The 288,358-nt window shown below is 41.6% G+C and overlaps 1 protein-coding gene across 4 annotated transcripts; it reads right to left on the reverse strand.

Annotated features, from left to right (window-relative positions):
* Positions 1-16,558: 16,558 nt before the first annotated feature.
* NOL4 (nucleolar protein 4) lies at positions 16,559-228,605 on the reverse strand. 4 transcript variants are annotated; one of them, XM_075705359.1, is made up of 12 exons: positions 228,339-228,605; positions 190,969-191,118; positions 179,233-179,344; positions 178,613-178,725; positions 174,471-174,603; positions 107,066-107,349; positions 71,332-71,511; positions 70,394-70,585; positions 58,288-58,401; positions 27,188-27,368; positions 23,042-23,122; positions 16,559-16,752 (listed from the first exon to the last, which is right to left on the reverse strand). In XM_075705359.1, exons 1-12 carry the CDS (start codon positions 228,603-228,605, stop codon positions 16,559-16,561), a joined length of 2,001 nt encoding a protein of 666 aa, XP_075561474.1. The 4 variants fall into 4 exon arrangements, with proteins under 4 accessions (XP_075561474.1, XP_075561475.1, XP_075561476.1 ...); XM_075705360.1 differs by lacking the exon at positions 23,042-23,122; XM_075705361.1 differs by lacking the exons at positions 23,042-23,122; positions 70,394-70,585.
* Positions 228,606-288,358: the final 59,753 nt, after the last annotated feature.

Genomic DNA, 288,358 nt, shown 5'->3' on the forward strand with positions numbered 1-288,358 from the left:
TAGGACGAGAGGAAATGGGCTCAAGCTGCGCCAGGGGAGGTTTAGACTGGAAATTAGGAAAAATTTCTTCATGGAAAGGGTGGTCAAGCATTGGAACAGGCTGCCCAGAGAGGTGGTGGAGTCACCATCCCTGGAAGTGTTCAAAAAACGGGTAGATGTGGCGTTTCGGGATATGGTTTAGTCTAGTCTACCCTTGATTGGTTTAGGTGGGCTTGGTAGTGTAGGTTAATGGTTGGACTGGATGATCTTAAAGGTCTTTTCCAACCTAGACGATTCTATGATTCTATGATATAGCACAGATAAAGCGAAGAGGCAGTGGTTGGTGTTTTGCCTTCAGCAGCCAGCAGTGCAATATGTTAGGCCATCAAATTGTCTATGTGCTACAGATCATTTCTCCCTTTGAAAAAAAAAGTGCCCACCATTAAGGCACTAGCAAAGAAAAACGAGCCAGAAGTTTAAGGCAAAGGGGCAGTGCTTCAAATGTACATTTTATGCTGCTAAAGAGATCCACAGTACTGTGACCAAAATCCCATTAAATGGAACACTTTCTATTTAAATCTTCCCATGACATGTTTCTGTATTACTGTACCAGGGAGGCACATAACTGTCAGGCTTAAAGACTGCTCTTCTTTCCTTCCTTGAACGGCTCTGCGGACTCAGGCTGTCACTTCCAGTTCAGGATCTCGGGCTAAGTGCCAAACTTCTGGGCTGAACAACGCCTTACCTCTGACTGCTGCTGAACCCCTCAATTTATGTACCTTACCCAGCAAGACATTGGCAACGTAGTGCTCGGGTCAGAAAGCTCAAGACGTCACAAAGGAAACCGCGATGCCGTTGCCCTTTCTCCGAGCCCCCGTGGGCCATCAGCTTTGCTGTGTCCCCCATGGGATGAACGCCAGCATAGCGTTATTGGCGGGTGCACGGCCTGTCCGTCCCCGCCGGCAGAAAGGCCTCTGCAGTGTTAACCTGGCCAACACTGAGCGGTCAGCAATAACTCAAATGGGAAGTTTTTGGTTGCTGCTTTTACAGTCACCCTTTGGGCATTTGAGACATGCTGTGGCTTCTGACCTGCACGGACAAGAGTTTCTCGCCACGCAGGGCAGCAAACTGCACTGAGTTAAAGTCTGCGTTCACCCACTATTAGCATCTGACATTAATCTGAAATACCACACTTAGCTTTCTTTCAAGGGCTGATCACAGCATGTTGGATACACTTAACGCTGGCTTACATTAAACACTTGTTGTTAAATGCTTTTAATAATCCCAAGTGCAGTGTATTCAGAGTGGAGTGCAGGAGCTGGTTCAGAGGAGCAGAGAAACACTTGCTTAACTGAATCTTAACAGATTGTCACCCCGAGCTCCCCAGTTATTGATGTTACAAACAGTACTGTAAGAGAAAGAAGGAATGTAAATGATAAACTAAAGTCTAGGAGTCTTACTTTGTCCACCGAGAGGCTAAAATATTCTTCCTTTTTTTACATTCTGTATAGGAAGGACAGATTTTTTGCTCCCAGTTCAAGTGTTTTCATGCAATCATCATTTCTACAACATGGGCAGCTATAGCACTGTTTTCATATTTGCTTAGTTTGTAAAGTATGTAGAAAACTCATTAGATTTGGGACTCCTCCTAGAAAAAACTAGTGGTAGCCAGTAGGTCAACCAGAGCTGTTGTTTTAGTTAGGAATATTTTTCATTTTTCATGTTGGCTTTGGTTTTTCATGTCTTGTACTTGGATTGAACATTAATTTTTGTCATGGCTTGATCAGTTGTCTTAGCCTTGGTTTTCTTGCTTCATCCCAGCGCATTAGCAATACTGCAAAAGGGAATAACTTTCACGTAACTATTCAGTGTCTATCTAAAGTGATTTTACTCCCTTATTGCAGTTTACAGTGGACATCACAGTTACTGGCAACAGTGGTAACATCTTTGAAGGTCTCAGAAAGGACACAAAGACCTGAATCATCGGGTAAGTACCAGCTCCAAGGGGGCTGATTTTCCATATCAGTCCTTAGTCTCATCAGGCAATGAAGAAGTCTGAATTAATGTTCTTCTTTTCTGTGGGTGAACAGGACTGCAGCATCCTTCCTAGTGCTGGCTACATGAGAATTAAGCTTGGCTAAAAGCCCCCCAAACCCACAATCCCAAATAAGCTAAGAGAAATAATATATTTAAAGAGAAGAGCAGGTTAATATATGGTATCTGGCAGGTAACTGAGCCCATACTTTGTCGCAAATATTTTTTAATAATTTTCCTGGCCAATACTACTATTTATGAAAGCTCTCTTTTGTTTAAGCAAGGGTTTGCTGCCTCACAGCCTGTCTGCTTGGTCCTGCAGTGCAGCCATTATGCTGAATTTATGACACAACAGTAATTACTGTGCCAAACCCAACCAGCTGCTGTTTAAAAAAGAAACCCCCCAAAATCCAAGAAACAAAACCACTGGATTGTGCCTAACAATGCAGAATTAGATGGTAGAGGACAAGGAAGCTTTATTCAAGCGCTAATGTTCACTGAACTAGCAGGGACACTGGAAATGAATGGCAGAGTAAGCAGCACGTTGAATAAATGTCTCCTCCAAGTTTGCTCCATTGTAAGAGCCCTTCTCAGTGTACCGTGTTGCCACAGTATAAGGCACACAGAGAGCCAAATGCTCACTTAGAGTGAACAAAAGCCTGTCTCCCGCTGTTGCTTAATGCTGTAACTTTTATTAGCAGCAAGTGACAGCAGTTTACCCTCCCTTCCTTTTTCTAGATGATTACATTCTTAAGCCGATTGACTGTGTTGACTAAAGGCAGCTGTTGATCCACACTCTTTCCTCTTACACACACAATGGCACACAAAGAAAAGAAACGCCAGATTTTGTGTATTCAGGATAAGCTTCAGATTTTGATTGCCTGAACAGAGGTGAAAAATTGGTTGCTGTATCAGGAGCCTGGGATCCCTAAGGGCACAGTTTCCACGTGCCTAGCAAAAGCAGGTGGGGCTCCTCTGAGTTTGGGTGCCCCAACCTGAGCCTCCCTCCTAAGGTCCCCTTCCCTTCCTTCTTGCCCCAAACATGGGGGGAAGTATGGGGAAGAGGAGCACAGTAATAGTATGTATTTGGTTGGATTTGGGCCACTAAGTCACTAACCTTATAAAGGGAAAACCCTACCAAGAAGCGGGAGGATTAGTGAATCAAATATAAATGCAGCCTGCAGTCTTTCCACACAGTTAAATGTAGATGTGTATATGGAATTTGTTTTCTTTTTCTTGTGTGTAGTGGTTGTTAATACCTAAAGCTGTTCCCACCACCAAGTCCGGGCAGGCGCTTTGCTCCACGCTCAGAGGACCCTCAGGACATCTGGAATGGTAGCTGCCGGGTTTTTTTAAGGCTTAGGGATGCAATGTCAGTGCATGGGGATCTGGATGGTGTTGAACGTTCAGTTCACTGAACTTGCAAGCCACCCTTTGAGCTTGTAGATAGCACTACTATAGGGGATGGCATTGGGAAAGGATTCCTCATAACTGCAAAATAGCTGAAAAGCTGGTTGTTGGAGAGGTACTCCCTTTTAAGTAACTTGTCCGTGTGAATTGGCACAAAATTTTACCCAGGAGAAAAGATGACAGCAGAAGTGGCATTGCAGCTATAATTACCCAATTAAGCTTTTTTCAAGGAAAAACATGTCTTAGATATCACCTTATCTGGTGTAAATTAATGGAAAAAAAACCAGTCTCTTTCTGCAAAGATTTAGGAGACAAATTTCCTGGCTCAGCCTCTGTTGGCTGCAATGCACAGTAAATACATCAGTTAAAGGTCTCAGGAGAGGCTGATCTAACAAGAAGTCTCCTGCCACTGTCTTATCTCAGGTGAGAGGCAATTTGCTGTTGAAAGGAACATCCAAGAGCAAATCCTCATTTGTAAAAAGAAAATACAAGTGGAGAAAGTGATTTTTTTTTTTTCTCATGCACAAACCAGTGAGGCAATGTGGCTGCAGTAAAAGGGAATCTAACCACAAAATTCAGATCTGCGCTTTCCTCCCTGGCAAAACTGTGGGGTATCTGTTGAGAGGCCTCTCTAGCTAATACAAAAACACACACTGAAAATTGTTCCACATGAAATCCAACTGAATGCAGCCAAAATATAATCATAGCTTTTAAAGGGACGGTCATGTGGGAAAAAATATTTTGACATCTCAAACTTGAGTATTCAAAAATAGTTAAAGCAAAAGGTAGTTTTCCTACCCAGAAACTGTGCCATCTGTTTTACTGCTTTTGGAAGCTGCAATAGGAATAAGTTCCTTTTGTTGTGCTCCTTCTTTCTAGAAGGAAAGACCAAACAACAAATGAGAAATGCTGGCATCCTTACTGTCTTTTGCTCCTTTCTCTCTACATATACCTAAGCTCCCATTCATATTTCTGTGACATAAGATAATTTATGCAGCTGAAGTATTGGCCAGACATACCACTTGTAAACTGCTGGAAAAGCTGCTTGATTCTGCCTTGTGCAGTGTGAAAATGGATTTCTACACAGTGGAAGAATGTTACAGGGATGACAATTTGATAACTGACATTGTTACGGTAATTTAATAAGAGGAGAAAACCTAGACTAGATCTCAAAAGCTTGAGTAGACATACATAATAGCTCACTGGTAAACCATATCCTAAGGAATAAAAGTGCTGCCAGTGTGCTGTCAAACAGGGAAATTCTATTCAATAATGAAACAAGACACATTAGGGAAGAAGGTGGCTTTCAAGGTGGTAACAGAAGTATGAGTGTGGGTCTGAGTTGGAATAAAATGGTTGAAAGGGTCAGAGTCCAATGGAGTCAGCACTGAGGAATGGAAAGATTGCTTTGTTTTTCTGAACATGCCAAAAAGTTGCTTGGTTTAGAAGTATTTTGGAAAATTCTGCACCCATTGGATTGGTATGGTAAAATATGGTATTTTAATTTCAAACTGCCAGTGCCTGATTGTAGTTTATACAATCTGTTTTCTGTATTTGTTCATATGGGGTTTTTTTGGCCCAACAAAGGACAGATGATATAAGGTGAGAAGATCTGTAAGTCAAAAAAAACCCCTGACGATGCCAACCATACAAAAGGGTTTAAAGCTCAGTTCTACTGCTTCTCTTCAGTCCGGCCCTAGTACCTTCGCAATAGCCCATCAACTGTTACATTGCCTCAATTAAAAGAAATTCACACTTACCTACAGCAGACTGTGTAGAATGCGTCTGTTAAAGCTGCTTCTCAGTGATGAGCTCTTGCTTTCCAAAAGCCGAGGCTAAATCAGCAGCTATTCTTTTCAGGCAGGGATGGTGTCTTTCACATGATCGCTCTGCTCTCTTAACCAGGACAAAGCAGAAACGAATTATAGCTTCAACTGAAGCTAAACCCCAAAACTAAGCGGCTTGTCTGGACGCCAGGGCACAGGAGCTGAGTTTGCCATACTTACCTGGGCCACACCGATCTGGGGTGCACCTGCCCGTTGCAGACACTATTGTGTTTAAACAGACCACCTCCCTTTCCTCCTCACCCCTTTGCAAGCCGCAGCGATTGTGCTGCCCGTGTGAATGTACATACATCAGTAATCACTTTAATGTGAAACAAAAATCCCAATGTAGACAGAAACATCTATTTCATCATTCAGAAAGAGCTGCCTCTATTTATTTTGCTTATCTCTACCAGTAGGTGTCATGATACAGCAACCTGTGAAAATTCTTGGGGTAGTAGGAGATAAAGTGGTTAAATAAATACTAATAATTATGGAATTTTATTTAAATTATTGGATGTCAGTGGTTAAAAGGGTAGTTAGTTTTGCTAGATACTACCACCCAGACATTAGACTCCTTGTTTTGCGTCCACTGCAAATAAAAACCTCTGTCACTACCCAATTGACTTTTTTTTTCATGCCTGTGTAATATACCTGTTTCTCTTGTTCCAGGAACAGTACCTGCCCTTCAGTGGGACACACTAATAATGGGGTGGGTAAGTGACTGAGGAGTGACATCCTCTGAAGTAATTCATGATAACCTCTCCTTTGAAGAAAGAGATTCGAAATGAACGCCACACACATTTGCTACATCTAAGAGCAGTCTGCTCAGCTGGTTTTGTCACACATCAAAGCACACTCACAGCCATGTCCATTTTTGTGATTATCCTGGTTTCATCCTTCTGGGAAAAAAAACCCCAAATCTGTCTAGTGTGGGAAATTAATTAAAAGTAATGGTAATATGTCAGGTGGCTGGGCTGCCGAGGATCATCCCCATTCAGTAATGTTGTGCCCCAATGAAGTTGCACTTGTAAGAACCTCATAGCAAAGTATGACTATAACTGCACGTCACACTTTTTCCCTGCTCTTCCCTCCTGCTAGAAGGATGATGAAACATAAAAATAAGCATGAAAGAATGTCCTATTAATATCCACATTCCAGAGTGGGGTAAATGACCAGAGAGCAGGGTGCATGTTTTAGCATCGGCACACCTGTATTCACAGAGTTGAGCTGCTGCAAATTACAGGATGATGTGAGCTTGCTTTCATCTTCACCGCACCAAGCCTGCAGAGCAGCAGGCACTCTCAGCTCTCAGGGGCGTCCGTGCAAGCTGAGGGTACAATGCCAGGTAGGGTGTTTAGTTTTCAAGCCTTTCCCTGTACAGACATGTTGAGATTTAAGAAGAATAAAGTAGTTAAGTTTGATCCGATTGCTGGCCTGATGACTTCTCCTGAATATGTCTCCTGCTCCCATTGAAAGCACCTGTTAAAATGTTTTGAGTTTGGGGTTTTTTTCTTTTATGTATCTTAGCCCTTAAAGATTGTAGTTGCAATAAAACCCCCCATGATGTTACATGAAAGGGCCTGTTACTGTTCAGTGAAGGAAGAAAAACTGGAGCATAACATCTTATTAGAAATGTATAAACCCTGCTTTGTCTACCTTTGCTCGAAGCTCCAGGGATCATATAAATCCATTCTAGGTTTGGTTTAATGATTTTTGCAATCCATATTTTGAAGCTACTACTGCGTTTTTAAGGTATTTCTGTTTACAACTGAATGTCTAGATTCTTAAAGACTTAATATGGGAAAATAGATGGACTCTTATTAAATGGATTCCTCAGGACAGATGGACATGAAAATATTTAAGAATATGCATTTCCTTTTAGTGAAAAACCCCAACCCTACAAATTCAGTAAAGTAGCCAAACAAGAGTGAGAACAAATACAGCATGAGGTTAAGAAGGCATCATGGAAGTGTACAGGGTTAACCACGAGGAGCCCATGAGTGACGTCTAGTCAGGCAAGACTTGACTGAGCTCTTTTAGCTCAAACTCACCAACTACCCACAGAGAAACCCTTCTGCGCCTCTGACTTGGAGGGGCTGATCACCCAAGTCTTACCTGAGCATTGGATGTAACGCAACACTGCAATAAGCACTGCCATCTGCAGAACAGAATCAAAACTCCTTAATTGTTAATAAAACTTCTTTAGGTTGACAAGTGTGGGTTTTACACAGCACACCTCCACCATCTCATATTGTCATTCTTGAAGGAAATGAGACAAGGTCACTACATTATTTTAGTATCTCAAAATACTACTCAAAATGTTACTTGGCGGGGAAGTCCAGTCTCTGTTGAATTCCTACCATAAATGCAGTTACTTTAAATACACTGTGGGACAAGAGAAGGCAGTGACACAGGAGCCAGTATTGGAAATACCTCATATCCTGTTCCTAATTACCCAAGTGTTTCTCAAACACAGAGAAAAGCACCTACCCTCTTCTGGGGACCTTTCTGGGGACTCATTTTCAAAACTGCTGCTGCTCAGCAGCTTGCAAAAAAGTAGGTCTGGCTGGTTGGTGCAAGACTGGCAGAGTTTTTCACTAATCTCTACTTTGGCCTCAGTTTCAAAGCAATATTCTCACATAAACCTCAAGTGAAATATTCACAGGGAGAAGCTACCACAGTGTACCTGCTTGTTACAAAAAATGACCACTTCAGTGTGGTTTACCATTTATTAGTGTACACACGGAGTCTGTTACTTGGGAACTGAATTTTACATGTGAACATTAGCACATTAGCTAGCAGATTTCAGTGGATGAACATAGGGTCTCTGGCAGCTAAACCAAATTCTGACCCTTTTTTGAATTGGAGGAGAATCAGTCAGTGATGAAAGAGCTTTTTACCTTCATCTTAGAGCTGTCAGCTTTCTAGACAGCAACATATAGTTGGAGTATTTGGTATGGGCCTCCCAGCTTGGCTGTGATCACTGGAAGAATTATTATAATGAGAGCCGTGTAATCAACTCCACACTTCATCCAGGTGAATGATGTGACTGGTTTAACTGAGTATCTTTCTTACTGTTTTAGTTGCAGTTATGACTGAAATTCCACCTTGTCATAAGGGCATCCTGTTCATGAGGTTTGCAAAAGCCTGAACTGGGTAAAGCTATGGCTTAGGTGAATGCTTCTTATTTTTATAGAGATTTTCTAAGCTCTCAGCCTGAAAGCTGCTCTCTTTTTAACAAGAGCCATCTCTTTTCCCATTCAGGAGAGGTCCCAATACCTGTTATTCACAGCCTGGGACAGGATCTGAAACGTTTGAACTGTAGGTAAGTCTTTCTAAGGGTTCACTAATAAAAATGCAGCAAGCAAAATTTTGACAAGCAGAGTAAACTGTGCCCACTGTTCAGTTGGGTCTTGACTCAAGTAATTTGAGACAAACAGATCTGGATCTGCAGAGTCCTTTCAGGGCTTGGTGCTCACCAGGGCACCTAATGCCTACGGCTTTTTCATTGTATTATGTCATTCACATTGTATTACCATAACAATGACATCCTCTTATTGGTGGGGAGCAATAGAAGGCTAATAAAAAATCAGTATCCCTGTTAGTATTCTCATTCTCCTTTACAGAAGAAAAGAAGAAAGTCGCCTTTTATAGTGTCTAGGATGGGCAGATGGGCCTTTTTAAGCAAAGAAGATTCATTTTCACTTCTTTACATCACAAAAATGTACCATCTAGCATGATGTAGTGTGACAGCTAATAACCACATTTCTCTCTCAGTTTCTTGACAATGCAATTCTCTTTCAAGTTCTAAAATACCAGTATGAAGTACCAGTGACAGTGATATAGGAAACTGTGCTGCTGGAAGGTTTTATGACATACTACTGAAGCATCCCCAAACTGCCCACAATACCTGAGCTATAGCATTTCATGGAGATTTTCCACAAACTCTTCAGCCCAAATGTATTGGGAATGCAATGACCAGCCAAAAGGCCATTGGAAATGAGAGCTTTTCTATAGCATCCTACAGTAATCGTAACACATGCTCCTATGCATACTGTAGTAATGGATCAAGACATTGATGCCTCTGTGATGCCATCCAGAGGGGCCTTGACAGGCTGGGGAAGTGGACCAATGTGAAGTTCAACAAGGTCAAGTGCAAGGTCCTGCACCTGGGTCAGGGCAATCCCCACTATCAGTACAGACTGGGAGATGAATAGATTGAGAGCAGAGAAGGACTTGGGGGTACTGTTGGATGAAAAATTGGAAGAAAGGCTGAGAGAGTTGGGGTTGTTCACCCTGGAGAAGAGAAGGCTCCAGGGAGACCTTACTGCAGCCTTTCAACATATAAGACAGACAGAAAGAGACTTTTTACCAAGGCCTGTAGTGACAGGAAAAGGGGCAATAGTTTTAAACTGAAAGAAGGCAGATTTAGATTGGATATAAGGAAGACATTTTTTATGATGCAGTTGGTGAGACACTGGAACAGATTGCTCCAAGAAGTTGTGGATGCCCCATCTCTGGAAGCGTTCAAGGTCAGGTTGGACAGGGCTTTGAGCAACGTGGTCTACTGAAAAATGTCCCTGCCAGGGGGCAGGGGCATTCAACTAGATGATCTTTAAAGGTCCCTTCCAACCCAAACCATTCTACGATTCTACCAGGATCTAAATGGTTTGGTGTTTAAACCACTAAACTTTAGTCAATAACCATGTGGTAGTTTTTCAACTGAGCGTGATTTCAAGCCCTTCTTCAGCAGTGTTTGTAAGGCAGCAGAGTGACAAAGAACTTGGCAGGGAGAATAGACAGGGGTGTGCTGCCTTCTTTGACACCCTCGTCCAAAGAAAAGGGTGGACTTCCACTGTAGGGATTTCTCCACACAGCAGAAGAAATGTAGACTCCATATACTGTAAACAAACACTATTAATAATAATTTTGAAAAAAAAGGAGCCATCATATGATTTTGGACTTTAGCACTGATAGTATTAAAGTTTTCTGAATGTGGACCTCAGCTGTATGCTGGATATTAAAGATTTGTATTAAATCTGTAATTTTCTTTTCTGTTTTTCTTTACAGTTTAATGTTTGCATTGAAAAGAAAAAAATAAGATTGGACAAAGACATTTAAAAAACTACCCTGTGCCTCTAATTATTAGAGAACAAATCTGCAAGTTAAGCATGCCTTGTAGCTTGTAATTTTCAAATATCAGGGGCAGCAAATGAACACTGGTAAGGCTGCCTGCTGGCTAGGGCAGTAAGAGCTTTTCTCAGCTAGAAGCTATTCCTCCACACAGCAAATCCTTCCCTCCCTGCTACAGAATGTGAGAGGAAATAAATAGGTCAAGCTCGTGGTGCTAAAGCACTCTGAGTTTGCAACCACAAATAAAATTAATTTACAACAATTAAATAGAGACATGTTGTTCAAAAAATTAATAATACTAATCCTTTCTACTTTTCCAGTTTTTCCTAGTGCTTCTTCTGCTACGGGTGCTTTACCGTGTTGTGACTGAGTGTAAAAAAAGAAACCAGCACCAAGAACTGATTAGCAACCCTACAATAACAAAACAGCAGCCTTGCAGGAAAAAGGGAAACATTATCTGATTTAAGTTTCCAGGGGAGCATTAGGAAAAGCTTCAATTAAAATTATTTTCTAAAAGCCTTGAAAATTCAGCAACACTGTTTCTTTTTAATTAGCTACTGTGATCCACCCTCCTGCTAAGTCAACATTGCCTAGACTCTCAGGGAAAATGAGGACAATCCTATCTATGTGCAATTTGTAGACTGAATCCTTCTTCCAACTCTCCTTACACCATAATTTTATAGTTGGCTTACCACAGCAAAGGTGTACTTACAAAACAAATCATACATGTATCATCACAATAATTAGAACTCTTTTCTATTGTGTTTCCAGATGTTATTAGAAAACGGAACAAAAAACTTTGCACAAAATATCTTTCTCCACACTCAGAGAAATTAACTGAACTAGGTGGCACAACACAAAGTTTCTATTCATAAAGCAGCTATTAATTTTACAGCCTTTCCAGCTCCTTTGTGCTCCTTTTTTCAGTGGTGAAAAAGAGATTTAAGCAGGTTATTTGTGCTAGAGTAAAAAACTATTATTTCTACACTCTCTTCCCCAACATTTGATCCAGCCCTGTGGACAGCTTGGCAGAAGAAGAGAATCCAATTTTTGGACTTTATGTACTGCACTTGGCACATCTGGAACGCGCTTTACTGGGACAGGACATTGGAAAAGAGTCAGCAGACCTGGCTCGGGCATTCACAGATTGCATGGCCTCAAGCAACTCATTTGCCTTTTGTGCCCGACCTTTTTTTTATGATATACCATACCATATGATGTCATTCTCAGCAATAAAACATGGGGTGGGCTGGAGTGGGGTGTGTGTCCAAAGTAGCCATTGCTTGGGGACTGGCTGGGCATCAGTCTGCGGGTGGGAGGTGGTGAGTCATTGCCTTTGCACCACTTTTTCTTTTTTTATTCTTCACTTACTAAACTCGAGCCAGTTTTTTTTCCCCTCGCTTTAGCCCTTCCGATTCTCTCCCTGTGCTGCTGTGGGGAGTGATTGAGTGACAGGGTGGGGGCTTCCCTGCCAGCCAGGGACAATCCACCACAGCCTCAAACTGTTGTAGGCCATGGACGTGCATTTAGAAAGCATCACTGTATGCTTGCTCTGTTCTTCTGGTCTGCTATATCAGCTACACGTTTATCCATTTTATTTATTACCAGAGCCAGGGTACAGGCTATGTGAACAATTGGTCTTGCCCAGTACAGCCATTCTGTATTCTTACATACTTACTCCAGTAACCAGCTGTGCGGCATTGCTTGATTTCTGCCGTTATTTCACAATTCATTTTCACGTGCTGGTAACTGTTTTTCAGTAGCGGTTGGAGTCAGGGCTAGATCCTGACTCCAGGATCTACTGAGATCAGCTTTTCTTTATATAGAAAAACATATGTCTTCCTTATGAATGCCTCACAAGCTGCTCAAAGCAAAATTCAGAGGAGTTTTAACAAATTTACAGGAAGTTTTTAGCACAGTGCTAGGAACTTGAGACAAATGAAATTGCTCCTTGTTTCAATGGAGTTTTACCAACAAAACTTACCTCCACTTAAACTGTAGTCAGCAGGGATGCAGGTCATTACAGCAAGAATATCCAATCCCTTCAGTATAATTCTGTTTTTCACTTAGTTTTACAGCTGTGGTTATATACATGTTCACTTGCTTTTCCTCATTCAGAAAATTCATTCTCCATACGGGATGGGCAGCTTTTGAACTGTCCAATACTTGCTTACCTATGCACTGGTTTTCTGTAGCTTTTGATACTCATCGTGACCGATATGGTGGTGTTCTCCTTCGATGACAGGCAGCAAGGTGCCAATCTGCAAGAAAACATTGCACCCCAGATCTCTTTTCATGTATTCTGACTCCGGTTTTCCAGCTGACATCGAAAGCAGTAAACAACTGTGGTTAGTTGCTAAGCTGGTTGGATTGTCCACTCCCACAACCAAAGGCTGTACCTAAAGCTGCTACCCACAGTTGCTTGCCCTATCAATGAAAGCCACCCTGGAAATCAGGGAGAGGAGAAGAACAGATAAATGACTTGTCTTCCCAGTGCGCATGGAAGCCTAAAGAGACTTAACCCTCTGAGACAATGGCCAAGTTTGGTACTTAACTCTGGATGTGAATTTATGGACATTATAGGACATTCTCCCACCATCCCTCCCTTTCCAGCAACCCCCTGAAGACTGAAGGTCTTAAAGGACCACTCTCAAAGAAACTCCAGGATAGTTGGGAAGATGTGAGGCTGTCTCAAGGAAGACCAGCACCTGTCAGCCTGCACTGATGAGGTACTGTAGCGAGACATCATCCACTTGAAGCACTGGTATCATAACGATACTGGATATAAGGGTAATGCTTTTCTGAAGGCAGCCTTAAGCAGGTATACTCAGGGGACATGCCCATGCTGGAAGGGACTGGCCTTATCCTAACAGCAATATTTAGGCTGAGGTGATCAGACATTGATTACAGAAGATGTGGATAAGAGGACTTATTTCTGGATACTTGACTCAGTCTATGGCTGGAGCAAGATCTTCTTCACCTGCGCCTTTACTGCCTTAGGAGGTTCAAAGCAGGAAGAGAGTAGGTGGCTCTGAGACCTATAATGGATGCAAGAGAGCAAATTTAGTTGCTATGCTTGGATCTAGATTTGCACACACAAAAGTGGACAGAGATTTATGGTCTCTCCTTCACAGGATGGGTCTGAATTTCAGTATCCTCTTAGAAGAAGAGGAAGTTAAAACTACAGTTGAATCTATGGTTTCTCCAAATAAGAGATGAATAAACCCAATACTTAGAGGGGGAAACAGCTATAGAGTAAAAACCCCATCGGTCTGCTGGAATTTGGCAGAGAGAAACCATTTGAGGACTGAAAGCTAAGTATCTGTATGAGCCTTTAGAGAAGGACATCAATTGCTCCTATAATTGAAGAAGGCCCTAAATATTTCAGAGACAGCAGCCAGAAGAAGAGGATGTGTGTGCTGTAGAAGACATACTTGGAGAACTATGAAAGTAGGCTGGGGGTGGAGCAGGAAAAAGGGCAGACTACCCACAACTTTCCTACTTCTCCCTCAAGAAAAGGAGTCAGAGGGTAGAACACTGAAGTAAATCTCTTACCTCCTCATCCCCTAGCCCCTTGTCCTTACCTGGATTTAGCAAGGCATCTTGAAAAGCAGTAAGGCTTCCCAGCTGAGAAGCATTCCTGGCTGGCAAACAGCCTTAGACAAACTGCTGGTTGCTGCTTAGTTGGCAGTTTGAGGCACACTGCCCTGCAAAACAGGACTAAGGAAACTTTGAAAGTTAAGCATAGTTTTCACCCTTCTTCTCTGTGCAAAATGTATGCCAGAGCTTTTCTTTGGATGAGGACAAGGTAGTGACCTGGCACAAGGTACCTGCCTCATCCCCTCCTGGCACGCAAGAGAAAGAAGAAGCTGTAGACATTTGAAAGTGGAAGAGAAGAAAAAGGTACTTTGTTCCTAAACAGACTTTTGAATGTCTGGTGAGACAAAAGCTGAGGGAACCACACATCTATGGTACAGACAAGCTATAGGCTTTCACAGGCATGGTGAGAAGATGTTAGGAACAAATGCACCTCTCAAGTGATGGGTAGCAACTAGTAAGTATTTGCAACAATATTCTCATATCCAAGAATAAGTGCCTTTAAAAAGATATCCAATAGATTTTTAAGAATAAATGTAGAGTGGCAAAATAGTATTGCCTCCAGCCAACTTAAAATTATAACATGCTAGTGACTCATATTTCATGATTTACAGACCACCCGCTTCTACTCTTACTGATGAAATTATTCATTAAAACAAAGCTCCAGCTAGATCAGCCTACTGGTTTTACTCAATAATTTTGGGAAATGAGGTTTGGGTGTCTGCAGGAATTGGACTGGAAGCCCCTTTTTTCTGTTTAAAGAGAATAATATTTATAGCTTTAAATGCTATCTCAATTTAAATGTTATAATGTTTCACAATCATGTATTTAAACACAGAAATCTGTTTATTTACCCAAACAAAACAGAGGAAATGATTCCAGCCCTCAGGTTTTGAATTCTCATTTAAATACGTGAACATCAGTCCACAATTGAGATGTTTGTGTTATCTATGTACCTCCAAAATACTCATATTTCATAGGCTTTTTCACATTAATATTCACCAACAGTATCACAAAAGTTCTTTTTCTTTTACATAACTGTAAGCAACAGTAATTCTAGAAACACTAGAGAAAAAAAAGCATAGCAATGTCCACAGTTACAAGAAAAAGTGCACATTACTTGGTCACAATCACAGTCATTACTTGGAAAACTATATGTAACAAGTAGATATAAAATATCACTGATGCCTTAAACTCATTGTCAAAAACGGAATTACATAAAATTTTGTACATGAAATAAGGCAAATTTAGGAATGCACAAGAAACTTGTTATTCAACAGAAGCTAAACAACAGAACAGATAGTACAGTAAGCATAAACTAAAGTACTTTTTTCTATATACTTAAAAATAAGCCTGCCGTAGTGCACAAAGAAAACACCATTAATGTGTAATCAATATTATAAAATAAGAAATAGAGGGGTTGGGAAGAGTGGGGGAGGGGAGAGAAGAGTTTTATTATAGTTGCAGCTGCATCCATTTAGAGTTTTGTACAGGTTTTAGCTAGGCCTGGGAATTATACAAATCATACCAGAAGTGTCCATGACCTTCCTCCGTAAGAATTTTGTTTAAATTAAGGAAAACAAAATAAATACACACAAGAGTGCAAAATTTCAGATTGTCACTTGCAACCTCTTAACATTCATCATCTACATCCAATCACAACTAGAGGGACTTGTATAGGACAGCAGCAGTGATCATGGAGTTAGATGAGCTCACCGTAAGAAACCAATTTATCTTTTTTTTTTTCTCAATGATATGTCTTTTTTAAAAAACCTTCAACTCTTTATTAATTGCTAGTAAAGCTGCAATATATTACAGAATGGAGTTGAGAATGGTATGAAGGCAGGAAATGCATGCTTCCTTTGGAAGGTATTCCATAGATGACAATTTACAGTACACGGGGGAAGAAATATCCAGCATCAAGAGTTACTCGTTGTAGAAAGAATATGAAGTTGGGGAGAAGGGCACAGTCAGGGGTTCAAGAGAGGAAGGGGGGACTTACAATAGCTCCTCAAAACATTTTCAGGACCAGTGAAAAAGTTTACCAAAGTAAAAATGAAAAATCTTGAATGAAAACAAAAATCTTTTGTTTTGTTTTTTATAAAAATTACGTTTTTTTAAAATACAAGATCCTTTTAATTGCAATTGTGCCCTGTAGCAACAGGACATTTGGCAACGTTTTGCCATATACTGCAGCTTTAAGTCCAATGAGTCAGTATCACATTCCACTAATATTGCACTTGGATCTTGAACCACTGTTTTTTTAAACCATCACAGCATCTTCCGTTTCCTCCACTTGTTAGAACGAGTTAATTTCTAGCCACTTTTTCGATATTTATGCTGACACACTAAAACAAAAGCAATAGGCTGGACACAGTAAAGTACCTCGGAAATACCAGAGGTCGAAGTTCACTTGAAGCACCTTTACACATCACTTTATGGATCAAGAACAGAGTGGCATTATGGTAATTAACTCTCCTAAAAGCCTGTGCAGTAACTGAAGTGTGTGCTCTGGGAAATCAAAATGTCATTAGTGGAAACTCTGAGATAAGACCAGGCCAGTGTGAAGGTCACATGACTCAGTTCTGCTGCAAAATAAGGTTTTCCAGTTCATCTGCAGAACGCAATAAAAATGCGGCTGATTCTCGATACCCTGCCACAAGCTGCCTCACTGCATTTATTTCAGTTGGACTCAGCTGGGGTCTAGAGCTTGAACTACTGGAGGATCCAGAGCTGGTTGCTAACTGCCTCTTCATACTGAGATCTGTTGGACCTGCAGATAACAAAGGAAAAGAAAAGGAGCTTCACATCAGCTGCCAGAGACTTTTCACAGGTTTGTAGCTACAAAATGCAGAGTAGCAAAATCTGCTCTCAGCTGAGTGCCAGTGAGAAGTAGCAGAAACAAGCAATAACCGTTCAGTTACCAGTGGCCTTGAAAGGAATCACAGCAATTTATATTTATATATAACGGACACCCTTTAAGTTCTACTTACATAACACAAGGGGCAAGTCCACTGCCAGCAGAAAATTAGCTTCTGCAGGGGGTATCCCAACAGTGTAAGCCACTTGCAGCCAACACTGCCCTGGGATCTGATGCTGGTGAGCAGGCAGAGGGTTCATCTCCTGTGCCTCCTACAGCTCCAGCTGCCATAGTAGCCTCCCTGGCTATCTGCACACTTGCAGTTTTTATCACAGAATATCAAAGTTACGTTCTCTAGATATCTTTTTTCACGTTTTATGCTTCAATCACCATGTGGCCAGATTGTGAAACCCTTATAGACGTAGATAAATGGTCATTCACTTGACTAGCCCTGACGCCATGTGACACTTATATAAATAGCTGGTCATGAATGAGATTAGGCTGGTGACAATCTGGCTGCTACACTGAGGAGTACACTATCATTGGTGGGGGCTGCACACAGCTGGCAATATATTGGTAAGGATCTTGTAAGGCCTGAACACTGACAAGAGAATCTGCAGCAATCACCATGTTGCATTGGCAGCTTATACCAATACGCTTAGCACTTTTAATTAAAGAATATTCTCAAGACCATGTATGCTGCGTGCAGAAGATGGCACTCCTGAAGTCAGTCTGCAGGTTACCACTATCGGCAAAACCGTCTGCCATCATGAAGTTTGACTTTGTGTGGAATTTCCCTGGTCGTTTGACCATAGTTATTAATCAGCTAAGATGCATGGTGCTTTGATGAGATGTTTGCACTTTCCACTTAGCACAATAAATTTTTTCTTCCTGGAGTGTAAATTTGGACAGGTAGAATTTGAACTGAGGACTGAGTTTATTATCTGCAAATCTATAAAAATACTGCTCATTCACTTTGACGGTGTAGCAAATCTATACTTCTGGCAGGGAGAAGATCAGACTAGCCTGATCTTAATCTTAATACTCCCCTGGATATTGGGATCAAGTTATCCAAAGCAATGTACCTTGTTTTCCTATGAGAAAAATGTCACCGTTCAATTTCATGTGGACAATGTATGTCAATGCCAAGGCGTTCTCAGCATTGGCTCACTGGTTGGACCTTGCTTCCTAAAAAGACTGGAATAATTTTACAATTTAGCATATTCACCTGTAGAATACAGAACACACCAATTTGTGCTCTAGAGGTTCTAAATAATCCCAACAGAATCACAAGATTCAAAAGCAGACTTGCTAACTTAAGCACTAACGGAAAGAGATGTACTGACTTCCAGAAGCTGAAGATCTGGTCATAAACCTTACTTATTTTTCTTTCTTTTATGTTTATGCAGAGATACGGCTGAGACCACAAAGAACGTGGAGATTGCCATGTCCTCACACTCACTGAAGTTAATGAAAATCTCCCCTTGAGTGAATGAAAGCAGAGCTGGGACTATGAAAAGAAACTACTCAAACAGAAAGGGTCCTATTAGATCTTATTTCTTACTACACAACTAGCATGAACAGCACTTAGCCTTACAACTGTATTATCCAATTTTACACCGGCATAAATGAACTGACTTTTAAATGACTTCCAGTGTACAAAGGACAAATAAAAGGACAATTAGCTCAGTGAATTTGTTTCAGTGTGACAGCACACTGCAGGGAAACGATCACAGTGTGAAGAAGCTCAGAGGATACTTCTAAGTAAAATCTTAACCCAGCACAGAGAAGAAGGGTGTACAAATTATAAAGCCAGCTGGACTGAATGGTTGTAAGAAGCCATTAAAGACTTCTATATTTACTGAGGCGGTAGTGAAAAAGCTGCCACTGACATAGTGAGGGCATTGAGCTCCATATGAAGCTACTTTAACTTTTATGTTCTTTCCTTGGCTCTTATCCATGTCATAGCCAAAAACACACACACAATATATGGCAGAACAGAGCTTCTGCAGCAGAGCACATCTTTTCCTGAAATGAAACTGAAGGACTTTTCTCATTGGTAATCCAGATTTTTAAGTGATTGAATAGGATATTAAGTTTATTTCACTCGTAAGTAGAAAATACACAGAAATGTGCTTGCTTACATGTCTGAGGTTTTCCTTAAAAAAATTGATGACACAAAGTAAAAGCACCACTCTGAAAGGAAAACTAGGAGAAGACCAGATGTCCAGCATGCATAAATCACTGTAACTCCTCACAAGTCTATAGGGTCACAGTCATTTACACAACGTGAAGATCTGGCCCTGTATTCCTAGATGTCCAGATTAACTATCATGAAGAAAGTTTTTTAACTCTTCAGAATATGTATCTTTGAATCCCTGAAGGTACTGGAAATAAAGTTTTGTGCAAGTGCAAATCTGCAGTCTGCATACACAAGGAACCATTAGGACCCAGAACTCTTGGTCTGGGAGACTTCTGTTGTGTACTGAGTTCTTGTATACAAAGGAAATAAGAAATCTCAGATTTTAACTTACCCCAGCTACTCCAAACTACTTGATTTTTTTTTTTATTTCTATAACTAGGAAAACAGGATTTTACGTCACTCCCCAACTCCTGCCTTGTGCTTAACAAGTCCCAGTGCTGTCCTCCTTCCCCTCAAAGAAAAGCCCCCTGAGCAAAAAAAGCAAAGAAATCTGCACACGCAGGAAGTGTTTATGGCTATGGTTTCAGGACAGTGAGTACCCCTGTGCCTTTTCAAGGAAGGGAAGCTGCATGTGCTGGCAGAGAGCTGAACAGAAAGAGAACAAGCCATGCTTGATGTGGGGATAAGGTTTTTAGCTCTTCTTTTAATTATGTTATGTGACCCCTATGCCTCACCTCCAAAGCTTGCCTATGACAGCCCAAGCTTTATATCTGGGAGAATACCTCACTCAGAGAGTAGCCCCAGGATGTATTATACTGGTCTCAGCTTTTAACAGCTATGATAGACACTCACTGGCAGTATTACTGATTCTTAAAGGTAGTCCAGGCTGTTATATGCTAAAAATGGTATAACTTATCTGTAGCTTCATCAGTCATACCTGGTCGTTCAGAAAATAAGGAATAAATGCATCTTATTCTTACAGCGTAGATTTTTGCTGTGCAATTTTATGAAAATCAGCTATTGAAACACAGGAACCTAAATCTTACTCATAAATATCCACTACATTTCTTCAACCAGACAAATAAATCACAGGTATTCTGAAGGCTTAAAATAGCTGGTTAAGGTAGACACTTCATGTACCTCTATCTCTAGAAGCCATCACTACTGATGACTAAATCTGGAGAAAGCTGAACAGCTTCACCACCATTTCTTTTAATTACTGTCCTTACTTTAAATAGAACTATATCCTTAGTGTATTTAACATTATTTATTAAGCTGCCCGTCTTCACAGGAGCAAGGAAGTGTATCCTTATACAGAGGGAAATCTGAATCTTTTTGCAATGAATTTTGCAGTGTCAGGTTTCTCCAAGGTGATACTGCACATTTTAGCATACTGCTTCCTATCCTGGAAGGACTTCAAGACAATTAAAATTCTTGCTTGCAAACATTATCAGGTTCCACAATGTCTGTGTGTGCAAGCAAAGATTAAGTATATACCGCAGAGATGAAGACAGGTTACTTATTTTTATTTATTTATTTCTCTTAGTGCATACTATTATAACTCACAGTTGCTACCTCCCATGTTTTTATAACAGCACAACATTCTCTTAAGCAGTGGGTTAAACAAATTGCTGATACAGATCCTTTCTTTTATATTCTTTCAGAAGACTGAAGTATTGTTCCTCTGCCTCTTGCTAAGGCCACCCGATCAACACTTTAACACGGGAATATTTTCCATTTACCACCTCAGTCCACTTACATAGACCTAATTTCCCCTGTGAGGTGAAACTGTTCTTGTTGGAACCACATCAGGCTGAATATGAGAACTCTGAAAACCCACTCTTCATGTGCTAGACAATCATTTATCAAATTAGCTGCTAGGAATATCTGTCATTAAATACACTGTGGGACAAATGGCTTTTCTGTAAATTGCAAGACTTAAATGGAACTAGTTATTGCCTCATGCACTACTCATTAGCAACATGATTTATATCAAATTCCAAAATATGGGTCAGATGTAGATGTGCTGTTACTGATTGCTTAGACACTATCAACTGCCTCAGCAAAAATCCCTTAAGAATTGTATGCTGTCACTGGGTAGCTACCAATCTTATAATTAACAACTACTGAAAGAATAATAAATGTGTCAATGACTTTCAAAATGGTTATCACTATTGCAGATAATAATTTAGAATAACAAAAATAATTTTAAAAAGCTACATGTGCTTAAGCATCTATACTTCTACATTTTCATTAAGTTAGGCAACCTTTTTCATCAGTGAAGATGTAAAAAGGAGTGGCACTTATTTATAGAAAAATACATCTCCTCATGCTTTGAAATCTCTCTTGTGTATCTTTTCTATTGCACCTGTTCTCCTCTCCCATTTTTTGCTCCATGAGTGCTTTAGAAGTGAGTACGTGCTAGATTCTCTTACACGCCAATAAAACTAAATAGAAACAACTATCAAAGTATGCTACTTTTTCCAAATCAGATGTATTTATTATTGCAAGAATGTTTTATTGTGATATTATGCATCTGTCAATGTTTCTTTTCCTCCTGCCTTCAAACAGAGAGCAGATGTGCCTAAAACTATTGTTTCAAGTAGCAGGAGATGTCAGATCAAGAGAACAGGGACTAATAAATTGGACCTTTTAAGCTTCTTCCTCCCTTCTACACCTTTCCCTCTGGAAAACATACCTTCAGCTAGTTTAGATAGCAGAAAAAACTGCTGTGTTGCCTGAGGAAAGAGACATGAAAACACAGAAATGCCTACAGCCATGGAACATCATGCATTTTCAACAATCAGCAAACACATTGGTTTGTGATGAAATGATTATGTCAGGTCCTCCAGTAATGTTTCGTATCCACCACAGGAGATTCATTATGTGGCATACACCTGTCTTGCCTTAATGGCTGTCTCCTGAGCTTGGTGCAAAGGTAGAAAAGCAGGATACTGCCCAATATATCCGCAGACATTCCATCTCCATTCCTATGGGGGGAGCAGACTAATACTTGCATATGCCATGTATCTGATAATTTGTAGAGAAGGAGGAAGCGGGGAGAGGAATGTTGGGATGATCTTAATATAGAATTCAGCCAGCACTCCCCAGCGAGAAATTTCCGTCTTAGCCACAACATAGGTCAAACCATTTAACTTCTCCCGACCCCACATTTTGCCTTTTTTAAATGGGACTAAACACACTCTCCCAGGTTCCTAACTCTACCACTCTTGTTCTGTGTCTCTTCATGCCCCACGCTCCAGCTGTGTTAGAGACAAGCTGTTTTGTCTCTCCCCTCTCTCTCCATTTTGATGTCATCAGGGTAGCACTGAGAACACAGAAGACTGTGCAAGAGCAGAAGTATAAAGAAGAGCTGGAGAGAGCAACCACAGCAAAAGTCCCATTCAACCCCTACATCATGGCCAGCCATGCTGCGGGTAACCCAGTCAGCACTTTAAGAATTAGCTACATACTGGATGTTCTCAGCTGGACTTTATTTTCCCCTAGTTTATTGGCAAGAAGCCTCTCCTGATCATGCAAATGCCAAGATTTTACAGAAGGTTACAACTTCACCAAATTTGAGGGTGCAGAAATGAGGCACCCTCCCTACTGTCACATGCAAAAGCGGACAAGAGTGCTTGGCCTTCCTCTCCCGCCCCAGAGCAGCACAGCCATGCTGATCGCTGGGGCGCAGCAGCATCAGCTCCGGGAGCTTCCCCCAGCTACCCCATTGTCTTCAGCAGGGCTGCACTGCCTGAAGGACTAGGACACAGTAGGACCAGGAGGGCTGATTTGCACATGGGTAAGAGGCCTGGCTAAAGCAGGGAATGGCTGGGAGACCACAGCCCTTCTGGGCCTCTGGAAGGGAGCAGCAGGGAGAGGTGAGAGGTGTTGTGGGAGTCCGGCAGCTGCCAGCTGGATCATGGAGCCATTGGTCATGGTCTGCAGGCCCACCTGTGGGAGAGGAGGCTGAACGAGAAGCCTGCCAGGGCTCAGGATCTGCTTGTGGTGTAAACATAGAATCACAGAATCATGTTCAGATTCGGCAGGAGGACTCACCTGAGCTGGAAGGGGACTGGACGTTTGTGGTGCCTGGGATGCAGTGCTGAGTTGCGGCTGTGGTGGAGGTAGGCTGCAGGTCTGTGTAGAGAAACGGAGACACAACAGCTGCTTTGTCTTACTATGACATGAGGGCATGTCCTGAACAGCCAGTCTGCCATCAGGTCTGAAACACCCTCTCTTTTTACACACACAAAGGGAAATGACTGACGTTTCTGCCTAGAAAACCAGGCAACAATGCAGAAGAAACAGCCCCGAATCACCTCCAGAAAACTGAGGAATGGCAGCAGAAACACTCTCCACACCTCTTAGGGAAAATGGACAAATGGCTGTGGAGAGCAAGGCTCCAAAAAGTCCACCCTGGCTTCAGAGAGTGCTGACAGCTGACAGTCATCGGGAGGAGGACGGTGACCCACTGGACAGAAACACATGGGGAGACAGGCTGATCCCACTCTGTCGGGGAGGCTCAGGCAGCATGCAGGGACTTGAACAGCTTCTGGCAGCAGCAAGAGATTTTGCTCCCCACAAAGCAGCCTGTCTCCTGTCTTCACCCTCCTGCCCTCAAGCTGGGCATCCCTCCAAGCTCAGTCCAGGTGTGATGGAGCAGGGCCAGCTGAAGCCTTTGTGGCTGGCTAGGAGCTGACAAGCAAATTTCATTTACACCCACTGGGCTACCCCACCTTGGACACTCTCCGTTCAGTTCTGTAGCAGGAACTGCATTAGCCTTAAAAAAGAGTGCTGTGGAAATCCACCCTTCTCAAAGAGTAGCTCTCCCTTAACATCTACAACAATCAAGGACAACGTGCCCAAAGGCTTCTCCCCAGCCCATGTACAGGCTGATAGAGGCTCTGTCAACCCACGCATTGCTTGGTGATGGGCTGAAGCTTTCCAGCCAAGCTTGCTTGGCCTAAAGGTTTTAAAAGCAGTGGAAAAAGAGACCTTGGTTCTGTAAGCCCAAGCTTTTTCCTGCTCTGCTTTTTTCCTGCCCACAATAAAGGAGGGGTCACTGTACAAGCTGCTGCATTCTGCTTGCTCATATTGAGCAGTTGCATGAAGGCTTGCCCCATACAGTTGTGTAAGGAGCTAATTATGGTTCTGTAATTAGCCATGTGGAAGGACAGGCTGAGGAGGGAAGCACTGCAACAGCAGGCACAGAGAGGTCCCTGAGGCAGAGCCACCAAACAGTTGGGCGAGCAGATAGCTCAGTCTGTAAGATAGGATCAGAGTAGGGATGAACTTTATAGGGGAGGAAATAACCAAATTAAATGAGTCACAGCATACAAAATACATGCATCGGTTGGACTACCAGATAGGCGAGCTAATTGGACATAGTCATTATATTACTGTGGGGGAAGGTCCAGAAATAGGTATTCAAGCAGTGAGTTTTAGCTAGTTTTTGCAATTTCTTTTTTCTGTTTTAGCAGATACACAAAACCAGACTGTATTTGTTTATACACACTTCCTGACTGAGGTGTATATTTATTTTTACACTAGGAGAACATTTGTAAACGTGACAAGAACATTTGATGGGTTACTAAATTGAAAAGGAAATGCCATCTTAAATTACTTCCTAGGTCCTGAAAACAATTCGCAAGCAAATATCCTGTTCTCCAGAGAGGGAACTCATTAACCATCATAACAGCCTTGCATATGTTCAGAACAAGAGTCCTTGAAACAGAGTAACGACTGCAAACAACTGTCCTGTGAGGTCTGTCAGGAGGGCAATGGTTACCCCTCTCAACTGCAACTCCATCCTCTCCCCTTAGTCTACAAATGAAAAAACAAATATCCATGGACATATCAGAGAGGATTGACAGTTCTCAAAGAACTGGCCTCCATGTCCTCCCATTTCTCCTGTAGGGAAACCAGCTAATGGAGCCAGAGCACTTTACCCCTCGATAGCCAAGAGATAATTAGGTTGGCTACCGATTGCTTTTGTGTCAATGAAACTAAGAAATTGATGGAGTTGCCTTTCCACAACTTTCCTAATGATCTTCCTGAAATGGCAGGTGGGTCACAAAATCAGTAGCCTGCTAGATTGTTAGCATCAACAACTGGTTTCCAGGTGCTGGCACACAGACTTTTGGTTCGTGGAGCTTACGTGCTTTGGATCCTGTAGGATCCCTGTGGAGAAGATGGACACCTTTGCATAATGCTCCAACTAGGCACAACCATCTGGGAGAGGTGCAATGATTTACTAGTCTTCCAGCGTAAGAGGACATACAGACAAAATTTTCCAGTGCAAGCAGGGAAAGGCAAGGAAGAAGAAATCTTTGAGCATGTCAGTATGCAAACCGTTAAGCATCCACTGGTCCCTTCACCCCAGCAATGTCACACAGGGAAACACAGTGCACTGCACAGTTCCCTGGCTGTGTTAGCTGTGCAGCATCTGGCAGATCCTGAATAACCACTGTTTGTCCTGAAAAACCCATCCTGAGGTTTAATTGTGAAAAAACACCAGAGTCCTCTACATTAAAGGTACAAAGAAAATGTTGCTTCTAATCAGAAAGCAACACTAATTTATGATGTTGAATTTGTACCTCATTTTTTTAAAATTGCATGCTGAAGTGACACAGAATACTTTTGCCTAAATCCCACAATTCACTGAAAAATGGGAGTTATGAAAATGTATCCTATTACAAGAGTTTTGAAGGGAAGAAGTACACAAAACAGTTGTGATTCCTCACAGTTTAAGATTATGTAAAACAGGACAATTTTGATGGCTTCTGCTGACAAATAACACATGGGGAGTTTAATCCTACTCTTAGTTGGGTGAAAGAGCAAATGCCAACTGTTTTCAGTGGGAACTGGCTCGGATCTTCTCTGGCCGCAATGTAAAAGACAATTTTAAGTTCTTGTGCATTTTCCCAAGAAACCAGATTTCCACGGCCTGTCTTACTCTTATGAAAATATTTGATCAGAGATCATATTCAGTACCTCAGATGTGTTTTTCATGCATATGGAAACAATTGTAATCATCATTCACTCTCTTTAAGTCAAAGACTTTTGACAACTAAAATATTATCTTTTTAAAGCCTTTTGAAAACGTAATGCAAATCATTCACAGACCTTTGAGGATTTTGGCGGTGGGGGATGAGGAAGCAGACATGACTGAAGGTTACCAGGACACTACATACCAATAACTTCTTTCAGGCTTCAGCCCTGATAGCATTTTGAAAATTGCTTAGCATGTTGAATATAGAGGCTGTAGCTGAACAATTACCATCTTGCCCAAGTCAGCCCATGTACCTGAAGCAGCACTCTCCTCAGTCAGAGAGGGATCAGCCAAGACAAAAACCCAGGGATTTCTGTCCTCTGAGACATTTTTTAAATACCATTCTCAGAGGCAAGAGACCCTCAGGCTTCCAGAGTAATCACTTTTCTCTGACAGACAGACAGTACCTTTGTTATCAGAATGGACAAACCTTTTCCTTTGCTCTGAATTTGTATGAAATCAATATGGGGGACTATTTCAAACAAATAATACCATTCGCTTACACCATTTGTTTGGTACAAAAGCTTGCTAATGTAAGAAGAAAGGAATGTTTTCTAAATGAATGACACCGCTGTTTTTTTCAGAGGGGCATACAGCCTCATGGTGACACATAATTACCCGCATCATTTTTAGTTTAGAGTATAGATGGATATGCTGATTTCTCATTTAACACTTGGTATGCCAGACCCTTATCTGCAGTAAATTGAAGTAGCTAGAGATACCATGTGACAAATCTAGGTCAATTCATTTGTGTTACAAAATATGCAGTTCAGTGTTTTCAAACTCCAGCCACAAAGATACTAATGGCCTCACTTTGTGATCAGTATAGGAGAGGACAACAATGACAGTATAGGTCCTCACAAAGTCATGCAAATTGACTGAAGATCTAACCGGGCATTTTTTTACTCAGCTTTGTTAGTCTTCAGGTTCGGTCTCGCCCTGTTGTGAATTAGTCCCTTGAAACTGAAAGGAGACTAGCATGCAGTGAGTAAGTATTTTGCTCAGCAGTAGTTGTTTGCAGGATTGTGTTCCTGCTCATTATTTGATAATAGCCTATGGATTTTGAACCCCTTGGACTAGCTTTCTGTAAGCAGGGGGAAACACACATATGAGCACATATACACACAGGCACATTTTGTAAGGGAACTCACCACTGCTAGAAGCATCGTTGAGATTTAGCAGCCCACCTCCGAGCCCTCTGTAACTATGGTAACTGTAGGTCCCATTGCCATTGATGTACAACACCTCCTGTGTGCTGGAAACAGCTGATGTTGAGTAAGTGACCTGGGCTGGCTCCTGTTTGTACTGCTTGTCAGCTGGAGCAGCCTCATCCTGCAAAAACAAGGAAAGGTTTTGAATTATCATTACATTTTACCTTGCATGAGAGGGTCTTTTCCATTGTTTAGATTCCACATCTATTGATTTTAGAAAAGTAAAATACATGTTAAACAAGCACAGATGTGCTTCTGATTGACCAAATATCAGCTGAAAAGACACAATGGAAATAAGCAAGAATGCAGGTTTCCTACAAATCTGAGAATATTCGTTTGTTTGTGCTCCACAAGCCAACTATACTGTTTATCAAAGGAGAAGACACATCCCCTCACCCTGAAGAGCTCACAGTCGTCTGTAAAACCCAACTCTGTTCACAAATAGCATGGGAAAGGATAGAAAAAAGCCACTACTTTCTGAGTACAGGAGTGACTCTTCTGAGCCAGAGAACCGTATCTTTCTTGATAAGACAAACTAATACAGAATGCACCGACTACTTCTTTTGATGTATCAGCCTCAGAAATGACAGAAGGAATAGAGGAACGGAATAAAACAATATTTCCTATGTTTGCAGAGGGCTGAGTGAGTGTCCATCCACACAAGGGCCAAATGGTAAGGATGCCTCTACAAACATGACTTGAAAGCCTTTGTAACCTGTGTGTGAGCAGCAGCTGTTTGTACACCATGAGTTCCCCTCAATGCTCCCTGTTTGCCTCTTAGATGCTTGCATAATATGGAACAAGATTTAGCACAACAGCCCTCCAACTTTCCCCTAAAGCAGATCATGTTTCAGGTGAAAGTGTATTTTTCCCCATCTGCACTTACCGTAGCTACTGCTTAGAGCACCTCACCTCCACTCATGATCAGAGAACACCCCTGTGGCAACTTTAGTAATGACACAAGTGAAAAAAAGAAAAGCATTAAGAGAAGATTTAATGCAATTTAGAAGTGGGAAACAAGGAAAACTATCAGTGTGTGACTGCTCAGCCCACCACAGGGACCTGAGTGCTAGAATTCCTGATTTAGTCTGCAAATGTACTTGAACTTTTTCTTTGTTTCTCTTAACTTGTAGACTTCTTAATGGGCCTGATTTTACACTTTTATCTGATGAAAATATATTTCAGTGATTTCAAATAAAATGGATCTATGGAAGATCAGTATTTAAAAAAATAGAGGTGAGAATGTTTTCAGACCTTTTCAGAGTACTTAACTGAAAAATGATGTTAGAATTATCTCCCCTTTGTGTAAGATTTTGTCCACTTTATGCCTTTCTGTTCTGCACAACCCTTTTATTGTTGCTAAATATACCAAACTTATTAAGAATGCTATAAAATATCTCAAACCTTTCTTACAGACTTTAGTTAAAAATAAGAATGTATATACCAGCACAGAGGGATCAGATAATTCAAACAGTGTCCAGTCAGTGTGTTGAAGCAAAAAGCATTCTGAAGCAGCTTTTCTGCCTGCATTAGGAACAATCGCCAGTTCCACCTCTGAAATAAGACATAACCAACTTTTCTGAGATGAAGATATCCCTGTCTTGTACATATTTATTGGTGAAAGAGACTTGGGCACAACTGAGATGACTCAGGAGAAGGTATATATATTATTAACAGAAATTTTAATATTTAATACAGAACACTGAACCATCAGATAATTAATTCCATAAACAATCAGAATGGGGCCTCTTGGGCACTAATATGAGCTGAGGCAAAGCTTTGCATTTTTGAGAGTTGGCCAAACTGGTCTCCTATGCGTTTTCTTAAGTAATAATAGGCGTAAACAAAGGGCCAAAATTGCAATGTATTTTTGCCAGGAATTCAATATCATTTACCTTTTATCTCCAAAGGTCATTGCTGTCTCTTATAAGAGCAAATGTATTACTTTCTCTGAGAAAATATTCACAAGCTATACAGTAAAGTTCTATCTTGGCAACAAAGCTTAACTCATCGTCCAAATCTTTAACACTCTCAAGGCTGAGATGTTCTGTACCCTGGTGTCTAAAACTAGATGATACTTCCTGCCATAGACTAACCCTGAGCCTCATTCTATTCTCACTAAGATCAGCAAGGGATCTTCTGCAAATTTATCAAGGACTGGACTGTGTTCAAGGGGTGCAGTGCAAAAGGGACTAACTCCTATAGCTGAGCAGAGTATCTCAGGGCCTGCTTATCCTGACTGTCTGGAACCCACAAATTTGCTGTCCTTTGCTGTCCTTGATTTTACATGTCCTCCAGAGCCCCTTTAGCCAGTGCACTGAAAAACTAACAGTGCGTTTCTTGCAGAGCTGATGCACTGAGCTTCTAGCAGAGCACAGCAAGCAGAGACTGCCCGGACGGCAGAGCAAGGGCACTTGGTGCACCTTGGTGTGTGCCAGCCCACGCGTTAGAGCACATGGCCAAGAAGTGGGAGACCCAGGTTCGGGCTCCTAGTTGCAATACACCGTGAAGAGGCGGAAAATTTGGGATGCAAGGTCTTTGCTAGCTGTGGTGAGGAGGGGACCTGAACTCCGAGCTGCTATCTCCTAGCAACCAGGCTCAAAGCAAAACTGCAGTGGGAGTTGTCGCTGAAGCTGTGCCACTGTGTGGAAGGAAATGCACAATTCATAGGGCCACAGAGATAGCAAACAAAAAGGGAGCATGACTCAGTTCCCTTTCAGAGAAGTGCTGCCCTGGGAGGCTTCCAGCCCTGCTCCCTTCCAGCTACACCCTAACACAAAACTCACAAGCTGCTCTGAGGTCAGGAATTCAAGGCTGGGGCTGTGCTGCCGAAGGGGAATCTTTGTATTACACTAATCACAGCCCTGTGCAACACCGTGGTGTGCCATGGGCTGGGGCTTGAGGTGGAGCCCAGGCACCCTGGTGGGGAAGGCACTCCTCGGAGGGGTGAAAGGGGTTGAGGAAGATGCTGAGCCCAGGACTCCTGGTTCTGCATATGAGCTCTAATCTCTCAGCCCCTATACAAAAGGTGGCTTCTTCTAAATATTACATATATTTTTAAAGAGCAGACCAATCACCTGTACCTAAATAATGAATAAGTTGCTGTACATTTCAGACCTGAAATATGGGCCTCATCTAAGTGCTTAGCTCAGTGCTTCAGGATGACTAAATGCAGAAGCAAGGCAGGATTTTTGGCGAGCATTTTCTGAGCAGGCTCAGGTGTCAGCCCTACTGGTAGGATTACGAACCATTAGCCTGGTCCCAGGGGGTTAGGCTTTACCCCTCATACATTCCCCTGGGATTTAAGCATTTTTCAGAAATGTTTTTTACTTCAAAAGGAAAAACTACGTCCCTTTTCCTTGTAGTCACACCAAGGATAAAGAAGCCAGGCTCTCTTTTTCTTGGGAGAGAGAACATGAATTTCGTATTTACTTTTGTATACCTGAGATTTATTCTGCACAGATTCATTCCCTTCTTTCTTTTAATCTTAATTGCCTTTGCTTTTAAACTAATGCAGAAATTAAACAAACATAGTGTTGTTCCAGAACTGAGATTTTTTTAATATTCTGTGTTAGTCACTCAGCACTTCTGGTTTCCCCCTACATTATGTTTACACTAGAAAGGCTTAATAATTTATTTAAAACATTATTTTAAAAATATTTTAATTTCATAATAATCACTAACAATTAACTAACTATTTATTAATATGTTTGACCTAACTACCTGCTCTGACTGATATTCTGAGCAGCTAATGAACAGTTTAAAAGGAAATACCATCCACAGCAACACAGATGCTAGTGCAGAATTTCATGACTGTGGTACAGAAAGTGAGGCTCACCAGCAGTGTCCCAGCCTCCTGTTCCCCATGCCAGTGGAAGCACAGCACACACATTTCTTTTCAAAAAGTCTGTCCTTCATGGAAGCAACTCTAACAATGCCATTGCTCCTTTTTGTTCTCCATCTCCTTCACCACCACCAAAATAATACAAAAAAGTGATAGCTTGTTAAAATAAAAAGCCCTGGCAAATCGGTGTTACATTGAGTTTTGATCCCATATATACATAAGTGTCAGAAATTCTGTGCATTCCCATTAAGAGAGAGCGGTGCTATCACCTTGGCTCCACTGTTAGCAATAGGCATTGCTAACATGTAAACGTAAATCCCAAAAGGGAGTGTGTATGCAAACAACTCACATGGACAATGCTATCTGACCATAAAGCTAACAAAACTTCTGCAACAAGAACATAAATCGTAATGTTCAAAAAATGGCAAAGATGGCAACATGCATTTAACTACTGCTTTCATGAAATGCAATGTCTACCAGACCGACAAATTAACATCTCTGAGAATGCCAGCTTTTAACTGCCCCTATATCAAGGTGATTTTTTTCCCACTCAATTAGAAAAGAGACAAAAAGGAAAATGTATTTTTGCCTCATGTTTCTTGATACTTTCTTTTTTGATATGTTAAACTGAAAAATGTGGATTGCTTGTTGTTCTTGTCAATAAACACTTCTGTTAGAATACCACTTTGAGGTTAGGAAAACTCAAATGCAGATTAGTCTTCAAACAGATAGGCAAGCCAGGGGCCCAATATTTGCATATGGTCTTCCATTTTTTCAGCAAAGGAAAAAAAATTCATTCACATGAAAAAACAAAACATGCTTTCATGTGCATTCGATATTTTTTTTAGCCTCAATAGCTTGTAGTATGGCTTTAGCAGGAAGGAGATAATGTTTCATATACTTTTCCCATTTGGAACCCACCAATTTATTTCTATGATTTTTGAATCAAAAGTAAAATAAATAGAAACACATGATAAAACCATGTAGCACTTTTCAAAGCATACCCAATTAATCCTTACAATACTCCTGTTAGATAGGACTTTTATCACTGCTTTTCAGATGGTGAGATTCTGGCAATAAAGGCAACCTTAAGCTAGCATTACCTAATATGTAAAGCACTTGAGTTCTGCAACCATAACAACATAACGGGCTTCTCTTTGTGTAACGTAATTTTTAAAATAATGGGAAGAAACTCAGGAGTTCCATCATGGGGCACCCTGCTGAATCTGCAGGGGGCTGTGGGGCTGGGAGCTCTCTGCCCATTTCAGCTCTTGTGCAGAGAAGCAGCTGTGCGGGTAAGCAGCCATCATCATCTGCAGGGAGCAAGGTGTTTAAAGGAGGGTGAGCCACACAATTCCTGGTTCCCATTGCAGGGCCCAGAAGGTGGCCCCTTCTTAAACACCTGGAGATCATTGCCGTTTCCCTGCCTGTGACCTGATCATGTATACCTTGTGCTCTGTCTCTTCAAACTTAATTCATACTGTCTCCTCAAAATCACTGACTCCTCATCCCATTCCTTGCTTCTCCAGTTTCATCTTCCACCCTCCATCTCAGTTCCAGCCTTCTTGCCTAGCAAATCCTAATCTCTCCTTTCCAAACAAGTCTCTTGATGCCTGATGCCTGAGCAGCTTCAGCAACTCAAGCCCTTTCATTTCCTAATTTGTATTTAATCAGTGTCACATCCACTGACGGTCCCATCTGAGATTTTCTCTCCCTTCTCAGACTCCTGTCAGTCTTCTAATCCCCAAAATCCTGTTCCACAGGGAGCAAAGCCAGGTTCCACAATTAGCCAAGGCAGCTCCTGTTTTCAACGCACATTATTTTTCGCTACTAATATCTGATCCTCTTTCACCACTAGTTCTTTAACTCAACCTGACCAGTTTCCTTCGCCAGCCTCAGCTACTCACTTCCTCATCCAACCCCATCTCATAATTTCTCTTCCCCTTCATTCCTTGTTATCTCTGCTCCTTCCACATTCACAACCCCAATGCTCTTCCCCTGCTTTCTGCATTGATATCAGATTCCTAGGCACACCCACTGAAATTCAAATAATTTGGGAATTTAGCAACTAAAATGTTTTGACTGTGTAAGCATGTGCATCCAGTGTTCCATCCTTGGCATAAATGAGACCACTATATTGTCAAGAGCAAACACAGAGCTGCCTCTTTTTTTTTTTTTTTTTTTTTTTTTTTTAAGGAATGGTAAATACATTTTAGGATCAAACTACCCTTAAAGGTCCTTAAAGGACAAAATTTTCCTCATTCTTGAAAATGGCTGAAGTTTTCTCTGAAAGAGTTCAACAGATGGAAAACATACAGAACAGTAAAAGTAATCCCTGGGGGCTGAAGGCCATGAAATTATCAACAAACTGCATATCTAGTATTATAATGGGAAGTGTCAGGTAATCTTAGTAAGTGATGATAATTCCAACTGCTTGGATGACACATATTGTTCTGACAGAACACTGGATCTTTTATTAGCTTTAATTACATTAAATTAATTCTCTAGTGTTTGACCCAGCTTTTAATTTTATGACCAATATCCTGGAAGACTAGACAGCTAAACATTATTTTGGCACATCACAGTAGGCTAAATTTTCCTTTAACACTGCAGTAAGGCTGTTGACTCAGTGTGCTTAGCAATGGTGGAAATGGTATTTCTGCAAATGATGGATGTGAGTTTTCACTTTAGTTTTGGTTTTCATTGCACATTCTTTCTCCCCTCTCCAGTTGCTAAGATTTGTGTTGGGATTACTACTCACTAAATAAAACCTGTTCAAGACCAGGGAGGCCTGAACAAAATGAAATAGATCTACATAATTCACTGAGTTTGAAATCCAAATGAAGCTTCACGGTAGTCCTTTGCATTGGCTGACCTTCATATTTAAAGTACTGAATATTTATAGTCCTTTAAAAGGACAACATCTTTTAATATTGTAGAAGGTGCTCTTACAGCTGTGATCTAAGCATGGAGGCAAGGTAAGGTTTGTAGAAAAAGGTAATACCTCTTCCTAGACCAGGAGAGGAACTTCTGTGCCCAAAAGCTGATCTAATAAAAGATACTACCTTCCCCAGAAAGTCTTATTTCTCTTACAACAAAATGAGCAAAAGCCAGATTTTCAGTTGAAGTCAGCAGAGTTTCAGTACTCACAATGAGAAAAGCCAAGCATTTGCTTGTATGAATTTGTGCACAGAAAAGTTAATTCCTATGACTTATTTGCCATGCTGCATCATGCTTTCACACCTCAAAACTACTTTGAATAAAGTTATAGAAAATTTCCAGTCCCTATATTGAGGGATTATTCATCCAAAATTAACGTCTACCTGAGATTTCAACTCATCACATCAGACCCATAGCTGAGACCTGAAAATTGAACTGCTAGAATCTTTATAGTCTGTTTAGGAAAATATTTAAAACATACCACAGCTATATTTTATCTGAGGGGCAAAGTTATCCTCTGATAACTTTCTAAGACAGATATCTATATTTTTTTTAATATATATATATCTATACTTGGGTATTTCTCCACCTCTCGGGCTAGTCATAGTATTCTTTAAAATGATGTATCCATTGACAGTCCCATAACCTGTTGTCCAAAATCATCAGGACAGATAGATTTAAAAAATAATTGCACCTCTGGACAGATTCCTTCCCCTTTAAGTTTAGTTGTCCTTCATAAACAGCATTCCAGGTCTTTGTTAGAGGATAAGGCACTAGAATTATGGATGAGGTCTACGCACAGCAGCAGAAAGACCCCTGAGGTTTTCCCCAGAAGAACTAAGAGTAAATTTGAGCAAACTGGCTAAAATAAAACACAGAGTCAAGTTCAAATAATATCACAGAACTCATACCAGATACTCTTTAGATTGGGAAGTGTTTTGGTAATTCAGTAGTGGACATAGCAGTGAAATCGAGAGCCATAATTGGTGTCCTCAGGCATGCACACTATTTCTCCTCTTGTAAGAACAGCTGGGGGACTGCACAGCTTTCTATTTCCCACCCTCTGTAATCAGATCTAGACCGTGCTTTTCTCTACCACTCTCTCTGCATTAGTTTCTTCACTTTTACTTACTTAAATCAAGTATGTAAAAAAAATGAGAAAGCCTGTTCTTGTGTGACATACTACTCAATTTGTAGCTCAGTTGGAGCTGGGTATTCCAGCTAAACTGAACATTCATGCTTTAGCTGTGAGTCTATCATCTCATCATTACATGGAGAGCACATCAGTCTCAGCATAGAATTTTCTGGCGTAGATGTAACATTATATGAAAAAGTGCTCCTAGCATGCAGATGCAACTGTATTGAACATGTTACTGCCAGAAGCCCAGGTATTAATGATGATTTTGCTATGAAGTCCATTATCAAAATGGTTTTCATATTTTAGATAAAAAATGATAAATGTAATTTTTTAGATGGTGAGGAAATATTGATATAGTCTAATTGAGCTAAATCAGGTGTAATACAGAGTCCAGTTAAGCATCTAAACTCCCTGTAATGCCAATGGTGATGTGGGAACTTGAAGAGTATCTATCAAAACATTAAGTTAGCTGCCAAAAGTTCAAGGACCTCCAAACTGTCCTCCTGACACAGGGTATAGCTCCAAGAAAAGAAAGCACTATGCTTCAGTTTCAGATTAGAAGGGCAGGAGGTTCCTTTTGCTTTCAGGTTATTAACACTGAAATGAACTGCCAGCTTCAGTGCTGTCACCAGGCATCAAAACTGACACGAGTCAGTGTTCAACAAGAAATGAAAGCATGAAACAAACACAGAAAAAGAAGATCAAAATAAAAAGGTGCTATTGTGTAGAAGAGAGTAAAATGAACCTCAGTCTTCTGCATTTCTGATAGAATGACACATTATTTACAGCCTGGAATGGGTATGTTAACCTTAAATAAAAGGTTAGTGTTTGCACATTGCAGTGTTTGAGTTGTTTTTTCACCACTGGCACTTCACCTGCAGAACAGAGAACTTTTTTGGAAGAGGTACTCAGATGGCTGTTGCAAAGAGTTGTCAGATCACTTTTGTTGGAGCAATAGCAAAGCAGAGAGATCATTTTTCATAGCCTGTCAGCTTTAGCCAGTCCATTATCCACTGTGATAGCAGAAGAGCAACATGAGCTTTTAGAGGTCACCAGTGCTGCTGGTTGAGCATGGATGAGCTGTTCCTACAGTTTAGATAACCATGATGCAAAGTCACTGGGGAATGAGAAACTGGGTTCTTCTAAAGGACCAAGTCCCTCTGTCCAAATGGAAATTTATCTTTTTCTGTGGTGCTTGAGATAAACTTACTGTTCTTTAGTGAAGTTCTAGAAAGCCGATTTTCGAATGTACTTTTCCTGGTGTGCTTTTTTCCACCAGGGACAAAAGAATGTTAAAAAGTGTAACTCAATATAGCAATCGTATTTGAGGTGGACTAATGACGGAAAATGTCCTGCAATTTAACTTTCTCTATAGCTCCTGCTGTTCTTGTCTTAGGTTGCAGTTATCACCCTTCATAAGCTATTTCATAAGTTATATTGGATGTGGTCATGCTCTTTATTTTTTCTAGAGAACTTTAATGTATGAAAAAATTTAGTTAGCTAATGGTTTCACCACTATTAACTGAAAGTTGTCTCAACATACAAGACAGGTGCATAGTGCAAGACTGTATAGTGCACTCCAGTGTATGTACAGCATGACTTCCTCAGTGCAATTTTAAATAATGTGTCCAGCGATGGCCAGCACCAGATTACAAACAGCTACAGGCATGTAAGAGGCAGAACTGGACCCGGTTTGAATACATGAACTGTGCCAATGCCTTTGAGTTTTGGCAAAACTCCTATGTGCTCACAGCGTATTTCACAAAATACATGTGACATTTCCTACGGAGAAAGTCGTCCAAAATCAGACAAAGGGACAAAGGTGCCATGCAAAGAGCAGAAGAATCTTCAGGGCCACCATTTTCTGCTTTGCAGAGGAACACCAGAGGAGAGGGGGCAGGTGGAATTTTTGTTCCTTCCCGTTGTACCAGCAGGGGGATTTGTTAGGGCCCAGGCCTCATACAGGATTTCTTCCTCAGGACAGGCAGAAAACAAAGGCAGATTTTAACTCTGACCTAAAGAAGAGCACAGCATGGCCCTTGCCTTGGGGCTCATGATAAGTTCCTGATTTAGGCCTTGTTTCAGTAGTCAACCTTGAGAATCCCCACCTCCCCTGTTTGCACCTCCCCATCCACTCTCAGCCAACATCTTCCTTCAAAGGAAAGCCAGCTTCCCTTAGGAGACTGCATCACTGAGTCCTTCAGCCTGCCACAGAGGATGTGACCAGAGAGAATATGAAAGGATCCTTTCCTTCCCTGTGCCACCTCCATAGATCTCTCAGCCTAAGAGAGCTCAAGGCACAGGACCAGGGGAGCAGGCTTAGCCAGCCTGCTCCTGAGAGAGCTCATTTGGTACGTGCCTGATCCTAAAAGTGAAGCACTGCATAACAAACTCCAGGGTCTAGGATACCCCTGCTGAAATTCGACTAGCTGAAAACCTGAAGACAATAAAGGTAAAATTCAGTGGAAATGAAGTACAGGTTGTTATGTTATGTTTATTCTTATGTTGATGCATATCCCCTCTAGTCCTTTCAAAGCCAATTTCTTTGCAGTGGCCAGCACCTTGCTGAAGAACATGGCTACTGATCATTTTTGCTGCTTCCTCATTGACAGGCAGTGCAAATGGAGGAGTCTGAATATCTGACCTTTCTTCCAAATAGAAACAACATAAACAGCAAGAAAACAATGTCGTCTTTTCCCATCCCAAGAGCAGTTTTGCCTGCAGGTAATGGTGCTGAATGATTCTATGATTCTATGATTCTATGAATCAATGTATTGCTGAAACCGATGCATGATGACAAAGGCGTAGCAGTACTTACTACTGAACCAGAAGGATGCAAAGTGAGAGAAATTCCTCCTTTGCAGTGTATCCCTCTCATTCAGAACAAGCCTTGCTATGCCTCAGGCAGCTCCACTTTTACAACCACAATCAGGCATTTTTCTCTGCATTTTTCATACTTACGTGTACTGTCCTCAAGAAATTATCTCAGTGAGGCTCTCCTGTAGGGAGAGATGTTTCTGTTCCCCCTTGCCAACATGCCATTTTTCAGTGACTGTGATGGGCTAGATCAGCCTTACTCCATTTAGTGCAGGAGGACTGTGCCACCAGAGCACCAACAGAGAAAATTTTTAAACTCATGAATCAAATGTTCAGGGAGCATGCAGGAGAAAGTGTGTGGGAGTACTGGAGCAATGCTTGTGCCAGCATTGCAGATTTATTACTACAATATCAACACAGTCAACATAATTAAACCTCCCACTACAGGTCTCTCCGTCTACTGCATTACAACTGATATCCCTCCCACCACTGACAGCATATTTTCTTGACACAAAACAGCTTTCCATACACCTGCTAGCTCTGGGGTATGGAGATGCAACTACCTAAAAAGACTTCATTGGAAAATTATGGGGTACAATTTGGGCTTCAGAGTGCTTTTTCCTATTTCTCTTCTGCCCCACAATTTTTTTAATATTACATATATTGGATTCTGTGGCAGGGGGAATGGACCAAAGCACTTTGTATTAGATTCTAAATGAAATTCTCCTTCATTTAGAAATAGAAGATGATAGCCTAGACATGAAGCATTTGAGGTCAATGTTGAATTAACTTCCTCAGTTTCAACTAATTAAAAATGTCTGTGTGTTCTGCTTTGAAAAGGAAAAAAATAAGCATGCTGGAGATTCCATCATAGTGCCATATTTAAAGCACAATCTCTCTTCCACAGGTAAATTCTAGTGGGAGTTATAGATAGCTGTCTTTTAAAAAAAAAAGTTTTCTTGTCTGTTAGAGAGTGAGCAATTACTTTTTTGCATGCACTTAATGACTGGTTCTTGTTTTCAACAGTAGGTTCAGATATTTTAAAGATATTTTACCCCATGTTTGATACATTTGATTGCTAATTATTTTATTTCAAATCTGCTTTAAAACTTGAACTGCATGTTTGTGAAAACCAAAATTCTTTCTATGAATTCAATGCAGGATGTCTGTTTTTGAACACTGCCTCAGGTACAACTTGACTTTTACAGTTTAAAAAAAAAAAGAAAAAAATCTTTAAAAAATGAAAGGTATGTTAAAAAAACCCTGACCTCCCCACTCTGTCTCAAACTATTTAGTAGAAAGAAAATGTTTTGCTACTGAAGAAGACCTGCTCTAAATTTTTGACGGAACTTGGTCCACATCCTTTAACTTCAGTACTGTGAGGGTTCTGTATTTTAAAAGATTCAGGAGATAAGAAGCGATGCTTTGGGTTATGGCCTTCTGATTGCACAATCATCAAACCAGAGTAGCATAAGCTATTGGAAGAAACAAAGAAATGAACTTTGACTGGCCTTTGGAGGAGGCACTTTCTGATTTGCTTCATTAATGGAGACAGTAAAACTGAAGCTTAATATGAAATACCATGAGTAATAAGCATGAAATTTGTGCACTGCAGTACAAATCTGTTCCCCAAATATTCTCATTTCAGGGGAGGATTCTTCTGGCACAATGCCTGGGCTGCTGGGCACAGCCTGCTTGGCTGCCTTGCCCTGTGCCTAGCCTCTTTAGCAGCTGGTGCTGCTCCCAGGCAATTCACTCAGCTCCTGCTCCCACAGCTTATTATATTTTTTATTTTTTTCTTAGAAAAATATGTTTCTAAATTTAGTTTAGGGACATCAAGCCAGTTGTTGAATCACAAATATGTTCCTGCTACCAAACATAAGCAGTCTGTGCATACATTTCTACGTATATTTTCTGTGTGGGGAATTGCACTGTTCTAACTGAGGAATACATCTGAATGCATTGTGCAACTGATGCCTTGAATTTAGGAGTAATTTATGATTGTTGTAAGTCTTCTAAATCTACTAATTCATCAATCAAAACCAAAATATGCCACTCTTGAAAAATAAGAGTTCGCACATGCACACTGGGTTTGCATTGATGTCATTAAACTGGCCCAAACTCCGCATGATAACAGGGATTTACTCACCAGAAACATTATTCCCTGCCTGTGCTGTAGGCAGGAGGGCATGTGCAATGAAGTCATTAGCTAAACACAGGAAAGGAAAGACAAAATCATGCTTTTAACATACTTGTCTCCATGCTAGAAACATCTGAGAGGCAAGAAAATGCTTCACATTTAATATCTTCTTGCCATATGAAAAGCAGGCGTAAGTAAAAAGCTTTCTATTCCTGGCTTTCAACATGGGAGCAGGAAGAACAAAAGCCCTGGCTCCAAAACCTCCATCTTTGGGCCTGAGGAAAGAACTTTTATATCTACCTTTCCACCAGCCTTTCCACTTCTGCCTCCTTGACAGGAGATGGATATTAAAGATACAGGGAAGAAGGCTGTTCTGGTCCCTGTTCCTTTTTATTCCACCTGTGGTAGGAAGGGGATAAAGTTGTTTAAAAGTTCCTGTCCAAGAAACAAGCCGACAATCCATTTCTGAGCCTTCAGCTTTGTCAACTTCCAGAACACAAAACTTACATTGGCATCAATTTGACTTCACATTCAAGATCTTATTGCAGCTCAGAGTGTTTAAAGCGTTCTCTGAAATCAGCAGCTTGAAATTCAACCGTATATGCTCAGCACGAAGAGCCTGGAAAAATAAGGCATTTTCTAATTTAATGATCTCTGTGTTGGGGTGAAAAATTAGCTGCTCACCTTAGGGCCTCACTGTAAATCCAAGGCATGAAATTATTTGCAATTGCATGCCTTGCACATTATTCCCTTCCAATACATGTAGCAAATTTAATGTAGGCTGGGCTGGAGCGTGGAGGGAGGGGGGTTGCCCTGTGATACTCAGCAGTCTCTTCCAGCTGCATCTGCTAATAACAGAACCCTATCCAGCACTGCTGAAATCAGGAATTTTGCCACTGACTTGAAAGGCAGCAGGATTTAAAATTACAATGCATACCACTTATTTTCTTCCCCTTGACAATATGGCCAGTGCATTCTGGGTAGGAAGCTAAGTTTCCCAATACTAGTACATAATTTGATCTCTTGACAATAATCCACATGCAGCTAAACGGTGCCTGCATAACATTTTGTGCCTCAGTGGTTAAAGCATATCATTTGGAACCACAAAAGCAAACCAAAGACCAACTCAGAAGAAAAATAATCATTAGGTGGGGAAATGATGGAAGTGAACAAGGCCTGAAATGCAAACTAGCATGTGGGTATCCAAGGACGTTACAGTCATCTAAGTGATCATTTTGAACACAGATAAAAAAAGGATAAAGTACTGAAGTACAGAAATCACTCTGATCCCTATTAAATACCAATTCACAAAGAGACGTCTGAATGCAAAAAGCTGTTATTAATAAAGCTTCTGTAGTGTAAGAGGCATTGAGCTCTTCGCAAGTTAAAGTGACTTTTGCCTCTTGTGGTTTTGGGGATTCCAATTTCTATTTGTTTGCTTTATGTTAAGTGAACTATCTGCTTCCCTTTGCTCTTTTCTATTATCTAAGACTCCACAAGCCTCCCATTCTGAAGCGAAAATCACTTTGAGCTGGAATTTTTCTGGTCTTATGTAAATATACAGCAGAGAGAGGACATGGCCCCATCTGACTGGCACTGCTGCCACTTGCGGTCAGCATGGATGAAGTGCCTTTTGTTTCCCATCCTCTAGAGCAAATTAGGCTCTGTGAAACCCAAGAGGAAGGGAACTCCTGATGCTTTCTCATCCACCTCTAACAAGGACATGCTCTTCCTGCATACTGAATAGCTGTGGCAAGGACTCCATCTCCCTGAAACAAAACCGCTTCTTCGTGCTCCCTCTGAATTTGCAGCTTTCTGCCACAGAAGCACTGCCGCAGCAGGGTGTTCTTCCAGTGTCCACTGGGAGATACTTTTGCATAACTCCCTTTTTGTAACCAATAGTGTCCAAATCTGCCCTTGATACAAAACCACATAATACAAGCAACAGAATAAAGAGAGCATTTAAGAACCCTACAATTTGTTTCTTCCTTCCTCCTGGGAGCTGCACTATGCATTGATCAGGAGAGAGGACAACAACATACACACGGGGACACAAATAGACATCCTTCTTCCTTCTTCCCTGCTGTATGAAGGGTAAGACAGGAAATAACTGCTCAGTGCGTCAAGATTTAGAAGCTGTGCATTAGTGGCACAGCTGAAACACAAATTCTCTGTCCTCAAATATGAAGGTTTAAAAGTGTCTTCCCCCTCACTGCTGAAAGCCAGACACAGTGATCCTGAAATAGAGGTCCATGCCCTCACTGCAATTCAGATTTTTAATTAGTTTCTTCCAAAACAGTTCTACAATTACCTGTAATTTGTCCACCAGTAATTTCCTTCATTCTTAACAGAGACACAAACTGCTCCTGGTCTGCAACAGCCAGACTTTTTTTTTTTAATATAACTGTGCTTGAAAAGTCTTTCTTTAGGTCAATCCCCTTGTTACATGCAGAGAAACAGCACCAGAAATTGTATGGAGGCAGATCATTAACATCTCCTCAAAAATCTCAATTTCTTTAAAAATGAACATTTAGGAATTAGATATAAATGGAAGGAAACACAGTGGTGGTGATTTCCAAGTGGCAGTACATGTGCCCTTTTATTAATATTCAGATGTATTGCATTAGCACAGAACCTGTATCCAGTCTGCAACCGGCACTTGTATCAAGCTGCTCTATTCAGGTTGCTGCTATGACAACTATCCAGAGGCAAATGTCAGGTCAGCTCCCAGCATATGTGTCTAGGCCATAATTGCTTTGTCAGAAACCTAATAGCCACCTACTCCTACTCCTCTAACAGCTAAAAGCAATATTGTTAAAATTACTAAATGTTGCAGTATTCTTAACACCCTATTCCTATGCTACTAAAGCACTGAAAACTTTAGCTTTGCCATCCTTTTATCCCCCAAACTAGAATGAGGGTGAAGAATGTGTTTAAAGTGCCTATTTGCAAATTTATGTTCATTTATGTTTCAGTGTAAACCTGGGATCATTAAACTTTCTCTTCCTTGTGGGTTAGATATTATCTTTCACTCCACCATGATGATTACTGATATTTAATTTGCCTGGTTACATATCACAACATGGGAAAAAGTTGTAGCTGTCATCTTGATGAGAGGTTTCTTAATAAATGTATTCAGTGTTTGTCACAAAGAACTGCTTCATAGCACCATACTCCATGATAGCCTGTGCACAGTACATAGGCTTGATCTTACCAACTTGAAAAGCTCAAACAATCAAAGATTATTTCTGTTGAGTTTAGCTTTTATAATTAAAGAAACTGGTAGCTTCCACAAGATGTAGAAATATAACCTGCACATTTATCCTAATCTTATTTATCCTTATTTATTCATGAAAAGCAGGTCCTGCTTGACCAACCTGATCTCCTTTTATGACCTGGTGACCCACCTGGTAGATGATGGAAAGGGTGTGGATGTCATCTACCTGGACTTTAGCAAAGCTTTTGACACCGTCTCGCATAATATTCTCCTTGGGAAGCTGGCAGCTCATGGCTTGGACGGGTGTACTCTTCGCTGGGTAAAAAACTGGCTGGGTGGCTGAGCCCAGAGAGTAGTGGTGAATGGAGTTAAGTCCAGTTGGCGGCCGGTCACGAGCGGTGCTCCCCAGGGCTCAGTTTTGGGGCCAGTCTTGTTTAATATCTTTATCAATGAACTGGATGAGGGGATTGAGTGCACCCCCAGTAGGTTTGCAGATGACACCAAGTTGGGTGGGAGTGTCAATCTGCTGGAGGGTAGGATGGCCCTGCAGAGGGACCTGGACAGGCTGGACCGGTGGGCCGAGGCCAACTGTATGAGGTTTAACAAGGCCAAGTGTCGGGTCCTGCACTTGGGTCACAACAACCCCATGCAACGCTACAGGCTTGGGGAAGAGTGGCTGGAAAGCTGCCCAGCAGAAAAGGACCTGGGGGTGTTGGTCGACAGCCGGCTGAACATGAGCCAGCAGTGTGCCCAGGTGGCCAAGGTGGCCAACACCATCCTGGCTTGTCTCAGGAATAGTGTGGCCAGCAGGAGCAGGGAGGTGATTGTTCCCCTGTACTCGGTGCTGGTGAGGCCGTACCTGGAATACTGTGTCCAGTTTTGGGCCCCTCAATACAAGAAAGACATTGAGGTGCTGGAGTGTGTTCAGAGAAGGGCAACAAGGCTGGTGAAGGGTCTGGAGCACAGGCCTTATGAGGAGCAGCTGAGGGAACAGGGATTGTTTAGCCTGAAGAAGAGGAGGCTGAGGGGAGACCTTATCGCTCTCTACAACTACCTGAAAGGAGGTTGTAGTGGTGTGGGTGTCAGTCTCTTCTCCCACGTAGTTAGCGATAGGATGAGAGGAAATGGGCTCAAGCTGCATCAGGGGAGGTTTAGGCTGGAAATTAGGAGAAATTTCTTCATGGAAAGGGTAGTCAAGCATTGGAACAGGCTGCCCAGAGAGGTGGTGGAGTCACCACCCCTGGAAGTGTTCAAAAAATGGGTAGATGTGGCACTTCAGGACATGGTTTAGTCTAGTCTACCCTTGATTGGTTTAGTGTGGACTTGGTAGTGTAGGTTAATGGTTGGACTGGATGATCTTAAAGGTCTTTTCCAACCTAAACGATTCTATGATTCTATGATTCTAATCTTACATCATATCTTTTAACCTTACAATTTAAAAAAAAAGACATTTAACATTTATATTGAGGGAACTTTTTGAGATGCCTAGTAGAGAGTGAAATAATTGAAGCAGAGGTAGAGGTGAAGTAAGTAATACTCTTGCAACTGCAAAGTTGTCTTGCAGCCATCTCCAAATATGATCTCATGTGAAGAATTAGTCTGCATATAACAGGATTGTTCAGTGAAAGGGAAACTGTCTCCGATGTACACATGGAGACGTACGCATATCCTAATAGCTTCATTGTATTAACTCCCAAGTGCCCTGTAGATAGTGATAAAGAATTAAATCAAACTAAAGAAATTAGGGATTTTACAAGAAAAAATATTCTGATGTCTGTGCAGTGAAGGTATGAGGACAAGACCATTGTCAGGCTGTACAGTTGTCTGACTGTTGCTATTTTCAGCTAGTCTCTGGAATGAAAAGAAATTGTACCCTTTAAACTCACATTTTAAAAAAATGAAAATGCAGAAAGCTTTTTCTTATCATGTATATTCTATAAAACATTGACTGACAAGCACTCTGTGAAGAGCCTACTAATATAAAAAGCACCAGCTCTGGCTGAGAAACGCCTTTGTTAGGATTGGGAGATATGTAAGATAACTTTCATTTTCCTCTGAGCTTAAGCTCTCTTTGGGCTCAACTTGTCACTTGCTATGTAACTACAAAAGAATCATACATTGCATGTCTGATTACTTGGGGCGTAAGGATGACACAATTGTACGCAGCTCACTCCTTTGGCTACCCAAAAAACTTTGCATGCTATAGTAGCCCTTCAATGATCCTGCTCACTGAAATGGAGGTCAAATTGCTAAAATAACATGGTCTGAGTCCAGGACAGAATCCAGTCCACTGGCTTCGCAGTCATATGTGACCACTACTCTCCTATGTACAATCTCCTATCTCCTATTATTATACAATAATGACTTCTCAAAGGTCCAGATTCTTAACTAGTACAAAACAACATGGTGCCAATGAAGTTACATCAATTTTCTAAATGATCTGGCTAACTATACACAACATTTGCATAAAAAAAAATCATATACTTCTACAGACATAGTCGTCTACGATTCAGTTCTTTTCCTGCTTTCCCATATTCATCCTCACTCCTTGCTCCCAGGTGCTCACATTTTGTCTTGATCGCAAAAACTTCTCATTTCAATTAGAAGAAAAATGCTCATTTGTAAATTTTGGAACATGACAGCATGCAAGAAGAATCAATTCTAAACAACAAAACAATGAGACAAAAGGCAGCTGTTGTACAAACCACTTGTGTCCAAATAAGGATGAAGGCATTTTTTTCCTAGTATCATTCTTATTTGCTTTTCCAAAGGAAGATTTCACCTTTTCATCTTCCTTAGTAAAAATAAAGGGGCAGGTCCCCTTGCGTACTAATGCATATAAACTACTATTTCCTCTTAGCTCTTCCCTTGAAGAATTTTCATTGGTCTTTTTGATTTCAAACAGGACAGTAACAAGACTAATCCACCTTCACTTTCGATAGAGTACCATAGCCCAACACTGCTCCAGGGTGTTTTATGATGAGGTTTTATAAAAACTACACCACGCACATACCTGTTCGGAAGAAGCAGAGACTGACAATAGTTAAGATCTTAAAACAAAACTTCCGTTTCTGTGACTGACAATAAGCAGAGACACAGAGCTGAGGCTTCTGCAGCGGCAGCCCACAAAACAGGTATCCCAACCTCTGTTCACTGCCCAGGACAGTAATGACTGGATAACTTTTTCCAGATGTTTTTACTTATTTAACCATTTCTTTTGCCCAGCCAAGACAGAATTTGGTTTGTAAAGTGAAGGACACAACAAAAGAAGTCATCCTGTTTACCACATGTAATGAATACATGTAAAAGGGGCTGTATTTTAGCTCTACTTAATTTGTTGCATGACTCCCTTGTTGACAGTAGTCCAGAACCTTCAATTCAGTGCAACTGCTTCACACTGAATATTGCTAGAGATGTAATAAAGATCTTGAAGGATTATCCCAGAAGATCATCCCAAGATACCACTCAGAAGCACAGGAAATCTTAAGGATTCAGATAATGCCTCTTCTATCTCTGACAAAAGCAAGTCACAGAAGTTCAATCCAATAGTTGTTTCCGCATTTTTTTATCAACTGTGATGAAAAAAGTCCTCAAAATTCAAGACTGGAGTTACCCTTTTTCAGTATCCAGACTCAGCAGACATGATTTGGAGAGCAACACAAAAGCTCTGCATTGCCTCTGTACCCACTGCCTGATCTGGACTGTGGAAAGATCAACCAAATCCAGCCCAGTGTCATGAGCATTTCACCATTTGGCAGTAGTATCAGTAAACCTATACAATTTCAATATATAAATCTATAAAATTTGTGCAAGGGAATAAATGATTTTTATTATCAGGCACAATAAAAAAGTGGAAGCGACAGAACTCTTCAGTCAGGTAATAGGTACCAAATATGTAACTTTTCGGCACTTGAGCTACTGGCCAACCAACAGAGTTTGATCTCAAGATAATGAAAATGCACTGAAGCTAAATAGAGCACTTGAGTAACATCTAACACAATCAGACAGCCAAAGCATTATAGCCTAAGCTACCATGACCTAGTAAACACATTTATATTCCTTACAGAGAAGTCTCAGAAACTGACAATGCTTGTATTGTTGCAGTTTCAAAAACTATGGGAAGTTAACTAGTTTCCTGACAGACAAGATCACATTGAGTTTCCCATTATGACATAAATTATGAAAAATTTTATTACCATGAAAAAAAATAATTTTGAAAATTAGTAATAGATGCCAGTGAGACCAGTTTTCATTAACTTACTTTTAAAATTGGATATTTGCAGGCAGAAATTTTCAGCCTTGAGTTAGGAAATACAAAGATCACATGAGTGAAATTTAAGGCATACAGGTAGAAGGATGTTGTCTTCTTGCTTCAGACTTAACTTTATCAGACTTAATATCACTAGATCAGGGCTATATTAAGCACTGCAGCTACCAGAAATACTTGTAGAAAGTCATTCATAAGACGCAGCATTTGTGAGTGCACTGACAGACACACAGAATTGGAGAGGTTTCTTCTGAAGAGATAACAAATCTGTACACAGGATTATAAGTAGATAAAGCCAACCCTTCATGTTTAATACCTGTGAAAGAAACAGCTAACAGCCATTTGCATGGTCAGTACTCTATCTGTTCAAAAGAAAAATTGAGCTCTTAGAAGTTTCCACAGTTCTGATTTCTAAGCTGGTTCTTTTTGCTGAGCAATAATTGAGATAATTAGGACGAGAGGAAACAGCCTCAAGATGCATCAGGGGAGGCTTAGATTGAGTATTAGGAAAAATTTCTTCATGGAAAGAGTGGTCAAGCATTGGAACAGACTGCCCAGAGGGGTGGTGGAGTCACCATCCCTGGAGGTGTTCAAATAGTGGGTAGATGTGGCACTTTGGGACATGGTTTAGTGGGCATGGTGGTGTTGGGATGATGGTTGGACTGATGATCTTAGAGATCCTTTGCAACCTTAATGATTCCTAGTTTTTACTTTCATTAAAAAATAATCCAGCCACCAAGCCAGGAAACATGAAATTACTGCTCTCCCCTTAATTGGTTTAGTGGTGGACTTGGTAGTGTTAGGTTAATGGTTGGACTGGATGATCTTAAGGGTCTTTTCTGACCTAAACGATTCTATGGTTCTATGATTCTATGAGATGGTTTTTCATCAAACCACTGTTAAAATGAACACTGTAGGCAAAAACATATTTAGTTTGGAAATTAATATTATTTTACTGAAGTACAGGCTTCCATTAGGGACATACATGCAGCATGCTCAGAACTTCCTGCTTAGGGCCCATGTTGTGCCAAGGAGAGCAGCAGAAATGGACAAGAGGAGGAAAGAGCATAAACAAGACAAGAAAATTAATTCAGGAAGCTGCTGAAGTTTTGTCTTAGCTTCAGGATTGGGCATAACACTCATTGTTTTCTTAATGCCTTCACATTTTAAGGGTAATATTCTGAGAAAGGTAGTGGTGGGGATGCAAATTACACCTCACCTTGAGGCAGATCACCCCTCTGGAGAATAAAAGGCAGACTTTCACTGTGCTGCATGCAGGAATAAAGCAGCTTTAATGCAACACTTCCATTCAGCTCTGAGGGGAAGTGCTGAATGAGTGCTCTTACCAGATCCTCTTAACAATCTACTTTCCAGGACTGTCTAATGCTTGTCCTTCATTAGAAGATCTCTTGATATAATTTATGAAGTGATAATTTTCAACATCCAAATCTTATTTCCCCTTTCCTCCTCCCAAATTTCCACTGAAGGGTTCTCAAAGACTGAGTCCACCCATTGGTATAATGCCCAATTTTGGAAATCTACGTTTAAAAAGGAGAAGTAAACCCATGTTAAAACATGAAAACAAGGCTTTTTTTTTTTTTTTTTTTTTGCTATGGAACAGTAGAAACAACCTTCTGAACTTCTTCAACCTTTCTCTGTTTAAGGAAAAAATCCAATGAAAATATTTCATATTTGTCCTGGTTTCGGCTGGGATAGAGTTAATTTTCTTCCTAGCAGCAGGCATAGTGCTGTGTTTTGGATTTAGTAGGAGAAGAATGTTGATAACACGCTGATGTTTTTAGTTGTTGCTGAGTACTGCTTATGCTAGTCAAGGACTTTTCAGCTTCCCATGCTCTGCCAGGCGCACAAGAAACTGGGAGGGGGCACAGCCAGAATAGTTGATCCAAACTGACCAAAGGGCTATTCCATACCATATGACGTCATGCTCAGTATATATACTGGGGGGGGTTAGCCGGGGAGCAGCGACCGCTGCTCGGGAACTGTCTGGGTATCGGTTGTCGGGTGGTGAGCAATTGCATTGTGCATCACTTGCTTTGTATATTATTATTACTGTTATTATTATTATATTGTTGTTATTATTATTTTACTTTATTTTATTTTAATTATTAAACTATTCTTATCTCAACCCAGGAGTGTTTCTCACTCTTACTCCTCCGATTCTCTCCCCCATCCCATCGGGGTAGGGGGAGTGAGCGAGCGGCTGCGTGGTACTGAGTTGCTGGCTGGGACTAAACCACGACAGTCCTTTTTGGCGCCCAACGTGGGGCACGAAGGGTTTGAGATAAGAACAGATTAACTAGAGTGTATTAAGGAGTCTGTTAACAGTTGCCGGTCATGATATTAGTTCATCTGATCTGTACCATGTTCTTTTCTTGGCTGTGCATGTTAAAGCTTGGTGTTGGTCTGTGCATTGCGCTATGCTCTGTAGTGATTAAGGATGTTTTGATTGGGAGGTTCCTTATCAAAATCCTGACCTTGAGCATGGTTTTGTATCTGGGTTTTATACACAAGTCATTACTGTACTTCGGGTACCACCTCATGGAGAGAGTTAGCAATTATACCTTTCCCTCGGAGACGTCTGTTGTGGAGGAACTACAGAATGGCACCTTCATTACCTTATTCTATAATGCTTCCTCCCTCATTACAGAAAGTTTTCAGTATTTTGAACATCCCTGGGCAGTTAAGATACTTCTATTGATACTTCTTGGGAATATTGTTTTGGTTTTGACAAAGGTTAGTAAGCAATTTAAGAATATCATCCAGAGATCTGCCCCAAGGCTGGAGAGTTATGAGTGGCAGGGTGTGTGGGATCGTATGCGCAAGTACCTAGGGCAGTGGGGACCTCCAGTGTTTTGGAACTTCACCCCTGAACAAGTGCAGAATCCTGAAGAACTAGTAAAGTATTTGGAAGAAGTATGTTCTCACCCTGGCAACTCCAAAGAGACACAACTCATTGCAACATGCTGGGGACTGGCCCATGCCTATCGAGCCCTGTTCAACACTATTCAGTACCCTCAAGGGAAAGAGAGGGTCTCTGGATCTGATGACAAAACCACAGGCACTGCGGCTACTCCAACACCCACCACAGGTACTGCAGCCACTCCAACCCCAGTGGCAGGCACTGCGGCTAAACCAGAGAACCAACCTGCGCCGGTATCAGTTGCCCCTATACAGAAGAAAAAATACACGAGGAAATCAGTTCGTTTAGTAAGGGATGAAGATGAACCAGGGCCATCACGAGAACCAGAGGAGGAAGAACCCATAAATGAGATGGTGACCACCCGATCCCTATCCCTGAGTGAGCTGCGAGATATGCGAAAAGATTTTGGTCGTCATCCAGGCGAGCACATCATCACCTGGCTGCTCCGATGCTGGGATAACGGGGCCAGTAGCCTGGATTTAGAGGGTAGGGAAGCCAAGCAGCTGGGATCCCTTTCCAGGGAAGGGGGCATTGACAAAGCAATTGGAAAAGGGGCAAAACCGCTCAGCCTCTGGAGGCGACTTCTGTCAAGCGTGAAGGAAAGGTATCCCTTCAAGGAGGATGTTTTATACCGCCCAAGCAAATGGACCACCGTAGAGAAGGGTATCCAGTACCTGAGGGAATTAGGCGTGCTGGAGGTGATTTACAGTGACCTGAATGATGAACAGTTAACCAAAGACCCAGATGAAGTCAGGTGCACACAATCCATGTGGCGGAAGGTGGTACGGAGCGCACCAGCATCGTATTCCAACTCGTTGGCAATACTAGCCTGGAAAGACAACGAGGCACCAACGGTGGATGAAGTGGCTAGACAACTCCGGGACTACGAAGAAAAGCTCTCTTCCTCCCTACGGGCCTGTGTCTCGGCTGTGGAAAAACTGTCTGAAAAAATATGCCAAGAGTTCCAACAACTCAGAGAGGATCTGTCCTACTCCCCACCTGCACGGACCAGTGTCTCAGCCATTAGGAGTCAACGTCCCTATGCTCAAGAGAGAGGATATAGAGGATACACACCACGGGGCACCCTGTGGTTTTACCTGCGTGATTATGGAGAGGACATGAGAAAGTGGGATGGAAAACCCACCTCAACCTTAGAGGCACGGGTGCGTGAGTTGCAAGGAAAAACTATTAGGAAAGGCGGTTCTCCCAGGAAGATTGCAGCTCCAGTTTCCAGTGAGCAGTTCCCGAGACAGAGTAAGAGGGCTAATTTTACTTCCGACCTTGATCAGGGGACTTTTGATTCACATTTACAGGAAGTGAACAGCGAATACTGTGACCAGTGTTAGAGGGGCCCTGCCTCCAGCCAGGTGGAGGAAAGGGACAACCGGGTTTACTGGACTGTGTGGATTCGATGGCCTGGAACGTCAGACCCACAGGAGTATAAGGCTCTAGTGGACACTGGTGCACAGTGCACGCTAATGCCATCAAACTATAGAGGGGCAGAACCCATTTGTATTTCTGGAGTGACAGGGGGATCCCAACAGCTAACTGTACTGGAAGCTGAAGTGAGCCTAACTGGGAATGAGTGGCAAAAGCACCCCATTGTGACTGGCCCAGATGCTCCGTGCATCCTTGGCATAGACTACCTCAGGAGAGGGTATTTCAAGGACCCAAAAGGGTACCGGTGGGCTTTTGGTATAGCTGCTTTGGAGACAGAGGAAATTAAACAGTTGTCCACCTTGCCCGGTCTCTCAGAGGACCCTTCGATTGTAGGGTTGCTGAAGGTTGAGGAACAACAGGTGCCAATTGCTACCACAACTGTGCACAGGCGGCAATATCGCACCAACCGAGACTCCCTGATTCCCATCCATAACCTGATTCGTCGACTGGAGAGCCAGGGAGTGATCAGCAAGACTCGCTCACCCTTTAACAGTCCCATATGGCCAGTGCGAAAGTCTAATGGGGAGTGGAGACTAACAGTGGACTATCGTGGCCTGAACGAAGTTACACCGCCGCTGAGTGCTGCCGTGCCAGACATGCTAGAACTTCAATATGAACTGGAGTCAAAGGCAGCTAAGTGGTATGCCACAATTGATATTGCTAATGCATTTTTCTCCATCCCTTTGGCAGCAGAGTGCAGACCCCAGTTTGCTTTTACCTGGAGGGGTGTTCAGTACACCTGGAACCGACTGCCCCAGGGGTGGAAGCACAGCCCCACCATTTGCCATGGACTGATCCAGACAGCACTGGAACAGGGTGAAGCTCCAGAACATCTGCAGTACATTGATGACATCATTGTGTGGGGCAACACAGCAGAAGACGTTTTTGAGAAGGGAAAGAAAATAGTCCAAATCCTTCTGAAGGCTGGTTTTGCCATAAAACAGAGTAAGGTCAAGGGGCCTGCACAGGAGATCCAGTTTTTAGGAATAAAATGGCAAGATGGACGTCGTCAGATCCCAATGGATGTGATCAACAAAATAACAGCTATGTCCCCACCAACTAGCAAAAAGGAAACACAAGCTTTCTTAGGCGTTGTGGGGTTTTGGAGAATGCATATTCCAAATTACAGCCAGATCGTAAGCCCTCTCTATCAAGTGACCCGGAAGAAGAACGAATTCAAATGGGGCCCTGAGCAACAACAAGCCTTTGAACAAATTAAACGTGAGATAGTTCATGCAGTAGCCCTTGGGCCAGTCCGGGCAGGGCAGGATATTAAAAATGTGCTCTACACTGCAGCCGGGGAGAATGGCCCTACCTGGAGCCTCTGGCAGAAAGCACCAGGGGAGACTCGAGGTCGACCCCTAGGGTTTTGGAGTCGGGGATACAGAGGATCCGAAGCCCGCTATACTCCAACTGAGAAAGAGATACTGGCAGCATATGAAGGGGTTCGAGCTGCTTCAGAAGTGGTTGGTACTGAAGCACAGCTCCTGCTGGCACCCCGACTGCCGGTGTTGGGCTGGATGTTCAAAGGCAGGGTCCCCTCTACACATCATGCAACTGATGCTACATGGAGTAAGTGGGTTGCATTGATCACACAACGGGCTCGAATAGGAAACCCCAGTCGCCCAGGAATCTTGGAAGTGATCATGGACTGGCCAGAAGGAAAAAACCTTAGAATATCACCAGAGGAGGAGGTGACACGTGCTGAAGAGGCCCCACTGTATAATAAATTGCCAGAAAATGAAAAGCAATATGCCCTGTTCACTGATGGGTCCTGTCGTCTTGTGGGAAAGCATCGGAGGTGGAAAGCTGCTGTATGGAGTCCTATACGACAAGTCGCAGAAACTGCTGAAGGAGAAGGGGAGTCGAGTCAGTTTGCAGAGGTGAAAGCCATTCAGCTGGCTTTAGATATTGCTGAAAGAGAAAAGTGGCCAATCCTTTATCTCTATACTGACTCATGGATGGTGGCAAATGCCCTGTGGGGGTGGCTGCAGCAATGGAAGCAGAGCAACTGGCAGCGCAGAGGCAAACCAATCTGGGCTGCCGCATTGTGGCAAGATATTGCTGCCCGGGTAGAGAACCTGGTTGTAAAAGTTCGTCATGTAGATGCTCATGTACCTAAGAGTCGGGCCACTGAAGAACATCAAAACAACCAGCAAGTAGATCAGGCTGCTAAGATTGAAGTGGCTCAGGTGGATTTGGACTGGCAACATAAGGGTGAATTATTTATAGCTCGGTGGGCCCATGACGCCTCAGGCCATCAAGGAAGGGATGCAACGTATAAATGGGCTCGTGATCGAGGGGTGGACTTAACTATGGACAGTATTGCACAGGTTATTCATGAGTGTGAAACATGCGCTGCAATCAAGCAAGCCAAGCAGTTCAAGCCCCTTGGGTATAGTGAACGATGGCTGAAATATAAATATGGGGAGGCCTGGCAGATTGATTACATCACGCTCCCACAGACCCGCCAAGGCAAGCGCTATGTGCTCACCATGGTGGAAGCAACCACTGGATGGCTGGAAACATATCCTGTGCCCCATGCCACCGCCCGGAACACCATCCTGGGCCTTGAAAAGCAAGTCCTGTGGCGACATGGCACCCCAGAAAGAATTGAGTCAGACAACGGGACTCATTTCCGAAACAACCTCATAGACACCTGGGCCAAAGAGCACGGCATTGAGTGGGTGTATCACATCCCTTACCATGCACCAGCCTCCGGGAAGATTGAGCGATACAATGGATTGTTAAAGACTACCCTGAGAGCAATGGGTGGTGGGACGTTTAAACATTGGGATACGCATTTAGCAAAAGCCACCTGGTTAGTCAACACCAGGGGATCTGCCAATCGAGCTGGCCCTGCCCAATCAAAACTTTTACGTACTGTAGAAGGAGATAAAGTTCCTGTAGTGCACATGAAAAATATGCTGGGGAAGACAGTCTGGGTTACTTCCCCCTCTGGCAAAGGCAAACCCATTCGTGGGATTGCTTTTGCTCAAGGACCTGGGTGCACTTGGTGGGTGATGCGAAAGGATGGGGAAGCCCAATGTGTACCTCAAGGGAATTTGATTTTGGGTGAAAATAGCTAATGAACTGAATTGTATAATATTAATTGCTTTATAATACTGTATGTTATCTCTTAACTATATGTTATCTCTTAACTGCATGTTAATATAATAATATAGTAGGTTAATATTAAGTATATAATACTGTATATTATGATTGCTATATGCCACATCAATGGTATTGCAGTAAGAATTGCCCAGCTTAATGAAAATGAACTTTGATGGAACCATTTTGGAATGAGAACTGACTTCAGCATGCAACAGTCCAACACTGCACACCACCTCTCCTGCTCTGAAAGACTGTGATGACAGATGGAACCCAAAGTCATGGACTAAATGAACTCAATGGACATTTTAGAGGGATGGGCCATAGACGAAGGGAATGATATCTGTGTGTATATCAAGATAGGGAAAGTGGTGGTGATTAATTGGAACACATTGGAAAGGGGAGGGCCTGTGCATGACTTAGATGGTATAGAATAAGGGGTGGATACTGTCCTGGTTTCGGCTGGGATAGAGTTAATTTTCTTCCTAGCAGCAGGCATAGTGCTGTGTTTTGGATTTAGTAGGAGAAGAATGTTGATAACACGCTGATGTTTTTAGTTGTTGCTGAGTACTGCTTATGCTAGTCAAGGACTTTTCAGCTTCCCATGCTCTGCCAGGCGCACAAGAAACTGGGAGGGGGCACAGCCAGAATAGTTGATCCAAACTGACCAAAGGGCTATTCCATACCATATGACGTCATGCTCAGTATATATACTGGGGGGGGTTAGCCGGGGAGCAGCGACCGCTGCTCGGGAACTGTCTGGGTATCGGTTGTCGGGTGGTGAGCAATTGCATTGTGCATCACTTGCTTTGTATATTATTATTACTGTTATTATTATTATATTGTTGTTATTATTATTTTACTTTATTTTATTTTAATTATTAAACTATTCTTATCTCAACCCAGGAGTGTTTCTCACTCTTACTCCTCCGATTCTCTCCCCCATCCCATCGGGGTAGGGGGAGTGAGCGAGCGGCTGCGTGGTACTGAGTTGCTGGCTGGGACTAAACCACGACAATATTGGATATAGGTAAGAAAAGTGAAGGAAATTTAAAAGCAAGTAAAAGGAAAAAAATAGGAAGATGAGAAGGATAGAGCCCTTTTACCTATAAGGAACAATCCCTGTATGTGAGGATTGACATCCACTTCCCATCTCAGCATAAGCGAGCACAGTAGTGTGTGTTAAATATCCCACTCAGAAATATGCTAGAATGCTTTGCTCTCAAACTACTTTATTAATGTCACATACTTGGAATAAATAATTAAATTTCAATGGAACTGGGGCTAGAACTAAGGTTTTCTACTTCTCTAATGACTTAACTATTCCACCCTGCAGGGTGAATTTCTCACTATAACTTTTATGAAGCTACCTGACACACACTCCCATATTTTTTTTCCAGCCAAAGCTACTCAGCAAATCTATCCTGAATTCACAAATAGTTTTGCAAGCACCAAAGCTACATCAACCCATCTAATTTACTGCTTGCCAAATCAAATGGCTGGTGCTATTTGCAACTGTATCCACAGTGTTCCCAGAAATCACTGCCAAAAAGATGAGGGAGCTGAAGGAAGCACAACCCAACACCTGTTCTTCATAGGCAACTTTGCTACTTTAACATCACAATTGTAATGAAGATGATCACTTTGGAGCCATTCTGCCTACAGGTTTTGAATTCTGTAAGGAAAAGTAAAGACATACCTTTCCCCTCAGCAGTAACTGCTACCAAATTTTTCTGTGACCACAAATAAAAGAAAGAAAAATCCTATTAAGAAGTGTTTTTACTTCTGTCTACAGTTGAAAAATTGTTTTTCTTTCAACAGCTCTCTGCCTCCCTGGAGATTATTATGGGATACTCATCTAAATCACTCGAAAACTCTGCCTCACCCTGGCTGGACCAAGGAACTGAGCCACTATTTTTGTGATTACTGAGGACAGGTTAGCCTCCAGCCAGTGCAATGAAAGCAACTGATGTTTGTACAAGTCTCTTCTAGTTCTCCTTGGGGTAAGCACGTCGACTTTGTAGCTTTTTTGGTTTTATGTTTTTAAGTGTTACTGAAAAATCAGAGAACAAATGAGAGAATATAAAACCTGCACAATCTGAGCACCACTTCTAAACTAAGCCACAGTTAACATTACAGTACTTTCACATCCCATGTGATTTGTAAATCTTAAGGCACATGCACTGCAATTATGACAATACTATCAAAAAATATAACAGCAAAAAGAAATAGCAATATCCACTTTCAGCTCCTAAGCTATCAACATTCTAAGGATAGTAGTAGGAATCTTTATTCAGTTAGGGCAGGACCTGAAAGAACTCAATGGACTATGTATAAAAGAAAAATGTTCTTCTAAAAAATGTTCTTTTCCACAAAAAAGAGTTCATCTACCATGACTGAGGCATATTTTGGAACAAGTGAGATATTTGACTTTATGAAAATCATGAAGAGCATAATCATCTTTGCAGTAAGAATGTTAGACATTCACTGTAGCCGTGAAGCAACTAATAATCAAAGCCTGGAACAAGCTACCAGTGTGATTTTAAAAAATTGAAAGAAAACATGCAATTCTCAGCAAATTAAAAATAATGAAATCCTAACACGCACTAGAATAGGTGAATAATTACATAAGAAAAAATAAAATAAATATTGATCCAAGCTTTAAAAACTCACTAATAAGGTAATTGACAGCATTTTTGTATATATCACAATAACTTTTCTGTTTCAGGCAAATAGGTATTTTCAGAAACACACTATTTCACCTTACGTAGGCAAATACATATTTTGAAAGAGAATATGTGCACAGATAAACACACTGACTCATAGATACATGCATCATTCCTGTTATTGATGTAAATTATATATACTGTATGTTCTGTTCCTTTAAACTCTAGCATGCAGATTATACAATCTGCCCTCAAAATCTACAATCGTTAAACAGCAAATATATAGCTTTATCCAGCTGTTCATTATAAATATACTAGGCACTCTCATACAGCTTATGTAAATATAGACAAAGACATGCTTGTGTTTTCATTTAAAGAACTACAGCTTTTGTAGTTTAATCATTCTTGCTAGCAAGAAACATATACGGGATTGCACCACCCTTCTGCATGGCATCTTATGTAAATGAGTCCAGTGCATTTATAAATATGGATGTGGTAGACCCCCAAACAACACAGTACCTGCTGTCTATCCAACCGCATCCTTTTTGCAGCATTTCTGCTTTCACTCTCACAGGCGGAAGCCAGGATACTCTCTGCAACTGCTGAAGTAAGGTGTGAGGGAATAGGTCGTGACTATGAGAGAAAAAAGAAACACAGAAATTATTTCTAGCATAATCCACGATATCCTTTTTCAAAGCGCACAATACTGTCACCTAGGCAGGAAAGTCCGCTCATTGAAATGTAGTTTATACCAACAAAACAGGGAAATGGAACTTGTAAAGATGAAAAATGGTACTAGTTAGATGTTAAAGCTGCAGCTGATCCATAGATCCATGAGAAGCCCTTTCCCCCCACAGCTCTATTGTCCAGTGTGTGTAGTCTGGCTCATTAAGCTGTACTTTGAACAGACAGTGGCATATTCTCTGCGTTCCAGCAGCACCCTGGCCGTCTGATTCTTGTTAAGAAAACGGAAAGGCTTTTTATCCTGTACAGCATGTGACAGAGATGAGTAGTGTTTTTTTATAGTCGTAAAAAAACAAAACAAAAAACCCCAAGTGATAGGGTTGAAACATCACTCAAAACACAACAGATTGTCAGAACATTTCAGAGCAGTCTCAATCTGTAGTATATGAATATTTGCATTCCTTGCTGCAACATGACTGATGTGATTAAAATGACTTTACAAAAATCTGTTTTTCTTTTGATAATGCCAGCCTTCCAACAATGTAGATATTTTGTGGTTCAACTAGATATGGTTCATTTTTTCCGATTCAAAACCTCTCATTACGAATTTCATAGCATTTACGCGGTTTAGGTTAAAGGTGCAATGAATCCCCAAAAACCAAGGGAATGCTAAAATCCATTGTTGGTTATGAACTCCAATATGGCCTTCCCTACCAGGTCATTAAGAAGAATATTTACACACTTTTTTTTCCTAATTACATGCAAAACAGTCTTTCTGAAAGATGAAGCTCACAACAAAACTAATGTTCTTCATTAATATACAAAGATATATCTGAACTACCAAGAAAATAAAGAAAATGGGGATAACAACACAGATACTGATATACATATAAGCCCATTCCAGAGACTGCAATTTATTGGACTGGTTCTGAACTTCCATAAATTCTCAAAGCTTCATTGAACTCAAAAGTACTATATAAATCTATACCTACTGAGGAACTGGCCATATGTGTGGGGTTTTTTGTTTTTGTTGTTGTTGTTGTTTTTTGGGGGTTGGGGTTTACTTTAGAGAGCTATACCTTCTTACTCCTAAAAGCATAAATACGAACCTGCTATGAAATGTCACTCAGTTTTGGAAGCAAGTTTTGAAATACTCCCATTCAGTTCTTAGACAACCTTAGAATGGATTCATTACATTGGCTCAGCTGATTTTATGGTTTTCACAACATTCCAGAAACTGAGGAGCCAACCATTACTAATATTACATTTTTACCTTTAAAAATTCAAGTCCATTTATTGACTTTGGATGTGCTCCAAATGCCAATTTTTTTATCTGACACCGTACTTTTTCTAATGCATAGGACCACAGCCTGTCTGGAACCAGAAGCTGAACTAGCTTTTAGAAATAGACAGGGATTTATGGGTCTCCCTCACTGGTACAATAGGCTTATTTCTCCCCACTCATCCAAGAGCAAGCTCTCTGGCATCAGTGTAACAGCTGTGTAAGACAGACATCAAAAGCTGCAATCCTGCAATAAAATATACTTGGATTGATTTGACAGACAAACTATTGAACTTCTTTCCAGTTTGCACAGCAATGCATTCCCATGCACTTTTGAAAATAAATCAGTCTAAGAGATGAGAGACACTGATGTTAAACCCTGGTGTCATTACAGAAGTTAACAGTACAGTACAAGCAGACACCTTCCTCAGAGCTCCAGAGGAAGGAGTAAGTCTTTGTGGAAGGTTTTCACTGACAAAGCATTATATTTATTATTCTGCCTTCCTAGAATGGTGATGTTACTCTGAATACATTATTGAATCACTTAGCCACTCTAGTTCCCTCCCTGTATTTGATGGCCAAGTGTCACTGTACCTGCCACTGTTTTATGTATGTTCAAGGTATATTGACTACGTTGGCTGAATGGAAGTCTCAGTGTGGTCCTCTAGCAGTGGCCACACAATGACGTTCTTGAAAAATGGTGAGTAAACACCTGGACAATTCCTCCAGCTCAGGTCTTTAATTAGAGCTATAACCATACCTATACATCAATGGATTTTTATAAGGTGACATGTGAGCCAAAAAATAAATGTTCTGAACAAAAGGTAAAATGAACCCAAGTTCCTCCAGCTTCTTTTTTTATGGGAGAGAATAGGTTTATTGAAGTATTTTACAAAATAAAAAATAGTTACCATAAAAATGAAGCAGTCATGCTTTTCTCTGAAACGGAGTGCAGTGGTTATGTGTTCATTGTTGAAATATTGAACTCAAAATTAGTACCTGCAAAAATGAGGAAATCTCCAGGTAATGGAGTATCTTCCTCTTGAAATACGTGTTAACCCATAATTTCTCTCACTCATCACTGCAGCTGGCTGTTGATATGTTCATGTCAAGAACTATCTAGAGTGAACCTTAGGGAGAATGTAATGAATGCATGGTTGAGTCACCTGGGGAGTAAAATACTATAACAAAGCACAGCAGAAAAATCATCTGATTAAGGTTCAGGTTCTATCAGCTTAACTCAGGCAGAGCACTAGTTTGGCATTGAGTGAGAAGACGAACACAGTCCTCTGTCACTAGCAGCAGAGCTGTTAAAAAGATTTTCTGTTCCATGAAATGCCATATCTGTGAAATGTCAAAAAGATCAATTTTGAAAACCCTTGCCTAAGAGGAAAAAAAATGCTTTGAAATAATAACCACTTTTTAAAAGATGTTTTTAAATAAACTGAATTAATAGTGCCATCTTCTAAGCTCAGAGGCTCCTTCTGGCTTAGCTTAACTTCTTCATCTTCTATACTTCTGATTATTCATGATCTCTGTCATGACTACCAACTATAAAACCATGGCTGTAAGAAGCTCAAGCATCCCAGTCCTTGTGGGGTTCTGAACATTTCTCAACTCCCTATCCGAGGGTGAGACACAAAGGCCTTTGGAAACACAGCGAAAGCAACATCATTCAGTTCTGCAGAAGGGAGCTTGCAGATCTCAGCCAAACCAATGTTTTCTAGGTTCCCAGGATCCCTTCTGCAGAGCTGAGAGCTGAGTGCTGTTCCTGCTACAGCAAGAAATGTGGGAGCCAAGGGGTCCTTATTTCCAAGGGCTCCCAGGCTCCCCCCACAATCCCTGGATCCACAACCTGCCTGCTGGACTAGCAGGAAACCAGGTTTCATTTTACTGGAGTATGTCAAAACAGAAAACCTTTCACAAACTAACATTTCTTAAAGGGGGGAAAAAAAAAGGCATTATCAAAAAAATTCCTGACCAGATTTAGCTGCCAGAATATACCTAGTGTTGTTTGATACATAACATTCACAGCCCCAGTCTGGTATTTCTTCCACTTGACAGTGATGTAAAGCAGGAAATAACTATAATGGAACTACCCATGTGTAAAACAACAGAAAAGAAGCAAGCCTCTAAACTTCAGTCTACTAAAACAAGTGATTCACATGGCAAAATTAGAAGGCAGGATAACATTTTTGTCATTGCAAAACAATGACAGAAAAGAGGCATGTGAAAATTTTATAGTAACTTTCAGGTGAAGAGATGAATAAAATTTTGAGGGAATCTGGTAAACAGCTTAATACAGACCACCTGAGAAGACTATACGCCTCTGTCCATCACACAGCAGCGGCATACATAATTCCTTCGTACTTGCTTGAAAACACCATACTGCTTGCAACTGCACTAAAACAGCAGCCACATTTTGAACACACGTTGTTCTTTGGTTTTGTACATCTCTTCAGCTGACACACAACTAACGTTCAGCCTCTAACATGATGTAGGCGACGAGCATTTTGACAAAAAGTGTAAGAAAAACCTGTTAGATTTCATGTACATGCAGATGCCTGTTTTTAACATCTTCTGAAGTGACTGACGTTCAGGAAGTGGTTGAAATCCCTCAGTAGCCCAAGGGAGATGACCAACCACCTCCAGTCCCCAGTCCTCTCATATTTATAAATGCATTTCAAGGCAATTTAAACCTGATTCTTGAGACCACCACAGAGCCTGTAGATGACGATGATGACAAAGAAACAAGCACACTTAACCACCATATTGGACAGGAACAATTACATGGTTTTAAGAGACATAATTTTTGAACAAATTGATACGAAGACTTTACACACTCATCCCCTTATCTCTTTCTGGAGAGTGTAGAAATTATTGACAGATATACTTTTGCAGACTTCTTAATGAAAAATCAATTTAGCTGATACTTCTTTGTAGTCAAATAACTGTTGGTCTGCTTTAAAGAAAGAACACCAAAGCTAATGAAGATCCTTCCATGGTTTCGGTGGTCTTTCGATCTGGCTCTCAACAATCAAAGCGTCTTACAACAAGCTCTTATGGAGTAGTCCTGCAAGGTTGCTGATTTTTTAGTAGTTGAAATCAGAAATCCTTGGCCCAGATTCTTTAGAAATTAGCTCTATTAGCATAATCTCTGATTCCTTAACATAAAAGAGACTAGCACTTTCAATATGCTGTAAAATACCCATTTGCAGTTCCCCAACTGTATACAGTATCATCAGGTCTTCTGTTTAAAGTGAGGTACCTTTGTGGTATCTTCATGGGAAACATAAAATATCCTTTTTGGCATATTCACACAGTTCCTATATTTCTATATGGAATCTAAAAACCGTCTATGTTCTAATTTCAAATGTCCATTTTTGATATAAATCTGCCAATTATTGATATAATAATGGATTATATTTCAGTCTAAACCACTAGGAGCAGTATATTCACCAAAAAGAAGTTTGCTGTCTGCGGTATGTGCTGTCCTCCTGTGGTTAGAGATCTGTTGTCTCTAAAGTTACTACCTTGGCATTTTTTGTGAGATCCAGTATTTACTTATAAATAAAAGCCAAAGTAGTCATACAGAAGCTTGGTCTAGATACTCTTACACATGTTACACCAGTCTCAGTTCTGAAAAAATACAGCTATCTATTATGTCAGATAATGGGCACACATGCACACCTGCTAAAATGCCAAACTTCAGAACCTGACATTTGTGCATACATACTACCTTCTAGTTTAGGCCAATTAACACTGAAACAGAGACCTTTCAGTAAGACAGCTGCAAGTACATAAACACACAAGTTACTTCCTTTTGATCATAGAGACCCTAATATAAATGTATGAACTCTAATATAAATGTATGAATGAGTCAATATTTTAACTATTACTCAACCCTGAAAAAACATAGTTCCAAATTTTCCAAAGCGATCGGGCACCCGAAGGTGAAGATGAATGCCTAAGATGCCTCACTGACAGTAACCAAGTTTTTCCAGAGGTACCACTAAGCACTTCTTTGCATGTTGGGCTCCTAACAACATGACACTCCCTAGTGCTCTCCTGCATGTCAGCTTTTTCCTCAGGTATCGTAAGACCAGTTCATTTCCAAAATGAAATATTGCAAATATGCCACAACTTTTTCATAATCTAACATAATGTGTTAAAATCCCCAACATATTTATAACAGTATGCAATACCTAAACAGCATTTTTTCATAGAAAACATCCAAAATACTTTACAAGACAGGGTACACATTACCTTCAAATAAGATTTTTTACTTAGTGTTAATGCAGTGAAATTTATGACACAGAACCGTCCTACACTGCACAGTTACAAAGGATTCAGAAACCTTTCCACAGAGTATTTTTAAATTTACAGACTGAAGTACAGTACTGCACTCTATTGGATGTACTTTTATAATTGTTAGTTAGTACAGAATAGTGAAATATGAACAACCAGACTGGCATTTTAATGCTTGTACCACTGCGTTTCAGACTGGGTTTTGATATACTTTCCTCAGTCTTGCGGTCCTGTGATAAATATCAATTGTAACACCTACTAAGGAATTCAAAGAAATAACTAGAAATATTTTCTTAAATAGAAAGAACAGGCTTTTTAAAATGTTCAGTGACGTTCACATTACTTTTTTAAGTTTTCAGCTTTAAAGTACATTTAACTGAAACATTGCATGTTACACCTTGATTATGACAACACCTAAATGTATCCATATGTATCTTAATATATCCATATTCCTGTCCAAATGTTAAGCAGGTGACACATTCCAACAACCACCATTCTGCTGCTGCTGCTGCGCCTACATACGGGTCTAAGTCCGAGCACAGTTTCAGTGAGGCTAGTGGAAATATTAAATTACTTATGTGAACAACAGAAAGAAGATCCATCTGACTTTATCCACCTAAAACACAAGTATTTTGTCTAAACTAGTTATCTAGGCTTCTTTTTTGTTTCATTCAGACAGGTATCTCCAGAAGTTGACTCATGAGACAGGGGATGAATCTCTCTGCATTGGTTCATCTAAGCACTTCACTGATTGCTGAGGAAGCCCAAGTCACCTAATTTCTCTAACAACCTTAGGTAAGATTACCTCTATCCCAAATTTATCTGGTATTTCAGACTGACAGAGAACCCCAGGAATCATCATGTTGAACTAATTCCGAGTTGGGTGGGGATTGGATTGGACACTCCAACAGCAAACAGTTTACTAGCAAAACTCCAGAGGACTAGGAAAAATTGAGTCTGATTTAACAATATTTCCTGTTTCCCCTAAACAAATACACTGAACAGGCTCCCTACCCTTAAGCTACTGGCAAAAACTGGCTAATCAAATAACATTGCAGCAGAGGTCTCAATCTAAGTCAGAATCACAGTATAAGAAAAACTGACATATTTACTACTTTTTTTCCAATTTCAAGCTTAGAAGTAATCAGGGCGGACATTCTTTTACCCCAGATTTCTTTTCCCCCATAAAAAATGGGGTTTTTTCAATATCAGAACTTATTGCCATTTTGGAGGCGATTGTTTTTGTTCTAAATTCAATTAAAAAGTGAAACAAATGACAAAATTGCATTCCTATCTTTTCCCCTCTCACAGAATGTAAAAGACTAATTACTATCAGGTTGCCAGGTATTTTTCATTTTTTAGTTTTTATTCTTTATCCAAATATCATGCCTTTTTCAAAGCTAACTTCTTCACATTTTCCAAGGTTACTGGAAAAAGTGTAACTTCTGCCACTCACTTTTCCAAAGTTGCCTATACTTGCAAAAGTTACTGAGAAGCAAAAGGTATCTGAGACAGTTTTAAAAGGCAGGTCTGAAAAGTCACATCATTATTCAATTAACTGTTCTGTGGGGGAAAAAATAAGAGCCTTAGGGAAACTGTTTCTAGATTTTTTTTTAAGGATATGTGAGGCCTAATGCAAAAAGTCAAAGTTTGTCAGAGAGTAGCTTTGCCCTTTTTCAACCAAGTCGCCCACCAGACTTACATAAGCTAACCACTGCCTAACAAGGGTGAGATGCTTAGAAAGGAAAATGACCAGTTGGGGTATAGTACAAAGCAACAACTCTGTTATTATTTGGAGATCTTCATGTAACTGTTCTTGTGATAACTTTCTTAATGCTGCCCAGCTTATTAATCATGATTAGGCGTGCATCCCTGGACCAACAGACCCTTATCTTCCTGAAAACGCTTATGACCTTTCCAGCCATAAAAGGCCTGGAGGACTGAAGAGCCATGTGACTGCGAGGGCAGCTTGACTATTCAGCACTAAATCCAGTAAATAATGAAAGTGTCCTGTCTTTAAAGTTAAAACTTAAAAACAGAGGCTAGATATCTAACGTGAGAAATCTTAATGAGGCCGATTTCAAAAAACACACCCTGTTCTGAAAATCAGTCCCCGCAAAAGTTGGTCAATCACAATATAGAAGCACTTCAAGACACATTTAAAACACCTCGATCAGCATGTGCATAGTTGCAAATCATTAAAACACCTCTTACAGCCAATTGGCACAACCAAATGACACAAGCAGTGAAAGATATAGATCTTAGTTATTTGTTATTGAGGCTGGCTGGCAATAGGACAGAAGGAGCTGGGATGAACAACACTGGGATCTGAGGAACTGTCTTCAGGCATAGTGTGATTCTTCTTCTCTGACACATCCAAACTTGTCTTCAGACAGTGAAAAGCATTTATGACTAGCCTTTTCTCTCCAATAGATAAGAATACTTTGCTCTTTGCTGCTATTGCTTTGTATTAGAGTAGTGTCTAGGAAGGAAGGTTTCCTTTTGCATAAACAAAAGGAAGAATCTCTTTGTTTAAGACAGTTATGACAGTTTAAGACCTTGCTCTTGCATTGGGATACACACAGAATAAATGGCATAACTGTGAAAAAGGTACTGTAAGATGCAGTTTCAAACTGAATGCAGTGAGACTGATGATAGGAGATCATGAAGATGGGAGGAAGCAGATAGTAGTAGGAAAATGTAATTATTAAGTCAATTCAACCTCATTTGATTATTTCTAGCATCTAAAATTTTTCTGGAGTGTAACTAAATAAATACATACCACATATCCTCTGCAGCTGCCTACCATCTTTTAATTGGCAGTTTTCTATAGATACAGAGGCTGGGAAAAGTCTAAAGGAGGGATTTTAAAAACATTAGTGAAACAGGTTATTTGACCATTTCAGGGAGAAAATTCCTTTTGTATAGCATATATAGGTCACAAAACTCTTTAACGTATATAAAGGAATTCTTGTTAATATCAGTCCTTGAGAAAGAGGCAGTAATATATTTTTTTTCTTTCACTTATGGGCTAATGAAGAGAAAAAGAAAGAATTTAAGAACACCAAGAACTTTAAGAAGTTCACAAAGTGCTACAGCATAGCGCAGGTGGAAGCACAACCTAGAGATCCCATCCAAAAGCCAGTGATTTCAGGACTTGACAAACTTCCCCCCCAGTGAAAGATTCTGAGCAAGGTCATAGAATTTGGCAGAAGAACATTCTCAACAGTCCATAAGCAAAAGACAATGGGATGAGAAAAACAATCTTATAATTCATGAGAAAAACAGTGCCTTGTTGAGGGACATGCTTGTGTCAGAATGAAAATGGCACAAATACAAGCTGAAGAGTCAAATGGGGAAAGCATTTCCAATGTAGAAAGTGAACTCCTCAAAGGAGTATTTGTAACAAGAAGCTATGCAAGCTGCCTTGGAGTCCACAGACAACTACCTGTCATAAGCAGAAGCAGAATAACTACAAGCAATCTTAAAAATATTAATACTAAGAAAAAAGTTCATTCACAATATGAACACTCATGAGACAGCCTTTCCCATTGCCTCAGAGCTAGAACTGGCCTGTTATACAGCAACAACTGTCATTTGGATTACAGATGGCAAATAACTGACAGAAACAGGCTTCAGGCATGTTTTTTCATCTTTACCATGCAGTCTTACACTAATTTAATTTAGTGTTTACATTTGCTTTTCACTTTACAATATGACGCTGTAGATAGCTGCACTATCACACACAGTCTGAACTCTCATATGCCATATATGAGATTATTCTCTTTTTCTCTCGCAACTAGATGTTCAAAACATAGCATTCTGAACCTGAACAAAATGAAAAACTTGAGTTTAATATGTCTATAGGAAAAGACACCTCCTGTGGAGATTATTATCTGGCATCCCATTTAATATAACAACAGTAGCACTATTGCTCCTGAGGAGATCATTATCCTGTTTTGTTATATTTGAAGGTAGCACCTTATTCAAATCAACACCAATGTGTCCCTTCATGATTGTTTTGAACAAATGTTATTATCCAGACAAAGTGATTCTTTTCCACTGTCAAAATGGTAAGTACATTTAACATAATCAGTCAAGTGCCTCTGTCCATGGTAGTAGCATTTTTAAGAACTGCTTATAATCAGGAGATGCTGATACAGTAATTTAGAAATCAGAAAATAATTAAAAACAACAAATGGATACATATTACCTTTCAGAATTATTCAAGGCATAAACATAAAGCACCACTTATTCTCTTAGGAAGTTAATGGGAAGTCCTCCAAGGACTTTGGATAGTCTTTGGCTCGTGTTCCTACCTGCGAACAGGGAATCAGGACAGATTTCTTTTCAGGCCCAAGAGGGCTGAAATTTTTGGCATTAGCTCCAGTGCCTTGTCACTTCCACTCATGGGCAGCAAAGTCAATATTTTAGAGGGTAATTTGTTTGTTTAAAAAGAAATAAAGCCCATCATAAACTGTTGTGGAACATTATAAAAATAGGGAATATTTCTGAACTATAAAGATTGCCTATTTGGATCATGTTCCTGGTAATCTCTACTCCGTTTCCCCTCCAAGGAATAAATTTGATCCTGCAACCTTTATTCATATGAAAGTTACATGTGCAAATGTGCACTTAAGTCAAGCCAACCTAACTCTTATGGGTCAGACTGTAAGCCCTTTATTCATATTGCAAAACAGTTGCACAAGTCTTTCAGATGACAAAAAATGCGCCAGTTTACATAACTGCTCATCAGTGTGAATAATGACAATACTGAGACCATAAATTGGAACAGGGAGGAGACTTGCTAGCATTGGGTAATTTGGTAAGTATTTTCAAATGAAAGTACAGCAAAATAAAAATATCTGGCATTGTGAAAGCTGAACTTGATGTTGCTGAGTTATTTTCAGCCAGAGCAAGTAGATGCAATTTGATGCTACTTAGTGTACTGTAGAAAATATTTACTTTCTATTTTTCGATCTTTTATTTTGGAAGGCTATACAATCTGACATGTAAACCACCAGTCAATCTTTGGCACTTTTAGCTGTACAGATGTCCTTTATTCTACCTGTCTCTCTTCATCTGCGTTTCCATTGTTCAGAAACAGTGTTATCCCAATGTTTCAAATAATAAAACCATGCAGTTGATTAGAATCACAAACACATACAAAAATTTAGTTTCTGTCTTTGTTTTTTCTGTTATCCAATAGTGGTCTTACCCTACAAATAAACCTGATATTTTGTTCTTAAAACTGTCAGCTAACATCTTAAACAACATATGGAAATCATAAGTATTCTGCAAAGACTGCAGGAAAGAGAAAGGCAGAGAGAAAGAGAGAAACAGTAAAATTCAATCATCTCCAGTAATTTTTTAATGTAATCAATGGATTTGCAGATGATTCATTAAAAAAAATAATGATATGTTTAATCACTAAATGATATCTATTTGTAATGATGAAGTGATTTTCTTGTCATCTAAAGGCCAGAGAGATAGCTAAGACACATAAAACATAAGGTGTGTAGCTACCTGGTTTCTTCCATCTTTCCTGGGTTTTGGAAATACAAGTTTTTTAGAGATAATGAAGCTGCCAGTTGGTGAGAAGACCTATTATTTACCCATTCTCGTGCTACTGACTAATAATAAAGTATTAAGGTCTGAAAACACTGACAGCTGTATACCATCATAATTTTCACAGGGTTTGGTTCAATTACAATTACTAACCATTGGGATGCTCAAACTCTAAGCTTGATGTCTGTGTTTTAAAACCATTTAATGTGTTTTGCACACCTATATATCAACTGAAAGATTTCAAAGGAGTAACTTTTACTGATAAGTAGTAGGCTAAAATGTACAAGAAAAAAACCCAAAGCCAAAACCATTGCCAGCGTGATGTTACTACACTGGGTGTTTTCTTGGGTATAGCATTTCTCTAGCAGGATCTAATTTTTACAGAGCTTACAGAAATCCAGTTAGAAGAGGCATTTTAAAGAAAAATCCATCTTACTGCAAGACTTTTCCAGGCAAAAATCTCTAACTGCAACCTAAAGTAGGAAATAAGTCACTATATAAGTCATCATTTGGTTTCCCTCCTTATGCCTTGCTTTGTTCTTCTTTTCCTATACATCCATAATAGTTCATCTTGTGAACTCTAGTGTCTCAAAGCATTTTTAAACCAGTGAACAAAGGGAATAAATTCAGGAAGAATGAAGGAGGGAAAAAGAAATCTCTGACCTGGTATTACCAAAAATAAACAAACAAAAAAAAGACACTAAGATGAAAACAAAATAGTGCCATGGATTTACATATGGGGTTTTGATGGAAACTAGGGCTGGGTTTTAAATCAAAACTCACCATCTCAAAACCACTTCTTTTCATCCGCCTGCAGGACTTGAGGTAAGTACGTATGCGTTTTCTGGCACGCTCTTGATACTCAGGGAATTGTCGCCTGCATGAGTCAATGATAGCCTGGATCTTTTCTTTGGGCTGCTTAGAGATTGGGACCATTCGGTCCAAGTTTTCATCTACAAACAGCCTGACAAACATCTGTTGGCAAGAGGGAGACAGAGGAGATGGGTTTGGAGGGCAGCTCTCTTCTCTTCCTAGCTTCCTGTCTTGATTACTGATAGGAAGACATTTTTTCTATCCACTGAAGAGCTTTGTAATGGGAAGCCAGAAATATTAATCAAACAGTTCTTTAAAGGGTTATTTGGGGGGGGCTGATTAAAAAAAAAAAGACAAGAAAAGAATAGTCTATAGGATACAGAACTTGTGAGATAAATCAGAACAGATTGTGAAAATAGGCACTACTTAAGTTTCATTATTAACAATAAGCTGTGATTGCTAATCATTTTATTGAACTGACTCTCACTTTTTCTTTGTTTGAACAATTGCTTGTGTTTTCATGCATAATTACATACATTGGGAAAGCAATAGAGAACAGCTGACCACCGGAATGGTCTTCTGATAAACTAGCTACAGCCCCTTTCCATTCAATGGGTGAACTTGCACATACACACATCCACATCCACACACACAGGCGCACACACACACATACAGAACAAAGCTTTGTTTTCCTCACTGGTAAAGATGGCACTCTGCCTTAAAATTCTAAATAAAACACAGTAAATCTGTCGTCTGTTGGCAAGAGTTTAATGTGCATTAAAATAATAATTGAAATAAATCCTGCAAATTAAATTAAATGTGCCTTTAATATTGTCAAACTTACCCATAAATAACAATGTAAAAGGAACAGTAGAAGTAAACAAGACAATGAGTGTAAAAGGACTTACGTTAAAAGCTTTCAGTCGCTCAGCTTCTACCCCATCTGATTCATTAACCTTCTCAGGATCTTCCTGCTCATCATGGTCATCCTCATCCTCATCTCCTCGATTCAGAGACAGATCTTCAGCACCTCTGCCTACACTCTCATTCTTGCCAGAGTCATAGCTTGAATAGCTATGGGCAGGGGACTGAAAATAGACAAAAAGAATATGTTTGTAAAAATTCACCATAGAAATAAGGTCTACTCATCAAAAATGCTTTAAAAATATTTAAAGAATTCCATGATTTCTTTTTATTCTTTGTTCAACATAAAGTGCTCATGATCCTTGTAAGAGTGAACAATTCACAATAACATTCATTTCAGTACTTTAAAAAAATGTGACCAGCTGCAAATTCAGTAAATCAATTAACAAATCATTGTTAAAACCTATGATAATAACAGTTAACATGAGTTCTTTGCCATACAGCCTTGTTTGAGTACTACGTACAGAAGTTTCTTACAAATACCAACATCTTTGTATTAACCAAGATGTAAATAAGGGGCAGTCAATTTGCACAAAACTCTAAAGGATTAAAATTTACACATTTTAAGGCAAAGAGGATTTAAGCAGGAAACATTGATATTCATCTAATCAATATGAAATATTATCAAGAGCTGCAATGAGTTATTCATAACATGGAGATGATTATGTTCTAGTTTAACTTGGAAAACCTCAGAATGAATTAGAGATGGGTAGGTTTGTTAACATTTTGAATGCTTTTCTGAGACTCATATAGTAAAACCATTTTCTCTTTGCATATCAGCATTCAGAACTTTCCCCTGAGCCAAAATTCAGCTTACTGGGTAAAACAGATGACCATCTCATTGAAGTGTTTCCACTTGTAGGACCAAAAAGTTTTCAGTTACCAAAAGTCAATACTGTGCATTTTTCCTTCCAATATCAAGACTTCAGTTACTTGTTTCCTCTGCATACACTTCAAAATGCAGACCACAAAAAGACATCAGCAATAAAAAGAAAGCCTTCTACAACTTAACACTTCAAATCAAAGCTTTCCCCCAGTCACACAAAAGTATCAAAGAGTATCTTCACCAGAGCCGTCAGATTCACATTTATGTAATTCAGTGCACAATTTTACTTCCATAATATTTCAATCCTGTAATATTTTAACATTTTCCTCTCTTGCTTTAAAGCATACTGTAGTCTATTAACTTCAGAGAGTCCTGAATCAGATGCTACATGATGAACTTCGCATACATGCTTTTTTTAGGTGCCTCCTGCTTAAATGTCACCGAAAGTCAGGAGCATACTACCTCAATGAAAAACACATTTCAAATAATTAAAATCACATGCCTTGATCTACATTCTGAGCTTCCTAAAATTGTCTTTATTTCAGGGTGTTTTCACCAATCACAGAATGTAGTTGGGCAGTGAGGTAGGAGGGAAAGACCAACAAAACCATTCATCTTTAAGGTATACTTCTTGCTTTATAGTCTTACTCCAACTTCTTTTTTTCTTTCCCTATTTTCATTTCCATTTTGCATTGGTCCTCTGTACACCATCAGTTTTGGAGTCACTCCCATACATTTCCTTGCCTTGCCTTACCAACACTCATACTCCAAGCCTTCCTTTTTCATCTATCCTCCCCAGACTATATTCTCACAGTAGAAGTCCCCTGGAGTTCCACCTTTTAATCCCTAATGCTCCTAACGTCAGATCTTGCAGCCTCTCTCATCCCCTTCCTTGAGTATCTCCACTCTCTACATCACTCTCCATTCCCTAGACCCTTATAGCAGACATAGGGAGAATGAGAAAACACCAAAAGAGGACAGAAGAGCCAGCCTCTGGATACAAACACCTTCACAGAATCATAGAATCGTTAGGTTGGAAAAGACCCTTAAGATCATCCAGTCCAACCATTAACTTAACACTACCAAGTCCACCACTAAACCAATTAAGGGGAGAGCAGTAATTTCATGGTTCCTGGCTTGGTGGCTGGATTATTTTTTAATGAAAGTAAAAACTACGAATCATTAAGGTTGCAAAGGATCTCTAAGATCATCAGTCCAACCATCATCCCAACACCACCATGCCCACTAAGCCATGTCCCAAAGTGCCACATCTACCCATTATTTGAACATCTCCAGGGATGGTGACTCCACCACCTCTCTGGGCAGCCTGTTCCAATGCTTGACTACCCTTTCCGTGAAGAAATTTTTGCTAATATCCAATCTAAACCTCCCCTGGCGCAGCTTGAGCCCATTTCCTCTCGTCCTATCACTTGTTACTTGGGAGAAGAGACTGACACCCACCTCACTACAACCTCCTTTCAGGTAGTTGTAGAGAGCGATAAGGTCTCCCCTCAGCCTCCTCTTCTCCAGGCTAAACAATCCCTGTTCCCTCAGCCACTCCTCCTAAGACTTGTGCTCCAGACCCTTCACCAGCTTTGTTGCCCTTCTCTGGACATGCTCCAGCAACTCAGTGTCCTTCTTGTACTGAGGGGCCCAAAACTGGACACAGTATTCAAGGTGCGGCCTCACCAGCACCGAGTACAGGGGAACAATCACCTCCCTGCTCCTGCTGGCCACACTAATCCTGAGACAAGCCAGGATGCTGTTGGCCTTCTTGGCCACCTGGGCACACTGCTGGCTCATGTTCAGCCGGCTGTCGACCAACACCCCCAGGTCCTTTTCCGCCAGGCAGCTTTCCAGCCACTCTTCCCCAAGCCTGTAGCGTTGCATGGGGTTGTTGTGACCCAAGTGCAGGACCCGACACTTGGCCTTGTTGAACCTCATACAACTGGCCTCAACCCACCAATCCAGCCTGTCCAGATCCCTCTGCAGGGCCATCCTACCCTCCAGCAGATTGACACTCCCAACCAGTTTGGTGTCATCTGCAAACCTACTGGGGGTGCGCTCAATTCCTTCATCCAGGTCATTGATAAAGATATTAAACAAGACTGGACCCAAAACTGAGCCTTGAGGAACACCACTCATGACTAGTTGCCAACTGGATTTAGCTCCATTCACCACAAGTCTCTGGGCTCAGCCACCCAGCCAGCTTTTTATCCAGTGAAGAGTACGCCCATCCAAGACATAAGCCACCAGCTTCCTTAGGAGAATGCTGTGGGAGATGGTGTCAAAGTCTTTACTGAAGTCCAGGTAGATGACATCCACAGCCTTTCCTTCATCCACCAGGCGGGTCACCAGGTCATAGAAGAAGATCAGGTTGGTCAAGCAGGACCTCCCTTTCATGAATCCATGCTGGCTGGGCCCTATCCCCTGGCTGACCTGCACACGCCTGTTGAGCGTACTCAAGATGAACTGCTCCATAATCTCAAGCTCAGCATCACCTCTTCTCTTCCTACAGCTTCTGACTGCACAGTTACAAGGCAAGAAATTAGCCAGGCTTCAGGATGGCAGATGTGAGACGGCATGGGAAGATAAGACTTGGGAGAGCAGCAAAAAAACCTGTTCGTTTTCTTGACACACTGATATTTTGTTCTGGGAAGATGATGAATATCTACATTGCTGCGCATTCAAATAACTCTGCCTTGCAGGAGGTGTTGAATCCATTGAATTATCAGGCTCCAGAAGAAGATGGTTCCATCCTGATAGGAGATGAGGGCTATAACTTATCCGAGTGTCTAGCATATATAAGCAACAGTATTTAACCTGGCCAAAGGCTACCAGAAGGCCAACAAATGCAGACCGGTAGCCTGTTACAAAGGAATAAGAAAAGTGATTTTCCTTGATCCTGAAGAGATTACCAGAAGAAAATTTTTTAAAAAGAAAGTTACAATTAATTAATTATTAAATTGTTACAATTATTGTAATTGTGTCCAAGTGCTATGCAGTAGAAGATCTGACCTAGACTGAAAGACTCATTCTTTTGTACTTCTTCATTTCACCTTGTACTACAGCTATACAGCATGCAGAGGACTTCTAGAGAATCAAAAAACCATTTCATGTGCTAGGCGCCATATAAAGCTGTAGAAGCTACTGCCCTGAGGAACCCTACTGTCTGAAACCCTTGTTCTGCAAACACTTGATTTCACATGAGTCATTTCATCAGACTAAATCCAATTAGACTACTCATGTGCATAAAGTTAAACAGATGCAAAACTGATTTCAGCATGTACATATGTTTGGGCTGGATGCCAAGATCATAAATTATGCACCAGGATTGAGATTTGCTTTTGTGAAGGAAAGAAATTCAGGTCAAAATGGATTATCTATGTCTCTCAAAAATGCAATAGTAATTTTTTTTTAAAGAAAACATTGCATAGAGAACCTTGTCCATTGTCTTCTCCAAAATATTTATTCCAAAGCCAACTTTAGCATCTTAAATGAACCATGGAGAATAACATGCTCTGAGAAAATTGCATGGCAGGAATCCGTATTTACTCATCGTGGATTTGAAGACTGTGTACAGTACCCGTAAAAAAAGGTGGGTTTTTTCCTAGCTGTTGCATTGGCAAACTGAGGGAAGAAGTTACAAAAGCTCAGTTAAGAATAAAATTTCTACCTTTTTGTATTTCTACACAGATGAATATTGAGTCAGAGAAGGAACAGACCGTTTCTCTCTGCAGTTGTGCAAAAGCTGCTAAGCATTTTCTTTTGGCACTCTGTTAAGCAGCTGCAGTGCTAAACTAACATGGAGTAGCACAGCAGAGGACAACTTTTCGTTATTATACGTTCCCCAATTTTAGGTCTTGTACTGTCCTTTCAAAGGCTGCTCCCACCTTTGCCAGACAGGAACCTGCTCATTCAGATTCCTGTACACCCCTTGACACATAAATTTTTATGGTTCTGCAGTGAACTAGACTGGAGAAGTGATCCTGGTCAAAATGTTCTGCGTTTGGGTTTTTGTCCCCTTCTGCCAGTCTGTTTAAGACCAGGATCAGTTCTTGGCTCCAGCTCACCACCTGAAAGCACAAACCTTTGTGCTGACAGGAGAGTGTGAGCATGGAAGGGATAGAGGGAGCATACACATCTCTGTCAACAGCAATGCAAGATTAAAGCAATCATAGAGTGGAAGCATTAGTAGACACAAGATGTTTCACAGGTGAAATCTTTGTGCTTAACAAATGTGGGTGGAAAAGAAAGTGACAGCAATGTAAAATAAGAAATTATTCAAGGAGAACAAATCAGGCCAAGGCTAAGGCCCAGAGTATTGCCTCTCCCAAACATTTAGATTACTATAAAGTTGTCTTAAAAATACTGAGATGTTGATAGGTATATTCTGGCCACTTTGTCCTTGCCCTTTTCTGAAGGTTCTGAGTTCATTATTTTAATCTCTTCCTTGCAATAGTAAGTATTAGACACTTCCGCATTATAAAAATGAAAGTAAAGGTTCTTGCCTAACAGCCTGCTTTCAGGACCTTGTGACATGAAGTATCAACATCCTTCCAATACATTACAAGTCAGCAACAAAAGTCACTTGAAGTAAGGTAAGTGTCAAATCGTACAATAAAAGACCTGGGAAGACATCAGAGTGTCATCTAGTTCATCTTGCTGCCACAGAACAAGGTCAGAACGTTGCTCCTGACCACTGTTTGTCTGGTTGTTATCTTAAGACTTGCAGTGACACAGATACCATGCATTCCCCAGACAATCTGCATCAGTGTTTCACTGTCTTCAGAATTATTAAAATATTCTTAACACCCAACTCTGACTTTCATAAACAGTGCTAAACCTATTTCTTTTTCACCTGTCTACCACATATCACAATGGAGGACAGGTGTACCCGGAGAAGAGAACATTCTCTTCCCTCTTTACAAGAATCTTGCAGACATTTGAAGACTGTTATCACGTCCCCTCCCCTCAATCTTCTCTCCCCAATAAATTCATTCATGCTATGAAACTCATGTTTTCCAGATTCATAATCATTCTTACTGGTCTGCTCTGGATGTTCTTTATTTGGTCTGAAACTTTCTCAAAGAGCAACTCCCAAAACTCCAAAGTGTACTCCATTTGAGTACTTTTTATGCTAAATATATTAGTTTGTTGCTTGGCTGATTTCTAATACACTTACAACAGAAAAAGCTTATCACTTTATTTGCAAGATAAAAGAATACCCCTTACATGCAAAAGACAGGAATGCAGAAGCCCCACAGTTGCCTACAGAATTCATGCTGTTATTTTGTGTGAAATAAAGCAGAAGTAATCCAGAACATTAATAAATATAAAGTCTACCATAGTGCCCCAATGCCTGGTAGGTTCAGACAAGGGTGTATGGTCATCAGACATCATCTGGAGGATGATGCCACATGAACTCATTGCAGAAGGCTTCTCCCAGCAACTGACAGCGAGACTGTTGGCAATCTCAGTGAGTGTACAAAGAAGGCTGTTGATTACTGGACCAAAAGTTATTCAGTGACAGAAGGTTAATTACTGAGGCTGGTTATTTGTAATGACCAAAAGTTGGAAAAATCATGGCTTTGTGATTTTTTAAAAATGCCAAAAGGGAAAAAAAGACCCCACCTTTTCAGGGAAAAAAGCCTCTGAAGGAAGCGTAGCAGATTTTTTTTTTAAAAATGAAGCTTCATATTTCTCATTTACATTACAATTTACATTTACATTTAGATGGATAGTTTTACATTTAGTGGATAGTGTGTAATTCTTTCAGTTGTTACATGAGACACTCATAAGCACAGCACTCCTGTGAGCTGAAGTAATTTGGAGTTCTGAAGAGTTGGCAAGACAATAGCACAGGTTTCCGCACTGCATAAAAAGGAAAGGAGTTGTGAGGTAGGCAGAGAGGAAAACACTCTAGTGGCTATATATGATTCTCTTCTAGAAATCTACCTCCACATCCATAAGAGCTGCTAAATAAAATTTTTTAATGAGTAAATAAAACCATCATCTAAAGCTGACAGAGTTCTGCTCATCCTCTCAGTTGTACCTCCAACCCTTTCTTCCTTCTCTTTCTACATCTCAGTCTTTCCCCCTGTACCACCGAATACACAAAAGTCTACAATTTCAGCAATTACTCTTGCAAATTAAGTGTGTTTTTCTGCATATTTTCCCATGTGCTATTGTGTATACATATTTTTATAGAAACTACTCCTATGGGATTAGAATATTCTGATGACACCAGGTCATTTGATTGCTTTGAAGACTTTTGTTTTCCAGAATTGTCAATTAAATTAGAACTTGATTTTAATACATTTTTAACTGATTCTACATATGACAAGGTTTTTGAAAAAAGCGTAACACACTGGTTTTCAGTGAACTGACTGTAAGAAGCATGCATTTTATTTCACATATAAATAAAATTAAAAGGTTAAGCCAGTAAGGTTAAGGGAAAATGTATGTCCTGTATCTTCCTCTTAAAATTATATTTGAAATGAATATTGGATTCTTAGAGTTCCACCTTCTTTCCTGCACAAAATGTGAGTTTTCCATATTGCACAGAACTTGCCTACAGGAGGTAGTGGGGTTTTTTTTACATTAAATCTGTAACATATGTAATATAAATAACACATTAGAAAACATAAAATACATTTGGCACATACACACCCTTTTGGTATTAAAAGTGATGAAACTATGAATTCAAATGTTCCTGTCTTTTCCTCCTCAATTCAAACAGTAAAGCAGGAAGCATAACTGGAAAACTAAGGTTCAGCTATTACCCTAAGCAATCCTCTTTCAGTTTTTATAGATAGATAGTCCAGCTCTCTATTATTTTTCATTAATAAGCCATTTTTTCCACAATCCCTCTTAAAGCCTATGCCTTTCTCGCTTCCAGATTTTACTGTTATTATCCTTTTTACACAGCCCCTTTAAACCTCCATACTTTCATGTGTGTGGCACTTTACTGCCCATCATTTTTTTCTCATTACAGAAAAGACTGTGAAGTCTGAAATGCAATTCCAGCATCTCACCATTTATTTCAAGATTCAGTTAACCTCATTTTTAGAAATTTGTCACACATTTGCTCATCTTACCCATATCTTTGCATCTGACTATGACCAGTTTGCTCCCCTTGTTACACCACAATTGGCCTTTCCAGCTCCTCCATAAAATTTCACCCTTGATAATGGGAAGGCATCATTGTGTATAATTCTGCTATTTGGAGCATGAGAATAACAGCATTTTTACTGGAAGAACGGAGAGCTGAAATCTAGGGTTTCATAGGTTTGACACTAAGATTCTTACCTAACATGTAAAGTGTGGAGTAGATTTTATAAGACAATTTTACACAAAACTTGTATTACACTGAAATATTAAAAGATCTTTTCTGTTTGCCCTGTGTTAACAATGTGAGCTCCAGAAAGCCAACTCTTCAGTTATTTACAATAGGACCTAAGAAAAGATCTTTCTCCTGAATTATCTTTGACACGGTCTCTTCTCCAGAGTCATTGTTTTTACAGTAGTCACTGAGAGAACAGTGACTGTTCCTAAGACTACCTATCCATTCTTTCTCAGTAATTAGCCAGTCTATATCATATTATCTGCTGGCTTATAATATTCCTTTCAACAAAAGCACATTTATTAGCAATAAGTGGAGTAAACTGTACATTACCCAGACACTTTCATTCCAGCAGGATTTATCTAGACAGATAGAAGTTTGGATAATTGAAAGATAAGAAATAATTGAAAGAACCCCTGAAACACAGATCTTCCTGTAGTATATTTTCTCCTTTTAGCTAAAATATAGTCTACCCTAGGTCTATCCCCACTGGAATTGAACAACATTATTGAAATACATCACTTTGTCCTAATAGAAATAACCTCAAAAATTAAGTAGAGAGTAAAAACAGAGAGGCAACTGAGAATTCTCAGTCAAGCAGAAGAATGAAGTATAATTAGAGGCAATAGTTTAATGAGCTTCTTTCTAATTCGTCCACAACCAATCTATTATTACCTGATTCAGCATCTTCAGGAAGGCTCCTGTTCCTTCCCCAGCCATTCTGGAAGGGGAGAATTCTTGGAGGATCTGAATAAGCATGTCTAAACCTCCCTGGCTTACCAGTGTCGAGAGTACCAGGGCAGAGCCGATTTACCAGAGCAGGAGACTTGCCTACTTCTCACAGCTTTTATTTTACAAAGTTGTTTTATTAATGACTTCTAGAACTCCTGTCACTGATGTAAGACGACAGGTATTTTCAACCAAATACTAAAAAACCCTAGTTATACAACCCCCAATAACTGGTCATATTGCAAAATGTTGCTGCTGTGGTTTTGGCAAAAATACAATGCCCTTTGTGGGAGCTGAAAAGTCAAAGCTAAATGGTGACAGACTCAAATAAAGGCCTAAATTATTTTTGGCCTCATACACCACTATTTTGAAGCTTTAAAAGGATCTGACAGAGTTTCTGTGAATTTGAGAAACAGAGGCTGCCACATAGGAAAGCTCCATCACAAACTTCTGGATTTCTGCAAACCATGAGCCAATAGAGGATTTAAACATTTCCTATAGCACACCCAAAATCAAATCAGAAGACTGAATGAAGATGCTATACTCTTGCAAGAGCCCACCTTACAAAAAAAAGGAAAACCTACCTTATTATGAAAGGTAAGGAAGCTTCATGAGTGGTCTCCTAAGGACAGCATTAGCATACTTTGCAGGTACTACCACAGCTCTGTGAAGCCAAGAACCTGGGAGTGCCCCATGTAGTTTTCGTGCTTTTGTCAAAACGCATCAGTCAAAAACTTCTACTGGAAAACTACTATTTCTAATTTTTGGTGAAATTTTGACCTTTTGCCAAGAATCTTTACAGTTTCCACCCAGATTCCACAGCCTTCCATTTGTCAGGGTTTTTTCTTTTTTGTTTTCTTTTTTAAACGAAATAGCAATAGTTTATATGGGGATTAGGGAACATTTTTCTTATGAAATATACTTCAGTGACTACTGAGGCTCCCATTACAGCCAGGTAGTGAGCATTTTTGACCACCAATTCTTTGGTCAATTGTTAGACAACTCGCTGGTAAGAGCTACAAAACTATTTTGCAAAAACACTGGGCTATTAATTTCTTCTCATTTTATTTAAATTGAGAATGAAACCTCCAAAGTAGGCAACACATTTAGGAAGTAACTAAGATGGATAAGACCTATATAAACCTGAATATCACAATGACAACCACAACACAAGCGTCAAGACTCTCACTCCTCTCTTTGCAGCCTGTCCTCATCTAAGTGACAGAAGAGTAAGACATAACTGAGCACATCAGCAGGTGTACAACAGTCATGTTTCATAGGAACTCTCCTGCAAGGAAACAGCAGAATACCTGACAAAACTCAATCTGTCCTTCAAAAAGCCCACTTATTGGCCAACAGTGCTACCCCTATTGTTAGAAAATATCCCAAACTGCTGCTAGCTTTCAAAATAAAAGTAGTTGCTGAATACTACAACTGCAGTCAAGGCCTCTGAAGTCTGACTTAAGCATGAAGTTATTGTCAGCAAAAGCAGAATTGAGATACAGGAGCAAAATAATTTCTTGAGTACTAGTTTAAATGTCCTAAGCTTACTGTTTTATTTCTAGGATTTTAATTTCTTAGGGGTATCTGTATGTGGAGAAATAATGTTATCATAAATACAGAAGAGCAGGGTTTCTTGTCAATACCGCATCATTGGCTGCTCTATTTTAATCTTGAGTATATTGCTGCTGGAAAACCTAAGTAGAAGAATCCCCTTCCTCACTTTAGCAGTGAGGAATACAAACCAGGGAATACGAAACACATTCAATTCACTTGTTTAGTCATGGGCCCCTTGTCAAACATCTACATTGAACTAGAAAACTGTCACTGTCTTTGGGTTTTTTTTTTTTCCTCCTTTGTTATTCCTTCTGTCCATGCCCTTGGTTCAGTTTAAAGCATTTTTTCCCCAAGCTGCTTTCCCCTAAAATCTTTCATTCTTTTCTTTCTCTTTGAACTCATTATGCCTTTGGTTCTTATTGCTTCATTCTCCTCTTGCATTGTTCTCATGACTCTCATACTATTTCCTTCACATCTTCCTCCCTAAATTTCTGCCTGCTCCCTCTTGGCATAAATTTAAGCTGTGACACCAAAAGGGTTCAATAACCTGTTTTCTTCTTCAATTACAAACATGAAACATTTTCTCAAGTCCCAAAACATGAAACAACACTGGGAAATTAAGTGCTTATTTGTGAACAACATCCCTTGAATCTACGACTGTCAGCTACAGGTCAAGCTCTTGCTAAGAGAACTACAACCACAGAGAATCTGAAGACTTTGTACCTGCCCCTTTACTCCACCACCTTTTTCTCCCTCTCACTCTTTACTATGACAGTTTTCTACTCCTCCATAGCAGCTCAGGTATATGCAAGCTTTTTCTGTCTGCAGAGTAATGGTCCCAAAGAGTTCAGTTTATGGCAGGAAGTCAGGAGATAAGAATTTTCTTTTTTATTTGACGCTTACTTTCACCCTGCTCCCCTGTCTCTGTGTATCCCAGGAAAGCTGGAGATGGAAGCTACGCAAGAGGCTTCCAGGCTGTACAGAGTTTCAAAAGAAACTTCCAGAGAGTAACAGCAGAGACAGATGTAGGAATAATAATCCAGCACCACTGCAGGGTTTGAGTGTTGTAAGAGCAGTGGCAGCAAAGGACAGGAGCATTTGTTTTCACTAGGTAGATAGAAAGAAAGCAATGAAGATGAAGGAAGACAGAGGAAGATGCCTCTGTCCCCATTCTTGCCAGGACTTTGGCAAAAGAGTGCTATTTGAGGTCCGGATACTCAGCAACTCCCTATAATGTCTGCCTAAGGCAGCAAGTGGACTTATTAAACACGTAGTTATATGCTGAGCTGTGGGTCTGTATTTTCTAATAAGGAAGGAGGAGCAGCATTTTTCTTCCTACTCATATGAGTAAGAAGAACACAGTGCACAGAACAAAAGTGGAAAATAATGAGGAACTAAAAACGATGATGAGGACGAGAGAGGAAAATGGTGTAACAATGGACCTTTCTTGGTGTGCTCTTTCTGAACTTATCGTTAAGTTCTTCCCTGTGCCCATTTCCTCTTCCTACTTCGTTCCTACACAATGGCATTTCAGAGCTTCTCCCACCTTTCTCCTTTCCAGTCTGAGCATGGCAGAAGTGCAAATGTTCAGGAAGGAGATTAAAAATCAGTTGCTGGAAGCAGTGGAGGAGAGAACTCCAACTCACCTGTCTCCACCATTTGAGACAAATTTAGGCTCTCCCTCCTTCAGTTTGTGTTGCTCAGTCATTACAGTCATATGCTAGAATAGGTGAGAGGGGACTGCTCTCACTCCTTCTCTCTGATCATGAGAGTCTGACCAATCATTTACATCTTCAGAAATACAGATTAGAGGAAAAAAGACAGTAATGGTAACATATTGAGAGACAGACTCCCGCAAAAAAACAAAGCCAATTGATTAATGACATGCATGTGACCCAAAATAATCTGTTCAGTACTGAACAGCCATTAACAACTGATACCAGTAATAAGATGACACATTAAAGATTGATTTCTTTGGGGGAAACCTAGGAGTGCAACAGAGGCACAACACAAATTTGTTGCATGTGCAAAAGAGGACCACAATGCTTACAGAGAAGTATAGGGCACAACTAGAGAATGAAGGAGTAGCTTGTTCTTGCATTTCCTTTCTGCCTTTTGCCTCTCTCTGCTTACAGTAGCAACCTTTTTTTTTTAATTTGCTGAGCTTTATAAAATGTCTCTGGAGGTAAATCAACTGGATTGTGTTAGCAACTAGCCCTGGGAGACAGAGGCTAATTGCCTTAATTATTGCTTAAGGGCCAGGTGGGGAGATTTAGAACTTGAGACCAATCACAAGGGGACAGATGAAGACAGGGCTCCTGAACTGCAGGTCTCTGTTCCTAGTTTGCAATACTCTGAGTGACAGGGGAGCAGCTAAGATGTCTGTAGCTGAAGCTGATGGAATAGATTACTGATTAGTTCCCTACTTAACTACCACAAATAAATCTTTAGACTGATTTGTAAGAAATGCATGTAGTTTGACCCTCCTTGTTTAGGGAAGGAGAAATAAAGCATTTATCATATGAGTAATCCAGATGTATTGCTTGAGGTTGGCGTATGACAGCAATCATAAGAATATTGCAGGAGAATTCCTCATAAAGGCAATCTCTAGCCATTAGTCCTCCAGACCAATGCATCCTTAGGACTGATACAAGAAGAGCACCAAGAAACAGAAACAACAAAAGAACCTTTCAGTCCTAAAACCACACTGGCTGTGTTCCTGCCAAAGACATGGTCTGACATTTTGGGGGTGGGGGATGGAGGACAATATTATAAAAAGCATTAAACGTTACTCCCAAAAGAAAAGGCAATTCCTGATCAAACTATTCAGGGAACCAACTCTAGCAAAAAACACAGTTGTGCTGAAGAGCAAATGCTCTTCCCCAGAAGAATCAGAGAGATCACAGTAGCCTCTTAAATCATTAAGTATCTCTGTTGGATCATAGCTTTCATGGTACCATCCTGAAGAAACCAGAAACTCTCACTGTAATCCATAAGTCTACCTGCTTGAAATGGAACAGCACCGTCTAATTTGTACAAACATTACAAACACACCACACAAACATGTACAAACACAAAACTGAGTTAAATCTTTTGGGTGGCCTGGTTATAAATGAGCCCTGGGATTTTATATGCAGTCTGTTAAACTCTGAGGCTTGTGAGAAGAGAATCATCCTGCTTCCTCCAGGATAGCATGGCATAGTGTAAACTCCCAGAACAGCTGCTGTTTGGAAAGGAAATTACATTTCCAAACTTGACTCCATGCTCCAGTACTCTCTGTGATTTCTTGTTCTTGACTGCAAAATGTTTGTGTCATGTTGGTACTTAGAGTTCAGTTTGAAGGAACCATGCAGCTGTCAAGCAGCACCGAAGTTTCCAAGATGATCTAATAGACCTGGTCTATAAAAGCTCAAACTCATTTACAACAAACAACATTTTTAGCTTCTATTAGGAGAGATATTTTGAGTTGTAACTTCTAGGGACCACTTTGTTACATGCATTCACTTTAGCTTACTAAAACAGTGCACAAGGCTCAGATCTTATCACCATCCAGCAATGGAGAATTCCCCTAGCAGAGTAGAAAATCCTATTTGGCAAAACTCCACTTCCTCAAAAAAACCCCACATTCTATCCACATTGTTGTAGAAGAAGAGTTCTGGGAGGAAAAGCACCTAGAAGTATACCAGAAAAATGGAATAAATCAGAGCAGGCAGTGCATTTTCTCATGCTAATATCAAAACTCAATGTCTGACTATGGAGCAGTGAATGGCTATAAAAAACTGCTTTGTATCTTGCTCCAGACCCAAATGATTTAATCTCCCCCCGACCCCAAATTCAGGGAAACAGGATTTGTTGCTATATTAAGTCAGCTTATTGCATGAAGATAACTAGCTGAAAAGTTCAGATCCAGACCTGAACTGGCCTAAAGCTTTAAAAGTTTGTCTCCATTTCTATTTGTTTTCTTATGTTATATGACTACTACTTTATCCTTAGCTTCCATAGATGAAATTGAAAGAACAAAGAGGAAAACAAAACAGAATATATTTTTAAAAATGTCATCCATACTTTGAGAAAGTGCCTCCCTCTCATGGTGCAGCTGCCTACACTGTGTGCTCAACCATTCTCCTCTTTCACAGAGCTCTGCCTGAGTTCAAGACATGCAGTGCATGATCTACAGGCTGAGATCCTTTTGGAGTATGAATGGGGAGCGTAACTCTCATCTGTTGCATTTTACTAAACCCAAATACAAGATGCACAATATGTGAGGGACAGAAGAGTTTTCTGTGAACACCCCGCATCATTGTCACTGGAAGTGGCATTGACTCTGCTCTGTTGTGCGGCCAGGCCACAGATCAGGAAACCAGTAAGCAGGAATTAATTTTAAAAACTCAAAAAGTTCCCCTTCCCTAGTGAGTAACCAGATTTAATGAACCGAAGTAGAATGATCTCTTTTGCACATGCACTATCTGCGCAGTCTTTCCCTTAGTGTGCCAGACCTGCTGCATGCATCCAGCATCATCAGCTGGTGCTGGCATCCCTGCAGCTCTATGAACTTTCCTGCATGAAACTTGCCTTCTACCTAGTGAGCTGCATCAGGGACAGTTCAAAGCTGATTACATAGAGCAGAAGGTCATGTGGGTTCGAAAAAGCACACATATACCTGAAGCTGGTTTAGCTGCCAGGATTTGCACTGTGATCTATGTACCAAGAAAACATCAAGAGTTTTTATTCAAAAATCTTTACTGGTTCCTTATGATCAATAAGTCAACAGTGTGTGTGCTAAGGGGTAGGGTACAGTCTACATTCTGTGGATTTAAAGATAGCTGCACAAAACAGAAAGCAAACTCACCTGCTTTTCTTGTCTTGCTGATTTTTGTATGCAAGAGTTTTTGAGATCCCCTGATGTGCATCTAGAAAGCATCTCAGCTGGTTATCTAGATAAGCACTAGACATTAAGAGCCATGAGTCTCTAAATGTAAGATTTCTCAATGAAACTGTGATTCAGCTCACCAGAAGGAATTTGCAGGGTGTCTGAAAAGGCTACAGTGTATTTATTTTGTAGTTAAGGGATTACAGGCAGATTTTCTAAAATCTGCACAAAAACTTTATGACTCAGAAAATGGTCCCCAGATAGAAGGTTTCCTCAAACGCATATGTACCGGTGCAATTTTTAAAGGTATATACACCATCAAGCTTTGCAATGCCAGAATTTATAAACCAGCAACATTTACGTGTCTATAATGCAACATCTGCAATAGTACTTTGTGTATTTTGCTTTCCATTCCAACTTGCTAAACTACCTGTCAATCTTCTAGTCAACAAAGTAAATATAACAGGATTTCCTTTTGTAGACCTTGGGCCTACAACCCCTATAGTAGGGCTCTATTTGAACACAAGGGTCTGTTCATGTGTGGCATAGGACCCTAATAGCTTTGTTTTCCATTATTAAAAAGTAACAACATGCAGGCAATGAAAGTATATAGAAGTTGGTTTTCTCTGGTAAATATGACCTCTGCAGTCTAGTCAAGAACTTTTGCAACTCCAGTACTACTGTTTTTAAATAAATGTGATGATATGGGTTCAAGCTACTGAATTTCTCTATGCAGCAAGTGCTTTCAACAGTGCCATAAGCAACAAATGAAATACAGGGATGTGACTCATTCTGACAGTCATAGATCATCTCTCTGAGTCCTGTAAAGGAGTAGCTTTAATATCTGCTCAGTGATTCCTATACAGAAATATCCAGTATATTACACTTAAACAGGTTTATCTTCAAAAAGTAGAACTGAAGAAACCTGACATCCTATTGACTTATGTCCTAGATCCCCAAGTCCTCACTGGCATGCCTTCTCCACTTGACTCCACATCTGCCCCACTTCTTACAGGGCAAGAGTTTGTGGCTTGTTGAGGGCTGGGAGAGTACTCATTGCCCAAGCAGCTTCTGCCTCACAAAATGAAAGGCCCTCATGAAGGCAGTAACCAGGGTCTTCCTACTTGAGTCAAATGCAGATTTTCACAGAACTTGTAGCAACTCAACATTGTCAAGATTCCTACCTTATCAAATTAGACTGAAACTGGTCAATAGTTTCAACAGTTAGGCAGGGACAGACAAACTGACAGAGCATAAAAAAGTTTGTTAGGAAACAAAATCAAGACAATGTTCAGCACCCCAACAAACATCTTTTCACTTTGATAGAATAAACTGCACCATACGGATAGCAAACCAGTATTTTTTCTGAATAAAACTTTCCTTGTAACCAAGATTTTAAAAAACATTTCTTACCTGGGACATGAGTAAAACAGGAACAGTAGGGCATAAAATCTCTAAATAACACTTTGCATCTAAACATGTTTTTATGGAAAGTCACACTTTGAAAAGATCTAACAAGTATCTTGCAAATCTTGGTCTAGGTAGAATGAATTTCAAAGTAGTGTGGGAGGTATCCATACAGAGAAGAATCCCATATTTATTAGCCACTTCCATAGCACTTTGACCATGTACTATTATTTTTCTGGATATATGTACAAGTATGAATATGTTCTTTGGCGTTATTATATAGTTCACAATACTGAATAAGGCTGGGAGATAATATTTTTAAAATTTATTTAATATAATTCAATCTCACAGCTTGACTGAAGGCAAGCAATATAAAGTGATGGTTATACAAAATCGGTTGAAGGCATGAAATAACTTTCATGAAAATTATTTGATAAGGTGATGTTCTTAAAAAGATTCAACTCTCCAAGTAGCTACTTGTATTTAACAAACCTATGAGAGGTTAACTAATGTATGAAGCAATATGTCTGCACACAGCCATGTTCCTTTTAATGCACAGCCTTCCAAGGCCCTGCTCTTAAGACATTATGTGTGACAAATGGACCATCAAGTAGTTTTTAATTGCTAATAAATTCTGCATGATATGCTTCATCAAAGTTCCACATGAGGTTTAGGACAACCCTAGCTTTCTTTAAAACCACAAAACCCCAAGTTTACAAGCTGAAAGCAAAAATTTCTCCCATTTACCATTCAGCCTTTCAAAAGTCTGGGAAAAAGATACACAAACTACTCTCCTTAATAGTGTTATCAGTGTGAGAAAACTACAGAAGGCCTTACAGCCTTTTTTGCCAGACCACTCCCTTTTTACTACCTCAGACTTGATTTGCAAAAGAATTCCCTGCAAGCCATTCCTCAGACAAACTCCAGAGGAAGCTATTTTTTCTTCAACCTTCCTCTTCAAGATACTTTGCCAAAAGTGGGATTACAAAAAATATCAGTATGTTCATGCTAGTATCTCAAATAAGCAAATAATCCTTATTTATCATCTAGTTAAAATTAAGAAGCAAATAGAGTGTAATTGCACACACACCACAAAAGGTGTTGAAGTGTTGGAAAACTCTCTTCTCAAGAGGAAACACTACATCACTTGGGTTTGCTTTGTGGACTACACTCACTATTTCCAAGGTCAGTATTTCAGTAGCTGTTTTATAAAAAACCTTGAAATAAACCTGAAGCCTATTTACCTTCTCTTTTTTTCCTATTCTTTGTGTGCAAATAAATCAGCCTCCAACCTGACACTTCTTGAGTAATGTTTCTACAATGTATTTTTGTATTTTTTAATTATTTTTTGATTCTAAAAAAAAGCAGCACCGGTCAGTCCTAATGACCACAGGCAAATCCATGGTTTAGCACATCTCTGAAGATCTACAGCTGACAGGAGGATCATGGGACCAAACTTAAGGCTTTGCTGCCTTATGTTTTGCAGAGCTCAAGTTTCACAGGCTTTAAATAACTGGAGCTATGGAAATACTCTTTATGCCTTAACTTTGCACACCAAAACTGGTTTACCTTGGTTAGTGCTTCACTTGACCTGATAACTGAAAACTGCACTGCCCTCAATTAACTAATTCAAGGTAAGAACATGTTTTTTTCTGGCAGGATGAAAGACTTTAGGGTAGGATTAGTGAGGCCCATTAATTTTTGAAATTAAATGCTGTCCTTTTGCTTTCCCATATCTTGGATTCTGCATTTCCACCAAAGACAGAAGTAAACACCTCTATTGTGTAAGATAGCTGGCTGTAGCCTGAGCACAGGAAATTTGCCCTTGCAGGGTTAATACAAGTCCTCACATGTGAGACAGAAATGGGCTCTTGTCCTGGTTTCATCTGGGATAGAGTTAATTTTCTTCCTAGTAGCTGGTATAGTGCTGTGTTTTGGATTTAGCATGAGAATAATGTTGACAGCACACTGATATTTTAGTTGTTGCTAAGCAGTGTTTATACTAAGTCAAGGACTCTTCAGCTTCCCATACTCTGCCAGCAAAGAGGTGCACAAGAAGCTGGGAGGGGGCATATCCAGGACAGATGACCCAAACTAGCCAAAGGGATATTCCATACTATATGACATCATTCTCAGTATATAAACTGGGGGGAGTTGGCCAGGGGGGCAGTGATCACTGCTCAGGAACTGGCTGGGCATCAGTTGGCAGGTAGTGAGCAGTTGTATCACTTGTTTTTCCTGGATTTTGTTCCTCTTTGTTGTTGTTGTTGTTTTCCTTTTCATTACAATTTATCATCATCATCATTATTATTATTTTATTTTATTTTATTTCAATTATTAAACTGTTCTTGTCTCAACCCACAAGTTTTCTTACTTTTCCTCTTCAGATACTCTCCGCCATCCCACCGGTGGTGGGAGGGTGAGCAAGCAGCTGTGTGGTGCTTGGTTGTCAACAAGGGTTAAACCACAACAGCTCTGAAGCTATCACTTTTTTACCACTGCCACTTAAAACCCTCTTACATATTCATACATTTCATATGTCATTAATCCATACCCTCATCAGGACTTTGACTGCACCATTGGGCCTTATTTTTTCTGACCACCTCTCCTGGGACCTCCACCTCTCCTGTGCCCCTTTGCAGGAGCCATGCCTGAAGCTGAGCTATGCCATGGGCAAGTGGGGGCCAGTGCTGTCCCAGGCTGCTCCTGGCTTGCTGCCTGCCCTTCCTGCACTGAGCTGGGACCTGCCACCCACTCCTGCTTGTCTGCTGGTCGCTGGGCTGTTGGGAACTGCTACTGCCAGCAGCCCTGCCCTGCAGGCTTTTGGATGCTGTGGGGCTATGTCTACATCAGAGAGGGCAGTGGGCCTTGGGTCATGGCCACCTTCAGCGAGGAGCCTCACTCTTGCTGCTCTCCGACAATGCTGATGATCAAATCTGCTCCAAGTACTGACATGCTATTTGCAGAAATAGTTCCCTTGAGTGCTCCACTGCCGGTCTTGCTTTGAACTGCTACGCACAGGATCATTTCCTTCCTTGTTCTCTACTTAGAAAAACTTTTGGAATAACTTCTTTAAAAGTACCATATAAAAGCATTATTGCATCCAATCTGGTCCCATATTCCACAAAATCTATAGCAAATTTGCTCTGTGAAAATACTACCAATTTCATTTTACATGCTATTTGCTGAATTAAAGTCTCCATACCATTATACTGGTTTCTCCCGTTTCAGAATTTTTCCTCCTTTTGATACTTTATCAAAGGTAAAGCAATGACCTGAAATGCATGCTCCCAAGATCAGACAGGGAATGTCTTCTGTGCTTGCCAATCTCACCACTTGTTCTAGTCAATAAATTGTCTTTCTGAGTCTTTTTTGCTGAAATGAACAATGACAAGAAAAAGTCACTGAACTAAGGCAGCAGTAATGTAAAACTCAGATTTTTGCCTTCATATATTGTAGCAGAGGCAACGTGAGACTTTTGCTTTGGCACAAGTGTAAGAAGAGATATTGAAAGTCATGAGATCATCTGCTGGGATAATCCTGTATCAGGAGGAAGATCACCATACAGAGTGGATCTACTTTTCAAACTGAATTCTCTCACTAAGTAATTATGTAGCAGATCGCAACATAGTTGACTTGGATTAACTTGTACGGCTGATTGAGGAAGAGATCCCAACAACACAGGAGACAGGAGGCAATAATATAAAAAAATCAATTATGTCAATTAGGATGAACAGGCAGATGAAGTGAGGGCCTAAAGTGGCTGCATGGCAGCAGAAATTTCATGTCCTGGTGACAAAGCCATTTCAAAGAAGAAGGAAGGAAGAGGGAGGCTATTGCACACCCAGCCTCTGACCAGCAGCAGAAGGACTTTGCAGAGCACTGCAAGAGATGGAGCAGTAGCAGATGTTCATTTTTGCCCTCAGCTCTGTATATTCCTTGCTATTTAAAGTAAAAAAGCTCTTAATTTCTTTATCTTTTCATGTTTTCTATGTTACACATTTCAGTTAACACTTGCCCAAAAAACAGTGAATTGTAAACCTAGTGCCCAGCTGCCGTTAACACCAATAAGTGGTATGTGTAAGCTACTGTGGGATCTGTTGGTGTCAACATTAGTTATATGGCTTTGGTGGCTGAAGCGTGTAAGTTTTAAAAAATGGGCTGCTGGAAAAAGAATCTGTAATTTAAAGGTGTGCATAAAGGCACACTGTCAAAAAGCACTTGCCAGAAACACATGGAAAGTACATAGGCCTATTAAGCAGGACATAAAGTTAGCAATCAGGAGAGCACTCAGCCGAGCAAGCTATATATACCAGCATTGTGAAACAAGGATTGTAAGGTATATTTAAGGAGGAAGTCAAATAACTTGCTTGATACAGGTACACAGATGCACACACACACTCACATTTTGTACATAAATTGAAAACCAAGATTTAAAGTCCAATCCTTCAGTGATTTGAACTATTATTTTGATTTTGACTTTTTTAATAATTAAGCAGAAGAAATCACACTGCTATATAGCTTCAATTATTCTGACACTTCTACAGTCTCATCATCCTGCAGTTCTCTCAGTTTTGGCTACATACTCAGTACTTAGTTCAATCAATGATCCAATCAGCAAATTAATGACTGTACCCATTCCAACTCTGCAAGGCCAGGGACACATTCTGAGACACATTTAAAGAAGTTCAGAGGCCAAATCTTGGTCTCCTATACTCCAGAATATAAAAAAGACCACAGCATCAATGTAAGTGGAATTAACTGCAGTTTGTACCAAAGTACTCTGAGCTTACTTGGCTGTCAAGAGAGGAGCCTATATGGATATGCAAGACTGAAAGGGAACCAGATGACTAAGTGAAAGGCAACTGAGCCCCACTGCTATTTTAGGATGGAATAGGAGCACCGTACAGTGCTGGCAAATATGACACAAGTCCAGTGTGAGAGACACATCCTTCCAGAGAGGTGTATGCCAGGCACAGATTACCCTAGGGTCCCTACAGGGGTACCAAATGCCCACCTCTATGCAACTGAATCCCGTTCTGCGATCTAAAACCAGGATGAACTGCCCACAGCTGCTCACTTCTGTATTATGTAAATACACTATACAGGGAAGCTATATGACTAAATTTAAGGAAAGCATCTAACTTTAAGGCAATTAATGTTTATTCACTTAAGTATTAACAATGTAGTCTATAGGATCTCTTGTGTATAGATATATATGTTTTCATGATGATGGCTGGATAGATTTATCAAGACAATCAGTGAAATTGTCATCCTCATGGTTCCAGCAAAGCACAAATTAAAACAAACTTTTTTAAAAACTGCTTTGGATTTTAGCTATGCTAATAAAACCAGAGGAAACTTTCCAATGGCTGTTCAACTGAAGTTGACTCTGCCTCTTTACCCAAACAGAACAGTAATGTCTGGAGATAAGGATTAGTACTGTGATTAATGTTCAGGTATAGCAAGAAGGAAACAAATGACTTCTCCAGCTTTCCTACAGATTGTTTGGCTTTGGAAAGTCAATGAATTATGTCATGCCTGTATTTACTAATCAATAGGCAGTGATGGAATATGCTTGCCTCATGGGACCAAAGCAATGTTAAGCTGATTTATTTTTATTGATGTTTTCAGAATCCCAAACGTGCTATGTAAATCCAAAGAATTAAGATACAGGAACCTCTGGCAATTAACATATTGGTGAAGGTATAAATAACTCATTTGTGTTGTAGAAAGTTATTAGGCACAGAATTATCTTATCAGAAACAGTATATCCTAAAACTTAAATTAACTGTATGAATTACAGATGTTAAAAGACAAATGTAAAAAGTAACACTGCAGCATCATATACAGTTAAAGGACATAACTCTCAACTAGGAAAAGATAATAAAAGGTGACACTGCCTACCTCACATGGGCAGAATAGTTCAAGTAGAGGTAACTGAGTGTCTCACGGTTGAACAGTAGATTCACACAGCCTAAATTAATTTTTTTTTTTAATTTGCTATTTGGCATATACAGCCCTAGATAAAAGTTCTTGGTACTGTAAACAGCATTATAAAGTGAGCATTAAATATGAAAAAGAAAAAATCAAAATCTAAACATAGAAATGGAGAAACAGAGTAAAAGCAAAGCACCATACTCCTTGCCAATTTTCTATTTAAAAAAAAAAGAAAAATAAGAAAGATAAAAAGTTATCTCAACAGAGTCTAGAGATAAGTCTTAAAAACTACTTACCTCTCATACTAATAAGAATGATCTTGAATTGGCATAGTGAGTGCAGTAAAAATAAATATCCTGTCCTGGGTTTTATACCCTAAACCAGATGTAGGCAGGGCTAAGTACTAAAGACCATGAAATACAGACATCTAGGCCAGGTTTTCCAAAAACTTATGCCAGCAAACTGGCAGTCTGAGAAGCTAAAAGCCTTTTTGGCTCTTTAAGCATTCAAGACACTTCTACAGATTCATAGATGTTAAGCTCAGAAGAGAATGCCTGCACTGTAGAACATCACCTGGTAACTCTTGAACAGGAGGGAATAATTGTCACCGCTTTCCTAAATAACACAATCATGCCAAATAACGTGCAGATTAATTAGAACAAATATTTATAAAAACAACAACCACCTTATGTAGAAATTTTTGTGCAATAATTAACTACTTTCATATGAATGGTTGGTTACAATCATTGTAAAAATGTTTTATCTCAATTCCAACCTAACTTAAAAAAAATGTTTCATCTGCTGAGTCTTTTAATAACTTTGTCTTCTAAAATAAAAGACAATCTATTAATTGGTAAGAACCAGTGAGATCTGTGATGAAGTCACCACTGCTTTATCTCTAACAAGGTAATGCCCTCTTTGCATAGCAAATTTTTCAGCTCCTCGGTGTTTTGTCACTTACTCAAATCCACTATGGCTTCCAATATCTTTTTTCAGTACTACATAAACCTGTAGACTATGTTTCCTGAAGGCAGGGTGGACACTTAACTTCATGATTTTGTGTAGAGGTGGATTTTAAAAGGATCTAATGAACTGCACAGAAGCATCAGCCTTGTCAGACAGTCATCTTTAAGGTGCAACTGACACAAGGAGCATATTCCAAAAGATGCCTGTATCCCACCCCTCTGTCCCTCCATCTCCCGGCTGAGCCAAGAGGGTACGAGGTGGCACACATGCCCCAGACTCATCTGACGTCTTTTCCACTAAACACAGCTATTCCCTCTAAGCAACACACTGGGGGAAACAGGAGTTTCTAAAACCTTTATTTTAGTCATTTAATACAATTTTTGATACAGGTCCAGTCCCACGGGGTTCCATCTGCAAAAGATTTTTAAAGAGCATATGACTAACTGTACAAAGTGAGACAAAGACACATGCATTCAGAGGGGGGCCAAAAAACCTTATATATCACTGATTCAGTACAAAAGGCCCAAAGAATATCCATGTGTCTTTTTGAGAGCTGATACAGAGCTCGTAATATAATGTTGAGGACTGAGGACAAGCCATAGTGGGGCCATTCATGGTAACCCCTAAGGAAATCAACTCACCTTTCCCTGTTTTTCATGCAGATCCTTTTATCCATCCTGAGACTGCACAGCCCAGGAGCTCAGTGGAAGAAGGTACAGGGCAGAAATTCTGAACAGTTCTGCAAGGGATCTTCCTGAAGGAGTCAGACAATTCCCAAATGGCATGGGAAACACAAGAGAAGGAAACGTTACTTGATGACTTCTACCCAAATATAAAATGGAGTCAGAAGCAACATACGAGATATCATCCTGATTTTTATTAAAACGCACATGAAAGACAACCACACACTCTTGTCTACTGCAGCACCTGTACACAAAGGTTAGGTGTGTATCATAGCAGGTGCCTCAACAAGAGATATGAGCTCTTCGTATGCTCGTGATTCATCTGTATGATTCCATCAACTTTGGGTCATGGCCACTGGATATGACTGTTCTCATAAGACAAGGGGGAAAAAAGAATAATTAATTAATTAATTAATTATTTTTTTTAAAAAAAGTGTGTATATATGTATATGAAGAGAACAGTATGTATCATTACCCATCAGATCCGGGGAGTAGCTCATGGCATATTCATAAGGAGAAGAGTTAAGAAAACACAGACTGAATAAGTGTGAAGGGACACTGAGAATGACAATCTGTGACCACAGCAGCTGATGAGAAGCATCATCGATATGGGAAATATTCAGTTGTACTATGCCAAGATCCAAGCAACAGCTGCAGTATTTCATAGAAACACTGTGAGCTCCAAGAAACAGCAGCTTAGTGAAAACTCTACAGATGCAAATGGAATTCATCCAGTATTAAAATGTTTCATGATATGCCACACTTACATGTGTGGAATGAAAACTTACACCAGCTACAGACCCCTACTTTTGACTGTGTATTTTCATACTTGCCCATATTTTTATACTCTTTCATCAGTTCACAGTGAAAAGTAAATGTTGACTGTTTACACAGTCCTCAAATACCAGTTTCCAGGATCTTTTGCTTATTGCGCAAGATTACTGTTCTGCAATATTTGTAACACTCAGTGGTTTATTCGTTACCATGCGTTTTGCAAAACTATTTGATCACTGTCATTTGACCGTGTTTAATAAACATAACACACATTTCACAGCTTTCAATGCTTACCTACATCACCATCCCCTCCCTGCCTCAATAACTAATGTAGAAGCTGTTTATTAAACGTTTCTTTGAAGTATTTCAAATCAGCCACTGTTAGAGGCAAAATATAAGGCAGGATGTTTCAATGAAACACATGACAGATAAAACCTCAAGCAGACTGATAGGGATTATTGGAGGTTGTTCTTTTTTGTCCCCTATTCTGCGGGGAATAAGATACTGCTAGAAACCATCTGGGAAATCCACCTAGCAAATCCCTTGTTGATGCAGGGATCTAGGACATCAACAATGATTCTACTACCTCGTTTTTTTTTCCTGTGGCATATTACAGCTGCACCATTGTTGTTTCCTACAAGGCTGAAGATTATTAATCAGAACTTCATGGACATTGTGACATTTAGTGAGCTGAACTACTGCAGATCCTCTTGGAGTAAATGTCTGTTACCTAGGTTGCCAATTCCAGAAGACTGGACTCAGTAATTCAGGTGATTCCTTACAGTTCTCTATTCTGGTAATTGATATTATTATCCACATCTACTATTTTGTTCCTCAAAAAAAAATTTCAGACAGGTCTTCATAGGAACCTTTGGAAGCAAATGGAGGAGAACAGAGGAGAATTAACAGAAAAGCTGAAGCAGCAAAAGGAGGGTTAAAAGACTAGCAACAACAAGAAAGATGAAAGAGAACAAGATAGTTAAATAGTTTTAAAGTTGAATTCTAATTCTCCTTCCTTCCCATATTAACAAATTAACCTATTCCCTTCTCCCACATCACCTTGCAAATTCAGTTATGTGAATAAGTAAGTATCCAAAAAAAGCATTCAGTGTTCTAGTGTACCTAATTATTCCCAGCAATTGCTATAGAGGGAAAATGGAGGGCACACAAAAGCACAGTTTGAAGGTGTACCAAACGTTCAGCAAGATATTTGACTACTGGCATTCATTCAACAAAAAACAAGATTAGAAAGTGAGATGTCTGTAAGACAACTAATAAAAATTATATTTATTTTAAAACCTCAATAATATGTTGTTATAAAAGTCATTAAAGAAAAAAAGAAAAAAAAATCTTTGACTTCTTTCCTCCATTTCTTCAGCACCTGACTTGGTATATAGAAAAGAATTCAATACCAGAAGAAAAAATTAGGAGTAACATTTCAGGATTATCAACTTCTTGAATAACAATACAGTTTTGGAGGAATGTAACGTGTGTAAAAAGTGGCCCATCATCCAGTCATTCATCACAGATTAGTTTTGAGGATCAGCTCTTCAATGTCTGCATCTGAAAAATAAAAAAATGACAGTTGATTAGCTGTAAATAATATTAAGACTAAACACAATTGCAGTAGGTACCATCAAATAGTATTTAATCTTCCAAGAGCAAGATTTACTCTCAGTCTTTTTCTAGTTGGTAAAGGAGCTGCATATGTGATAACAGAAGGAGAAGAAAAAGTTACAGTGAACTATTTGACCTGGTAGGGCTTCAAAATTCAATTTCCTTCCTAAGAAAAAAAAACCTCAAAACACAAAAGCAAGAGTCAGGGATTGAAGATAATAATTGTAACAAGGCCCAGCCTTGAAAGTATCTTTTCAGGAACAAACCCTGGTTGAGGTCAACAGGAATTTGCCTGAAAGGTACAGACTTGGGTTCCCAGGCCGTTGAGTTATGAAAAGTTCTTGGCTGTAAACAGGAAGGGAAGTAGTAATTTCATACACCTTACCTCACTGATTGCAGATGCACTTGATAGCTTTCTCTCTTGTCTGAACAGATGTCCAGGCACTAAAACCAAGTTGGACAAAGTCCTGCATCCCCTCTAGGTACAACTGCTTCTGTTTCAGTTTGAGGGACCAACGACTCCAAAGGCGAGCATGAATGAGGATAGACAGCTGGATCTGTGACTAATACACATGCAATCTGGAATCAACAGCACCGCTGTCTGATACTTGACCAATGTGTACTTGTTCCTTTAAAAAAAAAAACTTCTGAGAAAATTCATAAAAGTCACATTAAAAGTTGTTGTCTTCCTTGCCGGTTTTACATTAGCTGCGATTTCATAGGCGTACGGAGCCAGATTGTATTCCCCATTAGAGATATGTAAATCCAGAGTAGCATCATCAACTTCAGTTTAATTGATCTGGGTTTACACCATTGTAACGAATGTCCTGCAGGAAACCAATTTCATTTTCAAGAGCTTTCACTGAACATGAAAACCTGCTACTAAATGTACTGCCAATGGGAGGAATTAAACATAGAACTGATGTTATCATAGACAAAGGAGTTAGATGAATGTGACTGTTAGAGAATGCTAGAGCATTCATATTTTCTGACAAACACTGCACTGATGTTTTCATGCACCTGTAGTTGTCTCTCTTCATAACAATGTTCTATTTATGCGTTTATTACTGGTAACCCCCAAAATCAGAAGATTCAAGTCTGGAAAAAAACAGTGCTTTATAAATTCAACTTCTTTTTCAAGGAAAAGGCATATTAAACCATTGAAGTAACATCAATTTTTTGGTGGCCTATAACAATTCCCCTATCAAAGAGTAGCAAAAAAGAAGACAGACTTTTTTTTTCTTCGTAGAACTATACTGCTTTCTCCAAACAACCAATAAACTGACTTTCGGAGCTAGAAAACTGTGATGTTCTCAGCTTTCTCATTTTCTAAAAGTAGGGGAAAGTAAAGCCAAGGTGTTTGATAAAATGGTAGAGCAAAATATAAAGGACTCAGTCTTTACAATGAGACCAACCTATAAAAACCCTATGTATGAAGTAGGAATTAATAGGGAAAGAGAAAACAGGCTGGTTTTTCTCACTCTTGTGTAGGAGAGTGGGTAGGAAAAAATGAGGAGACCACAAAACTCCTTGCATAAATTTTTTTGTTCTACTTTCATTAATGTTCTCCATGCATAGGAAAAGAGAAGGTGCCTATCTCCTTCCATTGTAGTGTATCTATCTCCCAAGGAGCTGTGAAAAACACTGGCATGCCTGCTACCTTTGCACAAACGTGAGTATAGCAGAGAAAGAAAAAGATGCATACTTCAGCAGAACATTTGAGCCTGCCTTCACACACCAAAGATGTGAGACGCAAGCCAAAAGATGTTGTAGCCTTGTATCACCTACACATGACAGCAGCAGGGGTGGATTTCACCTTCAGTTCACTTCTTTTATGGTTTTTACTTTTGAATCTCAGTACAAACTATTTCCAAGGATTTAGTGAAAAGCAGCAATGATGGAATCCATTGGATAACAATTAAGGCACAGCTGGAAGAAGTCACCGTCCTCTCCTTGGTGCTGTGGCTGGAAGCAGGCTGGACCCTTGTGGAGCTGCAGGCTCAGTCTGTGCTGATGTCTTGCTGCTCCACGGGGTGCGTATCACACTGGCTTTGCATTCTGCCCCACTCATATTGTTGTTTGCTCAAAATCTAGTATGCCACTAACTGTTGTACATGTCCTGCCTATACCTTTCACCAGACTTTGCTTCCCTCCTCATAGGTTATTCATTACAGTAGCAAACAGAATTTCATGCTAAGCTTCTTCCTAGTCTTAACAATTAAGCCATAAAATAAGGCTGTCAAACACCTGGACAGCAGACTCTTAAGATACTTGCATTAACAAAACAGCAGTCAGTAAAATATGGCATTGCTTTAACACTTTCTATCTGACTATGGAAATGAAATAAAATATAACACTTAAAACAAAAAAAAAATCTAGTTTCCTCTTATGCCATACCGAGGTAGTCAGATCCAACTTCAAGTAAGAGAGATGAGTGAGAAGTTCTGTGGAGAGCATGAGTTGGAGTCAAAAACTCCTTTCTGAAAAGCTTAACTAACTTAATCCAGATTCATTATCTGTAACTTGGGCACTCGGCAGCATGAACTAGAAGGGCAAAAGGGTATTTTCTTTGTGCCAAAAAAGCCAACATGCATAGTTTAATGGTTTCTTCAAAAGAGGAGACACTTCTATCTTACCCTTTCCAGCTTTCCTTCCTGCTTAGAGCTGAGGTAACCATATCATATAAGCATCATATGACAATGCTCCAATTCAGCTGAAACCTATCTATGCCACTTGAATATAAATAATTAATGATGATGAAAGAAAAGAAGAAATGAAAATTTTTTTAGCTATGAAGTAAAAAAAAGAAAAAAAAAATTCTCCAACATTGTTCTTCAACATGCCAAATTCCCAGTCGGCATTTTATGTCTTGCTTCAAGTAGATGCACACCTGTTTCACATTCAATTAAGAAAATTTTTTAATAAATTACTTCCGAAGTGACTCAGTAAGCTACTATTGGTCTATGTAAAAGCCCACTGTAACTCCTGAGGACTCCATCTGCTTTGGGAAAAGCTATATGCACCCTTATATTCTGAGCATTTCCCCAAGCAAACCTGCAGACAAAAATACAGGCAGAGGGGAACTAGACAGACAGTGACTTCACATGCCTCAGACACAATGGCAGACGTGATGATGTTCACTGGATATTAGGAATGACCTTTCATATTTTACTAAGATACAATCATATCTTTAAAAAGGAGAGAGAGTGAGAAAGAAACACATTGAAACTCTACCTTACTCCTCAGAGATGGTGTATATTTGTTTTTTAGGTCAGGCTGCTTGAATGGTTGTGCCCGGTTTCCTTTAGTAAAAACAAGTTCCAGCAAAGCAGGTGTTAACAAGATTCTACTACTGGTCTAACCACTGAAGATGACTAAAGTTTTAACTACAGCAGCATGCAGGAACTTCAAATGACTCTTCACCCAGGATCTCACATACGCTCTGGCTTTCAGATCCCATACAAGGTCTTTAAATAAAGTCTTTAAATACTTTCTTAGAGCGGGACCTGTCTTAAAAGTGGACAGCCTGCCAGGCTAACCTGCCATAGTGTAAATGCATCCATTACACCACCAGTTTGAAGTTGAAATAGTTGGGAGCAAACAGCCCCTGGCAGTGGCCCAGGACAGTAACACTGTTCTTTCCATCAGGCTGAAGAGAAGAGCCTGAGAAACACTTCAAAAGCCCAGCATTAAAGGAGTGACAGAAAGTACGATCCTCCTTTTAGAAACAACATGAAAGCTCTGCATTGTTGTGAACCACTGTAACTATAATGACATGCACATTAGAATGCAGTATTATAATTAAAGGTCACTGTATGCAGCAATCATTATTTACTGTTCTCTCCTTTAAAACTGTGCTTTTCTTTCCAGACTTCGAGAAAAATTACGCATCTTGTGCACTTCCCCATGCAGCCAATTACACATTGGAGCAAAACATAATGCGTATTAACTTAGCCTACCATACATCCAGAGGTCCTGGAGGTGTCCAATTTTTCTATCAGAAATTTTGTCTGGTAGAAAGAAAGAAGACGTTAACCAACTGTCTGCAATTAGTAGGTATCTGGACAAAATGGACACGTGGTGTGTGTCCTCCTTGTTACCTCACTTTAATGCACCTCCTAGGCATTCATGACCTGGTTTCTGTCTGGGAAATCCCAAAGAGAAGTTTTGCCTATGAGGAACATCCTTTGCAATACAGACATAATGGACTATTTATTAATCCAGGTAAAATACATGGCACAATATAAGTATGTCTGGTTAGCTCAAACCCCTGATTTCCCATATCACAATAACCTTGTTATCCAAATGCAGAAGACAAAAAATTATTTAAAAGGAGTGGGCTTGCTATATTTCATGAAATAAATGATGTGGAAGAGATGAAGCTATATAATGAGTTTTTAAAATAAAATATATGGTCTAGGAAAAAGCAGTAACACAAGAATCAGAAATCAAGAATCTCAGTGCTACTGAGACTTCACTATGATCATACAGAAACCCAGCAGTCTCACACATAAGTATATAATGATCTAAAATAATTTATATGTGCACTTAACTATTTGAATTCATAGAACTGCATTTGCAGAGCATTTACAGATGAGTACTTTATAAGTCTTTTGTAGTACAAAGACCCAGCCCTGTTAAGGTAAATTTATGTATGTATCTTTGCAGCTATACAAAATTTTACTGACTTCAGTTTAGCCCTAAACGGTTGTAGGAAGTTCTACTGCCGTGAACATCTGAGTCTTTCTGGAGGATCAGTTCCCTAATACTAGTCTAATAAAAGCATATACACAAAGTATATATATACACACATATACACATACATACTTACTTATATATATTTAAGACTATGAAAACCCATTGCTTCCTTGCATAATATTTTTTAGTGAATGGTGAAACATTTTGGACCAGATTTTAAGGTTATGTTACAATTTGCCGACTCCCTCCACTGCACTCAGCATGTGGCCTTTTTACACAAAGAGATTACCACACACTGTCTGGAACTGAAAATTCAAAGAGTAAAGTTACACTGTCCACTGAAACGTGATTCTTGTTTAAAGAGTGTTATCAACATCAGTTTTTATAAAAGTTATATTCTGAAGTGACTGAACAGAGCATTCTTTAAATAATATACCCTAGTAGTTTGGAAAGTTGAAGTAGAATTTATTCACAGGGTTATCTAATCTCCAGTTATTCACCAGAGTCTTTTCAGACAAGAAAACTTGATTGATTATTCCAAAAAAACTACATTTCTTACAAATCACTAATGACTTCCTCTGTGTACATTAGAGAGGCCCGATTTTAGGAAAATGTTAAGTATCCCTGTTTTGACATCCAAGACTCTTTCACAGAATGAGGCCACTATCTAGCAAACTTTCCATATAGCATAAGCATATAACTGCTTCAAATAGGTATTGACAAGATGGATATTCTAAAAATTGAACTTCCACAAAGAAGTAACCATTTCCAAGTAACATTTACCTATTAGCTGTCAGATTTACAAAGAAAATATGATGGAAAAACTACTATTTTTTATCCCAACTGCTTCTTCTGATCATATTTCTGCAGCACATACAAAATTATCAATCAGAACTGTATTGTCAAATGGTGGAGCCCACCACTACATATCTGAAGGAAGTATTGTTCTTATAAACAGTGTTGTACACACAAATACCTATAACATAGTTTAACAAAACTGCTTGTTTCCAGAAAAAAAATAAACTCCCTTAAAAAATCTGCAATTTGGTGGAGGAGGTGTAATATGTTGACAATTTTCAACTGAAAAAAGTAAACTTTTGGCTTTTTGTGCCTAGATTCAGCTCTGAAGTGTTATCTTTAAACCTAGTGACAGGTCTGAACGGATACAAGTTGACCAGAGAAACTGCGGCTTCAAATTTAATAAAACATATATCATGCAGTATCCAAAAAGGATACTCAGACAGAGCAGGTAGGGAACATGTCAGCCAACAGATCTTCCCAGCTCCAGCCCTTTGACTGTGTGTTTCAGAGTCCTGGCCATTTCAAGCAAGTAATGTCTTCTGCAGGCTGAATGGGTCATTGTAGAAGCTGGAGGAAGCATAATGTATTACTTCCTGCAATGCTAGCCAATAATTAAAATATATTTCCTTTCATTTGGAAACCAGATATTTTTTTCACTGACTTCTCACATAACTTTTCTCAATTCTTTGCCACATAAAGATACTGTAAGTATACTACATTATAAGAAGTGGCACATCAATTTGATATTTGGTGAACACTGCAGATGATTCTTCTCATGAAAACATGATTAGAGGTTATGCTAAACACTTGCTTACCCATCACCACCAATGACGCCATTTTTCAGGTCTAATCATGTCGGATAACTGTGTAACTCTGAATGGGTGGAGGTTAGATGCTGCGAGAGCGCTGGGAGAATTCCTAGACAACTTCAAAAAACAACCCACATACTTGGTGCATTCTGGGTAGAAAGGATATGTAAGACGTGGTTCCTAGTAAACTGTAGGTCTCTGTTAACCTTACTTGTTCTTTATTTTGTTTTCTTTTTGGAAAGGAATTAGAGTTCTGGCTAGTTCCTTGTGACACCCTTGCCCAGGTGCATCCAGTGGGTACTGCACCCAACTAGGAGTTCGATCTTCTGTATTGTTCAAAATTAATCAGATTAGTAATGGCCAGAACACTCTTCTGGAGGGGTCCAGTAACCTGAATCACCAGGGGAAGGCACGAGGACCTCCTTGACCAGGTCTAGGGCTTGTAAAACATTCTTTGACTCTTTAGCATGTAAGATACCTCTTAAGGTAAAACCGTAGTAATGATTTATATGAGTGTACATGTATGCATATGAAACACTGAGATGCTGTACAGTCCCATTCTAATGCATTGATGGTTTCTGTTTCTTCTAAAAATATTCTACAACTTCTTTTAAATTCAAAAAGTAAGAGTAGAATTCATCTGTAAAATCTGAAATTGGCCACAAAAATGTTCTTTTACTCTACACTCAGCTTACAAATCTCTGACAAATTTTTGTTTATCCCAGGAGTGTGTTCTTCCTGAAGTCTTCACTCCATATTTAATAATCTTTACTGCATACCTAATAAATCATATACTTAAATGAACTGTAAACATCAACATGAGTTTCACTAGGACAAAAAGAGGAGACAAATCTGCATATTGTTGGCAGTATAGAGTGGGTAGGATGACAGTGAGTGATGAAAGAATATATCGATGTGGGGGATGATTCAGGCCTCTTAAAATTTGTAGAATAACAAAGAATGAGATGGCTTTGATTGTCATCTCAATTCATTAGAAACAGATTTTTAACACTTTTTGATGCTTTTTTTTTTTGCATCTGAGTTGGAACTGATTAAAATTGGAAATGTAACATTAGGCTATGTTCTTGTCTTAGCTATAAATGAGTTCCACATTAAGACTCCTCCCTTTCTTCACCAAGCTTATTTGTGTATTTGCAAGATTAATGGCAGAAGCAGCAATGGACCTCAGGCAAAAGAGCCTGTGTGTCTATCAATATTTGGGTGACCGGCTTATAAAAGGTTCATTGGAATGATGTGCCCTGGAGCAAATGAAGATACCCTTCATAGTAGCCAATTTGGGACGCACTGCGCAACAGTCAAAGTACTGAGTAAATCCAGCACTGAGACTAGAGCTATTCAGAACATTTTCAATAAAATGAAAATTTGTGGAAACAGAAATACTCCATGCAGATAAACAGGCTTTCATAAAGATTTTATGGAGAAGGTTTTGGGATACATGATTTGTTAAACTGGAATGGCCAAGAAAGAGAAGGACTAACAATCTCCCATTTGGTCTCCCTTTCTTCTACCCACCAAAACCAGACACTTGAGTTAAAAAAGTATTTCAAGTTTTTATTTTTACTCTGCAGGCAATGAAGTCAGGAGTTAAAACTTTAGCATAAATAAATGTTGTTCTCTAGACATCAGTCATGTACAATCCCTTTCTGGATATACCCAGAAAAAGTGATTTTCCACATCACTCCAACTTCAAAGCCCTGCAAAAAATGTGGCCATTCAAAGTATATCTATGTTATCAGATTATTCTGTAGTGAGCTACTGAAAGCTAGTGACTAGCATTAATAGTATCTGTATCCAGTACTAACATCCTATTATTGCTGCTGTAAAAGTGGTAATCCAGTTAGGAATTATCAGATAAAAAACTTGTCACCAATAAGATCAATGGATAAATTCTATGATACAGGCTATTTCTTCACCCTCCCTACAGGATGCCCTCATGACAAACACCTTCCTAGAAAGCTAGCTATCTAATCTATACAATCTGTCTTTATCTACAGTATAACCACCCTCACTTCTCCCTACTCACATAATGGAAACTACAGAGAAAAGCCCTCAGGGGATTACAGCTTCTTAAAGCAAACTTGTCAGTTTTAATTCAGGTTAGGTGCCTGCGTAACACAAACAATCAGGAAGGAACCACATCAGTTCCTTTCAGAGGCTGATAATTCACATGTAGTAATTTGCTTGGGCACACACACTTAACATTCATACGGATTCATTCTACAGATACATAATACATGTAATGAGATGGTCGTCTATAAATATACATAGATATATGTATCCCAGTATATATACATATATATATATGTATTACATTATATACATATTTTAATATATATATATTTCAAATGGGTAATGTAGACTGTTCTCAATAAATGGACTGATAAAATTCATGCCTGATGGAGAACTGCACTGGTATTTGTCAGTGTGTCAGCACAATATATATGCCTATATATGTGTATTCACCCATGTACACCCACATACACTTAATGTACGTATGCATCATATATGTGCACCAGAGCATACAAATCTATGTCTAGCATTTGAGTAATGATGTGACAAACATTAGACACATTGCATTAAGTGCTTAGCTGGGAATAACCTTTGGTTTGGCCTCGCAAATATTTTCCTTTTCTAAGCTACACACTTCATATCTGGAGCATGTGGAAGCATCTTACCTTGCTTCCATTTTCTCTTGCCTCCCGTTCCATCTTGAGATCAGAAATTAGGAGAGTCTTGTATTTGTTCTTTCCATTACTGCTGTGATCATCTAGTCTGTATTCTGAAGTCAGCTGAGCAGAGAGGGGACTGTCACTCAGGTTCAGAGGCTGCTCATCCTGCTCCAGATTTGTTTTGCCATTACTGTTGGTTTCTGCCATCTCCCTGCAGTGTGTTCCCCCTGAAGCATTGGAACTGTGTCCCACGGTCTCATTGCCATTAAAACTCTCTGCGGCTGAATCATCTATTAAAAAATATATATTTTCAGTCACATGCCACATCATCATCTCTGTCCAGTTCAAACATAATTTAAACCTTCACAATGTTTTTCAAAATAGAATGAAAATGATTTATATTACTAGCACCAGTACATTTCTGCAAAATGTACACACACACTCCTCCACGTTTTCAAGTCAAAACTTTATGTAAATTCATAAAATATTGCTAAGTTAAGGGAAATGATCTGGGCTGACACCTTAGTGTCACTGTGTACACAAAAGATAAGTATCACAAAGGATTTTTAGGGACAAAGTGACAAAGTCTGCCTTAATCCATCTGTCTGTCCATATGTCTATGAATATAGTTAGATTCTTATACCATGCTCATTACTACAGTATTGCATATTTCTGAAATCAACAGAGATGCACATGGCACTGAGAGAGAATCTAGTTCTCAGGTTTTAAGGGTGCAGAGCAGCATATGCCATATCCATAAACATCCTCTTGCACAGAGACGATGTAAATACATCTGATGTATTCACTGCTGGCAGCACAGATTATACTGGAAAAGCTGACTCCAGAAACAAAGATCCTCTCTTCATTTTGTTCAGGTGCTCATTCACTTTGCTCATGCATTGTGTGTCATAATACGTTTAAAAATACTGCTCAATAAAGGATTAATTTATCAACCTGAAAGTTACATCTGGAAACTCTGGATGTGTTGTTCTTACCCTGCAGATTTTACAGCTGAAATATATGGTTAACGTGTGTCTTCACATGCTTATGGGTTTGTGTATCCTGTGGTTGTCAGCACTGGAATTTGCCACCTGTGCTACTACTCCACCCTTCTTTACTTCTAAACAATCTTTTGGCCAACAGGCTATCTAGTAAAACAATTCATCCTTCAATGGATTAAATGGCAGCAGAATTTGGCCCTCAATTTGCTTGCTTCTTGTTCTCTAAAGCACCTCTTTTTTGGCGACTTACATGGTTTTGCTAATGGTGCAAACACCTGCTCAGGGCTCTACAAGCCTATACTTATTGCAGACAGTGAAGCTGGAAACAAAACTGGGGTGTTAGCAGCCAGCAATGTGTACAGATTGAAACTGGAGATACAGGATGAGATGGACCTTAATATATTAGTACCTTAATATACCATCTGCTTTCAGGCCATTCTAAACAACCTCCATGGAAAAGAAACAAACACATTTATATACATGTGGAATGTAAAAAAACATCAGGACACATTCTTTAAAGGATGTGCTCAGAAATACTCATGCTTGAAGCTAAATGATTAATCAAATTGTTGACTCTCCATCATTAATACAGTAAAAACCCCAACTATTCACCGCCCTCAGATCAGAAATTAAAAAGAAAATATTGTATAAATGGGTAATGATCTAATTCAATTAAGTACTTAGAGAGCCATAGATGAGCCATCATACATCAGTGGCTTGCTTGCTGTATTCATCCAACACATTTATGTCATAAAGTATACAGGACCGGGCACACATTCTGAACATATTTTTTTAAATTGTTTTGTTTTGTAAACCTGTAAAACAAACTAGTTTCATGAAAATACATAATAAAAATCATAATTTAAATGCTTCTATTTAAGGAACATTTTTTGTTTTACAAAATGCTTTATAATTAATAGCTGCAATAAAAAATAAAGCTGTGTTTTGCTATGTACCACTTTTACATTACCTCTTACAAATACAAATGTGTATACAATAAAAGACATAACGTTCCTAGAATAAGACTTCTAAATGTGTACACCAACTCAGCTTGCAACAGAGCAATGGAAATGTTCTGATTTAAAAACCTAGGGCTACTTGAGGATTTCAGCTACATAAATTAATTAGGTGAGCAGGATTTAGCCTTAATAAACTTTCTATCATACCCTGAGACTTATGTCTTACAGGGCATAACACATTAAAAAGATTAAAATTCTAAACGCAGTTTCAGAAATAAATATTGCCTCAGTCTTTAACAGTCAGACCAGTTGTTCTCCAGCTACCCAGCCCCCTGAGCTGAAAGACACGGACAGGGAGCAGAACGAAGCCCCCATAATCCAAGGGAAAATGGTTAGTGACCTGCTACACCACTTGGAGACTCATAAGTCTATGGGGCCAGATGGGATCCACCCAAGGGTACTGGAGGAGCTGGTGGAAGTGCTCACCAAACCACTTTCCATCCTTTATCAGCAGCCCTGGAGGTCCCAGTTGACTGGAGGTTAGCAAATGTGACGCCCATCTACAAGAAGGGCTGGAAGGAGGATCTGGGGAACTACAGGCCTGTCAGCCTGACCTTGGTGCTGGGGAAGGTCATGGAGCAGATCATCCTGAGTACCATCATGCACGCACAGGACAACCAGGTGATCAGGCCCAGTCAGCATGGGTTTATGAAAAGCAGGTCCTGCTTGACTAACCTGATCTCCTTCTGTGACAAGGTGACCTGCTTAGTGCATGAGGGAAAGGCTGTGGATGTTGTCTACCTAGACTTTAGTAAAGCCTTTGACACTGTTTGCCACAGCATTCTCCTGAAGAAACTACTGCTCATGGCTTGGATGGGTGTACTCTTTGCTGGGTAAAAAACTGGCTGGATGACCAGGCCCAAAGAGTGGTGGTTAATAGTGTGGCCAACAGGACTAGGGAAGTGATTGTCCCCCTGTACTAGGCGCTGGTGAGGCCGCACCTGGAATACTGTGTCCAGTTTTGGGCCCCTCAATACAAGAAAGACATTGAGGTGCTGGAGCGTGTTCAGAGGCGGGCAACGAAGCTGGTGAAGGGTCTGGAGCACAGGCCTTATGAGGAGCAGCTGAGGGAACTGGGGTTGTTTAGCCTGGAGAAAAGGAGGCTGAGGGGAGACCTTATCGCTCTCTATAACTACCTGAAAGGAGGTTGTAGCAATGTGGGTGTCGGTCTGTTCTCCCAAGTAATTAGCGATAGGACAAGAGGAAATGGGCTCAAGATGCGCCAGGGGAGGTTTAGATTGGATATTAGGAAAAATTTATTCAGAGAAAGGGTTGTCAAGTATTAGAACAGACTGCCCAGGGAAGTGGTTGAGTACCCATCCCTGGAGGTATTTAAAAGACGTGTAGATGTGGTGCTTAGGGATATGGTTTAGTGGTGGACTTGGCAGTGCTAGGTTAACAGTTTGACTTGATGATCTCAAAGGTCTTTTCCAACCTAAACAATTCTATGATTCTATGATTATTCTGAACAAGAAAATGGCATTCTAATAGAGAGTCTTTAATTTCTTAAAGACAATAGCCATATTTACAACTCATTTTAAAAGCTCTGAAATATCAGAAAGAAATCCAGATTTCTTTATTTAAGAGAGAAACACTTTGGTTACCACTGATTCGTATTTAGGACTGTTAACAGATAATTGGCTTCTTGACTATCAGTTTAACAAGTGACAGTTAGTTTCAAATTAATTAAATCAATTACTGAATTGGTCACCGAGTGAGCAATGCTCCTCCCTTTAAAGGGCTCAGAAAATTCCCTGCTGTTGGGAGCAAAGAGAGAAACAAGTGAGCAACCAGAGGATGCAAAGAGCCACCTAAAAGCTGGGGACACTGCCTACTCTGCCTCACACAAGTGTGATCCCTAGCGAACTTCTGTGTGCCAGCACCTGAGTGTCCTGGATTGCACAATGCAGAGGAGCCACTACCAGGGCACAGATGGCTAAATGGAAATGATGGAGTAGGAAGAGAGCTGTGCCCAGAGTCAGATCCAGGAACAACCAAGTCCAAAGCAAGGCTTTGGCTTGTAATCATAAGGAATAATGCTTTTATTTCTTTTTTTTTCCCCTGTACGATGAATGGTTGACAACTAAAACTTACACGTGTGTTAGAATGTTACAATGCAAAAGCAAAAAAAAAAAGAACAGATCTTTTATACTTGTTCTAAAACACAACCATTGAAAAAATTGCTAGGCTGAGTAAATGTAATCAAGCATTGTAACACTTTGAAACAATAATACAATATTTACACGATTTTGGCTTTGCTTAGCAAATGCTTAGTTACTTGATGGTAAATCTCAGTTTGCACTATAAAGCCAAACACCTGCTTGTACAGTCATTTAACCTTGCCTGTTAGAAACGGGAACTATTGTCTGTCAGCATAATGTTCAGGAGAATGGCTACAATGGCTATAAATCACACTTTTGCCAAGTAAACATAAACATGTATTGCCATAAAAGAGATGAAGAAAAAAATAGCATTTTTGCACTGGTAGTTCCTTACAGATGTTACCAAGGTAACTAAATTCCAAGGTTTAGTACATTTCTCATCCCTGGGCAGCTGGTCTATTTTTGCCAAGAATAAGACTACGCTAAAGCAAGAGTTTCTGAGGTATCAGAAACACAGACCACACCATATAGGAATAACTGCTTCTGGGGGAAAAGGCAGGAGGCTCTGGCCCAGGAGAGGAAAGGCACATTCACCCTCAGATATGGGTAGCCATGGCCTCAACACTTCCCGGCCCCACTCGCGGCTGCTGGGCCGAGCCGCCCTGCTCCTGGGCCCGCAGGGCCTGCAAGCACGCACGGCCGCCGCAGAGCTGCCAAGGGGCAAGGCTGGTTTCATGGAGGCCTGTCCCTTGGACCACCCTCTCCAGAGGCAACCGCCTCTCCAGGGGACAGGAGGCGAGATCTTGCCTCCTCATGACGCCCGGCATGGCGTTGGGGCTGCACCGAAGCCGGGGCCTGGGTAGGGACTGGCAGTTTGCTTGCACCGTTTTCTCACCTCTATTTATCACAACACCTCAGCAGCCATAAACTGCTAACGCTGAAAGCCTGTTCTCTTACCAAATATTTTTTTCCTCCATCCCACAGAGGCAGAGGTGTGGCAGCTTGGGGATAGCTGTGCGCAGGCCCGGGGGGAGCTGAGCCTGTGCCCAGCTGTGGCCGCCGGCGAGTGTTTCTCCGGGGCAGCTTGCCAACAGCTCCTCTTCCAGGACAAGGGCAGCGCTAACGGCAGGCACCGAGGGGGAGAGGCCAGGGGTCCATCCCCGGGGCAGTGGAGAAGGCTGCGGGAGCGCAGCTGGGGAACACGGTGGCACTCCTGGGGCTCACTGACTTATGGTGGCAGTTAGGGGCTGCCGGGGCCCGGCCCAGCCCCTGCCCCTTGCCAGGGACCCCACGGAGGCCATGCCCACCCCAGCCCGGTGCACACGGGCGGCAGCCATTAACCCGCTGCAGGGCTGCCCTCCCGCAGGAGGCTGAGCAAATTGAAGCGGCCCTCCGTGGTCACTCCAGGCTCCCTTCCCACAGCTGGCTGATGAGGGGGAAAATAAAACTCCACCGCGGTCAGACTACATCTGGGTACTTGGTACCCACCGCACCACTGATGCAAGGCCAGCGTGTTCTCAAAACGTGCCTCTTGTCTGAACCGCTGCCGCAGGGCAGGTTTTATGGGAAGACCTCCAGGGAAGAGTGCCACAGGTGCTGGGAGCTGAGAGGAGAGGGAGCAGAGGGCTTCCCTGCCCTGCGTTGGGCGTCAGGGCAGTCACAAAAGAGGCTGTGGGATGAGCTCTTCATCACCTCCCAGGGCTGCTGCTACCCACAGGCATCAGCCATGACAGCACATGATGGCCTCATCAAACTCTGCTGCTTGCTCAGGGCATGCCACACACACAGGAACTGCAGAGTTTTCAAACCCTTACCCCAGCATGCTGGAAGACTGGAAGCACATCTACACCTGTTTTTGTTACTTCAGCCTGAAAGGGGAAAGTCTGACTGAAAAACATGTATGTGTTTCACTTCTCAAGAACAGCCAGCTAGTGCCTCACCTACACAAAAATCCTCCTCCAGGGATTAAAGAGCCTCAGACTCCTCAGAGGAAGACTCTAAGAGCAGAGGGAAGGTGCTTTTGAATCGGGCAGCAGCCTTCTTGCTGAAGCAAGGAGCACTGTCCAGGCTTAGCCATGGACTTTGCACTCAGGGACTGGTATTTCTTAAACCTCCTGATGCCACGACCTCCGTCTTCCACCTTGCACAGAGCTCCATGCTGATCCTCTGCTCTGACCAACATCCTTTGGGCACCTTCAGTCCAAGTACTCTCCATGTTAGGGTAATTCTCAAAACAAGAACTGCAGTAATTCTCGTACTTCAAGTTAGTTTCTCATTATTCATCACATTGCGTTAGAGCTTCCACCTCATCCTTCTAGATCACCTTGAGCCCAGCTAAACACAAAGTGACACCAGCTTTGTTTTTGCACATTTGAGAAGTCCAGGCTCCTGACTGAGAACTTTCCAGGCTCACTGCAGTCACCACTGTGTTAGCTTCTCCCCCTGCTTTTGGAGGAAACTTGGAAATGGTGGAAGAAACTACAACGCCAAAGAAAGCCCAAGCAAACATATGGTCTGAATATGACTTTTGGTTCTAAGAACTGTTGCATCCTTCACCTCAATTACCTACGACAGACATTTGCATTATCATGGCCTAAACTTCTGCCAAAATCCAGTTTCTCTGTATTTAACACCTTGGATTCTGGAAGGCGATTTCCATGACAGTTGATAGTTTAAGGGCACTCTGATTTAGAGCAGGAAACCAGGTCTTAATGTATAGGATTATGTTCTCCTACCAAACAATGTCTAGATTTATGAATGGGCAAACAACATATATTGTTAGAATTAGAGATTCTTCTGCTACAGGTTAAAATACAGTTCTACCCAGAGAGAAATGTCTTCAGACCAGATATGTCAAACGCTCAACACTGTTCTCAGTAAGACTGCTTTCTTAAAGGAAAGCAAGTTGAAGTGTGCACCAAATCTGGCTGGAATAACAAGTCCCTCAAACACCAGTTTTCTGAGAGCACAAATTTAAGATCTGAACTCTGATATAAGCATCACTGAAGTACTGTGAATCTCAAACCAAGGTACATATGTACAACTCTCACTTGTCTCCTTGACAGAAAAATCTCCAGATGTTTTAAAGGGTCTCTTGCATTACTCTTAGCAATCAATTTCATGCTATAAATCACCCAGACTTTTCATATTCCTTGTAGGTGAGTCGGGAAGGAGTCAACAAGCCATTCTACATAAAGACAGATCTCTGAATAAATCCTCTCCCTCTCTCAAATTAATTCTCAGGTTAGAATTCAATTAATATTTAGAGTATGCTTAAATAGTTTATACAGCTGAGATTTCAGCTACCTGAAACTTATTGCATATTTTACCAGTCAGTAATCCTTAGCGTTGGCCTTCAGCTCTAACAGCAGTAGTGTGGCACAGTCCTACAACCATACAGCCGTATGGAAGCTCAGATCTGCTGAAAGGACAGACGTGGTGATGGGTCAGGGAGCTAAGGAACCCTCTCATTAACACTAAGAATGAAGCAAGAGCCCCACGATACCAAAGCAGCTCTAACATAGCTCCCTTTCTTGCCATGAAGCAAGGCAGATAGATAGCCTACTTAGGAAGCAGACAAAAAACAAGGGAAAGGCAATTAACCTTACAGCACCTTTGGCTCTTTTGAGACATTCTGACTACATGAGGGCATCCCACAAGCCAAAACCATTCCTGGTGATAATGAGTCCGATTAATCACAACAAACAAACAAGGCAATTGTTGGGCCCACTTTGTTCATCCTGCTCTAAGAAGTTGAGATGGGAGAGGGGCACATATGCAGCCCAAACAGACACTGATGCCTGCAGACTCCAAGGTAGTATGCACACAAGTCAAATGAACACTTTGAATGGGTTGCCTGTCAGCAGAGCATCTTTGAGAGCCGCAGTTACTGTAAGATGGGTTCTTTCTATAAGGAAGAGGTTGGATGTGAATGAGTTGAGTGGTATGAGTGAGACTGAAGCTGCTGGCTGTGCAAGTGCAGGCTGTCATAAAACCCGCTCTTAAAGATTGTCTACCAAAGTCCTGTATGATGGAAGTTGCTTTAATCTCTTTGGGCTGGATTCCACCAGCCCAGGTCTTGCTCAACACCACCTTACACCCTTAGCAATCTGACTCATTTGAACAGGATCACTTGCAAGAGACAGTACTGCAGACCAAAGAGTGACAGACTCCAGACCAGTTTTGAGTTACTATGCTGTTCTCTTTAACCTTTGGCTTCAATATTGCACATGCTTTATTTTTCTTATCCTAAAGTACAACTTTAATGAAAATAATACGCTACATAAGCAAACATTTAAAACTAAATTAGTTACATTCCTTTTGTAATTCCACAAACCCAAGACATGCTAGCAAACCTTCCTAACAGGAGCTATTGAAAAAAATGCTCTACTGGTGGCAACTGACAGCAGGCAGTTTTGGGAGAGGAACACCATGAATCAGACATAAGGTGGTGTAGAGTGCTGACTCACACAAACTTCTGTAGTATGAAATAATTATAGAGACTTTTCTAAAAGAACTGATAAAAAGGCGAGGCCACATTTCACTCCCACCACTTTTCACACTGACCGTTTAATACCAATTTGTCACAGTTATGTATTCGGTTATGCTTCATTACATCACAAGTCATGTTTCAAGCACAGGTTCAATACATAACTTAAAAGCCAGTCAAAATCAACTATATCTATTCATCTTCTCCCTTCTCTTTCATATTATGATAAAGAACAGCAGTTGAATTAATGGAGGTACAAAGGTGATTTCAGACCCTCTATTATTCCCCGTTTCATAAAGCATAAGAATGACCATAGTTGGTCAGATCAAAAATCCATTTAGTCCAATATCCTATCTCCAGCAGTGGCTATTAGGAGATGTTTATGGAAGAGAATAAGACAAGCATGTACAATTCTTCCTCCTATGGCTTGCTGAGCCCTTAATAACTTTCAACTCAAGGTCTTTCTGAGCTGGATGTGGTTTCTAGCAACACACCGACGTTCAACAGATTTCCTTTCCGTGCAAATAACCAGTCTCTCCTTGAACCTGCGTAAACCTCAAGCACTCTGCTCCTCCAAAAAGTTACTGCCACTATTTCTGTTTGTACCAAAATGTCAGTACTGTGTCAAGGAAGGAAGGAACAGGAATTAAGAGGTGGGCAAGAGCCTTTCTAGAGGACAGGAGCAGTTTGATATGCACAGAGCTCAGTCCCTTCATTCACAGTGAGGCTGCATTTGCTCCATTACAATAATACGTATTAATTGTCCTCTTCAGCTAACCTCACTAATGTTAACAATTTTTCTTCTCCTTTTGATACATGCAGCTTTCCTGATGTGGCTGGCTTCTGTGAATTCAGCTATAGAACTTGCTGCATTGAGATCTGAACCTGGAATGTCCATCAGTTTCAGTGCGATGCCAATCAATGAATCCCTCACTGTTGTTTTCAGTGGTGGAAGAATAGGTCAGGAGCTACTTCATATGATCACTCATTGCATGTGTTTATGAAAAGAAAAAGAAACGAAGCAAACTACAAAACTAATCCTTAGCATTGTCAACAAGAGTACAGTAAATTTTATAGGTTTGATATACACATGCACATACACAGTGGAATCAGCATTCTCGAGGCTGTAAATCTTATTTCATTATTAAACAAAGCCCCCAGAAATTCACAATTTTTCCATGGATAAATGTCTCTTCTTGTTGGAGGCACAAAACAGGCAGATACTTTATTCAATTATAACATTAAATAACAGAACAGTGAACAACTGCCACTCCATGGCATCAGCAACTATCAGAAAAATAATACTGCCCTGTCAGTCACAGTGTTATAGAAGGGCTCAATTATAAAGCTTCATGAGTGACTGCTTTGCTTACTTTGCCTGCAGAGCTACTGTTCCTGCATATATACAACAAGGAGATGAAGGAGAATGGCTATTAGGAGGGTACTGCACATGTAAATGACCAGTTGAATAGCTCACTGGGTGCACAGCAGTCTTATTATCACTATGCATCTGGTTCGTACTTCTGCTTTGGCATTTCCACTTCAAAAGACATAGCCCTCACTGCCTCTGGGGAGAAAATCTCTGGTTTTCTCTTTACTCTGGAAAAAACTCTAGGGCGCTTTTTGTGGCAAAGGCTCTATCAAGCAGTTCTTAATACAAAAAACATGCAATTCTTCTAAGTTTTTATGCTGTGTATGGGATCATATTTGAATGTCTCAATGTCATCTGGCATTGAGAATCATGGCTTAGAGCTCCATCTCTGGACAAGCATTGCAGGAGCAAGTTCTCAGCCCAATAACCTATGAGTGATGCCAGAGGTGTTGCCTTACACTCATCACAAACAGGACTCCAGATTTCAGAGCAGTTTATTGATATGAAGCTAGGAACTATGGAAGGCTGGGAGACAGGCAGGCAAGCAGGGCTCGGGACAGACTAACTCTGACTTTTGAGAATCACTGAAATTCCAACCATGTACAGAACACATCAGCAACAAAGATGTTTGAGATGGCAACATGTTAAGAAAAGGAGAAATGTGAAGCCTTTTCCTTAAACTAAAAAGAGGTAACCTACGAGATCTTACCCTCTCCTCTTTCTTGCCCAGCCTGGAAGAGGCTTATGCTGCTCTAGCTAAAGGCTGCTGGGGGCAGCAGCTGCCGCCATTCCTGGCAGCAAGAAGAATCTGGTGCTGTGCCAGCAATAGACAAAAGAGTAATATGAGGTTCATGTTTGGTGCCTGAACGTCAACCCAAATGGGGCTGAAAGGAATTATGTTAAACTTACCTGACACTCAGACCTAGTGCATGTGTGTGATGTCATATATTACTTCAGAAGACAAAAGCAAAGAGGAAAGATCAAGTTGGAGTCAGCAGAGGAAATTCTCTGCAGACTAGACACCCCAAATACTGGCATTTTTAATAAAGCCCTTTGAAGTCTAAAATTTAGCCTACCAGCTTTGGTGTGTTGAGTGGGTTCACACAGTGATATCAATCTGTACTTCCTTCTGGAAGGGTGAAGCCCTGAGCACAACCAAGACAAATGATCGCTTAACACCTCTGCACCCCCTCAGCAAACTGCTGCCTGCTCTTCTATAAAGGCAACAAGGCTACAGAGGAGGACAACCTCAGGCTCATTATACCCTCTCCATCAGTAAAACTGGGAGAGAAAGAGAGGAGAAGCCTTAAGAGCAAACAGAAATGGCTGCTTTGAGCTTCATACATCCTTAGCAACATTTAACCTAAACTGCTACTTGGTCCCCCAAACTCCTACTTGGGCGCCCCAGCACAAATTGCTGGATTTGCCTGTCTGCTATATTCCTAGCAGAAAAATTGAGTTTTCTGGAGCAGAAGTTTCCATTTAAAATATGAAAAAAATCATATGTCTGTTAATGTTTTGCTTACCACTAGAAGATTACAACGAAGTAGAAATAAGAAAAAAAATATTACATACCAAACAAAAAAAAGAAGAGAATTGAGAAAAGATACCTATACGTGCCCAAATGGAGGAAAACCAAGAGTTCTGCTGAAGTTCAACAGATGCTGTTATTGTATTTTATTTTAGAACCATTCTGAAGAAGACTTGCAAGCATTCTTTGCTTTATATTTGTGATGTACACACAGTCTTGGTGGCTATAAAGTAGCTATTTAGATGCATAAAACAAAGAGTAACTCTAAGTTCAAAATGCCTTTATATTGGGTACCTCTGTAATAATGAAAATAGTTTAGTTGAGTTGACAGCATAACTCTCAGTAACAATATTTCCACAAATAGTTCAGACTCATTAGACCCTTCATCATCAGGTTTGTAGTTCTATAGTTCATGATTTCAAAACCACAACCTAATTTCTTTTTAATTTTTTAAAAACAAAAATATAGTTTAAAGACTTGTATCAAGTAAATTAAAGACATTTTATTGTTATTCACAACTGTATACTAAAAGCTAGAACATGAAAAATGCTTCATAACTAGAAGTGAAAACATTTCCTACCATTTTCATAATTTTTTTTCTAGTTTTCTTTTGATAATGTTGGTAAAATCAGCTGGTTTTTGCAAAAGATTTGATTTTCACTCTAGAACAATTCTGTCACATCCTTTCCAATCAGTTCTCTCCACTCATATTAACATATAGGCTTTCAGGAAAATTTCCTTACTCAGCAGAGAGTAAAATAAGTGCCTCTAATATTCACATACTGAAATTCAGTTTAAAAATAGGTAATAAACATGTAATTGGGAAGAACTGGAAGAAACATACATGGAATATTAAGTAGGAACTTACAGCCTTTCTACCTCATCGCAGTTCTAGCATTATCAACAGTGAACTACAGCTTCCTTGACACGTTAGGAAAGTGGATGTTAGTGAATCTGAGAAGTCAGGACACTAAATATCCAAGTTTAGGACCCCATTAGGGTTGCTGTTTCCTTATTTAATGACTGTGATGTAATTAATGTTTTTGCTGAGACAGAGTCTCATTGAGTCAAGTGTCGGATTCTGTTACAGATAGACTGTAAGTTTAGAAATTCCATGAAAAATTCCACAGCTTGGAAAGCTATTACAAACTCAAGTAAATAAGCATGTTTGAGGAATATAAATTATATGTCCCTTTTCAATTCAGTTCGCTTTTTATTCTGTCACTTTAAAATATTTAAAGACGTCCATGGCAGCATGTACATTACTGTTTCCTGATTTGAACATGCCTTGGTGTATTGGGTTTTGCGTGGCAAGGTTTTGGTAGCGGGGGGTGCTACAGGGGTGGCTTCTGTGAGAAGCTGCTAGAAGTTTCCCCTATGTCTGATAGAGCCAGTGCCAGCCGGCTCCAAGACAGACCCACTGCTGGCCAAGGCTGAGCCCATCAGTGACAGTGGTAGCGCCTCTGGGATAACATATTTAAGAAGGGAAAAAAAAAGAAAAAAACACCAGGATACAAACTGCAGCTGGAGAGGGGAGTGAGAATATGTGAGAGGAACAACCCTGCAGACACCAAGGTCAGTCAAGAAGAAGGGGGAGGAGGTGCTTCAGGCACCGGAGCAGAGATTCCCCTGCAGCCTGTGATGAAGACCATGGTGAGGCAGGCTGTGCCCCTGCAGCCCATGGAGGTTCACAGGGGAGCAGATATCCACCTGCAGCCTGTGGAAGACCCCATGCCGGAGCAGACAGATGTGCCCATGAGAAGCCTACGCTGGAGCAGGCTCCTGGCAGGACCTGCGGACCCATGGAGAGAGAGGAGCCCAGGCTGGAGCAGGTTTGCTGGCAGGACTTGTGACCCCATGGGGGACCCACGCTGGAGCAGTCTGCTCCTGAAGGACTGCACCCCATGGAAGGGACCCACGCTGGAGCAGGTCGTGAAGAACTGTAGCCCGTGGGAAGGGCCCATGTTGGAGAATTTTGTGGAGAACTGCCTCCTGTGGGTGCGACCCCACACTGGAGCAGGGGAAGAGTGTGAGGAGTCCTCCCCTGAAGAGGAAGGAGCAGCAAAGACAACGCGTGATGAACTGACTGCAACCCCCATTCCCCGCCCCCTGTGCTGCTTGTGGGGAGGAGGCAGAGAAAATTGGGAGTGAAGTTGAGCCTGGGTAGAAGGGAGGGGTCGGGGTAAGGTGTTTTAAGATTTGGTTTTATTTCTCATTACCCTACACATGTTCTCACTCCTCTCTCCTCAGTTTTGATTGGTAATAAATTAAACTGATTTTCCCCAAGTCAAATCTGTTTTGCCCGTGACAGTAATTGGTGAGTGATCTCCCTGTCCTTGTCTCGACCCATGAGCTTTTTCGTTCTATTTTCTCTCCCCTGTCCAGTTGAGAAGGGGGGTGATAGAGCGGCTTTGGTGGGCACTTGGCATCCAGCCAGGGTCAACCCACCACACTTGGGTAACTACAGTAAGTGGTCTCCTCACTGCTTGAGTGAAAACAATATTCTGGTCACACAGGACAACACTTGATAACAAACTGATGGCCTTTCTCCATCTGGCAAGCAATCATTTTTAAATGTTACATCCATTATGCTTTCCTAATTTTATTTTTCGGTGTATCAAGTGAAAGTGAAAAATATTCAGCATCTACAAAGGCTAAGCACCAGCCCAAACACCAGCAAAAGAATGCAAAAGGTGACAACAGCCATCAATGCTAAGGAAGCTTTACCTTAACACAAAAATATTGACACTGAGGTAAAGAACATAAGCATATCAGGAGTCTCCCTAGCATGTTGACTACAATTATAAGCATCAAACAAAAGGAAGAAAATTAAAACAGTGATGATGATTGATTTCCCTTTGGTCCGTCTGAAAAACCTCTCTCACATAGTGAACATCAAAACTGCCATGAGAGATAGAATCATAGAATCATAGAATCGTTTAGGTTGGAAAAGACCTTTAAGATCATCCAGTCCAACCATTAACCTACACTACCAAGTCTACTCTAAGCCAATCAAGGGTAGACTAGACTAAATCAAGGGTAGACTAGACTAAAAATGCACAGGCGTTGTCATATGCAAGGCATTAGAATCAGTCTGGAAGTTCACAACAGTTAGCATTTTTTCCTAGTAAAAAAAAATCACACAGCCCAAGAAAGCAGAATCCTGAATCATGCAATATAACTTCAGTTGAAAAATGGCAGATTTGAAAACTCTATCCACAAACATCCATGATTTGAGGTTTTTGCCAACAATTGGGTGGTATCAGGCAGAAAACAGCAGACTTCCCATGAGGTATTAATACTACAGCAAGGTCTCTTCTGCCTTCATTAAACTCACCACTTTTAAATCCCAACTGCCTCACAACACTACAGATAGACATGTTGACTTCCAATCTGACTTGCAGAATTAAAACATGCTCTTTCCTTTTCAGAAATTATTTTCAGCAAAAATAAAACATGCTCTTTCATTATCAGTAATTATTTTTGGCACAGACATCGAAGTCAATAAATTTTTTACAATTCCCAAAATATAGCTGAGCATTTGGTCACACATTGTCTAAAAATGGACTTGAATAAGAGGTATCTGAAGACAAAAAAGAATGATTTTGCTAGATGGTCTGCCAGCACAATATCTCTGGCAAACCAAGTAACTATGATTCAATGCCCAGAAACTTCACAAAGCCCAAAGTGTGTGATAGATAGTTCTGGCGTATCCACTGCTATTCCTCACCAGAGCTGTGGACTTTAAATTTTCACTGTCAAGCCACCTGACTAAGCAATGCATCTCATTTTGAACTTTTCCTCCCACTGCAATGCAGTGGACTGCACTTGGGAGGGAAACAGAGCAAGTATGAGAGGGTGCACAGAACAGAAGTGTAAATGAAAGATGGGAAAACTTGAAAACTATTTGCGCTTGAGAACTTTTGCATGAAGACTATCATTTTACAGTTCCTTTCTGAGAAGCTAATGCCAACAGAAACACTACAAGTGCTTGGATATAATATTATTTTAGTAACTTTTAGAAATGTTCTTCTCATTAAAGTCAGTCAGTTTGCCCTTGCTGAAACATCACTGAGAGCTAGTCTCAAAACCACATTACTCGACAAGGCCAGAAAATAGAGCAAACAGAATACCATCCTTCAATGAGAATCCATGAACTGTTTTGCAGTTCTTTGCAGACTGGAGAGATTTCTTAAGAAATAAAATAACTGGTCAATGTTTCTAATTCACTTAAAGGCTTCTGGTAGCCTAGCAGGATTCAGCAATGGGACAGTCCACACACAGACTATTTGCAGCATGTGCTTTTCCTGTGCTTTACAGTATCGATGGGGTACCATTACCGATGAAATTTAATAATGTTTTAATCAGAGTGAATCAGTCCTATTCTCACTAAAATTCCAACAATTATTTACATACAGATTGTTCTTAAGGGTCAGAGCACTAGAAAGGGAAAGAATAAAACCATACCAAAGAGTCCAACTGTAATACCTACTTGGCCTTCTTATAATATGGGATGGGCTAAGAATGAAGGGCAACGTAAAATTGTGAGAAATGACCATTTGCTGAGCTGGCCCAACGGATCCATGTGTGGAAACCGGCAGGCTGCTCCTGGTAAACTGTGCTGGTTTTGGCTGGGATAGAGTTAAATTTCTTCACAGTAGCTAGTATGGGGCTATGTTTTGGATTTCTGCTGGAAACAGTGCTGGTAACACAGGGATGCTTTAGTTACTGCTGAGCAGTGCTTGCGCAGAGTCAAGGCCTTTTCTGCTCCTCACCCCACCCCACCAGCGAGCAGGCTGGGGGTGCACGAGAAGCTGGGAGGGGACACAGCTGGGACAGCTGACCCCAACTGACCAAAGGGATATTCCATACCATATGACATCATGCTCATCATATAAAGCTGGTGGAAGAAGAAGGAAGAGGGGGCATTAGGAGTGATGGTGTTTTGTCTTCCCAAGTAACAGTCATGCATGATCGAGCCCTGCTTTCCTGCAGGCAGCCTGCCGATGGGAAGTAGTGAATGAATTCCTTGTTTTGCTTTGTTTGCGCATGTGGCTTTTGCTTTATATATTAAACAGTCTTTATCTCAACCCACGAGCTTTCTCACTTTTACCCTTCCGATTCTCTCCCCCATCCCACCTGGGGGGAGTGAGTGAGTGGGGTGCTTAATGGCCAGCTGGGGTTGAACCACGACAGATGATGTTCTCTGTTGCAAAGCAAGCTAGGGGAGGAAGGGGGAGCCTAGGGCAAGAGCACTCACAGAAATGCTTGGTCGTATTGTAAATAACAAAGTAAAGGACAATGATATTGCAAAATCCGCTATATAATTTGTTTTCTCTTTAAAATCTGTAAGCAAGATTATTTGGCCCGTGATACATTTTGTATTTTGAAGGGATCATCGTTGTATAGCTACTTTAATCTAATTGAAATGAAACAGAAACAGCTGTATGACAAACAGCTGTATGGCAAACCTTTTTTCAAGGTTCTGGAGAAGTGAGAAAATATAGAGTGTTTGCAAAAAGTAATGCAGACAATAAGCAACATTTGCTGATAGTCTTTCTCCTGCTTAAATAAACTGTAAATGCCCATCAAAACAACAGAATCCTGGGAAGTCCTTTCAGATCTCAGGTCATTGCTTTGTATTTCTTATCATCACCTTCATAAACTGATCACCTTCCTTCCTAAATAACAATTATGTACCAATTTTGAAGAAGTGTGTTTTCCAGAAGCTCAGTTTAAAATTTTTAGAAGCAGAACATGGATCTGAAGCTGGATTTGAGAATAGAATAAGCTTATTACTTCTGGGTGGAAAGTTGCTACCATTGGATCAAGTGGAAAAGTTATGCATGCTGCAAAGTGAAACACATGGTATCAATCATGAATAGAATGTTATTTACAATAACTATTACAATCTTGGTGGGCTGTTATCTTCTATATCCAATGCAAAAGCAAACAATAATAACGATACTCAATAGCATGAAATGCCTACTGTGCCCTCTCACAGAAGAGCGGCAGATTTTTCCTTTTCTGCAATCACAAATAACTGCCATCAGAAGAAATAATACAACCAATGCAACAACAAAAAACATAGCCTAGGAGAAAGCTGGCAGTCTTAAATGCACTCCGAGCAAATCTATTAATTGCACTTAACTCAAATTTGGGTGAGAAAGCTTGTTGCTGATGGCACCTAGAGGTGCTCCAGGTATGACAGCTTCTGAGACTGTTCCTTATTCTGAATATAGGAATCAACAGAAAACTTCAGAGCTAGATATTGAATTGGTCCAAAAATTACAAAACAATCTGGGGAAAGCATAATTTTATTACCCTTTAGTAAGTGAGTCTGACAGGCTCCAACATACACAAAAATATTGACACAAAATGACCAATATGTCAGTTCAAGTACTTAAAAATTTTCATTTGTCTAAGCAAATAAATGGTTACCATCTTTGATTCTCTGACACATGAACAAAAAGATTTTGGAGAACTCAAAGGAGAGCCTTTCTGAAAGAAAAATACTCTCCTTAATTACCCTGTGTCAACTACAGCGGCTCCAATAGAGAAGCATTTATAAGGCAGTCTAAGGATGTCATCTTCCTCTTTAGAAAAGTTTGTAATACTTCAAAGATATTCTTGGCATCCCCTTTATGCACACAGATAAATACAGGTTTTCAAGTTCCTGATCCTGTCTCCCCAATGTCAGTTGAAGTCCCAGAACAGTGGGATACAGAGTCAGTGCCTCTCTCCTGTACCCTGAATAACCTGTTGTATACACATTATCAACAGAGCAAAGGAGACAGCGATGGAGCAGTTATCAATGACGCAGAAAATACCTAAATTCAAGTCGCTGCACTACTTGATTCAGATCAGGGGTTTGAACCTGCATATCTCAACCCTAGGAAAAATATTCTATGAAGCTTTTGGACTTCTGGTCCCAAATCTTTCAGGCTGAACTTGAGAAGTCTTTGAAGATTAAAATTTTGTCAGAGCTGCTTTAGTTTCAACATTATCTTCTATCTGTTGAAGAACACCTGAGACAGCTGTAACGTGAAATATCTCTAACGAATGGCAAAACCCACTCAACAAGTGTGGTGAAAATCACTGGTGTGGAGTCCCTTTTATGTACATGTCATCACCCAATTCTCAAGCAGTCTGTTTTCCCAAAATGCATTTCTTTTTAACTTCAGCACTGAAATCTGCAGTTTCTGGAGTTTCCTACGCTATGAGTACCTGCCAAAGTCACACCACAGCTGCTGCTGCAGGAAATTAAGATAAAATACAGGGACTAGAGGCTGAGCTTTCGTATCAGAAGTGGACTTACGCTGACAACACATCTGCAGACAGTAAAAGGACTGGTACTGTTAATGCAATTTCTACATCATGTGATAAACATAATATGAGCCATTAAAAACAATCTTCAGTAGTAAAAAAGAGCAGAATGGAAGGACATTAGTGAATATCATGGCACTCTTGCACTTGTACTTGAATATCCAAAACATAGTTTTGATCAGATCCCATTTGGTTTGCTGCTGGCTGAAAGCATTCACAAATCACAGATGCAATCAGGATTGCTACTGTTGTTGCCATCAACCCACACATACAGTAGTCTTCTCAGCATGTTTCAGAAAACAATTTCAACCATAATGACTAGAGAAATGACAAACTCAAAATGACTGATTTATCCACCTAAAGACAGACCATTAAAGGGGTCCACACCAGGATACAATAAATAATCTATTGCCAAGAATAAATTTGCAATGAGAAATTAAAATGCACTACATGTGAAAAGATTGATCACTCAAATCTTGAGCTCACATTCATTCTCCTATCCTCTGTAAAACTCCAGGAGGACTCCTCTGCCAACAGAATGACAGAAACCCTGGATACCCATTGTACAACTTTCTACTACAATTGCAATTTTGATATTATTGATATGGATATTAACATTTGGCATTTTGATATTTGGAATCTGAAATAAACCTCAGCATTGCCCTAGAGGGTGCACATATGCCCCTCACCCTCCTCGTAGCCACCTGCTGTCATGGCCTCACGAATGACCTCTGGAGAAGACTAAAAAATTCAGTTTGCTGTGGCTAGAAACATACAAAAGTAGAACAATGGAGCTGTAACAAGAACAATTCCACTCCTTTTAGTATTAGGGCTGTCAGCCAGACAGCACATCGTATCTCAACTACCACTATTAACAGAGAACTTGCCCAGGAAATCTTGGTTTCTCTCCCTTTGTATTTGGCCCTGCTGAAAATTAACATTGCTGTTTTGCTTAGCTCTTCAGCTAATATAAAGAACTTATTACACAGAAAGCCACAAAGCCAGCCGCACAGCACTGAGAAAGCACTTTTTAATTAACTGCTATAAAGCTGGCCAGAAGAACACTATACACGAGGCTGAAATCTACCTTTGGATGCGTACGATCTTAATCTCACTAGAGTCAACAGGAGCCAGTGTGTGCAGCCTGGGAAATAATTTAGCCCATTAAATTCATGCAATTTACATACAATTAGTGGCTGCAGAGTTTTACTTTTGAGGGGAAAAGGAAGATAAAGGAGGCTTAAAATAATCAAAATATTCCCATGTGGCTGGCTATTACTGTTTCAAATTAGGGCAAACTGTCAACTCAAAAGGTATTTTTTAAATCCTTGCAGATTTGTTTAAACAAAGAAAAATACAAATATTAGTCAAAATATTTGAGCTTATGTTTAAAAACAAACAAAATCTCAATAGATTTAAACTTCCTGTTTCAACTGAAGGTACACTTCTTTCATTGAGGGCCACTTCTGCTACCTTCAAATTGGCCATTTATAGTCTCTTTGGAAACACAACATATATATGTACATTTCAAAGGAATTAAAGAGGCAGAGATGCCTCAGGAAACAAAATGCCTTGCAACCAAGAAAAAATGTCATCACTCTTACTGTTTTCTTACTAAAATCTGAAGGATAAATCTCTGATATGGAGAGACATATATACTGTGTGTAAAGTTTGTATATAGTATAAATTTGTGATTTCTGTTCTTGATTTAATGAGAATACCAGCAGCAAGATCCCTGCTGGGACAGAACAGAGTTTGTGTTTTTATCATATTTGTGGATGTTAACAGACAGACAGGTTCTGTGAGGTGCAGCGTACCACCCAGGAAGTGCTGAACATCTTACCTATTTTTCCCTGAATGAGTATCTGAATAAAAGAGAGACAAATTGTTACCCATGAATTCCAAATGGAGGAAGGTCTCAGTCTGTAGGCAGAAGCTGTGCTTTACAAGTTTTGGGGGGGTGGTTTGCAATAGTGAGAAATGCTTCAAGGAAGGATAGCGATACACTATTAACAGTATTTTTCTGATTGGTGTCGTAATTCAAAAGCTTGATCTGGTGAACCAGTGTATACATTAAATCATCCTGCTTACTTCTGTGCATGGAAAAGACACATCAGAGAGCATTATGTTAGCCAGTTCAACATCTTGCCAGCAGACAGCCTGAACACTAGGGCACAGGGAGAAGGCAGTTCAGGAAGAGGGCAATACCTGTAGGGAGCAGGAACTCCGGGCAAAAATTGAATGAAGAGAAAAGGCTGGGCAGAGGAGTAACCCGCTGCCGCGGGGAAGCCAACAGTTCTCACAACAGGAGAGTGCTGTAGAGGAGCGCTGGCAGAACAGGCTACGTCTATTATTTTTAGGTGTTTAGCAACTCTGGCTTTTGTTTATACAGTAGAGTCACCTCTGCTTTTCGGTTTCTGGTAACTCAAGGAAATGAATTTTCTTTAATCAAAACACAGAGTTTATACAGGAATTCCCTCAAGTTTGGAAGCCTGGACTCCTGAGCGTGAGCAGTCTCTACCAATTGTACCTGCCCTGGTGTAATACAGTCCCACTGCTACAAGGAGGGTTCACATCCTTTTCTCTGAAGAGAATGCAACACAGCTTATGGGTTTGGGTGCATGCCTTGAACCTCACCGCACTTCCTCACATGCAGTTAGTCCTGTTTACAGTTGGTGCTTAAAGTTGTCTAGAAATGCAGATAAGGAATTCCAGTCCCTTTGTGAAAACTCAGTCCTATAAAACTTGGACCACCTTCCTAAAATCACACATTTTGCAGAAGACAGAAAAAGCTGAGACAATGTTTGACCAGCCAACGTTATTCCGTACACAAGTTAAACGCTGGAGAAAAAAAGGGAAACAAATCATGACTGTGAGATAAAAAAATCCAACATCTTGCTTAATTTAATTTAATAAAAGGACACCCAAGGCAGCAACTTTGTGCCGCTAACTGCCTAAAATTTTTTAAAAGGTGTAAACAGCTATGTTAAAAGGCGCAGCTCTAAAACACAGCCTCATGGACGTGGTGAAAATATACAATGAACTCTCTGATAAACATTTCCTTGTGTTATTTTATCACAGAAGGGACTTTTTAATCAGTAATTTAATTTGACAGATAACAAAGAATAATTTCTTAGTGTTCTTTCTAATGAAAGACATTCATCTGATGAATTTTTTCTTACCCTGATCCCCGCTTTGCTTGGCACTTGTGTGAATTCCGGGTCACCCCTACGTCTACCATAGATTCAAGGGCCAGCCTGAATAATGGCTTAAAACTTCCATACCTTTTGTGTTTATTTCTATAGTTTTTCATATAATAGATGTACACTAGCTACTGAGTTTCTTAACTACAAAGAAAACAGACATTGTCTTTGATTATCAGTGCCCTTACTATTTGGTAAACCAGCCAAAAAAAGGAAGTTTTCAGGGAAGACTGCTCTTATACTAACAAATCTGGAGCTTATGTGTGACTCTTTCGGAGCTGCCCTGGGAGGGAGGAGAACAAACAAATGTCCCTTCACTACCTATTCCATGAACCCAGGTCTCTGGAAAGGCAACACAGGGCTCTTTGAGCATATCAGTCGAGATGCTTTCCCTTTTTACTCTATAGACACACACAGAAATACAACATATGCTGTTTCTTTAAGCAGACTGAGTGTGTTTATTAGGTTTTTGCAACAATAAACATTTTAGATACCAGAAAAATACCTATCCTTCAAGGTGAAAACAGGTCTTTTACTTCCTCGGTGTTATATTATCATGAATCACTAATGGGCCTCATTAAAACAAAGACCCCATTTGTCTGCATATGTATATGCATGTATGTATTGCAGAAACACACATGCACGCATACATTTTATACATGTAAAACACACATATGCATAAATAGATCTAAGTTAGAGAACACTGCTATATATTAAATAACCATTAAATAATGACAAAGTTATTTTTTGATTAAAAATGCAACAGAAAAAGCATGCATACTAAAAATGTAAAAATACATAGGCTGAACATATAAACTCTGCTGAAAAAAATAAGTTTAGGAAAAGCTGACAGTAATAAAAAGCAGACAGTTAAAATCTTACTGCAAACAGTCTCGTTTAAAGCTGGGAGTCCTGAGCATCTATCTATTAAAGTGAAATACAGGACCATATCAAAGAAAGCCAGAGCATTAAAATAACCAGAAATGGAATAGCTAGAATACCCTCTGTTTAACTCTACCAGCAAGAAAACAAACACACATTTCACACGCTGCATCATGTCACACACCACCTTAATTTAGCTACATTAAAATGAGTTTTCCTCAAAGAAAAGCTTGTATTATGACTATACCTTTAAATAGCTCATGTTTTCTCTGTTTGGGTTTTAATATGAAGAAGAAACAAGGTTGAATCAGGAGTTGTAAATTTTCATGCTTAATTTGATAGTTCAGCACTTTTGCAGTTGAGTTTGCAGCACACACAGATCGGTTTCCTCACGCTTTCCCGCTTATTTTTCAGCACACAGGAATTCTTAAGCACGCCGCACAGTGCATACACAATTTGTAAGGCATGCTCATCGTCACTTGTTCAGCTTTATGCACCAAATGAGACATGCTTCAGGTTTCTAGGTGCACATCTCACGATGATGTTTTAAAATTTTATCACCTAGTTTCCAGGGAACTGAGGCTTTGAATCTATATTTGAAATACCACCTGAACGGGTGAAACATATTGGTATTCCACACACAGCCTCCTGCTGTCATTCCACTGTTGGCATGGGACAGTCTTCACCAAGACTTAGAAAACCTCATTCAATATTCCTCTCTGGAGGATCTGACACTTACTGTGAATTCTGCTCTTCAACTTAAATACCAGTGTCTGTGGCAGGCCAATTCTATCATTGCAGATACAGCATCCCTCAGGCGAGGTCCAACCTTTCTCTCGCAGTGCACCCAGGGATTAGCTTGACTTCCCCTAAATTCTCTCCAGTGCACAGTACGAGCTAATCTTTCCTGTAGGAAGCAGGAGATGGGGTTGCCATGACAACAGAGCACATTCTAGCAGTGGGACCACTGAGATGAGCTGAAAAGACGACAGTGAAACATGCACTCAGCCTTCCTCCGGGGCTACGGGCTTGTTCCTCCAGGATTTAATTCCCCTGCAAGTTTACTGACAGGCTAGGAGGTTGATTAGCTATGTATTTTGCTACGGGGAGATTACTAGTTAAGAATATGGTTGAGAGATCATAGCATTATTTAATGAAGCTGCCATTCCTGCTTACGTTAAATTGCTGATTTAATGAGCAGTGTGGCTGCTTTTAAACCACTACTTGTTCATACACATTAGTCCTACACTTAGTCCACACTAATATCTCACTGTAATAAAGAAAAAGAAACGATGTCACAAGCCAAGTCCTGCCCTTCAGCTTTGGTTTTCCAGCGTATTAGCCACGCAGTCTTTCTTTCATGGTTTTACACTCATACACATACATGCACACAAAGAGCACAGTATAACATCTGTGTTTGAAGCTCAAAGGTTTCTGCTGATGGGGGAGGGGATACCGAGAAAAGCAAACCACAGCGGCCACGTGTCTTATATAAACGACAAAACAGCCACAATAAGCTTTGGGAGCCCTGTTCATCAGGCAAAAGAAAACTGAGTAATCCATACTGTAAATATCAGCTATTTACTGCCCCAGAATAATGTTGGGATCCTATGCTTTAAATATTTGTCTCAATGAGAATAACAGAAAGCTTTTATAGCCTCTGCACTTCAATTATTTACACATTTTTAATTGGCCAATCAAATTTTAATGCAAAGGGGTTTTCTTTGTGTTTTAATTTCTCTTACAAAACCACACAACGTATTGTTGTGGGAAATTCCTGGAGGCTGGAGCATGACTGTGTCTTGTCCTGTTATTTCAGACACAAGCATGTCTCAGTGACCTTTCACATTAAAGAAGCAGCAACTGAGAATGTAAGGCCAGTCTCTAATCATTTTTTTAACCGTCCATGTGCACAAAACAGATTCCTCCCTCTTTTGTGCCTTCACTCTCGAGCGTGTAACACGTGTGACTACACACCCGACACCCCATCAGCAGGTAAGATACACCAGTCCCCTCAGTATCTGTAATGGCTTGCCCTATCTGAGTACTAAAACAGCTGTAGATGAGTCAAATCTACACCATCTGAATCCACTTCTCTCTCTGGAAAGTTTGAAAGAAAAGAACCTCCATGATGGACCCTGACACATGAAAGAGAAAGAGCCCAGAGGCTGCATTTAGCCAGAACTCCTATGGGTAGGAGAGGTGGGGGGGGGGGGCAGGCAAAAGAGTGGGCAGATGTATAACAGCTTTCCCTGCACAGCAAGTTATACAGGATAGTTGGCAGGTTAGTCCCAGCTAACTTAGTCTCGGCAAACCACAGAAGGCCGGGAATAAGGCTTTGGTTGGAGAGGGAAGGTGCCTTCTCAGGGAGGCACCCAGCTGCCTGGAACGGATAAGGAAATTGTTGGGAAGTCTGGGGGGATGGGGGCATGGGGAAGCCCAGGTCAGGATCTCCAAATTATCATCAAATCACTTTTTTACCTGGTGCTACACTAATGGCATTTACAGTGAGAAGCCCCCAGACAAAAGCCAACCAGACAAAAAGCACACAATTTCTTTTCCATGGCTAGGCAATATTGCACTTCTGTAACCTGAAAAGTATCTCAGTATTACACAACCCTTTCAGTTTTACCTTAATTTGAATCTTAACATGTGTCAGAAATATACATGCACAAAACAGTATCCCTCCGAATCTGCCAACTCTGACTCATCCCACAGCTTGCTATGAAGACGAATTACACCGCACAGTATAGCACCTGTATTTATTACTATCTAATTAGTGTTAGGTTTTTCTTTTTTTTCCCCCACTTTTCCACTCATGTTCTATTGCAGCTGGAGAAATGCCAAATCATGTAAGTGACATATGGTTTTGCTTTTGAAACCATCCAGCCAGAATTCCCAAATACTGAAAACTCTTTGGCTAAATAATTTTCAGCTCGAGACAATATTTTACACCTCCAATTCCACTGGGAAACACTGATATTTGTAGGCATGCAAATTGGTTTTGAGGAAAAAGGGCATATAATCAGATGCTGAATGATATTAGAGATTTTTCCTGTCATATGCTGTCTCCTCACAATGTGAAAAGAACAGTTAACAACAAGATTAATGCTGTGAAAATAGCTAAACTACTATTATGGTTAATGAAAGCGAAGTTCTGTTTCTTTTTTGTTTCATAAACTATGACTGTAGAAATCAGTAAATATTGCCCTTAGAACACAAACATTCATTTCTTAATGCTCAGGTGCAGAACTTCCATTTAATAACACTGAATTGTCTGTTTCTGGAAATTCAGTCTTTCAACCAAACACAAAACATAAATACTATATTGCTTTAGTCCTTGGATAGGGAATGGATTCTCCGGCCAGCACCCTAAACAAGTAGCACCCAGTTACTAAAATGGGTACAAATTAACCCTGACCATCTTCTTCCCATCCCTGGCTGAAATTTCTTGGGTTTTATTTCAGACGAATGCCCGAATCATTCCCTCAGTGGGAACACACCCTCTCACACACACATGGAGAAACAAAAGCACTTTCAATGTGCGAAGTTCAGAGGTCCTCCTGGAACATCCAAGAGCTCACAGGTATCCCTATTGCATATGTATATCCCTGGGTACACCCAGGGAAAGGCAACTGTTTTAGTGAAGCCAGGTGGAGCTTGCCAGAACAAGGAATAAGATAAAATGAAAGGTGATGACATGTATTTAAGCAATCTACTCTAAGGAACAACACGTACCTGTAAAGTACTAGGAGCAGAGAAGAATGCTTCTAAGGATCGAGTAACCAGCTCCAGGTCCTCAGCAGTACCAACCTGCTCCCACTGCTCTCATGCCTGCCCTACCTTTTTTGAAGGTAAAGTCTACCTTTACCAAGGGTGGAGTCTGAATTTTGCCCTCTGTCTACCCTCTTGTTTGCGAGTGGGATGAGAGGTGAATACACAACAGCCACTCTTCCTCTCAACAGGACACCCACAGTTTAAAGACAAGATGTGGGAGCTCAGAAGACACATCCTGTCCTACGCTTCTGCATGAATTCACAGCTTTGGCCACAAATGAGGAGTTTGAGGATTTCGTGTTGAAAATAAACAGGAAAGAAGACAGAAAAATAAGACTATATATAGGTCCAACTTGAAAAGTTGACACGAGAAAGTGAACATTTCTGTTTTGATTTCCTGTCTTTTTCTTTACTATACTTAACTGTGAAATCACCATTGAATTCTCATTTTTATTATATGGTTTCTGTACATAGCTGTTCAGAGTCCTTTGAAATCTGTGGATGAAAGGAAATATCAATCTTCTTTTTAAGAACTATTCATTTGACATTAAACAGTGCTAAATGCTGAGCCCTGAACAAAAGGTTTAAGCATGTGTAAGCCTTGCTGAAACAGAGCAACAGTGCCCAGTACTTCACAGGATCAAACCTGCGATTTGGGGTTTTAAAACCCCTAATTCCCTATCCTTTCCTGTCTCTCTTTAAAGATATCTTGGTAACTCAGATCCTGCTTTTGTCAAATGAATTCCTGATATGAAACACCGAGTGACCTTCACTCCTCATGCAGTGATAAATCAAGAACAAGAAGCCTACACCAGTGCAAGCTGTACCACCACCTTCTGACAGCAAACACTCAGTTTTCATATTCTAAGCACAGAACTTATGGTGCAGAGCTAATAATCAGAATACACCTAAATATGGAAACGAAAAAGAAAATTCTTGCTTTTGCACTTCAAGAGTGTAACAAAACGGTTCTTAAACACAATATTTTTTTTTTTAAATGTAACATATAATTAAGCATTTTCCTCCTGTAACTTTATCCACTGGATCATATAGGCAATCAGGACCTATTTCTGGTACCTCTTAGACTGTTTTTCTCCACCTCTGGTTCCTCTCAATTCACTGTCTTTACTCAAGGTTTACAAATAAGAGTAGGTATTAGCATAGTCAGTGTTCAGGAATTTTGAATCAAATGGTTTTGTAAGTAATGACACATTTCAGGATATATGATATTTTAATACGCAAAACGATAAAAATTACTGTGATTTGATTCTAATAGCCAAAGTAATGTATATAGAAAAAATAACACAGCCTGTACTTGTAAAACTGTAATATCATTTTCCCTTCAAAGCAAATCCTTTGCATTTTGGGAATGTAGTGCCAAATGTAGAAGTACTCACTGAAGGGATAAGCTACCCCATTGTGAGACGCAGGCAACATTAAACAAAATTATTTCTACACTGAAATTATAAATGCAAGATGAGGTCAGAAGATACAATAAGATGCTCTTTTTTCTAGATCTGTAAAATTAGTTTATCAGATTGGGAATGGTGGAGAGGCAAGGCAAAGATAAAAATGCTCTTTCAAATGTCTGTTGCTTATACATCTTCTAAAAACTAAATTTCATAACTTAAAAGGCAATGGGGTTGGACTGAGCAATTTCCAGAGTTCCCTTCCAAATTCAACTATTCCATGATTCTGTGACGTGCACAGGCTACTTTGTGGCACTATAGTCTCTGGTGAGACCAACAATAAAAGATTACACCATACTTACGTCTGACAGACATTCAAAAGAGATGGTATATAGAAAATAACAGTGACTTTGAAACACACATTGTTATTTCCAGCAACGAGCCCCTACCACTCTCCTGAAAGAGGGTTAAGAACAGATACGCTCTCCTGACCCTGACACCAGGCAACACCTAGAGGCATGACCGAGAACAGTGTGAGCATGTGTCCCTGACATAACCTCTCACCACCAGCTACCTTTAAGTCAGATATTTCCTAAACCTGACCTTATATATCTTGGCTACATTGCCAGCTTTGTGGACCACACTAGGAAGTAGGTTCTGGCCTTTGGACCAACTAGAGCAGACTGACTCATGTCCATGCCGCTCAGGGCAGGACTAGCTTTGTCCACACTGCATCACACTTAACCTGTCTCAGCTGCATGGTAAGCCCAAGGTAATCAAATGACGAGACAGACATAGCACAGTCCTCCACAGCAGTGGCTGTAAAAGCACAACAATGACATTGCATTGCGATGTCCAAGTCCCTGGAGGGACTTGGTTGTCACGTTCCCAAGAGGAACCTGAACGTGAACTGCATGGACATGGTGCGTATGATCTGGGGATCAGACCTGGGTCTGAAAAATGCAAAAAGCCAATCAATAGCTTAAATACTCATTCTTGCCTTTTAAAGCTCTTCAAGGATTTTCCCTCCATTAATTTTTTTTTTTTTCTTTGAGCCTATACAAGCATTTGGCATCTACAACATCCTTCTGTGATGCACAAAACAGTATCTTCTACTTATTCTGGTCATGACCTCTGTTAATTCCATCTGATGGCCCACACATTTTGTATTATGAAAGACAACAAATAATTTGTCCTTCTTAATCTTCTCCATGCCATTCATGACTTTACAAATATCAGTCATGTCCTCTTAAATTATCCTTTTTCCAGGTTAAAGAGTCATAGTCGATGTAGTTCCTTCTCTCATGGAGACAATTTTGTATGTTTGATCTTCCTTATCCCCTTTCCCCATATCTTTTCTTCTATATACTTTTTTGGAAAATGGAGGGCAGAATGGCACTGTAGGTACATAAATTTACACAGGGAAGTGACAGGAATATAAGAAATGCTATGCTGGGTCAGAGAAAGTCCATTTAGCCTAATATCCTGTCTTTGACAGTGGTGAAAAAGGAGATGCTGCTGTTCACTATTTTGCTGTCTAATTCTTTCCTAGTGGATCCAATAGCTGTTCATCTATATTAAGCTCTGAAGTGTCCTCCTTCTATCCACAACCTCATCAAGGTTTGTGTACCAAAAGGATTGTCTACTTTTTCCCACTGCACTAGTTCATTTAACATCTACCTACAAATCCCATTTAACCCATATCTTTAGCACTAATTCTACCAATTCATAACACTATTTTTTCCACTATTTTGCACTAGCTGGTCTAACATCTGTCTACAAATCCTGTTTAACCTGTATCTTCAGTGCTACTTCAAACAATTCTTAACACAATCTGTTTGTCAACCACTACTGAGCACTGAGCTGATGTTTTCCTAGATCTATTTACTATACCTCCAAGATTTTATTCGAAGCTGGTAACAGCCATTCACAGCCCCCGTAGACTTATATAAATTGAGGACTACATTTCTTCATCACTTTACAGTCACCACAGCTTAATTTCTTATGTCATTTTATCACCCAGTACCATAAGATTCTTCTGTATTTCTCTACAATCAGGATTATGATCCTGAGTAACTTCGTCTTGTCAACAACATGTGTCACCTTGCTCTCCAGCCTTTTTCCAACTATTTATGAATATTTTGAGCAGTAAGAGCCCTACTGCAAATCCATTTAGACCCCACTGGTGACCTCTCTCCACTGAGAAAACTAAATATTTATCCATATTCTCCATTTCTGATTTTTCAACCATGTAGATACTACAGAGCCTTTAGGAGGGGCCTTGTTAAAAGCCTTTAGGAAACCCAGATGGATTACGTTTTCATCCCGGTTGCTGAGGGCTACCCTCCTTTACAACAGATTTCCACTGGAGCAAGCAAGCTGAAATGGCCCAGCACAGACCTTGGAGAGAGCTAACAATTAGACTGAGTGAACGTTTGGGCGTTTCAGTGCTCAAGCTTGCACACTCTGACCCTTTTCTGAACATCACATAGATGTACCCTACACCAGCCACACTAAGAGTTCTGACTCTTGACAGGTTTGAGCTCCTGACTCTTCCTCAGTACGTTGTATTTCTACATTGCGTTATTATGCTCCTGCATAGAAACCCTGTTCTTCAGGGCAGTTTCTACCGACGTGACCAGTGAAGACCTCTGATTTTTTCATTTGCAGTTCCCTGGATACCAGCTGCAACACTGCAAGATTCACATTTGCTATCTTCCATTTCAATGCAAGATGCTCTGAAGGTCAGATCATTTTTATCTACCTAAATATAAGTGTGAGCATTAAACTATACATTCCCAAATAGGAAATTCAAGGCACAGGCACTTAAAGTATTTAAATTAAATGTGATCTGGGTACTATCACAAAAACATTGCATTTAGCACCATGTAAATTTGGACAAATGAAAATATTCAGTAATGTAAAACCTATTCACACTCTGAGATAGCAGAGCTCATTTCCAAATCTATGTCTTCCAAGTTCAGTGCTATTCTTGTTTTACAATGTTAAAGTATACTTTGTGAATTTATTTCCTTTCTGTATCTGTTACTTCTAATATTTACATTTACAAGAAGCTAATTGGTTTCATTTTATTCATGTGAATTTTGCTCTACAGCCTTGCACCTTTGTGCATAATCTATCCAAATGGGGCAGGTTATCATCAGGTTGGGCTTGTCAGACAAAAAAAAGTGTATTTATTGCTTCCTTCTTTTAGCGTTCGTAATTTCAGTCAGAAAGCAGCATCTCTATGTCACACTATTCGGTCTGGCTTTTGCAGCTGATTTTAAAAATCTAGGAAATCCAGGTGCTTATTGTTCAAGCATTGAAGAAATTCAAATATTACCTTTAGTTAAGAAAAGAAAAGCTAATCTAAATTAGCTTTATAGAAGTAATTTCTGCTTCATTGCTGATATTCATGATATTATGGGATTTTGATTAATTTTAAGGACTGCCAGTAAATACACTAGGGCTTACTTCTCCTGTCTCACTCCTCTGTGCTGATTTCCTACCTGTTTATTTCCTATCCAGGAGCAGAAATAGCTCTACTGGAACATGTCTTCTAAATGCATAAATTCTTTTCCATTACCTCAAAAAAAGAAAAATCCCACAGCATAATGCAATTGCAATAGATATTATCAGTATGATAAATGCTTTTTATAGTGCTCATGGTTTCAAATGAAATTAATTTTAGAAGCTGCATCAAATTCCCTTCCTATTACTCCAAATCATGTCACTACAGTACTTTGGATGACCTACTGTGCCTTTCTGTGTTTGAATGTGTTTAGGTCTGTTTTCAATGTAACATGAAGTCCGATTTTCCCTGATACAACATTTTGTGTTTTTAGAGTTTTACAGCTTCTTTTCCCATATGTCAATTTAAGTTACTGTTGAGGAGAAAGATACTGATATTAAAAAAAGCTGGAAATGGAATGCAACAACACATAGTGAGATGAATGAAAGGTCTGTAAACAAACAGCTTTGAAAGACCAAAAATGCCTATTTCCCAATCACGCCAGGCAGGAAGTTCTGTTTAATGCTCCCTGCTTTACAAATTCAGAGCAGGAGAAAATATTTTAAGTAATTTCTATCTTAAAGATCACAGAAAATAACAAAGTTTACATAAACCATATTGGCTGATTATGTTTCTCCAGGAGCTGCCATTTATGGCAGACACACAGAGAAATCAAGGTGATGGAAAAAGAAAAGTGACACCATGTTAATAGCCCAGCAAAGTGACAAAAAAGCATCCCAGCTATTTATCTTTTAAAATCTGTGGATAAATATTTGGTATAAGACCAAGAGTACCAAAATCAAAAGTAAAACAGTTTATGTTCTTTTTCTTTCATAACTATAAAAAGAGGCAAGAAAGATATGCTAGCCAGCTCTGGCTTGACAAAGCATCATAATCAAGGAACATACAGTATGGGAAAAGAGTTGAATGCTCAAATTTTCATTCTGGTTCAGAATATGTTGGTATATTTGTAAGAAATTTACCTATATTATCCCACGGCTGCTAGAATGAAAAATGGGGAAGACTAAGGTGGAGCTAAAGACTGTGCAAGCTGTAAAACAGCTGCTTTTCAAACACCCAGTTAGACAGGCAGCTCTAAGACATTTTAAGCATAGCTGATCTGTACTGGAATACCTGTATCAGTCCTTTGCTTGGCTATGAGGTGCATCTTTGGAAGACTTGTATGAGATGCTGAAGCAATAGCACGTTAAGAAGACATGAGAGGAAGAGCATGAAGAAAACTTCACTTCCTCTTGCTGTTTCCACCTAGTTCCAAAGCTCTGTTAAGTTTCATCAGCAGGTATATAAAGAATAATTCTTTGGCCCTGATAGGAGCAACAGCTAAACTCAGTTTCCAGAGGCAAATTATGAAACTGTCATTTAAATTCTCACCAGAAGAGACAGCAGTTGACTGATTCAGTATTTCAGATGGCATTAGACTCAAAGAATTATATGAAGAAAATATTCCAAGGACACCTAACCCTGCAGTAAATCATTTATGTATTGCAGATAAGAAAAACAGATAAACAAAAGCTGAGACATGAGAGCATTACCTGGGTCATAACCTTGGCTGCTTACTTCGTCTGCTAGCTAATTCTCACAGATAGACATTAAAGTTGAGGAACATCTAATAGGGACAGAACAGAGATGGCACCATAAAACTGATCTAAAAGCACTCACTGTAGAGGAGGAACGTGGGGGAAAAGGGATAGCACATCCACAGGGTATTCTAATGCTCAAAGCAAAAGCATTCTCCATATGGATAGTAAGGTAGTAGAAAAAAAGCTATCATGTCAAGACAGTGATTGATATTTTCTTCCCTCTCCTGCTTTGAGAAAAACAAACATTTAATCAGTGAATTTGTGAAAAGCAAACTTCAATAGGTTGCACAAAAGGGAGGAACAGCACTACCTGAGTGAAATTCTATGGACTGTCTACCCTAAGATATCAAATAAAAAAACTGAATAGTCTTCAAGTCTCAGCTGAAAACTTTCCCTATTGCTTCTTCCCAATGAGGGTGCACTACCGGATAAAGCACTACTTTTAGGATAAGGAAAAGTCCTACGGCAAAGTCCATTAACATCAGTGGGAATTACTACAGTGATTTCAGCAATCTTGGCATATGGTCCATCTTTCAACATCGATGTCTAACTGGTAACGGTTTGCTCACTGTGAAAAAGGCAAAGACATGCTTTTAATTGTATTCTCTAGTCACAACAACATAAATAAATTCTGTGTATGTGACCTCTGAATATCTTGATTAACCTTGCTTACTGAAGATCTAGTCCACTGATGTCATGAAGGTTTGCATCAGGGTCCAAGCGCTTCAGATACAGAGGGGGAGGCTGATTTGACATTCACTATAAAGAACAGTGACAAGCAGTGACAAAACCTTTTGGGGGTCCCATGGCACAAAAACTGGTTTCAGTGAGAAGTGCATGGCCAGGACTAGAGGGTAGAATCCCAGTCATGCACAGCAGCTTATGTGAGTCCTGCGTAATTTATCTGTCTCCAGTGGGTGACTTTAACGGTACTGTGACCTTCTAATTTAAGAATTGAAAAATATGCAAAGTTATACTAAATGCATAGGGTGGGGTAGCCAAATATTAAGGAATTCAAGTGCCACTTCCTTCCCCCAATTCTCCATCCCATGGCTGGTGCCTCTAAAACAGAAATGCTAACAAGTCTAACGTCCTCCTATACGAGTCAAAATTGCTGAGGCTAACCAAGTACTAGCCTAGCCCCAACCATGCAGCGCAGCAGTGAGATGAGCTGGGTATTACTGTTAGTTCCCACCTATGCATCAGTTCTGAAACTCCCACTGGTAAACACGATTCAGAAAGACTGTTCCCCACCAACGCTCGGATCACATAAAGGCTTTGATTACATCAAAAGGAGAGTGGCAACATTTTCCCTTTACATCTCAGGCTTAAATGGAAATGAAGTACCTTTTATTTTATTTTTTAATTCTTGTTCACATTTCCTGACACCAAACCACTAAGGCTCATGGATGCAGGGAACCACTTTCTACAGCCAGCATCCTGGGGTACTGGTTCCCCAGTGAGAAGGATGGATGCGTGCGTCTGGTTTGTTTTCACAAAGCTTTTACACTGGTTTGACGTTGCCAGTAGGCATGTCTTGCAGGGCTACCTGTAACACCTGCGTCTCCACTAAGCTCTGCCTCCAAGGTGTGTACGAGTGTGTCACTCTTTGCACAGAAGAGGGAGATGAGGGTGGCACAGGCAGCCAAGCTGATGGGTCCAGCTGCAGCACAGAGCAACCATTAAGGAGCACACCTAAGCACCGCGTCCAAGGGTGTGTTTGTAGGAGGAAGGCACATGCAGTTCAGTGATTCCCTCACAGTTTACTTTTTTCTTTTGAAGAACACCATCAAACAGAGTCAGGTTTTTAGAGAGATTCTTCTTGCCATCTGAGAAAGGTGAAAGAAAAGAGAGAGCATCAGCAGAGTACAAGAGGCGAAGTAGAGAGAAAAAAGGGCAGAAGCGAAGCGCCAAGGACTTGCCTATTCTTTACCCTCAAGTAGATTTTCTTTTGGTTGGTTGGTTAGTTTGTTTTTTTAAGTATTTCCACTTAATGTATGTACACATGTAAGTGCATTGGCAGTTAACATGCCCTGACTTGTATCAGGTCAACATTACGCCAGGCATCGTATCCATACATAGCAATGAAATCCCTAGCCTAAAAGCTTACTGCTTAATCAAGCAAGACAGAAAATAAATGGATTTAAAGCAATAGTATCACCTCCACTCTCCAGATGGGAAACAAAACAAAGAGAAATCAAGCAACTTGACCAGGGCAGAGGTAACTAGGAAAGAAACGCAAACCTACTGAATCCCAGTTCTGCATCCCCTCTTCTTATGACCAGAGCAGGGCTCGCACATTGGGCGCTTCCACAGCGGTATTTTTGCTACCTAGCAATTTTCTTCTACCGCCCCAAAAAGATTAATTTTTTCAAGGTACTTCATTTTTGTCTGACCTATTTGTTTCTTTGTGTAACCACTGATGTATCTAATAACATATTCTCCTTAAAAAAAAAAAAAAAAGGTAGCAAATTGTCAGCAGTAACAAACTCAAAGGCCGCAGGATGGTTGAACTGAGTGTGTTTATACAAAACAATCAGATACTTTTCAGTGAAGAATTCTACTTTGCCTGATGACAAAAAGTGTATTAGACAACTGGGGGAGGTAAGACAGAGATTCAGGTAACACTCAGCCTTTATGTTGGTTCATGATTATCATTAGCACCATGTAGACCCAAAATCAAACAGCAGGCTTGCAATGCAGCATGCAGCTGAACACTGCCTTTTCTTCCGATTTTGCTACATACTGTCTCTCTGATGCTCTGTTAGGGGAAGGGAATCCCCTCACTGCCTTTATCTGTGGGAATTTGCTTGCTTGCTTGCTATTATGAAGTGTATACTATCAAGTATTTGACATATAGAGGTAATGCCTGGAAATCTAAAAACAAGAACAAATAATCACACTGGGTCAAGCAAAGATTCGTCTTGCCGAGTACCCCAGTTCTAAGGGTCAAGTAAAGATTCATCTTGCCAAGTATCACAGTTTTAAGCAGATATTGAGCAAAAGACCATATAAACAGTAAAATATGATATTTCTCCTAGTACATCCTTGCAGCTTCCAGCAATCAATACTTTATGATCTTCTCTGAGTAAAGATTTAAAAAACTGTATTGAATAGCCATCAGTTGATCTATGCTTCAGGACCATGTTTGCTCCACTTCTGTTCATTTTTTTGGCTTCTGCAACATTCTGTGACAATAATACCACAACTTAATGATGTTCTGTGTGCAAAAATGTCTTTTTGATTCTTATGATCTCACTGCCCGATCATTTTATTAAGTGTCCCAATTTCTACAGTATGAGAAACAGTGTAGAATAATACCATGTTTAACACTATCCACCACCTACCACTGTATAGATCTGTCATACCCCTCCCTCAGACATCTTTTTTTTCCAAACTGAAGAGTCCAAGAGTTTATTTAATGTTACTTCATTCCACACTACCTTCTATTCTAAGTCTTTCTTCATTGTGTCTTCTCTAAACCTAGATCATCTTGTGCTAGTATTTGTTTTATAACATCAGTTTTCAAGGTGCGATAATGCAATAAAGTTCAAGGAAGCACGAAGAACATAATGTGATAATGAATTCTTATTCTGTATGAAATTTTTGTGTAGTGTTTAAAGAGTTTGAGGAAGCAGCAAAGATTTTTAGCTAACATTTCTTCATAAGTGTACAAAGATGAGATCAATTTATGTATCAAAGTGATTTAGGAGCTGTAGATCAGGAAGTTCAATGTGCTACTCTTCCGTATAAAGCTATCAAACACAAAGGTCTTCAATGAAGATTCTTCTGCAGAAGAACATACAAGCTATTTGCAAAGCCCACATCAGTGGGTCTTATGGGCTAGACTCATATCACAGACTTTTAGGATACACATATATTTTTCCAGCTAAGAAATCCCACACAGGAATACAGCAGTATGCCTCAAACTATTCCCTCCCCTGTTTAGCACACACCTCTAAGATATATCAGAGAACAGATCACAGATGACCTCAGCTTTTGTATGGTAAATAAGGAGAACAAAAGTCCCTAAGGAAGCTTAGTCCCAAACAGTATGAAGTGTATACAACTGAAGTTACACACAGAAACAGGTAGGAAGCCAATGCTGCTCAGTCAGTAAATGATAAAGCATCAAAAAGGGGCTGCATCTTAACTGTGCCTCCATACTATAGATGCTATAGTTCAGGTTTTTAGATTTTCACAGTATGAAAAGATACTGGCAGTCATACAGTGGTTACTATTCTAGAAGATCCCCAGGAGACGGTATTTATTTAGGCAGAAAACTGTTTCTGAGGATGGCCTCACGGGAGATTCAGTACATCTCTTCCTGAGCTTCCCAAGGGGACGGCAGTCAGACAACCTCACTTCAGCATCCTTCAGTACAACACAAACAACCTAATGCAGGACAATCACTCAGGACAAGCAGACAGCCCCTGTCAGTGTCTCATTAGGCTGTCACGGGAAGCAAAGGCTTCAGATACAGGGATATTAGTATTCCAGCCACTGAATGTATGGTACATATAAAAGCGATCTTTTCCCTGCACATATTTATATGTATATTACTCAACACCAGAGAGAAAGCCTTTCCAAAGCTTGCTTTCACCCAACTTGCAGCACACAAACCCAGGTCTCTAAGCCACAGGCCTGAGGCCATTCTATTTATAGTCACCCTAGCCTTAAGTAAAATACAAGCCTTAAGTAAAATACATAGTATGTCGATTCAGTTAATAAAACCAGCACCATAGATGGCTTTCTCCAGCATATTATCCATATGTAGTTCACTGAGTCTCTGGTATTTAATTAATGCATTTGATATGAACACAGTATCTTTAAGTGGACGAGGTTTCTGATCTCACACATAAAGTGAAAAGAACTCCAGAAACTTGAGTCATTTACCCATAAGTTTCACTTTCATGATATCAAGTGTCCCGAAGTACAAGCCCAAAATTCTCAAAATCATTAGAGAAATCATACATATATTCGTACATATAGATATATCCTGAAATCTGTATTTTGTTTACCAAAATGGAGTTTTGCATTTCATTTAAGTGTTTCTTTGGGTCTTGCTTGAATAAGGATTTCTGCTTACAGATCTCATAAAATCAACCACATTCTCTGGAGAACTGAAACAAAAAATTAAACAAAAAAAAGCTTTTATGGTCCTAAGGATGCTTTCATTGTGAATTCAGTCAAATCTGTTGGCTATATCTGTGAGCTTGAGAAAGGGCTAGGAATCTCACAGCGAACAATATTCCCCTCATTTACTTCTAATGCCTGAATCCTGTTTCTGGCTGAGGTCCCAGCCTGAGACAGTAGTGAGCATAGCTAGTGCTAATAAACTGTCATTTGACGACTTCTCCTCTCCTCTCAGAGATAGGAAGGCCGAGGGTGGAAATTTGCCACATTCTGCCCAAGGGAAGGAGAAATAAGGTGCCTTTTCCTAGTCCAGATATTTCTTTTTCCCTCAAACATACTGCTTGCAGAAACAAAAAAGAAGCTGTGAAGGTGTTCACATACTGCTGACATAGGTACAGGGAATAAAGCTTTGAAGAGGTGAATCGCCATTCCAGGGCAAGGATACCCAGGAATGCAAACATCTGGAAAAAATGCCATGCTGGCTCCACCCCTTCTGCCATATAATTCCATTTAAACACTATATTTTAGAGCTAAAAAGAAGAATGTTTCCATTAGTTTTGCTACATTGAGAGTCTGTAAGTAATGCCCTATTAGCCTCACATAGCTTACATCTGCTTTTACTTAAATATGAAAAACACAACAGCCCATGCTTATGATATATCTTGTATCTTTTCTGTCCCTCACACTAATCATTTTCAGCATTCATTCCTCTCAAGTATGGGATGTTCAGGAGTAAATCCAGACAGTATTTTGCCTGTTGCCCAGCACTCTAAGAACAACTCAGGGTTGTACAGAAGCTACAGTCACCACAAAATCTGGGAGGACCTAGCACCAGAACAATTTCTGGGGACTGTGAAGAGAGAGATGATGATGATCATAGAATCATAGAATCCTAGAATGCTTTGGGTTGGAAGGGACCTTTAGAGGTCATCTAACCCAACCCCCCTGCAGTGAGCAGGGACAGCTTTAACATAGAATCATAGAATGCTTTAGGGTGGAAGGGACCTTTAGAGGTCAATGATGATGACAGTGATGATAACAACAACAAAACCAGTAATAATAATTAATAATAATAACAACAATAACAATCTACAGCTTTTTTCAACCATGTCTCTCAACAATAGATGAAGACAGATCAAATAATTCTTCATTCATGAGCTGAGATATGAGGCGGTGAATGGACAATAATGAATAGGACAGACAAATGGCTGGAGAATGGACCCTTTGTCCTCACATTTCCCAGATACTCTGGCTATATCTGTTTTGCTCTATCCAGCTTCACTGGCAAGACTTCTTTGGAGCCCTGGCAGCGACTTAAAACTACCCTTCCCCCCAAAGCCCAGGGAGGGCAGAGCAGCTCCACCACCTGCTCTCCCTGGAGGGGAATCTCTGTCGGGATGCTGAATCCAGGCCGTGATTACACCTCCCAGCACCGCCTTGAACGAATCTGCTCTTTTGCCTTTTGCACAAAGCACTCAAGTGGTTCTCTGACTGTTCAATGAAGAAAGCAAGGAGATTCTTAAAAGAACTGATTTCACAGGTCTTTCTTAAGGAAAGCATTGCCCTCTTCATGTGGCATTTCCTTTTTAAGTGAAGAAGAAGAAAAATTAAATATTTCCATAAAGGGCAATAAGTGAGAACTATCTTGGGCATGACTTATGTACACAGTGGCCATTTATACATAGGTTTACCAAATCCCTTCGGATTATGATTTACCCTGAGTTGCTCTGCTATAACACTAATGACTTCCCCTCTTATTAAGGAGGTATACTGACACCAACCACTCCAACCAGTAAGAGGTATGTCTGGATACCTTCAAAAACATTAAGGTTGACAGATGTGGCCATCAGAATTTTTTCCATTGTAATAAACAGTCTGAAAAAAGACAGACTTTATAAATTTTCCTTTTCTTTAGCTGCCAGCCATCAGCTACTGACTTCACACGCACAACTAATTGAAGTCACCACACTATCACAGCCCTCATCCTTCAGTGAGTGAAGAAAACTACGCACAAGGTAACAGCTAGTGCTTGGCTAAGAACAGGGGCAGTACTGCAGTCACAATACAGGCAGTACACAGACAATATTTCATTATAAGACCCAATACAGTACACAACACACAATCAGTATTTCCACTGAGATTCACCCCGGCTCAGCAAAGCACCCAGTTCCGCTAAGTACACATCAGGAAAGTTTTGCAAGTGTGCTGAACCAGGCCTTGCTTGTATCCTTAGCACCGCAGCTGATTTCAGCGACACCACCTGTGACACCACCTTCTTTCAAAAAAGGCAAAAAAAAGGTATCCACACTGGTCAGACACCAAATAGGAAGCACCATCAGATGAAATCTGAGGAGTCTGACACTTCTTATGAGACCCAGAGGCTACTGTTTCGTGACTTCTTAGGCCACGACAAAGACGATGTAAAAACTTTTTGCTGAGCAGGAACAGATGAAGCCATGTTTAACTCATCAGCCAGGTCTCAAATGGATCTTCGCATGCCCCAGCCTGATTCTCTACAAACTCTAGGTAAGGAGCTCATGAATCACAGGACAACTGTGACTTACCCATTTGGTTTGGTTGGTTTGTTTTGTGTTTGTTTTGACTGAGAAGCAGCATTTGTCACCTGACTGCAGAGAAGTCTCTGGAAAAAAGTCATTAATGTAACATGCCCCCCCTTTTGTCCCAATTAATACATTCCTGTTCTTGTGATGAATAACTAGGCCTACAGGAAATACAGTAATCTAATTCCCACTTGTTGTTAGAAATTTAAAAAGCATCATACTAAGGTCATTTAAAAGACTGTTTGAAGATTGTTTTATATTTTGAGAAATAAAAATAATCCTCAAAGGCAGATGGAATTCAATAATGCCATAAGAAGGCATTAATTGTAGAACAATTTCATTAAAACATTGTTTGCTGCAAGGTTAACCACTAAGAAATATATTCTATCCAGTGAATTGCATTATAATATACTTACTTGGTAAATATAGTTGGCAATCTTTTAAGTCACTTTTCTTTTCAGTTGTGAGTTTTACATTGCAACTCTTCCCTACTTCAGATAAATACTACTTAATTAAAAACAACACTAAGAGGTTAAAAATTCAGAGAATTAGAATGATACACCTCACAAAACAAACAATTAATGTTTAATAAGAAGCACTTTCTTTTGGATGAAACATTTCTAATACTTGCAGAAATAATTGATGTTGGCAGAATTTTGATATCAGTAGACCTCTAGTGGCTATTACTGTAATTGATGATTACATTACTTTTTTTTTGAAAAATATTCTCTTCAGAAAACAAGACAGGAAAAAACATAGGAGCAGAACTGCAGCAAAATGTTATTAGAGTACAAAAAGCATAATAAATATCTTATTTCACAACTGTTATCCAACAAGTATTTAGTGGCCTGGTTCTTACTGGTTTTAATAAAATTACACAGCTAAATACCTTTACAAATCTAGTCATCAAACCCCAAATCTGCAGTGGATGCTTTAAAATTTCCAGAGATTAACTCAAAAATATTTGCCAAACCCTCTGAGGGGGTTATTTACAGGTTGAGTCTTAAAAGGGGCAGGAAAGCAGTTCCCTGCACCCCAGCCGGCGCACATGCCCTCACCATGCCCACGCACCGTCCCTCCTCGTTCTGCTCGCTGCCGGGAAGGACCTCAGACCTGCAAGTCGTAAGCGGTCTGCAGAGGGCTTGGGACAGTCCCCAGTCTGGACTGGGAGCTGTGGGACAGGAGAACATTGTCATGTGGCGTAGCTAGCCATGGCTCTAAGCTAGCCATAGCTAGAGTCAGCCACTGTCACTATTTGGCAAAACATCCATTTTAATGATTCTTCATTCACTTTGGCTAAAATGTGACACTTCAGTGCCTACCAGCAGGTGTAAAACAGATAGGATTCCCTGCAATAATTCAGGAACCAGTAAAGGGCAGGCCTTGGTGACCTTTGAAAAATCAGGCTGCATTAGCTTAACGCAGTATCAAAGCTGTGGATCTGATACCTGAATGTGAGACACTTAAGCCTAAAAGTTTAAGCCTTTGTTTATTAAGTTGGCTAATTTAGAGTTTTTGCCAGGATATGACATCTCCCTACATTATCTGAACAGGCAGTTCAGGGGCCTGGGTACACATTTAAAATTTTTACCTTTCCCACACTTCTCAAAAATGAACAGGTCAGACTTTCAACAAAATGCAAAAAGGCAAAGAGAATAAGAGGATGATCTATACGAATGTATCTGAATATTGGCCATCTTACTCTTGCCATGTGACTAGTTAAAAGGCTTTGGTGATATTTAGGCCTAACAAACACTTACTGGCTCTTTTAGATAGTATTAACTACCTTTTTCTCTTACGGAGTCCAAGGGGAATCTAGGGGTTTTGTCTCCTAAGCAGATACACTTGGAATCTTATGGTCTTAGTTAGAAAGCAGTAAGAAAATTGAATTTTCTTTGCCTGAGGGCCTCCCATTTGCCCATTTAAGAAGCTCCATTTTAGTTGGTTTGCACATACTACATCTTTCAGATATATTTTAGATTCAGAGTAGCTATCATTTTCTCTTGCTCACATAGTGTTGCATCTTCACAAAACTACTAAATCTAAAGAACTCTGTTAGGTCAAAATTGTTCAAGGTGTGACCTCCTTCATATGCTGGTGAAAAAATGATTAATCGTATGTACAATCAGAAAAGTCGATTCTTATTTAAAGGACAATCATGTGCACCTATGCATGAAATCTACTGCCTTCTGATGGACCTTTGTGCCAAAGTGACTTTCACAACCTCAAATGGTCACAAAAATGTAATTCTGCACCACTTATTTAGGCTTAGAACCCAAATAAATGGTATCTAGAAAACGTCTTCTATACATAACCTTACACTTATTTGTGTACACAAAGACAGAAAACAGAACACTCTCAAAAGTTTGAACTTTTACCGTGCCACAGGATTTTAAAAAAGAATTGAAGGCCTACATAATCAAAGACAGATCATTTGAATGAAAGAAACATGGTGGAAATGAGTCCAAAGTGATCTGAGCACTCACAGGGAAGCACAGTGATGTAAAATGTGTGTACCAGAGCAAAAATCTCTCCCTCGAGGAAGACTTTCCAGTACACACTCATTGAAGCTATTCTTGACTGATTATCGTAGGCTGAGTAGTTCAAAAAGAAAGAGTTTAAAACATTTGCAGCTAGGCATTCATATTTTCAAAGAGTTCAGCAGATGATCTCTTGGCAATCTATGTCCAATAGCTGTCTATTCAGATACGATGACAGCTGTTCATTATCAAATCATCTCTTTGCCTAAGGGTGTTGCCAAACTTGTTAATGATAAGTTTGGCTGAGCAACCTGGATAATAGTGGAAGCAATATTACTCTGCAGAAACTTTGTGCTGTGTGCCAGCAGAGATAACCTGCCATTGCAAAGGCGGTTGAGCAATACAAAGAAAAGTGATTGTATTTTTTTAAAATACAAAAAAAAAGCCCCAGGTGATTTGGTTAATTTATTTATGAGGATTCTTTGCATTGCTGAGCAAACAGCTACAAATTGGAAACTAAAAAGTGTTTTAGTTCCCAGTATTTAACACTTCTCAGGATCTGAACATACCGTGGAGGTGCACTGTTTATTATTCTTTAATCTCTATTAAAATAGTATTTTGCTTTTTCAGTCTATCTGCCAGATCCTCCAAACCCAGGAAGTATAATGTGTGTTAATGAGATGAGCTTACAGCTCAGATGATTCTTGACACATCCTGCCAAGACAAACTTTCATCCAAACAGTTAAAATTCCTGTTCCTTACCCTGCTCCTCTGAAGCTTCCTCAGAGCCAGAAGCTGAGAAGAGCCAGCCCTTCTGGACAACCTTCGGCTCTTCCTGTATGCTCATGGTTACAGTCTCTTTGGAAACAGCAGTGGGAAGCCGCACAATAGGGAACAGCTTCATTTGACTGAGCTTCTCGCATTGCAACTATGCACACAAGTGCCTCTACCTTAGTGTGAACTCAATATGGAGTGGCAAACTTGTGGAAATGGAGTAAGTTTGAACCCCCTTCTGTACAGGTTTGAATTTGTCCTGAAATGGAACAAGAAGGGTCAGAGTGTCAGCAGCTAATAAGGAAGAGCTGCGAGTTCAAGGCATTTTCTGGGCTCAGCTCACCCTGAGGGGACTCCAGCCCGAGGCAGACCCTGCAGCAGACTGAAGATCTGGAATCAGAGTAAGTGGTGAAACTATCCACTATTGGTTCTACTACCAAAATCCTCTGTGTGTTGCAGGGTTCGTTGGTACTTTCCAAATCTATAGAACTCGTCTGGACTAAAGATGTGGATGTGTGATCCATGAGAATCCAACACTAGCTAAGAAAGACCTGGAACCTGGCTTCAAGCTTAAGCATCACAGACATTTATTTTTTTAAACGAGGACTTGAAAGGGTTCATTGATGACCATGTTTAAGGCAAAGAACAAAGGAACTCACTGGCGTTTTGTGTTTTTGCCAAAGCTAGCCTGCATAGGATCTCTACAGGTATAAGGAGAAATGTGTCATGATCCAAAATCCAAAAGCAAGGCCTCAGCCCTACCTTGAAAACGTTAACATCTCACAGCTTCCCTATGGCTTTTTATGTAATCATCACGCAGCCAGCAGAGCTCTTCCCAGAGAGAAAGCTTCTGGCCTATCTTCACAGCTATCCTCTCCTTTCCTGCATGAACATGTCACTAAAAGTGCCTGTCACACTTCAGGCTGAGCTGAGCTGTAGCACACAAAAAGAAAAGGCTCCTACTTCAGCTACCTTTGGCTAATCCATATGTTCTACCCATTCTCATATCTGGCATGTTTAGGGAATCTAATTTAGAGTAGTAAAGACTATCTCACAAGAAGTGGGTGGATCTTAAAATACCCTCCAGATCTCTGGCTTAGTGTAAAAGCTGCTCCTCTTTAATATCAAAGGAGTGGATTTGTTGAAAGAAAAAAAATTCTATATATAGTCAGTGCTGAATCAGTGTGAACTTCCAGGAAAAAAAAACAAATACAAATCATTTTCAGTGTTCAGGGCCAAAAAACATCCTTTCATTTGAAAAGCTGGTCACATTTTATTAAAGACCAGTGCAGATTTAACTTAAGGTGGGATTTTTTCCACAAACTCTACAGTTCCCTTCCATTAGAGTTTGTAGTTGCCAAAAAACGTCCATCACCGCTGTTCACTCTCACGGGAGGAATATGATAGTAATGTCCTCCCTATTCTTTACCCATTCACCAGAGTTCCTGGACACATCACTTATAGCTGTCAATAAATTCCAGCATCACCAAATTGGTAACTCAATTTATTAAACCGTATCTTTTAGGCTATTTTGTTTTCTTTATCCCACAGCCTGCAAGCTATGTTTTGGCCTTCAGTTATATTGCTGGCAATTTCTGATACCTCCAGCTTCTAAATAATATATATTGCTGTGACTCAAGGCAATGGACATTCTTCTTCTGTCAAAGACCCATCCTTGCCTCGTTTCCCCAGCTCTGTTGGCCTTCTGATTTAACTAGGGAGATGGGAGAGTAAACTTTCTGAGCTTTGCTATCCCTGCTAAGAGCTCTAAACATTCTGGATTAATGATGCTCTGAGTCATTGGAAATGGCTGTCACTTGTTGTATGGATGGGTACATTTAACAAAGATGGTAATATTCCCCAAATGCTCCCAATTGAAAATGCTTCCTTTAGTATTACTACTTAGAACAATAAAACTACTGAATCAGGCCTTCAATTTAAATGCACAGTCAAACACCCTCAGATTTGAAAAGATACTCCACATGCAGAGGGTGGGTGGAAGAGGTGACAGCGTCTCTTCTGGAACGCAGACAACATAATATGGCACACCACTTATGCCATGCTACTGACTCGCTGGTATTCCAGAACAGATTTTGTTGTACTGAAATCAGGCAGGCATTTACCACAAACATCTATGTGGTTACTTCACCATTTGAAGATGAGAATGGATAGCAGGTGGACATCAGCAGGTTTTCTTTATTACCACTACACTTTGGACTTATAAATTGTGCCTAATAATTAATGAAGTTAAGATTGTATTTTTCATACTTACAGGGATGCACTGACAACTATCAACTATCACAGAAATCAATATTGCAGACAGAAAATAATAGCTCTTTTTAAACAAGGTCAGAACCTCATTTGCTATAAACCAGTGTAGGCCTACTGAGAATATGATGCAAGACATCTAAATTTGCCTGCACTGACATTTTCCTTTCACACACTGGCAAGTAATACTCTTTTAAACAGCTTCTTTGTGGAGTGACTAGAAGAGAACTTGCAAAGCTTCACCAAGAGCAGCACTTTCAAAGGCACAAATGGCAGAAGAGTGTTCTCTCTCCTGCTACCTCTCTGCAGGAGTCAGAGGTCTACCTACCACTTATGCCTCTGCCAAGCCTCTCACTACTGCCTCTCTTCCTGTCTGCCAGATAACTCTTTGGAAAACTGTTTTTCCTTGCTGCTAAAATTGACTTTCTCTTCTCATACTCAGAATTCAAGATAGAAATCAGCACGAAGATAGCTTACCTTTTTATTTGCTCTGCTCAAGACTGTTCTCATGGAAGTACATGCCTTTCAACCACCAGCACCCCTTCCTTTACTACCATTCTCCTCTGATATGACATAGATTCAGCTGGCAAATAACCAAAAATGAAGTATTGAGGAGAAATATTTCAGACTTCCTTAGACTGAGAACTAAGGATTGTTATGAAAACTGTTTCTTTCCTGCCGAAACCCACACCTTAGAGACAAAAAAAGCCTTGGTGTTCTTCCCCAATAACTACATGAACCTGTGGAAAAAACTGTTTCTTATGACTTTGACACCAATGCACAAAGCTTTTCACTCCACAATCCATCTCTCTTCTCCAACTGTCTTGATGTTTAGATGATAGCAGAAAAAAAAGCCTTTTAAAAATTAAGGTGGACAAATGAAAGGTGGTAGGAGGAAGGAAGTGCTTCCTGATCATCTTCCAGTAACAAGAACATCCAGCTTTAAATTATTCAACCCACTCTTCAGTTTTGGGACCTTTCAAGATTCTATGTTATTGGCTGCCCTAACAGCCATGGCAGCAAAAATAAATAATCTTCCATCTGTAATGACCCAGAAACCTCCTTTCTTTTTTTGAAAGAGGCCTTATGAGCTGCAGTGTATGAGTTCTCACCTTGCTGACCACAATCACAGAAGCACAGGGTGGTTTGGGTTGGTAATGGACCTTTAAAGATCATCTAGTTCCAAACCCCCTGTCATGGGCAGAGACATCTTCAACTAGATCAGGTTGCTCAAAGCTGCATCCAACCTGACCTTGAACATGTCCAGTGATGGGGCATCCACAACTTGTCTGGGCAACCTGTGCCAGTGGCTCACTACCCTCACTGTAAAAAACTTCTTCCTTATGTCCAATCTAAAACCTACCCTCTTTCAGTTTAAAATCACTGCCCCTTGTCCTGTCACTACAAGCCTTGGTAAAAAGTCTCCATCTTTCCTATAAGCCCCCTTTATACATTGAAAGGCTGCAGTAAGGTCTCTCTGGAGCCTTCTCTTCTGCAGGCTAAACAACCACAACTCTCTCAGCCTTTCTTCATAGGAGAGGTGTTCTAGCCCTCGGATCATTTTTGTGGCCCTCTGGATCCACTCCAACAGGTCCATGTCTTTCTTGTACTGGGGAGGACCCCAGAGCTGAACACAGTATTCCAGGTGGGTTGTCACAAGAGCAGAGTAGAGGGGCAGAATCACCTCCCTTGACCTGCTGGCCATGCTTTTGATGCAGCCCTGGATACAATTGGCTTTCAGGGCTGCCATGACACATTGCCAGCTCATGCACAACTCTTCATCCACCAGTACCCCCAAGTCCTTCTCCTCTTTCAATTCATTCATCCCCCAGTCTGTACTGATGTTGAGAATTGTCCCAACCCAGTTGCAGGACCTTGCACTTGACCTTGTTGAACTTCATGAGGCTTGTACAGGCCCACTTCTCAAGCCTGTCAAGGTCCCTCTGGATGGCATACCTTCCCTCTAGCGAATCAACTGCACCATTCGGCTTGATGTCATCTGCAAATTTGCTGAGGGTGCACTCAATTCCTCTATGTTGTTGATAAAGACAATAAAAAGTATTGGTCCCAGTATGGACCCTTGAGGGACACCACTTGTTAATGGTTTCCGCTTGGACATTGAGCCTTTGACTGTAACTCATTGCACTTAAGAATGAAACCCCCTAAAGAAGAGCCCTCAGGAGACCATTTATTTACCAACACCAATTGTCAAGTCCACACCAGTCTTATGCTCTCCACTCAGCCATCAACGAAATGACTCTGAGAGGAAGCCCCTAAGATGGGCAGCGTCCTGTATCAGGAAAACACTTTGAAGGATGGAAAGAGCTTCACTATAGGTTTCATACATATATATATATACACACACACACACATATATATAAATGTGGAACCTGCTTCTACAAAAGGCAGCCATCCAAATTTATTTTTTATGTTGCTTCCCTGGAAGAAGAATGTGCTGCTAACCTGTTGTAGCTACTGCTGCCCCTCAGATACAACCTGTAATATTCTGATAGGAGCTACAGACACTGACATCTGCTGTTTCTTGCTGTTGCTCCTATTGAACAGGAAAACACAAGCTGGCTCAAATGGCACACACCTTGCGATCTTTTTGAAACACATTGAAACAAAACTTTTTCCACCTACACCGAAACAACAAGAAAACAAGAGATGCAAACTCTTTTACTGCCTTGGAGCTTCAAAAGGTATTGGAATATATGCATCTGAGAAAGAGAGAGACTGGTGGAACCATGCTCTGCCCTCCCTGAGACAGAAACAGGAACATCCACCAGAAAAAAAGACAAGATCAAGGGGATCCTTTATCCTGCCCCTGCCAGGCAGAAGGCAGCAGCTTGAAGGAAAAGAGTGAATGGAGGCAAGTCTATGCTCAAGGCAGCAGACGAAACCCCTTGTTGCCTACCTCGCCTTCCCAGGTGCCTCTGTACAACGAGTCTGAGGCTCTGGATGTGGAAAGCCAGTCAATGGATGGTGTGGATGATGGTCCATCTACACCAGAGATGTTGCCAAGGTCAGAAAGGCCTACCCCCCATATCATAACCACCTCCACAAGGAAGAAAAGATGGGTTATAGTTGTAGGCAACTCCCTTCTGAGGGGAACAGAGGGTCCAATATGCCAGACAGACCCTCCTTGTAGGGAAGCCTGCTTCTCCCCTGGAACCCAGGTTAAGGATATCACTAGGAAACTTCCTAGCCTGGTACAGCCCTTGGACTATTACCCATTACTGCTCTTCTATGTGAGTGGCAATGAAGCTGCAACACGTACTCTAAGGGTGATCAAAAGAGACTTCAGGGCCTTGGGACAGTTGGTAGGGTAATCTGGAGTGCAGGTAATTTTTTCCTCTGTCCTTCCAGTTGCAGGCAGTGACATTGGAAGAAACAGACGCACACAGTCAATTAATACATGGCGCTATGGCTGGTGTCGCTGCCACAGTTCGGGGGTTTCCAATACTGGTATGGCCTACACGGCACCAGGCCTGCTGGCATTGGATGGGATTCACCTTTCTTAAAGGGGGAAGAGGGTCTTTGCTCACGAGCTCACTGAGTGGGGCTCATTGACAGAGCTTTAAACTAGACATGAAGGGGGAGGGGAGATAATACCAGGCTTGTCCGTGACAAGCTGTGGGATGACATGCCAAGGTTAGAGGGACGGGGTGCTAGCAAGGGCTCAGCCAATTGCTCTGAGACTTGCTGGGTACATTGCAGCACACTTGAAGTCTTACAGAGATGAGCCAGGGGCTCCTGAAGTAATAGCAGCCAACAGGGAAACACCAGTGAAATACCTCAAAGGAATTAAGGTGTTTTCCTCTAAGAAGGTGACACAGCTGACAGCCCAGCTGAAGTGCCTCTACACCAATGCATGCAGCATGGGCAACAAACAGGAGGAGTTGGAAGCCACTGTTACTGCCATTACTGAAACTTGGTGGGATGAATCCCATGACTGGAGTGCGGCTTTTGACGGCTACAGGCTGTTCAGAAGGGAAAGGCGAGGAAGGAGGGGCGAAGGCATTGCTCTCTATGTCAAGAAATGGATAGAGTGTGAAGAGCTGACTCTGAAGAATAGCCATGAGCAGGTTGAAAACTTATGGGTAAGAATCAGAGACCGAGGCAACAAAGGGAACCTTGTGGCTGGTGTCTACTACAGGCCACCCAATCAAGGGGAGCCTATTGATGAAGCCTTCTTAATCCAGCTACAGGAGGCATCATGCTCGCAGGCTCTCATCCTGCTGGGGGACTTCAACCACCCCAATGTCTGCTGGAAAAGTAGCACAGCAAGCTGCAGGCAATCCAGGAGACTCCTGGAATGCACTGAGGATAACTTCTTAAGCCAGGTAACAGACAGCCCTACCAGAGGGGGTGTGATACTGGATCTGACGGTCACCAATGCAAGTGAGCTCATCGGTGACGTCAAGATTGGAGGCAGCCTGGGCTACAGTGATCATGCACTGGTAGAGTTTGCAGTCCTGAGGGATATGTGTCAGGCAAAGAGTAAAGTCAGGACCCTCAGTTTTAGGAAAGCAAAATTCCAGCTGTTCAAGGAGTTAGTCAATAAGACCCTCTGGGAAACTGTCCTCAGGGACAAGGGAGCAGAACAGAGCTGGCAGATCTTTAAGGACACTTTCATAGAATCATAGAATCATAGAATCATTTAGGTTGGAAAAGACCTTTAAGATCACCCAGTCCAACCATTAACCTACACTACCAAGTCCACTCTAAACCAATCAAGGGTAGACTAGACTAAACCATGTCCGAAGTGCCACATCTACCCATTTTTTGAACACTTCCAGGGATGGTGACTCCACCACCTCTCTGGGCAGCCTGTTCCAATCCTTTGGGTGAAGAAATTTTTGCTAATTTCCAACCTAAACCTCCCCTGGCGCAGCTTGAGCCCATTTCCTCTTGTCCTATCGCTAACTACATGGGAGAAGAGACCAACACCCACCTCACTACAACCTCCTTTCAGGTAGCTGCAGAGAGCGATAAGGTCTCCCCTCAGCCTCCTCTTCTCCAGGCTAAACAACCCCAGTTCCCTCAGCCACTCTTCATAAGGCCTGTGCTCCAGACCCTTCACCAGCTTTGTTGCCCTTCTCTGGATACGCTCCAGCACCTCAATGTCTTTCTTGTATTGAGGGGCCCAAAACTGGACACAGTATTCCAGGTGCGGCCTCACCAGCGCCAAGTACAGGGGGACAATCACCTCCCTGCTCCTGCTGGCCACACTATTCCTGAGACAAGCCAGGATGCTGTTGGCCGCCTTGGCCACCTGGGCACACTGCTGGCTCATGTTCAGCCGGCTGTCGACCAACACTCCCAGGTCCTTTTCCACCAGGCAGCTTTCCAGCCACTCTTCCCCAAGCCTGTAGCATTGCATGGGGTTGTTGTCACCAAAGTGCAGGACCCAACACTTGGCCTTGTTAAACCTCATACAGTTGGCCTCGGCCCATCGGTCCAGCCTGTCCAGGTCCCTCTGCAGGGCCATCCTACCCTCCAGCAGATCGACACTCCCACCCAACTTCGTGTCTATGGATGTCATCTATCTGGACTTCTGTAACACCTGACATGGCCCCCCACAATATCCTTCCCTCTAAATTGGAGAGAGATGGATTTGATGGATGGACTACTCGGTGGATAAGGAATTGGTTGGATGGTCGCATCCAGAGCGTAGTGGTCAGTGGCTCAATGTCCAGATAGAGATCGGTGACAAGTGGAGTCCCTCAAGGGTCCATATTGGGACCAGTACTGTTTAATATCTTCATCAATGACATAGACAGTGGGATCGAGTGCACCCTCAGCAAGTTTGCAGATGACACCAAGCTGAGTGGTGCCGTTGACGTGCCTGAGGGATGGGAAGCCATCCAGAGGGACCTGGACAAGCTTGAGAAGTGGCCCCTGTGAACCTCATGAGGTTCAACAAGGCCAAGTGCAAGGTCCTGCACCTGGGTCAGGGAAACCCCCGGTATCAGTACAGGGTGGGGGATGAAGGGATTGAGAGCAGCCCTGCTCTCAACAGAAGGACTTGGTGGTACTGGTGGATGAAAAGCTGGACATGAGCCAGCAATATGCGTTCATAGCCTAGAAAGCCAACCATATCCTGGGCTGCATCAAAAGAAGCGTGGCCAGCAGGTCGAGGGAGGGGATTCTGCCCCTCTGCTCTGCTCTGGTGAGACCTCACCTGGAGTACTGCATCCAGCTCTGGAGCCCTCAGCACAAGAAGGACATGGAACTGTTGGAGAGGGTCCAGAAGAGGGCCACAAAAATGATCCAAGGACTGGAACACCTCTCCTATGAGGACAGGCTGAGAGAGTTGGGGTTGTTCAGCCTGGAGAAGAGAAGGCTGCGAGGAGACCTTATTGCGGCCTTCCAGTACTTAAAGGGGGCCTACAGGAAGGATGGGGAGAATCTTTTTAGCAAGGCCTGTTGTAACAGGACAAGGAGTGACGGTTTTGAACTAAAGGAGGATAGATTTAGACTGGATATAAGGAAGAAATTTTTTACAATGAGGGTGGTGAAACACTGGAACAGGTTGGCCAGAGAGGTGGTAGGTGCACCATCCCTGGAAACATTCAAGGTCAGGCTGGACAGGGTTTTGAGCAACTTGACCCAGTTGAAGATGTCCCTGCTCATAGCAGGTGGGTTGGACTAGATGACCTTTAAAGGTCTCTTCCAACCCAAATGATTCTATGATTCTATACTGCTCTGGTTGGATTTAGCCTTCACAGAATTGCCTCTTCCAGAAATTCAGACCCATGGTATTTCTGAACTCTCTGAGATGGTCTCTAATTAGAGCACAGGAAAATGTATCATCTGCTTAATAACAGATTCCCATGTCACAAAGCAGCATTTATTAAAAATAAAGTTAGCGTTGAGTTGTATGTTGGCCCTGTTGTATATTTCATTACACAATATGGAACAAGAATTCTGAGATGGTCTCTGAGATGGTCTCTAATTAGAGCACAGGAAAATGTATCATCTGCTTAATAACAGATTCCCATGCCATAAAGCTCTGCCTCTCATCAGTGACCATTTCAGTGTACTTAGAAATATGTAACTATAGAAAGAGATATATATGTGATAAGAGAAATATATCTATATAAATGTGGTTATGAAACATACAAATAAAAAAACTGTTCTTAGTAATAGATACTTCTGTGTGCACTTGAATTAGCTTTGTTCTTGCTCCGTATTGTGTAATGAAATATACAACAGGGCCAACATACAACTCAATGCTAACTTTATTTTTAATAAATGCTACTGGAAAAATAACCTTGTCAAGCTGGCAAGCTCAATTTCTGCTACTCCCTAAGCAGCCCTCCTAACCCTCTACTCTCTGGATTTTTCCTCAAAACTGATTTCTGTTCACATCTGTGTGTACAGCCAGCGAGAAACAAACAGTAAGGCATCCACCGCATAGTCACATAGGAAAGCAGAGTAAGTAAAATTTTCCTGCCCTGAAGGGTGCTGAAGGGAGACAGTTTTCACTCTCAGCAGAAATAATGGAGGAGTCCAGAAGAGTGGTTTTCTCCTCATTTTTTCATTCCGGTTCAAAGTGTAGCTAATTGCAGTATTCCCAAGAGTCAGTCAGACAGCATGGGAGACTAGATTTCTTCCTGACCCACAAGACAGGAGTATCTTTAAAGAAAGTAGTTATTATTCAGAGAAATTTACTCTGCAGGGCAGGAACAGTTTAAAAACCAAATAGTTATTTCCCTTCTATCTGTATACAGAGGAAAAAAACCAGATATTGGTACTGGTAACACCTGCTCTCTCCATCATAGATGTGTACTTGATGGTTAGGTTTGGGGTCTTACTAGCCAGTCTGTCCACACCGAGGTGTTAGCCAGCTCACCTGTTACACAAGGTCCTTGTGTAACTTCAGCTAAGAAGCAATGGGCTTTTGTTCTATGACAGTCTGCTAGTTTGGTGGGCCACATGCCTGATTTGGAACACCCCCGTTGTTCTCCCCCCCGGAAGTCACGTTGCAGCATCCTCTTCTACTCACAGAGTCCTCGTACCAAGCGTCTACAAAAACAGCAGATGCCCTAGAATGCATCAAAGCCATCCTAAAAAAAAAAGCCATAGACAGAACAGAACTGCTGGACTACTCAAAACCAGGCAGTACACTGGAAGGGGGTCCAAGAAACAGAAAGGACTAAAAGGCTACCACTACCCATCCAAGTCAATTATTCATGCAGTAGAAGCTCTTTCGAAAGGAACCTGTTCTTCTCCATGGCCATGGTGGTGTTGCAGCTGCCTGTAAAAGGCTAGAAGGCTAGGAGTGTACACATTTTCCTAGTTGGTGAAGAATTGCTTCCGAGAAAAAATAATCAGTTTACCATGTCCACCCTCTCCTTTGCAAAGCTGCATTTAAGTAAGCTTCTGTTGAAATCAGCACTTCACAATGCCAACAGAGAGAATTAAGTTCAAGAATCGCCATGGAACCCTCTTTCTTAAATCACTGTGGAGAACTTGGCCAGGCTGCCACCTTACTCTTCAAAATCCACCCATATCACATGCCTTTTAATGCAGTCACCACTGTTTCCCCACCTCCTTGAGTAAGCAATCCTTTTAGGCCCTTTTTTTCCAGGGACTGAATGGAAGCATGCTGCTGAGTAGCTGATTCAGAGAACAGAAAAATACTTGTCCTTTCTAAAAGTCCGTTACTACAGATGTACAGGAATAACCAGGGATTATAGTCTGATCCAGCAATCTAACATGCACAGTTCCTAGAGAGCACGCATGACTAGTACAGAATCACAGAAATGTAGCAGAAAGAAGAAAGGAAGATACAGGAACACAGACAGAGCTTGGCTAACTCACTGAATTAAAGCTTATCATCTCTGCATAAACTGCACTGATGGTTTAATTAAAGAACCAGTAGCAATTTCAGCACCCACATTAATTACTTTAGGATCAGTTCAACTGCTCAGAACCTATTATGAAAACATGAAGGATGAAACCTTGTCTCCACTGGAGTTTGCAGAAATTCTTATCATTGATTTTAGTAAGGTTTTAATTGCGCCCATATATTTTGGACATCATCATGCTGGATACAATTTTCAAAAGCCAAGTCACTAAATCTCAAAGTTCTTTGAAACTTTTCATAAAAATATGGTCCTTGGAGAGTTAACTAAGAGGGATATTTTTAAAAAGTTACCAATTGCTTTTATACAGACAGAAATCCTAGCTTTCTTTGGTAAAGAAGATGTACACAGACCTGTAAACTATTCGGAGATTATTTATTGAGTCTTCATACACATACAAGGAATCCTCTTAAAAGAGATTTGACACCACTGGTTGCTTCCATCTACATTCTCCCTCTCTAGACCACCTGGCTGCTCTCACTATTTGTATCACCTCCTCTTGAAGATGGCCTATTTCTCCCATTGCAAGTAATTCACATTAAAAGTTCTCAAGTCTTGTAGTTCTGTCTCTTCATCCTCTCTTTGACAGGCAGCAGCATCAGCTCCCTTCAGAATAGCCATCCAAGAGACACTTAAACAGTGTGACGTAACAAGCCCACTGCTTGTCTTTGTCAAGTCACTGAAATTTTAGTACACTTCATATTTTGGTTCTTCTTGAAACAGTAACTTTGTGTAACTGAAATGTCATCTCTCTATTTTGTTTTCTTTGCAGAGGAAAAAAAAAAAACAAAACACTATTCCCTGTCTGTATCTCCTAATTTCTTTTCCCATCAAAGCAGTAATAGCAATTATTACTCCTAAGAATTTAGACTAGTCTGTTGATATCATGGTTTTATCATAGCATTTCTCAAATCACAAAATCAAATTTTCTAATCAATTATTTCCCCAAAGTACCTATTATTGTCTCCTTATTTAAAAGTTGCTACTGAACCACATGCTTTATTCTCGTTTATGATCTCATTTAAATCTCCATGCCAATGTCTATGCTTATGTGAAATCCAAGTTTCAGAGTATGAACAGCTAAACACAGAGGTTTGAGCTCCACCTTCCAGTCAGAAGTAATTATTCCTCTTACGCAAGTTTAACAGTTTGTTTATAGCAAGGATCCGGGACAGTCATTAACAAGGATCACGCTACCTTCTGCTTAGGGAACAACTCTACCCAGTAAAGCACACGGGACATCAGGACTGCTAGAAGTTCAGTAGAAGCAGTCACTAGTTCTCTCAGAGATGCATGAAGCTGACTCCTTGGTTCATTTCACAAGAAAGCAGGCTTGTAAAAACTCTGAAATGAAACTGAAGCACTGAGGAACAACTTAAGATACAAAGATGCAGTTATCCCCATAACCAGGAACTTCTGCAGTAGAGACTGATCTCAGGGAAATATTTCTGCTGGAAAACCACATTCCAGCTGCAAGACTAGCACACGAATGAGTTGTTATCTGATGGAAATGGAGAAAAGCTTGGAGCTGACCTCAGGCATCAATTTCTCCTCACGTCTGTGCACCTGAGTCTGAAAATTGCATATTATATAAATTTGGATTCTTCCTTTATGTTAGCTTTTATCTGAATTTATTCTAATGGTAATGCCTACCCTTACAATTGAGCTTCTGGATTGGTTTCTCAGCATCACACACAGTACAGCCCACAAAGGCACCTAAATAGGGTGTGCTCCTTCACATCTTTTCCCAGAGTGGGTCTGAGTAGCTACTAAATGTCTGTCTGTCTGGAAGGGTGCTCCTTCAGCGATCAGCACTGGTCAGAGCCCATCTGGTATGCAGCACTGGAGAGACTGCTTGAGCCTCACACATCTCTCAGCAAGTTGTTAACCGGTCACCAAGAGCTACATAGACTTGTAAGAAAGCCTGGCTGTATTTTAATCTGTGTTGATGCTACATTTAACTGTTGTATTTTTCTGTCTCCAGTCAACCTGCAAACCATCACTTCCATCTTTCTCACAATAACCAGGCTATCAGCATTCACGAATACTTGGAGGACACCACTGAATGATTATATCATTTCTTCCATCCCGTTATTAAGAAGTGCCAGAGATAGCGTGTCCCTCTGCCTCAGAATAACAAATATGGTTACTATTTGGCAACATTAAATCAACTATTTGAAAACACCGCTACCACTTCCTATGTGTTAAATATTACAAAACTCTACAGTACTGAAAAAGTACTACTCTCTTTTTAGAATCAAACTATTTGCATCTGGTTAAAAAATTATTCCTAATTTTAAATATTCAGTATTACAAATATTTTATCAAACAAGAAACACTTTGAAGAAATTTCCTTTAAAAAAAAATCCTTCACAAGACAGCCTAGTGTCTCCAGGTAATATCCTGTTCAGAAAAAAAAAAAAGAATTAATAGCTTCCTTAATTAAAATATCACACAGTGAAGAATTAATGACTAAATTTAATTTTCTTTAAAGCACATTGGTTTACATTCCTTTTACTGAAATAAAAATGCTCTATTATATTATTCTATATCAAACATAATAGAAAAAAAAATTGAGTCAATGCCTAGCATACATTTTAACAGTAGTGTCATGGTTTAGCCCCAGCCAGCAACTAAGCACCGCGCAGCCGCTCGCTCACTCCCCCTGCCCCGGAGGGATGGGGCAGGGAATCAGAGGAGTAAGAGTGAGAAACACTCCTGGGTTGAGATAAGAACAATTTAATAATTGAAAAAAAGTAAAATTGTAATGATAATAGTAACAATACAATAATGATAACAATAATAACAATACACGAAGCAAGTGATGCACAATGCAATTGCTCACCACCCACTGACCGATACCCAGACAGTTCTCGAGCAGCGATCGCTGCTCCCCGGCCAACCCCCCCCCAGTTTATATACTGAACATGACGTCATATGGTATGGAATAGCCCTTTGGTCAGTTTGGATCAACTATTCTGGCTGTGCCCCCTCCCAGTTTCTTGTGCGCCTGGCAGAGCACGGGAAGCTGCAAAGTCCTTGACTAGCATAAGCAGTACTCAGTAACAACTAAAAACATCAGTGTGTTATCAACATTCTTCTCCTACTAAATCCAAAACACAGCACTATGCCTGCTACTAGGAAGAAAATTAACTCTATCCCAGCCAAAACCAGGACAAGTAGTTATGAAAAAAACTGTACCTACACTGTAAGGTAGTAGATCAAATTAAATCAAGCAATCTGTGTATATAGACCCTGCTAAAGTCAACTGGTACATATGAAAGGATAAACTGGGTAAAGTGTCTGTACTGGAAAGCAAAACTAAATCCCTATACCAGAATGCCCCTCCTTAATTTTGATATTACAGAGAAATGGGAGAAAAAAGCCTGGAAGATGGTAAGATAAGGGAAAAGAACAAAGAAAATCAACCAAAACCAAACCAACACTTTCAGAAATCCTGCTAAGCTTAGTTACCACGGCTTGCATACTGAAATCAAAAGCAAATTGGCTCCCTTCACTACCTGCGTAAGGAAGGGATAGCTTGGTTAGTTGGTATTATTGCCAAAGTGGAGTATCTATTGATAGAGGACCTGTACAACACCGATGCAAGCTGCAGACCTGTTTTGAAGGTGCAAAAGGATACAGGTCTGTGGTTAGCCTTTTACACAGGGGTAGGCTTCACTTACCACTAGATTGCTGATGTAAAAAAGAATGGCTGTGAATAGAGTGAATGGTCTGCAAGCATTTTAGCATTACTTGTGAAAAGATAATTCTAATTTCTCGGCTATTATTGGCTGCAAGTATTCCCTGATGTAATTATGGAGTAATAGCTGAGAACTTGATTGTAACCAACAGTTAGTAGTTTGTTGCTAACAAGGCAAACATGACAAACAATTTTGAGGCAATTATTGTCATTACAAGCCACACTCAATTGTTCAAGGCAAGCGTAATAGAAAGCGACAGTTGTGCAGCTGGGAGCGTGGTGCAGGAAACAGGATTGTTCTCCGATTGCAACAGACCAGTCAGACACTAGCAGAGACTCTGCTCAATGCATAATTCATGTTTAATAATATTTTAGTCTCTAAAGCAAATTACAGTATAAGATAAAAAACAAACAAAGACATGTCAAAAAAAAAGAACACAAGTTATTAAAAGATGAGAGAAGACACACAGAAGTAGAATGGAGCTGGGGGGAGACATTCAGCACAGGCAACTCACAAGATGCTTGCAACTAGCAAATGAAAATACAGTAACTGTACATATTACAAGAGTCAGTTGTAAAAGTAATCCATTTGCTACACTTCAGTCAGAGGGGTGCTGATGTCCAAATCCTGGTTTGAGACCCTTGTCTGATTAGGCAGATCTACTGAGTTAGGGAAGTTCTGGAATTTCCTTCCATTAATCTGGAGAAAGGAAGGAGTGCTCTCCATGGAGAGACACTGATGCTTAATTCATATCAAATTTGAGTTGTATAGAGAGTCAAAGGAAGATTTTCATCTATCGTACAATAGAAGTTCCTCAGATATCAGCTCAGGACTCTGGTGACAATGCACATACCAGCTGGCTCGTCAGCAGCCAGTACATTAAAATACTTGATTTGCTGAAAATTCCACCCAGCTCTCCTGAATGATGTTAAGGACTGAAAGTTTCTAAGGCAGCTGCACCAACATTTCAAGTTCTTGCCCAGGCTCAGTACAATGCATTATCACTGACATCGTAACACTGCTCAAGGTGACATTACGGTGTCACTTGTAGTGCCTTTTGCACTGATAGGGTATCATCTCTAAAGAAGCCATAAAAATGCCACTGAAACTAGATTTCCACAACTCTCTGGCTTTCTGTTCTTGTTTCACCGTTTTCTTCCTCTTTCTTAAATGTATTGGTTTATGCAAATAATATTACATCAAAGCAAATCTGATGGGCCAAATCACCCCAGGTGTAGCTCTACTGAAGCAAAATAATACTAGTACTCTATGCCAGGTTCTCAGGTCCACTTTAACTCTGCTTAAGTGAAGATGATACTAATTTTCTCAGATAGAGAAATTATTATAGCATTATAACTAACCCCCTGTCAAAAGAAACCTTTGTGATTTTGACATGTATAAGTCAACACTTTAGTGCAGCCCATAGACTTACTCAGAAGCATGCGTATGCGACTGTGCTGTCTTTTGCTTTATTCAGTAATGAAGCTGGTGCTTGCAAAAGGTGGCAGATCGACAGCTGCAGAGACAGGAGACCTTTGCTTATCCTCAGAACAGATTGCTGGGCAGCCGGAGCAGAGACCTTCCTCAAGCTCTCTTGCCAGCTTGTCTCAGCCCTTGCCTTCAGGACGCGCTTGTTGCCCTCATTCAGCCTGTGCTGACTCTGCTCTATCTCCCAGAATAGGGGAAAGGTAAAACCTGTTCATATGGGTAGGCCTTTCCCCTTCAGGGAAGTTACAGCAAGATCACAGAAGACTATGTATAAGGTGCTGTATTGATAACGTTGCCTGGATGTCACTGTACTCTTCCACTGCCATGAGGCAGGCAGGTATCTTAGATCTCTTTCAGAAGACTAGTATTTACTGTTTCATCTTTAGTCATAAGAAGTGAGATTATTGCCCAAAATGCTGCAAGTTTCACTGGTACAAGCAAGACTGTGAAGGTCTGAATATATCACAAAATTCAATCAGCTGTCCTGGCCCCAGCTCGAATGTAATTTTAAATGGTCTGCCATTTCACCAAAAAAAAAAAGTAAAGTAGCAATTGTTTTTCTATATTCTTTATAAGCTAACAGTGCTACCTCCTTCGTTCTTAATCAGCCCAAACTCTCACTACTAAGCAAAAATTACGTTTTGCTTTATAGCAAAATGCTTATTAACTTTGCATGTCCAATGTCTTGTATAATGTATAAGCATAATAAGCAACTTTTATAGCATTATAGCTGTGTTAGTAGGGATCTACAAATTGCAAATAAAACCAGTCAAGCCACAGAAAGTCCCCCAAAATGAAAAGGCTTTCTAAAAGTATATGAGGTTGCATGTAGGAAAACTGGCAGGCTGGTTTTTATTTTATTTTTAATATTGTTATTAAAGCTTTATGACTTCAGGCGGTAATTTCATTCCATCCTATACACCACAGAAATGACAGGTGGTTTGTTTTAAAGCCTAAAGAAGTCAAGCTTTTAAGTAAAAGACACACAAACTCTACAAACATTTCAGCTAATCTTTAGTGGACCTTTACTGAAGTCAAGTGGACGTAGACCTCATACAGAAAAAGCATACATGTAAAATCTTTCAGTACTTGAACAAAAATTAAAGGCCCAATACCTATCAATGTAAATTAATTTTTTTAAATTAATGTAAAATAACATTTCCACTGAAAATTCTTAATTAGCAGCAAAAAGGTTGCCATGGGCTTAGTGCTGGGAATCGTCTGCTCTCATGTTGGCTTGGTTACCACTCGCTTTACTCAACATCAAGAGCAGGGCCAAAACATAGGCAACAGCAGAGGTGATTTACTCCAATAGGCTCCTTCACCAATCTCTCTTCACTTTGGCCCACAGTTGGTGTTCAAACCCATACATCTCACTTACATTACTTTGTGGAAAAAGAAAAGTCAATGTTTTAAGACAAGGAGTCCAGTCTTTAGTGGAATAAAGACAAAAGCAGAAAGAAGTACAACAGTACAGCTGTTTGAGAATGGGAACATGGATTAAACACTTGGCTTGGACTCAGTTCAGAGTGACCAAACCAACAGCAAGCACGGGTAGAGAAAACTGCACCCTTGCAGAGACACACAGTTTTGACAACTTAATCAGCTGACGTTACTTGATTTAGGTGAAGCTGTTGAGTAAAGATTATAGCTTTGATGGAGAAAACAGGTATTTAGATGACTGACTACAATACTTGTATGTACTACAAACACCAAATGAGTGAAGGGAATAGTTAATATGAACAACCACATCTCCTACATCTATATTGTGGAAAGTCTGGCAACTTGAACATGCTGGGGCAAGAGAACTGGCATCATCCAAATGACCACAAACTACTTGAAGGTATAGTCCTCCATTGCATTACAGTACTATTGCTCAACTTCCTATAAATTGAAAAAAATATAACGAGAAAAAGCTTATTAGTAACCTCCACATCTAAGATGATAGCACAACCCCTGTCAAAGGTTGAATAGTGACATATTTTGTAGCTAGCTGCTATAAGCACAGTCTCCAAACAGTGCCTGTGAGGGGGAGTTCTATATAAATATGTATAAATGTGTAACTATCATTTTCTAAAAACTAGATTGAAGAGAGCATAGTCCCTCCACTCAAATCCAGATAAAGCATTGGTATGTTTTGGTATACCTCAGTACAGCGAGAAATACTGAAAATAAATGTATTCTGCATCTTGCACTAAGTTACATTCAAATAGTCTCATCCCTGATTTTTATTTGATAGCTCACATAGTGAAAACCAAAAAAACCCTCAACATAAAATTTACACCTAACTCTTGTTACTTCTAGAGTTGTGCATGTTCTTAATTTCCTCTAATCAGAGCATCCCCCTACACCTCTCTCATGTCTTGGTAACTAATGAACCACCACAGCGAGGGAGCAAATACACTCAGCTGTTCTGCACAGGGCTCCAGCTAACAGGCAAGGGCAACAAGAGTCCCATTTTCCATGGGGTAGAAGCTCTTGTTGCCCCTCTGACAGACCTATCTAGAGGTCAGTTTTCACTACAAAAATCATTTTTGTACAGGTTGGAACACTAATTAAAAAAAAGACAAGCTCCTTTGTTTCTAACGAAGTGTGCAAACCTTGCCTGCTGTCTGTGGTCTAAGACAAGGGCAAAAGGGTTTGATACAGCAACATCAGTGTCCCTGGAGCGTTATTAGGAGAAAAGAGAATTAAAGACAGCTCTCGAGTGGAAGCTTTGCTGGCAGATGAGTGGTACGCAGGGCTCGCTCCATAGAACCAGCTTAGGACAAGGGAGCTGTAGCATGTATAGGGAAGCAAGAAAATACGGGCAAGCAAGGGGAGAGGGTGCAAAAGAGAAAGGAACACACCAGCAATCTGCAGCCCTATTATCCAGCTGGCTGATAGGGAAAGCAGCTCTGCAGCACTGGTAACCAGATAGCCCTACCCCATTCCCAGCTGGGGAATGAACCCATTGCAAATTAGAGCTGCTTTCCTTTTCTAACTCCCCAGGGAAGAGCAGCAGCTCTTTTCCAACTCCTCCCCCATCGTTGCACCAGCCCTGCAGGTGCTCAGGATGCTATTTTCAGCCATTCACCAGCAGGTGTGACTCAAGGCCCTGTTATTTAAAAGCATACAGAGGCTAATATAAAGAGGGAACTGTCCTTTGTAGTATTGTGGCAACTTCAGTACTATGGATACAATTCACCAACTCTTCCCCACTTTTCATTTCTTCCTCAATTCCCTTTCAATCTAATATGCCTTGTACAAGGAATCTGATGAAGCCTCAGTACATTTGCAGAGCCCTGGACTTTTGTGCAGTACCAGCACCCATCTACTGCGAGCAAACACACACCTTCCCGCTTTGTGCCCTCCTTCTCAGCACTTTTCCTACCTACCATGACATTTCTGGGTGAAGAAGTCTATTGCTTTCAGCTGATACTGTGGGTTGCTCTTATACTTGCCTTTATTCTATTCAGGCTCAAACAATCCTAACCATGAGAAACAGAAAACACAGAGTACTAGACTGGAAGACATTGAGAAAACTCAGGTCAAATTTTCTAGTAGGAGCTCTGCAATGGAGTCCCAAAGCCAAATGCCTGTAAATACGATGCAGATATAGCCCCAAGGGAGAGTGTATGAAAGCATCTTATTCCTTTTACGTAGATAGTATCAGCATTCCGCTATGCTCTGATAAACTGTAGTGGAAGAGGAGCCTCCATCTATCCCCCAGTGGCATGGCCCAGCTCACTATTACATTCCTCTAGGGTACACGGACTCTGTTTATATCCTAGTACCAAATCAGTTGAAATCCATCAAAATAACCCAATAGATGTCCCAAAATATTCTCACACCGCCTCACATGGAAAGCTGGGTAAGCAAAGTGATAGAACACATCACCTTTAGGTACACCAGAGCTGTCACTAATCCATCCCAAGCAGCAGTTTTCCTAATGATTCCCGTTAGCAAATCATTCTCCCAATAAGGGCATGCTTGGGGCAGCAGAAGACCTGTGCTGTCCCATTCCACCACAGACACCATTCCCATTCGTGTGTGCACAGGCAACCTTACGCAGCAGCAAGTTTTCACCTGCCAGAATGCAGCAAAGACATTTCAGATGAGCCAAATGCCAAGTGTCTTTATCTGTAGACTGAATGTGGTGGCTGACATAAACTCTCATGGACATATAGAATGTTTGAGGGAAGGGGATAAGAATCACTTTAGACACACAAATTCATGCTTTGTTGATCGTTTCGGTGTGCATGTGCTATAATTAAGTATTAAATTTGTAAAATTTTACAGTGAAGGATATGATGGCAAAAGAGACTGTCCTGCTAAGTTCATTTAAGTTCCCTGTTGTATTCCCTCCTTCCTGTTCCCACTTCCATCCCTCTATCCCTGTGTTCATTATTTTCTTCCAATCTTCTTTATTCCTGCCCCTTCCTATCATTCTTCTCCTCCCACCCCCTTCCCTAATTGTCATGGTTTAACCCCAGCCGGCAACTAAGCCCCACACAGCTGCTCTCTCACTCACCCCCACCCCCCGCCGGTGGGATGGGGGAGAGAATCAGAAGGGCAAAAGTAAGAAAACTCGTGGGTTTAGATAAGAACAGTTTAATGATTGAAATAATAACAATAATAATAATAAAAAAATTGTAGTGAAAACAACAAAAAAAAAGAGGAACAAAACTCAGGGAAAAAAAGTGATGCAACCGCTCACCACCCGCCAAATGACGCCCAGCCAGTTCCCGAGCAGCAATCACTGCCCCCCGGCCAACCCCCCCCAGTTTATATACTGAACATGACGTCATATGGTATGGAATAGCCCTTTGGTCAGTTTGGATCAACTATTCTGGCTGTGCCCCCTCCCAGCTTCTTGTGCACCTGGCAGAGCATGGGAAGCTGCAAAGTCCTTGACTAGCATAAGCAGTACTTAGCAACAACTGAAACATCAGCGTGTTATCAACATTCTTCTCCTACTAAATCCAAAACACAGCACTGTGCCTGCTACTAGGAAGAAAATTAACTCTATCCCAGCCGAAACAGGACATTAATGTCTTTCAGTTCCTCCTTCAGCCTCTTCTCCCATATATGAAAAAGCAGCATTGTTATAACTAGCCACACTCAAGTTTGCTACCTGACAACAGCTAGCGGCAGGAAAACCATGAAGCAGGAAGAGCTGCTATTTCAAATCCCTCTATCAGCAGATGCTTTAGCCAGAAGATGCAGCAAAAAATAGGATTGCCTTAGCAAGTACCATCTGGGACGAAGGGAAGGAAAGCTGAGAGATTTAAAGCAATTCTGTAAGATCAGACTACCTGCAGTTCAAAGACCACACTGCATTTATTTCCCATACATTTTAAACAGCAAGTGACAGATTTGCAGCATTTTATCATTTGTACTTATGTTCTAATATCATTAGATGTGGCACATGAATCTGGTTGTGACAGGTATTAAGACATGTATGACAGGCATTTCCTCATAGGTTACTGTACTGAGCTGTAATTTTTATTTCAGACATATACACGCACACAATTACTGTTAAGAAACACTCTATATATGTGAAACAGATTGAGTATATAGGTAAGCAAAAACTTCTAAAGCACAGTTTTGCACTGACAGACAGATACATAAAAATGGCACCTTACATAGTATCCCTGAAAACTCCAACTTAGCAGTTATTACTATAATATATTAGCCCTGAAAAGTCAAACTTCAACAGGAAAGTGAACTGGCTTTCCCTACATCTTGTGCATCAGAACTGCTCCTTTAGTGAACATATGTAGATAGAAACTAAGTCAAGAGTTCCACGCGTTTTGTGATAGCTTGAGGACACTCAGACAAAAGGCAGCTGTAGTTAAAATCTGGCCTACCAAGTTATCATAGACAGCCTCCTCCTTTATTTGTCCGGAGAGCAACACAGCAGAAGGCCCTACCCATGACCAGATCCTATCAGCCACTCTGCAGCGCACCCATTCTCACCTAAACAGCTTACCAGCTAGCAACTGACCACAATGCAGAAAGTGGAAAGAATCCAGTTTAACTGTCAAATCCCGTATATTTAGTGTTCAGGAGAAATATAAGAAGCACTTCTGAACTGGCACACACGATCAGGAAATTAGAAAGTAACAAATACAGGATACCAACATGTTGTTTCTAATAGCAATGGAATAGACCTGCACTTTGGGTATTGCACATTCACGGGCCACTCATGAGCCACTGTCGTGGTCTGTAGTGGACAGGCTCTTTGTGAGCTCCATAGCCAAGGAGAAAGTTCATTCCAAACTGGGCCCATCTAACTTGTTCTATAACAAGGGCTGAAATCAAAGAGTACACATCTATGCATCTTCTATGCAAAGTAAAACTTCCTTCTCTTTCAGCAACAAATTAGCTTTGTGTTGTAACTAACCTAGAAATAATTAGCATTCCAATTTACAATGCTGCTTGTTCTGTTTTCTCTTCTTTTACTTCTATTTCCCTACTGGAGTTAGTCTTTTTAATCCTTTCTTCTGAATATCACATCCCAATTCCTAGCTCTCAAATAACCATGCTTCTGTCACACCCCTCTCCCTCATTTCAACTAGTAAAAACAACTTTCTCAGCATTCTAGGTTGCCTCAGAAAGGTTTGAGTTTCATTTCCTTTTATGCCTGTGTATGGTCACACCACATATATAAAAATAGTAAAATAATAATACTTAACATATAGTGGTCTAAGCACTCACCTGTTGCCTAAGCAACAAATAAATTAACCTGAAAAAAACCCAACTTCATCCTCTTCATGCTGAGACATAGGGAACATACATTTCAAATTACCTAATGAAACACACTATGAAGAAAAGGACACAGCAGGTACTAAATGAAGGCACAGAATGGGAAAAAGACAAGGCAGTACCGCATTTTCTGTACGAAACGAGAGCCTTACCATCCTGCTGGCCCTGGAGGTTCTGAGGACTTTGCATTCTCTCTTCCAGATTTGAGCTGAGGTCGGAGTTCACAGCTGACATCCTAGTTGAGTCACTCATATCAAACTCATCACTTTCTATAGAGCTTTCATCCTGCAAATGGAAAGTTTCAGAGACATGTCAGAAAACATTGTACGCTGTTGACATTATATGTGCGGGTTCACTCGTTTCACGTTTGTTTCACTCACACCTGGTGTGGAGTGTAATCAAGCTAAATCTTTGTGTATATAAGCAAACAAGCAGAGCACATAAAGAAGAGCAAGGAAAACACAGTGTTTATGTGATATGATAATCTGACAAATGCAATTTGTTCAACTATGAGGATATTCCATTACCACACTCTCCTAACTGTTTCCATAGTATTTTGCAAAAGAGGGCTAGTAACTAGAGACACCATACCAAGTCCTTGTTATTCAAATTTGGTTGAGGAGAGCTCTCCACATTCCCTGCCTGAATCCTGTACCTTTCCCAAGCAAGGTCGGAAACCCTGTGATGATCACTCACAGTAAGGTATTTCCGAATGGCAACTTGACCTAATAAGAATCCACAACCAAATTCCCTTGACATGATGTCACCCTTACACTGCTACTGTGTTTAAAGAAGCATCTATGAAAATGATAAAGCTTATAAAAGTTCTGAGCATGTTCAAATGACAGTCAATGACAAACCAAAGTAATATAATCACATGAGAATCACTTAAAATTTATTCTACCTTATACATCTTTAATATGATTCATCCATCAAGTCTAATCACAGAGCATCTACTAGGGACAACAGCAGAGGGCAAAAAGTAAAGTCCTGATCAAATATTTTGTCCCCATTTATAAAAGCAAAACAGTTTTGGACCTAGTCCAGCAAATATTCACATACGTGTTTAACATCACTTGTTTCAGTCCCACTGAAACATGCGCCACTCATGGATTAAAAATTAAGCATCCACAAGTCTTGCTCTGTAAGCTGTTGAGGCAACGTACAAACCTAAGGTGATATATTTTCAGTAACAATTTTTCTGAGATAATTACTTTTGTTATGAAGAAAAGCATTTTAAAGAACATAGAGAAAAATATGGCAAATAATTTTGTATCCCCTGAAGATCAGTTTAAGATACTTTTCCAATTAATATATATATTTTTTTTTTTTTTTTATCAAAACCAGAACTGACAGGATTCTGACTATTTTTCTGGGTTGCTTACCAGAATTGACCTAGAAAAACAGCAATCTTTAGAATATGATTTACTGTGTACTTGTTGTGAACTGGTTTCTACAGATACTAATATAGCTGCTTTCTGAGTTCTTGGCCCTTAAATCAGCTCCTCTCTTGGGTCTCACTGATGTTTCCAGCTTGCATGGGCGTTTCTCTTGTTTTCGGAAGGCGAGTTCCCTGTAGTCACGACTCTTGTTAAACTGAGATGAAGTACTGCCAAATGCCATTCAGGAGTGAGGGTGGGACAACACGCAAGATGATGCTGTTCTGCACCATCACACCAGGACAATGACAAATAATGAAACAAACGTACCTTGTTCTCAAAGTTTTGTAAAAAACTAAATGGAAGAGTGAGGGCTTCTCTAGCAGGCACCTGTCTGCCTTGTCCAGATAGGGCGGGAGCACCCCAGTAGAGCAGCAGCAAATACCCAAACACTGCCCTCACACAAGAACTGTGGTGCCCACTAGCCTCCTGCCCCAGACAGACGGGGCCGAGGCACACGCTGAGCTGGTTCTCAGTTAGGGAAAACGCACGCTGCTTGTTCAAAGAGCAAGATCAGAACACAAACTCCCCCAGCCCTTCTGGAAGGCTGTGCCTCTGTTAAGACACACTGGTATTTCTCATTGAATCCTGCAGGAACCAGCAAGCAGCACCTTACATTTTCCAATTCTGAGGTTAGGTAATCTGCATGGGGTCCCAGAAATGGAGCTCTGGCTATCCAACGCTTGCATAGGTATAAAACAACACACATGGGCAGCCTGTGTTTGCCTACAGCACTCTGCAGAATATCTCCACCTCACTCCCCAAACTGTGTAAACATCTAAATCTGCATGGACACATAGACATGGGGAGAGCAGCTGGGAGTCACTGGCATCTTTATATCGGTTGCAGCACAGCTGTAAATTCCCCCACAGTGATGAGTTCTCCTGTTAGATGAAGCCTGTTTCCCTTTCATCGATGGCCTCAGATTAAAAATAATGAATTGAGGATGAGAAAATTAGGAGGCTTTCAGTCACTGTGCTAGCTAGTTGTGGGATCCAAGTTTACTCCTGTCTCAATTCCACCCCCTCCACAAGAATACAGATATGATTGATGAAACCTTGGAAACAGAGCCTTCCTACAAACCCAAGCATGTTTTTTAAGTGCATTCAATAGTTTGAACGTATGGACCAAAAATCTTCCTGCTTTGTACTACAGCATTTTCATTGCCATTTTGTTCTTCAGTGCAACAAATGTACAGCCTGAAGGAAAAGAAATTCTTAGCAAAACTCTGCCTTGAGAAAAGATGTAAAGATTATCTGAGAACTTTCCTTGTGCCCACTCTGCCCTGGCAAAGACATTATTACTAAAACACATCAAAAATTACTTTTATCTTCATAAATCCAGTGCTACTAACATTTCATACACAGTAACATTAGAGCTGCAAAACCAAGCTGGGCAGGGAGGTACCAAGCAACAGTGCTTCCTGCTGTCACCATATCATCTCCACTGGTGCATCTAGATGAAAAATTGGTTTAATGCAAATTTCAGTCATCAGACCAGAAAGACTACACCTAAACATTCAGGCTGTAGAGGCACTGTGGCAGGTGGCCCTGATTCAGGATAAGCCTTTGACCCTGTTGTGGGAGGAGTAATTCTCAAAGGGAGGAAGTGGAAAAACCAAAGAGCCCTTTAACTCCTAAGGCTACTGCAGTGGTAAAGCCTCTTCTCTCCTGCTGCTTGAAACCCTGCTGCCAGATTCCTGAAAAGGGGCAGCACGCAGAGGGGAGACTCAATAGGAGGGAAAGATGACCAGGCTGTATGTGTGCATGAAGAACTCAAAGACTAGGGGATCTCTCCCCACACTCTCCACAATTAAAAAAATTGCAAAAGTGAAACAAGGATCCTGATATTTCTAGAAGAGTGGTGAAATCCCCATTCTATGGGGTGTTGAATAATTCATAAATCTCCACCAATAGCCTATATCTACTTATTATGAAACCAAATCTGGCTGACTCCAAAGAGGTCAGCAGTCAGTCAGGGTCTTTGACATAATCCAGCTGCTAAGGTTGTTTTTGAAGGTTTTCTTCATTAAAAAAAAGAAATCTTGTAGTCAGGCAGAAGGACACAGCATGCAGGACTGTTTTCTGGCTGGCACATAGCCGGGCTTCTAACTATTTGGCAGCTCAAATGGTAAATGAACACATTTCCAGCAAAATGAGTTTGTTACAAATAATTTGGTAGGTGCCATTCAATTGATGAAGCACTTCTTAATATCTGGAAAAACTTTGAATAAATCACAGGAAGAAAATAATTTGTGAGAAGAAATAAATGCAATTCAACTCCCAATTCTCTCTGAAGCAGCTTGATTCTCAACCTGCTTCTCTTCCTTTTTGCTTCTGTCTTTTTAGTCCAAGTTTCAAAAGCAACCCCTACTCTTATTTATCACGCTTTTTGCCTTAAAGATTTCAACTGATGTTGCCAGGGTTTACATCTATCTCACTACAATGTGTTGCATCCTGGCTGCTAACCTTGGGAACACCATGCCATTCATTTCAGCTGTTGATGGTATTGCTTTCTAGAAGTAGACAATGAAAGTCACTGCTAAGCACAGCACTAAGTCTCGGGTGAACATGCTGCCCCCCTTAACCCTTCTGCCAGTCCAGACAGAAAAAGGGCACCTTCAGGTAATTTGAAGCAGTACAGTATATTACCCCCAACCATGGAAGGATGGTAAGTCATGACATTTTCTCTCAACCTGATTACTTGCAAACAGCCTTGGTTTGGTTTCAGACTCGCTATTTTAGCAACAGAATTATAAAGATGGGATCAACAATCATCTTCAGTTCAGTTTCCTGGGTACCACAAAGACAAGCACTAAAAAACACAGGAGAAAGACAAAAGATTTCAGGTTTTACCTCATCTTGCTGTGAATTTAGTAGCTGCAGCTTCATGTGTTTCATATAAGCCATAGTAATTGGCATGTTGTAATCAATCATACTGGTCACCAAAGTTGGAGGTTTTCCATTATCTGCAATAAAAATATTTATTATGCATTATATGTTAACTGTGGAGGCTACTTGAGCCTACTCTGCAGTCAAAGTCAGACAGTTATGTCATTTAGTTCTAACTTCGGCATTTTCAATTGCTTGTAGGCTGTACAGATGGAAGTCTCCCGAAGAAAAATGAAAATCAAGTTCAAACCCTGAAAAGTGATGAGTTCTTCTACCCTAAATGACTACAGCACGTGCACCCTATTTCTCATGTTTAAGCCCCCGTATAAACATTTCCATAGCAAAATAAATTACTTCCTCCAGATAAAATCATCTTTCTATTGAGGGTGCACATGGTATTACATTCTGTCCTTAAGTGAAAGCAGAAGATTCACTACCTTCCAGCTTAACTAAATAAGATGGTCTGACTTATTGAACTGTTCCAGTCTACCAAATTTTTATGAACCCACACTTAAGCTAGGAAAATATAAATGGGTATTAGGAATAAAATTACTTTACATCCCACTATTTGACACTAAAGCTACCTTTATGATCCGCTCCATCTGGGTTTAAATGCATTCTTTTCTGGCACTCTGAGCAGCTCATTAGAAATCGTGTCACCGCTTCTCTCGGTAGGAAGGCATAGGTCTCTGAAATCTGAAATGAATAACAAAATATAGGTGTTATTATATAAGCTGATTGAACATGATTTAACAGAACTGATCATTATATTTCCAAATAAGGCATATTATCTCATAATGCCAGGAAGCACAATGAAAGCATGTTCTGCATACTATGCAGGATTTCAAGAAACATCTATCCAATCTGCCTACTTATCATCTAATGGCTAATAATAGTTGATACTGAACAAAATTTCACTTATATCAAAAGGGGGTTCGTTTTCTGTTTACAGCTTTTTTTCAATTTCCTTTCAGCAAAAAGATCCATGCATAACAGGCATCCCACTGAGGGATGTTTTTAGAAAAAGTTGAAAACCAACCTTTTTCTTATAACCAATACCAAAAAAAGAAAGTGCTTGGCTTATTTGCTCTATGTATTTTTATTGTAACAATATGTAGACAGATAGAGGACTCAGTGCATTAGCAGCAATGACAGTCTCCTTGCTATTTTAACTTTGTATCTGAATGTTTTGCAAAAATGTTCTTGGAAAGCTTGTGATTTAGTACTGTAGGGTAAATAAGTTATTTTTATGAACAGTTACAGAATGTAGGGGTCACTTGATTTTAGAGACTCTGCTTTACCTGGAGATACCTTGAAACAACAGATTTTTGTTGTTTCCTCCTTTCGACATTATCATTCTTCCCAACCACATACTCACATGGAAGCATCAGAGGGATTTTTTTTATTTTTTTGAAAGGGGAGAGGAAGAAGCAGTTATTGCTGGTTTTAAAGGTTGCATTCCCCCTCCCCTCCCCAAGGATGCATCTATCTTTATAGACTTTTTTGCCTTGCTGAAAAGGACCTGGAGGTGACAGTTGGTGCCAAGCTGAAAATGAGCCCACAGCATACTCGCTGATCACAGATAAAGCAAATCTCATACTGGCTACCTTAACTCTATGGCCAGCAGATCAAGAAAAGTTATTATCCTTCTGTATTCAGTGCTGGTAAGGCAGCAGATGGAATAATGTGCCTGGCTTTCCGCCCCACAGTTCAAGGTGGCTGCTGAGAAGCAGGAGAGGGCTCTGTGGCTGACTGCCATGGCACCTGGAGCCTAAAGCAGTGACTTGAAGGAGCAGTTAAGGGAGCTGGATTTGTTTCATGTGACAAAGAGTAGGTTACAAGGCAGGGAAAGAGCTAATTGCAGCCCACCACTGCCTGAAAGGGAGTTACAAAAACTGTGGAGAGAAACTCTTCAGAGGGTATAACCAAGGACAACAGCCACAAGTGGGTTGGAGCATTCACACTGGACATCAGGAAAAACTTCTCTGGGAAGCCAGTGCACTGGAGCAGGTTTACCAGATGGGTGGAAGAATCTCCAAACTTGGATGTTGTCAAGACATTACCAGGCAAAGCCATGGCTTTTCTGTGATTCATTATGTAAGTTTATGTATATACACTGAACAGTGCAAGTGTTGTAAGGAATCTCCAGCCTTTCTTTTCTCAACCAAGGTGGTTGTCTTGCAATGGAGATAATCCCCAAAGAAAGACAAAGTCCCAGCAAGAGAGACTAAAAGAAGAGTCAACTGATATCTGCTTGTACTCCCTTATTGTAAAACCTACAGCAGGATTTGACTTCCTATCAAGTGTTGATGCAAGTCTCTGTAGGAAGTGCAGAAAGATAGAGGTGACGTGTATGAAAGGGTGGATACAGAAAGGACAAGATACCTTTCTTTCAACATTATGAGAGGAGGAATGGCCTGTTATAACATTCTTACACTCTTCTCCTTGGCTTGTCACCTACATATCCTGTGCTGAAACTTACATTTCCTAAAACTCCATGGACCAAATTTATCAGTAAGTTTTTTGGAAAATAGGTGGCATTTAAGTTAGTGTTTGTTATGTGATGTGAGACATGGAAATACACAGGAAATGGTGCATTGTAAAACACCACCACAAATTGTATCATCCTGTTTATGGTATTGTTGTTTAGGTTGCCTATTGTTGTTGTTTACTTATATAACAGAAATGTTATTTTGGGGGGGAGAAGAGGATTAGTATAAAAGCAAAATTTGTTCTGGGATGAAAACTGGCAAAAACTTTCTCTGGGCCTAAAACAATTTACCTGAAAATGAAGGCACTAAATGAAGTCACTTTTGAATGGGAGATCCTACCAAAAAAAACACTTCAGATTTTTTTCCTGGTTTTTATACCACAGAACAGATGCTTATTTACCTTTCTAAATATGAAAACATTGGTTATGCTCATGCTTTATGGAATCTAAAAAAAAATAACTTAAAATCAGCTAGAATTTTGCATTAAGAAAATTGGTAAGTGCACATACGCAGCAACCGCTCTCTCATAACATTTAACACATTTAGCACCGTATTGAAATTAATGGAGCTTACCCACGGATTCATTAGTTGCCTGCATTTGATAGGAATGCTCCATTTATTCTAATCAAGCATCTCTGTCAAAATTCCAGTTCTGCTCAAACAAGATGAAAATCCTCCATGGAAAGCAAGTGAGCTAGGTCCCAGATTTGATAGGTATGCTCCACTGACTATAAGGGAACTGGGTATTATAACTAAATTTGTCCGTGTAGCAGATGCTTGTGTCTCCAACCTCCCACTGCAACACAGTTTTAAGGATGCCCTTCCCTAAATAACACCAGTTTCCACCAACTTCCTCCCATTTACTTTGTAATTTGAATCAATCACTTACAGTCCAAGACTTCAGCCTATATAAATTGGCATAACACAACAAGTATCATGTTAAAAGAGATATGCAGAGGACATCATAACCCACAGCCTTCCTTATTCTTGTTCCTTGAATATACACAAAAAGCTTTTTCCAATTTTCAGTGCCAGAAAGCTTACAGAAAAACCCCCCGAACCTCACACCCCTGACTGCAGATTCCTGTTTGCCTTTCTCATTAAAGAGGGGCACATCTACTTTATAAGATGCAGGTAGTTGCTTGCTCACTTTGGCCATGCTCTGAACCCTCTGGCTTAACACCAGCTGCAGCCAGGAAGCTCTCTAACCAAATTAGCACAAGGCTGAACACAATATCCTATATTTTACCCCTCAGCAGAGCTTACCAGCTTGTGTGCAAGGTTGGGCTGATGTAGTACATGAAATTGGCTTGCACGTGCGTGTTTCAGAGCACAACGTGGAGGCCTATGACACTTTCTAAGTAACTCTACAGAAATACGTTAGACAGTGGTCTGACTTCATCTGGAAAATTTGTTTCTGTCCTCTATTCTATCTGAAAGAAAGCAATAATGACTCAGTCCTCACTGATGCTGTATATTCTCACTGCTTTCAGCAGCCCTGCTCCTAGCTCTCTTCTCAAGGCTGTGAGCTAACAAAAAATATAGCCAGACCATCTCATTCAGTGATGTGCTGCGATAGAAGAATATTGTTTTATTGCAATTCCACACAAAAAAACCCAAACCCACACACTTCTACATTTTAAGAAAAAATAAAGCCAGAAAACGGAATTGAAGTGGGGGATATTGCATTATTTACATCCATATACTGACAATGCAGACTGGCATATTTTTGGCATGACTCGCAAGAAACTGCTCATGCACATGCCTATACCAATCAAAGAACAATCACTGCTGATTTATGATATTGATAAAATTTCTTGGATTGCTTTAAAAAAGTTGTAAGTATACATTTTTCAAATATGATATTTTATAAGTATCCTTATGTGGTTCCTTATTCTTACTAGTGGTTTTATTGCACATTATTATATCTTCTGTTGCTTGTAGAAATGTGTTATAGTATTGGGCTTGCGTGGCAAGGTTTTGGTAGCAGAGGAGCTACAGGGGTGGCTTCTGTGAGAGGCTGCTAGAAGCTTCCCCTATGTCCAACAGAGCCCATGCCAGCCGGCAAGTTAGACCAGCTGCGAGCCAAGGCCAGGCCAATCAGCAACAGCGGCAGCACCTCTGGGATAACATATTTAAGAAGGGGGAAAAAAAACCAACCCAGACACAAACTGCAGCTGGAGTGAGGAGTGAGAATATGTGAGAGGAACAGCCCTGCAGACATCAAGGTCAGTGAAGAAAGAGGGGGAGGAGGTGCTTCAGGCACCGGAGCAGAGATTCCCCTGCAGCCTGTGATGAAGACCATGGTGAGGCAGGCTGTGCCCCTGCAGCCCATGGAGGTCCACAGGGGAGCAGATATCCACCTGCAGCCTGTGGAAGACCCGATGCTGGAGCAGACAGATGTGCCCATGAGAAGCCTACGCTGGAGCAGGCTCCTGGCAGGACCTGCGGACCCATGGAGAGAGAGGAACCCAGGCTGCAGCAGGTTTGCTGGCAGGACTTGTGACCCCATGGGGGACCCACGCTGGAGCAGTCTGCTCCTGAAGGACTGCACCCCATGGAAGGGACCCACGCTGGAGCAGGTCGTGAAGAACTGTAGCCCGTGGGAAGGACACACGTTGGAGAAGTTTGTGGAGGACTGTCTCCTCCCGTGGGTGGGACCCCACACTGGAGCAGGGGAAGAGCGTGAGGAATCCTCCCCTGAAGAGGAAGGAGCAGCAAAGACAACGCGTGATGAACTGACTGCAACCCCCATTCCCCGCCCCCTGTGCTGCTTGTGGGGAGGAGGCAGAGAAAATTGGGAGTGAAGTTGAGCCCGGGTAGAAGGGAGGGGTGGGGGTAAGGTGTTTTAAGATTTGGTTTTATTTCTCATTACCCTATTCAGTTTTGATTGGCAATAAATTAAACGGATTTTCCCCAAGTCGAGTCTGTTTTGCCCGTGACGGTAATTGCTGAGTGATCTCCCTGTCCTTATCTCAACCGATAAGCTTTTTCATTTTGTTTTTTCTCCCCTGTCCAGTTGAGAGGGGGAGTGACAGTGCAGCTTTAGTGGGCACTTGGCATCCAGCCAGGGTCACCCACCACAGTTATCTTATATGTGGATGTATCATGGACAAATCACAAAATAACCAGATTTTAGCAGATTGGTGTTTAGGTAGTGTGTACTAGGTATAGCTCTTACAGCTGACTGCTTTTTACATTGTAAACGGAAAAAAATTACATGACGAATAAACTAGATATCTGGAGCATTAAGCAAAGAGTGCCAAAATCATACAGGGTTTGGTTTAGCCCCAGAAGTCACAGGATAAGAAGCAGAACATTTCCTAACAATACAGTCCACATGCACCTACATGTATTTCATTTAAACTCTGAACTCAGAGGAGAATAAAACCAGAGTTGACTTCAGCAGTTTCAGTCAAAACTTTTATGATCTTATTTCACCATTCACAAAAAGTCTACAATATAATAGAATTCGACATATGTCAAACCATCCAAAACATTGCCCAACAATGAAGGCTGCCTAGATCTATAATTAACCTATATGCTGTTTACTGGATCACACAAAGAGCGCAACTACTACAAGGCAAGTAATCCAGTACCTGAGCATGTAATCTGATTTACATTGGAGCTAAGCGACGTGTGCCCTAATTTTCTATGAGAAGCATATTGCATTCCTATTGCATCACTGCAGACAGAGAAAACAGGCAAAGTCTCCTTTATTCTCTCCAATATTCAGATGATTTAGGTGCAGGATGTTGTGATGATGTAGCTTTCAGAGCTACATTTTTATTTGGAAAATTAACAAGCTGTAAACTGAAAGGCAGATTTTAGGACACATATGGCAGAGTAGGAAAGACAAGTGTGAGGAGAGGGAGTGAAATTTTGCAAGTGAACCTATTAACCCCTAAAGAATTAACATGGAGGATGTATGTGTAGTCTGGAAGATACGATGTGTCAGAATAGAGAGATTTTTTTCTTTTGTGTGTGTATTTTTTTAATTAAGGAGGGAAAGGGGAGGAAGATGATCCAAAGAAGACTTCCAAGAGGAGAGAGAGAGACAGGGAGAGAGAGTGAAGATGGTAATCTGTCCTGGGCCCACAGCCATCAAACCAGGTGGCAGAAATTGGTTTCTTGATGACAGGAGGGCAAACCAGCCAAGGAAAGTCCTCTCCTTTCCTCAGCAAGAGGTCAGAATAGAAGGCTGACATAGGAAAGCAGATATATTACTGCTGGGAGTTTTATCAAGAGCTCACTACCCTGCTATACTAGGGAAAATGCTGTTGCCTCTTGTGCTAAACTTGCGCTTCACAGCTCCCTTCCCTTCCCTCCCGCCTAGCAGAAGCCGCTTTCTGCGAGGGGAGCACCTGCTAGCGGGACCACTGCCAGGACACTCGACGCTCGCCCTCTGCAAAGAAGCAAGAACAAGTCCGTAGAGTAAAAGTGCACAGGACTTGGTTGTTTTGCTGTGCACACGGGAACAGCGTGGATGCAAGGATTTAAGCGTGTTAAGGCCCTGCACAAACCTCGTATTCTTCTGCTTCCCTGAGGACAAGGTCTGCCCTAGACAGAAACCAGCCAGGCCCCAAACCTGCTTTAACCCTGTTTGATCAGGGAAGCTGTACTGGAAGGAGACAATGTTATTGCACAGCGTGACCTGTCAAAAAATTCTTCCCTGAGGAAAACACGTTCACTGTGATGCTCAGAGGGGACTCGCAAGCACATTCTTGGTTTGGGTGGGGAAAAACATCATGCCATGTTCCACAATGTCTCTTTTTTCTCTTAGGGTGATGGGAAAGAGGGAGGCGATTCAACAGCCTGATCCTAAACCAAGAAACATTTATTACTGCAACAGCTGGATGAAGCACAGGACCCCAGATATTGCCCTACACCTAACAGACTCCTGTTATGCCTCAGATGTTATATATTTATGTACTAATTATCTGAACAGAGTCTTGCCTCAAGCTGCTTTCCCTTGACACATCAATATCTCCCCCATGTTTTACAAGCCTGCTTCTCTTCCAGCTCATCAGCCCAGTGCTCTTTTTTCATTCATGGGTTGGGAATTTTATTAACTGACCCATTTCTCCTGCTCAGACATCGCAACCCTCGCTCACAACTCAAGCTTGCTGCTGTAACGTTTCAAGGCTTTGCATGGCAGCTGCTCAGGCTCAACAGGCAGATACTAGATCATCCTTCGCAGGTGAAAATATTCAAGTAGAATATGCACATGGAATTTAAGGTGTTTAAGGTGGCTACAAGACTTACACAAACAGTTCTCAGATAGATGATTTGCTTAGTTATGTGCAACTTTGTCCAGATAAAACATACAAAGGTGAGGCACTTACTCTTCATAGTCTATTGTTTAAATGAATGAAAAGCTAACATCTTTTTCAAGAATATTAAAGGAAAATAAAATCTACTCTGAAATATAGGGCTTGATCACTAAATCTGGCCCCCCTATACCCATAGCTGGCCCTGAGAGGAGGCCACTTGAGCTTCTTGAAAAATGTAGTAAGGCTATTTTTTTCCCCGCTTTGCACTGAATCACAAAGAGTTGTCCTAACAGCTTGAGCCTGTTGCATTATGCTGCTACCATAGCCACAACTTTTCCCTGTTACTCCCACCTCTGATATACCCCTCGGCACTTGAATTTAAATTTTAGACACAGCTGAATAGTTTAAATCAAGAAATGCAGCTCTGCAAAGGCACAAAAAGCCAGCTATGCACTTGTTGAATGCCTTTCCCAATATACCAGATGGATTCTTCCCCTGAACACTTCTCTCCTGTGCATTCCCATCTCCACTTTGACACCGCAGTTCTCCTTTCAGGGTGGGATGCCTATACAAAAATAAGTCATTTAGGACAGAGAGTGAAAAGTACTATCCCAAAGCAACGCAGTTCCTCTAGGACACTGAGCCGTAGCAGCAAGTGCTAGCAGTACCTACAAGGATTCTCGGTACTTTCTCCCAACCACTTAACCAATTCCCTACACCAGCACATTTCACCCCACCTGCTATGGAACCCGGCAGAGGATTCAGGCAGAACTCAGGAGAAGCAGGGACCTGTTTGGGCACCGCTGCTTTCCTTGGCACCAAGGAACATGCTCTTTTCACCTTCCACACCTTCCCAGTCACCTGTGCCCCTGCTGAGCAACAGCCTCGGCCGGGCCTTGTGTCACATATCCTGCCTTTGTGAGGGAGTTATCGCCCACATCAAAGCCCTTGATGTCTTCCCTCTTTGAAAACTTCCCTGGGAACTGGGGAACTAGCTGAGTTTATAAACATCGTATTAAGTATTCCTTCAGTCTGGCATATTCTGGATATGATTTAAAGTTCTTAGCTTCATTTTACATATAGAAGCCAGGTCTGTTTTGCTGGTGTAGTTCTACCTACAGTTATGCTGGCAAGGAACACAGCCCATCAATCTTGTACTGTATACAAGTTGGGCACTTGAAATAAGCATAAAACCTGCCAGTTAAATGGGAAGCCCACTCTTTTTTGCATATTTTCAAGGTTACTCTCCCACATCATCTACACAGACTTTGTACAATTTCCTTCCCATTTGTTAGTGTGCAGAGAAGAAAATGGGACCTTATTCTAAACTTAAATATTGAAGCACAGATGCTTTCCTAATTAATCTATAGGGTTTGTGCCAAGAAATCATAAAGTTTGAGTTTGGTACATTGATGCCCCAATTAAAATATAAAGGCTCCCTTCCAATACACTGCTCTTTTAGAGGTACCAAGCACCACATCCTCTTTATCTTCCTGTGCAGCACCGCTGCAGGAAGTCCCACAGAAATCAGTTGTAAAAATGCCATTCGTTTCCAAACAGTTAACATAAACAAGTCGGTGCAGATTACAGATTCACTAATTGAGCTTGTAAGCTGTTCTGAACATGCTTTCAGAGAGACGTACTGATGTATTTTAGCACTCCAGCATCTGGGGTGACTCTATGAAAAATTAAAAAGGCCCTACCTACTCCAAGGTTGTTACTCCATATAAATGCAAAGAGTAGTTAATTAAGTCACCTTTCACAATTTCATTACCCTTCTAATCGTGCTTGAGTACTATTCAAAATTTTGAGTGGAGCAGGTTCACTATTGAAAATAGAGACTCACACATATATAAGCAAATTAATTACTTGAAATCAATATGTTGCAATTCTCAGGGCTGTGCCATTAATTTTGTAGAAATACTCAGGTACTGAATATCCATGACAATATTTATGAACTCCAGAAGTTTAGCAATTTTGTACCAAAAATACGGTGGGTTTCTCCCCATCATTTTTCTGTTAAAATGTTTCAGTTATCCAGTCAGAGAGCAGAAGCAATGTGATCATCACATGCCAGGAATTATGAATAAAAAATAGCAGCTGTAGCATACAGTTGGTGAACTGTAACTGAACTTCCTGTAAAAATTGTTCACTCAAACTATTTGGTGAATACTTATGCATGATAAATACATTCACAGATCTCAAGGATGATTCACTTCTGACATGTGAATAAAGAAACAAGACTAAATTAATCTCGTTCCCAATTCACTTAATAAAATTAAACCCCGCCAAAGTACTTCAGTTTGATTTATAAAGCTCTTAGTGTATAATATTTTGTGAGACAGTTACCCGAGACACCACTTCTTTCCTCCTGCAGCGCCACAGGAGGAGACACTGCGTGGCTTGCTGGAACAGACCGACACTGCAGCTCAACATTTTTAGTGAAAGCACTTTCATGGACAGGTCCAGTAAAGGAGCATGCATTTCCTCAGCTAGTCTGGTAGAGTTTGAGACCTGTTTATTTAACCTAATTCTCATGCTGGGATAGAGAGCAAGAGTTGATATTAGTTTGTTCTGATATTACTTTGTTTCCATTTTTAATTTATGGAAATCTTTAAAAATTGTATTTGTGAATCCTGTCCTTGGCAACTATGACTCAATGCCCTTAATAAATGAAATGAATGCACAAATAATACAGACTCTCATAATGACACAAACTTACATTTGGGCATCTTTATCCTCTTCTCATGATGACATAATAAGCTCAGGCCTCAATTACAATACAAGTTAACATCAAATGAAACTACTGCATAGGCTATTGAATCTGCACAAATAGTTCTCACAGAAGAGACACTAGTTGTCTTTCATGCTGTTCACAATAAACAAATTTCTTATCTGACCTGGAATCACAGGATTCTTACGGTAGTAAATATTATACTTGGAATGTACTTGTAGGATGATGACTCCTACATATTTTATTTATAGTTGGCAGCATTCCTTACACTTGTATATTATTCTACAAAGTTTGTGACCTATACCTTTGTACAGCTTACTGGAGCAAAACAAATAGAAAGGGAAAGGTCAATGAAAATATGACGTTTCTAATGCTTTCTAAAAGAGAAGACCAAGTATCAAAATGGCCGACATGACAGATTAAAATTAATTTAGACAGTTTGTGTTTGTTCACCCTGAAATATCACTCCAAGCCTTACAAAGCACACCCAGATGACTGGTGTCTTCCTTCATATATCTGTCTTAAGGTCAATACCGTCGGGAACAAATTATAAGAAATTTTGCCAAGGGCTTATCCCACAAGAAACCATCTGAAATAGCCTATAAATAAAATATCTGTGAAGGGATTCATAGATACATAGTAAAGATTGTTATATACCTGAAAAAAACAGTAACAGAAAAATAGCTATTTCTTACAGCTAAAATTGAAGATGTGGGTATCAGAAACCTGGAGTTCCCACACATTTTGGTGACCTCAGAAATGGCTGACACGACTGCAGGTTGTTTTTAAGGTGAAGAACACTGTGTTCAGGGTGACAGGTCACCTTGGGGCCCTGTGCACAGCCCCCCGCCGGCCCCATCCCGCTGGGGCCATGGGGAGAGGTGCCCCGGATGCCCTGCGCCCTGGCCAGGCAGGGCGGTGGGACGGGCCCTGGCTGGGAGACCCTGCCCTGCTGCCCTGGGGGAGCCCCCAGTGCTTCAGCAGCTGGAAACAGCTGGGCAGGTGGATAAGGATCAACCGCTGAGCGTGCCTGGCACTGTCACAGCCCTGCGCATGGAAGTTTGGCCATCCAAATCCAGGCAAGCACATAAATTTTAAGCACCTTGGGAAAGTGCAGTAAACGTTTCAGTAGTTCTCCGTAGGAAAAGAAAGTGTTGTAGTTGTCCCACTAACCACAAAAGCTGTTTATAGCTATTTTAAGGCAGTGGCTGAACTGGTTAGGGTCATGCAATTAAAAATCTTAGAAATAATCATTCTCTCTACTCAGCTGGTTTGTGCAGGTGTGAGAGCTGCCCTCTCAATACTTCTCTCATTGTACCTAGTAGCTTTCCAGCCTTTTGAATTTAGGATATTTACAAGTTTTCATACCATTAAACCATTAAGCATACTTTGTCTGCAGCAATAAACTATAAGGCAAGTTCATTCATACGCTGAAGTACAGCACCTCATTTAGCAAAGTTGTGGCAATACCTTCTAAGTCTTCTTTAAGACTTCATCCATTTAATAACAATTAATGAATACAGAGTTGTTAGAGAAATTGTCAAACCATTATAGAAAGAATAAATTCTCTGCTTGTACCAATGAGAAAATCTCTACTGAAGTCAATGGATCTGGTCCTTATCACACAGAAAATACGATTTCTAAACTGTATGTTTTCATGCATTATTGAAAGATCTCTGAAATAAATTTGAGGGTGAGGGTTGCAGTACTAATCCAGCTGGAAAAAACACAAATCGCATGCCATGTGACTAAGCCCAAATAATTCACGCTTTTAGAGACTAACGATCACTTTTAGTTGGTTTGTTGGGTTTTTTTACTTACTGCTTTATACGTTCTCTTTTGTCCAGCATGTTTTCTGATTTGTTCTCCATTAGGCCCAGTTTCAACATGCATGGAATAGATAATGTCAAAGAAATCTTCTACCACGGCTACCCGCCGTAAAGACAGCTTCTCATCTACACCTACTCCATCCTGAAAAGAAAAAAAAGAGAAAAGAAAAGGTAAGGAGGACTGGATGAATAGATGAATGACGATAATCATGGGACGCGTTCTCCTTTTTTAGCAGGGAGTTAAAGAACCTTCCACTGAGATCTGAAGGTCACCCACCCTGTGAATGACAGAAACAGTATTGTAGGAAAGCTGCATGATCAGATGGATCATATGGACCCTTAGAAGCAGTCCATTTTGCCAAGCCAGGGCATTTGGTCTCCTGATAGAAAGTGATCTTTCACTCCAGTATTTAAAAAACGAAACAAAAAGTGTTTCTTTCTCCAAATGCACAAAAAACATTCAAAGGCAGAGGCAGTCCCAAACACATGGCACAGAAATGCATTATGCGGCTGTTAATAAGAACACAACAGCTCTTTTATGCTCTCATTCCCCTCCCAGTAAATCTGTACCTAGCATTTCATAAAGGTATTTAATAGAAGGTTTTAATTCACAGGTGACAGAGCTGACTGTAATTATGAATACAAAGGAAGTTGTTACAAACAATTTACCCCTGCAAAACCTGCTTGAAAATATACTACATGAAGACATATCACAATATGTGAAGAAGAAAGGGATATTTTTAAAATTTGTGATTTTTTGTACACAGATGTCCAATTGGAACAAGTGACAGAAAAGTGAGGACACCTACCATCTGATTTTCAAAAGCAATAGTGCCATGGTAGCTAAAGACTTCTAAAAAAGAGAAACAGTCCCTAAAGTCTCTGAAATTAATCAGTGCAGTTCAATTCCCGCCTTTTAAATAGGACCATCCATACGAGGGTTTTTTTGTTTTACAGCTGTCTATGGATTCAGTTCTAATGAAGGGGCAGGAACTGGGACTCTTGTTTTTCCAGAGCAGGCATCTATCAAGCAGGCTGTGTTTTGTAATACAACATAAGCATATGAAGAATAAAATGAGAATGGCCAATTCACTTTTACTCAAACACAGCATTTGAATTTAGACTTCTGGAGGCAACAGTGTCACCTAACCTTCAATGAGTATTTTAAGCAATAAATTCATGCAAAACTTAACATGTTTGATAGTATCATTTCTGCTGCTGTAACTCATGCCGCAACAAAACTGATTTACGCTAACCCTTTTGTGAGAAAACGTGCAATTATTGCTGTGGTGACCAAATAAAGACCAAAGATGAGAAATGAAAAAGCAATAGTTACGTATGACTCCCAGTTGCCGCCACCCTGCTAATATCTCCTTGCTAACCCATTCCAGTAAGTTTACTGGATGTGGACAAATGTGATTTATTTTTCTCACTGCCCGTATTTTTATTCCAGCCCAGTTACTTTTATTTTTCATAGAGTTCGTGGAAAGAACCCAAATAATCCCAATGGCTCCAAAGAAGCCCCCAGGGTGACACAGAGGAACTCTGACACATTCCCAGTAGCGATGGAGAAAATGTCAGTGCCTCTAGAGCATAACTACCTAAATGTGCATGACTCCAAATTTTATTGGGTTAGGAGGCATTGATATGCTACCAGCCATCCAGTTTTGTCCTTTCCTGCTCCACTATGCCCATGCCTCTCCCCAGCCTTCATCAAAGAGGTCCCTGCCCAAAGCTACATTGTCCTTTCCATCTGCACAGCAGGGTGTGCTCTTTATCCCCAGGAGACAGCTGGACCAGAGAACTCCCTCATGTGTGGCATGAGGGGATTGCCATAGTCCTGACAGAAATGACTGTGCTGAGGATTCAGGATGGAGGAAGATGAGGAATTTGCAGTGCAGTCTCCACCACAGGTTAAAACCTCCGAGAGATGAGCTAGGAACAGTTGCTCTGAGAAGGTAGCGAGGCTCCCATCCCAAGACACAGTCCCTAAAATTTCACTAACCACCAGCTCAAAAATTTTGTGGCATCACAACAGGTTCTGGTATCAGCATCATTAAGAATTTGCTCAGTATTGCCCATCACCCTTGCCCACTATCTAAAAAAAAATGCTTTAGAGATGGGGCCAACATAAAATCCAGATCTTTGCAGATTTAATCTTTAGGTGGATTCACACGTGAGCTCTGTAGGGGAGCCCATCTTCAATCATTATTTTCTCACCACCCAAACAGCACGGTGGGATCCCTAATGATTTCAAACACTCCTATTATGACGACAGTGTTATCTCATGCCGTTCTCCGAACACTCAGAAGTTTATAGTGTTGATTAACTGATAAAGATTTAATCTGTTTATTACTAATGAGTTTTGTTTTAGGAAATTTCCTACGGGGGAGCTCTCTTTTTTAATTAAAGAGAAATGCATTACAACAATATTAATTTAAAACCTGAGATGCCACCTCAGCAGATCTGACACATGCAAACATTAGGAATACATTCAAAGAAGAAACTCAAAAACAAAACTCCTTTTGCTGCTTTGGGGGCCATAGCGTGCAGTGCTCTTTTTTGATGGTCCTCCTACTCCCCCTGCCCAGATACTGATACCCAAAGGTAGGTAGGCACGATGTGGGTGCACTCTTGAAGCTGCGTTTCTCCATCCAAATGAACAAAACAGTAAGCATTGCTACTACTTCTAAAAAATACAAGGAAGTAAAATCTGTACAAACTCTCTGTCATGCCTCCTAACTGATGTGCCAGAAAGTGAACACAAACTTTCCAAATCTTGTCAGTCAAAAAGGGTAGGGAAAAAATGGTTTACACTGACGAGAAACTGCTTCAGGGGAAGAAAGTACTATTCCTTAACATCTATACTTGTAACTTCATTGTAACTTCATCTGTGGGCCTGGACGTGACTAGGTCAGGCTTCATTCTGCTTGGTGTTGTGTAAGGCAGTAAGGCAGACCTTGTTTCTGAAAGCCTGCAGTGCTGCAGAAGTTGCTGAGTTGCTGTGAGTAAGCTGTTCAGTCCATGTGGCAGCATGCAATGCTGTGCAGAGATGCAAGCCTTAGCTGCAGAAGCAATACACCAGATGAGTGACTTGAATGAGAATAAGGTAGCTACTTACTGAGACTTTTGATATCCCAATACTGACATCCCAGCAAGTAAAAAGCTGGGCAAGTGATACAGCCCCAAATCTCCATTTAAACCATAAAGTCTCTGAAGTGGACACAGTTGTATCAGGCTTTCTTGCCATTTGCCATTATTCTACACTTTTATCCTGAAATTGTTGTTTGATAAAGGCATTAACAAAGCAGCTCTACTTTATAAGCTGGCTTTAGGTAGGTGTGCCCCTGCACACAGGTTGGGGCAATCCCAAGCACAAATACAGGACTTGGGGGTACTGGTGGATGAAAAGCTGAACATAGCCGGCAATGCGCACTCGCAGCCCAGAAAGCCAACCATATCCTGGGCTGCATCAGAAGAAGCGTGGCCAGCAGGTCGAGGGAGGTGATTCTGCCCCTCTACTCCACTCTTGTGACAACCCACCTGGAGTGCTGCATTCTGCTATGGGGCCTCCAGTACAAGAAAGACACGGACCTGTTGGAGCAGGTCCAGAGGAGGACCACAAAAATGGCCAGAGGGCTGGAACACCTCTCCTATGAAGGAAGACTGAGAAAGTTGGGGTTGTTCAGCCTGGAGAAGAGAAGGCTCCAGGGAGACTTTACTGCAGCCTTCCAGTACCTTAAAGAGGCCTAGAAGAAAGCTGGAGTCAGACTTTTTACAAGGGCATGTAGTGATAGCACAAGGGGTAATGGCTTTAAACTGAAAGAGGGTAGATTTATATTAGATAGAAAGAAGAAATTCTTCACTATGAGGGTGGTGAGGCACTGGCACAGGTTGCCCAGACAAGCTGTGGATGCCCCATCCCTGGAAGTGTTCAAGGTCAGGTTGGACGCAGCTTTGAGCAACCTGGTCTAGTGAAGCATGTCCCTGCCTACGGCAGGGGGGTTGGACTAGATGGCCTTTGAAGGTCCCTTCCAACCCAAACCATACAATCATAGAATCATAGAATGCTTTGGGTTGGAAGGGACCTTTAGAGGTCATCTAGCCCAACCCCCCTGCAGTGACCAGGGACAGCTTTAACCAGATCAGGTTGCTCAGAGCCCCGTCCAACCTGACCTTCAATGTTGCAAGGAATGGGGCATCCACTACCTCTCTGGCTAACCTGTTCCAATGTTTCATCACCCTCATTGTAAAAAATTTCTTCCTTGTATCCAGTCTAAATCTATCCTCCTTTAGTTCAAAACCGTCACTCCTTGTCCTGTTACAACAGGCCTTGCTAAAAAGATTCTCCCCATCCTTCCTGTAGGCCCCCTTTAAGTACTGGAAGGCTCCAATAAGGTCTCCTTGCAGCCTTCTCTTCTCCAGGCTGAACAACCCCAACTCTCTCAGCCTGTCCTCACAGGAGAGGTGTTCCAGTCCTTGGATCATTTTTGTGGCCCTCTTCTGGACCCTCTCCAACAGTTCCATGTCCTTCTTGTGCTGAGGGCCCCAGAGCTGGACGCAGTACTCCAGGTGAGGTCTCACCAGAGCAGAGCAGAGGGGCAGAATCCCCTCCCTCGACCTGCTGGCCACGCTTCTTTTGATGCAGCCCAGGATACAGTTGGCCTTCTGGGCTGCAAGCGCACATTGCCGGCTCATGTCCAGCTTTTCATCCACCAGTACCCCCAAGTCCTTCTCAGCAGGGCTGCTCTCAGTCCCTTCATCCCCCAGCCTGTATCGATAGGGGGGGTTGTCCCGTCCCAGGTGCAGGACCTTGCACTTGGCCTTGTTAAACCGTCCTATGATTCTATGAAAAATTTTCACGGTGCCTAAGGGGACTTTTTTTTTTAGCCTCAGCTAAAAAGAGACAAATGAGGGAACATGTGATAATGCTCTTCAGATGTCTGAAAGGCTATGAAATGTCCACAAGGGACAGGACAAGTAATAGGCTTAAATCACAGCATGGCAGACTTACATTAGACATTAGGAAAACTTACTATGGATGTGGATAGTCAAGCACAGTAATAGTTTGCCTGGGGAGGCTGTGGCATCTCTGTCACAGGAGGATTTTGACACCAAGTTAGACAAATATCTGTCAGGGATAGTTTGAGTAAATCCTGTCTTGGAGAGACTAGATATGAGTTCCTTCTTGGTAACTCTATGACTGAGAAGATTAAATGCCACTTTCAAAGTGACTTGGGTACTAACAACTCTGGAATAGTAAGGAGGATATTTATAAATCACTGAGGTAATTTTAGGACTTTCATTCGTCATGGCAAGAGTCCAAGTCCCACTTTCTAAAATTACTAAGGAATGGAAGCCTCACTGAATGTTTCTCTTCATGAATTGGACTTAGACTCTTAAATCTTTTAGGCTGAGTTTCAGCCCACTTGTTCCAGCCATCACAGAGGTATGCCCCTACTCTAAACCAGTTTCCTTAGATCCCTCTCCAGCCAACAGCGTTAACAGGCACTGCCAAAATACAATTCATACTTAGAGCTACTGGAATGGTTTCAATCTCTACCAGTGCGAAGCTACTTAATTTTACTCTTTACATTGCAGGGCTTCCTGTTTATTCTTGGGTTTATGTTTATTCAGTGATCTTCCTATGTTCTGAGGATACAAAAAAATAGGTATTTCTTTTCATTTTCAGCCCTACAAATCCCATTTGCACTCTGAGATTAAAGTTGTTTGTTTGTTTGCTTTTAGATATCTACACAAAGAGTAAATTTCTGGACAGAAGTGACTTTCACATGTGCACCTCTCAGAAAGTACCAAGGATCCTTTCAAACAAGGATGCTTGAGGAGAGAGTCAATCTCTTTAATTGAGGTGGAACCTACAGGGCTAGTAGGAGTAAAGAAGGGAAAAAAGTTTGCCAGTGAAGCAAACAGATAGTCAAGACAGCAAAAAGATCTATTAAATGAAAGGCTGCCATTTTTGTAGTTACTTTGCAGCCTTCAAAATTCAAGCCACTGAAACAAAAGTGCTTGCAATTCCTTGCTTGAGAATACCTGTACCATCTCATGTTGAAATTTTTTGGGGGAAAAAGCTCTCATAAAACACCCTCTTGATTTGTGAATGAATATAACTATCAGCATCTTTACAGTGTTTGAAAAATATTCCTATAAACACATGATAGACTGAAATAGACAATAAAAGTAAAGGCTTAGTTGGTGGTTTTATAGAAAATATTCAGGTCTATAAAAACCTCTGTTGTAAAAGCATCAAATCCAGAAGCATCTACAAAATATTAGGAGTAAATGGAAATAGCAATCAACCTAAATATTTCATTACGTAACATAAATCATATACAAATGTAAGACTGCTTTGAATGCAGAAATACAACGTGTACCTTTTTTTCTGATATACACCAGTTCAGACAACAGCAGAGTTAAAGCACACTTGTGTCACAATACCTCTGCTGACTAGTATTGCCTTTTGCAGTCTTGAAGATGCATTTCCACTGGATGGGAAGCAAAGTCTTTTGCTGACTGAAACACTGCACTCTGAATGAACTATATCCTTACAAAAAGTTTTGTACATAAACACCGCCTTGTTAGCTTCTACGTGATGAGCTCCTGACATGATTTTATGTAGGTGTTTTACTCCCTTTGTACTGTAACTGTTAGGAGGAACCAGTGGTAGTTTATGTATAACATGAGCCTTATATACCTGTCTGCAGAAACAAGATAAAATAAATGATCAGATTGAAAATCCCGTTATACATTATTTCCTTTATCTCCTTGCTCAGTAACTGTAAAAATGTTAATATTTAAAAAGAGGGATGACCATTTTAGAATGTTTCTTACTCCCACAGAAACAAACAAATCTAGTTTCATCAGCACACTGATTTGAATTCCCAGGTTATTAGTACATCCATTTGAATATCTAATTCATTTTTGTCAGCTCACTATAAATCCACAACAGATCAAAAGTTATTAGTATTTGATAGCTATTATAAAGCAGCCTAAAAATAAATAAATTGAGCATTTCTATCCCGTTCCTAATGGAAAGTGTCTATAACAGCAAAAGGGGTATTTATTATTTGAAATTTATAGTTTCTGTTACTCATTATATGATCTGTTTGAACAGCAAATCTCATCTTTTACCAGCAGATGGAGACAGGAAAAATCAGAGTTCTGTTAAGGCAGATACACACAAGAACCATTTCCAGCTATCAGGTCCTCTCTCTGGAACCTTTAGAGCAATAAACCCTGCAAAGACTAAACCACTAAGCCAGGATATGGCAGCAATGAGTCAAACTAATGGTGGAAATAGATCATGAAAATAAAGAGAATGAAGTAATGTAAAATGGCAAATTAATATGCCATTTGAGATGAGACTAAAACTAAACAGTGGACACAAAGTTTGGGGATTTAATGAAATCTGTAGGTGAGAAAAAGTCCTCTGACTGTCTCGATGAGGGAGTTCAAGACACCCAGCAAAGATGAGAGACAAAATCAATACTGAGCAGAAGTCCATTTCTCCTTTATCTCTTGGACCAGTCCAGATGATGAGAAAGCACCAAAGCAAAATCTCTGCCCACAAACAATAAGGGGTGAATGCTGACTGCCATATAACTCTAAAACATCCCACCTAAAAGGACTATCCTACTAAGTGGTTTCAGGTGAGGCCATCATCTGGTGTGAATCACTAGCTCTATTAAATTAAGCTCTGGCAATTAGAGATAATGGGCTGTGAAAACCAACTTGCCAAACTGCAAAGGGAGGGTCTGTCACATTTCTTTCCTTGAAGTGCAGTAAAATGGGCCTGGAAATTATTTCATGATTGACAGGGTACCTTCAGAGGCCCCTTTGGTGTGAACAGGATAATAACCTGGCCAGTGGTCTCTAAGATAAATATTTAAAGCTCTTTCCTTATTGGAGAAGGGCAGCAACTTTTCTTTTTCATCCTTCTTCAGAAGCGTCGATGGATATGCAGACCTATCATCATCAGTGTTAGTGCAGGAGAAGAGCTTAGAAATTAAATGTGGAACATGTCTATGGACTCTTATGTCTCCTACTGAAAATAAACATGGATATGGGAGGCAAGAGGCAATTTCAAAAAGCTGCCTCAAGATCAAATGCACTCAGAGCCCTGAAGGAATGGCAAGAGAAGACCCCAGTGAGAAATACAGGACAGGCAAAGCCCTGGCTGCAGTTTACTCGTCATAGTTAAGAGCTATTTCTTAACTGAGGTCTGAATACTGTTTTCCCTCAGCACGCTAACACCTGATTTTTTTTTTTTTCCTTAGGTGTTTAAACATTTACACAACCATTCTGAACAAAAACGGGTCACACAAGACAGGCCACATTTTACTATTTGTGAAGTCTGTTGCTGCAGGCTAACCAAACACCATGAGCTGTATCTATGTCAGCCAGCGGGGCAGCACAGGAGCAGCAGGTCTGTAGAGCAAAGCAGTTGATACCAAGGAGCTGACTCCACGCCGTACGTGTCTCAGGCTAGGTCTAACCTGGTCCCCTGCGCTGGACACCCACTTCTGCTTGCAGCCTAGTAGGTGCATGCCTGGAACAAATGCCGGTTTTCTTTTACTGAAAGGAATCCAGTTCCTGCACTGGAAAAAAACACTGCGGTGTGAAACAAGCACAGTGAGCATGGTCAGGAGCTTTGTTTCAAAGGCACATTCCTTTTACTAACTAAAATGCCAGTACGGATGCAGACATAGCTTCCTTAGTAAGACAACAAGATGGGATTTTTCACACATGCACATTGTGGTGAACATCACCCAAACTGATGAGGAAGATACTTAAATATACAGCTCAGGGACACACATGGCCCTGGTATGACTGGGGAGAGCAGAAAGAAGCTGAACAAATGCCTATTCTGACATGGAAATCGTATTTGCCACATTACTCCCTCTACCTGCCACCCTCTCCAGCAAATTCTTGCCTACTTAGCCCATTAAAATGACAGATGATGCTTCCATCATTAGATGCACAGTATTATTACAGCTGGTCTTTTTTGCTTTTCTTTGTTTTTTGTCAGAGAAAGCAAATTAATGCTGTATTCTGTCTACAAAAGTATGTTGAGTTAGTATATTTAATATAGGAACAATTAACCCAGGCATTAAATGCATCATATTCAGTAAAACATATGGGACAATTCCAATTAAACCAAAGCTAGAATTGGACAGAGAGAGAGGAAGGGCACATATAAAACCTGCACGGAGATGGTAGTTTGCACCTCAAAAGTGAACAATTTTGGTCAATTTCTAAAACCAAAAAAACAAACTAATTCAGCAAATTGCAATTTTTTTGTAATTAATTTGAACTTAACTATAATTTACCAATGAATTCTTCATTTAAAAAAAATCTAAAAAATAATTTCTGATCTTAGCCCATTTCTGAGTAGTTTGTTCAGAAGTCTATATTTTAAAAGATAAACACTATAGTAATTTCCTTTTTTTCTTTATAACCAGATTGTATTATTTCCTGTTCCCTGAAAGATGCTGTCTTTTTTCTAGTGGGTTAGTTTTCTATTAGAAATAATTAAGTTTTGAATTTCAAGTCTATTTTTTTAAAAATATTCACTACAGTTTGTCCTGGTTTCGGCTGGGATAGAGTTAATTTTCTTCCTAGCAGCAGGCATAGTGCTGTGTTTTGGATTTAGTAGGAGAAGAATGTTGATAACACACTGATGTTTTTAGTTGTTACTGAGTACTGCTTATGCTAGTCAAGGACTTTGCAGCTTCCCATGCTCTGCCAGGTGCACAAGAAACTGGGAGGCAGCACAGCCAGAATAGTTGATCCAAACTGACCAAAGAGCTATTCCATACCATATGATGTCATGCTCAGTATATAAACTGGGGGGGTTGGCCGGGGAGCAGCGATCACTGCGCGGGAACTGTCTGGGTATCGGTCGGCGGGTGGGGAGCAATTGCATTGTGCATCACTTGCTTTGTATATCGTTATCGTTATTATTATTATCATTATTATACTGTTACTATTAGCATTACTATTTTACTTTATTTCAGTTATTAAACTGTTCTTATCTCAACCCAGGAGTGTTTCTCACTCTTACTCCTCCAATTCTCTCCCCCATCCCAGCGGGGCAGGAGGAGTGAGCGAGCGGCTGCGTGGTGCTTGGTTGCTGGCTGGGGCTAAACCACGACATAGTTCTAGAAATATCCAGCACTTCACTTGCGCGCTTCAAACTCAATGTTTGGTAAGCAGGTGAGGGCTAATAAACCTAGCGAGGACATTTAGGATAACTGAGCAGAAGAGGAGTGTAATGTAGCCAAAATGAACTGAAGATTTTGTTTGAGCTCACATTCATGATCAAAGTTTTAATGCGTTTATTCCTTCTCAATGACTCATTAGAGGATTCATATAGGTACGAGGAACTTTTACCAGAATCTTCTGTAATTGTGTGAATTCTAAGAAATTGCAGGTTTTAAGCTTAAAAAACTGCCAAGACTTCAGTTCTACCATGAAACAGGATGAAAGTGTGTGAAAATTCATCCCATTCAAGTTACATGTTATTCTCTTACTGAAAGTTAAACTGCACATAGAGGTAAGTATTAGGATAGCTACAAAATAAGATTTCTCCTATCTAAGAGACAACAAAAAAAGGTCAAAGAAGCAATTCTGAGGCTGGTGGTAATCTTTCTGTGTGCAGATTCCTTCACTTGTTCAAAAAACTGTAAATACACCATCAGGCTAAGCCAAAAAATAGAAGGATAACAACTCAGTGAAGCACAAGTGACCACTAAGTGTACGAACACTGAAATTACATTCTCTTTAAACACTTTTTTATGGCTTTCTACTCTTCATACATTTTATCTGACAATTATGTCTGCCAAGCTGTAAACAGTTACTCCAAGACTTTTCCGGAGAAGACTGCAATGCCAAGCTAAATACTTAGCAGGGGAACTGCCTGTTCAGTCTCACAGGTAATCTGGAAGGGTCAGCTACTGCTGGTGAGTATTTTGAAGGGAAGGGACTTCAGCTCCCCACTCTGACAGCTCAGCACACTGTACATTAATTGCCATGAAACTTTGTTTCTAAAAGTTACTAGCAATGACAATACATTCAAAACTTAGTTTTACTTCCATCTCAAAATACACAGTTCTTTGCATCTATATAGTACTTTTGTGAGCATGAAAAGATTTGCTTTTCCCAAATAAGGTTACCAGGATAAAACAACTAATTCTCTTCCAGTATTTTTGACTGTAGGGGATTTTAAAATGAATGGGTGTGAATCCTAGAGTGGACCTGCTTGGTGTGTTTTGGGTTTTCTTCTAAATTATAATATCTGGTACTGTCATCTGTTCAGCAAAAAGAAATGGGCAAACTACTAACTAAATGTTAACTCTTAACAATCCTGTCGTGTTCCAACAATGAACAATTACACAATTATATTTTAACGTGTGCTATACTTTACAGGTATTCATGCACTAGGGGAATGCAATGTAGATCTATAATGCCACCTTTTTTCAGACTGATGAAATGCAACTACTGTACGCCAAAAGTAACCTAACACTAAAGTGAAGCTTAAATAATGAGAACTCATTACCCCAAAGTGCTGCCTGTGAAATTAAATGTACATTTTTAAAATTATTTTCCAAATACTCATAAGCGTCTGATGCAAAGGTGTTCGCAGAGGGAGCTTTTTTAATAAATAACATAATATGCAAGTGCCAAGAGTTACATACTGCAATCAGGTGCCAGGAAAATACCACACCACAGATCAACGCAGTTCAGTGACAAAACTTCTAAAAAATAATAAATTGCTCAAAATCCTAGTTAATTGGTAAAATACTTCAAAAAGTTAGGGGAACAGGATGGATCAGAAGACTGCTAATGGGATACAGTTGGTTTTGTGTCTAGATCTCTGGATCCAACTCCAGCAAGGGCTTTTGTCCCTCGAAGTTGCTTCCACCTTCCACCTGCTGCATACTGCAACGAATAGCCCTGGGGTGGCAGGGAGATGAAGAGTGTGACCTAATCTCTCCCATCGATGTTTCTGTGACAGCTGTTCACTTGCTTACACAAAATGAGTTCACGGTCTCAGCACAGTTCCCAGAGGACAGCTGTCTCCATCACCAAAACCACTGCTACAACAGACCATTAGGTGCCATTAATTGGTAACCTCATTAGCAACATCAGTAAAGACACTGGGGATCAGATTTTAAGCTGCGCTGGTGCTGTACAGGCAGCTTATGGTAGAGACAGATGAGAAAACATTAGTGGCTTTGCATCACCCATACAAAACCTTGGTGCAGATATAACCCAGGTGCTGGTTCAGCAGCCTTGCTTGCAAGGCAAAGCGCAGAATAACAACAACCGTCCCCAGCTCCAGTGCCAAAGGGGACGGGAGTCTCCAGGGCACCCCGTGCTCCACGTGTGGCCTGGTTCTCTGACCACGCTACCAATACAATTCCCACACTGGAAGAAAGCTGTTTGTTGCAGGGAGCAAAGAGGTACTTCCAAGACTAAATATTCCTGGAGTACAAACTAACAGCCTCTAATGGAGGTCCCTCTAGACTTCTGCAAGGACAAATGGGCAGGGATTACGAAGGGGCTCGCTGTAATTGCAAAGGTAATGTTACCTGAGGAGGGATACAGGCCACTGGGGACTCAGCAGTCAGGTTAGTACAAAACTGAATGCATGGGTCTGTGCTTGGCACACTGACTTCTTGCCTGCAGGCAGTTTTAGCAGTATAGAATCATACAATTGTTTAGGTTGGAAAAGTCCTTTAAGATCATCAAGTCCAACCATTAACCTAACACTACCAAATCCACCACTAAACCAATTAAAGGTAGAGGTTACAGCCCTGATGATCTACAAACATAAGCAAAGTAGGAACTACAGGGAGAACTGGGGTCTGTTCTCAGATGAAGCAACACAATACCTAGAAAAATCAAGCAAAACGTTGGATACACAATCTCTCCACCAGGTCTGAAACAGAAGCAGCGAATGTCATGTCAGCTATTGGCAGTAAGTCTTCGGTGCACCCAGCAAATGCCAGGAACCAAATATCTAACCATGTTCTTCAGGAAAATTCATTACGAAGGATGCAAAAGTTATCCTTCCAAAAATACTTTAAAAAAACCAAGTTTTTTGACCCTATCTCAGACCCGAGGGAGGGCTTGTGCACTCAGAAGTATCATTAAACTAAATTAGTTGGTAAACGAACAATATTGCTTTTTGTATTAGTTTTGGGTGTGTGTGCACACATCAGATTTTACAAAATGAAATGACCCCAGCAGACTTACGTGGTGCTCTTCAACAACTTATTTGTAGGCTTTTTCTTTAATTAAATTACATTTCCCTAATTCTAATTTGTTTTCACTCCTACAACAGCACTCTTCTCTCTTGGGTAACCTAGGCAGAACAAGTGCTGGATGCAAAAACCTGTGTTTCTGTGAGGAAGCACTGTTGCAGACAGTCAAATCGTTTACACCAATGTTTTCTCCTTTTCTTCTTCCTCCCTTCCCCAACTGTAAACAAAGTCCACAGCATGAAGAGGCCAACCCTTGCAGCAGAACCAAGTTTTGAAAAACACTGCTCAACCATATGTTCAGTCCTGACCAGAGTAATAGTTAGGAGGCTGACATCTGCAGATGGAGAGTTCATATCACTATTCAGCGCAAACATGCTGCTACTGTACACTGAAGTCAATATTAGCCAGACTTTGCTTAGGAGGAATTTTCAACACTGGTCTACCGTTTCACCTTGCCAATTAATTTTTGCTACAGTGACATAAATGAAATATATATCTAAAGAGAATCTAAGAGAAAAATGGTGGTGGTGATTGAAAAAGGGAGCCTTTACAAACCCTTTTGGTAACCTCCTTTAGAAGGAAAATAATTCTGTATCAAATATGATATTGAAGCTGTTCATGTGATAGAAGACACTTGCTAATGTTACACATGATGAACCTTCATGGAAGCCCACCAAACTCTACTTGGCTTGTAGGGTTATGCACCAAGAGAATACAACCATCTAAAACAGTCTCCTGAACTTCTTTGAAGACCCAGTAGACTCAGTTTTTCTCTAGATAAACTCTATCAACCTTTCTTTCAATAAGCACTACAAGAACATAAGTCTTTCTTGCCTTACTTAATGCCCTTCTGAAAGCAGTGAGAATACTCAAATGTTTGTGGGAGTGATATTGATCCTTCTTACAGAAGCAGTAAGATAAAACGCATTTTCCCCACTACTTCTTACTTTTTCTCCCCCTTGCTCCTCTCTCAGTCTATCTGAAGCTCCTCATGCAGTCCAAACATTTTTTTCAGGGCTTAAACATATTTATGGATAGCAATTTGACAGGGGCTGTGTGCATGTTCTCTCAGGCATGCTCAGACACCACCACTCATCTGAGGGCTGGGAAGCAAAACCTATTCCTGTTCTGCCACTGGCAATGAAATTCAGTGGGTTCATGCTTCTTGTGTCCTTCATTCAGACCTTTACTCCATAGCGATCACCTTCTTCAAAAGCCTATACTTAAAAGATATGCCTCTGTATGAATTTTCTTTTAAATGTTTTGCAGTCTTATCTAACATGCACATGTATCACTGATTCTAAAACAGGACAGCGAATGGAAGTATTTTACTTTATTATGTTGCTTTGAAGCTGAAATGGACATAGATGTCTGAACCGTGAATTCCTAGTAGAAAGGGGTTAGATCTTCAGTTACATGAATTTTACTCAGAACATTCCCTGCATCAAATCTAGAGCATGCCCTAAACAGCAAACAGTTCAAAAAGATGGTAATTACAAATTACAACACTGATTTTGCAAATGCTGTTTTATCTGGTAAATTCAGCTTCTTAATTTTTATAAATATCAGCTTCTTAATTTTTTAGTGAAGACATACACCCCAGTTCTGATCACAAATGATGCTGTCCACCATCCCTCTTCTTTTCTTAACAGAATTTTTAAAACCCAGTCAAATAATGAAGGAAAATATACTGTTCCTCAACAGTACTGCAAAAATAGATGTTTTGAATAAGCAGGTAACCAGATTTACCCAACATTTAATGCATGATAGAAGATAGGAAATCAGAGTATTTGCAAGTTAGACTCCCTATTAATCAGATGTTTGCAAGTCCCTGCCTTAATCTAGCCATGCCCATGAATTTAGTACCGTACAGTATTGCTTTGCATGCTAATATCAGTATCCGTAAAGCACACTTGATGAAAGAAAAGATGCAGATGAAATAGTCTGCTCTGTATAATTGAAGTTCATGATTATTCTTTCACATCTACAAGAGTTAATATGCAAACTATATGAATCTTTGTAATTATTAGTACAATTCTGAGCTCAAAACATGAACCAAGCACTATATTAACTTTTTTTACTTTGAATATGTATCCTTAGCTGCACTTCCTCTCTTTATATAAAAAGACTGAAGTTTTAAATTTCTCAGCTGTTTACCAGAACAGGAAGAAAAGTTGAAACATAGCATTAGAATTCAATTATGTGTTAAATACAGTATAATGACTATATTATTCATTGGGTTCACCAGAATTTGGTGCTCTGTCTCCTAATATCTTAAAGCAGTGTGTTCAAACTGTAGCAAAACTGTAATTCACCCATATTAAGTGACTTGCCCATTTTCTCGCTCCTCTGTGTATACTGGCTTTATAAAAGATAATGGGACACAGCACTCAGACGCCTTCAGTAATAACAACAACAATAATGTTTCTCTTCCTCTCATTAGGTACACACGCTGTGTACAGTTTGACTGATGGATATGGCCATCCAACCCAGAGCCGGCTGTAATTCACGGTTTAGCTTGCAATGTGCTATGGGATCTCTTGAGATGAATAGTACTATACAAAATCAGGGACATTACAGCTAAAAGAAGAATCAAATGGTCACTTAGCCCACCCTCTGACAGAAAAGGGACTGTCTTCTGTTGCTCATGATGTACTTTCTTCTGTCTTGTCTTAAATGACTCTTCTGAGGTAGCTTTCATCACTGCCTCTGGGAGACTATTTGACAGACTAGTAGAGGTAAATACGGAATCCTTGGCTGAGCCCATGCTAACCGCCTGCTATAAAAGGTTTGCAGACTGCTGTGCCGCTGTTCCTTAGTTACGTTCACTTGGAAGACAGGCACAACACTAACTCTCTCTAGGACTCATTTGGGGAATAGAGTTTCTCTGCCATACTAGATCAGATTTGCTGAGAAAGAGTTAGCAAGGGCCTCTCAGTGGCTGTGAGAAATAGGTGATCACCTCCCTAAGGCTTTCCCGGATCACTGCCTTATTTCCAGCATAGCTCCCAGTTCCTGCTCCGCTCCTGCCAAAAACAGTTTCCCTTGCAACGGGTCAGCAAATTCTTTCTTCACGAATAATAACATAATTAAAAATCCCACTGAAAACTCTCATTGATTTTAATAAACTATGGCTCAACCTCCCAAATTGTCCTATTCTCTCTAAAACGATGCTCTGCCTGCAAAGGACTAGGGACATGCCATCATCAGTTTTAGTTTCTCAGCAAAGCTGATACAGACACAGAGACTGTAGTTTCCCATACACGTTAGAGATGGCTAAGGTTATAAAGCTTCGAATCTATGTTACAAGGAGTCAGCATCTATTTTCATCTTGCTGGCAACACGAACAACAACATTTTCATCCTGCTGAACAAAATATTAACAAGGGCTGAATTTGCAAATGCAGTATTTTGTCTCTTTCTGCATGAACTCAACATTAAACTGCATCTTCTGAGATGCCGCTGTGCCTACAGGAAGCTGCAATTTGCTCTTCTCAAACCTTCACCTTTTCCTTACATCAGGCTTGATTCTTCCTGGACTACATTTCCCAAGACACACTGCAGAAGGAGATCATGTGTATCGTGAAACATTGAATAAAATCAAGGCTGCTAGCGTAGTAGGAATTCTTGTATCACATCTCTCTTTTTGCAAATACGTTGCACCCACTCGTTTGCTTGCACTTTATAGCAACCACTATCTCCAAATAACCTAAAAGGCTTTGCAGCACTTGCACCAACAGATGGAGTCACCTATGTGGACTGAGTATGTACTTTATCTACATCATTTAAGCCCTGTCTGCTCTAAGAGAAATATGCTATTACTTTATTGATGAATCACACCTGCTACCCAAACCATGTATAAGGCCAGTTCTCCCTCACTAGGAAAACTCTAAATTCAAAATCCTACAACTGCCAAATCAACATGGATCACCAAGAAGATGTTAAAAAGACCACGCAGACAAGTCCTGTTCTGTTCTGTGCAAATAGGCTATTACAGTACTATATTTTGAGTGTTAACAGTCTTTAAAAGGAAATCACACAGTAATTTCCCATCAAATCAAATAATTTGTAGCATAACTTTTCATTGGGGGTATTCTGCATGTATCCTGGAATTTGCTTTCTGGGGAGACATCAGGCACAGCTGCATGTCTGGTAAATATGTGTGTTTGTTTTTTACGTATGGGTGTGTGTGAAATTAAATTCAATTTGATTCAATAATACTTTACTAGCATGGCAAGCTGGCTAAACATTGCCTAAGAAAAATGAACAGACCACTGAGGTAGCTGTCACCAGCTGGTACAATGCATTTAGGATGGGGTTTCATTCTGTATCTGGGGTTTTATCCCATCTATCTATTCATCACTACAGCCCATTTCCCATCTTGCTCAGTCATTTTTAACAGTAACCTGCCATCTGAGGGTACTTCACAACACAATGCCATCATTGCACTCTCCTTCTCCAGGGGTCAGGAATACTTCTTCTTCAGGCTTTTTGACAAACACATTTTATGATTTCTGATGATACCCAGAAAAAGCCTTCTGAAACTCCCTCAGATTTTGGATGTTGAAGCAAAAAGGGTTGCTCCATTTCATTTTCTCCTATCAGGTTTTCTGCTCAACTGCTCCTTTTTTTTGGTCTTTTTTTCTTTGTCTCCTTGTTTCCGCTCGTAGCTTATAGACATTCCTTCTCCATTCAGTGTTCTCTGTTTCGGCTCTGCATATTCACTGAAATAAAACAATCTGTTAAGATGACAGCATCCAGTCTAGCATCCTATTGTTTGCATTCATCTTTCCCAGACCTCAGTTGTATTGGGTATCATGAGTTACAGAGAGAGAATCATAGAATCACAGAATGATCTGGGTTGGAAGGGACCTTCAAAGGTCATCTAGTCCAACCCCCCTGCCGTAGGCAGGGACATGCTTCACTAGACCAGGTTGCTCAAAGCTGCATCCGACCTGACCTTGAATGTATCCAGGGATGGGGCATCCACAACTTCTCTGAGCAACCTGTGCCAGCGTTGCACCACCTAAATCTACCCTCTTTCAGTTTAAAACTATTGCCCCTTGTCCTGTCACTACATGCCTTGGTGAAAAGATTGTCCCCATCTTTCTTATAGGCCCCCTTTAAGTACTGGAAGGCTGCAATCGGGTCTCCCCAGAGCCTTCTCGTCTCCAGGCTGAACAACCCCAACTCTCTCAGCCTGGCCTCATAGGAGGATCATTTTTGTGGCCCTCCTCTGGACCCACTCCAACAGGTCCATGTCTTTCCTGTGCTGAGGACTCCAGAGCTGGACGCAGTACTCCAGGTGAGGTCTCACCAGAGCAGAGTAGAGGGGCAGAATCACCTCCCTTGACCTTCTGCCCATGCTTCTTTTTATGGTGGTGATGATTATAATGGTTTAGAAGGAACCATTATGATCAACTCAACTGATGTTATGTATAACTCAAGCCATATAAATTGTCTGAATTAATTCTTGCAAGTTATTGATGCTGGTTTGCATTTTTGGTCCCACAGAAGTCAACCTATTAGAATTATGTGGCCAAGAAATAATTGCATTGATACTGCTTTGACATTTGATCCTCCTGTGCTCCTGTGTTGCAGCAGAAGGAATGCCTCCTGGTTGTGGTGAGATGGCACCTGGGAAATATGGTCTTCAGCAAGCCATTTACTACAATGCTCTCCTTCTCCAGAACTTGCTTTATGGTGCAGTATACTCATGCAATTTTTTTTAATATTAAGCTTTTACAATCTGATTTGTAAATTTCAGAAACTGAAGCTTCTAGACTCCCTTATTATGAAGCTGAGCTTTATATAATTTAAGATGTATTCAGTGTTCCTATCTCTGTAATTAAATTTTAGTCTGGTTTTGTTATTTTGAGCACCTTCTGAAATTTTTTTCAAAGAGCTTACTAGGCATTATGTTGAAAGGATTCTGCTGAAATTTTATCCTTCATTTTCTCATCTTTCATATTTACAGCCTTTGTTTTAAGAATATTATTTAACTGATATTTGAAGTAATGAGATAGGATATGGAAAATCATTAAACTGGTCCGGAAAATCTTATGATTTAGGAAAAAACACACTTGTTTTGTTTGCTGGTTTCTAAGTCTACAGGGTCTACTTGGGACATTTGCAGAGTTTAAGCTGAAAGTCCTCAAACAGCAGCCTGCAAGCTCATTTGTGGTTTGTAAATCAGCAGTATCAGTCTCTAGAACCACACTAACCACTAGCATTTTATACACTCATCAGTCAAAAGGCTGATAATGAAATACCCATGGTTCTCAAGAGACTTTGAGAATTGACAGGGAGTTGCTGCTAAGACTGACAATCTCTTCTATACAGCTTTGGGGATCACTAAATGATTTTTGTCTGATTTCTTTTTAACACAAAAGTAGAATTTTCACAAGCATTTGACTGGAGATGCGATTTTTCAAGGAAAAAAAATGACAAACACCATGGGACACACAATGAAATCGTAACAGCCGTAACACTCCATTTTTAAGCTATTTTAACATCTATAAAGAAAGATAAAGCTTCCTGCTCTTTTTTACATTAATATCTTTAGGATACAGATGCGGTTTTGTGGTTAGTTTTTCAGAAAGGAATTCAGTTTTTATTTTTATGGGTGATGTTATTATTGGTCAGGTACTTTACTATCTTTTTAGGTCTCAGCTGTGGCCCATTAAAGACAATGGGAGTCCTCCAGCTGTATTCCATGACACACAATCTAGCATTTAGTGAAGCTGATAAAAAATAGTTCGCTCATATTATGGCTAAAAAGATAAACCTCTTCTAGTACGTGGGGCTAAAGACATTCCTCCTATCCACCCCCTCCTCCCAATTCTGTGGGCTGCCCCATTCAGCTACATGGAAGAAGGGACTCGCAAGTCTTCTTCAGAGGGACAGACCTGGCTTCAGAATATATCAGATTAATATTTGCACATCCCCTGATGTCTTAGGGGCCTAAGACCACATTTTCACATCATAACTATATGCAAATATTTTTATTGCCTGTAATAGCCCGTTTAGAACGTTGAGGGCCAAAAATTGAGCACTTTTCCACAATAGCCGTAACTATATACTATGCTACATACCATATAGCTACATCCACATGGTAAGAGAGCGCATGGGCTGCTAAGCAAGAGGCATCTCAAGTGCTGGGTTCTGGCAAAAGCAGAAAGCAACCAGCAGTGAACACCAGCAGCGACAGTGGCGCAAGGTTTTATTTCCATTCCCTGCACCTCCCGTCACGCCAACCACGACATGTCACTATTTACAGCAAGTATTTGTAGCTGCTGTGCCGTTGGGCAGCCCTACATCTGCCGGCAGGGTCTCATGTGGCATCATGTCACGGTACGGTGAATTTACTTCAGAGACTTGGGGCTTGTTTCCAAAGACAAGGGCTTCCCTGAGTCAAACCGCTAGATCCCAGAGGCCTGCGATGTCCGCAGGCCACAGCGCAGGTGCAGTGCGGGCGGCTGGGACTGCCCTGATGAAATCGGTACCAGCCGCACCGCCAAAATGGCACAGCAGCACCCATCCCCTGCCAGGAATGGGGCAGGCTAGCAGAGAAATCCACCCACGGCCACCCACGCAACCGCTCCGGACGGAGGAGGGTATCGCTCGCCTATCTCCAGCGCTAGCACTGCTCTGGGTGCCACCAGCGCCAGCAGCACCCACCCCGCTGGGCAGGCACAGGGCACATGCTGCACTGAAAATACACCGCAGCTTCTGTTTTACCTCACGTTCTTATCTCCACGCACATTTAAACCGCGCGGGTACCGGCGATGGGCTGCGGCGGGCCGGCGGTGCCCGCCGCGGGGGCGCAGGCCCAGGGCCCGGCGGCCCGCGGGATGGCGGCTGCGGGCCGGGCCGCATCCCCCTCCGCCCCCCGCGGGCCGCAGCCCTTTCTCCGGAGGGCTGGCACAGCCTCGCAGCCGGCCCCCGCCGGAGCCAGGCCGGGCTGCGGCGGGGAGCGGGGGAGGAGGCGGCAGGCGAGGGGGCGACGGCCGGGCGGCAGCCGCTCTGCGCCGCCTCAGCGCCGGCGGCCGCACAGGTGCTGCCGCAGCCCGTCGCCATGGGAACGGCGCGGCGCGGCGGGGGGGCCGGTGCCGAGGGCGCGGTAGCCGTGCCCGGCCGGGCCCCCCCCGCCGCCGCCTCCTCCTCCGCGAGTGGGAGTGAGGAGCGGGTGTGCGTGTGGCTGTGTGTGTGTGCGTGCGTGTCCCGGAGGTATTTCGCTGTTACCATAGGAACAGGCCGGGGGAGGCGATGGCGGCACAGCCGCACCCTCTCCCCGCTCCCCCTCCTCCCCCGTGCCCTCAATGCCAGCCCGGGCCCTGAATCAGTTCATGGAGCCGCAGCGGCGGCGGGGCCGGCACCGGGCTGGGGCGGGGGGAAGCGGCGGCGCGGCCCTCGCCCCGGCCCCCTCCTCGCCCCTCAGGGCAGTCCCCGCACCCAGCTGGCGCCGCGGCCCGGGCAGCCTCCCGCGGGGCGACCCCGGGCCCCCCGAGGGGCGGCCGCGGCAGATGGCCCCGCCGCCCCCGCCAAGGTGCTCCCGGGGAGAGGCGCTCCGGTAGCACCGGCCGGCAGCCCCGGGAGACAGCGGCGGCCGGCGCAGCGGGGGGCGGGGGGGAACACACCACAACAACAACAACGACGACGACGACCAAACCCCATCCCCGCACGCCGCGGCGGTTGTTTACGGCACCATATGGCTGCAGGGGGAGGGGTGAAGGAAATGTCTGCCGGCTGCCGAACCGCTGCGCTCATTATGTCCCACGGAGGCAGGGCCGCCGCGCCCGCCGCCAGCACCCGGCCCGCCGCCTCCCCGCACCGCGGGCCCGGGGGGGGACACACGACACCGCCCCCCACACACACACCCACGCGGTTCTGGCCGCTTCAGCACCCATCACGCACGGATTTTGGGGTACGGCGTGCCCCCGAGCGGAGGGACCCCGAAAACCCTCTGTATTGCAAGGGGTGGTTTGAGCTCCAGGGAATAAAAATCGGGCGGTCTGGCTGCTCTTGGTGAGGAAAGATTCAGCCCCTTCCCCAAAGTCTCTCCGTTCAAATCTATGTATATCCTTTGTGTGAGGAGGAATGCATGGGCTATAGCTCTGCTCTGAATCACGCCGCTGCAACGCTTGAAACGTAAGAGGAAAACGCAAAATAAAAATAAATGTCACCAGTACTTTTTGTGGTGTGGCATGCTTTGAGATGAAAAACCTGACCCGTTTCGGGGCACTTCTGTGTATTGTTGCCATTGTATTCAGAGTTGGAATTGAAGTTCTGGGCATCAAACACCACGGCAAGATCCACAGCGATGAATGCTATTTTTTTCCAAGCGAGGCAGTCATTCATTTCAGAGTAATCCTTGCTGCGCGGCGCTGATGGAGGCACGCTCGGCGCAGCGCGTCCTGCCTCTGGAGAGCTTTCTCGGCTAGGGGCAGGGGCAATGCTTCGAAATGGCTTATGTCTTTCCTCTCAATGATTCATAAGATAGGTGCTGAACCTCGGTATTATTAGAGAGATAAAATCCACAGGCTATGGGGTTTGATAATAGGCAACTATACTGCTCTCCATATTACCCTGTAAAATTGAAGTATTGATTTTTTTAAAGCATGGTTTGCTACTTAGCAGACCAATCCCACTACTGTTGTAGTCAGTGGGATTTTGCTATTGACTTTAGTGGGAACGCTTTTTTGCCTTTGAAATGGTCTATTTCACATTATTATGGTAATGTCATTCAGCGATTCTTAAAATCGGCCTTCTTGGCCTTGGACATTTTAAAAGATTAATATACAAAATATTTCAGCTCAACTTACTCACATTTCTGCTCATGTCATGTCCAAAGTATTGTTTAGATAAATAAGATAGATAACTTACTGCTCCAGATGGCTGTGGGTGGATTGGACCTAATAGATTCTCCAGTTTCATGTTTTTAAGTTTTTTTCGTTTGTGGTTTGGGTTTTTTTTTAATTTTACAGAAGCCTACATTTAGAAACCCATTTGTAGATCTCCTCTTGTGTGCAGCTTAGACAGCATTTGGTTGCTCACCAAAATAGCGTGCCTTCCAAAGAAAGATTAAAAATATTAAAATGCAGCCAGCACAGTGAGTGGTTCAGTTCAACTGATGTTACACAAACAGGCTGATCCTACTGCCCATAGATAATATACATTTGAATCTTGGCACCTGCCGTTGGATTGGAATTCAAAATGAGAAACAGCAGGCCTCGAGGTCTGGAAATAAAGGCAACACAAGGAAAAAACCAGTTCTCTGCCTATTAGTAAATAATAATCTGCAGCAGCAAAGACAAATGACAAGGATCGAAGGAAATGTGTAGCGCTGTGGACATCAAATAGATACTGAGGCTATGAGACGATGGCAAACATTCAAATTCAAATTGCCAGGTGTATCTATATTAATTATTTGTCTATTTGTATAACGACAAGCTTTTTCGTGTCTAGCAACATTCTGCTTCGCTACTTTCTGCTACATCATGCTGAGATAGTCATTAAATTCAGTGTTGACTAATAAACTCCAATTTGAAATAAATGCTGGGGAATAGACATAGAATTTGTTCAAAATTCTGCTGAAATCAAATTTCCATGAAAAATGCCCCCCCCATCACGTTTCATCTTCCTCACATTTTCCAGGCAGTTTTAATTGTTAGTTAGTTAATATCTTAAGGTTGTTCTGTGCTTACAGGTGGCCAACAGGTATGCTTATTTGCTTAAATACTGGTTTCAAAGATCAAGAGTAGTTTTATTACCAAATTAACAAGAAGCATCAGCCTTCTTTTACCTGGTTTACTTCATTAGTTTTATTTTTATTATTATTATTATTATTATTAAATGTGTGATACGTGTTTTCCAGGCTTATTTTACTTTTCCCAGCCTCCACCTCTCCCAAAGCTGACTTTCTTGCTTTAGGATGAGCTCAGAGGGAGCTATTAGGCCAAAGTTTGTCTATACTTGATTGGCTTTACTGCATTTGTTCTCTCATCTCACTTGTCTTCCACTCACATTAGAAGCAGGATTTCTCTAATGCAAATACAGTTCAAAGGGACAGGGAAAAGGGAAAGAGATCTGAGTTCTCCACGTAGCAGATGTCCTAATGCAATATCCATAGGAAACGGAGAATACTTAAAAACAAGGAAACAAATTACCTCAACGGTGTCGTTGGGGATAAGTGTATGTGTTGTGTATGTTTAGTTGGGAAGGGGAAAGGATGAGAGAAGCACTTTTAATTGACTTAAATATATGGAAAGTTTAAAGGACTAAGATCAAGCTTGTTCTCCAGTTTGGTTTTTCCCTCCCTAAACAATCAGAATATGGGGATTTCTACAATGGAGAACTGTCTGTACAGTGCGTTGCGATGAGTGCAACTCTGGCACTGTGGAAGATTATAACCAAAGAGGTAGGAGCAGGGTGCTCCTAGTATTATTTTACAGCTGAGTTTGGCCTTGCTGCAGTTAACCTTTCTAGATATTCTTACACATTTTACAAACATGTCTATACACTTATTAAGCACTGGGCTAGCACATTGGAATACACTGTGGCAAAACCAGATAGCAGTTACAGGTAAATTATTCTTTACAAATAGAAGAACTTTATCTGAACGTATCCTTATTGATAACTCAGTCATTGCCACCCAGTCAACCGATACCAACTGATCGGGGTATTGAGTGCACATGATGGGTGCTTTGTGGGTGGACTCCTCCCCTGGGCACCGGCCATTATAAAGCCTAAGCATCACCCAAGGACTGCATTATGTCTTCAAAACAGGGGCATAATCTTTGTGCCAAAAAAATGATTCACAGACCTTCTGCTGGTCCTATCCCAGGGGGGGATTTCGTCCAGCGCAAATTAGGATGACAGAACTGGTCCTTCAAAGCCTCACAGATTTCACCAGTTTGGCTCCTTCCAACTTCCTACAGCTACAGTTTTTCAGCTCTTTTGTAGGTCTGTTAGTTCACTCTTTGGATATATTAGGCAAATTAACAATTCTCTTTAAAATACTTTCACACAACCATCTATGTTGTACTTTATTTGCTTGCTTTCAAATTACAGCAAGAATGATAATGCAAATTTGTTAAATTTTTTGAAGTTTGTGTATGTGAAAATTTTCCTGACTCTACATTTATTAAGAATTAAATTTCAAAAAAAAAATCTGATAATTACCTATAAATTTATTAAAATTCAACGATAAGTAGCAGAAAAGACAGAGTTCATTAGACCTCAATTAAATTTTCTACTTACTGTTATTAATAAAATTTGACCCGCTTTCACCTATTTAAGAATGCTTTTTCCTACTCAGTTTTTGAAAACAGTCCTTTTGGTTCAAGTTGAAAATGTAGGGGTTCAAGTAGGAATACAGGTAAAACAATCTTTTCAGCTCCACGGTTTCCTCAAAGACCAATGTATCTTGCCAAAATTGGGCTGATTAGAAGAGAATAATATTAGAATTTGCTGTGCAGAAGGGCAGTTGAAAAGGAAGAAAGCAGTTTTATTTTAACCAGCTTTATTTTAACCAGCTTTATTTTAACCAGCTTTATTCAGCTCTAGCCCTAGCTTTATTTATATTGCTTTGTTATTTGCTTTGGTGCAAATTCAACTCCTTGGAAGCTCACCATATGCCCAATTCAGCTCTCAGTTACACCAAAACAATGATAACCAGGCCTTGTGCACTGGTAAAACAAAGCCAAGGATTTGTGTAGGTTTTCTAAAAAAGCAGGGCCAAAGTCCAATGAGCTTACAATATATGTCTTCTTGAGAAGTTCTGGGTTTTGCTGCTGCATCCATACAAAACTTATTATCCCATTCCCTTGTTGGATAAGCCCAAATTGAGACAAAAAGGGGTAAATAGATGTGGTCTGTCTGAACTACAGGTTTGATGGATGCTTGGAATTGGAATACTGCACTCATTAAAAGAAAGCTGAGCTGTTTGCTCGCTACGAATGAAATACTTTAGTATTCTGGCAACCATGGCCGTGGGGCTTTGCTGAACTCTCAGAATATAAAAAGATAAAGCTTATCAAAAGATGTCATAAAAAAAATGATGACTATGTCTAGATTAAGGGAGAAAAGAATGAGTTACATTCTTTATTGTTTTCCACTGCTGTTTCTTGAGAAATGCAGTGGGACGAGTCATCTAATTAGGTATATGCCACACTTGCTGGTCAGACTGGTCAAAAGCAAAGTCTTCCACAAATTGTCATCATTTGAATGAGCTAATTTTCTCTCATATTTGCAATTAATTCTCTAATAATTCTACTCTTTTTTTCTTTTCTTCCCACCACAGTAAGAGTTTGATAATAGTTGCAACAAACATTGGAAAAAAATAAAATCCTAGCACAAGCAGGCAAAAATATGGAGGTGAAAACAACACATTACTTCTCATCACAACTGGAGTAAATTGGAGTAAAGGTGGTCCATCGCAAACTTTCTATGTAAAGCACTGTAATCTCATGCAGTGGTCCACATAGGATAGTACTGGAGCTCAGAAACTTGATGGTTTCCTTCCTTCCTCCAGACTAGTAATATCACTACAGCAACGAGCCATAGAAACTGCTACAGTCAAACTGACCAACGTGCCATCTAGTCCCAGTCTGCAAGGGAGTCTGCAAAACATGTTTCAGAGCTCAGTAATTAGTAAATAAACAAATAAATCTCTAAACAAAATATGGTGCATCCAGGTGCATCGTGCAATAATGACCGAATTATTTTCCTCTGGTTGTGTCAGCCAACCTAATAACACATACCAAAAACTTAATAATCTATTAATGAAACAAGAGCATGAAGGCTGAGACCACCAGCAATACTAAAATTCAGTACAAAGGAGAAGGGAAGGTGCTGGGATTTCACTATGCTCCACAAGTCTTCCCTTGTGTTGACTGTGTGGGCTGGAGCGTGACTAACCCTGATAGATGCTCTACAGGAAAACACCTGGGGAGATGCTGCAAGACACCAGGTAACAGCAAGGCAGCCAGTAAGTGCCTTCACCAGTGCCCACGCTCCCAGGGGAGCAGAGAAGGAAGGGCAGGAACGTGACCTTGTCCTCACTTCTGCTCCAGCCAGCAAAGCTGAACCGACAGAGAGAGCATACTACATCCTTATGAGAGCCATGGAGCTATCATTCTCTTGTAAAATCCTTGGAAGAAATTTTGGCTGAATCAATCAGAGTTTCTCTAGGGGCTGCAATGCAGACTCTCCATTCCCAACACTATGGGTTATAAAACAATGGCCTACCTTTGAATTTACCTTTTGAGATGGTTGCCAAAAGAATCTTCGAAGATGGAATAGGATTAAAAAGGGTGGCTGCTGATTTTTCTCTCTCTGCTGTTCATCAGTATTTACACCACACCAGTTCTCTCAGCTTCTTTCTACCTCTTTACACGTCTGTTTTCTACTGTGCATTTTCTCTTAATATTCACCTTTCTGGGTGATATAACCATTAAAATCTATTTCTCTTACAACTACCCCTTTTCTTTAATTAGCTTAGTTACTTTCCCTGGACCTTTCATCTGTCATGACCTTCTAGAGATGAGGTACATACACTAAGCATGTTATTAAAGGCAAGGACATACCATTTAATTAATGAGAATAATAAGTTTTCAATATTATTCTCTATACTTTTCCTAATGCCGATTTTTGTTATCCCCGTGATGCTCATTGAAGATATGCTTATTGATTTGTTTGAAATTATTCCTAAATATTTCCCTGGAGATGTTATACTAATTCTGTACATTTAAAATGTGATTGAAAAGCTTGAATTATTCCTTTCCTCTCAAAAAGCTAATGTCACAATGGCATAAAATGTAAATTATCTGGCAATGGTCTGTAGGGAATTCTGCCTGCCATGATTTCTCCTTTTTCCTTTGTTATGATATTTCTATTTTCCCTCCCAATTCTTCCTTGACTTGCTTAACCTAATTGATTTGCATTTCCATCCAGTGTTGAAACCCCCTCATTTGTCTGCATTTTATGTGTATATATGTGTATATATACTTTTGTGTGTGTATATACGCACATTGGACTACATTTATATCGCTCTGGAATGCTTCCTATGGCTTCCCAACTCTGCACCAGCTTTAATTTGTCATCATAGCCGAAGTTTCAACCCTGCGTTAGTAAAGTCACTATCAGGTCAGTTTCATTTCAGAAGGGAGCCAGAACCAAATTTTTACCTGAAAATTATTTGAGACTTCTGAACATGACAAGTTAGAGGAACATAATTAACCCTTACAAAATCTAAACTAGTTGCGCCAACCAGGTATAGTTCATATTGACACTTAACAACTCTATTCTTAATGATTTTTTTATTGATTTTTTTTTCTGGTGTTGAAATATGGTTCACTGGTCTCTCATTTCTATGAACTATCTTTACCACCTTTTTTTTTTCTCTTTCTAGTACATTTTTGGCCATTCTCCAGTACCATTGCCGCATATAGTGGCAAATGATGTATTTTAATAATATTTTAGTTACTTCATTCTTAAGTTCTTCAGTGTTCTTGGATTTGTATTAGTCCCAGTGATGCACTGCAATTTGGTATCTTGATTTGCCATCACCTCTTTTTTTATTCCTCTATTTCTGACCATTCTTCAGTTTCATCACCTGAAAAATGTAAACCCAGGACAGGTATTTCCTCATCGTCCACAACAGAGAAGATACATGATGAAAAATGAAGTTCTCTGAAACCTTTTTATATTCCTTGTCTTTCCTGTCTGCTGAAACCTCTGGCCATACCTTAGCTGTTCTTCTCCTACTGTATCTAAATACTTGCGCTTGTTACTAATCTTCTGGAGCGTGTTCAGAGAAGGGCAACAAGACTGGTGAAGGGTCTGGAGCACAGGCCTTATGAGGAGCGGCTGAGGGAACTGGGGTTGTTTAGCCTGGAGAAGAGGAGGCTGAGGGGAGACCTTATCGTTCTCTACAACTACCTGAAAGGAGGTTGTAGTGAGGTGGGTGTTGGTCTCTTCTCCCAAATAGTTAGTGATAGAACAAGAGGAAATGGGCTTAAGCTGCGCCAGGGGAGGTTTAGGTTGGAAATTAGGAAAAATTTCTTTACGGAAAGGGTGGTCAAGCATTGGAACAGGCTGCCCAGAGAGGTGGTGGAGTCACCATCCCCGGAAGTGTTCAAAAAACGGGTAGATGTGGCACTTTGGGACATGGTTTAGTCTAGTCTACCCTTGATTGGTTTAGTGTGGACTTGGTAGTGTAGGTTAATGGTTGGACTGGATGATCTTAAAGGTCTTTTCCAACCTAAACGATTCTATAATTCTATGATTCTGTCAGCTCAGGGTAGTGAGCATTAGTCCATTCACAAGTTTGATTTTCCACATGCCAACGCAATGCTGCTTTACCCTACAGACAGGTCATGATTTAGTGGTAGCTACTTCAGCTCTGGATCTGCCTTGAACAAAAGTGTTCTACAAAATCCACCTGGCAGTTTTGGTAGTGGTATGCCTAAGTCCAGATGCAACAAAGACAGCAATCCCAAGATGTACGTATTTAAAAATTGTACGGTGAGTTAGAGTCGTAAGTCATTTAAGTACAAGTGATCTCACCTCCTAAATTTTCTTAAGTACAGTCAAAATGTTACCACATCCATCTCTTGTTGTATTAAAAACTTCAGGGTAACAAAATTTACAAAACTTCCAGACACACAGAGCTTATTGGCAATATAATATATATAACCTCCCATTTCCCAGAGGAGCTTAATTACAGGCTTTCAAGTGAAAAAGGTTGAATGAGTTTCATCCAAGGCTCAAGTAGGTCATTTAATAAAAATTGTCCTTCCAAGTCTATACAGAATATTTATTTCTGAAAAAAGTCTTTACTTGAGGTTACCTCTAACATAGATCTGATTTATTCAGTAAAATGTTCACTACAGATAGCCCCTTAAGTTGAAAAGTATCCACATACACAACTAAATGGTTCAAACCCTACAATTCAATCTCAACAACTAGCTTTAATCCCTGCAGATGCACATAGTAACTGTCAGGTTTTGCAGCTTGCAGAGTTATTGAATAAGCAGTTAGAAGCCTGTACAACTATCTGTGATAAAGTTGATCATCGCTAAGAAAATCCATTTGCATCCGGAAGAATGCTCAACACCACCACTTGTAGCAAGTCTTTCCTGGATATTGGCAATGCCTACCTGGCTATTTTATGTTTATAAACCACTAAAAAATACCTTGCTAGTGGAAATGTAAGGTTTTGAGGCTCATCTATTTAAATAGAACAAGAAGGTAGTTTAAGCAAGCTACAAGATCACTTTCACTGCTGCTGTAGGACAATGCAAACAGCTCTCATGCACCAGCTAGTTATCTCCTGAGTTTTCTAAAGTCAGAGAGGCTTCTGGCAGGATTAAAATGACATATATAAGATCAGAACATCTTTTATGTCCCAGAAAGCTCTACTCATTTTGGAGGCTGTGTTGATCAGGGTCAACCTACTCAAGAAGGAACAAAAGATTCCTGTGATGCTCTGTGCTGCATGGGAGGCTGCAGAATCTGGTAGGATCCTCCTGGAGAGGGTTTCCTGCCACGCTGTCTCATAATCTTTCTCCACATCCACTTCATTTATATCTCTCTTCAACATTTGCCCTGCTTGTTTTGTTCCTCTTTTACCAGCAAACTCTAAACAGGTGTATCCTGCGTACAGGGAAAGATCAGGACCCAAACAGCTTCCTTCAGACCAAACCCAACAGCTGTCTGTTGCCTCCTTTCAACAGCAGACCAAAACTCACGGTTCAATGTCAGCCCATTTTAATTTATTTCTGTAGTGTAAAATGAAATTTCAATCATTAACTCCCACATTCATCCAGCACTAGCACTAGCCGCCTTCTCACAGGGGCCCGTGTTCACGGTAAGCCCTCTCTACACGGAGTCCTTCTGTGTATATATGTGTGTAGTCTCTCTGGATTCTGTCTCCTTTCTGTCTAGAGCGCTGACCAAGAACAATGGTGATCACCACACAAGTTAGTGAAAGAAACAAACTATCTCCTTAAAAAGATCAGAAAAGGTCCCATTATGCTGTACTGATGCCTATCAGCCCATTTTAGCACCAGCCTGCTAGCAAATGCCTGCTTATTTCTCACCGATCACGTAGCTTTGTAGCCACAGAAACAACACGCAGTACCTCTGAAGAAAATCAGGGCTGAAGTATCTGAGCTGGAGTCCCTACCACGCGGCATCATGATTGAATCCAGTGCAGCTTCACTGACAAGAGGCTGAGGGTTAAGACACTGAAGAACCAGGTTCACTATTGCCTCAGCCTTCTCGGCAACGGTTCACAGCAGCATGAAAATTAAACTGGGAGGTTTTCTTTTGGATCACTGGAAAGATTTCAGCTTTCGGACTACAAGCCTGGCCTTTACCCAGGGATAGCACTGAATCTGTCGTCCTGTCTCATTATACGCACGGGATGGATATATCAGTAGTAGGTTTTGTTATGGTATTGCTACACCCTATTTAATGTTTCTGAAGTAACATTAACAGTTTCTAGTTTTACAGAAGCAGCACTTTAAAACGCTCCCTCTTCAAAAATTTGCTCTCTTTGGCTCATGTTTCTTTGGAAAATTCTAGCTCAACATTGTTACCAAGAAATCTCAGATCCTCGCCTCGCTTTGCCTCTCTCTCTCGCACACATGCATGCGGAGATGGCGTCTTACATATGGCCGCTTTTAACATTTTTAAATTTCAGGACAGAGTAATTCTCTTTACTCATGAACACTTCACTGAATGCCTGCATTAAGAGTTGCCAACTAAACGGGTTTTGTTCCATCTGCTATGACCATTTTCCAGCACTGTCTGATTCACCAGCATCCCTCCTCACTGAGTCCATCGGGAGGTCTGCAAACGGCAGGGCAGAGGCTGCGGGTAATGGGAGGAGACGAAGCTCTGCAGACCTGAACAGGGGTTAAGGAAAATGCGCTGGGCAGTTAAAACAGGACGGATACGGCAGGGCTCAAATACCGCTTCTGAGCCTGGAAGGTGCATTTAACGGGACTGTAAACTACCACAGAATTGTACCTTGGGATAAATTATAGCTCACCCTCAGCATCACCTTTCTCTGGTACTTACTGCCATTATGTGTTGACAGTTCACTAGGCTACGGAGCTACCAATATATATTTGACAAACTCTTTTATTAATTTTTTATATTGATGGCTACAAAAATGGGGAGAAATGCAATGAAGCAAAGCTGCATATTTTCAGATTGCTATAAAGCGCCCTAAAATAATGAATGATTTAAAACGTAAGATAATTTAAAGCACCATATTTTGACATATAAGCTATTCTGTACTGTGATCTGTTTCTTCTATTGTTCATAAACAAAGTAATTTATATAAAATCAAACGAACCATAAACTCATACGTCCATCTACTATTCTTCATCACTAACAGAACAAGAGGTGGGCTGGGATACAGCCTGTTCCATAGAACTGACTGGCCTATAATTTTAAGTCCTAAATCCTGTAATCAGATTCAGTAGTACAGCCCTACACCTGCAGAGAGCCTCACTGGTCTGCTAGCGGCAATCCAAGAGGTACCAGATCCTTCAGGAGGATATAAAGATTTAACTAAACTGAACAAAATTTGGTTTCTGAATGAAAGTTCATTCTATGCCTATATTTGGAAAATACAAAAGAAGACACGGGAAAATTCATACATTAGGCTTGTGATTTCATTAAAGTCAGTGGAGTCATTTCAAATGAATAATGACATAAAAGCAATGTGAACTTGGCCTTTAAGGTTATGTTCTATTGGTTTGCTAATACCATATAAATTCTATATTTAAGACATATCCTGCTGTCATCTTGGACCTTCTTTTTTAAAGGAAAGTCCTGCTGAGAATCCGCTGATACAGCTCAGGCCATTATTTTTTAAGTTATTTTTAAATCAAGACTGATTTTAGGAGCCGTATTTGTCTCTATGGACAACATCAAACAAGAGAAAGAAAAGTGGTGAAAAGAGATTTGTTTTCAAGTTGCCAATCGATAAATAGTTCCAGTTAAAGAGCTATGCAGAAAATACATGCAAAAAAATCCACCGCAAAAATCATGTATGCTGTTGGAAAAGATATTACACTAGAAATATTAGTTCCATGCATCCTTGTGGATTGTGAGTACCAACCATTAAAAGTTGATAGTGTCAGCCATTGGGCATATTTGTTGGCCTAACACATTTATACAGTCTGTCTAGGCTAGGCATAATTTTACTACTTTCATAAAGTGCGGCTTGGGCTTAATGAAGGAAAACCTAGGACGGTAACAGCAGCAATCTGAAAAGTTGCAGAAGTGAGATACTCACTGGGTTGCATACACCCTACTGTGTGTTGTCCCACTCTGGACCTAAAATGGCTGTTTTGCAGGAGATGATGCTGCCTGGTGACCAAAAGCGCATCTCCTAGGTCACAGAGGGATGAGAACGTTCAGAAATGGATTTGTTCCTGTTGCTCTTGAGGAGACCATACCCGTAAAATTCACTAAACCAGCGCATAATCATCTATACGTTCTCCTTGCTGGCATGCTTAAACTTGAAGATAGGCCTGTGATTTTGAGCTACTTATCAACCAGGCAAGAGAAAACAGGATAATACCCCATGCGCTACTGCCCACAGAATATGAAAGAAGACCAAGCCTCAGCTACTGTGAGACTGCAAGACACCCCTGCTTCAATTAAGTCTGTGTTGTACATCTAGCCTGTTCCGGTGCAACCTCCCAGTTGCTATCAGGCTCTCTTTCTTTCATTAGAATCAAGTAGTTAATTAGCCCCAGCCTGTCCTCTCTCCTTCTCTCTTTCCCTTTAACGCAGCAGTAATGATGTCTAATTACCAGCAGCAGTGGATTACAGCACCATCAGGAGCAAATCTCTCTGGCTGACAGCAAAGCTGAGCAGCAAATCTTAAAGCTTCAAGGAGAGAATAATTCCTAACAAAGTATGTGAATATTTGCTTATTTTTGACCAGCTTGTGACTGTAGACTCCAACTTGTAATTTCATCCATCCTGTTTCTGCAGAGGGAGCGGCTCATGCTGCCAGCAGTGGTTTATTTTAAATTAAAATTACTTTTACCTATGGTGAGATCAAGTGATGGACAAGAAGGGGGAGAGATTCACAGTTTGGGGATCTGTTACTGTTTGTGGCTCTCTCTGTGGACTGGATGAGCTCAAATGTATGGGATAACAATGAGAGAGAGAAAAAAAAAAACGTTGGGGATGTTTCTAAATGGTCATAAATTAATAAACTCTTAAATAATTAGTAAGAGTTAAAGAAATGAGAGAATGGGCTTTTAGGGCTTACCAACAATTACTGTCTGATGAAAATCCAATCTTTCCCCCTGTAACTTATCATTCCTGGCTGGGTGAAATCCAAGGCCTCTTGAAATCGATAGGAACTCTGCCACTGACTTTCTCCAGGCCAGAGGCTGCATCCCTGTTCTGTCAAATGGGGGGGGGTCATTTCAGAGCCCTCAGCGCCTGGCAGGCACTGCCCCTGCCCTGGCAATAGCTCATACAAACCACTGCCACCCTGCGGGTCTACTTAAATACCCCTCTGCCTTTTGCGATAGGATAGAAACACCAGATTCACGGGCTTAGTATGGGGTGGCATTTGTTTCTCAGAGCTGGCTGTTGTATAAGAGTGCCGAGTATCAACTTTTCTCATTTATGTTGGCCAACAGATTTATGTTGGCCAGCAGGAGGAAATTTTACCTACATGCGAGACGTTTTCCGTTAGGGTTTATATGTCGTTGTTCAAGTAATGTACAGATATTCAGGAATTGCTTACAGATAGGTCATGCTAACTTTCCTTTCTTCATTTTATTAGCAGGCATTCTTATTTTACTAGGATGCCTGCTTGGTTGCTTAAGCTATCTAAAGATAGTTACTTCTACATGAATATAAATACATATATAGGGACATATAGAGACATTCACAGTTGAAGATATGATTCCCCCAAATGAACAAAGATAAGACCAGCAAGGTGCTTGACCTCTGACTGAAATCTCTGAAGGGAAAAAAAAAAAAAAGAGAAAAATTGTCATTATTTGATCTGAAAATAAAATAGAAGAGGGGATGCAAGGTGGGACTCCAGGCTCTCATGGTCTAGCAAAGGTGAGAGAAAACAGACAAGCTGATCATCACTGAGTCTTGTGTTTCAGAGGCCCAGAACAGCACTTCATTTTTAAATTCCATATTGTAAAATTAAGGTTAGCATTTTTTATTTAGTAGCGTAGTCAATGTAATTTTAAAAAATACTGAATTTGCTTACAGTTTTGAACTTGCAGTGAAAAGGGTAGTCTTAGGAATAAAAGACCATGCCTACTGGCTCTCCAAAATTATTATTCCAGGAAGCAGAAGAGATATTAAAAAATACCGACCTAACTGGAGACTTCTGCTTTAGACAACATTTTTGTTATAAATTGTATCTACAGTACCCTCTGGGGTCAGAAATTAGCAATCAGCCATCTAACGGTAGAACAGAAATCTGCCAAAATAACCTGAATCTATAGGCAGACCTAGAACGCTTTGGTGAATAAAAACCATAGAGAGGGAACAAACTCTGTCCAGAGCTTCTCTTTCACTTTCCGTCTTCATATTTGTAAACTCCTTAAAATTAATTTCCCACCTCTGCCTCCTCGCAGCCATGACGGCGGTGATGACAAGGGGGCAAATATAAGCCGGCCCCCGGGAATGCCCTGGTTTATGACTTCAGCGAGGCAGAGAGAGGCAGATTTCCCCGGCAGCCTACGTCACAACCCAACCCAGAATACTTTCCAAGAAGCCCCCTTTGCTGCGCCACCCAGCAACCTTCCCGTTGGGTCAGAATAAGCTGCCGCTCCAAAAAAAAAAAAAAAAAAAAAAAAGAAAAAGGAAGGGGGGGAAAAAAAAAACCAACCAAAAAAAAAAAAACCAGAGAGAGACTATTGCTCATCCAAGCCAAATGCCCAGGCAGGAATATTTTTAATTGCCGGGTTTCCTTTCTCGGCTCCCCCTCCCCGCCCGCCCCACGCACAGACAAAAGAAGCTTAGCTTGCGTGACCCAGAGCATAAGAAGTAAGAATAATGATACATTAAGAGAGTTCAATAGGCAAAAACCTACTTGCAGCCAACAGTCCCCATCTTCTCAAATAGGAAAATCTGTCGCTTCTGCCACCACCAAGCATAATAGCTCTCCCGCTGTCAGAGCTGCGCCGAGCTCTGCAGCTCCAGCGCCTGCCGGGGGATGCCACGCTACCCTAGCGCACCAAATTGAGTTTTTAAGCCCTTACGGCCGCGAGGCTCCTGCAAGCCCAGAAAGAGGAACAAAATACACCCCGCCTGCGGTCATGCGGAACCCTCTCCCCCTTTGTGGAGCATCCTCCCTGCCCGCCGCCCTTACGAGCGCAGCCGGCGCTCCGCAGCCAGCCAGGCGCGTTCGTGCCGCTCGGCGGCTCCAGGGCTGCGGGGATGACAATTAAAAAAAAAAAAAAAAAAAAACCAACAACCCCAAAAAACCCAAAACCAAACCAAACCCCGCAACTGATATCCCGGGGAAAACACACGCACGCACACAGAGACACCCCCCCCCCCCCACCCCCCCAAAAATCAGCGACCGGCTGCAGGCTTGGCTTTGTGCCAGGCCCGGCTACCCCCGTCCGCTACCGCTCAGCCCCGCCGGGGGGGGCGGCCGGGGGGGCCGCTGCCCGGGGCGGCGGGGCCCGCCACAATGGCCGGAGCGGCGGCGGCGGGACAATAGCTCACCCCAAACCCGCCGCGGAGGCCCGGGGGCTGGGGGGGGGGGGGGGGAAGGACACGGCGGGGGGAGTGGGGGGGGGGGGCACACAACGACGACGAGGAGGAGAACGAGACCGAGCCGGTAAGGGTGTGTTGTGCGCACGATCGCTTTAAATAAAAGGACCCACAAAGACCTCGGCGGTGTATAATGTGACAGGCAAACGCAACATGGTGATGATGACTTGGGGGAAGAGGGAGGAAGGAGCCAAGTGTGGCTGCGGCTCCCCCTGTGCCTCTCGCTCCCGGAGCGGGCTGCAGCGGCCGACATAGAACAAGGAAGACAATTCTCTACTAACCGTGGTTTTGACTGGCACGTACAGCACTTGCTTCCCTCCTCCAGCACCACCACTGACCTCGTCCGAGTTGCCGAGCTGGAAGCCTTTAGATTTGACCCAGAATTTGAATTTGGCATTATCCGTGGAGCTCGACTCGGAGCCGTTCAGGAGCTGGACGATCCGGTCGTATTTTTTACGGGTCACCGTCTTGGTTTTTCCTGAGTCCCCGTAAGTCCTGAGACACCAGTCTTGAAACTGGCGGTACATGTCCCGGTCGCTGCTCTCCATAATCTCCTAGTACACACACGCACACATGCACACGCCGGGGCGCACACACACGCACTCACAGGCAGGCACCCGCACACGGACGGACACCCGCACACGGACAGACACACGCACACGCCGCCCCGAAGCGGGCCGGGGTGCGGGGCCGGGCCGCCCCGCCGCACTTTGCACCTGTTCACCCAGCGCTCATGAAAAATGCATCCACCTCCGAGCCGGAGCGAAGGAGGTCCCGGTGCAGGCAGATCCCGGCGGATTTTTTTTTTGTTGTTGTTGTTGTGGTGGTGGTGCTTCGGGGGGGTGGGGGGGCCGGGGGGGGGGATGGGTGAGGGGGGGCAGCAATCAATTCAATAGTGTGGCAGTGTTCTCCTTCATTTTTTTTTTTTTTTTCACAGGAGGCAAAACGGGTCTGGTGGAGGCTCCTCTTATCCTTCCACTGTACGTGATCAGTCTCTTTAATAATTGTGCAAGGCAGGACTATCCCACTGGCTCCAGTAGCGTCTTCCCCGGAGAGGGTTCGGGTGGATAAATAATTAAAATCCCATCCCTCGGCTTAGCGAAAAAAAAAAAAAAAATCTTGACGCGGATCCTTCTTCTTTTCCATACATCAGCTGCACCCGGATTCACTCTGGATAGCGCAGGTGAAGGGGGGGGGGGGGGGGGAAGGCAAGAAGCGGAAAAAAAAAAAAAAAAGCCCACCCTCCCTCCTCCGCCCCGGCAGCTCTCGGCTGCCTTCTGGAAAGGCTTTCTGTCTGTGTCCGGGCGGGCTGTGCCTCTCCCCACGGCAGCCTCGCCGCGCAGGATGGAGGAAGCACTGAAGGGCAAACTGGTCTCTTTGCTCCCCCTTTATTCCACGGCTGGGCGGCTTTGCTTTAGATATCCCCGCTCCGGGCATGAAGGTACTGGAAAGAAAGAAAGTTCTTACCTGCTATTTTCTAAGCCTAATACATCCGATCCGCGTTTTAAGTATATATTTTTTAATTAAAAAAAAAAATTATAATAATGGTCTGTGAGCATTTCACTTCCTCATATTCAGTCCCACTGAATTTTCAGATGCCTTTTTAGGAATTTTCCTCTATTTATTTACTTAGCAATCCCAGCAGATGGAGGGGAAGGAAAAAAAAAAAAAAAAAAAAAGCCACCACAAAAAAACCACCAACCACCAAAGCAGATAGATACGAGACAGGCTCGGGTATCGGACCAGAGGAGAGATCAGTCCCAGGAGGACGCTGGTAAAGGCAAGGAGGCGGCTCTCGGTTGCTCTGCCCGTGTAATGATGGTGCTCACACATGTAGGGCTCCTCGGGTGCGGGGTATCCTTTGGTCTCTGGGCTAAACTGGCTACAAGGCATTCAAGTAAGTTTGCGTGCGGATGCTGAGCAAAACCCCCTTTTTTTTTTAAAGGTGGAAGAAGAAGAAGAAAAAAAATAAAAAAAGCGATCTTGATTTTTTTTTTTTTTCCCCCCCGCCTCCCTTTGCCACAGTTTCAGTTCACGCCGGAGATTTCCGCGCTCTCCCCGGTCTCCCCCGCCGCGGCAGGCAGGACACCCCCTCCGCGGGGGGAAGGCGGCGGCGCGGCGCCGCTCCCTCTCGTCGCCTCTCCGCGGCCGCGCCCGCCCGCGCCTCCGCCATCCAGCGCCCGGCTCCGCAACCCCCGCCCGCAGCCGGCACCTCGCCGGCGGGGGCACGGCGCGTCCGACCGGGGCCCGGCCGCTGCCGCGCACCGCCCTGCCGCTCCTCCGCTCCGCTCCGCTCCGCTCCCCTGCGCTGCGCTCCGCGGCGGGATGGCGGCGGCGGCGGCGGCGGCGGCGTCGCACCGGGCCGGGCCCAGCGCCGCTCCGCGCTCCCCCCGCGCCCTGATTGGCCGCCGGGACAAAAGTTTCTGTGGCGACGGCGGCGCGGCGCGGTGACGGGCAGCGCTGTCCCATGTCGGGATGGCGCGCGCGCGCGGCGCCCCCGCCTCCGCGGCCGCGGCGGGGGCTCGGGCCCGGCCCCGGGAGGGGGTGGGGGGGGGGTGTGTTGGGGGGAGGACAGCGTTTCCATGGCGATGTCTCCGGGCGCGGCACCCCCCCACCCCCCCCCCCGCGCGCGCAGACGGAGCGAGCGGATCAGCTGACACCTCGTTAGCTTCGGACCTAATTACTGCTTATTGGAGCAAGGCGCGCGCGCAGGGCCGCGGCGGGGGGCGGGCGGCCTCCGCGCCCCCGGCGGGCGGGGGAGCAGCCGTGGCACCGCGCACTTGGCGCCGCGCCGGGCCCGGCGGGGCTCCCTGCGTGGGGTCCCTGCGTGGGGCCCCGGCGGGGACACGTGGCCGCCGGCGGGACGGGCTTTCCCGTGGAAACGGGGAGCGAAGCCCCTCCGCGGCGGCTGCCTCCCGCTCCCCCGGGCACACCCCCCCCCCCCCCCCGGCTTCCAGCGCTCCCCGCATCTCCCGTCGGCTGCGGGACCCCCCCCCCCCCCCTCCGCGCAACCCCGGCTCCGGGGGGGGCGCAGCCGCGCGTTGCGGGGCGGGGGGGGGGGGGTCTCGGGTGGGCGGAGCGGCGGCATCGCACCCCGGGCGGCTGCGGGCACCGCGCCGTGCTCCCTCGCCGCGGGCGGGCCCCTCACGGTTCCGCGTTTGCCGTGCGGCTGTTGGGCGGCAGGGGAGGCCGAAAATGGGCCGCAGCCCAGGCTCGTGCCCCTTTTCTCTTCAGCTGCCCTGCGGCGAAGGGGACCGCGGGGTTCCCAGGCTGGGAACTCGGTGTCCTCTGCGGAAATCTTGCCGGTGCCTGGCTTTCCCGTCACGCCAGGGCCTTGCAAGGAGCCGGTGCAAAGGCAGCGGTGGATTTTTCCTGCCCGGGTTTGGGCAGTGGCGAGCACCCTCCGCTTCCACCACCTTGCACCTCGCAGGAAAAGGCCGCCGCGGGCTGCGGTGCCGGCGAAACTGGGTACGCCGAGCCTGGATTTCTCGTGCGAGAAGGGAAGGTGCGGAGGGAAGCGGGAGAAGCCCTTCCTCGCGTGCCCCAGCCGGACCACGCTGCCAGCCCTGCGCGTGGGCTCCTCAACCCGGCCTCCATCGCCCCGCTTGACCCCACTGGCGCGCGCCGTTGCTGCTCTGCTCCTCTCCCTTCTCCCGGCGCTGGGTTTACTCTCTGCTTTTGAGCTTTCTGTCTAGAAACGCTGCCGCAGACACGGGCGAAGCCGGGAGAAGACCCGTCGTTTAAAAGCAGCGCGCTGAAGGATGTTTGTGTCTCCAAAACCTTTCCTGGCATCTGTAAAATCTGGCACAACGGGCGGAGAAAAGTAGGACTTAGAGATAACCCAAGGAGGCCTGAGACTTTTTGTTGGCCACGGGGCCCGTAAATTATCTTGGCAGCCCTGTTTTAGTGTTCGAGGAGTGCGGGACTCCCGTCCATCACAGGATCCGGAGGAGAGGCAGTAACAAAGGACCTGCTGTGCAGAAGGGAAACGAGGGGAACCTCGCTGAACCCTCACCCAGCAGGCTTTATGAGATGTAACATTACTTTAATGTGCCATTATATCTACATTTAGAAAAAGGGTCATAACATAGATTGGGCTGCACTGCTAAACGATTCTGTCAGATAATTGTTCTCAAACCAGCCTCCTGCTGAGGGTCTCTCGGTAACTTCCGTATCACACTGATACTGTGCTATGTCTGAATCCAAAGTAAGCTCACAAAGCAAGGGGGAGGGGGGGGCAAGGAAGACGTGACATAGCCAGGGGCGGGGATCCAGACAGTTAGAGCATGGACGAGTGAAATCCTTGAAATAAGCCGGAGTGCTTATCAGAAAATAATACCGTATCCCGGAGTACCACTTTGGATCATGTAAAGAGCCGTATGCCTTCTCAGCAGAGACAAATTCCTGAATTCAGTCGAGTTGGGACCATGCCTTAAAAAAACCCAGAAATAGTCATTATTTTTTCAAACTGTTTAATGACAGGAGAGAGAACAAACAAAAGCAGATGAAAACCAACTGTGGTGTGGAGTGGGGATGGAGAGTAGAAAGTAGCACAATATTTAACCCAGCTGGATTTCTTTGTTTTACAGTTAGAATTTTGGATTTGCATTGGTGAAAGGTATGGACATTTTATTACTGCCTCCATTAATCACTTGGCCAGAAGTCCTGGGAGCATCCTGGAACCCCACCATGCCAGGCCAGGACACAAAAATGACGCTTACCATAAAGAATTGGTGATCTAAATAAGGTCAATTTTATGGTATATGACTTCACTTTTATATGAATAAACATTGTAGAATGTACTTGCATAACCTATACTCATTATATATGTCCATATATATATGTGTGTGTCTATAGTAATTTCAGCAGAATTTATATGGTGAGTTTAGAATGCAGATTTTTAATCTCCCAGTCATCTGAGACTCTGAAATTAGAACTATATATTTAAATAAGGAAAATTGCATGAGGTTAGGTTCGCCATTCCAGCTTGATGGTATCAGAATTAACAGAGTTTAATAACGCAGACTGGAATCTCCTTGCGATGAAAAGGGCTTGCACAGACCCTCCTTCTGCCAAGACTTGCAGTGACTCCCTATTACTCAGCTGAACTTGAAGAATCTCCCTCAGCCTCCTTGGGGAGAGGGGCTGTGTCAGTCCTTCGATGCCATGGACTGAGGCTCTTCCGCGTTCTGCGTTCTGCAGAACTCACTTGCCTTTGTCAGAAAAGGAAAGTTTCTGTCCTCTGGAGGCAGCCATCCTACGGCAAATCTGTGCCTTGCTGGATCGCTTGCTCTGCAGCCAGCCCGAAACAATACAGCACCAGCAGATGTGTGAACTTTTCCATTCAGTGTAATGAAGTGTTAGTTGCAAAACAGAGTTTCGGCGATTTAGATTGCCTCATGTGCATCGGGCTGTGAAAGAGGTTTAAAATAATTCATGAATAAGTTATAAATATTGTATTTTTGGAATTATCAGCCCTAACAAGTCCACTGGCAATAGAAAGTGAAGACTTAGGCAGAATGGGGCCTGATGTCTCTCATTAAAGGGACCAATGTTTCTAGAGGAAATTACAGTGTTGTGGTGACGTAGCACTGAGTCCGTAGAAAAAACTGAGAAGACACTTGCAAGTTTTTAAAACTTGCTGAAAAAAAGAGAAGGCTTTTGGCTGAAATCTATCATCTGACTTCTGCCAAGGGCAGTGTTTAGAAAACGTGTGCCAACAGTGCTTGATAGGGAGTTATTGGATGGTTAAGGGTAGTCTCTGAGGGTAAGAATTTTCTCTCTCTTGTTTTTATTGTTCATCGTCATAGTTAGAAAAATGGTTTTGACACTTCTAACTTGCCTTGTCCATGAGTTACGATGGAAAGTCTGCTTTCTGTGCAGACTGAAAATCATCCTTGCTGAACTGAGAGAAGAGGCGCTGAGGAATAAAGAAACCGCAACTCCAAATTATTTACTTTAAACTGCGTACCTGCCAGCACTTTTCCTCTCTTCTGGAGAGAATTTCAGTGGAAGTCTCTTGTCGTGTCCTTTACAGCCCGGTGATGGCAGCAACAATGAACGCTGCCAGCCCTAACGCTTGTGGAGGCAGAAGCCGGTGTTCACGCACTGCATGGGCTTGTCTGTGCTGTCTTCCTTTGGTCGCGGGTACGTGACAAAATCCCCCGAGCGGTTGGATAAGCAGTCACCTCATTACCTTTGGGCAGGTGGGGCTCTGCTGTGACACAGCTTCCATGAGGAGAAAACAGTCACCGTTCCACCTACCAATACTACTGGCAAAGGACCGCTCTAGAAAGTTGTTGTTGATGATGACTCCAAGGTGTTTGCTGCTTAGACGATCAGAAACTGGAGAGGTGGATACTTGGTTGTATTAATGTATGAAAACAGCAAGTAAAGGAATACCTTCTGGCTTTTGGTTTATTTACTGAGTGAGCTATTGTGAAGCAAAGCCTAAACTATTCATTATTGTTGAATATAAATGTTTTCTACAAATTCTCTACTGTTTCCAATTGCAATATTATTCTCTGTGTTTTTCAGTAGGTTTTGGTCAGTTACTTCTGAGTTTGGAATATGAAGAGGGGAAGACCAAGGCAATGACTCAGAGATGGATTATAAGAACATACTAGATTGCTAAATCTTTGGGGGAAAGAGGCTGTATGCTCCTGGGTTTATAAAGAAATGGGAGAGTGGTGCCATAATTCTGGTTAGGATCTTTTCACATAGAGTGATGTTGATGACGCTGATGAGAATAATATTGGGATATGTTCCATCTTTGCCTTTTAACGATCTTGTTTGGAGACATTTGGAATCTCTTATGGAAAATACGCAAACTCACTTTCCCTTACTGTGGTTAGAAAAATTCAGACTCGGCTTCATTCTACAAAGCTGCTTTGCTTTAAGTAGCAGTTCTGCAAAACATAACTTCACATATTTCTTTTACTCTATGCTTTATTACTGAGAATATTTGCATGAAAACAGGGTCTTTGTTTAAAAGTTCCTGCTTCTTATTCATCACAGCTCGTTGGGTTGGAAGCAATTACGGTACCCTCTACAGAAGGCTCCGATCCCTTCAGAGCAGGAAAATATAAGCAGTAATAGACAAACTTTTAAGAATCTAAGCTCTTGTTTTCATGCAAATGTGCTCATTTCCTTAGTAATAAAGGAAAAGTGAGTAAATATGTGACGTGCAGTGGAAAAAAAAAGAATGTTTCAAATGTGTTAAGGTTTGTATATAGGCATCAAATGGTTTTTAATGTTATAATGATGCCTTACATTCAACTTTGCTTGCTTTTATCCTAAAGGAGAAGGTGCGCACAAAGAATTTTGGGTTTTGTGTAGGATTTTTTATTCTTTCTACAGGTAATGTTCCTTTCTGAGCTAGAGCAACACTAATATAAACCAGCTACTGGAGTGTCAGCCAGTGTGTTGTCTAAACCAAGCCAGGACTAATAAGGCAGTGATGAAAATGCTAGTAGCCTATCTCTGTTAGCATTCTCAACTTTATTGCCATGGAGGAAGGTGTGGTAATTGGAAATTTTTCCAGAGAGATGGCTCTACAGCCATTGTGTCAGGCACTACTAGACAAAGCCAGCAGTGGCGCGGAGTGTGGTTAACCAGCTGGCACTGTCCTCCTTGCAACAGGAGGAAACTGTGGAGGAAGAAAAAAGGAAGAAGAGAATTGCTCACTCTGAAATATTTGGCAAAATACAACATTAATCCCTCTCTGGTATAAAATACCATCCAAACTTTATTTTTGCATCAGCAGCATGGAGGTCTTCCTGCCACTTCACAACATTAAAGAGATAAAGACCAAAAGAGAAGAAACGAGTGTCACCGCTTGTTGCAGGTATTACTTCCTTCACTATTTTATGGGTTTCAGCTCCTTAACCTAATTGATCTTGCTTCACAGGTGAAATTTGCTCAAAGTACTTCCCAAATTTTTGCCACTGTAGTTTTACTATAAGCTAGCCATGCTCTTTAAATGAAAACACCATGCACATTTTGTGGTTATATGTGTAGGGTCCCAGAATGGTCATTAAAAAAGTGCCCTTTCAGAAACTGTCATTACTGGTAGCTTTTGACTTGGTAACATTTATGCACTGTTTCAATGTCCTGAATAAAGTTACCGTCAAAACACCAAGTCAGTGCTGTTAGCATCAACTTTAAGCAGCAGAACAGTATAAATAGCATCTGCCCTCATGTGACTTCTCCCTGCTCCCCAAATGCAGCTTATCTATTGCACACTCCCTACGCTGGTCTCTCTGTTCCTGTTAAACTACTGAATAAATTTTACACAGTACAACCCCATTCTGAACAATAACAACAAAGGAAAGATCATTAATTTTAAAAAGTTAACACAAACAACCAAATTGATTAAATAAAAAGAATTCTCAGAACAACTGAGGATTTATAAATAGAAGTGGGGTGCAGATCTCCGTTGATTTACGGCAAGTAAAATGGATTCAGACCCAATAAGCAGTTTTGGTTTGGTCTAGAGGGTTCTCCTAGCTGGTTGGGTTGGTTTGTTTATTGGTTGGTCTGCTACTTTCTGTGTGCTCTGCCTGACTGGGTTATCCCTCACCCCTCACGAGTGAGGAAAGGACCCCTGACCAAGGATGGTCCCTGTCCACCTGTAGGGCAGCGGGACACTGCCACAAATCAATTAGGTAGAGAATTTTGAGGCATTATATGTCGAAAATGCCCAGGATAGGGAGCTGGAGATAGGTGTCATTGTGTCCTGCACATCTCCCAGCCTAGGAATACAGACCTGGAGAGGAATTCCTCACAGGTCCCACCTACTGTAAGTACCTTGTAACCTTTAGTCAAGGTTGATCTACAAAACACCTATTGCATATTTCCCCCGTGCTCTAGGGCTCTCCCAACCCTTTAGGTCAACCTGGAAACCTGCAGAAAGAGGCAAAAATCCACTGCAGTTTGCAACAGCAGGGAAATAGTTGTGGCTCTCTGATTTCTAACCAGCTGTGCCCTACCGTAAGCAGTGCGGCAAGGAGGCACTAAGTGTGAAAGATGACAGCACTCAGGAATTAAACGAGGTATGAGCCCAGGACTGCCCCTCTGTGCTCTGTCTCTGGAGGTCTGCCAGAATGACAGCATTTAACTATACCAAGACCTTGCAGGTTATTTGCTGTTAGAAGCGGGTTTCTTTAGACCTCAGTGTGCCTGTGTGTTTCCTTAATCCCATATTCATGTTACCCAGAACAAAATCCACAATCAGAGTCTTACAACAGTGTAGGTGGAGTCAGATGTCACCGTGACCACTCTGCCCAGGCAGCCCTTTGATACAGCCCCTCACTCTGAGCTGGGATATGGAAAGAGAGGTAGAGATGGAGCACGAGGCAGCAAAAATGCCTGTTCTGTTTCAGGAAGGACTTCTTTTAAGAGTGGCATTTCTCCACCTGCTGTCCCCAACCATTTAATGACCACTCTCCAGTACATAAAGCAATGCAAAAGTGGCTTTAACAAAAATGATCCTGGTGCCATATCTTTTGGATGCTTACAAGTCTCCAAGGTACCTCTGAGGCTTGTCCATTGCTGCTAAAGCCCGAGGGATTCATCTGAATCGGCATGCTCTCCGATATAATTTTGATTTCTCTCTTCCCAAAAAGAAAAGACCGTCTGAATAAAATAGCCCATGGGATAATGCTTCAAGGCTCTGAAACAGAAAAAAATGCGTAGTGAAGAAGTATGCCTGAAATGTGAAGGATTGCACGAATATTTGTATTTATGACCACCAGCCTATAGAGAACAATGCTGCCTTAGCAAAGTCCTCACTCTGTTTAACACATACTGAACTTTGCAGTGTTAAGCTCTATATATTTTCATACATTCCCAATTTAACTTTGCATAATGGTTCTTATGAAAGAAAGTAAAACTGGAGCTCCTCGTACTTCCCACAGCCGTTTTTTGAACCAGAGGTGTACTTTGTTTTCTGAAACTGATATGCCCATTCAAACAAATATGTGATAAAAAAATGTGTTCATGTGTGAAAAAGCCATATGCAGTGTTGAAATTCTGGCCAACTTGTTATACAGATACTACATGCTAGAGAAATGATGACTCAGTAGGGGAATTTTACTCATCGTGTAACGCACTCAACTTCATAAGCCACACCTTTCCTTCACTACTCATAGTCCTGCCAGAGACCGGGGAGGCAGAGATATGCATGGCCATAGGCGGGGTAGCTTAGGAAGCTACTCTACTGTTTCTGCCGTGGTTTTGTTTTGAAAAAAAAAGATACATACTCTCTCTGTAAGATCAAGTACTACGGTGATACTTCCCAGTCTCTGATGGGAAGGAAAAGGCCATTTTGGGCTTTGCCTCCAAACTTGCAAGACTCCCTGCTCTGTAACCACCCACTCTGTTGTTGTGCTTATCATGGGCAGAAAGCTACCTGTTGGCATGTTAGTGACTTTCTATTTTGTGCATTCATTTTGCTAATTAATCAGAGGAAACAGAAAAAGAACATAGGCTAGACTAAAACTTGTCCATCATACATTAGCTCATGCTGGCCGGTCCAATTGTTCACCTTGCTTTTTTCCTACCATTCTTATTTATACATCCGGATTCATGAAAGAGGTGACCCCTTAGCCCATCACTTGCTACAGACCTCTTAGAATGAATTAAAATACAATAAATCCATCTGTAGATGCAGTATCCCTAGAAAACTGACAGCAGGTTTACAAACATACTGCAGGAAATAATTGTGGTGTGTTGAAGGCAAACTGTATCTCTTCTGTTCTCAGAACCTTCCCAAAGCACAGATACAACACAAAAAGTTCCCTCATTGGCCCATTTCAAAGGATGAGCTTGAAATACATTCTAAAGGATAACTAAAGGTAAAAGACCTTTCCAGATATCACTCTGTCTGTAACTCTCTCTGGTACTGCTGGCTGTCCTGGCCATGGTAGGTACCATTCCCGAACAGGAGAAGAAATGCATCCAAAAAGATTATGTGGAGTGTTGTAGAAAAATCCCAATATCTTAAATTCTGTCTGAGAAACAAAGCAACGGTCACAGATCTTGGACTACACATGAAAAATAGTCTGTTGGGGGGGGTTGCTGTGTTTTGTTCTCCATGTCTGAGGCACGGTTCAGCGTATCTAGAGAAGCAGTTGACGTGCCCCCCTTCTTCAAAGAAATCCATTTCTCTGTTGCACACAACTCCTGCCAGATCAGCCCCATTTCAGACTGAGCATAACTATGCTTAGGATCTCCAGACTGATGTCAGGGCTCAGTATATACATTTATAGTATTGGGGTTTTGTCCAAATGTATAAAGGCTCTCTAAAAAAAAATAAAATAAATCAAGGGTAATGGTGAATAACCTGCTAAACATTAATTTTCAATCCAAGGGTGTGAGTCAAAGGGTCAATGCACCGTATCTGCTGCAGGATTTCTCAAGAGTAAAGCTGTGTTGCCTCTGTATGGGCAGAGGTGCAGTGGTGACTGAAGTAGCATTCGCTTCTGGGGTCCATCACTGGGGACTGGTGGCCAACAGAGAGGGTTCAGAGAAGGGCTACAAGAGGGGAAGGGATGTCTTTCAATGAGTGGCTTAAGTAGATCAATCTGTTTAGCTTAACAAAGACAAGGTTAAGGGGAGAGTTGGTTATAATTTATAAATTTCCTGTCTCCCTATAGAAATAGAATAGAAGAGTAGAAATTTGATAATATATGGCATTTCAGTCAAGTGGAAAAAATTCTGACAAGAACCAGTGAAATTTGAAACTAGACACATTTTAACATGGAAGGTAATTAATTTTTAGAACAATTTAGCAAGGATTGTAATGGATTCTCCATCACTAGACATTTTGAAGTTGAAAATGATTGATTTTCTCAGAGAAATGCTCTAGTTCCTACAGGCATTAATTCAAGAAAGTCCCATAACCTGTGTAATACAGGAAAAAAATAGATGATCGCAAATTGTCTTTCCAGCTTTGTGATCTATAAACTTGCACCAAATAGCTCAGGCATAGCTGCCTATGTACTATATTCTCCTACTGTAACTAGGAAGCATGGTTCAAACATTTTTCCCTTCACTTATATTTGCTTGGGAAATTTACAGTGAAGGACTATACCATAAACTACATGCTTGCTGTTCAGGTGGGACATTGTGTCTGGCATATGGATTCAAAGATTTTAAGGCTGGGGAACCCCTAATCATCCTCTAGCCTGAGTACCTCCAGCACAGAGCATCGCATTTCACCCCACCATTCCTCCACTACTTGAGGAGCTGATGTCTAATTGACAGCAGCCACTTCCAAAAGGCGCAGGGGTTATAGTTCGCCAGGGGGGTGCAAGGGGAAGAGGGGTGCCCCACTCCTTGTCCATCTCAGTGGAATGTGAGCTCCTGATTTTTCCAGGCTCTTTTGTAAATTACACCCCAGACCCAATTTGCAGAATGAGGTCCTGCCACTGCTGAAGCCAGCAGACACCTTGACCTGGATTTCGGTCAATTCCACTGGATAAGCCAAAATGACGCTGCATTTCCCACACTGAAAATATCAAAAAATATCAATGAATAGTTCTCCATGGATTTTGTTATGCAGAACTAAATGTAAAGACACCATTGGACCTCTCTGACCAGGCCCTCTCTATTCTGATCACCTTTCACTGAGGTGTATGAAATAAGAAGGAAAAATCTCCTTTAAAATAGGCAGAGAAATTTTTTGTTTCGGTACTTGTCCAAGATCTTCCCAGCCACTGCATCAAACTGTACTGTCTAAATCCAGCAGTCTGTCTGTCTCTGAGCAGTGCTCAATGCAAATGTTACTTGACCTAGAAAATTACTGCTCACAAGGAAAAGGAGAACCCTTTCGATATTTTGATGGTAAGTCATGGAGACCAACTATAGAGGGAACTGTAAATAATCATTACTTCAAAGTGTAGCTCTGGGCAGTTCTGTATAGTTCATCTGAAGCCATTACAACATACATAGCTATATAAAAGAGTCAAGATAGGGGAGGGAACGTCTTTTATTACGGCTGGAGAAATGAATATAACAGTTGTTCTAATCAAAGAGGTTAGTTACTTTTTCCTGCAAACTGTGTCTTTGAACAGTCATGGCCACAGTGCTACCACTTTTTCTGCATAAACAGTATTGTTAATAGAACTGGTTTTACATACAGCACAGAGTACTTGAGAAATAAAACAAAAGCAATGATCATACACAGTAAAACATGCACTTTAAAGCAAAGGTGAGAAAAACAATTGTTAGATTTTTCTCACTCTTTTTTTTTTTTAACAAAATGAGATGACAAATTTGTTTATAAAAATAACGTCTTCTCCCTCCACATTAGGTCTGGAAGTTCAAATGGATAGAAATAGCAGTAAAAAAATAGTTAAAAGAGTCCACAGGTTGAACTATTGATGTCAGTTACTTCCTTCACAGAAGATATCCTTTTATGAATTTTATTCATGATCAAGTTTAATCTATTTGCTATAATCATTCACCATCTCTTTCTGAAGAAAGATCAACTCATAACCACTTTCCTTAACTTCCTATCAAGATATAATGAAGATACTTAAAAAAACCCCAACACTTTCATTTTAACCAAACAAAAATAGAAGAAAAGAGTTAGACATTGGGTATCACTTTTTTTTTTTCTGTTCAAGTTAGGTGGCAGCAAAACTGTGACAGAAAACAAAAATACTCCCCTCTCCCACCTTTCTTTCTGAAGACCAAAACAATCACTCATTTACTAAATGACTGTAATGTAGAGCTACACTTGGACTAGCGTGTTAAACACCTGAATGAGACTCTGCTTGCACAGGGTACGAATGATTCAGATATGAGTGATCTGGCTTACCATTGATGTGCATTAACAGCAGAGATTAGTCAGTCAGCTCTATGCGAGTGTTCGGGTGGCAAAATGAGCAATAAGCGGTGATGCATTGTAAAGCATTAGAGATTTTTGGAGGATGAGGGAGAAGGAGGGAAAATTGCTGCTATCTGCAGTGCAATTTAACAGGTAACAGTAACTTTGGAAGAATAAAAAAGCACTCAGAACGTCACCTATTTGCAATATTGGGTCAATTAGGTGTTTAGAGAGTGAGCCCAGATCAAAGTGCTATTGGGGCAGTTCCTGCTTTTGACATGACATCCTGGTAATTTTGCTCAGGACATCCACAACAACCTGGTATTTTTTATTTCTCCCGCTGAATTTTTTTTGATAGCGATCACTAAATATTTTTAGTGATAGTCAGAAATTTTTCTAATAGCAAGGAACAACCGTCCCTTTGAGGAGGGTGCTCAATGCGGTGAGTGCGGTCTGGATGTTCAAGATAAACTCACTCAGAACCCTTCAGTTAGTGGAAAAAACCCATCGACGCAGGGCAGTACTGACAGATCCCTGCCAGGCTGGACTCTGGCCCTGCTAACACTTAATAACTTCACACTTAACTTTAAAAACCATCCTTTTAGATGGGAATTTTGCAGTCACCACCACCACCACCCCCACCCCCACAAAGCTTGCTCCAGTTTCTAATGTGAATCGCTGTTGCTAGACAAACCTACACTTCAGGTTGATCGATACCGTGTGAGAGGTACTGGGTATAAGGGATTTGCCTATTCTGAGACCTCCACCCCCACTATCATACCTGCTTTGGGAACTGGATTGCCGCTAGCAAATATGGACAAAAACCACTTATTGTACAGTGAAATTTCTCAGGGGGATGCTATGCCTGGCTGCTTTACACAGGCTCTGAAAAAGCATTTTGAAATTACACAGCGATAAAATGTAAAAATCACCACGTTTAGCTTGCACCTTGAGTCTATACACAGGGCCAAATCTAAAGGCATGGCTACCAGGCGGTCCCTGAGGCATCAGGATGGCCAAAGCTACCTGCTCTTAGCAGCACCTTCTGAGAGCCCACAATGGGATGATTGACCCTGTTTCCTCATCATGAGGTTTTTGACAGGGGATCCGTGATGGAATAGTATGGGACATCTTGTCCAGATTTCTCAATAAATGGCATATTTTCAGAAACCTTGGCATGCGCTCTTCAAAGATCTTGCTGTAAAGGAGGGAGGTTTTAATGAGCAGGCGGCATAAAGTCAGGCCACTTTCTTCTGGGGTTTTGTATAATTGCTGCCAGCCTCAGCTGGAGATGGGTGTACTGAGCCTGGCGTGGGAGAGCTGCATGGCGGCTTCCTCCCCTGCAGCTTCCCAGCTGAAGAAGGCAGAGAGGCATGGATGCGCCTTCTCCGAGGGGACAGGGAGGCAGGTCGCACACTGCCACCCACGACCTGCTGGAAAACCCGCTGCAGAGCACGTAGGCGACAGCCGCTCCCTCTCCCAAGGCCGGTGACACTGTCATTCCCCGTTCCAAGGCCGGCGAAGTGTTAAGGCAGCATTTTCCAACCCAGAGATCAGGCCCTCTGGAGACCAGGCAAATCTGCAAAGATACAGAATAGCGGAGCAGAAGAGCAGATGGGCGAGAAGAAATCTCTCCTGCAGTTCCCCGCTTTGCAGGGGCAGAAGTGGGGCTGGGGGCAAAGCAGCAGATGGGGAGCGTCCGGCCATTGCATGCTTCACCCTTCCCATCCCATTGTCCTACCTCGGGTGTCACGCTCCCACTTTTTTCTACTTTTCAGTACACTTCCAAATATTTGTTTTGTGAATAACAACAGACATACAGTTACATTTTATCTGCAGAGGTGATTACTTTAGAAGCCCAAACTGAGAATTGAAAACTTCGAAAGCTTTAATTTGCCCGTTTCTACAGATAACCATTTTCAAAGAAATTACTTCCTTTAAGGAGACAGAGTTTCTTTGTGACAATAATGGTCTCATGTAGTAGGGCACATGGTTTTACAACTCAGGCACAAGTTGAAGCATTTCTTGTATTGCTCAAACCAAAATACATTCATAGTTTTTAAGAAGGAAGAAGGCAATTTCTCATCTAACCCATTGTTCTGTATAACACAGGTCACATAATTTCATCTGGTTTCTTAGTAACCTGTAATTCTTGAAGTATGTGCTTAGGAAGACAGTCATTTTCCACACATTTTAAAAAAATATAATTCATCAGGTCACGTGTGAGATGGGGCTTTCAGATGATGGGTTTAGCTTCTACCTGTAACTAATCAGCTGTCTCCCAGCTGATGAGATAAGGCTAACAAGCAGCTTACTTAAGGGAGGGAGCCTGCTAGAGCTAAAGAGACTGGGTCATGTTAGGGATAAGGCTCTGTTGTGCAAAACTGGGTGATCTGCCTGCTACTGGGTGATGGTAGAGAGCTGGAAGGAGTTAGGTGGTAAGATTTGGCTTACATGTTTTACCTGGCTTTGAGTTATGCTTGTGATTGATTTAGTCCCTTAAGGAAGAGTCTCTGAAAGCATTGCCTGTGTTCGGTTCAGCTAGCAAGTCTGCTAGTCTGCTCAAGGGAAACAGAGGACTGAGGAGACGCTTGCTGAGTGGAAAATGTTCAGCTGATGCAAAGGTTATTTTGCTACAGCAATCCTTGCTGACCTATGTGAGAGATTTGATTGTGGTATGTGTCTGTTGTCTTTTAACAGCAATTGATGTGATTTTGTAGAGTATTTTATCTATATTTTTGTCCTTGAACTATGTTGCAACTGTAAACTCTAATGGTGGAGAATTTATCACCATGCAATGCAGAGCTCTGTACAGGATGGGCAATGCCTAAAACTAGGGATTGTGTTCATGTCTTCTGTAGGAGTTCTTCTAATTCACTGGTGAAAGCATCTGTACCATCGGGGGCTTCAAATCTTGCTAGAGCTTCCCTTAAAGCCTTGCAGTACCAGGTGCTGTACACAAATTGGTTTGGTAGCTCCCTCCAACCAAGTTCTTACCATCTGTCATTGCAGTGCTCAAACAGGTCTTTTAATCTGGCAGCATGAATGCTCAAATCTGTAGAGAGGCTTGTGTAGGCACACTCCCTGTTTTTGTAGTTCAGGTAAAGATTGGAAAAAAAAAGGGGGTGGGGGGGGTGGGGACACAACACAGATCTTGGTATCCAGGGTGCAAATCAAGCAGAGCTTAAAAGGCACAAAACCACTCTGGCATCTTTCACTTGTATTTGCCATCAAAACCCTTCTGTGGTGTATATGGGTTTAGTCCTGTGATTCTCTTCCAGTTAAAGGCTGAACAACGTGTGGAGGCCGGCTCCCTTCCCTGTGAATGAGTGCCTGCACTACACTAGATGGCACTGCTTAATACTCACGTTTTACTCTTGTCTCTGCTCTGTCCCCTCCCTGGTTCTGGAGCATCCTATAGCTGCAACTTCATCAGACTTTAACCAGTGCTCTGTGGTTGCTGGCGATGGGATCACCTGTAGGGAGATATTCGGAGCAGTCACCTAACAAGGCAGTAGCAATGGTCGTCAGAAATGTGTTCTAAGTTCGTCTCTTTACCCTAATAAATGGGTAAAGCGGAGCTTTTTAGAGATTACACACTTAAATTAAGACTGAGTTCTGATGCCATCTTTGACTCTTGCTAGCATCCCCTGTTTCCTTTCTCTCATGACTGGACTAAAAGGCATTGATAGAATTGCTGCAGACATCAGCCATTTAAAAGCAAGAAATCTGAGTCATAATACAGCTGTTAGATACTGATCAATAAATATGGGGGGAGGATAAGCTATGGAGTGACCAATCTCTTTGCTCTCATCAATAGCCTATAGATTTGGCAGTAAACAACTGGGTTTCTGCTTTCAGAATAGTGTCCTGCTAATTCTGAAGCTTAATTCTTGCAAGGAAGGTATGATCAAAACTAGGAATGCTGTTGAACAATCCTGTGTTGTGCCTTTCACTCCCTAATAAATTGCTGAATACATCTAAAACATGAGAGCATAGACTCCCACCAGTATTTTATGTACTTTTGGAAATATTATGTATGCCTACAAAAGTCAAACATCAAATTTCATGACTAGTGTACAGCTTTTGCAAAACTTCAAAATGTGTTGTAAAAGCAGTTATTAGTTGCAGTACTGATCTCCTCCAAAAGTAAGGATAGCTAAGTGCTTTGAACCTAAGTTAGATATTTTGAAATCAGCTGGGCCTGGAATACTTAAAAACTGACTAAAGTTGTGTTAGAACACCATGAATATTTCTGAAGACGGGTAAAGTTCTTGAAAAGGGGCAAATGGGATATCTCTCTCAGGAAAAAAAATGGGAGAAGCAGAGGATTGTGGTAGCTGTAGATTGCCCAGCTTGATGCCAGTTCCTACAAAGAGCACACATAAAGGAATTGCAAAGAAATAAGTAACAGCCTCTGCTGGTTCTTCATGGAGGTGTCAGGCCACCCTACTTTCTCTGACATTGAAACAGGCCTTTTAGCTGGAGTGAAGCATCAGAGACATCTTTGCTGTTTTAACGCTGATCTGTTTGGTCTCTGACTTAGGCAATGGAAGTGGGAGTTAAACTTGAAGATGACTCAAGGTGGGAGGGACTGCAAGTGCACACAAGGGTTATTTAGAATTTAAAAGACCTGGAAAAATGGACTAAAAATACTGGATGAGACTCAATAGAGATAAATAAGATGCAATACATTTGTTAGTTGATTATTCCTCCCCAACAGAGGGTGAAAAATAAATGGTTAGGTAGCATTTTTTCAGAAAAAGGTCTTGGGAGTATACTAAACATAAATCATAACTGTGCTGTTGCCAACACTCCCCCTGAATCTCATAAGAGTGGGAAATACAGACAGAAATATAGATTGCAAGACACATGGAAAGATCCTTTTTCCACCCATCATTGATCAAGCCTCAGCTGGAGCACTGTGGCTGGTTTTGGATATTATACTTTAACAGCAATGTGGCACACTTGGAGAGCATCCAGAGGAGAATAACATGTTCTCCTTAGTAAAGAACATAACTTTAAAAAAAATCTTTTATTTGTAGGTTATCTAGATTAAGAAAGAAAAATCTGGGAGTGGGAGAAAAGGAATGATCACAGCTTTCAAGTACATAGAGAAGGTTTCAGAGAGGAAGGGGCTATCTCTTCAAATACGGTGGATAGGAGCAATGGCTTTAAATTGGTGCAACAAAGATTGGGGGTTGACATGAGTAAAAGCTCGCAGGTATAGTTAATCCTGCCTTGAAACAGTGGGAGGGACTAGGTAGTCCCTTTCTGCCCTGTTTTTCTATTATGATATTTAATGGTAATTAATACGAACAATTTCATTTAAAAGATACAGCTGTGCAACTCCAGATCCTGGATTTGGTAAGCTGACAAGGCTGATGCTCTGTTTTGAAGACCCCAACCTTGAATGTTATTGGTGTCCAAACAGTGTTGGCTTTTGTTTTCTCCCTAAAGCTGCGCTGAATTGCCCACCTGAAATAAAAATCATGGATGTGGCTACGCTTTCAAGACTTCCCTACTGAAATGTTATACATACTTCTTTTTTTACACTTGTAACCCAGACTACAAAATAAGATGAAAGGAAGAAAACTTCTGGAAATAATTAAGTAGTAAATAATAATACTTTAAATACAATCATTTACATGTTGGGTTTTTTCCAGTGGCTCAGTAAGTAGTAGGTGTAGACTAAACCTTTTATCACTGCTACAAACTGGGACCTACGCCAGGTTTATAAGCAAAGACATAAATTAAGCTTTCTGGAATTCTCCATCCAGACTTGAGCCTAAACTTGAGAATTGGATCCCCCTGGGGGGATAACCCTGGGTGGGGGAGAAATTGCTCTGTGCAGCTGAGGAGGCTGGTGAAGGAAAGTTGGGAACCGTGTGGCTAACCTCAAGAAGAATGAAAAACAGACTATTTCTGAAGCCAGAACAACGTGGCTATCCCAAAAACATAAATGAGGAAAGTAATTACCATTATGTTTACTGTACTATATACTTTTTTGGTTTTGGTAATATTCCTCCACTGAAAATATTTAGAGACATACAAGCTGAAAAAGGTTGCATAATCCTGGTATGGGACTGCTCATTGTATACTGCATGATGCAGCAAACAACTGTAAAGAGGAATCACTTATCTAGAAAGTTGTGTCAAATTTTTGATTTGACCAGAGTATCAGATTTCCATGAGGTACCTAATTTTGCCAACGTTAAAATGCAACAAAAAACTTCATATTCCGTAATCATAACATGGCAAAGGAGGCAAAACAGGGAAATTGCTCGTGTTAAGTCTGAAAAAGTTTTCATCCTTTTGTTTTCAGCAAACAAAGATATTTTCTTGCAATTCAGTCTTTTTCCCTGGATAAGATGTTGATTTTTTTGAAATGTTAAGTCTCATTGATGTGATTAAACTGAAGAAAAGTCAGATATGAATATATTCATATGTCTGAGGGTTTTGCAAGCTAGAGGTTTAGTAAGAGATACAAGTGGATACATTAGGAGCCTTGTGTTAGGACACAGGCACGTGTTCTGTTTTCAAATCTTAGTTCTGTCATATTTTTAAGCATTGTGGAATTTATGCCCAGCCTCAAATGCAGCACTGGGAAGAGTATTTTTCTTCCATAAACATTGTTGGACAGATAAGAGAAGCCTGCTAAACCTTAATTTGAAGCTCAAATACAAATAAATTTTAACTCTATGTAAGTTTTATAGGTGGGTTTAATGTATGTTTCAACTGACATTAAGTACCATTTTACAAAACAGACATAACTGACTTGTATTTGAAGACGGTAGGAATGTACACTTGAAAATATTCGAAGAAAGTCATGTTTCCCTAAAAAAGTAATTTAAAAAAGAAAATATTTTGCCTTTCATGCCATTGTCCTTGATTTCTATATGAAAAGATGATTGCACTATGAATAGCAAGGAGGATGGGTGGGCACCTCATGAGTGTTTCAGATAGGCGCTTTTTTTCCTCTGCTTACCTTGCCCCTTACTCTTCAGTCTCTGGGGCTACCTTACACGAGTGCCCCAAATCAATGTCGGTCACATTGGGGTAGCCCTGAGCCTGGACAAGGGTTGGACTAGATGACAGAGCAGCTAGATGCTGGCCACTGCAAATGCCAAAGAGCCCTTGAGAATATAACCTCCTCATTTCTCTCATTCCGTTAGATGCTTACTTACTTAAATACATCTTGAAAATCTCTCTCTAAATGACCTACAGGTGTAAATCCCATTGGAAATCAATGGCTTTTTTTTTTTTCCCCTAAGTGAACAATGTACTTTTTAAAATCCTACCCATAGCTTTAGTGCATGTATGGAAAGATAACACTGGCTTGCCTGAATTTATGGCCTGTATATGCTATTATGAAACTTCTATTTTTGCAGAGTTACTGCCATTCAAACTCACCAAAGTAACTGTGCTGAAGAACAAATGCTGTTTTGATTGAAACTCAGTGGAAACAAACTTCGACAGAGATTTTGCATCTTTTCTTGATATTATTGTTCTTCTGCAAAAGTGACTAGTTAAAGGCCCACCTCCTGCTTATCCAGCAAAATGCTCATTCCTGGCTGCATGGAATCTGCTATGCAGCAATGAAGCACAATCAGAGGGAAAGCACTAAATGCTGAGGTGCTGCAAATAGGCAATGCTTATGCTTCCAGCACCTCGAATTGGTTTTGTCATATATAACCATTGTCATATACAAGCTGGATATTGAAAAATTGTGATTCAATAATTTAAGCTCTCCTCTGAATGGGCACAAATAATTCAAAACACTTTGCCTGAAATCTACTTTAATGATTGAAAATATTGCTGATTTTCAGTGCAAAGGTACATCTGTTTTATTTACAACAATGTCCAAAGTTAACTTTAATTATTTCACTTTGCAGCTAATAAATGATCCTAGTTCAGTAATGAGGTTGTCTTATTCCTGTGCATTTCATATAAGCAGCAGAGATCATATGTTCATATAGAAGCATAAGTTTTAAAGGCCTTCTAGCTACTTAGAGTAATTTTGAGAGCTGCTCATAACAGACAAAATTTTGTAGAGGATTTCCTACATGAAGCCCTTAATACTTTCAGCTTTCTGTGAGTTCTATGATTCACTTAGATATTTTTTTTATACTGAAAAGTAGTGGGTTTTAACTTTACTTTTTGGCTCCAGGACTGTCAATAAATACCTATGTGAAATCAGTATGGTTTGATTTTTATCTCCCTCACCCCCTTATTCTCTTCCCTTATTCACTTCCAAAATTATTTTTGAGAAAGTGTAAACCCAAAATTCAACGGTCAGTTAACAAAACGAGTTATTTGTTTTAAATTACAAAGCCATGAAGTGCAAATTTAGCTACCTTTATAGATGAGGATGCTCCACAGCATGAAGACAAGGCCAGCCTCGTCCTGCAGACCTTCCTTCCATGCTTCCTGAAAATTAAAAAGGAGAGAAGAGCTAAAGCCAGATGTCACAACTATCCCCTAGAGATCAACTTCCGATCTGAAAAGGGTCTTGTATCTTATTAAAAAACAATGTGCAGCCTCAGTCATGATCTGTATCTTGTTTCTGTGCTGGCTACTAAGAGAGCATGCCAAGAGGGTAGTGGTCTTGGCTAGATACATTCATGAACCCAAAAACATGCACTAAATGAAATCTAGACATAACAAATGTTTTTCAGGCACTTGCTGCCAGGGGCTGCACATTTCCTAAAATCCTTCCTCCAAATCTGTTATTGTATACAAACGGTTGGCATGCACATGTGTAACAAGACTGAGTACAGATGGTTTTGGTGGTCTTAATGGTGCTTTGTTTTTTTCCCCAGTTTTCTCCCTGTCTTTCTGCGTGTGTGTGGATGTGGATGCGGAGGAGAGAGGGAGGTGGATCACGTAACGAGTCTCATGTTTGTTAACTGTGGAAATAGCATTCTCCTTAATGTTTTCTTCCTCTCAGAAGCTAATATTTGCTATTTTAAGTGTCCCAGCAGCTTGGACAGGATAGAAAAATGACGTATAGAAAAGCCGGGCTGGGCTGCCACCAAGCCCAGCAGTGAGGTGGCCTGAGGGACCGCTCATCCCCAAGCCCTCTTTGCACAGCCAGCAACATGCTCTGGGCTAGGTATTTTCTTCCTAAAGGAAAGAACAGCCTCTTTTAAAAAGAAAAAGCTTCAAACCTCAGTAACATTTCTGTCAGTATTGATTGTGCAACAAAACCTACGTAATTCCAGTGAACAAGTGAGAAATAAATTCACTGTTCTGTAATTCACTGAGACCATGTCCCGGCGTGTTTGTCATATTGCTCTTTGGTGGGTGGTGGCTTAGTTTTTGTTAACAACATCTCTGGCTGTACAGACTGCAAGCAGTCTGCTCTGGAGGGAGAAAAACATATTTGTCATGGGCAAACTACAAATCAAATTAATAAAGAGACTAGTAATATGGCTTCAACTGCTAATACACTCACATGCATGTTGTATATATGTACCGTATCTACAGGTAACTCCATATAGTAGAAGAGGGCAACTTGCTGAAAACGATATTTGGCGAACAGAAGCTAATAAAATACCACTGACCATCGAGGCTCATCTCGTGCTGCATGGCTGCTTTCGTTCCTCATCATGAAGTGCAGCAAATTTAACCAAATGTGGCGTTTTTGAAAGGGCAAGAGGGGGTACAGTCGAGGCTGTTTATGGATTGGACCTTCCCCAGTCACAGTTTATGTTCACACAGCAAATGGCACTGAATTGTTCAAACCTTTTTGGGGTTGTAACCACTGGATTCCTATTGGGTAAATGGTGTATTGGTGGTGCTGGAGAGGTTTCTGTTTTGTGGAGAGAGGGGAAAAGAAAAGGATGCTGCCTGTAGACTATAACACTTTGAAAATGTCCCTGTTAACTTCCCAAAGGCCTGAGTTTGATTTGCATAGCAGCCTGAGAGGTAGGTAAATGCTCGTTTTACAGGCAGGGAAATTAGGGTTTTTGAAGTACCAAAGTATTAATAGAAGTAACCTCTCCAGTCCTTCTACTGATCCATCAGAGCTACAACTAGCATCCAGAGCATTCCAATTCTCAACTTGTTTTATAGCTGCAATTTTCATACCTGCTTTAAAAATGTTTATACGTCTATAGTGCCCTTGGGAACCTTGGACCAAGAGTTCCATGTGACTAGAAAAATAAAGATGAAGCAAAACACTGAGAATGTGAGTCTTGGAGGTTTCAAAGGTGATTCATTTGAATATTTTGAAATGTTATAAAATAGGTCCAAAAATGAATAACAGCTTTCTAGTCTTCCCTAGCCTAATAAAACAAAAATAGGGACCTAGTCATAAAATCCAAATTCTGCACCTAACTTGCAATATGCATTTAAAGCCTTACCAGGAACTTTTTGCATGTTGAACTGGCCTCAGCCAAATGTTTCTCACCAGCTGTCCTTTGCTTCATGCTCAGTACACGACTCTCATTGTGCTGAGCAGAAGTTGCATACACACGCAAATACACCAGCAGTTTGCTCAGCAAGTGGCAAACACCTCCATATATCTGCTGAGATAAAGCTGAGCCATTAAGAAACACTTCACTCGAGCACCTAAACTGGTGCCATACTTATCCGCATTAAAATTATAAGGACTAAACCTTATGAAGCAAATGAAATTAAACTAATTAAACAAACAAGAAGGGCCTGACATTTTTCTCTGCAATAGGTTTTCAAACTATTGTTAACTACCATGGAATCCATATCTGCTAGGCCTAACTTTTTTTTTTTCTGATATTCATAGATTATTGTATCAGAGAAAACTCCTCTTCACAAAGCCAGTACCAGCCCAATTCACCATTGATATCCCCAGCCTCAAGGTGATGATTAAAGAAACTTTTAAACTTAATTGACTATTAACATGTCCACAAAGTTTTAAGCCACATTTGTAAGGGCAATGAGAAATTTTATGCTGCTTTTAAATTTCCTGAATTGGTTTAAAACCTATGTGCACAGAAAAAAAAAAAAAAAAACAAGGAGAAAAAAATGTTCTGCGGGACATCTAACTTGTGCTTGTGAAGCCCAGGAAAATCACCTGGCTCACTAGCAAAGTCATTCACTGTGTGCAGATAATTCTGGTTTAAAAAAAAAGATAGAAAATATCACAACTTGCAACCTGTCAAGGATGGCTCCAGAACAAGCTTCTTTTCATATAACAGCACAGGAATGCTCTTCTTTAGGCTATCTCTTATCAGAGAAGCCTTTTTACAGGAACTTGAAAGCAATAGCATTTTCTATAAGCAGTATCCGACTATGCCGCAGCTTCTGCATGCTTGATTGTAGTGTAGGCGGGAACTCCTACCTGCAATAAACCAAAAGCAATAAATGTCCACCCATGAACTGTAGTCATGATTTCACCTCTCCTTGGGGAATATTCCCTCTCAATACCAAATCATCAAAGTGAAATAGAAAACAACTGCACAGCTCTTGGCTCTTCTGTTAGCTAGGACTCAAATGAGACCGGTGTGTGAGACCAGAGTAAGCAGCCAAGAATAATTTAGCAGCAAATCTGGCATGGGTTACACTTCCAGAGCACCTCAAGTCTCTGTCGTGGCAATTCTCAGACGAGAGATCTCGTAGTCACTGTTCTCTGAGAAACAATGGTCTCGCATGGCAGTTACAGCAGGTAACTAATGCTGCATAAACTTTTTAAAAAAGAACCTTGTAAAACAACTGTATTCCCTAGGAATAGAGTGGCAAGGAGATAAGCTTCAGTGATGGCTTACCCCACTCCTATGATTATTCTTATGGTGAAAATAATTGCCTGATGTACAGATAGGTTATGGGTACCTCTTCCCCACGAGTGCTAGCCTGATGGTATTCAGAAGACTTCAGGAAGCAAATATTCCAGTCTTTCTTCTGCTCCATCACAGCTGGAAATACACATAGATTTATACCACAGCAAATATGAAATTTTTAATACTTTGGCCTTTTTTCCAAGGATCTCAAAATGCACTGGATTTAAACATCAAGTCTGTCTCCCAGACATGACTTGAAACTTGTGACTTACCCACTATTTCAGAAATAAAGAAAGAAAGAAGAAAAAAACTTGCCTGTCATTGCTGCTTGAGCCAGTAGGACATTATGAAAGAGACCTCAAACTCTATGAGACTCACTTCTGTTGAAGCAGCACTTCTTTTGTAGTAGCATAAAGTTTAACACCAGAAGTGTTTTGTAGGCTAGCCCTGGTATGTCAGAGGACATGAACTGTTTCCCAATAAGGCTGTACTGCACAAAATTACTGGTGTTTGACTGAACCTTACTTTCTACACAAGATTGAAGACATGAAGACATGAATAATCAGCCATGCCCCTTAGCTCCTTGTTCAAACAGTTAGTTTGCTGCAACATTACAAACATGCCTGGTTTTGGAATTGCCTGTCTTTGGCTTCCCTTGTTCCATCAGCCTCATTCCTTGTCCTGCCTTCTCAGCTACGTTAAAGCCTTTTGGATTTGTGTTCCTCCTCTGTGAAGGTACTTTGCAGTGATACCAAGACAATTCTCGGTCTTCTCTGGGAGCTCCTGCTACGTTGCCTGTTTCTTAGGACCCTCATATCTTCTTCCATGCTGCTGTTTCCTAAGATGTGACCATCCATTCTGTAGGTATGATGACCCCCACTTCTTTGTGCTGGGTATGTAACTTAGATTTGCTGCATTTTATAGCATATGGTGTGAAGAGCTCCAGAAAATCAAGTAAATCTCTGTAATACTTCTAACTCAATGAAGAAAATTTAAAGCCTAATTTTAAGAAATGAAAAGCATTCTCCAGTCTTTTGAGTTTATTAGCTCTTAATGTCAAATAAACTATAAAAACGCTCATTTTTTACTTTCTGGAAGTTGGATTTATATTCTTCAACTCAGAGATTAATATTCTAGTTTGCAAAAAGGTTGGAGGAAACAGCAAGCAAATTACCGAATGAAGTCTTAAGGCACCAACCAAAAAGAGAAAAATATGCCTGAAGAGAATTAACAACATTAATAAGTGAACTGCAGACAATAGAATAATTACTGTTTCGGTACAAAAGGGTCTCTATTAGAACTAGATCCCTTTGAGGAGGGAAGAGAAAAAAGGCTACATGCTGTAAGCAGGAAAGTAACCAACAGCATAATCATTGCTAGAATCTGATCTTGATAACCTACCCTTAGTTAGAAATCTTGTCCACATATGGAAAAGACATGACTGCAAATCAGTAAAACAATTATAGTCAAAGGGTGTTTATACTTTAGAATAAAACCCAGTGAAAATCTTTGCCTTCAGAGACTGTATGTGTATTGAATTCCAGGTAAAATTCCCAATGCAATTGATCAAAAGACCTTTGTCTTTAGGAAACGTGCATCTGATCAGTATCTGATAAATTTGAGCTGCCAGTTAGATCAATGGTTTCCCTGGTAAAGGCCAGAAATTAAAGGAGAGCACTGTTTCCTAAGAAGGTGATCAGCAATGCTTGGGCAAAGCACAGAAATCCCAGTACTTCATGGAAAGCTAAACAGTCCCTGCATTTGCACAGAGCTGACTTGAAGTTACTGTGCTCCCATACTCAGGCTTATCTCAGGGGTCTCATCTAAACTGTGTAAGGAAAAGCAGCTGGCCACACACATAAGGACTTCCAGTAGTCCAGCAGGTTGAAAGAAAGGGCGAAAAAAGAAGACCCAGATCCTGCAAACACATGCTCTCATCCATAGCTGTGAATACGTAAGTTGCCCCATTGACTTTGTTGGGTTGGCTCTCTATTAGGTTTACTGGCAAGACTGGAGCCTGGCATGGTAAACCCCCTGGGGATGAAGGGATCTGTTTGGGTTCTGCCCATAAAAACTCTCATCACCTGGGCTGAGAGACTCTTAGGACACTAAAACAAATCAACTAATAATCCTTCTGTGCTGTACAATAAAACTACAAGTTAAATGCTGTCCCTGCAACACTGTAGTCTCCCTGGCCTATGCTCAGTGCAGGTGAGAGGCAATGCCAGCCTATACAGCCTTCTTGGACCAGGGCTTGGTGCTCACTTGATCAATCACTTGTGTCCCAAGTTAGAAAAGGAATCCCAACTAACTTCTTCAGTGTAAGGAGAAGGGGTAGCGTAGGACACAGAGTGGTCTCTGGTACATCCCTGTCATCCTGCACAGCCCCAGCCTGCTGTATTGGACATCAGGATTGAAGTAGCTGCACTGACCCTGGACCATCTAAACGCAAATGTCTCATTCTGAAAAAAATACTCACCCTCAAAGCCAATTGATAAAACTGGAGCAGTGAAAGCAGCTTTAACCCATAGAGAATCAATTCCAGTTAAAAAAAGGCTCCAGGAAAGTGGCTGCTGAGCCATCACATTGTGTATTGGTAAAAGTAACTTGAGTTTCTTATCCTATCCCAGCACCTTCATTTTATGTCTCTGCTAATTCCTTAGCCTGCCAATTCCCAGGACCAGAGATGTCCTAACAGGCTTTTCTGCCCATCATGAAATACACTTATTACCACTACATGGGAAAGTAATTTGGTCTTCTGATTTTCAGCAGTGATTTCTGTGTGAAGCATGGTGACTCTTAGCAGAAACTGGCAGGGTTTTTTGTATGCTAAAAGTTAATCAGTGATTCCCTTCTTCAAGTCAGGACATATTATTCTTCTAGTTGGATTAAATCCCTTTTTTTTTCTAAACTAATGTGAAAAATAGTTTATTATTCTTTTAATAGTAATTGTACTAACTAGAAATATTTTGAGCCTGATTTTATGATTGAGACATAGTCCCACATAGTGGACTGTGAATAGAAATATTGTGGATTGGGGCTCTGTATGGTGTATGGAGCAGATCCTCCAGCCTGGTCATGGTACTCTGTGTTATGATAATGCAAAGCAACCATAAAGTGTGTTTACCTAATCATATGAGGAGTCTTCAGCCCTAGAGAACCTCCAGGAGATGTGAGGCCACTGTAGGATTCATGCTAATCTGTACGCACTGCCTGATGTGAGGCACTGCTGTGAAAATACAGGTATTCCCAGTTTGAACCATGGCTGATGTAAATGTATTCGTGTTAGGGCCATGGGCAGATGACATCAGCTGGACACCAGTCTACTAAGGGGCAGAAGCTGGAGGCTCAAGGCAGGTTCTGAGGGTGCAAAAAGCTCAGGCTAGTGCCTCCTGTGCTGCTTTTTCTTGACCATCACAAAGACAGAGTCTCTGCCCGGGAAGTTTCTATGATTCTATGATTCTATGAAGTTAAATCATTTCAGTTAATTTTGATACTTGAAGCTGAAATCTATTTCCAGGTCAAGTTCACCTTTCACAGATGACATTCCACTGGACTCTTCCTGGGGTTTCCATGGGTGAATCACAGCCCCAGGGATCGGTAAAGTGCCCAGAAAATCAGTTGCCCAAAGGCTCTGATCTAAAGCCTATTTTTCAGGTGGAACCAAGAGAAACCAGGGGAAATATTTCAACTGGAACAGAAACCAGAAGTCTCTTTTGCTAGAAGATGTTCAAAAGGAGCAGAGTTGTTGGCATCCTGACAATTCCCACATCACATAGACAGGAAAAGCGCTATCAATGCAGGCCTTCTTCTGGATCAGCTTCAGGCTCTTTCCCACCCTTCCACCTGCACTGCTAACAGGAACAGCGATTGATACAGCTAAGCCACTGCCGATGCTTCAGAAGCATTCAGGTTGAAAGCAGAGCAGTGTTACACATTAGCAGGGAAAGGCACGTCAGCGGCACGGATTTAACAAAGGTATTCCTAACAGCCTGCACGCTGGATGTGCTGTAATTACAACAGGGCAGCAGAGTGGTGCAGCTCCGGCTGCCGCCGACAGCTCTGCTCCCCTGGAAGAGCAGGGCTGACAGCTCAGGAATGAGAGCAGCAGAGCTGGAGGCAGCTTTCCTGGCAGCTGGCCTGCGTTCGCAGAGCTCTCACCCAGCCCGTGCTGGTGCATGGGAGCTTTCTGAACAACATGTGAAAGCCCAGGGCAAGAGGCAAACAAATTTCTCTTCTCTTTGGGAGAAAACAGAACACTGTGTGGTAATTAAATTTGCCAGGCTCTGCTGTAGTATGATGGTGCAGATGAGAGGATGCAGATGTATATTCTAGGGCAGCCTACTTTCACGTTGAAGCACTGGAAGGGTTTTTTTTTTTACAAACAATGGCATTAATCAGTCTGTCTTAGTCCCGCCTAGTCCAAAAGGTAGTATTTATGCAGTACAGCTTACAAGATTTTGGGGTTTTTTTACACTAAAAGAAGGATGCAATTTTTAACACTAATAGAAATACAAATATCACTTCTCTCCAGACCTGAAGTAACAGAGATCTTGTTTTCCTAACTCAGAAAAAATATGGAACAAAGCATAGCTGAAGCAAATAGGAGGACTATGGACTCCCACTTATTTTAAAGGATTTCAATTCAGACCCCTTATGACTAGGTCTCACTGTTCTCAATGGAACTTATTTGTCCCCAAGAAAGAGAGCTGTACAGACCCTGATTTTTACATGATTATTCTCTTTAAATGTATTCCCTCAGCTTCGCAGGGAATGGTGGTGGACAGGGTTCAGAGTATGCATTTGAACTCCTGGATTTTTTATTTGGTATACTGCAGTATTGCATTACAACATGGCCACAGAGCTGCAGGGAGTTCATTTTGGATCATGCTTACAATCACCTGGGAAATCTCCTTTTATTGTTGTATGCTCAGATACCATCATGATCCAACTCCCTGGGCTGATCAGTGCAAATAGCTGGTGAATACATGTATAACCTCGCCTGATTATCATGCAGCTGTACTGTGCAGTAGCTTTCCTCCATTTACTTTGTCATTACCTGTTTAATGTTCATCCTCTCTCTCCTTTTAAAAGGGAAATCTTCTTGACCTCAATCAGTGTTTCTTCAAACTCCTTCCGCTCCCACCCCTATCAAGTTCATGCTTCTCCATCAGCCTTTAATGCTCATTCAGTAGGGCGGGTTGTCCTTGATCACTTGCTGTCACTCTCCCACCCTGTCTTGCTATGTTAGGACATCTTCTGTGTCAACATACCAACCTAATCTTCAATACTGACTTCTTATATTCAGGCTAGTAATGTTAAGCAAGAGCAAGTATTTGCTTTCAGAAGGCAGCCAGAGATGCCAGCATAGTTACTGCCTTCCCGTGATTTAATGCAACGAAGTTTTACACTAGGCCTTGCTCTTTGACTTTTGATTTTCTGTTGTAAAAATGAATGTGTGACAAGAAGAGGGAGGTGGGGGGAAGAAAGAGAGAGTTACCAAGAAGTATCTGATTTGTTTGTTTTTTCCTGAGGTGGCATTTACTACTCGGGATCTCTACTTCCCACAGGAAGTTGTAGGTACTATAATGCAGCCATCACAGGGAACAGCAGATATGGTCAGTGGATATGCACTTTTTCAGATTAGTCAAAGGCAAAAAGCACCTCTCCATTAACACAGAGAAAAGTTGTCTGCTTGCGTCTTACACCTTAACAACATCTCCGCTGCCACAGACATCAAACTTTTGAAAACCAGCTTTGCACTGCACCGTGGAGGCTGTGCTGTTGGTAGAGGGAACAGGCTTCCTTTTGCCACAGAGGCTTTTGGCAGCTAGGATGGAGCTGCATGGGGTTTTGGAGAAGCACTCCTTATAATCCTGAAGGGTATTGTGTGTGTAATGGTGGAGAGCTTGAAAAAACTAATATATTTGGTGTATGTTCCATGGTGCATGCCTGGAGGACACTTGTGTAAGTACAGGTATTGCCCTGGACACTTCCAAAAGCAGTTAAGAACTGTGCTGGTTTTGGCTGGGATAGAGTTAATATTTGTCATGGTAGCTAGTAAGGGGCTGTGTTTTGGATTTCTGCTGGAAACAGTGTTGATAACACAGGGATGCTTTAGTTACTGCTGAGCAGTGCTTACACAGAGTCAGGGCCTTTTCTGCTCCTCACCCCACCCCACCAGCGAGCAGGCTGGGGGTGCACGAGAAGCTGGGAGGGGACACAGCCGGGACAGCTGACCCCAACTGACCAAAGGGATATTCCATACCATATGATGTCATACTCAGCGTATAAAGCTGGGGGAAGAAGAAGGAAGCGGGGGATGTTCAGAGTGATGGCGTTTGTCTTCCCAAGGAATGGTTACATGTGCTGGAGCCCTGCTTTCCTGGAGATGGCTGAACACCTGCCTGCCGATGGGAAGTAGTGAATGAATTCCTTGTTTTGCTTTGCTTGTGTGCATGGCTTTTGCTTTCCCTATTAAACTGTCTTTATCCCAACCCATGAGTTTTCTCACTTTTACCCTTCTGATTCTCTCCCCCATCCCACTGGAGGGGAGTGAGCGAGCGGCTGTGTGGTACTTAGTTGCCCACTGGGGTTAAACATGACAAGAAGACATTCAAGAGGTATTACAGTATCACTCAAAAAGGATACAGGGGCGCCTGGACTCATCTTTTAACAATTTCACAGTTTCACATCACCACAGCTTGGAGAGGTGCAAGACTCCCCACCACAAACACACCTCAACTTGGTGTTAATGCAGTCTTCTTCATTGACTTAGCCAGCATAAGAAGGAGAGGGAATGGCTCTTCTGGAGGTTGGAAATGTACACAGCTGTAGATAGCACACAGATTTGCAAAGTGTATGTTGTCCTCTGTGCTACTGTACAACAGAGCTTCTGCTCTTGCAGTGAAGTATTTGGCCCAGATAGTTTCTGACAGGCAAGATGAAAGAATTCAAGCCTATGTGTTCCTGAAGTTACCAATAGCTGAATTGTACTTCAGCCATAGTAATTCGAAACTTGAAAGTGTGGATGAAGAACTTTTCTTCTTTGCTCTCAACATATATACTCATTTCATCATTTGTATTTCCCCCACCCTTTCCAGCATTCATTCACAAGGCACAGGGGTGGAAGAGCCCCGACCCAGAAAAGGAGGGTTTGTGCTTAGTGCCAACTCCCACTTCAGCTTTATAACCTTGCTTTTCAGCACAGGCCAAACTGAGTTTCACCCTTTTCAATATCCCAAACTTCTCAGTGTCTCGAAAGAGCTATATCCTATTAGAAAAGCAAACATCAGCCTCTATTATCCGCTAATTACCCCAGCCCAAAGCCCCTAGCTACCTAGAACTTAGCTCTCTCTTCCAATGAACTTGTCATTAACCCCCCAGTTCCCTTTTAAAGCCCAAGTCCCCTGCAGCTGAGCCAGTTTACTCAGCCCACAGCCAAGGACAGCCGGGAAGGTTAATGGAGTATCTCACTTCCTTCAGCTCCCTCACTGGCACGGTGGGATCCCCGCAGCCTCTCACACCACTCGTTCTTGTGCCAAAACTGCTCTTTAGCTTAACTTAAATAGACCTTTTCCCTTCCTGCTACTAACTCTTCTGAATTACTTATGAAAAGCGATCATATAAGCTCTCAGTCTTTTGCTGAGCTCATTACTCTTGTGCATATTCCCTCATAGGAGAGTGACTGCCCCCGGCTATAACCTTTGCCTCTGCTCCAGGCTGGCCACATCTTTCCTGACTGAGAGGGACTGGTATAAATCTCTGGATCTCTCCAGAGATTTCTGTCATAGCATTAATAAGTCTTGCTCTCTGTAGGAAGTGCCTTGCCTAATAGATTTTGTGGTCACCTTTTTTTTCTTCACAACCAGCATTCTCAGTGGCTCATTGTCACCTTGTGACTAATAAAACCAAGACTTACTCCTCCTCTGTCATTCACAGCTGATGAACTCAAAGAAACTTCCATGATTAATCCCAAAACATGGAGACTATTACTTTGCTATTAGATAAATTTCCATTTCTACCCCACTGGTCCTCATGCTCATTACATTGTACCTTCACATAATATTCCAGCCTTTGCTCTGTTGGCAGTGCCTCCTAGTCTGGTGTCAACAGTGTGCTGCCTTACCTCCCTCCTTGCACTTCTGCCACTAAAACAGAACAAGGCCAGCATCAAGTCTGATCCCGGAGCCTCTTCATCACTAATTTCCTTCCTTGCTGATAGTTCCTCCTCCAAGAGCATGCACGGCCGTCGCCCTCTCTGGAGCCAGAACAACCAGTCCAATGACTGTGAACCTCCTTCCTCTCATACACAACAGCACAAATGTGATATCTTCTGTGAGTGAAAAAATTGGCAAGTGCCAGAGCAGGTGCCCAGGCCTCCCCAGCTGGACCCCGATACCAGCACCCAGCTCTGCCCGCCGTGGTCAGACCCTGTGGGCTTGTCTGTGGTTGCCTTCATCTCCCAGGTCGTCCACCCATGGTGGAGCCACCGTCCCTTGCTGTGCCCTGATGCGCTGGCATGAGCTCCTCCTCAGCTTTGAAACACACGTGGCACCAGGAGAGCCTGAGATTAGCTCGATGCCGGCCTCTGCTTCACCTGCCTTCCTTCTCATGGACAGAAAAAAGGGATCAATTGCTTTATCTCAGCCTCAGTAAATTAATCCCTTGGTTTAAAAGAGTGATTTTCAGTGATATGAAGAATGTCTTTCAAGCAGCCAAGAGAGAAGTCTGCATGAGCATCCACTTTTCTAAAGCATCAGTTAAATTAGATGTTAGGAGAGAAGGTAGGTTACCTGTCAGATAGGCTTTTACACTAACTATACATTTCATAAATGTATGGGTGCTGAGCATTACCCCAAATTTTTCTGCACCTCACTTTCTTTAGTCCATCCTTAATAAAAGCACTTCCTGTTTTAAGTATCACAATAATTTGTGATAACTGGTTACCAGTCTTACTCCCTCATTGTCCAAAAAGCTAGAAAAAATATTTCTGTGCATCTTTGCATTTTCCTTTTTCTAAACACTGCTGTCTTTCCTTGCTCTGTTTAAACTGTCTAGCGGCTCAGTTTTGGCCATTGTTCCCCCCTCCTGCCCTGTGTTATTTCAAGGTTGACATGATGACAAAAGCCACTTAAGGATGGCAACTAATAAGACATCTGCTTTCCCCTAGTGAGTGCAAGGGGAGGCTTGCAAGGCAGCAGTCAGATGCGGATTGGTAATAGGGTGCATTACCTTTTGACTCTGGGTCACTGCTTCACCTCTGGTCCTTGTCAAAAGTGACCATCAGTTGTTATCTGGCTGTAAATCACTAACCTAGGAAAATGAGTTGATGCTTTTGCTTTAAGTCCTGCTGACAACTATCTATACCACAATTAGCCAAAGTAGCAAAGATAGACGGGAGTGAGCTGCCTTCTCAGCCCATGTTGGGGGTCCAGTGGGGCCAGTGGCCAGGCAGGCTCACTGGCTGCAGAGCTCACGTCGGTCTCCAGCACCACTAGTTCCACAGGCACAAGGCACGTTTTGGTATAAATAAAAATAGCAGTAAAGCAAGGTGGATTTGCACAGGGTTCAGCTTTCCTGTTGTTTTCTGGAGTGCCACTAGTAAGAGAAATCAGTGCCCATTCAGTAGAGTATACTTTAAGTAAGGGTGGCCTAAAGACAGGAAACTGTAGGATAAAATACAGTGATTTTCAGGGGCCTTGGAGTCACAGCACAAAGTGATGGTTCAGTTTGTCTGCAATATATGCAACCCTGGGCTTTGTGCTGATTTTGGCTGCTTTGTGATGTGTCTGCACATATACCATGCCAAAAATGCCAGCCAGCTGTGTTACATTTGCAATATAAAACATTATATATTTCATTTTTATTTTCTCTCTGTATCTTGAGATAAGGCATAGGTAAGATTTAAATCAGCAGGAGTTTTATTAACTAGTGCTGTTAATCAGTGAAATGTGCAATGCTATCAGGTGGTCAACATTAGCCATTTTCGCTACATATAATTATCAATATCTTTCTCCATTTCAATTTATCACAATTACCATATTATGCATATAGATCATTGCATTTGTTTGAAGTCTTTATGGATGTCAAAATGTAACCAGAACTTAATCCCAGTAAAAGGGCATATTGAAGACCTCCATTTGTGCTGATTAAATCATACATTAACCCAAGAGAACAGAAGGTCTGACATCACTACCAGGTAGTTAATGATTATGCTTTCTATTGTCTCCTAATATTATCTTGAAAATGGCCATGTCAGGAGGTCTAGAAATCCCTCAGAGGACCTTATGCTTTCTTTATTTTCAAGCATCCAATTGTAGTATATGATCAGAGAGACATAGAAATATGAATTAGTTAAATGATCTATTAGATGTAAAAAATGAGGTCGAAAATGTGCATTTTTAAAGTCAGTTCTCAGTCAGGCAAATCTCCAAATACTCCTAGGGTGAACATTTGCTGGAGAAGCTATTTCAGAGCAAAGCGGGAGCAAGCAGACCACCACTGGTAGAAAGATACTTATTTCAGGAAGGGATCCCATGGGCTTTGGTGGGAAGAGCACAGGAACAGCTGCTCAGGCTTCCCTCCGGTGCCTGCCCTGACGGGGGTCACAGCGGATGCTCCGGGAGGGACACCAGCAAGGAGCAAACACAGCGGGAGCCTTTCTGCTCCCCTAGTGACTGGCAAACTGAGGCCACCAGAAAAAAGGCATCTGTAGTCAATCTATATGTGAATGTTATTCAGTCTTACTGTTGCTACAGGAAAAGACGTTATTTATTTTTTTGCCCACACCTGTTTTGGTGTAATGACTGTTCTTGTTCAGGCGCCGGCCACCTGCGTGTGCCTACCCATGCCGTAGCCCAGCTCCTCGGGGCTTTATCCCCACAACAGGCTTAAGTGCACGCTTCACTAGTCACGGTGAGGGTAAATAAATGCTGAGGGCCTGAAAACTTTGGTCTTAAGGCATTGCCCACCAGCCAAGCCGTTTACAGGGCAACTGGGAGAATTGTGTGTTTCCCACCTGGGTAAGACTATTTGTAAGAATGAGCAGAAATGGTGTTTTGAAGATTTTTATGGCCTGGGAATTTTGCGCTTGAGAATCAACCTGTCTTCTTAAACCAGGGTAGTTTTTTAGCTCATAGCTCCAACACATACTAGTTTTTGTGAGACACTCTTGGTGGGGGTTAGCTGCTGGGTGCCCTGGCTGCAGCAAGGCCTTCCTGGGGTTTGGGAGAGTGGCAGGAGCCTGCCTCGCCCCGGGAGGATGCCCACGGTGTGAAATAAGACAGCAGAGAGGCTGGGGGGGTGCAGGGCCTGGAGCACCCGTAATGCAGTGCAGCGGGGCCAGGCAGCCACGGGCACGGCGGAAGCACGGGGAAGGCAGGGGAACAGCCTCGGAGCAAGCGCTCCCTTGGGACCTAGCTGCTTCCCTTCCTCCCCATCCAGCTGATTTTACAAATAATGTGGGAACGAGGATAACGGGGAGCTGCAGATGCTGCCCAGCCTCAAGCATCTCCTCTTCAGCCTGTGCAGCCTGCCCTAATTTCACCATGCACCCAGTCCCATCTGTACCCACTGCCTTGCACACAGGCATGCATGAGCGATATGACATTGTACGTATATTAGGCAGGAATACCTATTTTATACCTGTGTGCAAAATGAGTTATGCCAATTCACAAGTAGGTGCGCATGCTCCGAAATAAGGATGTCTACTCAGGAAATCAATCGAAGGTAGTTAATTGGTGATAACTCCCAGTGCAGACAAGCCCTTAGCATAGAAGTGGGAATGGAGCTAACTGCTGCATTACTGCTTCTGGCTCCTCTGCAGAGAGCGTGCAAGAATTTGTCCTGGAGCTGCCAGGGAAGAGAATACACCAGCACATCACCGTGGCACATCTTTGGCTTGGTCACTTCTACAGAATTTAAGCTGTTGTTTAATCAAGGTGCTTAAAAAATTGATGTAGTTTGATGAAGTGATGATTAATCTTCATTATACTCCTCTGTGATCATCACAGAAAAGAGCTGCACTTGCGTGTCTGCTTATCAGCTCTTCTGAAAATTTTACTGGTAAAGAAAGACTTGATTGGGGATTAGATTTTGTCATCAAATCCCATTTTTGTTCACATGCAGCAGAAAGGAAGGACTCACTTTTGAGGGAAAAGGGAAGAAAAAAGGAAAGCACAATTGCTGGACAGTTATCTCTGACATTCATATAATGTAGTGTATGTCCTTACATGACATTTATGTAAGAGAAAAAGAAAGGCGTCGATTGAAAAAGGTTACAGGAGTCCTTCAGGCATGAAGTCATCTCCAGGCAGCAGAGTCACTGCAGTTTATAAACACGTTCTGCTCTCACCCATCTGCGTTCGCAGACTTAGGGCACCATTTAACGCGTTTGCTTGCTTACACTTCTTTAATACCCAGCTTTGATTTTCCTTTTTAACAATAGCATTAAACCAGGAAATTAGGGCAACTGCTGGATTTAGGAAAGATGTCTGCAGGTGCTGCCTTTGCCATCCTGTCTTCCACAGAGGAGAAGGGCACTGCACTGAGGAGGTGGGCATTGGCATGGGGAATATTGTCTCCTGTTTGCTGGGAAAGCACGTCTAGTGCTCATGAGGGACCTGGGCACAACTTTCTGCAAACCTTGGAAGTCAGCCAGATGGACACAGGATGAAGAAGCAGGCAGAAATGGCAGGGTGAGGACCACCGCTTGAACTCTGTTCCAGTTTTAACTCCGTGAAGAAGAAAATCCAAAGCTTTCCATCAAACAACCATTACATCATCTATTTCAGTAGCAGTCACTTTGCTTTGTGTTTATCTCTGGTTTCTAAGCACTGGGATTGACTCAGGGCATGTCTTCAGGTTCCTTTTATTTCTACAGGCACCTACAATATTATTTCCATTCAGCTCGGAGCACATCATCCTGCAAAACGCTGTGCAGACGTCCTCACAGTCCCTAAGCCTGGCAGATCTCGCACAGCCAAGGTTTCTGAAGATGGAAGTCCAGATACAGAAACGTAACCAAAGACCTGTGGAAGAACTGGCATTGTAGACAGGACATGTTGGCAGAGAGGTGGAGGCCTCTCTGTTTTCCTACCCTTGCAGTGCTGTCTAACTTTGCCTGAGACAGCCTAGGGCATCGGGTGGTCCCACTTCATGGCTTGCTGTGGAAAACAGCTATTTTTTAGAGAATGCAACACTCCTGAGCCAGGGTGGCCATGTGGCAGTGCTGGAGCGGCTCCTGCAGTTTCTGGGGTGTTGGCATGAACTTGCCAAGAGCACAAAAGGTCTGGGAGCGGAGCTGCCTCCTCTTTTGGACTCGCAGGCATAGTCTGCCCTGTAATACTAGCAGATGAAATTGTCTCTGTCACAAGACATAATAGACGCATGGTAACACTAACATCTTTCAGCACATTGATTATGAATGTAAAAGAAATGGTAACCATGTAAACACAGACTGGATGCTTTTACATGGTACATAGACAATACAGAGACAACTTACGCCCCAGGGCAGGTAACAATGAAATGCAGTTGTTGCAGGCTCATGAAGTTGTTTAAGTTCAAACTATCTTTAATGTCTTTCACAATATTACTTTGCAGTGTGTAATGAGGCGTTACTTGACCAGGGTGACCACTGTCCTGCCTGCACGTGCGGGAGCATTGCCAGCCATAACAGCTTCCCTTTCAGAGACAGTGTCTTCTGTGCAATTTTATTTTAGTTAAACTCTAAACCAAGAAAAGCTTTATATGCCTCACATCCGAAAGGAAAATAATATACTGTGCATTGTGTAAAGCTGTGTTTAACTGGAGTTGTACAACATAGCATTTGCTACTGCAGACAGCAGCGCAGGTTATTTGTTGGTGCATTGCTATTTGAACCCAGCTGTCCTCACATTTTTATTGAAAAAAAAAAAAATTATTTGCTTCGTCTTGCAGGTGCTGTTTTCCCATGATCTTTCAAATGCATTCCTATTTCTCTTTTTGTCTTTCACGCCTGAACTGAGTGCATTACCTTCCGCTTGCTGAAACTACAGGTGGGTAACACTTCTCCTTCGCATACTCTGGGCAGCCTGGTCCTGTCTTCTTCAATTCCAGGAATTCTTCTTTTTTTAAAAAAAAGGAAACACCCAGGTTCCGGGGAAATTCTTTGTGAAACTCGGGATTATGAGTGAGGGTGGCTGTGTCTAATGGCTCACAGGTGCAAGAACTGCCTAAAAGCCACTCGTGCGTGTGCGAGGAAGTCTTGCGCTGAGCACTCGCCGGGCTCCGCAGTTGAGAAAACGCGGAGCTTCGCCCGTCTGTGGAGAGGTTTAACAAAAGCTCCGGGGGATGTGCAGATACCTGCTCCCTCTCCTGGTAAAAAGGGCAAAGCACCGGCGGAGGAGCCCCTGCCCCTCCCTGCCCCGCTCCGCTCCGCGGGGCTCCTGCTCTCCTTCGGGCTCGGACGAGGCTCCGTGGGGAAGGGCGCAGGGGAGGGAAGCCGAGCTGAGAGGGTTGGGGCTCAGGCTCCGGGGCCGGCCCCGCAAAGCGGCGGCGCTGAGCTGCGTTGGGCGCTGGGAGCCCCTGAGGGACGGAGGAGAAGGCGGCGCGGCGGGAAAAGGGGGTTTGTGTCGTTGCTGTGAGCCCACGCTGGCGTAGTGGGAACCAAGACTTAATACTTGGGATCTTCTCGGTGGTCTGATAAAGGAGATTAATCAGAGTTAGTAGCGAAATGGTATTTCACCCTTCATGTGCACTGATGGCTTTGCTGCTGCTGCTTCTCTCTTTACTAAGCTTTCTCCATACAGGACTTTTGGAGGTCTGTGAGTTTGGGAACCCTCGCCAGTCTAGGTGTCTGCATACAGGCTCTCAGGTGTCTCAGGAGCTGATTGAATTGATTTAATTGTCCTACATGCGATAAGCTCATGCTGCTGATCACTGGGAGAACAATTTACCTGGAGTACTGCGTCCCACTCTGGAGCCCCCAGCACAAGAGGGACATGGACCTGTTGGAGTGGGTCCAGAGGAGGGCCACAAAAATGATCCAAGGGCTGGAGCACCTCTCCTATGAGGCCAGGCTGAGAGAGTTGGGATCGTTCAGCCTGGAGAAGAGAAGGCTGCGGGGAGACCTTATTGCAGCCTTCCAGTAGTTAAAGGGGGCCTACAGGAAGGATGGGGACAATTTTTTTAGCAAGGCCTGTTGTGACAGGACAAGGAATAATGGATTAAAACTAAAGAAGAATAGAGTTAGACTAGACATAAGAAAGAAATTTTTTACAATGAGGGTGGTGAAGCACAGGAACAGGTTGCCCAGAGAGGTGGTAGAGGCCCCATCCCTGGCAACATTCAAGGTCAGGTTGGAGGGGGCTCTGAGCAACCTGATCTGGTTAAAGCTGTCCCTGCTCACTGCAGGGGGGCTGGGCTAGATGACCTCTAAAGGTCCCTTCCAACCCAAAGCATTCCATGATTCTATGATTTCCATATATACATAACCATCACAAGTATTACACTCACAGTCATTTCTAGAACACCTACTGCTTTAGTATCTGAATTTGAGGGGGGAAATGAGCAACTAGTCAATGACTGATTACCACAAACACTCTAAGGAATGATTTAGATAAATTCCAAAAATTAATCAAATCTGGGAAGACAAAAGTAGCTGCAGGAACAACAAGGAAATGTTCAGTACTGTAGCTCTAATGCTGTAATGGATACAGAGATTCAAGTTAAATGAAAGAGAAACCATACGCAAAAAATAATAATGAAACCCAAACGTTAAAAGGATGTATCTGGGGGGGGGAAGACACACTTGGCATAAGTGGGCCCCTGTGCTCCTTAGACATGCTCGCACCCTCAGGCAGCTAATGGGCATCTCACATGTAATATTGCCTTCTCCGCACAAGGGCAAAACATCTGTCTAGAAGTCTGTGTGCCCGACATCTTCACTGGCTGCTTAATGCCTGGTTTGAGCTTCCTTGGAGATATACAAGTGAAACAGATCTCAAGAAATAGCAGCATTGCACTTTTAATATAAAATTGGGAAACACTGCTCAAAGATTATTCTTACTCATGAATTTCAGTACAGCAGGTGACTTCTCTCTTGGTTATAATGTGTTAAAGACGATATGACTGACTTGGTACCATAACAGTGTGTCAAAATATGTTATCATGGTAAGAAATAGAAAACAGTTTCTTGTTGAGACCTATGTTCAGCAGTCTATCTGCATTTGGCAAAGTACTTAAATGCTTGTTTAAAATTATATTTATGTCTTATTGATTTCAGTGGGACTGAAATAAAACCCAAATGCTTCACTTAGCTGAGAATTCAGGCTCAGTCTCATGAGCACCCCCATCACTAGTGAATTCAGTGGAAGCTAAGGGAACTTGTCATCCAATAGGAAAAAAATAGCATTTTACAAGGTATGATCTCAATGAAACAAATGATGTATCTTTTCCAACATGAGTGAAAGGGAGAAGTGCAAGGCCATACTATGTTTAACTGAATAAAACAGCGGCACACTGGAACACACGGGTTATATTAGGAAAGCCTCCGAATTTGTTATATCGCTAATTGTCATGGTTTAACACCAGCCAGCAACTAAGTACCACACAGCTGCTTGCTCACTCCCCTCCAGTGGGATGGGGGAGAGAATCAGAAGGGTAAAAGTGAGAAAACTCATGGGTTGGGATAAAGACAGTTTAATAGGGAAAGCAAAAGCCATGCACACAAGCAAAGCAAAACAAGGAATTCATTCACTACTTCCCATCGGCAGGCAGGTGTTCAGCCATCTCCAGGAAAGCAGGGCTCCAGCACATGTAACCGTTCCTTGGGAAGACAAACGCCATCACTCTGAACATCCCCCCCTTCCTTCTTCTTCCCCCAGCTTTATATGCTGAGCATGATGTCATATAGTATGGAATATCCCTTTGGTCAGTTGGGGTCAGCTGTCCCGGCTGTGTCCCCTCCCAGCTTCTCGTGCACCCCCAGCCTGCTCGCTGGTGGGGTGGGGTGAGGAGCAGAAAAGGCCTTGACTCTGTGTAAGCACTGCTCAGCAGTAACTAAAGCATCCCTGTGTCATCAGCACTGTTTCCAGCAGAAATCCAAAACATAGCCCCATACTAGGTATCATGAAGAATATTAACTCTATTGCAGCCAAAACCAGCACACTAATATACAATGTTACTGTAAGATGCAATTTCTGGAGGCTGGTAGCTGATCTAAGTTAAAAGAGGAAAATGAATAGACAGAGCAAAGAAAGCACAAGTGTTCGTTTGGTATAATATATTTAGTAGTATTTGCATGTTACATGGTACATAAATTCAGAAACAATTCAGAAACAATTCAGAAACGGTTATGTATCTGAGAGCTAAGGGACTGCAAGTCCAGCACTCCTATTTGTTCACTGGCTTAGCAGACTGCAGACAGCTGTATAACGTGTGTTCGCCTCACAGGTGACCTTCTTTTTGAATGGGGTTAACCACCATGCTTGTTCAGCCCTGGTCATTTCCTCCACAGAGCCTGGTTCTGCTGGATAGTTTTTGCACTCTGAACTAATGTCTGGAAGGAACTCATCTGAAACCACAGTTTTTATTATACTGCTGGCATCAGGCTGGACAGGAACCATGACAGCAGCGTTAGCCCTAAAACCATCCTGAGGCATGCATTTACTTTCTATTTTGGACTGACCTGTTATGACTATGCCTGCACCCTTCCCAGTTTGGAAAGGAGAATTCAATGTGACAAGACATCAGGAAGATATTCTGAGTATGATCCCAACACTAAGCATTTCTATTGCCTGGATTTTTGTCATGGACCACAGCTTTAGCTCACGTGTGAAAGTTACATTATGAAACTGAATAAATGATTGATTTGAGGAATATTAACTGCTCACCTCTACAGATCACTAGGTAAAGGCAACCAACAGAAAGGAAAACAGCAAGAGTGTCTTCAGTATTTTTCTATTTTTTTTCCATTCTCATGGATGAAACTTATATGCCAGTTTATAGTTGGGATATTGTCTTGTTTCTATTCCTGTCTCTCTATGAAAATAATTAGAAAATCACCTGGACTGAGCATGTAAGGTCAGCTTCAGACCACAAAATGAGTCTATGTCATGAGAAAGGAGACAGAGGTTCAAGTGATTTTGAATCTGTGGGAAATGAGCTGTCACCTACTCGGGTCCCTAGGATTATAGATTTATATAATTTAAAACTACCATCGAGACTGGCCATTAATGGCTAGTCTGATTTTGATAGTCGGATGAACTGGTGGAGATAAAAAGAAGGGAGTGTCATAAGTTACATTTCCCATGGTGCTTTCACCTTAAGTAATGGCAGAAAACCTTGGGACTGGCTCTCCTTTTGTGCAGCAGTGCTTTGGGCAGGATGAGCTTCCCTGCACTCACCCAGGACTCACTGGGTCTGCTGAGCCAGAGGAGGAGGGTGACCAAAGGGGGCTTTAGCCCATGTATTAGCACCACCTGAAACAGTATATCTCCTCTGGGGCAGGATGAGGAAGATGCCACAGACTGTGACCATCACAGCTGTATCCAGCTGTATCCATCTGTATCCATCCAACAGACCTCAGTGAAGAGCAGGGCCACAGGGAAACACAAATCCTTCAACAACCTGAGCCACGCATTTGCTGTGCACAGTCGCTGAGCACTTCATTTCCCAATGCTACCGGTCACAAAAATTGTCATCCTGATTTTAAAAACTGCTGTCTGTGGCTATATATAGGCTGTTCTGCGTGTGGTTCAACACTGAGCTCTTCACACACATTAATGTCTCATTGTGTCACGCAGGGAAGTGTTAGCGTTACCCACTGGTTAAAGGATACAGCACACAAGTTCAGGCCACAGCCCTGCGAATGGTGATACGCCCGCTTCGCTGTCTTAGAAAAACAATCTCAGGAAATCAGTAGGACTTGTCATGGTTATATCCCCGAGTGCCGCCGCGTTTGCAGGACTGCAGCGCGTGCACTTTGCCAGGAGAGGAGCCATCGTGCTGCATGCGGGTAAAAACTGCAGTCACCGACAGAGAGGAATTGGATGAAGCTCGGATGTGTTTTTGTGAATGAAGGCTATGTCCTGGTGACCCACCTCAAGCAGAGGGGGAAGAGAGGGAATGTTACTAAACATGCATTCCCAGAGGCAAAGAGAGTGCAAACTCATCTTTCTCTACAGAACACACATGCGTAGAGTGGCCCGGAAAGCACCAGACGCTCCTTGTTAAAAATTGGCATCTCTTCAACACAGCTACCAGTGATTTTTCCATAAAACACATTAAGATTCAGTATAAATGCCTTTATGGATTTCACACCACATTAAAAGGAGTGAGTGATTGACTACATTCCCAGTAGCTTATTTTTCATTCTTTGACAGCTGTTAACCAGACAGAAGCATTATTAGTTCTATTTCTCATGCTGTAAAAATATTTGGATATAGGAATTTGGCCAAATTTTTCCTCCTTGTTCCTGGTTTCCTATCAGAGTTGGTTAGATTGTTTTGACAAATCTGAGTGTAACTAGCACAGCATCTTAACATGAATGCTGGTTTTAGAGCCAAGCCTCCAGGTTTGCTAAGCAGATTTGAAGCTTGAAGTAAAGAGACACAAGCTCCAATTACAGTACTCCTAAGCAAAGTTTCTGGGTCGTCAGGGCTTGACTATGTTTCTGCTCTTCACAGAAATAAGAACTGCTTGTGGGATGTAGGTATCTGGTTCAAAGGTAGGATCTCCCTGACACGGTCAATAGATGGCATATGAAAAATAGATATTGATGCTAATGCTGAGTCAAATCTGTTTTCTTCCTCGTGTAGACTACAGACAGGAGAATATCCTTCCTGTTCATCAGTCTCTTCAGTCTTTATTATTAATTGTCTAAGAAAACTTCAGTGCTACCTGTGTATCTTCTGGAATTCATAAAAACATAGAATTCTTTAGGTTGGAAAAGACCTTTAAGATCATCCAGTCCAACAGTTAACCTAACATTACCAAGTCCACCACTAAACCAATTAAGGGGAGAGGAATAATTTCATGTTTCCTGGCTTGGTGGCTGGATTATTTTTAATGAAAGGAAAAAATAGGAATCATTAAGGTTGCAAAGGATCTCTAAGATCATCAGTCCAACCATCAACCCAACACCACCGTGCCTACTAAACTATGTCCCAAAGTGCCACGTCTACCCATTTTTTGAACACCTCCAGGGATGGTGACTCCACCACCTCTCTGGGCAGCCTGTTCCAATGCTTGACTACCCTTTCCGTGAAGAAATTTTTCCTAATATCCAATCTAAATCTCCCCTGCTGCAGCTTGAGCCCATTTCCTCTCATCCTATCGCTAACTACTTGGGAGAAGAGGCCAACACCCACCTCACTACAACCTCCTTTCAGGTAGTTGTAGAGAGCAATAAGGTCTCCCCTCAGCCTCCTCTTCTCTAGGCTAAACAACCCCTGTTCCTAAGCACCACGTCTACATGTCTTTTAAATACCTTCAGGAATGGTGACTCAACCACTTCCCTGGGCAGCCTGTTCCAATGCTTGACAACCCTTTTAGTGAAGAAATTTTTCCTAATAGCCAATCTAAACCTACCCTGGCACAACCTGAGGCCATTTCCTCTTGTCCTATCACTTGTTACTTGGGAGAAGAAACCAACACCCACCTCACTACAACCTCTTTTCAGGTAGTCCTAGAGAGAGATAAGGTCTCCCCTCAGCCTCCTTTTCTCCAGACTAAACAACCCCAGTTCCCTCAGCTGTGCCTCATAAGGCCTGTGCTCTAGACCCTTCACCAGCTTTGTTGCCCTTCTCTGGACATGTTCCAGCACCTCAATGTCTTTCTTGTATTAAGGGGCCCAAAACTGGACACAGTATTCCAGGTGCGGCCTCACCAGCGGGACAATCACTTCCCTAGTCCTGCTGGCCACGCTATTTCTGCTACAAGCCAGGATGCTGTTGGCCTTCTTGGCCACCTGGGCACACTGCTGGCTCATGTTCAGCTGGCTGTCAACCAACACCCCCAGGTCCTTTTCTGCCAGGCAGCTTTCCAGCCACTTTTCCCCAGGCCTGTAGCGTTGCATGGGGCTGTTGTGACCGAAGTGCAGGACCCAGCACTTGGCCTTGTTGAACCTCATGCAGCTGGCCTTGGCCTGTCAATCCAGCCTGTGCAGATCCCTCTGTAGAGCCTTCCTACTCTCAAGCAGATCAACACTCCTGCCCAACTTGGTGTTGTCTGCAAACTTACTGAGGGTGCGTCCAGAGCATTGATAAAGATATTAAACAGAACTGGCCCTGATACTGAGCCCTGGGAAACACCACTTGTGACCGGCCACCAACTGGATTTAACTCCATTCACCACAACCCTTTGGGCCCGGCCATCCAGCCAGTTTTTTACCCAGCGAAGAGTACACCTGTCCAAGCCATGAGTAGCCAGTTTCTCCAGGAGAATGTGCAGTCTCTTAAGGCAAACTCCTTTGCAATCAAGTGTCAAATTTCTTAAAGTGTAAAGTATGGAAATAAAAGAATTTCCCAGATGCCTCAATAACACTGGCAGAGTTGATAGCGTCTGCTATGGTCCATGGGGAATTCACACTACCTGGGCATTATTTATCATTTCAAGCAAAACAATTATGCAAAATCAGCAAGGTGACGGTTTACACAGAACCAAGTCATGCTCTCAGTCAGTCAGGGGCAATGCAAGGCAGCAGCATCAAAGTCAATAAGTTACTCTGCATTTAATTCAGAGGAGCCAACAGCAGAGCCCGAGCATTTCTGAGGCGTTCGGGTGTTACAAACAGTGCCGCTTCCCTCCTGTGGGCTCTGGGCTCCACCAACCCTGCAATGGGAAACTGAGGGACTTAGTAAATCCCAACTGTGTCTGAAAGAATTTCTCGTGTTGTGGGAAGCAAACACCTGAACCCTTCTCACTGTATGCATCTGAATATGAATTACGCAAGCTTGTAGAGCATACAGAGAGAGAAAGTTTTGGAGCAAACATAGAAGCAATTTTAACACCAACTTTCCTGGAATATGGTTATTTTCAAATCAAGTCTGAGTATTGAAATGTAAATGTTACTGGTCATAGCTAAATTACAAAGTAAGTTCTGTTTTTCAAATGTTTAAATACTTTTTTTTTTAATAGGCACACTGGAAACAGGTGTATTACAGGAGCATAAAGTGTTAACTGGTGAGCAGCATAAAATAGCCATTGCAACAATTAGGTTTGCAATTTTAGCATGCTTAAACAATACTAAGTACTCGTTTCTTGTTCCAACTAAATATTTATGAATTTATATGCAGATATATAATGTATAAGTAAACTAGTAGCAGAGAAAATGTACATTTACCTTCCCCTCAGCTTAGAGCCCAGGTAAGCTTATATGATTCAGGTGTTTGCTTTCCATGCCACAGGAAGAGTAGGAGTGTCAATAAGGAAGTTCTTCCTGTAGCTAAAAATACTGGAAAGGCCTCATAAAATGAGCAAACCACAACCAACCAAGAAGAAAAAAAAGCTGCATGTCCATCTAAATCATAAAGAACATGTTAGCACTACAGAGCATTCACATTTCCTTTTTCTGGATCAGAAAAGGGGTCTTGTTTGTCCAGGAGTTACAAAAAAGCAACATCTTGGAATCCGAGGCTCCCCGCTTGCCCGAAGGCTTTCTGCCAGGCTCTGGTGTGTGCAGGACATAGCTATGCCAGGCGGTGCAGGGCAGGGCAGGCATCCCTGAATGATCACCTAATGAGCAAGCCCTGAGCAGAAAGCAAGGTAGCAGCGTTAGTGCGCTAAGCCCAGTCTAACCGACTCTTGCAAAACCAGGCTAAATTAACCCCAGAGCAGCACTGCACGAAGAGGGTGACCCAGCAGCCAGGACCTGAGAGGGTACCTGTGCCCACCACAGCACCGGTCCCTGTACAGCATTTGCCGTGAGCCAGCTGCGGTGCCCCACGCCGCCCACGTGTCTCCCCTCCCTGCGCGACTTGGTTTCTTCTTTGCATCTGCCCTGACCAACTAGGGTACTGTCGTCCCAGCAACCTATTAACCAAACAAGGCACAGATAAAGTAGGGCTTTACAATGGGCATTCTATAGCAGCATCAATTTTACATAGCAATACTACGGAGTAGTGGACCAGGTCACACAACAAAGTGACCACTGGCAAGCTCCACGTATGAGGCATTAGCCCCCATGACTCACATGAATTAAGACAGAAACCTACTTCTATTTTCCTAGGCTTATTAGTATAATTAATTAATATCTCAATCAGCCAAGAACAAGCAAAGATAACAGTATTTCAGTGCATTCCTTGGGGAAACACTATACAGAGACAGCACAATTAATTTAGAAGAGATCCATTTAGACAGCAAGTTACTTTTAATGGATAGAAGTAGACAGGAGAACCATTTTTCAGAAAACTATTTCAAATTTCCTTTCCCCTTACCTGTTGTCTACCTCTATCGAACACAGTTTTGTTTGAAGGCAAAGACATGTAGAAAGCACAGCAAAACCTCTGTTGGATTTTTGCAGATTTCTGCAGATTTCTGGGGCATTCAGGCCAGGTAACAGTGATGACTGGGCAACTCATTGGTGCTCTACTGGGTAAGGAAATTTGTCCCCCAGCTCATCTACACATTGAAACTGTATCAAAGCCTGAAATAATACAACAAGGTCTGGCTTAACTATATCAAAATCAGTTCTCTTATATCTCGTCAGCATTAGAAATAACAGCTTCCCAGGGCTAAATCAATTAATTAATTAAATTTTTTTAGCGTGCCTTGCAATGATCTGACTGAAGACAGGGGGAAAAAAAAAGTGGCAAATAATCCTTATCCAATTTATAAGCAAACTAGGTTACTGTAAAGTTGTCCTTGTCACCGAGTGCCAAAGTGCAGTATGCAGTTCTCACCTCCTTGTGGGTTGCCATCTGCCATTACATCTCCCTCTCCTTCCTCTGTCTCCCTGTTGGGGTAAAGTTGGACTGTCAGGGGCTTTGGCAGGCGGTGTTAAAAAAAAAAAAACAAACCCAACACTGTGAGTTTCCTACAGGCCAGTGCACTCTGCTTCTAATATTGCTTCAGTCTCTGCCTGCAGGAAATGAAGTTAAACAGACCTTGTGCTGCTCTCAGGCTCAATCCCCAAATCGCTGTAAAACAAGTGCACTGGAGAGCCTCTGTTCAGCCCAGGAGATCGGATTTTTGCAGTGAAATGTTCTGCCTTCTCACACAGCACCACAACAGTCAGTGACCATACCACATTGTAGTGAAGCAGGGCTTTTAAAGTTTGAATAATGCATCTTCGGGCATTTAAAAATTGCTTCCAGTGTTTGTTTTCAACAACTGCATCTCTTAACAGCTCATGGGAAGCTATTTAGTGCAGTGTGAAATTCTGCCCGTGTTTGCACAGGTTGTTATACCCAAGCACAGATTAGGCTCCACTCAAGGAGAATTTCACTTAGAAATCATAAGGCAAAATGTGATCATTAATTGTCATGCAACAACCAACAAATCAGATAACGGAGAAAACATCTGCTTTCTGCCTCAACAGTTTACTTGCATCCCAGGCTGCTTTTGCAGCATACAATAAAAGAAAGTCCCAAGTGTTACTGACCAATATCATGCATTCTCTGAAATACAAAGCAGATTTTAAAAACTGTTATAGCTGGCCCCAGCTATGGGGTTTATACGAGTGGAAAATTCACTGGCCATGAATGAAGAACAGGCCTCTCTTTGCCCAGGAAATCTCTCCTGTAGCCATTTCAAACCCTCTTTACATCCAGATGGGTATTTGCATTCCTGGCTTTTTAGGAAAATGAAGCAGGATACAGTGTAGGCTTACTAGTTTATGAAGTGTTAGTTACAATTTAGTTTTATGCTTATGCAAGGCAGAGCTTGAACCTTTTGGACAAAGTCTATTCTGTGAATCATAGAATCACAGAACTATAGAATGCTTTGGGTTGGAAGGGACCTTTAGAGGCCATCTAGCCCAGCCCCCCTGCAGTGAGCAGGGACAGCTTTAACCAGATCAGGTTGCTCAGAGCCCCCTCCAACCTGACCTTGAATGTTGCCAGGGATGGGGCCTCTACCACCTCTCTGGGCAACCTGTTCCAGTGCTTCACCACCCTCATTGTGAAAAATTTCTTTCTTATGTCTAGTCTAACTCTATTCTTCTTTAGTTTTAATCCATTATTCCTTGTCCTGTCACAACAGGCCTTGCTAAAAAGATTCTCCCCATCTTTCCTGTAGGCCCCCTTTAACTACTGAAAGGCCGCAATAAGGTCTCCTCGCAGCCTTCTCTTCTCCAGGCTGAACAACCCCAACTCTCTCGGCCTGGCCTCATAGGAGAGGTGCTCCAGCCCTCGGATCATTTTGGTGGCCCTCTTCTGGACCCGCCCCAACAGGTCCATGTCCTTCTTGTGCTGAGGGCCCCAGAGCTGGACGCAGTACTCCAGGTGAGGTCTCACCAGAGCAGAGCAGAGGGGCAGAATCACCTCCCTCGACCTGCTGGCCACACTGCTTTTGATGCAGCCCAGGATTTGGTTGGCCTTCTGGGCTGCAAGCGCACATTGCCGGCTCATGTCCAGCTTTTCATCTACCAGTACCCTCAAGTCCTTCTCCTCAGGGCTGCTCTCAATCCCTTCATCCCCCACCCTGTACTGATACTGGGGGTTGCCCCGTCCCAGGTGCAGGACCTTGCAGTTGGCCTTGTTGAACCTCATGAGGTTCACACAGGCCCACCTCTCCAGCTTGTCCAGGTCCCTCTGGATGACCATGACATTCATGTCAAAGGTAAGGCCTGAATATTGGGCAAATGGAATGTTCAAGAGAGGCTCTTTTATACATGTGGTTCCATCTCTGCCATCATTTCATTCTCGTATCATATTAGAACATGGGGAAATGAAGTCTAATGAGTTTTTGGGCAACTCTTGCTATAACCTATATTTCATTCTATTTTAGGTCTGTAAAAAAATGTAAGTTTAAATGAAATAGTCGTGTCTGGATCTTTGGAGTTAAGTAGGCAATTAATAGAAACCAGTGCAATCTAAGCACCCTGACTCACGTTCCCTGAGGCGAAGAGCTGCTGTGGCTTAGGATGCTCTATTTTGCAGATTAGTTCTCTCACAGCAGCGTCAGCGATAAAATGTTTGCACCTCAGCCGCTGCAACACCAGAGCAGACGTATCTCTGTAGAACCGTATTCACCAGAGGTTTAAACCAGTATGCCCACACCAGACCATGAACAAATGTTTTCTTCTTCCAGCTCCTCTACAGAATTGTTATTTCTAGGCACTGGGGCAAGGTTGACATCTGGGGATGACAGGACTGGATTTGCCAGGCCTTCTCTGTAGATGCTGTGCAGCTGGTGGTTGCAGGACTGGATGTCACCATCTGTGGCAGGACGTTTCTCCAGGTACCTGCTCAGTATTTCTGGCAGGGATTAGCAAAGGAAGGGCACATTTTTCTCTGAAGTCCACTGAACAACTGTCCATCTTTTCCACACAAAAGGCACTTAGCCCATCAGTGCACTGAAAGGGAATATTCTTGCATCAACCCTCCCACAAAAGTGGCTTATTTTACATGAGGTGTAAAAAGATTTCACACTAAGATGAATTAACAGTTATTTGCCATGATGTGATGCAGCAGCCTTCTCCTTTCAGAGTCATTCATGCAGTTTTACCCTGGACAACACATATAGATCTATCTGTCCCGTGGCCATAACACTTCACACAAATCTGCTAGGCGTTCAGCTCTAATACCCTTCACATGAGGTTACTGGTTCAGGTTGTATTTATTGCTTAATCAATGAGAAATAAAACTCCAGTCACTGCCAAACTGCTGCTTCAGCTAATAAAGGCTTGGTCTGCTTTGCTTGAGTATCCTAATTAATAATAAAGAAATAATGTAAGTAGCTCTGATATATTTGGAAGTCTTTTTTTTTCTTTTTTCTTTCACCAAAATGGGAACTCAGTAATGCCTGGAGTTTTATTCGTCAATGAATTACTCTTTAATTGGAACTGATTGCCTGAGCTGCTATTTGTAACTGCAACTGTCCCTCTACCCAGTTTAGGGAAAAACCTTTAACATCACCATGAACAGGGTTGCAATGTTTGCTGTGATGAACTGTAAGGTACTGAAATCCATCCCTGGGTAGAGACAGATTTAATATGTATCCTTTTGCCCTAGTGGGTTAGAAAAACTGACCGGTGGTGTCACACCTTCTCTAGACTGATGAAGATAATAGCAGCAGGCTTAGTCTGTGCCAGTAGTAGGTTGTAAAGGGACGGGCAGCAGTACCCCTGCAAACACAGTACCAAGTCACAAATATCAGTAATTTGCCGTGTATTTCTATTCCCTGTACCTCTGCCCCATGGAGGGCACTGAGCTGAGCTGCTGCGTGCTACAGAAATCTCTGCCTGGGCTGTGAAAGATCAGTGGACCTTGGCACACAATAAGATTAACAGAGACAATCTGGGGAATCTGCTCTGAAACAGCTAGATTCCCACCTCCTGAGGGCCCAAAGATTAAATGGCTACTGGACAGCCAGAAACGCTGGAGGTCTGTTGGGATAGGTAAGCGTACTTCTACCTGCCCTGCAAGCAGCAGTTTCTAAAAGAACTTCCAGAAGGGGTTAAATGGAAAGAACTGCAGTGACACAGATGTAAGGGCTCTTATAGAAACATTGCTCAGTGGCCGAGGGGAACAGATTGATCTCTTGATGAGCCAGCAGTGAAAGATCTTATGTTGCTTCATGTTTCTATGGTTTGAAAACAGGCAAGAAGCTATAATGCCTTATGACAAAACCGAATTAGTTGGAGTAATAGCCTTGATGGTTATAGTGTAGGAAACATATTTATTAGAATTTTACTGTATCAGTACCTAGAGCATTTTTTCCTGCTGTCTTTTGGGGAGAAATCTCTCTGCGGCATGCAAAATGTGCATCTCTTAAAAAGCCTGATAAGATCCTTTTTAATTGGTGGCTGAATTATATCCTTTGTAATGTGGTGTGCAAACATTAGGGCACTTTTCGCACGATTTTCAGTCATGCTCATTAGAAATACTTTATTCAGGAAAGCTTGTTTTGTCGTCTGCAGAGGTCTGCTGTTCCACTGCCGACGGGGTAAATGGAGCAGTAGCCAGTGCCCTCCAGTTTGGGTAAGGCCTGGAACTCAGCGCAAGCTTTACAGGAAATACCAAGGATGGAGAAGTTAGAAAAAGTGCATACATTGCATATGCACAGGTCAAAGATGATCTTCTTCCAGATTGTGTTTCTCACAGAATACAATAGAATGACTCTCAGCCATGTACTCAGGCTCCCTCTCTATTTCTTCTGCATATGAAATTCCAATGAGTTATAGGAATTTCTGACAGCACTTTATTTCCTATTTTATTTTGCTCTTGCTCTTCTGCTAAAGGTTATGTAAGCTGTGCAAACCAAACCAACCTGATGTGTAGAAAGGGCTTTTGGCTGGAGGCTCACTTCTTGGGTATGGCCTGCTCAAACCAATGTTTCAAGCTCAAGTAGAGGAAGCAGGCAGACAAAGAGCAGCCTGGAAAATCTCCCCAGTATATGTTTCTGAAGGTTCAGACATGAAAGAGTCTGTATTGCCATTCTGAGCTCTTGTGTATGAAGAAGCATGGCCAGCTCTAGCCAAAGAGAGCTGTTGCTAGTAAACTAGCCATGGTAAAATACCTGCAAACCACAAGCTTTGGACCTGGTGTAAATGCTAGCAGGGGAGGTGGAAGGATGCCTGAGGCAGCAGCTACTGCCTGGGGAGTAAAGGAAAGGGAGAAGATGAACCCAAAAGCTGCTCTGTCTTTCCCCCTACCCCATAGACTGCATTTCCATTACAATCCTCCCCTCTTTTCTCTTCGAGGAGAGTGCTGACCAAGGCAGACTGTTGCCTCCCAGCCCTAAGGCAGTAAATTCAGCTTAGCCTGTCCTGCTGGGAAACCTTGAGTTTGCTCTGTAAGGAAGGATCCCATTCACCTGATAACATTTGATGGCATTGCCTTAAATTCCTCTAACTTTCCTTCTACATACTTCCCCTGCATTTTGTTTCCCTTCTTTTTTGGCTCTTCTATGCTATTTTGGCTATTCTGAACTATGGTTCAGTTAGTTTTCCTCCTAATTGGCTAAGTAGCTTTAATATCAGGTTTTCTTTGGGGCTGGATTAGGACTTTCCTGAACAGTAAGAAACCAAATAAAATTTGCAGTGCAGCTCCATTACCGCAAAGTTCAAAGGTATTAATGGTTATATATCAAAGGAGAGGATTATACGTGAATCTTGAGTTAAGATGATTATGCATGGCTCAGATAGCAGCCACACCTGGAATTATGAGCAGTTCCAATTCACACAGTTTAAAAGTCTGTGCACCCATAAAAAAGAACCAAAAACTATGGTCCAGGGCAACAAAAATTATTTTAGACCTGAGAAATAAGTTGTCTTACATAGGGAATGCATAAGGTAAATTTTGTATTGTCTACCGTAGTGAAAACACAAGAGACAAACAAGCAGGGTTTATAAATACTGTCAAGCCAACAGCATAAATGAAAGAAGGGAATTATTTAGTCTCAGAAAATAACAGGTCAAGAAGAAAGGGCCTCAAGCTAAGAACAGGAGAACTTAAATTACAAAAAACTCTTCATGGAGCAATTACATGGTCATATATAAACCCAGAAAATGTTGGGAAGGATGTGTTTCGATTTTTAAGAAGTTCCCATTAGAGTAACTATGTCAGAGCAAACCCCTATTGGAAATCCACTGCACTAGCACAGAATGGGACTTGCTCTTGCTTCATTGAATTAATAAAGGCAGCTAATTGGGAAATATCTCTGGTGCCTGCATCACCCTGTACCGTCTGGTTGTGGTTTAACCCCAGCCAGCAACTAAGCACCACACAGCCACTTGCTCACTCCCCTCCAGTGGGATGGGGGAGAGAATCAGAAGGGTAAAAGTGAGAAAACTCATGGGTTGGGATAAAGACAGTTTAATAGGGAAAGCAAAAGCCATGCACACAAGCAAAGCAAAACAAGGAATTCATTCACTACTTCCCATCAGCAGGCAGGTGTTCAGCCATCTCCAGGAAAGCAGGGCTCCAGCACATGTAACCATTCCTTGGGAAGACAAACGCCATCACTCTGAACATCCCCCCCTTCCTTCTTCTTCCACCAGCTTTATATGCTGAGCATGATGTCATATGGTATGGAATATCCCTTTGGTCAGTTGGGGTCAGCTGTCCCGGCTGTGTCCCCTCCCAGCTTCTCGTGCACCCCCAGCCTGCTCGCTGGTGGGGTGGGGTGAGGAGCAGAAAAGGCCTTGACTCTGTGTAAGCACTGCTCAGCAGTAACTAAAGCATCCCTGTGTTATCAGCACTGTTTCCAGCAGAAATCCAAAACACAGCCCCTTACTAGCTACCATGACAAATATTAACTCTATCCCAGCCAAAACCAGCACACTGCTATATTACATAGTTTGCAAAGGAGGCATAAAATGCTAATGCACAGTCAGAATAAAATGCCATTATTCTGGCTGCAGTGAGCTTCACACTTATATTAATATGTTGTAAATTTCTGCATATGGCAATATCAAATCTGCTTCTCTTGCTGTAGATATTTATATATGGCAAGGGATGCAAAGAATAACAAGAAGGGCTTCTACAGGTATGTCAGCCAGAAAAGGAAGGTTAAGGAAAGCATACCCCCCCCAATGAACAAGAATGGCGACCTACTATCAACAGACAAGGAGAAGGCTGAGGTACTCAACAACTTTTTTGCCTCAGTCTTCACCGGCAACCTCTCTCCTCACCCCTCCCAAGTTAATGGACCACAAGTTGGGGACAGGAGGGTAAAGCACCTCCCACTGTAAGGGAAGATCAGGTTCGAAACCCCCTGAGGAACCTGAATGTACATAAGTCTAGGGGACCTGATGAGATGCATCCCAGAGTCCTGAGGTAATTGGCTGATGTAGTTGCCAAGCCACTCTCCATGACATTTGAAAAGTCATGGCAGTCAGGTGAACTCTCCAGAGACTGGAAAAAGGGAAACATTGCACTCTTTTAAAAAGGGTAGAAAGGAGGACACTGGGAACTACTGACCTGTCAGCTTCACCTCTGTGCCTGGGAAGATCATGGAACAGATCCTCCTAGAAGCTATGCTAAATCACATGGAGGACAGGGAGGTGATTTGAGATGGCCAGCACAGCTTCACCATGGGCAAATCCTGCCTGACCAACCTTGTGGATTTCTATGAAGGAGTGACTGCATCAGTGGACAAGGGAAAAGCAACAGATTTCATCTATCTGGATTTCCATAGAGCCTTCGACACAGTCCCCTACAATATGGATTTGATGGGTGGACTGTTCAGTGGATAAGGAATTGGTCGGATGGTCGCATCCAGAGGGTAGTGGTCAATGGCTCAATGTCCAGATGGAGATTGGTGACAAGTGGTGTCCCTCAGGGGTCCGTACTGGCACCAGTACTGTTTTAATATCTTCATCATTGACAAAGACAGCAGGATCAAGTGCACCCTCAGCAAGTTTGCAGACAACACCAAGCTGAATGGTACGGTTGACACGCCAGAAGGATGAGATGTCATCCAGAGGGACCTGGACAACCTGGAGAGATGGGTCCCTGTGAACCTCATGAGGTTCAACAAGGCCAACTGCAAGGTCCTGCAACTGGGATGGGGCAACTCCCAATATCAATACAGGCTGGGGGATGAAGGGATTGAGAGCAGCTCTGTGGAGAAGGACTTGGGTGTACTGGTGGATGAAAAGCTGGACGTGAGCCGGCAATGTGCACTCGCAGCCCAGAAAGTCAACCATATCCTGGGCTGCATCAGAAGAAGTATGGCCAGCAGGTCGAGGGAGGGGATTCTGCCCCTCTACTCTACTCTGGTGAGACCTCACCTGGAGTACTGCATCCAGCTCTGGAGTCCTCAGCACAAGAAGGACATGGACCTGTTGGTGCAGGTCCAGAACAGGGCCACCAAAATGATCTGAGGGCTGGAACACCTCTCCTACGAGGCCAGGCTGAGAGAGTTGGGGTTGTTCAGCCTGGAGAAGAGAAGGCTGCGGGGAGACCTTATTGTGGCCTTTCAGTAGTTAAAGGGGGCCTACAGGAAGGATGGGGACAATCTTTTTAGCAAGGCCTGTTGTGACAGGACAAGGAATAATGGATTAAAACTAAAGAAGAATAGATTTAGACTAGACATAAGAAAGAAATTTTTTACAGTGAGGGTGAGGAAACATTGGAACAGGTTGCCCAGAGATGTGGTAGGTGCACCATCCCTGGCAACATTCAAGGTCAGGTTGGACGGGGCTCTGAGAAACCTGATCTGGTTAAAGCTGTCCCTGCTCCCTGCAGGGGGGTTGGACTAGATGACCTCTAAAGGTCCCTTCCAACCCAAAGCATTCTATGATTCTATATTTGAGTATAGTTTAAAGAAATCAGAAAAATTATGCCTTTGTCAGAAGGCAAGATTGTCCTTTAAATATGTGGGAAAGGACTGAGTGATCTCAGTTCTGACACTGTTATCTATTCTTTCAAGCACCTAATTCCTCTTCCCAGTGAAGTCAACAGGAATAATGCTTTCCTCCTTCTACAGTTTGTATGGATCATATGCCAAAAGCATATGATGTGGTTTACTTTGGTTTTTTTCCATGAGTATCTGCAATGTAATCAGTAAAGGCAACAGTACTCTGGAAATAGGATGTACAGTCTCATTTAAATATCTTTACTCATCAACGGAATACAGAATTGGACTGGATTCCCATTTGTTAATTTGTTTTCTTCACATGGGTAGCTCTTCTCTTTGCAACAGCATTTCAAATATCATGCATTTAAATGGTTTCTCTGTTAGAGCTTATTCTATTTTTCAGGGAGAAAGCAGTGGATATTCTTTTTTAAAAAAAAGAAAAAGGTTAAAATGTGATTTTTAAGATGAAAACCACATTTTTTGTCATAGCAAAATATTTTTAAGGCAGGTCAAGCTTTCAGTTCACTGATTGGTAATATTGCTTCAAAAGTTATGGATTGTCACCATCAAAATCTGTTTCTTTATATTAGCATTACATTTTCCATCCCTTAAGTTCTCATGGGAACATATGTAAATTTTGATGACAGAGTTTTTCAGAAAACCTTTAAAATACACATCTGAACAGGACTGAAATGTGGATATAGTCTTAAACTATTTATCAGAAATTGAAAATAAAAAATGTAACATCAGGCATTATCTTTAAGTTAGCAATGCCAATTGCTCTAACTTGTCCCTTAAAAGACTTGGAACTGGGAGTGATAAGGGCTGATGAATTTAATTGGCTCCAGAAAACTCCCGAAGGCTTTCATACGTTCCTGATGTGAAAGAAGTAAAACACTCACAACTATTCCTACTGTGTCACGTTCATAAAAGGTAAGTATGTCTAGATTTCCTTCTGCTCTGGAAATGTTTCTGGAGAGCATGTTCTACAGATGGAAACATAAAGTACCTGATACTGCACTTACTGCAAGTTTATGCTGATGTAAATAAAATCCTGGAGAATGTCCTCAGCATAAAGCATGTCTAAATGAAACCTGGAGTAAAGCCTCAAGAAAGTCATCCCACCCATCTAACTTACTAGGACAACTGTCTATTAGCATTCAGCTCAGATTAGCCAGTGTATTGTTCAAATAACTTATTTCTTGATTGCTGTCATTAAAAATCATCGTGACTTTACAACATTGTATGAAAGACTGAAAGTTAATACATATTTCAGTCACATGGAGTTCAAAAGTAAGAACACTCTAAAGACACCCTGGGCATCCATCAAATGAGTGAAGAAAGATAAACGATGGCATATAACATTATCCACTTAAATGCCACTACCCCTTCTGTAAACTATTGAGAATTCATTACAAAGATACTAGAGAAAAGCAGATTACCTTGGATTTGTGGCAAGGTAAATCTGGTTTTGCTTATTGTCTGTTTGTTTGTTTTCAAAGTCCTTACAAATGAACAACCGTTACCTTCTTTGTTGTGCTTTTATAGCTTTCCCCTCTCTCAGAAGTTGAAGAGTTTAGTATTAGAAACCTGATTCAGATCTGATCCAGTCTATCAATCTGCTTTTTGAAACACCTGAGGTTGAAGCAGGGATGCTTCTTCATTTGCATTTTCACACCACCTCTAGCATCAACTGGTCACACAGGAGAAGATTTTCAAAAGTGACCACTGATTATATATTTCCTTTAAGATGTATGATTTTTCAGGATGTGTTAGCACTGACCTGAAAATTATAAAGAAGGGCTGGAAGAGACTGTGGTAGGGGACATGTACAACTGGGATAACCAGCAACAATAGTCTAGAGAAGGAGAGGAGGAGGAACACATATGGCGCGAGGGAAGAGGTGCAAACAGAGGTGAGTTAAGGGTCCAGTGTAAGATGGCATGCAGTACCACCACTTCTCAGACCAGGTTAAATAACAAGTGAGTGGTCTCATAGAGAAAATTCCAACTCACCATTTGATCAGATATTGTTAAAGTACAAATAAATATACAACGTAAGGATATAGGACAAAGTGTGTGAGTGAAGAGGGGCGATGTAAGGAAAGGTATTCCCATCTTCTTCCTGCCCCTTCAGGGCTCACATCTTTACTTTAATCATTATCATGAAAAATAAGTTTCTTTTGAGAGAGATTTGCTGAACTCTTTGTGGATTGTTTTGGTGGCTCAGGCCAGGAAGAAGAGCATGAGGTCCTTAGGCAG

The sequence above is a fragment of the Pelecanus crispus genome, chromosome 2 (assembly GCF_030463565.1).
Source record: "Pelecanus crispus isolate bPelCri1 chromosome 2, bPelCri1.pri, whole genome shotgun sequence".
In the NCBI taxonomy this organism is placed as follows: Eukaryota; Metazoa; Chordata; class Aves; order Pelecaniformes; family Pelecanidae; genus Pelecanus; species Pelecanus crispus.

Coding starts and splice junctions, on each gene's coding strand:
- NOL4 (XM_075705359.1), bottom strand. CDS start 228,605: ATGGAGAGCAGCGACCGGGACATGTACCGCCAGTTTCAAGACTGGTGT. Junction 174,604..178,612: donor TAAATTCACAGCAAGATGAG/GTAAAACCTGAA, acceptor TTCCATTTGCAG/GATGAAAGCTCTATAGAAAG. Junction 58,402..70,393: donor AAAGAAGTGGTTTTGAGATG/GTGAGTTTTGAT, acceptor TTTCTCTCATAG/TCACGACCTATTCCCTCACA.